At 39.4% G+C, this 281,062-nt stretch overlaps 6 protein-coding genes across 25 annotated transcripts; 2 read left to right on the forward strand and 4 right to left on the reverse strand.

The window, feature by feature from the left end:
• The first annotated feature begins 18,032 nt into the window (after positions 1-18,032).
• On the forward strand, positions 18,033-79,719 carry HECTD1 (HECT domain E3 ubiquitin protein ligase 1). 9 transcript variants are annotated; one of them, XM_040065918.2, is made up of 43 exons: positions 18,033-18,129; positions 20,204-20,482; positions 35,568-35,802; positions 36,646-36,873; positions 39,398-39,679; positions 39,956-40,244; positions 40,567-40,643; positions 40,731-40,829; positions 41,154-41,268; positions 41,828-42,002; positions 43,293-43,431; positions 43,622-43,792; positions 44,871-45,093; positions 45,182-45,226; positions 47,543-47,818; positions 47,922-47,998; positions 49,403-49,537; positions 49,760-49,906; positions 50,265-50,359; positions 50,756-50,861; positions 51,762-51,896; positions 51,982-52,121; positions 52,627-52,950; positions 53,357-53,523; positions 53,700-53,876; positions 56,602-57,438; positions 61,015-61,236; positions 62,945-63,078; positions 65,604-65,760; positions 66,578-66,800; positions 69,193-69,247; positions 69,488-69,670; positions 70,025-70,235; positions 70,322-70,407; positions 71,939-72,066; positions 73,763-73,964; positions 74,109-74,246; positions 74,500-75,107; positions 76,636-76,714; positions 76,826-76,919; positions 77,206-77,356; positions 78,221-78,365; positions 78,764-79,719. In XM_040065918.2, exons 2-43 carry the CDS (start codon positions 20,343-20,345, stop codon positions 78,899-78,901), a joined length of 7,788 nt encoding a protein of 2,595 aa, XP_039921852.1. In that variant the 5' UTR covers positions 18,033-18,129; positions 20,204-20,342; the 3' UTR covers positions 78,902-79,719. The 9 variants fall into 9 exon arrangements, with proteins under 9 accessions (XP_039921852.1, XP_039921857.1, XP_039921853.1 ...); XM_040065923.2 differs by having other exon boundaries at positions 56,743-57,438; XM_040065919.2 differs by having other exon boundaries at positions 39,974-40,244.
• A 1,237-nt stretch (positions 79,720-80,956) lies between these two features.
• AP4S1 (adaptor related protein complex 4 subunit sigma 1) lies at positions 80,957-101,796 on the reverse strand. 5 transcript variants are annotated; one of them, XM_058420852.1, is made up of 7 exons: positions 101,733-101,796; positions 95,663-95,810; positions 93,771-93,971; positions 92,324-92,410; positions 91,212-91,280; positions 88,110-88,133; positions 80,957-81,709 (listed from the first exon to the last, which is right to left on the reverse strand). In XM_058420852.1, the coding sequence occupies exons 3-7, from the start codon at positions 93,906-93,908 to the stop codon at positions 81,581-81,583; spliced, it is 447 nt and encodes a 148-aa protein (XP_058276835.1). In that variant the 5' UTR covers positions 93,909-93,971; positions 95,663-95,810; positions 101,733-101,796; the 3' UTR covers positions 80,957-81,580. The 5 variants fall into 5 exon arrangements, with proteins under 5 accessions (XP_058276835.1, XP_058276833.1, XP_039921919.1 ...); XM_058420850.1 differs by lacking the exon at positions 101,733-101,796 and adding an exon at positions 100,981-101,012; XM_040065985.2 differs by lacking the exon at positions 101,733-101,796 and adding an exon at positions 100,598-100,799 and having other exon boundaries at positions 88,122-88,133.
• On the forward strand, positions 101,261-163,511 carry STRN3 (striatin 3). 5 transcript variants are annotated; one of them, XM_040065980.2, is made up of 18 exons: positions 101,261-101,595; positions 120,803-120,906; positions 126,836-126,909; positions 127,531-127,612; positions 127,896-128,075; positions 128,532-128,664; positions 130,244-130,385; positions 135,641-135,751; positions 142,028-142,168; positions 147,076-147,209; positions 152,423-152,598; positions 152,728-152,775; positions 154,456-154,577; positions 155,614-155,781; positions 156,032-156,172; positions 158,069-158,176; positions 160,416-160,502; positions 160,630-163,511. In XM_040065980.2, exons 1-18 carry the CDS (start codon positions 101,275-101,277, stop codon positions 160,797-160,799), a joined length of 2,442 nt encoding a protein of 813 aa, XP_039921914.1. In that variant the 5' UTR covers positions 101,261-101,274; the 3' UTR covers positions 160,800-163,511. The 5 variants fall into 5 exon arrangements, with proteins under 5 accessions (XP_039921914.1, XP_039921915.1, XP_039921917.1 ...); XM_040065981.2 differs by having other exon boundaries at positions 127,534-127,612; XM_040065983.2 differs by lacking the exon at positions 142,028-142,168.
• A 7,394-nt stretch (positions 163,512-170,905) lies between these two features.
• On the reverse strand, positions 170,906-191,578 carry COCH (cochlin). Of its 2 annotated transcripts, none has more exons than XM_040067511.2 (11): positions 191,458-191,578; positions 191,328-191,372; positions 185,831-185,987; positions 180,524-180,657; positions 179,302-179,367; positions 178,416-178,460; positions 178,176-178,323; positions 177,107-177,210; positions 175,547-175,773; positions 173,326-173,842; positions 170,906-172,655 (listed from the first exon to the last, which is right to left on the reverse strand). In XM_040067511.2, the coding sequence occupies exons 1-11, from the start codon at positions 191,480-191,482 to the stop codon at positions 172,480-172,482; spliced, it is 1,644 nt and encodes a 547-aa protein (XP_039923445.1). In that variant the 5' UTR covers positions 191,483-191,578; the 3' UTR covers positions 170,906-172,479. The 2 variants fall into 2 exon arrangements, with proteins under 2 accessions (XP_039923445.1, XP_039923446.1); XM_040067512.2 differs by having other exon boundaries at positions 179,302-179,364; positions 191,458-191,564.
• Positions 191,579-221,952: 30,374 nt separating this feature from the next.
• On the reverse strand, positions 221,953-260,604 carry LOC120754495 (RNA polymerase II-associated protein 1-like). 3 transcript variants are annotated; one of them, XM_040068139.2, is made up of 25 exons: positions 260,529-260,604; positions 257,274-257,550; positions 256,246-256,394; positions 255,619-255,711; positions 254,117-254,297; positions 251,897-252,070; positions 248,952-249,158; positions 245,357-245,469; positions 244,840-244,938; positions 244,273-244,374; positions 243,282-243,449; positions 240,951-241,133; positions 239,101-239,235; positions 238,743-238,922; positions 236,594-236,751; positions 235,193-235,363; positions 234,221-234,419; positions 232,199-232,308; positions 230,171-230,366; positions 229,105-229,254; positions 228,514-228,656; positions 226,521-227,325; positions 225,594-225,770; positions 224,865-224,921; positions 221,953-224,113 (listed from the first exon to the last, which is right to left on the reverse strand). In XM_040068139.2, the coding sequence occupies exons 2-25, from the start codon at positions 257,461-257,463 to the stop codon at positions 223,958-223,960; spliced, it is 4,296 nt and encodes a 1,431-aa protein (XP_039924073.1). In that variant the 5' UTR covers positions 257,464-257,550; positions 260,529-260,604; the 3' UTR covers positions 221,953-223,957. The 3 variants fall into 3 exon arrangements, with proteins under 3 accessions (XP_039924073.1, XP_039924071.1, XP_039924072.1); XM_040068137.2 differs by having other exon boundaries at positions 234,221-234,422; XM_040068138.2 differs by lacking the exon at positions 260,529-260,604 and adding an exon at positions 260,147-260,321 and having other exon boundaries at positions 234,221-234,422.
• A 1,893-nt stretch (positions 260,605-262,497) lies between these two features.
• On the reverse strand, positions 262,498-269,959 carry LOC120754699 (uncharacterized). The gene is made up of 2 exons (XM_040068586.2): positions 269,908-269,959; positions 262,498-265,167 (listed from the first exon to the last, which is right to left on the reverse strand). Exon 2 carries the CDS (start codon positions 265,052-265,054, stop codon positions 263,354-263,356), a length of 1,701 nt encoding a protein of 566 aa, XP_039924520.1. The 5' UTR covers positions 265,055-265,167; positions 269,908-269,959; the 3' UTR covers positions 262,498-263,353.
• Between the last annotated feature and the right edge of the window lie 11,103 nt (positions 269,960-281,062).

A 281,062-nucleotide genomic window follows, 5' to 3' on the forward strand; every position in this document is an offset into this window, starting at 1 on the left:
CACCTCTTTATTGAAGTCGAATCTGTAGTTGCTGGCTGCGTTAAAAAGGACTTTTGTTAGATTTGGCAGTTACCTGTCTTTATCTCATTAGTATTTTTTTATCATGTTGCTTTACCCTTCCAAGTTTACTGGGGGGGGGGGTTGTTTGGTTTTGTTTCCCAAGGCTGCTTCTCGGAAATCATAGATTCTTATGAAAACTTTTAAATGAAACTCAAATCATGTTTGCTATCAAAATGGCTAAATATGTTCTGAGAAACTTAGTTGCTACAAAAGGTATTTGTGGCTACTTTTTTTGTTTTCTAGCATGTGTAGCAATGTACCAATCTATTGAAACCTACTTTGCTCAGAAACTTCTAAGAAGCATATTCAAATTGCAAGAGCACCAAGGAAAGCTGTTAAAAGCCAAAAATTAAAGTTTAGTGCAGCTTAGTCCTGGATTTCATTGAATATCTTGTTGCTGTAGCTCACAACAGAGCCATTGAGAAGTTTTGTAATTATGATTTGACATTTCTTGATCAAGTCTTATGGCCACATGTGGAAAAGTACAATTTGCAACATATCTGTGTACTGCAGAAGTGAAAATAATTCCAATTGAGAGAACTGCTGCTATTCTTAATGTCAGTTGTAAATTAGGACAAATGTATGAGCTTTATTTATTTATCCAGATAATTAATTTATTCACATAGTAAAAATACCTGTGCCCTAAGTTCTACTTTCTTATGTACACATAAAATGGTGTGTTAGATCACATGAATGATACTAATCATTTAAAATCTTATAAACTAATTTTACAGATAGTATCTTGTTTCAGTTATTAAAAGATTTTGGCCTTTAAATATCAGGTGTCTTTGATGCAGTCTTACAAGGAACTTGCATAATTCTCTTTTTTTCCTGAAGAAATAAGCAAGACCACAGAGCAGTTTTGGTTTTAATTCCACTCGTCCCTTTTAGGCACCACTTGACATGCAAGCTCTCATGTTTAGCCAAGCAAAGGAGCCAAACATATGTTTAGCCATAAACCAGAGCCCCACTTTCAGCACTGTTGCTTCCTGTGTCCCTTGTCTTCTTTCTGATTGTTTTTTGTGCCATTTTTCTACAAGAACCAATACATTTTTTTTCCAGTAAATTGTCTTTGCAATGAAGCATGTGGCCTGCATGCATGTTTACTTTGTATGTTTCCACTGTTTATACAAGGAGTTTAATGGGTTTGTGTGACGAAAGATCCTGTCTGTGTCTAACCTCGAGTGCATATATACACATATGAGCTCCTCATGGAATGTACTATTTAAGTGCTATGCAAAAATTATTTGCAGACAACTTTCTGTTGACTGCAACAAACCAGAACTGGTCAGAGCTGTGCAAAAAGCATCACACAGCTGGGACGTGGTGGGTTCTAACTGGATACAAGTCTGGAGCACTGCAGCTGAAATAGCAGCTTTTCTGTTAGCATTGGTTAGACTAGAGTAAGTCTGAGACTGACCTGGTGTGTTCTGTGGTGCAGGAGTCGCCTTCAGGCTGAGAGAGGTATCAGCTCAGTGATGCACATATCACCATAAAATAGGATTATCAAATGCATAGGAAGCATAGCAGATTTTTCTATTAATGAATGTCCCTTGCTAATTGGAATTTCCAAAGAGATTTCTCCCCTCCAGACTGCCACAGCAGTATCAAAGTGAGTTGTCACAACTGCAGGAGTGCTGGAGGATCATTAGCTGGTTTATCAGAAGTAACAGTAATACTGCTTAATAGGGAATCAGGAGGAAAATTCAGCAGCATTCCAATATAGCTTTAATTTGAATAAAGTTGGATGTATCTGTGACAATAACAACATGTGAGGGGTCTCTGTGACAGTCTCCTGTAAAACTTCATCCCTCATCTCAACACTAGATGTGCATGTTTTGTTTTCAGGTTTCTGAAATGTACTCTTATCAGTAGGCAGTAAGTCAGAAACAGTTTGCAAGAAAAACATGATTTTTTTTTTTTTTTGACCAGTACTGGTCTACTAAATAAACCAGTTGTGCTTCCTGCCACGGAAAAACCTAGCCAATGATACTTCAAACTAGGCAAGAAAGCAAGGGGGAAAAACCTTAGACAATTAATACTTTGTTTAGGAAGAACACTCTGTCTTGAAAGTAGCATTGCTTGACCAGCCCTGATCCTGTGGGTGTTCCTAGATACTGCTTTTTGCACATGAGAACCTCTGATCCTAAAAACTGCCTAATAAAGTGACTTTTCTGCAGCCAAGTGTCGAAAGAAATGCTCAGATGAGCAGGAGCAACCCTGGAGCTGTTGCTGTAGGTGACATTTCACAGAGGACTCCCATTCAATTAGCAAACAGTAGTAAGCAGTTCAGGCTGTTTAATGACAGTGGCCTATAGATTCAAAGACATGAAAATTAAAAAGCATATTTGACCACACATGACATGCTCTACCTGCCTCTAACATATTTAAAGTAATGAATACTGAAAGCTGATTATGCAAAATGAAATAAGCCAGCTGCATTTGATACATGATGTTATCAGCACAAGGTAGCCCTAAAGATGTCAGTGCTATGCCACCAACTTACCCAGAAATGTGTGGTTCTTACTTTGATTTTGATGTAGAGTTGTGGATTTTTTTTTTCCCCTAAAATATTCTCTGGATTCTCTGGAGGATAAGTGGTTTATTCCATGTAACAATGGAAGGGGAAGTTACATCTAAATATAGAAAAAGTAGGGCTGAAGATATTGTCCGAGGAACTGTGAAAAAGCAGGCTTTTAAAACCTCCTGCAGTAACCTGTGGAACATTAACCCAGATTCCCTCACTTTGCAGCCAACTACCTGGTTTGGTCTATGGTCCTATGTCACTTCCATACACCCGTTTATCTGAAGCGCAAAATCGGATTCTAGAGAATGTGGCATCAAATCCCCTTCCTCTGTGCTTGTATTCCAGATGCTTAATGCTGGCACATGCAGGAGGAAACAAATTGTGAGGATGAGGAGCAGGCAGAGCAGAGCCTGCTGTCTTTGTGCATCTTAGTGCCTGTGCCAGTTTGCCTACTTATTACACAGAAAAACTTATGTATATAAAGAGTGTAAAAACTTACATATATCTTAGGTTTGCAGATGAAGAATGATCTGCTTCTAAAAGTTGCTGATAAGGAGCTAAATTTAGTAATGATGAAGATTGAAAAAATCCCATTCTAAGTTACAGCCTTATAATTTGCCATTGTGTAGCCTTAAAAAATGCAGGGTGCTTTTGGGTTTTTTTGTTTTTTTAACGAGTGTTAATATTCATGTATTAAAATTTATGTGAACTCTCTCACTGCCAATACAGAATTACTGAGAATCTCTGTTGTCACTAGTGGGTTGTTTTTTTTTTCCTATTATGACATTCTCTGGGGACGATTTTGTTAATGGTATTTTTGTAAGCATTTTTTTCTTCCCACTGCATCTGTGTCCTTTTCCACAAAAAAAAGAAGAAGGTTTTGTATGAGACACATTTTCTGTGGAAGTACGAAGTACAGGCCTCAGGGATTCTGGAAACAATTTTGATTTATCTCTAAAAATAGAAATATTATGCAATTTGAAAATACAACCTATCATTACGAAGGCAAATGCTCTTAACCTCATCTTCCCTCATGTAAAATTCATGTCAAACACCAAGAAAAAATTGTCACAGATGTATGCATGTTTTATGGGAAACACAAGGATAACTGGTTCAAGCTGCTGCCACCAAATTAACCTGAAATTCAGTTAAGGGTATAAAATATTTTCTTCTTAAGGAAAAATCAGGTACTTCTTCAAGTGCATTAATTAATCAAGGATGAGGTGAAGAGAGGAAATAGAAGTAATACAAGTGAATGTATTTTCCCCTCCAATCTGAGGCACAAGGCAAGCTGGTATTCAGCTGCCAGGCCACAAACTAATGTGGCCGGTGGGAGGGTGAATGGGCTTATTTTTAGTCCATTCCTCCCAGTTCCCTTTTGTAACCAACAAATCTGGGTATAATTTACTTTCATAGATTGAGAATTCTTAAGCTGCTTGGGGAAAGGGCCTCAAGAACGAGTGGTCTTGAGTTGGAGCCACAACTAGTTGGGGCATAGTTCTAGGCAGCCTCTAAACCATACAGTAAATAAATGTAGGTACATGCAGACCCTTGGGGCTTAAAGACTTGAAGTCTTCCATCCTGCTTTTCCCCACATAATTTCAGAGATGTGTCCCCATTTACCTACAGGGAGGAAAGATAGTGAGCATGGTATGAACCACCGAAGTAGCTTTCTGTGTGTGAGGGCAGCTGCACCTGGGGAAGCTATGAGTGAATTTTTTCTGAGTAGGCCATTTCCTGCCTTTCCAGTAGGTCTCTGTAGCCATCTGCTCCTCACACAAGCACCAGTTCTGGGATACCAGTGGTCCATGCAGCTACTGCAGCTCAGGAACACTGAATTGTGTGTGTGAGTTTGTGTGTGTGTGTTGCTCAGTCACTGACGGTGGCCTGGATCTGTGCTGAGACTGTTTCTAGTCAAGTGCTACCAGACTGATAGATTCAAATGATAGGTGGAAGTCAGTATCTGGGCCATAATGTAGGCACATTGCTCTGGGCCATCATGTAGGCACGTCTCTCCCTGAGATCCTTCAGAGCAGTAGCTGCTGAAGCCCGTCAACACACGTGTATTTATCCACACAATGTCCTGCTCCTTCTCTGCACTTGCAACAACATTCAGAACCATCAACTGCAGTGATTTAGGATAAGCAGCAGCCATTCTTAAAGACTTCTGGAGATTTTCCTGGCCAAGACAGAAGAGAAATGGGTGTTGAATATATTGGCTGAAGAGAGACTACAGAAGCAGCTACTGCCTGTGGAAACCGTCTGTTCCAGGCTGTGGTACATCTTGGCTGGATCAACTTTACATTTGGTGGTCAGGTTTGAAACTATATTCTTCACTGGCTTGTTCTGGACTTTACCTAAAGGAATGGCTTTCAATGTTGTAATTTTCTCCTTCAGGAGGTAACAAATATATTAACTGTTAGGGGTTCTCTCCTGGCTCTCTAGGTTTGTGAAGCTATACCTAGACAACACAGAATTCCCCAAAAACAATTGATTTTTTTCTTCTCTCTCTCTCTCTCTCTCTCTCTCTCTTTTTTTTTTTTTTTTTTTTTTTTTTTTTTTTTTTTTTTTTTTTTTTTTTTTGTGGTATCTGTGTATTTCTAGTAAATGGAAGGGCTTAGGCAGCCATGCAAGTATCTAAAATCCAGTTCCTCTTCTTGCTAAAATCCCGGAGCCAGAACCATGTGCAACTTGCTGTTAGAGACCTTTTCTGGTTGTGTTCCTTATGTTCAGGTAGCCCACACCCAGCCGTGACTTGCCGAGTGACTTCTGCTGGGTACAGGTGCTAGAGGGCCATGTGCTCCAGTGAGCCAGGAGAGATGGGGCAGCTCCGAGGAAAAAGCAGCAGGAAAGGAGCAAACACAAAGGCTGCTGAGGAAGCAACAACACTCCAGGGAGATTTTTCAAATCAAACAAGTGCTAAAGGATTAGGACAGGACAGAAAGGAAGGAATGGGGAAGCAGAACAAGAGACACATGCCTGGGTAGTAAAAGAAGGAAGAGAAAATAATAATTACATCATTCACCTTTTTGATTCATTACTTCAAAACAGCCTGTGTAAAATATCATAACTCAATAGTTGACTGTAATCCTAAAAAATATTTAGAAATTAAACTGCTCCGATTTGGAAAGTTCACACAATTTTCTGCTACGTGAGATTTTCTTGTTCTATTTTGTACTGCCTATTATTTAGGAAGAGTCTGGCAACCGCCCATGAAAATCAAAGCAAAACACTTAGTAGTAGCATCACAGGATGAGACAAGTTAACAACATTACTATAAAAAGTAACACAGTTACTTGCATACAATACTGGGAGTCTCTACCTGTTACTAAAATATGCAAAGGTGCCACAACAGGATCACATTCTATAGAGTCTCCAAATAAACCATGAAAACAGCCACTGCAATAAAGGAAACTTATCAGAAAGCAGTACTTGTTACACACACACACAAAAGGAGAATTCTATATATTATACAAAGTAGGAGGACAGGGTAGCAATGATGTAACTCGTCAAGTGCAAGAACAGCCCGGTTTCCATTGTCTTTGCAGTCCTGGTTACAACACCAGTGCACACACGCTTTGGATGTTTACATCCACAGAGTTTGAAATTGCTTATAAGGAGTGAATCGTATGGCAAAAGTTTCAGCACTCTTCTTAGATTAGGATTTTGGCCTAAGTGAGTGAGTAGCCTTTGGAAATGTAGGCCATTCCTTGGTGGGTGTTCAGAGGCCAGAGGAAAGGCAGAGTTGGGAAGTGTCACTGTTCAGCGGCAGAGGAGTTTTTCCAGGGCAGGAAGATGGGACCAGAGCGTGCTTACAGGTTCCTGGTTGCTGTGATCCCAGGGAACTGCCAGCTGCCAGAAACTGCTGGCACCAGCTCAGTCCCTTCAGGGCAGGGAAGAAAAAATACCTTCAGCCTTTAATTACGGCTTGTTCTTACTCCCCAGTAAAGGAGAAATAGAATCTACCGATAACACTGTCTGTACAAGGCCTGAGATCTAGGCCTACGTCTAGGCCTGAGGTGGGAACTGATTTTTAAAAACACAAATAAGTGTGCTTGTTGTCCTTTTGGGGAGAGAGGGGCGCTGGAAGCAAATCATGGAGGTGCCAGAGAAAACATTCTGGGAAGAGTAAATATTGCTGTCCCCTTGTTTGTGCCTCCCCATCCCAACCCCACAAAAGAGGATCTAGTTAAGGCCTTATTGACCTTGGCAGACGTGCACCGAGGCCACGTGGACCACTGCGGTGCAAATAAGATTCTTGCTGTGCAGGTTATCCGGCTAAGGAGTCCTAATAGCAGCTGGTAGCAAATGCTGTCTAGAAATCAGAGCTTCTGAATTTCTTCACAGCTATACCCAGGCCGATGAATTGGCATTGAGAAGAGCTGTTCCATGGCAAAATAATGTTTGTGGAGTGGTCAGATTTTAAACTTTTCCCATTTTGAAATCCTGTGTCTTAGCTGAACTGTCAGTCAGCTTCCATTCTACTAACTAGGTCACCAGAATGGGTGAATAAATTCTCAGTAATTAACATTGTACCAAGGTAAACATTGTACCAAGTAAGACATAATCCTGAAAACAAAATAATCCCGGGAAACCTCAAAAAACTTAATAACAATTTGATATTATTTGTGAACTTGAGAAAATTGACTATTTATCACTACATGGTAAAATATTTATATAAGGTAAGTGTAGGGAAGCTTTTTTTCCTGGTTTATTTCTAGTCTAAAATCACATTACTCCATTTCTTCAAAGTAGATTAGACTCAAAACCAGATGGGATACATTCATGAAAGGGTGGTAATAGATTAAATTAATCTTTTTCATTTTGGTATCTAATAATATTTTGGTTTTCAAGCTGGAGTTTGTAGAACAGTTTATTGAAATATACAAAAATGTGTTAGCCATTATTTTTTCTCCTGTAGGCCCACCATTTACTGCTTTCTTCAGACATCTTCTGGTGCGATCTGAACTTTGATTTAAGGCTGAGCTTAAGGTTATCCTACAGAGAGCATTCTGATTCCATGGCTCTGAAAGCTGAAAGCAACATTTAAGTGCAATTTAAATAAAATCCAAATGTTTTGGTAGCCAAACCTTGATTTTAAATAGTGGAATTTCCTGGACTTTCTTAAGAAAAGTCTGGAGTGAAAATGGGAGGAAGAGAGGAAAAATGACTGGACAGACTGTCAAGAAAAAATTTGAATTGGATTTAGATATGGCATCCTTTCTGGGGAGAAAAAAAAAAAAATAGTGTAGGAGGCTACTTTTCGGAAATACTCTATCAGTGGTATTGAACTGGCTTAGAGGGTTTTTTGGGAAGTCTGTACCGTGTGAAACCCCCATGTGGAACCTGCTATGACAGGAGGGAAAACAGGAGCTTGTGGGTTGGGTGGCACAGGACAAGTGTACCCAGGAGCACCTGCAAGGTGCAGGGGTACTGTGTGACTCCCAGCTCCCTCCTATCCATTCTACTTGATCTTAAAAGAAGAAGTTTATGTGTAGGATATGTCTGTCATCTGAAGGATGAGGTGGGAGAGGCCTGTTTGAAAGAGGGAAACCCCAATGAACCATTTTTCCCATGCAAGCTATAATTTTGGGAATTTATTTTATCTGGAGACCAAAATGTGTTTCCTTAAAAATCCTTTAACCTTCTGTGAGAACTGCACCAAACAGAGAGTTGGTATTAGTGGTACAGGAAAGGGGAGAGAAAATGGGAAGCTCTTTCTAAGGAATGCTGGAGCAGGTGTTGCTACAGTCCCAGAAATGCTCTACATCTGACATGAAAGGCCCCGAGGAACAAAATATCTTATCAGATAAGTTTGGTCTTAAATTGACCATGCCAGATAGCTCAGCCAGTAGAGGTTACCTGAAAGGAAACCCAGCAGCACGACTGTGAAGTGATACTGAAGCTATAGTTTCTATTTACATAATTTAAACTAATAAAATTAATTCTAATATTTAAATTTTCAATTTTATTTATAACTATCTAAGGCCATCAGAAAGAGAATCCTTCTCTGATGCAACTGCATATTTCAGATCAGTAGTACAAGATAGATCAGTTTTACATGAGCTTATTCTGCTATTCTATGTTTTTATAAATCACGACTTGTACTGGCAGGACTGCTCTTTAATATTAATTATTAAGCTTGCTTTTAGTTCTCATCTGTGATTTGTGCTTACTCTTGACAGCATAAAGCATCACCAAGCTAAGCCAAGACATGTCAGCATACACCAGCACTGTGTTGGCTCCTGCCAATGCAAAAAGCTGATTAATTTAGCTACAGAAGCAGAGTGGGGAGGGAAACAAGCCTGGAGTTAATGCAGAGCCAGCACCACCATATTAATGACATACTGACTAAGGGTGCCATTTTCTCTTTTTTTAAGCTAAATATGTAATGTGCCTCATGGTACAATCCAAATGAGCTACCTTTTCATTAAAAGCAATGAATGCAGATGTGTGGTAATGGTGGTGGTGTTTTCAAATCCTCTTATTTTGGAACATCCCTACTATGTCACTAATCAACTATGATTTGCAGAATACATTTGACACTGACACAAACTCTCTCTACCTTTCAAATTCTGCTGCACAACTAAAGCAGCCGTGTGGGGTGTCTAAAACTGCTGTGTCAGAGAACATCTCCTTAGGTGCAGTAGGTACAGGTTAATACTGGAAGGCAGTAAAGAGTCAGATATTTAGCTTATAGGAGACACAAAACTGCATCATTTTACAGCTGAGAATGTTTTCATGGCTGCATCTTCAGTTTTAGGAGACAGCAGGGTATCAGGGTATCTACCACAACTATGCACCAAGATACAAAATAAAAGCAGACAGGGCTACAATCTTGAAGTCTTCATTATCTTTATTATCTTTGTTATTTAAAACAGGATATTCTTTTGCTACAACATGGTTCTGCTAAAGTATACACAAGGCACCAGACACTGAATACAAAGATCTCATCTTTCTTGTCTAACACTCAGGAGGAAGTCTTTCACTTTCAAATATGCTTTTGGGTTGATTTCTGCCCACATTTACATGCACAAGCACCTTCTGATCGAACTTCATACATTGGTGGGGTACAATATTGTTATGGAGGGCACAATTTACCTCCAAATGTCAGTCTTAAGCCTCCTTCCTAAGATTACCTGCTTGAGATAACTTGCAAGTATATTTGCATATAACTTCCGGGGCCAGTAATGAATTGTTTTTCTTGGAATATTGCTTACTGCTTTCCTATCAAATTACAAGGAATGCTAAACATTGGGCAACTTTACCAGCCCTGCCTGTGAGATGGGGCTGGATTCTGGCTTTGGTTTGTTGTCTAAGCTTCCCAAGAAGGAAGGAAGCCCTGAGCTGGTGTGACATCAGGAAGGCCAGCTCTCTTCCACCTGCGCTCCCTTTCTTTCCAGTGCTGAGACAGAATCCTTCCCTCTACGTGCATGTTCCTTGTCTGTGGGTCACCCCATGGCCAGGAAGTGCAGGCTAGCTTGGAGCCACGATCCATATAGAAGCACAAATGCAGAGCAGCTTCTGCTTTCCTCTTGGCTTTTTTTGCACAACCAAAAGAGTTAGCTCAACAGTGTTGGGAGACCACTAAGACGTAGACTTTGGAGTTAAACTACTGAGCATCTTATCAGCATGGGCAGTGTTACTCTCGGATCTGCTTTGCAGCCTTTGTCTGAATTTTCTGTTTACTGTTAATTCTGAGGTGGAGATGTCTTTTATCTCATATGTCCAGTGAGGCCTGACTCTTCACTGGGGCCTTTCAATATTTAAAATGTCTGTCAATTACACAGGTCCCGTACTGTGAAATACTCATTAACATAATATCCAGCAGCCCCAGGTTATTCCTTCTCTCATCAGGGTCAGAGTAGGGACTGGGACATAGACTAATTGTATGTAAAATGTTACTGCAAAAATGACATAGACAAATGTTTCTCCCCTAGAATATCTGCTGATATTGTCAGTGCAGCACACCACTTACTTTGAGAACATGTTGTAAGCAGAAAATATTTCTCTATCAAAATATCTGTTGAACGCTCCCTTTAAATTGGCTTGTAGGTGGCAATCTCAATGGTGCTTCTCACCGAGATACAAGCAAAAAGTCTATCAGGTGTTTGTACTCTTTGGATCTGCAGCTTGCTGCTTCCTAAATGATCAGAAGAAAACTGCCACTAGATCTGGGTCTGGGTCTCACCTTGAAATGTCAAGCCAGCTAAGAATCTTGTACAAAACTTTAAATTTCTGTAGACTCAGTTTAGCTAAACTCCTATAATCAGTGCTAGTATTTGAGCCCAATTGCATGCTGGCCCAAACTGGTTAGGCCTTACTGACATCTGTAGAATGGCATTTCTTTACAAAGATAATTTGGCCTTGCTGATCTAAAGTCTGGCACTTTATGAAAAAATGGGTAGAGTACATTCTTGCTTTGATGCAGACTGACACACAATATTTAATCGTTTTAATAAGTTACCTCTGTCCACTGAGACCAGAAATTTTTTTACTGAGAAATTTTACAGACAGCAAAGCCTCAAAGAGCCAATGTTTTACATTACAAAAATGTAACCTTATAACACAGAACTGATAGGAAAAGCATGTGCAATACGTTTGGATAAGAAAATAATGCTTGGATCTTACTGCACGTAACTAAGAGTCCATGCAATCAGAGCACTGATATTAAAAGCTTAGCTGCAGCAACTTGGGCTGGAATTGGGCTGGAATTGCACTGGGACTACTTTACAGCTGACTTCATTTTTTGAGGTATTGGTACCAGGGGCACAGGAACTGAAATATAAAATCCTGTGCACTAGTGGAAATAACCTCAGGGATAGTCAATTTTACCAGCATAAGTCAATGGGTCCAAAATGGGTAAAATGTATTGTACAAAAAGAAAAATGGATATGAATCGTTTATCCTGTGCCACTCACTTACTCATCAGGTGTATCTCTGAACTCCTAAAGAGTTAAAGCCCAGGTGATGAAACTTAAAGAAACCCCACCAATAACCATGCCTTAAAAAAGAAGCAACTTGTAGTTTTCCTTATGTTTGTGTTAGACAGTTAACTGAAAGCTCTTAGGCAAATGATCTGATAATTATACCAATTTTCTTCCATGGCCACTTATTCTCCTACAAAAATGCAGCTCAACCACAAAGCTATCTACTATCAGATCAAAAAGATCTCCTTCACTGACCTGGGTCACAGTTTGAAATATAGTGAGCAAAAATAGTGTTTGGAATGTTCATAACTCTATAGCCACATCTTTTCTCCCACAGAAGTGCTGTTTAATCCAGTACAGCCTAGTACAAGCGCATTTGAGACATACAAGTTTCTCATTCACAACCTGCTTCTTCTAAGATCTTTCCTAAACAGGAATGTGTCAATTGGTTTTTAATGTCCTTGTTGTGTTTCTCATCCTTTTCCTCACATTCAACGTAACAGAATGAATTTCAGGGCTTTGATCTTTAGGGGTTATTTCTGTTCTTTTAAAAATATTTCTGCTAAGGAAGTTAAAAAAAATCAACAAAAAGAAAACAAAAGCTAAGAAAACAGGAGGAATTCCTACAGCATCATTTACTGCATTTACTAGCAATGGGCAGAGAATGAAAATCAACCTTGTTGATATGAAAAGTCCTTCATCTGTCTTTGCTGGATTTCAGCCAGTTCTATTTAATACATTTTGTAGCCTAGCCTGGAAATAAGTTCAAAGGTTACAGTAGAGGACAATCCCAATACATGCACAAGGTGATCTTCATTTATTAATAAAAATTAATGAAGAGAAAACTTGGTACACAGTTTATTGCCTGTAATGTTTCTTAAGGAATGTGCATTCTTCCCTTACAGAAGTATAGAGGATGTGCAGAAACCTGGTTTCACATCACTAGAACAATTCTAACCAAAGAATAGATTTAACTTGTTTGAATGGCACCTTTCATACAAATCCAACAGTCCAAGCTCAATTGAGATTACAGAACGTTAACTTTCTGATCAAACAAACCATCAGTGAAGTATACTACTTGCCTATTTTCCCTAGATGTCATCATTGGGGCAAGGAAGTTTTCCTCTTTACAGTAGTAAATTATAACATTTTCTTCTTGTCTGAATCATGTGCCCTAGAATAGTGCTATTATTGACTTTTGCCAGGCTCTACCACATTATTCTGTTTTTCCTGGTTTGAGTAAACAATGTAGATCTTTTCAGTTAGCAACTAATCTAGAAATTCAGATTTTAGAAGCTTGAGACTGTTTCTTCTTTCTGTGTGTCAAGATATTCAATGGTGTTGAATAGGGCATAATTTCATTACAAGAATACTAAAAGGAATTAGTAAACTTTTAAATATCTAAAACTTACAATCTTTTCAATAAAACTCTAAGGTGGATTTTTTTTAATCCCAGAATATAGAAGAATCATTTTGTGATAAAGATACTTTCTTCTTACTCTAAGTTTTCTTATCAAAAAAGATCGTTCAAATTAATTCGTAATACTTCACCGAAGTTTTGGGAGACACATCAAATGCTTGATAGGATTACATGTGTTTTACTCCTGTAACAACAACAGAGTAGAACTATGAGGAACAAATACCCAATCTTAATTAACCTTCTGATTCAGAAAGTCGTGACATAGTCTGTGCCATTAAAACAGTAAGGAGTCCTGTGATCTGAGTCACTGATCTTTCCTTGCACTTGTCTTGGATCAAGATTTATTGCTGTTGCCTGTGGTACTGGTGGACAGGGTCGAGCTAGCAGCCTGAAATAGAGAATTCTTGCCTAAGTTCTGTCTCACTTTCCTCTCGGCAGTTGGAGGTAGAGGGGACATGAGTAAGGGCAGCTTATTTTCTGTCCAAAGTAGCGGCGTAACTGAAGCTAAACCGAGGTAGAAAGTAGTTAACCGATACAAAGTTTACTTACTTCTCACTCTTCAGACCGGAACAGCAAAAGAGTAAATTTGAAATTAAAAGCGTTCCACAACCCCCAGCCTCCAATAAGTGAGTTTACTTAGGAAAAAGCACTGCAATACGTATTATTTTGGGCAATGATTTCAGAAAGAAGCACAGATAATTTCAGAGTATTTGCAGATTTCTGAAAAGCACGCTGTTCTGTAGTCAGCTCTGAGGGGAGCTGCCTGAGGAAGAAGCATCCAGGAAGCCGAGGCTCTGCTGAGGAGGAGTCCTACAAGCTGAGCGGTGACTCAGCCCCGTGCCTCAGTAAACACCGGCATGTCACCGGCATTTTTATCGCGTCAGCCTCACTCGTGTGCTCACCGCTTGGACGCGCAATTGCGAGAGGCGGCCTCCCGAAGAGGAAACCTCTCACCCAGCTCCAGCTGCAGGCTTGCGTCAGAGCCACATCGTAACACACCCCGCCGGGCAGCAGCGCGGCAGTGTGCGCTGGCGGCCGCGGCTGCCAAGGCCGGCGCGTACTTTTGGAAAGTCAAGACGCTGACAAGGTGTTTGTGCTCCTCGGGCTTGTGCAACAGTGGAGTGGCTAGGGAGAGACTGTGGTAACGTGGGAGGATTTAAATCCAAAAGGATTTTCAAAACTGAATTTAATTTATGGGAAGAAAAAAAAAAAAAAAAAAGTTTTCCGTAAGAAAATCGTAACAATATACTTAAATAGGCACATTCTATAAAATTAAATCTAAAGTGATATAGCAAGAAATCTTCTGTAATATATGACCTCGTTGCTTTGAAATCTGTAGTAAACATTTAGTAACTTTTTCTTTAGAGGTCTTAATATTCATCAAAAAAAAGAAATGTATGGAATTACTCATCTTTTGGATTTGGAGGAGTAGGTACCGTCAGCGTTTTCAACTACGTTATTGTGTGGGAGGCAGAGAAAAGTGTTAAAGCAAAAGAATAAATAAGCCATAAATAACCTAGCAGCTTTATTTCACTCGGTACAGCCCTCGTCTTCAGCATAAACTACAGCCTTAAATTTATGGAGGTGTTCAGAGTCTGCTTATAACACCCTCTGATTTATTTACTACAGAGGAGTGATATTTTTGGAAACATCAACTTGGCACTTACACCGAAGTAGGCAGATAGCTAATGAAAACATCAGTTGTCCTGGTTTCTAGTTGCTGTACCAGTTAAAAAAAATATGAAGGAATCTGAGTCTTCTTGACTTGAACTGTAGGTGTATTTCAGCTTGATTATTGGTCAGTTTTGTATTTTCTGTAACAAAAGCCCAATGATTCCAGTCTGAAGCTTTCAACCCTTACTGTCACGCAGTGACACTGAATGCCCATGACATTCTTTATGCTATCAGCTAAAACTATATAGAAAACACCAGCCTGAATATAATATAAAAGCAGTAATAAATGTCATTCTTATTGTAGCTTTAAGTGAAAAAACACTTAGTTTTTTTTCCATTGTGAGAAGATTTTGAGGAATCCTAGCCAAAAGTAATTTCTTTTCAAAGAGAATGGAATCCTTTTGAGAAGACCTGAAATGTCTTCTTGTTGAGAAGCTGTCCCAAGTGGGAGGTCCTTTACACTGTGTGTGCAACCCAATCCCTGACCTTTGCTACCCTCGTGGCATATTTTACTGTTGTTCATGTGTCCCTGACACTATTCTAGTAATTGTGCTGACATTTTGTCTTTTAAAGTCAGGTTTTAATTTTCAGGTAAATACTCAGCAGAAATGATGGTAATTGCTCAATATAACACTCTACAAAGATCAATCTATGCTGACCCTATGTGGCCTCATTTCCAAAGGCATTGTCAGTCACTGACATGTGTGGTCTGCTCAAGTGTAGTCATACATATATGGCATTATTTAAGACTTAATATAGTAACATGCCTCAGCAATTTGCAGTTCCATAAGTGCTAAGACATTTCTGACTCCAGCATTACTATCTCCTTATTTTGTAAAGGAGGAAAGAGAGACACGCAGTGATTCAGGAATTAGGCCAAGGTCATCCATGAAGTACATGCCAGCTAGTGTTAGCATTTGGGTAATTTTCTAACTGAATGAAAGATATGTACCTTGCACAAGCAGAGGGAACAGCAGTTGTTTTTGCAAGTTTCACCCAATGGTCACTGTGGTTTTCTTCAAAACAGCTACGACAGTCAAGCTCCATTACTTGTCACTTCAACATATGCCATCACTTACCTTCCCCATCTGGCTGCGCCAATCCACATAAAGTTCTCCTTCTCCAGAAGGCCTAGGCCCAGCACAAGTGGAACAATAGACACAGGCTGGAAATTTAGGGGTCTGAACAAACCTTCACTCATGTGAAAATTCAAATGAATGTGAGTAATTCTGTACAAATGCCATTCTGATATCTTTCTTATCTGCTAAGTGCACTCATACTTGCTAGTGCTTGCTTCCTTCTTGGTAAGTATTGAAGAGCAGCCACTTTTGAAGAGGCAGTTCTAGACTGGATCAGTGCTGTACACAGAGGGAGTCTAAAACAGTAACTTCAGGGGTATCGCTGTGTTGTGTTTCAATGGAGTACTCTCTGACAAAGAGAGTGTCGAAAATAATTTGAATGTCCATCAGCACAGGAAGTGAAAACAAGTATTAATCAGTCTGAACATATATGTTGTAAGAAGTATATAATCAATGAAGCAGAAATTATTTTGTCGGCATTATTTTTCAAATTTGTTCTGGTGAGAAGAAATTGCATAACCAAGAACAAAAATCACTAGCAAACCCTTAAAATCTATAAGTGTCTCAGAATGAAAAAAGATCCTGATTCGGCTGCGGCTGTAATACATTACTCGGTGTACTTCTTTAAGGGGGGGGGGAAAAAAAAAAGAAAAAAAAAAAGGATATATGAAATTGGGCAATTCATGCCACAGAACATAGGAGTATTTATGTTTCTCCTTTTAGAAACAACTATGTAACTGAGATATTTGACTATTTAACTAAATAACTATGTAACTAAAGATATTGCCAGTGTTTAAGTTTTGTATTCCTGCTTAATAGTACTTTAAATCCATGATTCATTTTCTTTTCAAGTACAATATATAAAATTTTGATTTTTTTCCTAAATTGATCTGTATTTTTATATCCTCACACTGTCCACAAATTACCATGTATCTATCCAGACACCTGAACCAGAAACTGCATTCTGTGTGAAAAGAGTGAAATGTTTGTTTGATTTCAAACTTTTTGGTCTTCAGAAGAAAATAATATTTCTTTATCTGAAACTTTTCTTCATGAAAAAAGCAAAAGCAACTGTTCTAGCATCATGCAACAGGAACAAGGTCACTTAGCAGATGCAGGTCTCATAAGCCTGGCCTAATTCTGTCTCTTCTGCATTGGTGAAAGTTAAAGAAGACCAAGTTTCCAAATTAAAAGACTGTAGACTCAGTCCTCCTATTGTTTTGTGTCCTTAATTTTAAAGCATATCAGAAGTCCTCCTGATCTCTGAAGGACAAGCACAGGCAAAGGATACACATGTAAATCTTGGCTGGGCTGGAACAAGCTGCAGTTAACAGAGATGTAATATGGTAAGACAGAAAGGCTAAGCTGCCTTAGAAATCAGAAACAGACAAAAGAACCTTGTTCTTGTGTTCTGAATAAAACCTACACCAATAAAAAGAACACTTTCTAGAGGTGTTATTACAACACTGACCAATAAAAATGTCGGCATTCGGCAAGGTTTAACCAAGCATGACTGCTATTGCCTTTTTGTTAAGTGTGTAGTTTTAGCCTCCTAATTACAGGAAATGTCTATGATGTAGGTAGGGGTGACATTCAAATGTACAATAATCTTATTTACTGTACTTATATTAATAGGCTTAAATTCCTTTACAAAACATGTCGTTCTACAGGGAAGGAAATTATTTCGAAAATCCTTCACTTTAAATTTCTTGCCCTTTGCATCCTTTGTCTTTTAATCGTTTGCAAGGTAATTGCACAGCATTTCGCAGCACCTATGGCAGCGGGCCACTCTATGCAAAAGGTGTCTCCAGCTACACGGCGCAGTTGAGGTACTTCAAACTCACTGCTCGGTAAGAGCAACCTAAAACCTCCGCTCTGCAAGACGCAGCCCTGCGGCGCTCAAATCCGCTCACCAGATCCCTTTTAATGGAGGTGCTGGAGTGGGGATCAAAGTGTTTTCAAGAGTGGCCCCTGAAAAGTGTAAGCCCCATCGTAAATGTAAAGAATATTATATCCAAGTGAATAACCAGAATACGGCAAGAAATAAAATGACGGGTAAACCATAAATCAAATCCCCACGCAGCCAGGGAAAGGCCACCCGAGGCGGGGAGGCCCTTGGCCGGGGAGGCCGCGGCCGGGGCTCCCCGGGCCGCTCTCGCAGTTCCGCAGCGGCTGCGCGGGGCGGAGCGGGCCGGCGGCCACGGCCCCTTCCCGGCGGAGGCCCCCGCAGCGCCCCCAGCGGCCGCTCCTTCGCCTCAGCTCCGCCCCGAGCGCGGGGCTCCCGCTCCGCCCGCCCACCCCGCGCCGGGCGGAGCGCCATGGATGCCGCTGGCCGCCGCCTGCCGCGGGGCTCGGGCTGCCGCCGCCGCGCCGCTGCTCCGGTGTCGGCGCGGCGCTGAGGGGGGCTCGGCTCCGGCGAGGAGGCTGCGGGAGGCTGAGGTGAGCGGCGGGGATGGCGCGGGCCCTCTCCGGCCCGCGCTGGGAGACGGCGCCTTTCCCGAGCGGCCAGGCCGGGTCACCCTGCGCGGCCTGCGGCTCGCCGGGAACTCGAGCGTCGCTGCCCGGGCCTGTCGGGCCGGGAGGGAGCGGGCCGGAGCCGCGGGCGGGCGGGAGGCGGCGGGTGCCGGAAAGTCCGTGCGAGGGGCCGGGGGCAGAGCGAGGCGGCGCTGCCGGGGAGCCCCTCACGCCGCCGGGCGCCCCGTGCGGGGGCGGCGAGGAGGGGGAGGCGGTGCCTCCCCTGTCCCCGGCGGCGCCGTGTGGGGAAGGGGCCCGAAGCGCCGCGCGGGCCCGGGGCCCGCCTGGTGTGTGCGAGCAGGCCCGGGCGGCGCGGGAGGAGTCGCGCTGCGGCCTGGCCCCTGCTCCGGGGCCGCTCTCTCGGGAGTCGCGGCGGCTCGCCGCGCTCCGTGTTCTGCGCGGTGGTTCCCGTGCCGCCCGTCTGCGGTGTGAGAACAGCAGGTGCCTGTGTTGAACTTAGCCCACTTTCGCTGTCCCTGAATTTTCGTGTTTCTATCGCTATCGCCCATCTCCCTGCTCCCGGAAATAACTATTTAGTTGTGTTAAGGAGAGGTAGAATACTTATACTACGGTCCCGCTTTTACTGTCTGAAAGTTGTTTTGTATAGGATTAGAACAGGAAATGCAGTCTGTAAACATCTTGGAGAGTCATAGGCGTTGTTTAAAACACAGAAAATCAATTTCCTAATATTAAATTACTTTTTACAGTAAGATAATATCGAATATATAACTGGCAAGCAGGAGTTGAGTGATCTGTAATATTGTGGTCCTAAATTGTATAAAAATCCTATCGGTTGTACTTCTGCCACATCTTTGGGTTTGAAGCTATTGTGAAAGAGCTGATTTGGTGTGTGTTTCTTCATATAATACTATTTTCTGATTCCCCTTTGTGGACATGCCCTTGATGGAGTTATTTTTTAACTATTAACTCATTAGCAGCAAGTAAACAAGTAGGCAGACTTTGTCCAGATCAAGCTTCTTCCTCCCACATCACCTCCCCCCTGTTTGTGGGGACACTGTCCAGCATGTCATATTTACCTATGAGTTTGCTAAACTAATGCTTCTTCTCAAAGCTGTGTTTTAAAAGAGTATTATTTTTTCTTGTATGTCTAATTTGGTACGATTGGTTTGTAACCCATTAGCTTTTATATGAAAACAGTTATGTTTGTTGTGTTTTTAGGCAAGGGAGGTAAATTTGACTGTTTGTTAAACACAAAGTAAAATGCAAGCAGATATGTTAAAAATATCTTAACATTTTAAAGGGACTTTTTTGGTCTTCAGCTTGCATGTACAACTATGGCATTGGGCCAACAAATAATGTTGTGTTCCTTATATGTATGTGAATTATTTAAATTATTCACCGGATTTTTTGGAAAGCTACAAAGTAAATATTTTTTCCAAAAAGTCCCCAAATAACCCAACAAACACCTAACTCTTGAAAATGGATGTGATTCTTGTTTTTTTTAATCCTTTGACATAAAAAGCTATTTTCTTTATGTTTGAATGCTGTTTTAAAAGATGAAGGATTCATGAAAGGTTTCCAGAGATTCTGCAAGTCTGTAATTGTACATCTCAGTGTTTTATTTTATGGATTTCTATTTAAAATGTGAAATTCATTATCTTTCTATATTTGAGTAGTTTCATGAGGATGTAATCCATCTCTCGTAAAGCTGAAGACTTTATAATAAAGTGCTATTAAAGGAGGGGGATGGGCAAGACATCACTTTCTTTCTCGTAGCTTTAAGAATACAAAGGGATACCAAAGGATTAAGCACAGTTTTTCTAGCTTTAATTTTGAGTTATCCTCAAAACAGAACAAACTCATTACTATTTACTTGCTTATAAAGCAAGAAAAAACCCCATTTGCTGATAAAATATGTAAAAATTTCCTTAATTTCAGCACAAACATATGCTATACATTTTAGAAAGGACTAAGTACAGGAAGCTCCATGACAGGATTGTGATGATGATTACTTTTTTTTTTTTTCTTTTCTTGCCAGGTGGAAACTACAAAAGCGTGAGGCTGACTGAAGAGAGAAATTAATTGTGCTGAAGTTAGTCTGGCTTCAACAATTAGAGGATACTTTTGGTACTTTTTAGTTGAAGTGGAGGCAGCTTTTTTTTTTTAAATAAAAAACCATGGCAGATGTGGATCCAGACACGTTGCTGGAATGGCTGCAGATGGGGCAGGGGGATGAAAGGGATATGCAGCTAATAGCACTGGAACAGCTCTGCATGCTGCTTCTGATGTCAGACAACGTGGATCGCTGTTTTGAAACGTAAGTAGTTCTGGCTTTTGTTTATGGAATGTTATTTTCCCTTTTCTGCAGCTGAATGTAATATTTAACATTCCTAGAAACTTTCAGCCTCAAAAATGTTTTTACAGACTGAACTTCAGTTTAGATCACTGAAATCAAGTGTTTCTGTTAATGTCACGTGAAGGGCCCTTGTCTGATTAAAAATGTGGTGTTGTTAGGGTGATAGGCAGTGCCTGTTCCGACACAGGAGCTGCTTGCAACTCTTAATACATTTCTTTATATTAAATGATGTGGTTGTGTGTGTGGGGGGGGGGTTAGTTTTGTTTTTTTGTTTGCTTTGGTTTTGGTTTTTTTTTGTGTGTGTGATTGTAATGATCACCTAGATATAGTTAAGCCTCCATACTCTCACAGTACTTTTATCAAGGGATATAGTAGCTGTTTTTGAGTTCTGTAAGTCCAAGCAAAAATCACAAACAATAACCACTCTTCACACAAATATTTTGTCCCTTCTTTGGAGCATGGTGCTGTTTGTGCTACCTTGCTTCTCAACTGCGTTTGTACAAATCATTTGGTACAGTTCCTGCACTCAGTCCTTTTTGTTTTTCTCATAGCACAAAATGCTGCTATAATCACTTCTGTTACTTGAGTGTTGCTGTGCTTGTTACACTACTTCCTGTGACAGCCTAACGCTGCTTTGGAAGAGGTAGCAAAAGTGTAAGCAGTCACAACTTTTACTTTTTTAGTTGGTTTCTTCAGTTCTGATTTTCATGCTCTTGCCTCTCTTCCTTTCCGTGTTTTTTTTCATTGCTCTCACTTCCTTTTCTGTGGCTATGGCTAGTGTTTTTCAGACACATCTGCTTTTCAGGCGTATGGATTCAGAAGCATTTGAGAAGGTAGCCATCTGTTACACTGTTTAGTTTTGTAGCCCTGAAGGAAACAGTTTTCAGACTTACCCTTAGAAGCTGTTCTCGGGACTGCATTTATTACAGGAAATGAGAAATTCATGCATCTCTAAAATTTGGATTTGTAGTAGTTGCAGAGCATTGAGCACAATTTTGTACAGTGCTTTAGAATGTGAAGCTGCCTGTTCTTTGCCTTGGTGAGCTTACAGGTAAAATTTTGACTTGGAAAGCCCTACTGGAGAGAGATCCATTTGGCTTCCCTGTCTATCTATTCTCGTACTACTGATACTGGGGGAGCCTCAGAATTCACCACTATAGAAAGACATTTGGTAGTTAAGAGTGAATTTTTGTGATGATTTTGGGTGAACTGCCTGCTTCAGGATACTCTGTTCTGTACTGGTATAGAATTAGGCATAAGCATTTTTAAGATTATCTTCTGGGTATTTGAAAGTCAGGAATGAAATGTCAACCTTAAAAAATACAAACCAGTTGTGGGTTTTATGCCTCTTATTTAGAACAGGCTTTTATTTCAATATAAATTAATTAAATAGTCCAAGTGCTTTTTTTTCTTGAAGTGTATATAATGAATGCTCTGTTATTGCACTGTTGTGGTTTTAAAATTATTTGTCTGAAAGAAGAAATATTTAAAATGCCATTTGGCATTTTAATCTTTCTTTTGAGTGTCAATACAGTTGAATTTTACTGGTCTTCTAAGTTCTCTGTTTCTTTTGCTCTTGTAAGTTTTCCTCAAAAAGAAGAGTATGAAATGTAAATAGGAGAAGAAGTTACCGAAGTTCTCTGCCTGTTGAAGCGATTTTGCAATAATGTTGAAACTGCTACTTTTTATTGGCTCTGTGAATATACTGAAGTGTATGATCTGGTACCGTGGTATTTGGTGAGCTGACATGGTAGCTCATTGCCTTCTTCCCGATTATCACCCACCCTTTTTATTGCTCCCAACCATTCTCTTGCTCTTGCCACTGTCAGGGCTTACTGGACTCTAATTCAGTGCGAGTGCAAGCTGCTCTTTGAGCCTGCTGAAGAAGGTTGTTAGTTTTCTGCTGTTACAAGTGAGTTACAGCATATAGAGAGGAGTCTGACGAGCACTGGAGGTGGAACTGCGTAACTGGAAATATGGGAGAGGCAGAGAAAGGTATACTGCCTTCAGTGGAGAACTTCTCAGTGATTGTCTCAGGTGCTTATGGACGCCTGCGTTTCAAGGTGAATTTATTTATTTTGGAGCTCTGTAAGATTTTAAAATCTTTCCAAATGATAGTTAAATAGCCAAAATTGTCATGTGCTGAGAGGGTATAACTAAAATAATAATGGTTAATATTTTATAGTTCCTTTTCAGCTTGTTTTTTAAAGGAATGGCTGTTTGCTGAAATAGGAGATTTACTGTGTGACAGAAGGGCTACTAAACCCCATTATTCAGGAACTAATTTTGAAAATATTTTCAGTGCATGCCTGATCTAGAATATGATGCATTTTTCTGTTGGTAATAAACCCAGCCTCTAGACTTTACAATTTTTTTTCTTCTACTAAGTAAGAACAGCATTTCCAAGGTTTTGGACGCTGTGCACATGTTATTTGAAGATCTTGAAATTGTTTGTTGCTATTAGTTATATGTTGACAAAACTTTAATGAAAATTTTTCATCTATGAAACTCAACAACTTTGAGATGGACTTTTAAAACAGTTTCTCGGAGAATGAAATGCTAGGTTTTTCACAGCTTATTTAGAGTAACTTTAAATATTAAGTATTAGTCCACTTTTACATAAGAAATTATATGCTTTTGTGTGATATAAGCTAAGAGAAAGCCCATCATTTTAGTGAAGTATGTCTGGTGATTAAAAGCTGCATATGGTGAGGACTGGCAAAGCTGTGAAACAAGACCACATTAAAAATATTGAAATGAATGCTATGCACCATGTCTAAACCCACAACACAGTTTCCATACTGCTTTCTTAAGGAGTTAAGGGCAATACACAATCTTACTTAGCAAAGCTGAATGGAAAAAAAAAGTATTGCAATATTGGATTCAGAATCTTGCACTTCATTTTTGCAGTGAAGTAACAGGGTTACTTTGCAGACATGTTCTGAAGGAAATTATATAGCTAATGATAAAGGCTGTGATTTGCTTTTGTTTGAGAGTGGATGGATATTGAAACTAGTGTTTCAGGTCAGCTCCAAACTGGAAGCAGGCACACGTGCAGTGTGGTGTATTTCATGATGTTCTTGGGGAGTTCTAGCAGCGTCACAGCAGATTTCGAGGTATGCAGCTGATTAACAGGTAGTGCTGCCAAATAATATTTGCTGTTTCTTTACTCCTTCCCAGATTTACATATTGCATCCAATTAAATTATTTTGCAAGTTACTCATATGTGAACATTACAAAAATCAGTGGCATATTCATCTTCTGGTGATAATGAGTCACAGACACTGCTAGTCACTTGGCATGAAGAATGGCTAACATTTTACCAGCAGCAAAAGCCACTAGCTCGAACTACAGAAACTTAATGCATGAGGAGAAACAGTTTTGTTAAATAGTTGAGATGGAGTAAAACAGCAAAACTGTTGTGCTTATACGTGTTAGTCCCAAATTGTAGTTAAACTGTGCGCTATCAAATCCACTTGAACAGGAGTTTAAAGAATGCATTTAATATAACTTAATTGAAATGATGGGCTTTTTTTGTCTTTTAAATTACCTATAACAATTTAAATGTATGTAGAGGCTCTTAGTTGCAATCTCAGCTTATTATTGTAGCCCTTTTCTGCATAGGTGTTTCAGCTTATTCTTTTTCCACCTTGTGTGATTGCTTCACTTTTTTTTTGGTGAAATAAAACTAGAACTCTTCTGGTCAGGCTTTCTGTTGCTGTCTGTCACAGTAAAAGTACTTAGCTATTAATGACAATGGAAATTTGTAGATTAAGGCACTCGTGTAACAAAGTAAGACCTGCTTAAAACCTTTTTTACACAGCAAATTAAATAGGCCTTATTAATGCTCAGAAGGAGAAAACATCTTTCTCTTTGGCTGTTCTGTAAGTTACCTCTGTATATTTAGTGTTAACAGATCTGGTAAGCGAAAACTTATCAGGAGTAATCAGCTCATTTGACAAATAAAAATTGTGCAAAGGGTCATATGTTAGATTTCTAATGTGTGAAGTAGGAATCCTTTCAGTTTATTTTTTAGATCAAGTATGTTTACTTGAATTCACACTAAACATTTTTCTTTCCAAAGTATCTATTCACTAGGGAGAAAGTATATATCTTTATCTTGTATTTGCTAACAGGTATAAGAATAAATTCTAGAGAGCCAAAGACTGTTGATGTGAGCTAGTGAGACTGTTATTGTGGAACAGTTAACTTTACCTCTACCTGCTTAAAACTACATTCTCCTATGTTTATCAGGATTGTAAAATTCCAATAAATCAAAGTTAGATATATAGAGGAAATCAATTTTTCCTCTAGAGATAGGGATAGGAATCCAAAGTTCTGGTTTTCAGGAATATATTTACAATCTGGGCTGCCTTTAAAAGCATCTTTGTGATTCAAACAGTAAAGTACCCTTTAACAGGTCGGACAGTTGTGGAAAAACTAACAGGCTGAGAGAGCAGCTCTGTTGCTATCAAGGTGGTTTCACGTTTTGTGGCCTACAGGTTTGCTCTTTCTGTTATTTTAATGAAAAAATAAAGTCAGATCATTGCTACACTTTTGTGCTGGAGTGCAGCGTTGAGTAAATTCGAAAATGTATTGCTGTCAACAATAGACTACAGTTTTCATTATTTTAAACCATGCAAAGCATATGTTCATAGGGAATTATTGGTTTGCACTAATGCAGACATCTCTCCCAAATGAAATTTTGTTAGTTACAGTGACAAATCTCATGTGTTTCCTACTAAGCTTTTTTTCTTTTAACGAAGGCAGAGGATATGGCAGCAGTGAAATACCAGCACTGGAGTAATTTACTCTGTGGCCTCCAATATAGTGAGATCTTTAGCATCCTATAGCGGGGTTTTCTGAGATGGAAGTAGGGGTGTGCTCTGTATTTTTCAGGGAGCAACTTTGTTACAATGTGATGTTTAGAATTACTCCTGATATTTAGGTCTGTTTTATTGTTGTTTTTTGGTTTTTTTTCTCTTTTTCAGTTATAAGAATTCTAAAATAATAATGTCTTTCTGGTTGCTCCTTGTAAAATGGGAATTGTGACCTCATTGTCACTGGTATTGTGGAGATTAATTAACCTTGTCTAGTTATTTTGAGAACATCAAAGGTTGCAAAAGTCAGAAGGGAAGATTAAGTCTAAATTGACATCCTCTCTTCTGTCCTGATCCTTATGTTTTATGTGGTTATTACTGGATTGAGCATCTTGTTTGATACAAGCATAATGTGTAGCTAATGCTTCTGAGACGGCATCCTCTTAATTTTACCCTCTCTTTTGCTATTAAATCTGCTGCCTAAGTTGTCTTTGTTGAAATTTCCTTGCTCTTTCCCATAAGAATTGACCAGTCTGATGAATTCTGTATACAGCAGTCAGTTCACCTTTTCCTGTTTAGATTAAAAGCTAGTAGTGTTATTGTGAATATACCTGCACACAAAGATTTCATTAGCTCTTGATCTTCCTCCCCTTCTCTAGTAATTCAGTTTAGAAGTTCTTCAGAAATACTTTCCAGTGTTGCCTTCATACATGCTGTTTATAGTAGTGCCTTTGACTTAGTGTTAACAGTTAAACATGCCAAGTTGGGTTAGTTTGTTTCCAAAACTTTGTACAGTAAATGTGGTTTTAGTTGTGTATCTTCAGAGTTGCTTTCAAGGCTATGAGTGCTTGCTGCTTAGTTATGGCTTGATGTATTACCTAGACTAAGATCTGTAACTTGGCATTTGTGTGTGTTTAAACACATTTTGTTTAAATGAGCTTGTGCCTCTGGGTATTCCAGACAACTCATCACATTGTCACTATTCATTCTGGCATTTAATTTTTTTTTTTTTCTAGTGGTATCGTCAAGTATCCTTTGGTTCAGAATTTTGCGTGTGAGATAAAACTGAAGTGATTCTTGCAAGTACTGTGCAAAAGATGGGTGCAGTGTTAAGGCATCATCTTTTGAAAGCGTCAGCTCCTAACAGATTGCATGAGACCAATAAAAGATGTTACAGGAATTTCAAACTGTGGGCTTCCTTTCTTTCATGACTACTGGTCAAGTGATTTTTAATATAGGCCTCCTAAGAAGAGGTATAGATAGCACAGATATTAAGTAGATTGCTAATAGTGGAAGTTTTCTTGTCTAAGTCAGTTCTTTTTTTGAGCACCTGAGAATCCAGTAGAAGCTAGTGGGGAGGTGTACATATTTAGGCACACATACTAAGTCATACTTTTTGTTTAAATTGCTTATTTCCTTTTGAGATGTTGACAGATGTAATATGTGCTCAAAGCATTATCTATTTGCACAATTGAGGTTGCTACTAGTGGAAATCATCAGCAGAAAGACCTGTAGTTTCACATTCTTTAATTTATTCAGCTATTGTGGACTAAGTGTCTGTAAAATATTTACAAAATGCTGGAGATTGGAGAACAAACATGTGGCATTATTGCCCTGAGGTATGGCATAGCTTTTGTAAGATACTGAAAAATGCAAAAGGCAGCCTAACACATCCTTTATAAATTCAGGAATAAAGCAAATGATGATTTATTTAGAAATACAGAAATTACCTATCCTGTGGAAACTGTTTCCCTGTACAGATTTTTCTTATTTTCCATTTGACACAACTGATATTTACTGAATGTGTAGTTGAATACTAAATGTCCAATAGTAATTGTCTTCCTGCCTAATAATGGACTCTCAGAAGAGTAATTTATTTAGCTAAAAAAAAGTTTGTAGTAATTTATTTTTTTAGTAATTTATTACTCTCAGAATATACTTTATTTAGCTAAAAGAAAGCTTGAAAGTGTTTTTAAATGTCAAATTCCAATTCTAAATGAATTTCATTTCTAATAAAGTGGGGTTTCTACTGGAATGAATACAGGATGGAATTGTTAATTCTCCAGCTTTATTTTACTGGCCTGGGCAGTGATTGCAATTAAGAGTAGAGATTCAAAGTTGTGCAAATTTTAATGTTTAGTAATTCTGGTAAAAGTTCCTAAATTGCCAGTTAATTTTTAGTTGCTTTTTCCTCGAACCGTTAAAATACAGTATGATGTGTCTAAAGTCTTATACATGAGTGACGTTTTCTGGACTTCATTTGTATTGTAACAGTGTTATATGGAAACAGTGAAAGATGTGTTTTGGCAATGAATCCAGAATACCTACAGGCAGTGCAGGTGTGTGGGTTCTCTTGTGAATGGTCTTGATTGCTCTGCTGCTGGTTTTGGTTCATATGTGGAAACAAAACAGTCTTCCAGCAAAAGAAACAATGAGGGAAAGTCAGAGATCTTTTCCCATGGAAAGAACTGCAGAAAGGAAAAACAATCATTACTCAAAAAGAAACCTGCTTTGCTTTAAGAAAAATCAGGTGTGCAGGATGTTCTTAAAAGTGTCAAAGTTGTGTGACGTGTTGTTGTAAATGTTTATCTGGTATATTTTTCCTCAAAAACTCTTACTAATGAGAGTTAACATCAGAATTTTAGTTTTTATTTAAATTTATTATATATTAAGTAGTGTATACACGTATAATTCCTTTTTTCCCCACTTTTAACTGGTCTCAGCAGCAGATGGTATGTGTTAAAGATCCAGCTATTGCTGGCAGGCAGCTGGGCTTGGTTTTCTGCCACAAGTCACATGTCTTGGACCAGGCAGCTTCACTGAAGGCTTTGTCACATGCCAGGGGCTCTGCATCAACTGAATCCAGCGGTTACTTTGGAATTGAGTAACACACCCTAATGCTAGCAGTAGTTGTTAACTGTTTTGAGGATGAACTGAACTGCTAGCTTTTCCTTACGTTTTCTTTTTAAACATGGCAGCAGTGTAGTCTTCACTGTCTGTTTCTGTTTTAGCTAAGGATTTTAAGTGGATTAAAATATTAAATGTAATTACAGAAATGAGTTTACAGTTCCTATTTTTACCTCCTTGGTATCTTTTTACATTGGCAAGCTGTAAAATCAGCTGAGTCACTTCATTAGAGTTGAAGGGATTAGCCCTGGTAGGAGCTTACTGCTGTAGCTATTTAAAAATTTTGTATCCCTATGGATATTTCTGTTCCTAAAGAGGTGTGTGTGTCTGTGTGTGTGTAAAGGTTCAGAAGTGTGTCAGCATATGGAGTTATGCTGATTATAGTGCTGTAAATTCTGTAGTAATGTAATTATATGGACAAATTTTCTTAGCCTTTCTTGACATCAAGATGATTATGATATTTAGAAAATGTTTTTTGATTTTTTTTTTGGCAGAGAAAGAATGCATGTAAAAGAATTTGTGTATTATGCTCTTTACAACAATATATTTAATTATAAATTATACAGAATCAGCACTTTTTAATGTGGTTTACTTTTTGATGTCAGTACAGGAAACAGAATGCTCTAGTACCCTAATCTTAATAGATCATAATATAGATGGGAAATATTGATAAGGAATGTTACCTATTTTGGACAAACCTATCTTTCTGCAAGATCTTTGAAACGTGGTGGGTGGAAAACTTGAAAGATAGTAACTATCAGCAGCTCTTCTTCTGGAGGTACAGGAATGAAGTTGGGTGGACATTGAGAGCTGCAAGACTTAAAGTAATTAGCAAGAGCTCTAGTGTGGGTTGTAGAGTAACCTCATTAACTTGAAGTTGGTCTTTCACTAAGGAGTAACATAGAGTGACCTCATTAATTCACTAAGTAGTCCCTAATCACTCTTCTAAAGTACACATTTTAAGTACTTTAGGAAGTGCCCAATGTGATACTAATACAGCTCCCTAGAAATAAAAATCTAAAAATATTTTCCTTTCATTTTCATGTTTATTTGAAGAAGGGCCTAAATAGAAAACTGAACTTGGGAGGTACCTATTTGCCATTATTTTCTGATCTGAATAGACACTATTAAAGAATAGCCTTTTCTCTATTAAGGAAAACTCACCACTATATTTTTGCTTGTTTCACTGCAAATATGTCATTGTGATTCCATTCCTACAACTTTAGGATTTTTCTATCATAGTTTCTTTTTTTTTTCCTGAGATGTATTTGTTCTAGTTAATATATGGTCTGGATAAAAGCAACATGTGAACCCAGTTTTGCTATTGGGATGGTTTAGAAATTATGCACTTAGCTTTCTTTTTCCTTGGTGAGTGTTGATGCTTGCAGGTTTATGGATGTATTTTTCTCTTGGAAATCAAAAGCATCATTTGTCAGCAGGTGGAAGTGCACTAAAAGCTGATCATTGGTTGCTATCCTGTCACATCAGTTAATTTAGTACTTTAGCTCTGACCTCAGTTTCCTTTCTGTCCCAGGAAGTTTTCAGTCTTGTTTTTCCCATGTAGACTGTTTTCTAAAGGTGAGTCCAATGTTCAGCCTTTGTCTGTGTTATGGACACTCCTGGAATGCTTTGTTTTACTACCTGTCAAAATGCATTTTAGTTCTGAGCATAGCCATAGTTAGAACAGCAATAAAATCTTTTTTACTAGGGGGCCCTAATCTTCCTCCTCCAATATCTGAAGCAGTTCTAGGTCCTTTCGATCTATTTTGGCCTGCCTAAGAAAGCCAGTAAGGATTTACCTTGGAATTATGGTGTGATAGTGATGCATACATAACATGATTGTCTGATTCACTCTTTGGTTCCTGCTGGTGTTGACTGCATTTGCTTACTTGGTGCTTCATTAAAAAGAGGGGCTGATCCTGAGGAGGTGCTGTGTTTGGCCTGTTGCTAGAGTTGCTTCTAGGTAAGCAGTGGATTTCTTTTCCCTCTGTTGCTTTTGTTTATACTTTAGTGCCTTTACTTGGGATTGGATTAAGTGAAGACTCAAGGGCTACTCTGAAAACCCATTTTCACAATTTTGAGGCATAAAGACCACTGAATAAGGGCAACACTTTGGTCAAATGCCTGCACAGAGAAATCCCAATGGAACTGTCTGAACAGAAGGCAGAGGTGTACTTTGGGCATTTGCTATATGGCTCTGATGGTGTTGCACCCCATTTCTCGTTGTGGGGCTGGTGTTCCCACCTACACCTGTTAGTTCTTTCTCTGGCATTACTCACACAGGTACATTCTTCTCCCTGAGACAATGTAGAGCTGATGCTCATCGTTTCCACCACAGGAGGCTGTGTCATCACTTAGTGCAGATTTGGGGATTAAAGGGTGATCACTGTAGAGCTGACCTGTGTCCTTTTGTTTGTATGCAGTTCTTGATGGAAAAGTTAGCTACAGCAAAAAGACTGAAGTCCTTCAAAATGACAGCTAGGCAATTCTATGCTGTAATTGTTTAGCTGCCTGTTTGAGAAGATCATTGCTGGAGCACCAGGGATGTGTTCATATATCCTTCTTTCCTGCTATCACAGGCTGAACCATTGATGCAGACTGTGTGTAGACAAAACTGGCACTTCTGGTCTCTTGTTTTCAGGAACTTTGCACACTGATAAGGCCTGAGGGAGCTTCAACAAGCCAAAAAATCTGAATTTATCTATATAGTCTGTGTGTGCTTATGAGTGTAATCTGTATATATCGGGATATGTCTGGAGAGGAGACTGTACAACCTGTCTGTTTGTAATTGCCAAGTCACTCTCCATGATTCCATGAAAAGTCAATGCAGTCCCAAGTTACTGGAAAAGGAAATATTGAACCTATCTATAAAGGGTAGAAAGGAGGAACCTGGGAACTACTGCCCTGTCAGCTTCACCTCTGTGCCTGGGAAGCTGCTCCTAGAATCTGTGCTAAGGCACATGGAGGATGGGGAGATGGTTTGAGAGAGCCACCAGGACTTCATCCAGGGCTTCATCAAGCCCGGCCTGACCAACCCTGTGGCCTTCTGTGATGGGGTGACTCTGTCAGTGGACAGGGGAAGGGCTACAGATGTCACTTCCCTCAACTTCTGTAAAGCCTTTGACAAGGTTCCTCCCAACCCTCTTCTCTCCAAATTGGAGAGAGAAGGATTTATGGGACTGTTAGATGGATTAGAAATTGGTTGAACGGTCACATCCAGAGGGTAGTGGTCAATAGCTCAGAGTCCTGATGGACATCAGTGACAAGTGATCTGTTTTGGGAGCAGTGTTATTTAATATCTTCATCAATGACATAGACAAAGAGATTGAGTGCATCCTCTGCAAGTTTGCAGATGATACCAAGCTGAGTGGTGTGGCTGACACACCTGAAAGGTGGGATACCCTCCAGGGGCATGAAAAAGTTTGAGAAGTGGGCACATGGGATTCTCATGAGTTTTAACAAGACCAAGTGCTGGTGCTGCACCTGGCTTGGGGCAATCCCCTGTACAGCACAGGCTGGGGATGAACAGATGGAGAGCAGCCCTGCCCAGAGGGACCTGGGGGTGCTGCTGGGTGAGAGGCTGGACATGACCCTGCCATGGGCACTCCCAGCCCAGAGAGCCAAACGTGTCCTGGGCTGCATCCAGAGCAGCGTGGGCAGCAGGGGAGGGAGGGCATTCTGCCCCTCTGCTCTGCTCTGCTGAGACCCCACCTGCAGGGCTGCATCCAGCTCTGGGTGCCAGCACAGGAAGGACATCACCTGCTGGAGTGACTCCAGAGGGATGGAGCACCTCTCCTGTGAGGAAAGGCTGGGAAAACTGAGGTTGTTCAGCCTGGAGAAGAGAAGGCTTTGGGCTAATGTAATTATGGCCTTCCGGTAGCTGAAGGGAGCCTACATGAAAGCTGGAGAGCTGAAGCTCTTTTTACAAGAGCATGTGGTGACAGGACAAGGTTACTCTAGTGGATTGACCATAGCTGAATGCCAGGCACCCACCAAAGCTATTCTGTTGTTCCCCTCTGCAATTGGGCAGGAGAGAGAGAATATAATGAAGGGTTCATGGTTGAGATAAGGTGTGGGAGAGAGATCACTCACAAAATACTGTCTTAGGAAAAGCAAAGTTGAATTGGGGATATTAACTGAATTTATTACTAACAAAATCAAAGCAGAATAATGAGAAGTAAAATAAATCTTAAAAACACCCGTTACCCTTTTTTTCTTCCCAGTCTCTACTTCCTCCTCCACCAGTAGTGCAGGGAGATGGGTAATGGGGTTATGGTCAGTTCATCACTCACTGTTCCTGCTGCTGCTCAGGAAGAGGAGTCCTTCCCCTGTTCCAGTGTGGCGTTCCTCCCATAGGTGACTGTCCTCCAGGAACTTCTTCAATGTGAGTCCATCCCATGGGCAACAGCTGCAGTGTGGGTCACTCTTCCATGGGGTGCAGCCCTTCAGGCACAGCCTGCTCCAGCATGGATTTCCCCTGGGCTGGCACCCTCTTGGGCATCCATCTGCACCAGTTTGGGTTTCCTCCATGGGCTGCAGGTGGATCTCTGCATCCCTGTGGTCCTCCATGTGCTGCAGGGAAACCTGAGCTCCAGCACTTCCTGCCCCTTCTCCGTGTTGGTGTCTGCAGAGCTGTTCCTCTCACATGTTGTCACCCTGCTCTTCTCTGACCACAATTACATCTATACAATGACTTTTTTATTTTTCTTAAATATGTTATCACAGAGGTGTTACCACCATTCCTGATTGACTCAGCATTGGTGAGCAGCAGGTCCATCCTGGAGCCACCTGGCATTGGCTCTGCTTGACATGGGGAAGCTTCTGGCAGCTTCTCACCGAAGACACCCTTGTAGTTCCCTCTGCTACCAAAACCTGGTCACACAAACCCAGTATAACTGCCCAGAGAAGCTGTGGATGTCCAGTCCTTGGAATTGTTCAAGGCAGGGTTGGGTGGAGCTCTGAGCAACCTGGTCAAGTGAAAGGTGTCCCTGTCCGTGGTGGGAGGGTTGGAGCTGAATGATCTTTAAGGTCCCTTTCAACCCGGGCCATTCTGTGATGAAACCTGATTTTCTTAGGGGAAGACTGGATATCATTCCTCTAAATCAAAAACACATGTGCTGACAGCAAGTGGAGTTTGTTCTATACCTGCTGATTGAAAACGTGGTCTCTGATTAGTGTAGGTAGAGGTTCTGGCAGAAAGGTCACTTAAAAAACCCTCAACCCTTAAGTTTGTGCTAGAATGCTGTGCTTTTATAAGGACAGCATTGCTGGTACAGTACACTGGCATTTGTGTGCTGACAAAGAATTCAGTATAAATTATATGCTCTTAGTAACTCAGTATTTTACTATGTCTGCTGGGTAATTGGCTCATAGGTGGTTTAAGGACAGGAATTTTAATTTTATTTTCTTTTTAAAATTTTCTTTGAAAAAAATACAGCTGAGTTCCTTTTGTGTTGTGTTTCTTTATAAGCTGTTAAATCATAGAAGAAAAAGTAGGTTTTAGATTTGCTAAGTACGGCTTTTAAGTTTCTGCAGCTGTGTGGCCATCCAAGAAGAATGGTGTACTACTCTTGCTAGTATTAAAATAGACAGCGGAGCTCCCTGCTTTCTACTTGGTAATATGTGTGTGGGTTTGTTTGGGACTTTTTAAGATTTGTGTTTATTGGATTTTTTCTTGCCATATAGTTTGAACAACATTGTTCATGGCAATGTTTTAGTGATCTGCCTGGTGTTGCATAAAATTCAATATAAAAGATCCAACACCAAAACCCTTGAATACATTGTCCATTTTAAATTTTATATACTGAAATGCTTCTTGTGTGAGCATAATAATAAGTACAAATTTCAGACCTTACCCCGCCCCCAGTGGATAATGTCTAAAATGCAAAGTTACTGTATAAATCCTTCTTAAAGATGTAGAGTTAAATAGCAAATTTCTCAAGCACGACAGACAGTATAGGCTGGATAGGCCAGTATAAGTCTTACATATGTGATTGAGCTTTATTGAAGCTTCACTTATTACTTTGTCCTGAAGTATTGTTGGGTAATGTATTTATTTGTCAGGCAGCAATATTAGTTACTTCATAAAACATGGTAAGATCTTGAAGGAAACTATTAACATTTTGCTCTCCCAGGATTTGGTGTCTTTGTGTGAGTCATTGCATACCAGATGGGATACTGAATGACCTCTGAGTCTTCAGAATGATTCATCAACAAGTACTTCACCTGTCTTCCAGACTAAAAAACATGTTGTTATTATTTCCTCTCTGGATTTAGGAAAGTTTTGGGCTATCTTTTGAAAACCAAAACCCTCCTTAAAGGAAAAGTTGCAATATTTACTTCCTGTGGATTTAGTCTGGTACTCTACATCTAGGGTTGAGGTATCCAGCCATTTTGACTACCGTCACAGCATATATCCCCTTCACTTAATTCCCCACCATCACCTTGGAAGACTTTTTCCACTGGGGTGAGCCATCATAATGCTAAGTTATGCTAAATATGCTGCTGGAAGATAAATTGACTTAAAATATAGCTCTGTGTCTTTGAACTTTTGATCCAAATCAGTCTTATCCACAGCTGTTCTAATAATGAAAAGTATTGTTTCAGTTTATGTTCTGTAATGTCAGAGGAATAGAAAGAGGACCATTGCAGCTTGCTTTTTTTTGTTTTGAAGTTTTGGGGATGTTCTTCATCATTGTTGCATATGGAAATGAGGCTAACAATAAGGAGGCCAGAGGCTACTGAGACATGGATATAGAGAGAAAATGCTGTAGATGCAATCTACATTAATTAAATGTGTTCTCAGCGTGATTAAGGAGAAGAAATGAGGCAGAGGGTAGGGGAGGAGACTGAAATAGGATAAAAAGACAAGGGAAACAGCCTAAGGGAGAAGGACCACTCAAAATTAAATTGTCTATTAAACCCAAAGTATTTAGTCTTTGTGTATAAAATTTTATGGTTAAGTAGCTATTAATCATCATGAACCTTGAAACACAGTTAAGAAAACATGCATTGTTTGGTGATGTGAGGTTAATTCCTAGAAAAAAATCCCAACAAGATAAATTTTTCCCCTGTACGACTGTAAAATCTCGAGAGTATCTTTTTCTGCTGGCTCCTTAATGCAACATCTTTTCAGTTTACCTCTTTGAATTTTCGTGTCTGTATGAGATACAGTGTTCTAAATGAATGTTCTGAACCAACCGTGAACTAGTTGAGCAAATGATGTGTGCATGGAAAACATTAATGTGGAAGTGTATGAAATTGCTTAATGTAGAGAAGTGTGCACAACATAGTAATGTGTTGTGGTTTTTTCCCTGCAGATGCCCTCCTCGAACATTTTTGCCAGCACTGTGCAAAATTTTTCTTGATGAAAGTGCTCCAGACAATGTACTGGAAGTAACAGCTCGTGCCATAACGTATTACCTGGATGTATCAGCTGAATGCACCCGTAGGATTGTGGGAGTGGACGGAGCTATCAAAGCACTTTGTAATCGTTTAGTAGTTGTTGAACTGAACAACAGAACGAGCAGAGATTTGGCTGAGCAATGTGTGAAGGTAAGTATACTTAAGAACCTCATGTTTTTAAAGAGCTGGATAATTTGCTATTTCCAAAGAGCATCCTCGTATTCTGATCCTATTTTTTAAATTAAAATGTGGTGCAAAAACATAGGCTGTGACAAAAGTGTACATGTCAATGCTGCTGCTTATCCTTACTGTCAGTCCAGTGCTCTTCACACTTTGATTTTCTTTAAGAAAAAAGTATAGAAAAGGAAATGAAAAATAGTTGAAGAAATTTCCTGCTTATCTTGTATGACTAGAATGACAAGGACTGTTTTTATGCTACCAAAGAAATGAAGAATTGTTCCAGATACAGATAAATTACCTGGCGTGAAAAAATCATCTGCTGCCTTTTCAATAGCACTAGATATAGCTCCCCTGCACCCTTGTGAAGATTTTAGAGAAATTTAGAAGACCCTTACAATGTCTCATTTAAAGCATAACTAATGGCCATGTATTTCCTATTTGCTATTTCCAGTCAACTCAGAAGTGCATCACTGGGGTAATGGTGCTCCTGCAAGTTTCAAAACACTCAGTTGTGTGTTTCTCTCAGGATGAGAGATTATTATCTCTCTTCATGAACACCTGTTATGACCATGCCTTTGGGAGATGTTCTTGTATTGGCTCCCATATTTTTGAAGAAGACTGTAACTACTAACTAGTAGAGTACTGGAGGTTTTGGCCCCTTCTTGGGTGTTCAGGAAGAGAGGGGTTTTTCTTTTTTCCTGTTGTTTCTTTTTCTTAACCAGTTTTATAGATGGATATAAGTATCTGACTATGGATATAAATAACTGACTTTTTGTGTGTACTTCATTCAAATTAAATTTCTTTTTGGCATAGGTGTTAGAATTAATCTGTACCCGTGAGTCAGGAGCTGTGTTTGAAGCTGGAGGGTTGAACTGTGTTCTGACATTCATTCGTGACAGTGGACACCTTGTTCATAAAGATACTTTGCATTCAGCTATGGCTGTAGTATCCAGACTCTGTGGCAAAATGGAGCCTCAGGATTCTTCATTAGAGATCTGTGTGGAGTCACTGTCTAGTTTATTAAAACATGAAGACCATCAGGTAATGTAATAGTTGGCTCAATGTGCTGTGAATTTAACTTTCAGTATGTTTAATAAAGGAATGACTAGGTAACTTTATACAGCCTCCCTAACTCTATGTTTACATAGAAGTTGTTGTATTTGGATATTACGATAATTTCCTCTACAGTTGTAATAATAAGAAAATAAAAATACTGCTTAGTGTTTGGATCCAAGTGCTGGTATTTGAAAATAGTCTTATTTAACCTCTGAAAACTGTATTGAAAAATATGCTGTAACTTTTTTCAGTGCATTTTGAGGCAGTTTCTGAAGTAATTATTGTTCTATGACTGTAGCTCAATCACTATAAAATTGAGCATAACTAAGAGGCAAAAATGAATTTGGTTTGTGTTTCTTTTACCAAACTAAGAGGAGCAATAAAAACATCCATAGTCTAAATCTATCTATAATTTAAATCTAAAGTATTACACTGGAAGCTAGCTTAAATGATACTAGTAAAAATGCTGCTCCAATTCTTTAATGCAGTTTTACTAACTTGAGATGAAGTAGTCCTTGTAAAATCTAGAAGCTGAATCCCAGAGGAATTATCTTTCTACTAGTAGGATCCTTTTGTGTATGTCATACTAATGCTCTGGAATAGCCATTTAGCCAAATTCTTGCTGTAGCCTGGCCAGGCTACTTGTCCATACTCAGAACTGAGTCCCCATTTCACTCTGATCTCTTTCCTCATTCCTTTCTCTACATGCACAGATCCAGCCTCCAGTCTGGTTTATTAAGCGCAGCATATTTGGGAAACGAAATTTTTCTGCTTGTGAGATAATTTTTTAAAAATATATTTTTAGATCTTAAAATTTTTCAAGGGACTGTCATACACTACCCATTTCATAACAAGCTATCATGTGTTTTAGCCATTAAATAATTTTATTAGTACACTAATAATCTGAGGCAAGGTAATCTTGAAATTCAGACCATTAATTCTGTAGTATTTTAACTGTTTATCGATTTATAAGGTGTTAGAGAAAAGCAGTTGCTGGGGTTGTTGGAGATTGAAATGAGAGTTCAAATTAACTTAATTGTTCAGCAGTTAAGCTTAAAGATAAGCATGCTTAAGATGGAGCCCAGATGATAGAAAATAAATCTGTAGTGGTACCCTTAATGTTATGCATTAAACAAGCCTCGGGACCATAGTGGATGCTGGATGTGTATTATGGATTTGTCCAGTAATGTCCCTTTTCATGTTTGTTGCTCCCTGCCTTGTCCTTTTACACTGCTGGGTTTGGTCACTTTTTGTGTGTGCTGCCAATTAGTAACACCACTTGATGGATGGGTTCAGACCAGATCCATGTGACCCCAAGAGCAGCTTATCTATAATTTTTGGTTTCTAACCTTTGTGTTACACTTGCAAGTTGAGAGAAGAAATATAAATACTTTGCAAGTACTCTTTTGCTTTGTAAACTGATGCCACTAATGCAGTGTGTTAAACAAGTGAACTTTCTTATGTATTACTGATGGCTGTTAAGGTAAAGATCTATGGAGTATTTGCAAATTACATAAAAGATTGGCAGAATTGTTTATCTGTGTTGTCAAAGAACTGGGGCAAGATGCCAGAGGACAGAAACAGTGACCATTACACATTAAAGAAAAAAATCCAGCGCTAAAGAGTACTGATGGTGCAGAATGTTTGCTATGTACAGACCATACCAGAAGTCTGCAAACTTAATGGAGATTTAAGATTTTTGTCTTCATGCAGTCTGGCTAATACTCTAATCTTGTTCTGTGTGTTGTTGAGTAACTGTCTTGAAGTCCTTGGTCTGTGATAGCAGACAGTTGTTTTGAAAATGGACCACTGAGTTGACATTTTAGGGAGTAGTGATTCAGAGTTTGGTTATAGGTTGGTGGGGGAGTTCTACTATTTCTTTACATCAGTCTAGTTTGCTACTGCACATCTTTAAAGGCAAATGTGCCTGAAGCAAGCTATCTTGATAGGCAAAACCTCCTGATCTGAAAGAATGAGACACTTCTAGTGTATAGATAGATGTTTAAGGCAAAACCTTCCTTTATTTTCAGTATTGACATGAAAATATGTTGGATCATTTCCTGGGCAGTTGGCCAGCTGTATTTTTTGCTGAATTGTTAAGAGGATCATCAGTAAGCCTTGTTTCCACAGTGTCACTGGAGTTTTTTGTGTGCAGTTGGTTGGTTGGATTTTTTTCCTCCCTTTACTGACAAACCTAAATTTGGAAGTTTGTATATTATTATCTCAGAAATTCTTGCATGTCCCTGTGTCAGGTGCTCAATGGATGATCTGAATTGTCCAAGAGTAAAATTTGCTTTTCCCAGTTTGCTCTATTTTTAGGCTTGGTCCAATTGAAAACTTTCTTGTGCTGAAGATAAATATGTAGACCTTTAAATAAAACTTGAACCATCAAGCCTCATGGCAGAATCGAGTTCTTGTATGTGTCCTGTATTCTTGTGGATATCCCCTTAGCAACTTCTCATCTTAAGTAAAAGATATTTCATTGGTTTTTCTTGCACATCTTTCTTAGGTTTCAGATGGAGCTTTGCGATGCTTTGCTTCATTAGCTGACAGATTCACACGGCGTGGAGTTGACCCAGCCCCATTAGCTAAACATGGATTAACTGAGGAGTTGTTGTCTCGCATGGCAGCTGCTGGTGGGGCAGCCTCAGGACCATCTTCAGCTTGCAAACCTGGACGGAGTAGCACTGGAGCACCATCTACAGCTGCAGACTCTAAATTAAGTAATCAGGTGTCAACTATTGTAAGCCTGTTGTCAACCCTGTGTAGAGGCTCTCCAGTAGTAACACATGTAAGAAATCCTTTTATGCTACACTTTTTTATTTTCATGTGACTTCTCCCTTTATATATTTTCAATATATGCAAGATTTATGTTGCTGTTTTATAGGCAGATATACATATATGTATTTATAGATCTTATCTTTTTAGAGATACATATATATACATATGCACACACACGTACATGTAAGTTATTTGTAAAGAGGGGAAAAAAGGAAACTTTTCATATGGAAATGAAACCCAATTCTGATAGTATTTTCTAAAGCCCTGTATATTTTTTATTGTTCAGACTTTTAATTATTTCCAGGATCTTCTAAGATCTGAACTTCCAGACTCTATAGAAAGTGCGTTGCAGGGTGACGAGAGATGTGTACTGGATACCATGCGGTTAGTAGATCTTCTTTTGGTGCTACTGTTTGAAGGCAGAAAAGCCCTGCCAAAATCTAGCGCTGGATCTACAGGCAGAATCCCAGGATTGCGAAGGCTGGATAGTTCTGGGGAGCGTTCTCATCGGCAACTCATAGACTGCATCCGCAGTAAAGATACTGATGCACTAATAGATGCAATTGACACAGGAGGTAAGCAAAAATACTCAGAAAAAGAGAGTGAGATGCTTGCTTTATCTTTGATTTTTATGATCTGAGGTGTCATAACAAATGCTGAGGTAGTTCATTAAAAATCATTACATGCAAGTTCACTTTGTTAAATACGTAACAGGCCTTGTTAGTAATCATACGTGTGCCACCTTTTTTTTAATTGCAATTAAGAGCATAAATGCTTCTCCAGAATTATTGAGGATGCTTAGTCTTCTTAAAACCAGGTTTTTATTTCAGGAATACTGTTGAACTTTAGTTTATACTTGTGGGAACTTTAACTATTTTATTAAATTTTATCTTTCAGCTTTCGAAGTAAATTTTATGGATGATGTAGGGCAAACTCTTTTAAACTGGGCCTCAGCTTTTGGAACTCAGGAAATGGTAAGTTAGATTTATAGACCTTTAAGAAGTTGCATTATTTATGTAAAGGAAGATAAGAAAACTGTTTTCCTTTTTCTTGTCTAACAGGTAGAATTCCTCTGTGAAAGGGGTGCTGATGTTAACAGAGGTCAGAGGTCATCCTCATTACATTATGCAGCATGTTTTGGAAGACCTCAGGTAGCAAAGGTATGATTTAAACTGACCCTTAAAAAGTGTTACCTGCTGACTTCTCATCTTGTTCTGTTCAAAATGTCTTCAATGCAGTATGCTGGACACATGTGCTGTCAAATATTTACATATTCTTTACAGTATTTATCAAAACACAGATTTTTCATTTAGGGCAATAGGCATTACTGAATAAAAGTAGTTTATATTAGCTCTACAGATATAAAAAGCACAGAATACTTACAAGTATGAGAATACTGGAGGAGTGATGTATGAAAAGCACATTTGCTACTTTGGAAGAAGAAATCCTATTTTTTTTTCATACATAAAAATATTTGTTCTCAGACTCTCTTACGACACGGTGCAAATCCTGATTTGAGAGATGAAGATGGGAAAACTCCTTTGGATAAAGCTCGGGAAAGGGGGCACAGTGAAGTAGTAGCAATTCTTCAGTCTCCAGGTGAGTGCAATATTTAAGTCCATAGCACTTGCTATAGCAGAAATCCTGATATATGTTAAGTTATGCAGTTAATAGAAATTTACCCACGGTTATTATTAAAAAAAAAAAAAAAGTGACCTACCTTCCTTAACCCATAAAGTATGCATAAAAGTCTTAGTATTTTAAGATGTTGTTAAGTGAGGGGAATTACCAAAGAAATAACTGAGTGAGCATGAGCAGTGCCAGTTCTGCTCTTCAGCTGTTGGGATCAGGCTAGACTGGGATTTGGTTGTGGATTCAGAGCATGTCAGCCTTGGTAGCTTCTCTGGTATCTGTCTTTTCTTTCTGCATGGGAGCTGCATTTTCCCTGTTCCTGAGAATTCTGGTGCCACAGGTGATACTTGCTGTTAAATACTTTTATTCAAGAAGTCATGCACATGTAAATTTTATGTTTTTAGGAATGCATGTTCATGTTGAGGTACTTGGATGTTAGTAAAGGAAATTGGGATGTTTTGAAGGGTTTTTTTTTTTTGGTTTCTTGACTTTTGCAAGTGAATCTATTGGGGAAAATTTTTTCCAGGGGATTGGATGTGTCCTGTCAACAAAGGGGATGAGAAGAAAAAGAAAGATGCAAACAAGGATGAGGAAGAATGTAACGAACCCAAAGGAGATCCAGAAATGGCACCTATATACTTGAAAAGACTATTGCCTGTGTTTGCACAAACATTTCAACAAACTATGTTGCCTTCAATAAGGTAATAATATCATGAGAGATAATTTCTTAATACTAGCTTTAAAAAGCTAAAGTCAGTCTCAAAGTTTAAGTAGTGCTAGTGTCAATATATGTTTGAATAGAAATGACTGTTTGGAGGTGTTGCAAGAGTGATTTTTACTTAGCACTTTTAGCAGCATGGTGAAGTGATGTGTTGGAAAAAAACTGGTTAGTCATGGGAGAGCAGAGCATACTCTTGATTGTAGCACCATGATGAAAGAATGCCATGTTCATATAGTATGATGTATATGTTGTGCATCAGGATTTGGTTGCAGCTGTTTGTAGCCACTGTAATGAAAGTTGTAATTTGGTATTCATTGGAAAATCAGCAAGACTAGAAAAAGCTATTTTAGAAGGTTTTAGAAGGCTTACTTAACTGTGTTAACTGGAGAAGTTGCTCCTTGTAATTCTGTTGAATTGCAAAAATGTAGTCTAATTTATTACTTAAAATGGAATACTGTGCATGGCATAATGGTTGTGATGAGTTGCATCTGATCATGACCTTTTACCCTTTTAAACTTCAAATATGACATTAATAGCAATCTCTTATTTATGTTGCTAGTGTTTACAGGTACTTTGGGTGAAAATGCAAGATAGGAAAGGCCTCTAGTGGAGACAGACTCCACATGAGCTGATGATAGAAAGCTTAAACTAGGTCATTTAAAATAAAATAAATAAGAAACTGTTAACAGTCTATGCAGGACTAATTGTTGTTGCAGATTGTGCAAAGAAGTAGTTGGTTCTCTACTTGAAAGTTATCTTTATGAATCAGAAAAATTATGGTTTTGGAAGTCAATCAAAAAAATTAATCTATAACCCCACAGGAATTATTTCTTTTGGATTAATTACGGTTCTTAGTTTGGAAAGCTACATGATCTAATAGTATGTTTAGAGTTAAAAGTTACAGGGATTTTGAAACGTGGGAAATAAATGACTAAAATGAAAGGCTGAATACCTCTAGGGGTGACTAAAAGTGCATGAAGAGAGGACATTGAATAGGTTTACCTAGGAAAGGGTTGAGGAGAAAAGTGTATGTTAGACTTTGCTGTAGAATCAAGAAACACCAGAGGTGCATTATTCTTAAAGATAATCTAGGACTTAGTAACAGTAACTAATTTTGGTACCAATAACAAGAACTGAAACAGGTTGAATTTCTTGTGTTTTGAAAACATGCATAAATGGAGTACAAAAGAAGTCTTGAACCTTTTTGTTGCTTTGATTATTGCTTGCTTTATCACTGTAAGAACCTTGTTTTTTCTACAATCTTTTAAAGGAAAGCAAGTCTTGCGCTCATTAGAAAAATGATACATTTTTGTTCTGAGGCATTGCTGAAAGAGGTTTGTGACTCTGATGCTGGCCACAACCTGCCCACAATACTGGTTGAGATAACAGCTACAGTTCTTGATCAAGAGGTAGGAAAACGAAAATGTTATCCTTTATGAAACCAGTACAAAAAAGGGAGTTATACACATTGATTCCATGTATTTGTTAATAACTAACTCTAAAACTTTAACAGTGTCCATCTGTGATCGCATGTGCAGTTCAGCGTGTAAAGTAACAAGATCTCCTTTGTTATTTTCTTTTCATCCCAATGTATTACAGGATGATGATGATGGCCATTTGTTAGCCTTGCAAATCATAAGGGATTTAGTGGATAAAGGTGGTGATCTTTTTCTAGACCAACTGGCTAGACTTGGTGTAATTAGTAAAGTGTCAACTTTGGCGGGGCCATCGTCTGATGATGAAAATGAAGAGGAGTCTAAACCTGAGAAGGTAAGTGTATGGAATTATTTGCTTTATTTGTTATTGTAAAACTGACACTTCTAGTAAAATGTTCTTTGTTACAAAAATGGCCAGGGCAAGGGAGTTAGGATATTAAATTAAGGCTTATTTTAAAGCACTTGTTTTAATAGTTTTCTTCTCTACCTTCATTTTCTGTTAGCATATTATTATCTGCTGAGTTTTCCTGTTCATACTTCCTTATGGTCAAGTTGTTGGGTGCTTGATTTTGTCTGGTGTTTTGAAAGTGACTGGTAAACAAAATGAATCCTTCCTGAAGTATTTGTGTCAGAAGTGTAGCTCTTTCAATGTTCACGCACTAAATAATTCCAGATGTTTTAGATGTTGTTATCAAATATATTAAATATATTAAAAAAGAAAATTATTTTCTGCCTAACGAAAACCATAAGTGCATATTGAAGATATTTATCAATTTCCAGGTCTTATTGCCAGTCAGATGAACTGAATGGGTAACAGACTTCTTCTGTTACCAATTCAATTAAATTTATAGCTGAATCTTAAAAGTGTAGTTAAACCTTTTACTGTGGGGTTTGGGTTGTCTGAGGTTTCTTGCTGGGGGTGGGGCGCTGATTTTGTTTTTTAGTGGTTAGATAGTAAGCGACATATGGACGTGGTCCTAGATAACCAATCATACATGGCCCTGCCTGAGCAGGGGTTTGGACTAAATGGCTTCCAGAAGTTTCTTCTAATCTCAATTATTTTGTGATTCTTCTCTCACAGATCAAGTTTTGAACAGAGGTGGATGTTGCAGGCAGTAGGCTGTAGTTATTGTTGAGTAGATAAAGCTGTATGTGAAAGGAAACCTCTAAGAAGTATCTTGCTCTATTAAAGAATACTTTTAAGAATATGTTTTGCAGGCAGAAGTAAAATAGTTCCTACGCTTTTGGTTTGAATAATTCTTTTCTCCTAATGAAAGAGAATCTCCTCCTTTTAAAAATGTCCATGGTTTTTGCATGTTGGGGTGTATATTTATTTATTTATTTATTTATTTATTTAAATGAATTGGACCTTTTTTTGGTTCTTGTTATTGCTTAATACAATGTTATTACAGGAGGACGAACCACAGGAGGATGCTAAAGAACTACAGCAGGGTAAACCGTACCACTGGAGAGACTGGTCAATCATTAGGGGAAGGGACTGCCTGTATATCTGGAGTGATGCTGCAGCCCTGGAGCTATCTAATGGGAGTAATGGATGGTTCAGATTTATCTTGGATGGAAAGCTGGCCACAATGTATTCCAGTGGGAGCCCTGAAGGAGGATCCGATAGCTCAGGTAGACTTTTTGCATTTAAAGTCCAGGTTAAGTTTTGAGACCATGACATTTGTTTATATAATTTGATTTGAGCTATTTTGTTTTGCAGGAATTGGCTTACTAAATAGTAAAGGATGTAAACAGGTGGAAGGTGGTCAGTTAATTGTGATGCATTTTACCAGATAGCATGTGGCCATAACTTGACTTTCTTGGTGAATTGTGTTAAGTAAACATCTTGCCAGTAAAAGCATATTAACTTTTTGTTTTGAGTCTTCTCCATGCGCACTTAATTTTTTCACCCCAGTCATTAAAAGCACTTTGTAGTGGCCATCCCAGGAAAAGCAGGTTGAAATGGTGATTTGTTGTTTGCTTCTAGCTAGCAGAATGAATTTGCATGTGTTTGAAGACAAAGTAATGGAAAGTTTCTCATTGAGATTGGGAAACAAATTACAGTGTCTTAATTGTTTGTTGGAGAGAGGCTAAGGGAACAGACCTTATGCACTGGCAATGCACCGGTGGTTCTGATTTCAACATGTTCTGGTTGCAGAAACAACCCTCCTTTTATTGTTTGATCTTTTTTTTTCAGCAGTTCATGCATTTATGAACCTGTGGACATAAAATGCTTTGCAATATTACTGTGTTTTCAATGAGCCATTGAGAGAAATAACAGAACATATTATGATTCAGGATGGAAATGAAATGCTAGTGACTTCATGCATCAAGTTTGGGGCAAGAAGACAAAATGCAATATAGTGTTTCTGGTTATAATGCAGCTGGAAACCACTTAAAGATTTATTGACTTTTTGGTCAGAAATGTGTCTTTGCATTCTTTTTAATAAGGTTAATGCTTTAAAAGGTAAACAAGTTCTGTGTTGAGATACTTGTTTATCATACAATACAATTTTAAGATTCAAGAAGATAATTTTTTAGATTCTCATAGCCCCTGGATGCCAAATTTTTTGGGTTTTGCTACCAAATGGTCTGGGCAAGGGGATGAGACTATTTCTGTATAAGATGAGTGGAATAGCAACAGCTCAGATGAATTTGGAGTGAAGAGAACTTAAAAGAGTCAGATTGAGCATTTGTTACTTCAAATCAGTCTTTTGAAAAAGTTTGAATAAATTTAACAAGATACTTAGTGTGAATATCGTAAGGGAAAGGAGCTAAATATAGGATTAAATGAGGCTTCTTGCAATATGTAGTCAAATAGACATCTACTAAGATTGCTGATGTTGCAGTCTAATTTGCCTGAACTTTAACCATGAGCTCTAAGCATGTGCAGCAGCCTTTTTTACTTAAAAAATTAATATTTGTTAACTAAAATGATTGCAGTACAGTATAGACTCAGAATAGTATCTTTAAGTCCTGAACTGTACTATATGTTCTGCTGTCCTAAATCATTACTGATTAATCTCATGGTATACTTTAGTAACTACACAACTGGCAAGAGTATAGAGGATTGACTAGTGAAATCTGTTAGTGTGTATTGCATGATGAAAGTTGGGGTGGGTGCTCAAGTATATATATTGTGAACATTTTGAAAGGTCTGTACTCACCCCTCTCCACATTAACTCTGTTACCTGTTCTGTTTGAATTTTTAGAAAAAAAATTCAATGCAAAAATTGAAATTTAATGGTAATTCTGAAGCTTTAAGTAAGTTTCAAAATTCTGTCTAAGGGAACCTAAAATTATTCTCAACCATGTAGAAGTATAGTACTTTCAGTGCAACATGCTACATAATAAATTTGTTTAAATTTAATTATGGAAATCTGAAAACACTTAAGAGAATTTTCATCTTGCATATAAAATCTCAATTATTTTTATAAGCCTTCTCTGTGTCTGCTATGAAATTTAGGCAATAAAGAATGTTGTGCCTTGAGTGCATATTTATTTTTGCATTATTTTGTATTATAAAAGAAAGACAGATTTAAAAGGCCTAGTGCTTGTCATTGCAGCAAAAGGCAAACGGCAGTAACTTTTAATGAGGTGTTTCCATTTTTACTTTAAATGGAATTTTTGAAAAGTTATGTGCTTAGCCTTTTAATGATTAAAATACAAATATATTATTTAATAAAACCTGATATTTTTTTGGAATAGTTTTTAAAATTTCTTATTTCTGAAAACTCAGAGATTGGAGAATAGTTTATGCTGGCTATTCTGAGACTCATTGTTCAAAGATTAAAAATTTATACTGAGTTTTTTTTATCTTCCTATTATAGCTGTAATGATGAATTAATACATCTGGAATAGATCTTTCAGAAAGAGTTGCATTGCAGCTTTGATGCGATCGTAGAATAAATGGCTGTTGAAGTACAGAAGTATACCACACTGAAATTTAGCACGCTTTAAGACCCTTAATTTCAAACTTAATTTTGCATTGAATGTACTCAGTTGTTTTGCTCTTGAAAAAAAATAAATAAGCTACATAATGCAGTTGTTAAAAAACTCTAATTTGTTTCTTTTTAAATAGAAAGTAGGAGTGAGTTCCTTGAGAAGTTGCAGAGGGCTCGAAGCCAAGTAAAACCATCTACCACAAGCCAGCCAATTTTATCAACACCAGGGCCAACTAAACTTACTGTAGGAAACTGGTCACTGACCTGTTTAAAAGAAGGAGAAATTGCTATTCACAATTCTGATGGTCAGCAAGCTACAATACTGAAGGAAGACCTGCCAGGCTTTGTGTTTGAATCCAACCGAGGAACAAAACATTCTTTTACAGCTGAAACTTCCTTGGGTAAGTATGTAGGTATGTGTTATGTGCAGGTAGGAACAAGTGTATATGAGATAGTTTTATTTGTTGCTTTTCATAACTATGGGAAAATGTGACTTTTCTAAAATACATGTTGCAGGGTCAGAATTTGTGACTGGCTGGACAGGCAAAAGAGGAAGAAAACTGAAGTCTAAACTGGAGAAGACAAAGCAAAAGGTTGGTGAGCATCTGTAAATTTTATATTTAGAATTTAATTGCGTTTGTTTCATATTTTAATATTCTTAAGGAGGTGTAGTTTCCTCTTAGAGGATTAAAATCTCTGATTTCAACTAGGTACAATTTTATGTGAGGCTTGAGGGGGAAAACATCAGTCAGAACAAAGCACTTCTTCAGGTGATTTTATCCAGCAGTCTTTGTAAATTCTGTGCTCCTGTAGAGGAAAACAGATTTTTTTAAAAACGTAGGAAAATCCAATCTTCCTGACTTGCATAATTCTTTAGGTTTTGTGGTTTGCTTTTTTGTCTTTAAGCTACAAGAGAAGATGTTACAATCGATACTGCAGTTGTGTCAGAGGCATGTAATACTTCTGTTCATCTAGGTACTAATTTCAGACTGGATATCGTGACAAGGTGCTGGAAGTGAACGCTCAGCTTTGTTAAGAGTTGTGGTAGTGAAGGAAAACGAGTAAACACCCTCATTTTAGGTATCTTTAAAATTCTTTCTCCTCAAAATGAAGGAGAAAAAAGAGGAACTAAGAAATCAAGTATTAAGCTCTTTGCAAAAAACCTACAAAACAACAGTACATTTTGTGATCCACTTAGGCCAAGTACTCAGGCTAATCTTTAGTCTTGAATTGTCTTGCATTTTCTAACTGTGCAGCCAATATATTCTGTACTTTGGATCTGCAGTATTTAAGGACATATATCTTAGGAAATGTGACACTAAATTGGAAGTTGAAATACTGTGTGTGCACAATAACAGGTGGCATGATAAAAGAAAGGCAGTGCTCTCTTTTACCTAAGATTGTACTGTGTAGATCTGAAGCTTGTGTAATGTATTATTGTAGCACAGAATGATAATGAAAAGGAAATATTTTTTTTGAAATTTCTTACAAAGAAAAATGTTATTTAATAAAAACTTATTTAATCTGTATCTTGTGTGAACCATGCTTTGCAGAAAGAGTAATTCTTACTATAAGAGGTTGTATAGGGACTTTGTGTGAATTGGTTTAAGGAATGTTGATAGAGCACTCAGAAACCATATTAAGCCTGCTTATTTTTACATTTAAAAAGATATACCAGATCCATTATACAATTCTAAAAGAAAGATTGACAGATTGAGAATCATACCTTTTCCTACTGCCCTTTATGCTGTAACTTAATACATTATGGCAAATTTCATTTATGTCAATAAGATTTTGTGTATTTCCATTTATTTCTCCTGTTCCTTTTTTCCCTTTCACAACCACTGCCATTTCATGATGCACATGGGTTTTTATTCTTCCCTATTTGTCTGCCTGTTTTGAATTTAAGAACATGACCGAGGTTACAGTATCTGGAAGTATAGTAACAGTCTCATTACAGGAGGATCTGATTTCTGATTATCAAATTCCATTTGTAGGTACGCACTATGGCAAGAGATTTATATGATGATCATTTTAAAGCAGTTGAAAGTATGCCTCGAGGAGTAGTTGTGACACTGAGGAACATAGCAACACAGTTAGAGTCTGCATGGGAACTTCATGCAAACAGACAGGTAAGTGTATCTCCTTTATTTTTAATGTGTGGCATCAGTGGAAATCAGATAATACTCAGACTAGTCTGTCATGATGTGAAGAAGAGTCATAGCATGTCTGAATTTGGGGTGAGTTTAATGCGTGTTATTACCTAGTTAGGTACTTCCTTAGGACATTATTTTTCAACTGAAGCAAGTGAACAGATTACTTTGTTTCATGATAATGATCTTTTTGTCTTTCAGTGCATTGAGGGAGAAAATACTTGGAGAGATTTAATGAAGACTGCTCTGGAAAACTTAATTGTACTGTTGAAAGATGAGAATACTATTTCTCCGTATGAAATGTGCAGTAGTGGCTTAGTTCAATCTCTGCTGACAGTTTTAAACAATGTGAGTTTGTAGACATAAGTGTTTAAAGAAAAACTTCCTAAAAAGATGAAATTAAGGCATGTGCCATAATTTAAAAGATCCGTTATAAACCTTTCATTTTCCTGTCTTGGTGAAAATTGGGCAGACTTGCTCCAGTTACTGGTCTACCTATTGAAGATAAGCTATCACAATAGATGACTTTAGTTTGAATGAGCCTTTAGAAATCTGTAAATCAGCTATGTTCAGGTCTAATGCCTGATGATTAGCTTTTCACATACAGACTTCAAGTCTGGATTTCAGTGAGACTACATAGAAGTTTTTGCCTATATGAAAATTAAATCAGTTATATTTAATGTAACTTGTTTTTTTTCCCTCTTAGAACGTTGATTTGGATGTGAAACAAGACTGTAGTCAACTGGTAGAGAGGATAAACGTTTTCAAAACAGCATTCAGTGAAAATGAGGATGATGAAAGGTAAAAACAATACCCCAAACCAAGAAAATCTCCTTTGAAATTGTGAAGCAGTATGGTATGTTTAAAATAATTTAAAGACAAAGTATCCGTTTTTACATTTCAATGGAGTAGAAAATTGGTCTTAGAAGACAGCATCTAATATTGACACAGCAATTGAAAATTTTTATCTCTAAGAGTCAACTTATAGAACATCTGTTGACAAAATAAAGCTGACTTGTTTATCACTCTGCAGATTAGTATCTTTCTTACTGTGCTCTAACCATGTGACTACAACAGATACCATCAGTAGAAATTGAGTGAGATAGTTTCTTCAGCTGGATCCTGTTTTCTGAAATACTGTAGAATTTTTTTCTTTGTTTTGTTTTGTGGTAACATAGTAACTGTTCTCTTTCCCAGTCGTCCAGCAGTTGCATTAATTCGGAAATTGATAGCAGTGTTAGAATCTATTGAACGTCTACCTCTCCACTTGTATGATACACCAGGATCTACGTACAATCTTCAGGTAAATGCACAGTGATAACAGCATATCACACTGAGTGGTGCACAACTGAAGGTTATATGTTGCACACCTTGTCTGCAAGATAGAAGTGGATAGAATTAGGTAAAGAACGACCAGATTTTGGTGTCTGTCTCCTCTAATAGTTAGATGCATGGCTGTTCCTCTACTTACACTACCTTAACACTGTAAGGTAAAAGTAAATTTTGATTGAAGAGATAATGTATTTGTTCTTTCTTTTGTGTTGTCTTTATATGGGAACATGCCCTCTGGGTTAAAGGGCATGTTACTACAATTACAAGACAGTTTTAAGTAAGAACAGGAGATTGGCTTTAAAGGGTCCTGTCTATGGCTCTGTTCAGTTGGTAATGCAAGATGCCTTCAGGCTCAGCAGCTTCTTATACAGAAAACTTGGCAGTTTGGCTGGAATATTACTTGTTTTTTCCTAGTTTGAGTGGAGTCTTATTTTTTCCTATTCGAAAGCACAGTTCAGGATTTTGCAACATTGGTAGGAAAGTATAAATTTCTGGTTTCATGTTAAATGTCTAGGAAAAAGTTGCAATACCACTGTTACTGTTCAGTATTTTTAAAAATAGTTTTCAGTTTCTATATTATTGTATTTGCTAGTCAACAAATTAAAGCTATGAAGACAAATGAAATTTGAGAAAATGTTAGCTGAGTGTGTAATTGACTTGCACGTTGTCATACTAAAGAATTTTTTGGATAATTGAAAAAAGGTAGTACTAGGAAATTACTTTTTAAAGCATTTCATTAGAATATAGTGCTTATGTTAGAGCAACAAAGATGCTTGTTAGGCCACAAAAATGGTTGTAGTGAATACTGTTTTTATTAAACTTCCAAAACCTAAACAGGAGAGCCTATATTAATGTTTAGCTGTTCTTTCAGATACTGACAAGGCGCTTGAGGTTTCGTTTGGAACGTGCCTCAGGGGAGACGTCTTTGATAGATCGAACGGGTAGAATGCTAAAGATGGAGCCACTGGCAACCGTTGAATCTCTAGAACAGTATCTCCTGAAAATGGTGAGCTGCATACCACACACAGAGTTCACAGGGAATAGTTACATTCTGCTTCTTTAATATTTGATTTCTTTTCTTTCATCTGTAGGTAGCAAAGCAATGGTACGACTTTGATAGGGCTTCATTTGTTTTTGTACGAAAGCTACGAGAAGGCCAGACATTTGTGTTCAGGCATCAACATGATTTTGATGAAAATGGAATTATTTACTGGATTGGAACAAATGCAAAGTGAGTTTTTCAAGTCTAGATATTTTAAAATCCGACACAATAAACTATAATCCATAAGGCAGGATGGGGACAAAGAATTCATAATGAAATGAAGGCTGTTATTTTCTTAGAAGTAGGAGCTATCTTTTATCAATAGAATTGCATTTCTTTTGGATCTGCTTAAATAATAGAAAAATATAAGTCACTTCTGTTGAGAATTTGTTTGTATGCTTCCTTATGAAGATGAAGGGGTGGAGAAGTTTGGATCTTTGTTTTTGCTTTCCATGGTTCTGTTTGATTTTGTTGGTTTGGGTTTTTTTCCTTTGCTACAGTGTTTTAAAAAACAAACAAAGTGAGGTTTGGAACATATCTAAAGTTATCTAATTATCTAAAATTATATTGATAATTTTGATGTGTGATAAACTCACTGTTCTATGCAGTTTACAGTAAATGTCAAATATTGCTGAAGCCATTTTTTTTAAATTTAAGTATTAATTGAACAGCATATTTCTCTTTTTAAATACAGAACTGCATATGAGTGGGTAAATCCAGCAGCCTATGGATTAGTAGTGGTTACATCCTCAGAAGGAAGAAATCTGCCTTATGGTCGTTTGGAAGACATCCTGAGCCGTGACAGTTCAGCTCTCAATTGTCACACTAATGATGATAAGAATGCTTGGTTTGCCATAGATCTTGGCCTTTGGGTTGTACCATCAGCTTACACATTACGCCACGCTCGAGGTTATGGGCGGTCTGCTCTCAGAAATTGGGTTTTCCAGGTATCTAAGGATGGACAGAACTGGACTACTTTGTATACTCATGTTGATGACTGTAGTCTCAATGAACCAGGGTATGTCAGTGTATTTTATCACTTTTCATAAAACTGAGTGTGGTTAAAAATGCATTTGACTGTCGACTAATTTAATGTGTACTGTGGTTGTAATAGTGTATCTATCTAAAGAAGTGGTAAGTGATGCAATTAATCAAGGATGAGCTGGAGAATAAGTGGTTCATAGGTTCTCTGTGTGGTTCACATAATGGTATTTGTGCTTTTCCATCACTGTAAATCTTGCCTTTTGTTTTTTGACAAACACCAACGCTCATCCAAAGTTTGCCTTGGTGTTGATAGGTTTATATGTCTTGTAATGTGCATACATGATCAGTGTTATGGCTTTGTTTGCTTTGGTACTAAGGTTTTTTGGTCTTGTCTTTTTTTTCCTGTTACCTACCAACGCTTCTTTCTAATAAACTTCAAGGTCTACAGCAACATGGCCTTTAGATCCTCCAAAAGATGAGAAACAAGGTTGGAGACATGTTAGAATAAAACAGATGGGAAAGAATGCCAGTGGGCAAACACACTACCTCTCCCTGTCTGGATTTGAACTTTATGGCACTGTGAATGGAGTATGTGAAGATCAGCTGGGTAAGAAAAAGAATATGTGTATCCTATTTGCTCTTTTAAAATGCTAATGAGCATACAATATAAAAATCAGTGTAAAAAAAGAGGTTAACTTTTGCAGTTGAACTTGCTTAGAAATAAGCTCAAAATTATTCCCCCTTTCAATACTTCTGAGTCTTTTCAATTTACATTTCTTGTAGGAAAAGCTGCTAAAGAAGCTGAAGCAAATCTGAGAAGGCAGCGACGTCTGGTCCGTTCTCAGGTGTTAAAATACATGGTTCCAGGAGCTCGTGTAATCAGAGGAATTGATTGGAAATGGAGAGATCAGGATGGAAGCCCACAGGGTGAAGGCACTGTTACAGGAGAACTGCATAATGGTGAGCATGAATTGCCTGAATTTATAAATGGCTGTTGCATGATTACATCACGCAGAATGGGTAGCATTAAAGTACTTCCTCTGTAATGCCTTGATAAAGTTGATGAAAGCTTAAATACTTTGGAGGGAAGAAGCTTAAAATACTACAGGAGTTGGGGTCCATTTGTGAAATTCCATTTGAGCGCATGAAAAAAATTCTTGCTGTAAATGAAACTTTTTTACAGCTTTGGTTAATTAAAATATTAAATTGTTATTCAAATATGAAACTGTTAGACATCTGTTATGAACTATAACAGGTGAGGGATGCAAACTTATAAATTAAGCTTGGGGCCTGCAAAATCTATAATTGCCTTCCTCATCTCTTACTGAGCATTTGCAATATTTTTCTTGACTTTTGTTATATCATATACCTTTCCTACCCTGCAAGCTTCTTTGGGATCAAGTTTTTGTTTTTTTAGTTAAAGAAGGAAAATTTATTAACTTAAGGAGCAAAAGAAAAACCTGCAACAGCCAGGGAAGTCAATACTCAGGAAGTTAAGTTATTGAAGAGGCTCCAGGAGAGCTGGTAATCTTGTCAGCTGAACATGCTTTCCACTATTTCCCTTCTCTTCCTCCTATTTTGGGGTATATAAGGCTTGCCTTGTTTCTGAAGCACTTTTAGATTCATTTCTAGCTAGACTTGAAAGTTTCTTCTAGTTTGTTGAGTTGCCAGCTCTCAAACATGGGAAGATCTCCAAAGTACAATCCCTTAAAATGATTTGAAATTGAACTTTATTTAAGCTGTTCAGTGCAGCTTGTGGGGACGTCTTCCATCATCCATATATTTTTCTTATGAAATACAACAGTAGCCATAGCTACATTATAACAGAAGACTTTAGGTATTATTGGTGAGTAGTATTCTACCAAATCAGTGGTTTTGTTCCTATGTTTCAGAAATACTTTCCCATTTAATGATAGGTGGAATTGAGGTTTGTTTATCAAATGGTGATTCCAAGCCATCTCATTCCTGTCTCAAAATTCTATATGAAAGAAAGCTGAAAGTAGTATCTAATTTACTTTTTTGGTTGTTGTTCACAGGTGTAGACAAATGTTGAGTATTTTTAGGCCTGTAATGATGGATCATTACAACTTTGAGTCCATAATATGTACTTAAAACTTGTTCAGATTTAAAACTGCTTGTAATTAATACTTTAGGGAAAGGAACTATACAAATCAGAGCCAGTTATTTAGTTATGCTTTGAAAAAAAGAACTGGTTCAGTTATTCCTAGAAGGGAGAAATTATACTGTTGAACTACAGTATGGAGCTTTTTTTGTATTTGATAAAAAAAATAAATAAATCATAGAAGAATAAAAATTCCGATTTGCTTCATGACTTTACCCTTCAAAGGTTTAGTGACAGGAAGCTGCTCAACTATAGCTCATGAAGAAGGAATAAAATCATATAAGAATAACATGATCTAAACCTCCTCATTTGAGGATGTCTACTTATTATATCTGAAAACTTTATCCATTTTTAACTACTTTTCTTCCAGAGTGATACTTGTAAATAGCAAAATGCATGTAATCATATGTTTTGGTCTAGGAGTGGTGACTTTTGGATAGTTAAAAGTTGAAGGTGCACGTGACTGTAATAAAAAGAATATTTTACTTGATATTAGCTTTTTTCTGGTTTAATAAAGAAAAAGATGTGTGTATCTGGACCTAATATTTTGAATTTGTCTGAGATTGTAGAAGATTACTAAGCTTTAGAGAGTTCATTTTTGGATGAAATGTGTATCAATTAAAGTAGTTACACCAATATTTGTTGCAGTTAAGATACAGTGAGAAATATTAGAAGGAATTTTTTCGGTGACTCTTAGATTGTGGTACATATTTAGACAAGTAAAAATAAATCATTTTGCCCCCATTTCTGCCCTAGTTAGCTAAATTTTGTATGTTACCCTCATTATTGCAGATTTATTATATTTAGCTGTTAAAAAAAATTACTACTCCAAATAATTATTTAATAAAGGAACTGAAGAGTAGCATCTCTCTGGAGTTTTGCTCTGGTCCCAGGGTAGTTTTTTTCTGTGAAACATCTCTCCTGGCAACCCTGAAATTTTACTACTGATGTAGCCCTTACCCAATGGCCATAAATTTTTTTTATTAATAAGGAATGTTTGAGTATGTGTAACTTACTGAACTAAAAAGCTGTGTATCACTAAATTAGTTCTGTCAATTTAGGAATAAGAAATCTCAAACTAAGCAGTTTGATGATATCTCTTCTGTTGGGTAAATATGCTTATTCATAAGTGTCCAACAAAGAAAAATGTTTTTGAATGTCCTTGTAATAATTAAAGTTTCTTGAAAGATGCTAGTAAAGTTATGATATGTTTTAATACGCATTTTTGTTACTAGAGAATCCAATTTTGATGGATGCTAAAAAGGTTTTGAGAGATTCTAGTAGATCAGGTCCCTTCCTGAAAGAAACTATTTTTTCTGGATTCTGTGACCCTGAAGATTAAGGCGGCAAGAACAAGCAGCCTCTAAATTGATAACATTATGAAATGCTAAATTGTTTAGATTTAAACGCTTCCTTTTTAATTGGCGTTAAGGGTTACTTAGTGATTTCATTGATTCAGACATACAGCCCTTAGGAGAAGCTGATCCCACATTGTGGAGCTACTGTCTGACACGCCTCCTGTCTGCTTTCTGCTGGATCTCACAAACTCCTGTCCCTTTCCAGGCTGGATTGATGTCACCTGGGATGCTGGTGGCTCTAACTCTTACCGTATGGGCGCAGAAGGAAAGTTTGACCTCAAGCTTGCACCAGGGTACGACCCTGATTCAGCGGCATCACCCAAACCTGTTTCATCCACTGTTTCAGGCACAACGCAGTCATGGAGCAGCTTGGTGAAAAACAACTGTCCAGACAAGACGACTGCTGCTGCAGGCTCCTCAAGTAGAAAAGGAAGCAGCAGTTCTGTGTGTAGCGTGGCAAGTAGCAGCGACATCAGCTTGGGTTCGACCAAAATGGAGCGGAGATCAGAAAGTGTATTGGAACAAAATATAGTTTCAGGCACTGACGTCCATGAACCAATTGTTGTTCTGTCTTCCGCTGATAGCGTGCCTCAGGCTGACATAGGGTCATCTTCCAGTGCGAGCACCAGCACCTTAACAGCGGACATGGGAAACGAGAATGCAGAGAGGAAGTTAGGTCCTGATAACTCAATACGTACTCCTGGGGAGTCCAGTGCTATATCCATGGGGATTGTTAGCGTGAGCTCTCCCGATGTGAGTTCAGTCTCTGAACTGACTAATAAAGAAGCAGCTTCCCAACGACCCCTAAGCTCTTCAGCGAGTAACAGACTCTCGGTCAGTTCTTTGTTGGCTGCTGGGGCACCCATGAGCTCCAGTGCAAGTGTTCCGAACTTATCATCTCGAGAAACTTCTAGCCTGGAGTCCTTTGTACGAAGAGTGGCAAACATAGCACGTACCAATGCCACAAACAACATGAATTTAAGCCGGAGTAGCAGTGATAACAATACAAATACTTTGGGAAGAAATGTCGTGAGTACTGCAAGTAAGTAAGCTGTTTTTATTTTTAGTTGAGGATTTTGTTGTTTCTTTGGCTTTTGTTACCCTTGAGTTTGGATTGTGTTGGCCTAATAGAGAATTGTTCTTAGAGCAGCCTTAACCTTCTGTGTACCTCTAGAACGCATTAAGGTTCACAGAGTTCCTGTATGCTGAAAAGTGTTACATTGCCCTGTGATGTCAGATCACAGGTACCCAGCAAATAGAAAGAAATTTGAAATTGATGATTGAAACTGATGTGGATGATATGTTTAAGGAGACAGTATGGTTTAGATGAAGAGGATGGAAGTCTAGCAACAGTAGCTAATGTCAGGTACTTAGGCTTTCTCATCTGTGTAGATTCTGCATATTTTTGTTATTTTTCCATTTTCCTCAGAGAGGGCAGTTTGTGCATATTGTCGAGTGTCTGTGCATAGGAGTTAAGAACACAGTACAAAGGAAAAAGAGCTACAGTATAATGAAATGTTGGCAGATTCCTGATTCTGTCAGGCTGCATAACATAATATACTCCAATACTGAGTGTTTTCTAGAGGCCATTAAGGCTTAGTTTCAGTGAACTGTTTAGGCATATTAAATGTAAGGAAGTTTGTAGTTAACAGTGTTTTAAATTACATTATGTACATGCTTTAATGTTTGCATGTTCTCAGATTATATGTAGGAGCAAGGTAAGTTGTAAACCTGCTTGTTGTGAGTTCGCTCTTTTGAGCTCCCATCACAGTTGTTACTTGTTAGGTATTTTGTTCTCTGATGGTGATAGTATTTTAAATAGAGAACTGCATTTCATGGGGTAGGCAAGTTAGAAAAATTGAAATTACCCAAGCTAGAAAAAAGTGTAAATTTCTCGTTAAGCTTTCATGCTTCTTATGGTTATCAGTGAAGCTGGTGAAGCGTCTAGAGCAGCTGAGGTTTGTTTAGCCTGGAGTAAAGGAAGCTCAGGAGAGATACTGCTCTCTACAACTACCTGAAAGGAAGTTGTAGTGAGGTGAGGGGCAACCTCTTTTCACAGATAGGAAGTGGCAGGGGAGGTTTAGATTAGATACTGGGAAAAATTTCTTAATTGAAAGGGTGGTCAAGCGCTGGAATGGATGACTCAGGGTAGTGGAATCACCATCCCTGAAAGGGTTCAGAAGTTGTGTAGTAGTGGCACCTGGAAACATGGTTTAGCTGTGGACATGGCTGAGCTGGGCTAGCATCTGGACTCAGTTTTGGAGGTCTCTTCCAACCTTAAAAATTCCATGACCATGCTTCCTTATTTAGAAGTGTGCCATTTGCTTTTAGCATTTTTAAATATTTTTAAATACTGAATGTTTTCTTTTTTTGATGGGGAGATTTTTTTTTAATGTATCTTTACATTCATGTTGTGATACTGGGGATGGGGGCCAAGTCTTTTGCAATTTGCGATAAAAATGTAAACAAGATACTCAAAAAAAGCTTTCCAGTAATTGATCGTCTTACAGACAGATAGTAGCTCAGGTTTTGAAGTAGTTTTGTATTAAGGGGAGAGAAAGGAGACCACCTTTGAAAAACATGGTAAAATATTTCAACAGCATATTTAAAATTTCATGAATGTTTGATACTATACACTGCAAAAGTTAGAAATAAGAATGGGGCAACTTAAAAATTTAATTCTGTGGTAAAAATAGTAATACTTTATATTATCCTTCATGTAGGAATTATTTTGGTTTTTCCTTTTTATATGAATAGAAACTGTCAATGGTAACTCATGTTCCTAAAAGAAATCAGAGAGTAGATGTGAGCAATCTCACCAGAGTTCAATTAGAGCATTGTAAAAAGCTTGATTTTTTTTTTTTTCTTTTTAAATATTTTATTATGTTTTGGTTTTTTAGCCTGTTCAGGTTAAAAAATGCAACCAACCCAACTAAAGACCAGCCAAACAAGAAACCCCCACCATCAAACAAACCACCCCCAACAACCCAACACCAGAAGTCGAAACTGAAATCATCATAAGTCTTTCTGGACTTTCTGTACTGGTTGCATTGAAGACATCAGTATTTGCCAGAAGCTAAATGGTGTCTAGAGTAGCCAATTTCCATTTGCTCTTGAAATCAGAGCAAATGAAATGCTGATGCTAAATGGCTTTTTCTGTTTGCTGTAACAGCGAAGAGTTTGCTGTTATTAATTAGCAGAGGGTGAACGATGTGAATACTGAACAACTTATTTTCAAGCTCTTGAGCAACAACAACAAAACCCTTTGGTTTTTCATTTCCATGCTTTCATAGAGAAGAACATAAGCTTATTAACAACTTATTTAAAATTTGTACTTTCCCTCATTGGAATAGTATTATTTCACCGCCCCCCTGCATTATTATATTTTTATTTGCAAAATGTTAGCTATGTTCATAAGGTGCAGGGATGTATGTAGTGACTATATGTAACAGAGAAGGGAAGCAGAAACAGTAATATTTGTTTTTCAAAAAAAGCTACCAAATTCACTTAAGGGAAGAAGCTTTGTTATATCCTTCTTCCAGGGTAGTAACCTCTGCAAACTTTGGTAAAAATAATGCAGGGGTGTTTTTTGTTGGGTTATTTTGTTTTGTTTTAAGAAGGCAATTTCTCAGTTTATGTAAATGGCAATAATGAAAATTTTTATTTTAAAACTCAAAAACTTGCATTTGATAAAGTTCAGAAAAATTAGATTGAAAAACCTAAGGCTTAAGTTCTTAGTATAAATGACCCCTCAATTTTTTCTCTCCAAACTCATGATTATTCTCCTTGTTTAAAGATAAGTGTGTGAGAACGTGTTTTGTAGACTGGGATATAAATGTGTAGTTGCACATAAGTATAACTTAGGCTCAGTTATGTACACTATCTGAAGTTATTTTTGTTGAGTCTGCCGTGAATTCTGTTTTGTTTCAGTTGTTCACTAAAATGCATTTACTGTTTTATTTGAATGTGCGGTAAGGTAACTTCTTAGTTGTTGCTTGCTTATTCTGAAAATTATAAAATATCCAACATAAGCCATACATTTCACAGTACTGCCAGTTCAAGCTTGTTGACTGTGATGAACATATATTTTAGTAGTTGTGTGAAAAATAACAAGTCAGAGCTGATTCAAGAACCTTAGAAAAATACACAATAATCACAAGTTTCACATTTGTTTTAATATGTTCTGTTCCCAATTAACTTATATATAATTAACTTGTTTGCACTATATAATATTGTAATTTAGATATTAAATTTCATTTTAGGCTTAAAGACAGATCACAATGTTGGAGTAACAGATTTCAGAACTTCTTTACATATGTTGAAAATAAAATTAAGTAATTTCAGATTTATAGTGGGATTTTGGGGATTTATTTGATAAAATTATTTATTGTAAATGTTTGCAAGGGAATAAGCTTAGAAGTGGGCATCTATGTTCTAAGGTGCACTTTTGCATTTGGGAAGCTCTTCCCCATTGTAGTCTGTTGTTCTTTATTATAAAATAACACACTGATAATTTTTCAACCCCAAATATATTTTTCAACACAGGAGTCATGCATGTAAGTTGTACTCTTCAAGTCATCAAATCATTTATTTTATCTTACCATATCTTTATCTATAGCTTCTCCTCTTATGGGTGCCCAAAGTTTTCCTAATCTGACTACAACTGGTACCACATCAACAGTGACCATGTCTACATCCAGTGTTACTAGCAGCAGCAATGTAGCTACAGCAACTACAGTTTTATCTGTTGGTCAGTCGCTTAGTAATACTCTAACTACTAGCCTAACATCAACATCTAGTGAGAGCGATACAGGGCAGGAGGCAGAATATTCTTTATATGGTAAGTTTCATTTTTAAATGAACATAAGCATTAGACTTCCCATTAATGACTTTTCCTTTTATCACATTGTTATGATTTTCTCATATTTACTGAAAAGTATTTGAAAGTTGAGCTGTTTGTATGTTACTAGTTCTGTAAGGCAGTAAGTAAAATAATGTTAGCCTAGTAGTATTTCCTTTTGTTTTCATATCTTTCTTTTCAGCAGTTTCTATCCCATATTACTATTATTTATGATACAGTTTATCTAAGCACTTGAATATTTTCCCTCATTAGGTGTAGCTCCTAATGTAGTTTGTATATGTACTTCTAATTACAATCAAAGTATTGTTTTTTGTTGTGTTGTATAGGCATGCTACATGCCCAGTCTGATTTACCTTGTATTACTCTGATTGAAAAGCATCCACCATTAGGCACATTGTACCCTTAAAATAGCTTCCAGGTATCTCAATGCCCTAATAGTAATTGCAAAAAATTGGAAAAACCCACAAAAATTGACAGGAAGAATAAAATTACATTATTTGGCAAACAGATCCAGAGTTGTGTGGACGCTATACCCTAGGAAGAGACTTTAGGACAGAGGTTACTTGGGGCATATGAATGCAGTGAAAGAAGATTTAGATAATTTGATCAGTAACACATAGGAATTGAGCTGATAAAATGAAGTCAAGAAAAACCTGGGTTGGATATGGGAAAATAATTCCTAATGTAAAGTTTATTGAGTTGTGAGATATTCTTGAAAGAAAGATACTTGATTTATTTAAAATATTGTTGATTAAGACTGTGTTCTATTTTGTTGCCTTTTGAAATTACTTGAAAAATTTCTGGTCATTTCAATGGATATTGGAATTGAACTGCTTGGAGGCAGTTGATTAATATATCTGTGTATATAGTTTATCTTTACTCTTTTAATTAAGTTACTCTTAATTAATTTGATACTTTGATTGGGTGACAAGTCTTAAAATATATCACCAACAACTGAGCAAATAGAGTGTATTCAAGTATCAGTAGGGGTGGTAGCAAAAATACAAAGGGTGTTTGGGTGTTACAGATGTGCATAGAAAAAGGTAAAGTTCAAAGCTTCATCCCAGTCCCCTTGGATTGCTATGAACTTCTTTTCTGGTTCTGGGTGGTTTTTTTAAAAATCTTAGTACTAAGTGAGTAAAATGGAATTTTGCCTTCAACTTCTTGTTACAGTAATTAATTAGCATTTGAATCTTTAAAATATCACTCTTAAATGTTTATCTAATATGTCCTTTACATTGTAAGTTTAGGTCTAAACCACACATTTTTAGTGGAAATTACATCACTCACCTGTTTTTAAATTATTGAGACGTAAAAACAGACAATATGCAGTTGTGCACCATTTTCTGGTGACCTTTTGTAATCTAAAGTAAGTGTAATTATGAAGTGTTATAATCCGATGAGAAGCAGATCACTCTTGATCATCACTATTGGTTGTACCAATACTAAGTGCTTCTATAGTTATGCTGTTGGCTAGATCCATGGATCCACTTTTTAACAGGTGTATGCTTTTGTCACAGCTTTTATTCCTGTTATGCAATAAGCAGTATTTTAATCTTCTTTTTCTGGTTTAAATGAGGTTTGTTTTTTCACTCTTTCAAATGCTTCTGTTCTTTATTTTAAAAATTTTGCTTTAAAAATGAATTGTCTTTTGTTCTGTATGTAAATATATATATATGTGTTATAGATTTTCTTGATAGCTGCCGAGCTAGTACTCTGTTGGCAGAGTTAGATGATGATGAGGATCTACCTGAACCAGATGAAGAAGATGATGAAAATGAAGATGATAACCAAGAAGATCAAGAATATGAAGAAGTTATGGTATGGTATAGTAAGCATTGATGGTATCTTAATTGACTAACAGCTGCTTTAAAAATCCACAGATTTTTTTTGGCAATAGGCGCTCCTAGCTACAATATCTCCATTAGTTAAAACAAATTTATTTAGATTTATTTAGTTTTTTGCATGTAGTCAAAAACGCAAGAAAAGTGTTTTTAAACACCGCCATACCCAAAACCTTACAGGTCAGAAATAACATCTTAAAACTAGGCTGGGAACAAGATGACAGCCAGTAGAAATGATGGGACACTAGTTAACAGGCTGATGTAATGGTATAACTGTGGATATGCTGCTGCATATCCAGTGATCCAGTTCTGGGGTGTGTTTAACTGTAGACCTGTATGAAGCAAGCCAGAGGAAATCTCTCTCTTCTCAAGAACACCCCCGAAACCCAACAAAAAAACCAATGGGGTGGGGGCTAGACAAAGCCTGGCATGGTAGTTCACATGGTTCTTGCCTACACTATTGGGAGTTCTGGCTTTTCATTTGGTTGTTCTTTACTGGTATGAATAGTGCTTCTACCATCACTGAAATGATCAGAATGAATATTGCAACATCTAAGAAGAAAAATAGAAAATTTCACTAATGCTAATTTAATGTTTTACAGAATAAATATAAATATTGTTTTATGGAATTATAGAAACTTCATCTTGTAATTAATATGCAAATATTTATGTCATTTGAGCCAAAATATTTAGCATTTTAACTTAGTGTGTGTCACCGCGACACACAAAGCAGCCACACGCAGACAAGAGGTTTCGCAGAGCAGAGGTTCCTCCGTCCAGCTCAAGGCTGAGACAGGGCGGAGAGAGAGCCTCTTTGTTTTATTTCTTACTTTTTATACATTTGTGGGTCTAGCAGAAGATTGGCTTTTAGAGTTTTCACCTCTCAAGCCAGACCAGCTGTCAGTTACAATTGTTTTCAGGTTAGAAATATGCAAACAAAGGTCAGAGAATGAAAAACAAAGGATTTGTTTATGTTACATATGTGGGGAAAAGGTAGAACTGCTTTTAATATTGTACAGTAACTAAAAAGATCTGACTCCATTTTATGAAAAATCAAAAGGCTATAAAAAACTCAGAAAAACCAGGGTAACAAGTGTGTTTATGGTCTTATTAGAAACTCAGGTACGTGACTAAACATCTCGTTGTTTCACCTTCTGCACAAAAATTCCAAGTTAGGAAAAAAATGAAGCCAGTGCAAATTAAGTGGATCTGCAATGCAAACAGTGACTTTGTAGAACGTTGACCAGTTTTAAAAATTATTAAATGGAGTTACTATTGTTGTTCATGGGAAGTAGCAGAAATAGCTAAAATAGACTTTGCTTTAGAGTACGTATCAAGAAGCAGGTCTGGAAAAGAAAATTTTCCTTTCTTGGGTTCCAGTACTATTCCCTCTGATAAACCATGCAATTCTTCTCAATGAGAAGCTGAAGAGACTGAAAGTTTGTTGTAGAAAATTCATAACCAATTAATATGTGTTAAAGCTTATTGAAAATTAGATTCTTTTCCCCACTAAAATAGTTCAAGTATTTTGATACTTGATTTAATCTCTGGATAAAATGTGTATATATTATATATCAATATATATATACACTTTGGAAAAAAGTGCTTCTTGTTTTCAAACAAATATATATGTTTATTTTGATGTCATTGGATATATTCGAACCTCTCGTGTTGCAAATTTGTTGAATACACAAAACATCTACACCAAATTTGCTGGTCTAAAGTACTCTCCATTTTCCTGTGTTCTGGCGCTTCATGGAAAGTTTAATTCTTTCCAAAAACTACAAATACACCTGTGCCAGCTTTGATTTATTTTATGTTGAATTTATAGAGAAAATTAACATAATGAAGACATAATGAAAGGACAGAATGGGTAAGGTTGGCAAGAAGCACAGTGGGTCATCTAGTCCAGCCTCCCTGCTCAGTCAGGGTCCCCCTAGAGCACATGGCACAGCATTGTGTCTTGGTATCTCCGGAATATCTCCAGTTTGACACACAACCTGTCTCAACCTGTTAACCTGTGTTAACTCACACAGTAAAGTTCTTCCTCGAGTTCAGGTGGAACTTCCTGTGCATCAGTTTCTGTCTCTTGTCCTATTGCTGGCACCACTGAGAAGAGCCTGGATCCATCTTTTTGACTGTCTCATCAGATACTGACAGACATTGATGGAGTCCCGTCTCATTTGCCTCCTATTAAGGCTGAACAGGCCCAGCTACCCCGGGCTTTCCTCATAAGAGAGATGCTCCAGTCCCTTAGTCGTATTTGTAGCCCCCATGAGGCTTCTTCAGGAGCTTCATGTCTCTCTTGACTGAGGAGCCCAGAACTGGATACAGCATTCCAGATGCAGCCTTACCAGAGCTGAGTAGAGTTGCAGTTTAGTTTGTGACTATATTCATGAACTCTCAATTTTTAAATCAAATTAGTCTCTTTAGCAGAATCAAAAAAAAAATTTTTTTTTTTTTTTTTTTAAATTTGTTTGTTTGTTTGGGTGGTTTTTTTAGGAAGAAGAGGAGTATGAAACCAAAGGAGGCCGTAGAAGAACATGGGATGATGATTACGTATTGAAACGGCAGTTTTCTGCTTTGGTTCCTGCTTTTGACCCAAGACCTGGTCGTACTAATGTGCAGCAGACAACTGACCTAGAAATCCCTCCACCAGGTATGCTGACAGAATGTGTGATGCTTAATCTGGCTTTAGGGTGGAGATTCACTGTTAATGGCCCTCTGGATCTGGGGAGGCTGTCACTGTTAATCAGTACAACATGCTCTTATGGCTGTGTGGCTTTCATCTACCTCTGCAGATCTAAGCATTATTGAGGGAAAAGTAAATTAAGTGCTGTGTAAAATAAGCAAATTTAGGAGTTTAACTAGGGTCATCTCTTACCATGATAAGTAATAAAATCTCTTGATATGCTAAAGATGTGATAAAGATGCCTGGTTCAACCTGCAGGGACTTCACTGTGTTTAAGCTACCCAGAATAGATGTGATTGGAGAGGATGTGCTGAAACAGTGCAAAGCTGAGGCAGGGGCAAGGTAATACAGTGATGGAGCAGTGTGTATGGTTAGCAGCACAACACCTGATCTTGCTCCTTAGTTCATTGTTGTTCAGCACTGTGAATGTGCTCAATGTTCATTACAGAGAGGAATACAGAGAGGTTTTAGCATATGCGGAAATAAGCCATTTTGAAGAACTGAAAGCAAGGTACTGTGTAGGAGAAGAATTCATGTGCTGTGATAGTATCTAAGATGCTACCAAGATATAGGGATCAGTAGGGATTTCAAAAATTCCTGTTAATTTTACTCCCATAAAGAAATGGTTCAGTCATAATTTAGTTCATAGTTAGAACTCCATCTCATCTCTTTGGCATGTGTGCCATGCCGTTACACTTCCTTATTGAACCACATTATTGACATTTAAGCTACCTTGTCATGCATTATATATTTTGTGTTAAGGGTTCTCCAATGATTTTTGCAGGTACACCTCATTCAGAACTCTTGGAAGAGGTCGAGTGCATGCCTTCGCCACGTTTAGCACTTACCTTGAAAGTTTCGGGTCTCGGAACAACTCGAGAAGTAGAACTGCCCCTCACAAACTTTCGATCTACCATCTTTTACTATGTACAGAAATTGTTACAGCTTTCCTGTAATGGCAGCGTGAAATCTGACAAACTTAGACGTATTTGGGAGCCAACATACACGTAAGCTCACCAGTTAATTATTCTGTGTAGAGAACACTGTGACTGATTAAGAAAAGGATGTTAGTTTTTCTAACTTCTCCTCTGTAATAAGTAATGCTAGGATTAGATTTTTTTGGTGTATATGGCAGGTTGTTATTACTGGTTTTAAAACTACTGCTGTGCCTGCAAAACCAAGAAAAAAATCATAACCTTTAGGGATCTGCTTGGAACATTCCCATGGGATTATAGGCCTGGTGAAAGGAGCAGTCCAGGAGAGTTGATTTTTTTTTTTTCAAGGATCACTTTCTCTTTACTTACTCAAGAGCAGTCCATACTAATATGTAGGAAGTCAGACAGAGTTAGTAGGAGACCTGCATGGATGAACAAAAAAGCATGAAAAGGAAGCATGCAAGGAGTGGAAAAAGGGTCAAGTGATCTAGGAGGAATCCTAGTTGTGTGAACTTGAAAACAGAGCATTAGGAAAGCCAGAGCACGTCTGGAGTTGAATCTGGTAATATGTGAATGGCAAAAGCTTGGTTAGTGGACACTTACTCGACATCCAAATCTATGGGACCCAGTGGAATGTACCCATGGGAGCTGTCCATTCTCTATTATATTTATTATGAGGACTGGGAGATACTTCTGAGAATCGGAGAAAAGGAAGTGTCATTCCTGCCTCTCACAAAGGCAGAAAAGATCTAGGTCCTGGAGACCTTTCTCAAATGATGAAGGAGAAGAACGTGATTGAAACTAGGTGGCATAGATTTATGAAGAGAAAATCATGCTTAAGCAGCCTTATAGCCTTCTACTATATGCCTAGCTCAGTGGATGTGAAGAAAGCAGCAGATGTTACTTTCCTCAACTTCAAGAAGGCTTTCAACGCTTTCTCTCTCACTGACAAAATTAGAAAGCATGGACTAGATAGAGTCTGAAAAATGCCTGAACTGCTGGGCTCAGATGGTTGTGGTCCTTCGTGTAAAGGCCAGCTGGTGTACCCCAGGGGTTGATGAGGAGTCCAGGACTGTTTAAACATCTACATGAGTGGACTGTATGATGGGACAGAGCAGACCCTCAGCTTGCAGGCAAAACAGAACTGGGGAGGAGTCACTGTTGGACCAGATGGTGGTGCTGCCATTCTAAGAGACCTCATCATGCTGGAGAAATGGGGAGACAGGAACTTCCTGACACTTCACAAAGGGACATGTGAAATGTATCAGCTGGGGAAGAGTAACTCTGCATGTGCCAATTCAGGCTGGAGGCCAGCTGGCTGAAAAAGGCTCTGAGGGTCCGAGTGGACATAAAGTTAAACGTGAGCCAGCTATGGACCCCAGTAGCAAAGAAGTTCAGCAGCACCCTGGGCTGTATTAGGAGGGTTGAGTGAGGTGATCATGCCCATCTGCTCAGCACTGGTGAGAAACACCTGCGGTGCTGTGTCCCTGCAGTGCTGTGTCTGGCTCCTCAGTACCAGAGACATGGACACCAGAGTGAGTCTAGCAAGAGGCTGCTAGGATGATTAAAAGGCTGATTGCTTCTGTCATACAAGGAAGAGTCTGAGGGATCTGGATCTGTCTAGCCAGGATGAAAAGACTTGTGGGCTCTTACCAACATGTATGAATACCTGATGAAGGACATAGGGAAGCCAGACTGTGGGCTTTTCTTTGTTGTGACATGTGAAAGGATAACAAGAAAAAAGGACTTAAGCTAAAATACAGGAAATTCTATTTAAACATGATATTTGAGGGCCCTTCGTATCTCAGCTCTCTCAATGTTAATTTGACCATACTAGCTTTATAGTAATAGACAGAAATTGTAGGGCTGTATGATGGGGAGTGTTTTCTGTTTACTACTCAGATGCAACTCCTGTCATACTAGAAGAATAGTTTGTATGAAAGCGACAACTGCAGTATTTTTAACTGTAGTTCAGATTTCATCAGTGCTTATGTGTTGCACCTGTTTTCTGAGTTGCCTTCTGTCAAAAATTGCATGCTGTAACAAACTGGTTTTTAGTTAGAAAACACTAGAAATAGTTGTAAATGTGCATATCTTCTAAGTTAATGCACAGCAAGCTTCCCTAGGATTTCAAAATTTTAAAGAGTTGGTGCATGCGTAGTGAAAAATCTAAAGCTGATTTGGGAAATTGGCACAATGAAGGTTGTTTGATTACTCAAGTCTCAATTAAGGAAACATCAATTAAATACTTTGCAAGATAAATGCCAACATCATGAGAACAAAGCTTAAGAACTTTGCTGCGTCAGGGTATCTCAGATGTTCTGTGCAGCAAGGAGCAGCTGCTGTTGCTGTTTTCCATCACATTATCTAAATGTCACTGATACCTAACAAGTCAATGTATAACCTCAGAATTTAGAGGATGTGCTGTGAGTGTGAAATATTAACTCATTGTTTTGATGTCTAGAATCATGTACAGAGAAATGAAGGATTCTGATAAAGAGAAAGAAAGTGGAAAAATGGTAAGACCTACTTCTGTGCCTTTGTGTTTTATGGCTGTTTTAATAAAAGCAAAAGAAATATTATTGCAATTTTTGAAATGCTACATTAAAAAGGACTAACAGTTTTCAATTACTTAAAGAATATTAGTGAGTATATTTGTAAATGCATGCTCCTTTTAAAAAAATACATTATGTATTGCATGTGAAATCTTAAAGACTTTACAATCAGGAAAAACCAACATTTGGTGGTTCCTGTTGTAGGGTTGCTGGTCAGTAGAGCATGTGGAGCAGTACCTTGGCACTGATGAATTACCAAAGAATGACTTGATAACCTACCTGCAGAAGAATGCAGACTCAGCTTTCCTGCGCCACTGGAAATTAACCGGCACTAATAAAAGTATTAGGAAAAACAGAAATTGTTCCCAGCTCATAGCTGCATACAAGGTATATGTCTGCATCAAAACTTTTCTTTTATTATGAATGGCTGTGTGCTTTGTTTTGCAGCTTTAAAGATTCTTGTGGAGGGAGAGCCATGGTATTTACAGGGAAGCTGAATGTTCAAAAGCCAGTTTCAAATTTAGGTTTTGCTGCTCTTGCCTTTTTATTTTAATGTGTTCTGTTAAATGTAGTTGTGTTAAAATGCATTTGAATCATGATTTGCGCTATGCACAGTTTAATTAAGTGTTAAGTTTGAACACAGTAACTTTTTTTTTTGATTTTTTTCAAATCAACTTGGAATACAGTCCTAAAGACAGCAACACAAGTTGTTTTCATTCTTAACCTTTTTTTTTTTTACAGGATTTTTGTGAACATGGATCAAAATCTGGATTGAGTCAAGGGGCCATTTCTACTCTTCAAAATTCTGATATCCTTAGTTTGGCCAAGGAACAGCCCCAGGCCAAAGCTGGTAGCGGACAGAACTCCTGTGGAGTAGAAGATGTTCTACAGTTACTTAGAATTTTGTATATAGTTGCCAGTGACCCTTATACAGCACGGACTTCTCAAGAAGGTAACTTAGTTATTTTGCAGAGCTTCTGAAATATTTTAATGAAAACAAAAAAAATAAAAGAAAACTTTTCTCTTGATTATTTTCAGAAGGAGATGAGCATCCTCAGTTTAACTTTCCACCCGATGAATTCACAAGTAAAAAAATCACTACAAAGATTCTGCAACAGATTGAGGTATTACACAAATACGTTATACACAGTGTGTATATGAAGTATTTTTTTAGGACTTTGTTATTCTCTTCCTTACCTTGACTGTTTAAAATTACTGGTTTTTTTGCCATTTTTTGATTTTTGAATTGTTTCATACATATTTTCTTCCTTATATTTTGAATGAGTAAATTCTGTAAGAACAGACTAGTCTGAATAAAACCATGCAGTTTGTTTTTATACAAAGCATACAAAACTTTTTTATTTGATATATTTTGGTTATGAATAATAACCTTTTCTTGTACCGGACATCGATGTTACAGTGTAATGTGTGTATGTCTGCCTGATTATAATGTAAAAACACAATTCATTATATTAGGGTTCGGAGACCTTTTATTACTCATACATTCTACATAAAGCTTTCAAAAATAGCATTTAGAAAGCATCCTCTTGGTACTATGTTAGTTAGATACATTAGAAGGAAAACTTTAGGATATAGTTCTCCAGAACTACATTTTCTTCAAAAAAAGATTAAAGAAAATTCTCAGCATAATTAGCCCTTGTGTGCTTTTTGAGGTTTGGTTGGTTTTTTTTTTTTTTTTTTCAGTCACATTGTCCTAACTATTTTGTTTTTTAGAAGTTTCAAGTTTTTGTGTTCTTTCAAAGACTATTCTGGCACCATGAACATCCTTGTAGTAATAATTTCTGTAGTATAGTTTATTATAATTGTATTTCAGAAAGAACTGTAATAATATTTCAAGGGAATAATTTTCTACCATCAAGTTTCTTTCATGTCTTCTGATATTGAAATGGTAATATCTAATTTATTTTGGGCAAAACTCAGGAGTAATTCTTTCCAGGTAATTAGGTACTTAGATCTCCCCACAGTGCTTTGTGTAGTGTATATCCCACACATTTACTACAGCTTTTAGTGTCTGTGTCAAAGCACCCCGTGTCCACTCTAAAGTCCTAGAAACTTTATGGACTTAGAATCACAGAGTATGCTGAGTTGGAAGGGATTCATCGGGATCATCGAATCCAACTCCTGGATCTGTGCAGGACATCCCCAGAGTCGCACACTGTGCCTGAGAGCATTGTCTAAATGGTTTTTGGCAGGCTGGTGCTGGGGAGCCTCTTCAGTGCCCAACCACCCTTTGGGTAAACAGTCCTTTCCCAATATGTACCCTTAGTCTCCCCTGACTCAACTTCAGCCCATTTCCTTGAGTCCTGTCACCAGTCACCCCAGAGAACAGATCAGTGCCTGCTCCTCCTCTTCCCTTCAAGAGGAAGTTATAGATTGCAATGATGTCTCTCCTCAGTCTCCTCCAGGCTGAACAGGCTGAAGTGAGCTCAGCTGCTCATCACACAGCTTCCATGTTGATAGCATTTAAAAGGGGGAAAAAAAATCTCAAGTGCTGAGAAGAAAGAAACTTATTCAAGTGCAGATAAAAACTGTCCTTGGGTGTGTTTGCTGTGTATGTACTTAGTTACAAACTTGTTGGGACCACCTAACATTACTAACACTGGTGTTTACTTTATTCCTTGCACCAAACTACAGGAACCCTTGGCACTAGCAAGTGGAGCTTTGCCAGACTGGTGTGAGCAGCTGACAAGCAAGTGTCCTTTCTTAATTCCGTTTGAAACAAGACAGTTGTACTTCACATGTACAGCATTTGGAGCATCAAGGTAAAAAAAAAAAAAAAAAAAAAAAATTTAAAAGCATGATGGCTTCCTTTTCATTTTTTACATATAATAGTTTCTAAATTCCTGATTTTTTTAGGACCTTAATCCTAAAGAGACAATTTTTTCTTGCCAAATTAGAATAATTTTGGATAATGGAAGGAAGAAGATGAACAAGCTCAGAATGAAAAGGAATTTCATTTTTCAACTTAAGCTGAAGACCTGCTCATGTACTTACAGCTAGATATCCTACTGGCCAATTTGTCTGGATTTCAGTACATTGCATAAAGGACTACAAAATAGAAAATATTTGGAGGATCATATGAACTAAAAGTTTTGTGGAAACACATATATTTTTATAGTTCCACAAACTGATGATTTTTAATTCATTAATGTTTTAACAAAACAGAAAAATAAATAAGAAAAATATGCTATTTTGAAAGTTACTATAAGCTGCATAATGGAACTGGAACAAAACCAGACTTTAAAACATTTAAGGTTATCTCTAGAGTTCTTGGTTACCTTGGAATCGTAAAATATTTTGATTGCAGTAGTCATAACCTTGAGAGTATGTAGACAGTGTGAACCTTTTTGCTGGTATACTTTTCTGTAATGAGAAGGAAGAATTAGCTTTTGAGGGGTTTTTTGCTGTTGCTACACTTTGTTTTCCAAATCAAAGGGTAGAGAGTTGCGAAAATTACTGTTTTGTCTTATATGCAGTAGAAGTGCCTCATGAAGAGTATAAAATGAGGTATTTAAAAAGAAAGAAAAAGGAAAAGAAGAAAAGATATTCTCTTGCAACACATGAGTTTAAATCTTTTTATTGTGTAAAAATTTTAACTTTTACAGAAAAATGGTCCATGTATTGGGGTATTTTTTGTTTTGTTTTAGTAGAAAATAATTTTTAGAAAAGCTGCATTTTAAAGAGATCCCTCAGGAAACATTGCATGTTATTTACTTTGTAAGTAAAGAGCTTTCTTAAGCTCTTAAAACACTGGAAGTAGTTCTTAAAACTCATATATTCTGTATGAACTGTGGCTGTGTACACTCTGTATCTGTCATGACACTTGGCTCTATTTGCAAAACAATCAACAGGTGGTAGCTTTGTAGATAGTTTGCTGCTGCATAAATGATAATACATACAAAAATTTGGAAATTTGACTTTGTATAAATACTGCTATTAAAGGCAGCTATTCTTCACTGACATGGGTCAATTTGGCTATGACTGCACTTGAACCATGGTTCTGTGTTTTTCTAAGGAGTATGTAAGTAAATAAATCTGCAAAACTTGGTATCAGTGAAATGATGTGCAACTGCTTACAGTATATAATGAAAGGTGTAATACATGTCAGTAAACCGTTTTGAGCATCTGAGATTAAGGTTCAACAGTAAATACTTCTTGTTCTTCCCACTGCAATGTGAAAACTATAGGGATTCAGATCAAGAACTGTGTATTTTCATTAGTGCTCTCATCAAGCTGGCACTTAGATTAGAAATTATTTAGTTTTCTGACTTCATAAAATATGAACCAGCCCATATTTTGGGACATTTCAGGTTGATAAATAGTTTTGTTTGGTTTCTACCTAAAACAATTAGGAGGTAATTAGTACTTAACAAGTCACTTTTTACTGGTGACTACTTTCAAGTTTTCATGCTGGAAGACATGGAAGTTTTAAACAACTGGTGTTTGTTTTTTTTCCAGAGCAATTGTATGGCTGCAGAACAGGCGTGAAGCCACTGTTGAACGGACAAGGACCACGAGCACAGTGCGACGTGATGATCCAGGAGAATTCAGAGTTGGACGCCTCAAACATGAAAGAGTGAAAGTTCCGCGAGGTGAATCCTTGATGGAATGGGCAGAAAATGTCATGCAGATTCATGCAGACAGAAAATCTGTTCTAGAGGTAAAGCACATCTGCCTAGCAGAGCGAGGTTAGATAGCTATTTCTAATGTACTGGACAGGATATTGAATATCCTGTTCCATAACCGACGCTGAACATTTCACTAGGGTTTTCTTTTACTATTAATTTTTCTTATGTTTTTCTAGGTTGAGTTTTTAGGGGAGGAAGGAACAGGCTTGGGTCCTACCTTGGAATTTTATGCGTTGGTGGCAGCAGAATTTCAGAGGACAGATTTGGGAACTTGGCTTTGTGATGATGATTTTCCAGATGATGAGTCCCGTCAGGTATATTTTAATTTGTATTTTAAATGGTGTACTTGTGTAAAGAAAAACCAGCTAGACATCCAGGAAGGAAGAAGACATGTTCATACAGCAGCTAGTCATCATGGTGAAGAATGACCACTCTGGTCCACAGTTTGTTTTTTTAACTCTTTTCTTTTTAACGGAGCAGTAGAGTATAAAGAGTTAGACAGTGCAGATATCTAATTAAATCCACCTTTAACCATGTCTGCTTTTTTTTGTCTGTCTCTTAAATCAGGTTGATATTGGTGGCGGATTGAAACCGCCTGGCTACTATGTACAGAGATCATGCGGACTGTTTACAGCACCATTCCCACAAGATAGTGATGAACTTGAAAGAATAACCAAACTCTTTCATTTCCTTGGAATTTTCTTGGCTAAATGCATTCAGGACAATAGACTTGTGGATTTACCCATTTCTAAGCCTTTTTTTAAACTCATGTGTATGGGGGACATTAAAAGTAACATGAGTAAGTTGATATATGAATCACGGGGTGACAGAGACTTGCACTGTACTGAAAGTCAGTCAGAGGCTTCTACAGAAGAAGGACATGATTCTTTGTCAGTAGGAAGTCTGGAAGAAGACTCCAAATCAGAATTTATTCTTGATCCACCAAAACCTAAGCCTCCTGCCTGGTTTAATGGAATTTTGACATGGGAAGACTTTGAATTAGTAAACCCACATAGAGCTAGGTTTCTAAAAGAAATTAAGGACCTTGCAATTAAAAGACGTCAAATTTTAAGCAACAAAAATCTGTCAGAAGATGAAAAGAACACAAAACTGCAGGAATTAATGCTGAAGAATCCATCAGGTTCGGGGCCTCCTCTTAGCATAGAGGATTTGGGGTAAGTTTTTGTATTTATTTTTAGAGAGGCAAACAGTGTTGTTTTAGAGATAGAAGCCAACGCATAATTACAAATGAAGATTTCTTAGTTTTAAATATCATCATTGCAAGGAGGAATCCATAGAGATGCAGCCATATGCTTTTTCCTTTGTTTGAGGATTTTCTCTTCTCACCTGCTCAGTTTCCTGATCTTAAATGTGACTGTGCTGCAGTGATGGATGACTCTGGAAACATAAATACTTGTAAACGCAAGTATTTGTAAAACCACAGCTTTAAAAAAAGGGTGATGCAGTAATTTCTTTGCTATGATAACTTGAAATTTATCAAGTTTTTTGGAGAGCTTTTAAAGAGTATAGATTGACATTTCAGATTGTGTTCCTAGTGCAGCGTTTGAGTCCATGTTAAACAGAACACGTGTTGACTTTCAGGAACTGTAAAATACAATGTACTCCTAAGTTTACTTGTGTAAACCCAAGTCAGGATGTCATTCTCCTAGTTTTAAATATGTCCTTTGAAACAACAGGTGTTTTACCATTAATATTATGGTTTGTTAAAGTCATGTTGTGCCACAAAAATTGTATAGTGTCAGAGTTCAGTCCTTACTTATGGCATTGGAATTGTAGACTCTCATGAGCTGCAAGGAACCCCCAAGGATCAACCTGCACAGCACCAACCCCAAGTGTCACAGCCTGTGCCTGGGACCATTGTCCAAACACTTCTCGAACTCTGCCAGGCTGGTGCTGTGACTGCTTCCCTGGAGAGCCTCTTGGAGTGCCCCAGCCTCCCTCTGGGTGAAGAACCTTTGTCTAAAATCCAATCTAAACCTCCCCTGACACAGCTTCAGGCCATTCCCTCGTGTCCTGTCACTGTCACCACAGAGGAGAGATCAGTGCTCACCCTTCCTCTTCCCCTTGTGAGGAAGTTGTAACTGCAGTGAGGTCTCCCCTCAGTCTCTTCTTGTCCAAGCTGAACAGACCAAGTGACCTCACCCACTTGTATGGCTCTAGATCCTTCCCTATATTTGTAGGCCTTCTGTCTATGATCCATAATAGCTTTATATCCTCAAAGAGCTTGTGGAATTTAGCCCTTTTAGCAGAGAGAAAGCAAGTAGCACTATTCAAGGGCCTAAATGCCTAATAGGTTAAGTGGCTCTGTAATTGTTATTACTGGAATTTAATAGAAATTATTTTTCTGAATTTGTGAACTAAAATGGTTTGAGTAGTTTTGAAGCTGATCGCTTAAAGATATCAAATTTATAAAATTTTGAGTGGTTATCAAATCCAAATAAATAGAGAGTGAGAATATGCATTTGCACACCATATGTTTGAAACACATATTATCTGTGTAGTCCATTACTGTTTGTAGTGCTGTGCTTTTGTATATACATGAGCAGTGGTTCAAAGTGATCCACTCACAATGGTTTGAAATCCAGTGAGGTGATTTTGGGCATGACAGGTTGTAAATCTGGTGTGTTTACAAAAGCAGTAGCAGATTTGTTTTAAATTATTAACTTCCTTTGTATTTTGAAGTTTGAATTTTCAGTTTTGCCCTTCATCCAAAGTATATGGGTTTACAGCTGTGGATCTCAAGCCAGGTGGTGAAGATGAGGTAAGAAAATAACCTACCTTTACAATTTAACCAGCAGTTAAATTTTCATTGCCTCAACAGTAACTTTAATGAACAGTGAATTCTTACAGTATATATCTACTCTCTTTGCAGACTGTAACAATGGATAATGCAGAGGAGTATGTAGATCTCATGTTTGACTTCTGCATGCATACTGGTATACAGAAACAAATGGAGGCCTTCAGAGGTAATTGTAAATATAACAACATATATGCAGTTAGGCGGAATAATGGGTGTTTAGGGCATGCTGGTTTTAAAAATAAGCTTTTTACTTAAGAATGCAATAGGTAAGATACTAATTTCAGATTTTTTCCATTACTTGTGCTGTTTTTAATTGTGAAGATGTTCTGTTTACCTTAATTAAGAAACTATTGATGGTTTCTGGTTTGAATAAAATACAATTTAAATGCTGACATTATTTTATAAACATCATTTGGACTCATGTTTATAACTGTATCTTGTGTAAATTAAAGATGGCTTCAATAGAGTCTTTCCAATGGAGAAGCTGAGTTCCTTCAGCCATGAAGAGGTTCAGATGATTCTTTGTGGAAATCAGTCACCTTCTTGGGCAGCTGAGGATATCATCAATTACACCGAACCCAAACTCGGATATACAAGAGATAGGTACTTTTATTCTGAGTGATTTTAAAATAGTAGCTAACAGAAAATGTTATGTGATAGAATGTCCAGAATGTTCATTAGATTAAGATGCCAAATTGGATGAAACTGGTGGTTACTGAAGAGGAGGTGATTGTCTAAAACTGCATGAAATAACCATGTCTTACAACAGATAGATTAGAAGGTGCTTGGTAGTTTCATGATGAGAGAAGGTTAAAAAATATTCAAATACAAGCAACTAGTGAAAACATAATGGCAGGCTAACACAGATTACTAAAAATAGATTTTAGAGGTTTTTATTCTCATGTTTGAGAGTAGTTATAATTTTTTCTGGCCATGTACAGTTGTTACTTTGCCCGTATTTCTTACTCCTTTCTCTTGAGGTGTAGTTAAAAAACAAAATGTCCTATGCAGTAGACAAATGTACTTACGGGTGGCTGGCTATCAGAAGGTGGTCTTGATGTTTTCAGGTTTGTGGGGTTTGGGATTTGTTTTTGCTACTTGTCATGTTTGGTAGCAGTAACATGCAAATTACTTCTGGAACTGTGTTACAATAAGCCTGCTGAAGTGTTTGAGCTCTACTTCTCTTCCCAGTCATATGCACTCAAATGCAAGATACCCAAATAACACCCCAAGATAACCATGTACCTACATTTTTTTGTGTAATACTCTGCAAGGAGATTAAAGACTATTTTATTGGATTTAAGGATGTTTTAGTCTTAGTACTTAACAGGACCTAGAATCTTACCATGTCTGCTTAAACATGACAAAAGATAGCAATTCTGCTGTGTCAAGTTTTAGAACACCGCCAAACCCCCCCCCCCCCCCCCCGGAGTGTTATCAGAACTAATTATTTTACTTTATTTTAAGCCCTGGATTCCTTCGATTTGTGAGAGTCTTGTGTGGAATGTCTTCGGATGAGAGGAAGGCTTTTCTGCAGTTCACCACTGGCTGTTCGACACTCCCACCAGGAGGGCTGGCAAACCTCCACCCCCGGCTCACTGTTGTGCGCAAGGTAAGGCGTCTCCCAGGCTCCCTTAAACCAGCTGCTTGGGCTTGGCAATGCAAGAGTTTCTGCATTTACAATGATCATTTTTATTTTAGTTATTTAATTTATGGCACCACGCTTAAGTTTTAATACTAACCTCTTGTTTCAGGTCTGCTCTCTGATACGATATATATCTCTCTCTCATATATTTTAATATATAATTCACATATTTAAATATCAAAGTATTAATGTACATATAAAGCAAGTGTATTTATAAACTGGCCTGTAGTTTTGCTGATGCTTTTGTTTCTTGACAACTGGTGTTAGGTATGCAGCAAGTGCCATGAATTACAGGGCTCTACAACTTTTAACTTCCATACCGAGTGTTGTGAACAACTGCAGTAAACATTGGTTTTTTTCCTCAGGTTGATGCTACAGATGCAAGTTATCCATCAGTGAATACATGCGTGCATTACCTAAAGTTGCCTGAGTATTCCTCCGAGGAGATTATGAGGGAGCGTCTGCTAGCCGCTACCATGGAGAAAGGTTTCCATCTCAACTGAGCCCCTGACCGCAGCCTGGGACGTGGAAGTGTTTTTGATACTAGCGAAGCCTCTTGTGTTTGTGTGCAAAAAATACGATCTCCACGCTGTGCTCTGACGAGACTTGCCTTTTTTTCACCTGTGAGGCTTTAGGAAAATGTGGAATGTTTGTTAGCTGCTAATGACAAAATAAATCCTTGTAACTACACAGCCAGCAAGAAATTGGCACAGAACACTGTGTGATGCTTCAAGGGCTTGCACAACTGGAAGTTAAGGTGTTTCTGTTTGACTGTTCCAAAGAACAGATCATCAGATTTTCAGTGTTCACTGATACAAATTTCTAACAGCGTATTGTGTAAAGTTTGTCTTTTAATACCCTGTACACTACAGTTGCCATCACTGATCCCTGTTTTGCTGGCTTTAAGCTAACTGGTCAGAAACTTGCTTCCTTTAAAATTTAGACTTAATGGGCATCTCCAGCCTTTTCTTTTTTAATGGTGCCTGCACTATTGGAGTATTATAGTGGGTTTTTGCGTATAATCATGCACAACCATGTTTTTTTCTTCTTTTTCTTTCAAGTGGGAATATATTTTGATTTCTCGAATGCCCTGCTATAAAGATCAAATCCTTAAGTGTGTTTGTGTGGCTCAAAAATAAAGCTATTAAAAAACACTGGTTCCTAGTGCAAGGCACACTTAAAGCAAGTTTTACTTTCGGTTGTATTTTCTTTGTATATTATAAACATTTATTTAACTTGTTGCAGTTTGAAGTTTAAAAAAAAAAAGCACCCAATGTGTAAGCTCAAAAGTAATCATTAAAATGTTTGCAACATATAAAAATGTCTCTTCTGAATACTTCATTAGTACTTACTAAATCTCTGTACATGTCCTGAAAAATGTGCCATGCTTTTTTAAAGGTTTCTTTAAAAGTTAAAAGAACTACATAAGAGAACTAGTGATCTCACAAATTCATTGCTGTATTCAAATCTTTTCAGAGTTAAGTGGAACTTCTCAAGAATGAATCTGGCAGTGATAACCTGCATGTGGCAAGTTTTGGTGCTCTTCAGTGAGCTCATGTGACCTGAGACTATAGTTCTTCATTACACTGGAACAAAATCTGGGTCAGATGATACAGCTGCTTCACCTTTACTTGAGATGGACTGGCTGTCTTGGTGTTAGCACATGGTATTTACTGGAAAAAATGTGGCTTAAAGTAAGATAAAGCAAGCTGACATGGTTTTAAAGATTTTTAAGTAGTTGATACCAGAAAAAAGAAAAAGGCTATTGTAGTTGAATCTGTGTAAAAAGTTTTGCTTTGTGCCAGTTGTCCTTGGTAACAACATTTTCTCAGGCCACTGCTGTGACAGGCTTGCCAAAAGACTCTGCCTTGCACATACACATCGGGTTAGTGCCAGATTTCTTTTCACAGCATTGCTTTTTGATTCTCCCTAATGCAAAATTGGAGGGGAATATCCACCATCCTGCATTCCTGTGCCTGTCGCGCTTCAGACAAACACCTGTGTCCAGGTTTATGAACTCTGCTCCAGTCCCAACATCATCTTGCTTTGATAAACATGTTACTGTGTGAAAGCCCCGTGGATTACTGGCACACACAAAACACTCTTTGCTCCGTAGACCCTGGTGTCTGAGTGGTAGTTATGTGACCATATGTGCTTTCACACAGAATTTGCTTGTTCCGCGTCAGGTTATAAGTGGGGCTGGGCTGGAGGTTAAGAAGAAGGAGGCAGATAACAGCTCTAGAAAGGTAAGTGGAAGTAAGCTGAGAGTGCCAGCTGTCCCCTGACTTGCAGAGTAGTGTGCAGTGTAAATCGGCACGCTCGATGCCTGGGAAGGCAACTTAGCTTAGGTACAGCTTCCTGCTCAAGAAGGGAGACTTCATTCAGTACCTACCTGGTCCTGAGAACTTGCATATCTTTTATTACTCATCTTCTGTAGGAGTTTTAATCTCGATACATAGATAGCATATACAAAAGAAAAAAACCCCAAACCCTGGTGTGCCAAAATGGAAAAGATTTTGTGTAATTCATGAAGCCAACAAGACAAAAGAGCATTAAACTTCTGATTTTAAGTATTTTTTATTAATATTATAATATTTCGGTGCAAAATAATTCCAGTTACAATTTGTAAAGTATGTAGAAATACTTTACACATCTGTACTTTTCGTCTGTGACTTGCATGGCAAAGGGAGGGAAACCAGCTTTTTGATAAAGGATGAATGTAGTATAAAAGTGGGCATAAAAGTCACAGCACTATTATTAACAGTAAATTTGTATGAAAATAAATCAAGTTGGTGCTTAAGGGAAAGACTGAAACTCAGTTTGAATTTATTTTTCTATGATTTTTGTCTTTTAGATCTGGCATGATACTACATAATCAAAGTGATTCAAAGTGATGCCTAGTCAGTCATGGTAAGTTTCCACTTCTTCATCCTCAAAATGTTTTAAAATTATTGACCATTCTTGGAAGATTTCTGTTGGGTCAGTGAAGCTGCATCTGAATGCATCCACATGTTTAGCTGTATCCTTCTCATTGCATACACAGACTATAAGAAATGGAAAATATTTTCCAACTAATTTGAATGTCGCATGAGTCAGTCTTGCAACAGCAGAAAACTGCTATAGGCACATTCTTGATGCTTTTGCCATTTTTTGTAAAATGCCTTAGTCACTCTTGCATCTCCCTAGCCTTCTGCCACTTTGTCAAGCACAAACAGAGGGGCGAGAATTCTGTTCCGGTTCGTTTCCACGATGCAACCATTTAGCACCATTTCATCCAAAATGATGTGCACCCTGTCCAAATTGAACATGATCTAGAAACATTTCAAGTTAAGTGTATTTTGAACAATGTAACGATAATTCAGAAAAAAAATCACAGGCACTTAAGTCTTTACTAAACATTTACAAAAATAGGTATTTCTTTATTTATTCTAGCTTATTTACCAGTATTTTAATAAAGCTATGGAAACAGTTCAACTGACACTTCTTTTCTGATCACAGACTGGTCAGAAGTAGAGAAGTTGAAGCCCCAGCAGTATCCTGTCCTGGAATATAGAAATAGTATATAGTGGCAAAAGCCGGGTAGACTTACACTGAGATCTAGGTGGTTAATTATCTGCTTGAGTACCAACTATTGTTTGGATACCAAATGTTATCAACGGGTCACAACCTTCTATGAGAAGATACAAAAATTCTGCATTCTTCCAAGAAAAGTAATTAACAAGTTCTTAAATACTAGATTCTCAAAATTTCCTTGCCCTGAATTGCTAACAGTATTTGATCTGCTTGGAAATAACTTAAGAGGAGCATGCTGATACATAATGTTGAGTTACTGATCTAGCAGTAAATCTTATAAAGAAGAGCAAAAGTAAAAAAAAATGGTTCATATTTTAAATACTTTCTAAAATATAATCTCTAATATTCACCCAAAGGAAAATAATCTGGGGCAATACAAATTTGTACAGTTGTGATACACGAAATTCGTCCATAAGCACATCTGTCTTTTCTTAACTTTATCTAACAGCATCTGTCTCAAAAAAAATGATGACAGGCCTTCCAGGGGTATGAAGTGGTGGGCACTCATGACACATGCAGATAGATACATGCAGACATGAGTGTCCAGCACATCCACTGAACAACTGCCAAGGGTTATGCTGTGAAAAAAGACTCAGATGTTGCCATTTATCACCAGAACCTGAAATGGAAACAGGCACAGCAAAGCAGCCTGCTGGGTGCACCTGTTGTTGCCTCACTGACATACATACACAGAGCATGAATAACCCTTTATCTGCCTTACTCTCCACCTGTTGCTGCTTTTTACATATGCTCAATGCTGGGCACAAGAGATCTGCATTGCTTTCATTTTGTGCTGTCTAAATCTTGCCCGTGTACTGAGGACTGCTGCAGTGGACCTCGCAAGACTTCATACAGTAACTGCCAAAGAGATCTCTCAATATTTTTCCCCCCACTTTGGTGAGTCTCTTGGGTGCCTTCTCTCCCATTCTGTTATTTATGACACCATGAATTGAACTCAGGAAGACAGCCTGGTTTTGCTCTAATCTTCGTATTTATGTTAGTGGACTTCCCTGCTCATCAGTGGAGTTGCAAGAATCAGGTTTTTGAAGGCATCAACAATTTCCTCTGCTCAGTGTGATAAATACCAGTCTTATTTTTTGGACACGACTCAGGCATTGAAGAAGACTGCTCTGTCTCCTGACTGCCAGTGGATCTGACATTGGCAGTCAGCCATACTGCTCTGCCAAAGAGCTGGAGCAGTGTGAGTACTGAGCCGCAAATGACAACAGCTCTGGGCTGAACTTGGTGCTACTGTGTATTTGTGCAGAAGGGGAAGTAATTGTAACATTGCTCCAGCTGAGGTGTTCTGCTTGACCAAGAGCATGGCATATTGAGGTATAACTTATACTACCAGGTGAAAAACTATAGCTGTGAACAGGGTCTTGGGGATAGCCACATTTCATCAGAAAATTTCTAATTTCCTGACCTAAATTTAACTACATAATTTAATTCTAAATTACGTTTTAAATACCAGACTTCTTCCTGAATCTGGCCATAGTCTGCATTGTTTCCAAAAATCAGACTCTCAGGTGCCTTTTGATACTGAGGAGCAGTGCTGTCCTTACATCTTCAGTCACCATTTCTGTGGTACCAGAATTTCTTGCTGTGATAAACTCATTGAGTAAATCAGCCTTTACAGAAATATTTTAATCTGAGAAGTTAGAATATCTTTATTACAGTAATGTGAGAATTTTTAGAAAGAGCTGTTTTGCTGCTTAGTTCACCTCTGGCACTGCTCTGCACTGGGCTACAGGATCAGTTAAGGAAATTAGATAACATTCCATTCAAGTTTCAACAAGTGAGAAAGCCAATTCCTTCTGGCTTTTAATTTTTACACTCTACCACTGATTCACAATGCCCCAGTTCCCATGGCAGAGAGTCCACACCTTCCTCTTCCTTTAACAGTTCGAAAAATGTAAAACCCAGACAACTTAATCAGCCAGGATCAGTGGTGATGCAGCAACCTGCCACTCCTGCCTTATTTTTCTGCATCATCCTATTTTTTTCCTCTGCTGTATTTCCTGAAGAGCCAATACCATGTCAAAGGAAAACTCTACCCATGCCAATAAGAATCTTGGAGCTGTTCCACTCAGACCCAATGTAGTTCAATGAGATGTCAATTTCCCTGCAGGCCACTCCAGGTTATTTCCAAATGGGCTCGCTCCATTGCAGAGAAGTGATATGACTTCTGTCCATCTCTAATGTGGTAATCTCAGTCATCACTCCAGAAACAGTAATTTCATCTGTAGTTTGAGTGGGGATACTAATACCATTCTGGAAAGATCTATCAACTTGATTTTCGAAGGTCCCAAAGTATTCTTTAACCTCTACCCTCTACGCCTACATCCCACCTCTCTTCACCACACTGTTCTTGGATCATAAAGGGAGCAACCCTGGTTCTTTTCCCCTTCCTGTAAGTTTCACCTATGCTTTATGGTTACATCTTGCCCAACACAGCTCAGCCATTCACGTCTGAATGCCCTGCCCAGGGAGGAATATGTATTTGATCCTTAGCAAGGCTCATCCTCCCCGCCTGTTACCTGTTTGGCAAGTGACCCCAAATTTCAGGGTTTAAAGCCCTGAAGTCATAGATCCACACCCAGCTGAAAGCAGCAAAGCAAACCAGTTTGAGCAGCTGGCAACAGGAAAAAGCTGTATTTGGTGTTTGCACTGCCATGTGCTCCACCCAGGGCTGTCATTAAAGGTCCTGCTTCCAGTAAGAAACCTGGCTGCCCACAAAAACAGCATTAAGGGACTTTCACTAGATCCATGCAGAGGATATCAGAACAAAAAGGCAGAGGAAAACATGTTAATCTCTGCATGCCAGCCTGGGAAAAGATGAGCCCACCCTGGCTTTGGCTTCCCTATTGCTGGCAATGCTGTGGCAGCTGCGTACCAAGCAGCAGAAGTAAATGGTACCTACACAGCTGACATTTTAAATGTTACACTGGCTTTTGGTTACTTAAAGAGCTCTCCTTCTTAAAGACATTAATAGTATTTTCTACTATCTCAGAGTTTTTATGGCAAATGCATCCTAAGAGGAGGTACGTATGACACAAGTATTGTGTCTCCTTTCCCAAAACATTATATAGACAGTTAAGCAGGGAAGAGGGGAAGGAAAGAAGGGGAAAAGGCACAGTTAGGACTTGCATGTAATAAATAAATTCTTCATATGAGGCATTTTAGAGATCTCAGGGTTTTCCAGGCAAGTAATTTAAGGGTGTGTCCAGGCTTAAGAGATTATGAAGTGCACCTTGTGATCACAGAACACACCCAGGAGCACAAACAAAGGCTTTGTAGATTACAGGTGCATATGGAACAGATGGTTTGCTACTGAATATACAGCACTACAAATCCTTGATTTCCATTGCGTACATTCAACTTCAACTAGAGATTAGTTGGAGTTGCTTCTTTATTTAGTCTAGACTCACACATTCTGACTTACCCTTGCCAATGTTCACTTTCAATAACTTCTAGCCTATCTAATGGCAGGCATGTTTAAGGCACTGAAACCCATGAAATGCTTTCTTGACCACTTCCTTCTCAAATGACTGATATGCTGATATTAAATAGGAGACAGAGGTGCCTTCAAGCTCTGTAAAATTCTAGAACAACTAAGCTAATTTTAAGCTAGTCTTTATCTTTACAGGTTTCCGTTTCACCCACTTATGTTACAGTGCAAACTGAAGTGTGTCCTTATAAATTCTCAGAATAAATTCATCACTCACTCCTTAAATGCACTGTATTCTCAGTGTTATCCCACAGGGAACTGAAGAATCACAGTGTGATCCCACAATGTGAAGATTCACATGAAGTATTCCCTGTATCAAAGCTTCTTATCTGTCCTAGGAGGAGCAGCAGCAGCTAGTTGCAATGGAATGTAATGGCTTTTTTGGATCATGACAACATTCTTCAGATGCTTAGTCCTAGAGCACTCTGTCACCCCCTCCCTTCCCACAAGGGGAGCATAAGTACCTGTTTCTCTAGTAGTTAATGATGTGTCGTCTTCAAGTAAGCTTTGCTTCACCAGTTCAAGCAATAGAAAAATTACCTTTAGTAATTTTAGAAACTGTCATACTTACCAGCGTTTTGTTCCCTATAGAGCTGCTGTCCTGACACTTGTGTTTTTATAGTCTCTTTTGTCATCATAGCAAGAAAGTAGTTCCTACACCACCCAAGCTGGACTTTTAGTGCTACAGCAAACCCCTCCCACTTATTTTATAGTCAAAGTGAGGCTTATCCAATGCTGTTAACACATTAGGGCATAACACCCCGAGGTCAATTTCAGTACTTGTTCAATCACAACGCTACTTACTGATATTTTAAAAACAATCCAAACAACTTTAGGAATGTTATGTCATTCCAGCCTAGGTACTCTTAAGAGTGCAACTGACTCTCAAAATGAAAATGGACATCATATAATGGCTAAATGGTTCACAATTCACACATGAAAGCTTCTGTAAAAAGCTGGCTACTCTCAAGTACTTAGCCAATAGGTAACCTGTGTGCATTTTTGCAGAATACATGAGAGAACTGTGCAATTGTTCATGCATTGTTTAGCATCAATGTTATACATACCAATGTGATGTATAAATCCTGTTGGAAGGATTTGGATCTGACCTTGTGCCCAAGGCACCCTTCCTCTGACTCCAGACAGACCATGACATGAGCTACAATGTGGATGCTCTGGATGAATTCAGGTGTGGACCTAAATGAAAGCTGAGTTCTGCCTCTGCTGGAGCTGCATTGCCAGAAATACTGGGGTAATGCACTATGTGTGGGAGCTGCAAGAACCAGTGCATGTGCTGCAGGCTTGGTGTGGGCTCCAGTGACATCTCAATTGTGTGATAGGCTCAGCTTTTGGATTTAACTGGGCTTTGCTCTGTGTATGGCTGGATGGCCTTAGTAATTATGGTATATTTTAAATGGGTTTTGAGTTCATGTCATTTCCTACTATTTTTTTCATGTTAGTAAACACTACTGGCTATATAGAATAGCCACTATCACATTTAAAATAAACTTCCTATGGATCTGTACACAAAAATAGCAGAGGGTCAGGAAATTATGAGTCTCCTGCAAGATACTCAGTAAACAAAGATTTTGTAAATGCTACTTGGTGTTCAATGTTGCAGACCTTCAGATGATACCTTTTCCAGCAGGTATTTTGCATCCAAACTAACTGCACTGAGCAGAAGAGTTATTGTGAGACCATTTGGCAAATTACAGACTTTTTCTGTGCTCTTCAGAAGTGGTAATTCTTAAAGTAAATGAACTAAATTTCTCGATTGCAAGATAGCAACTGTATTTCAGGTATGTAACAAACTCTTTGTACCAGCAGATCTGCATTTAAGCAACAACAAATATAAGCATAAGAACTGCTGAAGCAGAGTGAACATGCAGTGGAATTGGAAGAACAGAGAAGGAAGACTGTGCTACATTGTCCTGGTTTAATATTTCTGGTATTGTGTTTTATTTACTTGCTATTTGTGTTTAATTGTTCAGGACTGTATTTTAGTTTTTGTATTTGGGTGAGTTTTAAATCATATTTTAATTAATACCCTGCGACACTTACACATGAAAATATAGCAGTGTAAGGAGAGGAGTGGGAAAAGAAGTTAACACCTGGTTTCCTAAGTATTCACTTCCCAGTTTTTTTCCTCCTTCCAAAGGTACAGAAAGTAAAATTCACTTCTTGCTTTCACAAAGCAAGATCAAACTGCAAACATATTCTCAAAAATAGTGCTGCTATTTGGCTCAAGACACAGCTGTAGCATTCAGTTGTTATTACAGTAATTTCAATATCTATTTTATTGTAAACTCAAAGTGAAACCTTAAAGTAATAACTAGTTAAGCCTGAAAATTCCCCATGAATTTAACTTTTCATGTACTTAGTTCTCTCAAAGAAAGCTCTCTGTGTCTTACTTTAAATGGGACCAGGCTTATCTCAATGATGGGAGTATTTAAATAGGTGACCCATATGAACATAAGCTATGCTTTCAGAAAGGTGCCAAAATGGTGCTACCTACTCCAAGTGCAAAACTAGTGAACATCTGCATTGACTTGAGTGACAGTCAGGACATGGGGAGAGTATGAACTGGAACATACACCAAAAAGCGATAACAAATGGATTTCTGATACTGAAAAGGATACATCTAATTCGCTCTGCAAGGAAAAGAGATAGACAGCCATTAGTTACAGTTTGATCTCTTATCTCAGGTGATCTCATCTCATAATCATTAAACATTACACATCCCTTCAAAGGATAAAGAAAGTCTTCAAAGTAATGATAGAAAATTTTAGAGTGATTCAGATTTCTGTTCTGGATTGGACAATTACATGCTCTTTCCTGCAACACTGCTTTGCTTTACATGTGTTACCTGTGTAACATGTAATCAAAGCTAATGTTTTACTTAAAAATAACCACTGAGGTCACCTACAAGTAACAATTTCAATATAGGCAGTGCCATCTAAGTGAGTGGGTGGAAAACCAGCAGCTCTGATCATGGCAGTTCCAGTCCTACATTCACTCTTCCTCCTTCTACAAAACCAGGATGTTATACCAAGTTTACACAGTTAAAGTTGTTGCTGCAGAGCATTTCAACACCAAAATCTGGACACTGTATGTACCCATGGCTGTGGTAGTGGCTGCATATATTAGGAAAGGCAAGGCAACTCCAAGCTTTGGACCCTTAGCACTTCTAAGAATTCTCCAGCCCCAGCAACATAATTCTTCATATAGTCATCATTTCCCTTCTATTTTTGGATTCACCCCAAGCAGTATTACTCACTTAACCAAAACGTCTGAGTTAGAAGCCCTTGTGGTCTCTCTGCAGTCAGCAGAAGAGATGGGGATCTTCACCAGTTGACTCGGCACACTTGAGGCATGACTCACGTTCTCGAGATACTCATCGGTCTCCACCACCAGTAATGGGAGCTTAGGATGACCAAACTTCTAACTTAGGTGCCTCAGTTAAACAGCTAAACTTAGAAAGAATTAATCACAGCCTTAGCACTTAAGATCTTGCAGAGTTGGGTGGAGATTCCCCAGTCTCTGCTAAAAGAGGGAAACTTTACCTGCTCCCTAGAGAATTTAGTTTGATAACATGGTTTTCATTCATGGTCTAAACCTGGTTTAAGGCAGAGTAAAGCTGGTAAGATTTTACTGGTACAATTGCTACTAACTCTGTGGTCTAAGATGATCTAAACTCGACTAATTGTAGTCTACAGGCCTCTGCTGAGTGACTCTCCCATTCTTCAATTAGAAGTTTTTAATGCATCACAAAAATTGCATTTTAAGGGCCAAATCAGTTTAAGTTTTCTCAGCATTAAAAAGTAGTTGGAGACATTCTGAGCAGTATGCAGAATTTTTCCTGGATAGCCATATAAAAGTGAAGGGGCCACAGAATTACATCTCACAAGCAACTTTGAAAGCTTTCCCCCTAATTCCATTAATGTTTGTTCTCATATCTGAATTCAAGCTCTGTAAACTCCATTAGATAAAAACAGAGTACGTGAGAATGCTTAAAGCTCTCAAGTCTAAAAATAAGAGATGACAAAATGTCCTTCTAGAGTGGGACACATTTTCTCTCTTTTCCCAGAGTTCTGTCTCTGTTGCCATCATCATAATTTGGGATTCTGCTAAAATTCTGCAAATCCTAAACAGTAATCTGTACAAGTACAGATTTATACTTTCTTGCTCTGTGGTTACTGCCAGAAACCCCAGGTAGAATTACAGCCCTTTTCTTAGTTCTCTGCTATTTATTATGTTATATGATATTAAAACCAGAAGCATCAAATGGCATGAGATTTCTTTTAGCAGCCCTCTTTTAGGTTCCTCTAGTCTCAAACCTGAAATGCTATGGAAAATAAAAAATAATAAAAAGCCCCCCCTCTGGTATGATGAACTCAGCAAATTTCTAACAGCTATCAGTGGCTGGGTTATATGTGTGGTCAAAGGATTATAAATATACTACATTTATATGTATAAGAACTACATCTATTTTTGCTCTGCTTTAATTGAATAAAATTTGAGAGGTGCTTAGCAACTACTAGCTCAATCAGACAAATAAATGTGACTAAATTTTATTGTCCATTCCTATTTATCACTGCTTAGTTTGGGACTAAAATCAGCAATTTTAAGAGAAATTCTGAACTCAGTGCAGTCAAAAGGTGATATACTTAGGACCAGCAGTTTCAATGGGCTGAGGCAATGTCAGTTGAGATAACAGCCTAAAAGATTTGCCAAGCATCTAAACAGGGAAGGGTGCAGATGACTTTTTCAAGCATGTCCTTGAATTCACAGAGGGAGCTCTGCCACGCCTGCTATGGTAGTAGAACTGGGAAAGCAGTTACAGACCCTGCACACTGATACCTTGTATGTACAGTTACCAGTGTAATGCCCTCAAGTACATGGACTACACAGAAAACCATCCAGTCCTCTTTTCCAAGAGGGATATCCAACACATTTCAGCAAAGGTTAACTGAAACTGCACCAAAGTATGATTTCAGTAAATTTTTTTTTTTTTTTTTTTTTTTGGTAACAAGATTATTACAAACCCTATATTAAATAGCAAATGTTCTAACCAGAATTGCAATGCTGCATTTTCAAACTTTCTAAAAACAAGCAAGCAAAAAAAGTCTCCCACCAAAAGGAACAGTGTCATTTTAAGTGGAGCCATGTCTGATGTTGAATCCTATCTCTATAATAGCTGTTTTATCAGATCAGATATCATACTGTTGCCTGACAACAATATGGGGACTACAAGTACAAACTGGTTTTTGAGGTTTCTTTTGCTCCATTCCTCTGATCTTGTTCAGTGAGAGTGATGTCAGTTCCCTGCTTCATGCTTACACCATCTTAATCATGAATGAAGTTCATTTGGGGAATGTAATGCTATAAAGTGCATAAGAACTGCAAAGTAAAACCTCTTTATTTCTTTAAAACATATAAAATGACCATGGCTAATTTAAGTGTATATGACCCAAAGAAACCCCAGAAAACCTATAAACAACCCATGCTTTTCTAACAGAAGTATTTCTGGTATTCCTTGTTTGATAACTTATAACCCATGTATACTTCTCTAAAAATCAGCTCATACTGCCTTTCCCCACAGTGATAATATTTATCAAAATTCTAAAATATAAATATTTTTCTCCTTTGATTTATTCTCTGAAATGAAACTTTCACCAAAGTTTTGAAAGAGAAAAGATGTGTCATAACAGATTTAGTGTCTCACTCACCACTCTGCTGAAGTATTTGTCCAAAACTTCCACAAAATTATGAATTAGCTCATATACTGCCATCTCATTCTGAAATTAAAACCAACTCAATATTAAATCAATTATCTAGAAAATGTAATAGTATTCCTTGTGTTAATTCAGTTTGTGGTGAAGGAAAAGCCACTAGACAATAGAGTAGTCCATCTGCTCAGGCCATGTAGTGACCCAGCTGAGGTGCCCAAAGCTGGGCAGTGCTCAGGGCAGAAAGAGCAGCTCTGCAACAAGGGATTCTCTCCCCTGGGCTGCTGCCATCCCACTGCAGCTCGGCTCTGTGGACACACACAGCTAACTAGGTTAAGCATCCCTATGCTGAAGTCACACCAGCCAGCGGTAGCACAGAGCCAGCCTCCCTGGGTGGTTTCTGTAGCAAAGCCAAAATAATTTGTTCCAAATTGCCTGCCACGATACTTCTGACTTGAAGATACTGTGGTAGGCAGCAGTTACCTTCCACACCACCCTGTTATGGTCTCCAACAGTAAGTGCTGAATTAATTTCTGAGAACCAGTTATCACTGCAAACACAAAGGCCTCCCAGGTGCAACCTGAACAAATGAAATAACAGTATGTGTCAGCTTTCAGATACCTTTCCTTTTTTCCCTTTTTGAAAAGCAAAATAAACTGGCATCTTTGTAGCTGACAGTACAGGAATTTTTTCTTTTGCCAAGGACGTTAAAAACAGTGAGAAGTCACCACAGATGAGACAGCTGACCTGGCCATAACGCTAACATTTGTTGAGAAACCCCACCTCACATAAATTAGTGCAGAATTAATACAAGGCTCAGGAAGATTACCTCATGGTAGCCACTCATTCTACTGCTAAAGACCAAAGTGAAACATAGCACACTTGCTTTTATATCTCCCTTACTTCACAAAAATAAAAATTTTGAGGAGAGGGGATTTGTTTGTTTGGCTTGGTTGGCTTTTTTTGTTGTTGTTGTTATTGGTTTTTTTTAACATTGACTCCTTGAAATTCTCTAATTGCTACTGAAAAATTCCACACTGGATCAAGACTTGAGCTCTAGCCTTTGATAACCACTATAAACAGTCATTGCAAGAGGATATATAATTTCTTACCTCTGTCTGGTCGATGCCAACAACTATGAAAAGGGCTGCATACTGTCGGTACACCAGCTTGAAGTCCTTATACTCAATGAAAGAGCACTAGGCAGAAGCAAAATGAGTCAAATATAGCAGCTGCCATTTAAATATACAACAGTAGAAAGCATAATGTTCAAAGGGCGTCAGCTTTCAGGTTCGTAAGACCCACAGAGAACATGGATTTCCCAAGATTCATCCATTTTAACTTGAAAGAAATTTAGTGCAGTAACTGTTACACCGTATTTTCATCTGCTGGCAGAAAACATGCCACCACTTTTTAAATGGAAAAACTGAAGTGACTTGTTTGGAGTTATTAAGGCACCAGGTACTTTCCCATAATTTTCATTTTCAAGCCCTTTCAAAAAGAGGTTACCTAGAGGTAATTTTCCTATTTAATAAATTATCAATATTTTAATGTAAAAATTAAGAATATTAGCCTTCCAAACCCAGTGGGGAATTAACGTCTTTCCCAACAGGAGATGGCGCCGTTTCACGCCGCTGGAGGAGATGCCGCCGCCTTTCCCTCTGTCATTTCGCTCGGTGCCCGAAATGGCAGCGGCAGCGCCGGCAGCTCCTGCGCTGGAGCCTGCGCTCCGAAATGCCCTCGCAGGAGCAGCACGAAGACCTTCATTTCTTTAGCCGCTGTCAAAGCTGCAAACTAAGGGGCTTATAAGAACTGCTCTTTTTATTGAGGTTTCCTAGAAGGTATGAATGTTCTTGCTGTGTAAGAACACGCATCATTAATGAAAAGTAAAGAAGCTGACTCCAGAACACAAACCAAAAAAACTTCATTCACTGTCCAAGTCACATATTTCTCCTCTAAGTCAAATGTTTGGTGCTTTGCTTAAAGAACCAATGATTTAAGTAAGAGAGCAATGAAAATCTCAACTTTCATCCAAAAAACTTTCCAACTTCTGTGTTTCCTGTCTTTTTTGCAGAACACGTGAACACTTTTTGGAATAAAGAAGTCTAATACAGAGGCCTAAAAATTGGTGTTTCCAAAATCCGCTGTGCTTTAGATAATGTTTTCATAATTTGGAATCCTCTACCCTAAGTTTAAAGTCGGAGCTGTCAGTACTCTGCCTTCTATCTTCTGACAAAACAGAAACATCCCTCTATCCATCACTATCAGACAAGCAATACAAGGCTAAAATTAGTTTTTCCTGGACTTCTGAGCTTCTTCAAACAAAGAAGAGGAATATTCATGACACTGATACACACAACTCCAAAATCTCTGTAAGCCTCAGAAAAACATATTTATTCAATACACAACAGTTCAACTGACTGAACCCATAATCTAGAAACTCAATTGTTTTTATCATGGGTACAAATGAAATTACAAATGAAATGATGACCTGCAATAGACATTGATAGGTTTCAGAATTAGCAATTGGAAAGGTGTGAGATGTGATACAAAACCTACCTCATCCTTTGAACGGGAGAGACAGTTTTTAATTACTTCAGCTTCCAGCACTGTCCGTTTATTAATTTCTACATGCTCATAATACCTGGACAGTCTTGTTTGTCCTTGTTTGTTAACCATAAGAAAAAATTTTATCATTTCTTTTTTGTTGATTTCAATGGTAGATTTCAATTTCAGGTGCAGAAATCAAGAAGAGTATTTCTGAGAGCAGGGGAAAAAAAAAAAAAAGTAGTAATATATAGGAATAAAGACTTCTAAAAGCTATCCAGCCCAGGTATGCCTATATTTATGACTGAGCATATTGCCAAAACAAAGAACATTGGAAAATTATCTCAAATCTTTTGCACACATCCCTTGAAAAAACACCCTTTTCCCCCTATACAACTATTCACAAACTATCTGACAAATTACAGCTTTCACATTTGAAATTTTCACATTTCAATCAAATTAATTTCTTGATTGGGCTTGGGAAACTGGAGGAGTAAAAAATTACTTCTTCATAACCATAAATCTACTCACCATTTTCTTCCTGCACGCTAACTTTGCGAACATCAAAAATTTGCCCAATACCAATCCACACTAATACAGCTCTTAAGAGAAAAATTTGCCTATAAGCACTTTTTTTTCCCCCTGACTTGTATTTAACAAATTACATTCATACCATTGTTATATCAAATTGAATGGAGAGATGACAGGGAAATGCAAGGGCCACGACACGTGATCATTGCTTTAATGCAAAATGAGAGACTCCTAAATATTTGAGTATCTGCAGTATCAACACGTCTTGAGCTGGACCAGGAGCTACTGAAATCTGTCTTCTCCTGTCTGGTTTCCCACACTGATGCAAAAGGTAAATTCTGCACTTATTGAAAACAGAAGTGTGGGTTTTCAATAGCTAAAAAGAAATTGTTTGACATTAATTACTCAAAAGACCTTTATCGCAATATAAGTATTAATCCACTCAACACCACTGAAGTATAGCTGTAGAATATAAATATACCACATGCAATGTACAGTGAAAAAGGACATTAAAAAGAGCACATTGTCAGAATCTGCTTGTTAAGCAACTGACACCTCTGATTTGAAAAGTATGAAAATAGAGTAAGTGGAAGATGTCATTTTTTGAAATAGAAGTTCGGGGTTATTTTCTTTAATGCCTAAGAACAATCACTCTAACGTTTTCCATCTGACTCTCTATTTGCATCCCAGATTTGTTGGCCCAAATAATCTTGAGGTTTGTGCACTGGAAATACAGTAGTTATTCCACTTTCAAAAGTTATTACTTTTTTTTGCAGTTTTGAAGAGTTGGTCTTTACCTGGAGAATCTTAGGTTTCACACCTTCTGTGACATGGACTAAACAGAAAAAACCTGTCAGGAATCCACAAAACAATACAGTGTAGCTCTTCGAGAAAAATCAGTGTATCTTAATGCAAAAGTGTATCTTAATGCAAAAAAGCAAAAGGGGAAAGAATACAAGGCAAGCTTCATAGGTGCTGCATCATATTATTAGCAACTTGAATAAGCTGGCTATATACCATCCATAGGTGACAAATCTTTCATAACATTGATGCAACAAGTCCCAATATATTGTGCTGACATTAAGTATTGCTTACTTCTGATTCACAGTGGTCACTGTCTTCAGAAAGAAAAGCCATCTCTTTTACCACCACTTGGATCTCAACAAAGTGACCCTTTTTTTCTCAGTGTACTGTGGTTTATACTCTATCGACAAAGAAATGCAGATGGTCATATGTAATTTCAAATGTATTTTTACTAATTTGACTTGATACTGATAATTCATTCTCAGTTGAGTGACATGTAGTTAGTTCAGGACGAGTCCTCAAGACAATAGAATCTATTTGGAATCAAGACAATCTCAGAGCTTTCTCACCTCCTCCAGACACAGGAAGCCTCTTCAGGAACGTGCTTCTGTTGCGTCACTCCAACAGCAGAGTCATGGGTGCTGGTCAGTGCTGCTGCCTTGGTGCACACAGCTTGTGCACTGCGCCCACAGCTTCTGAATCAGCACGGGTTTGTCTCTGAGAAAGAATGAACCAGGTCATTAAGATGAAAAAAGGACCCAGACAGAAATGTATGACGGGATCTTCACTGTTGGATGGCAAGCAGACTGACATTGGTTACTAAATGGGAGACTACCATCTATACAACCTTTGCTGTGTTTAAGATACGGCTCTATTTCCCCCCTCACATTCTATTTTGAACTGCCACCTGAAGTTAGAGTTGCAATAAGATGTCTTAATATTTTTAAACATAAAGTTGAAATCCTAAGATGACATAGTCAGTTTTTAATAAAAACCCTCCAAGAAAGACCAGAATGAACAACTCCTTCTCGCTCAGAATGAGGCCCCCCAGCAAGAGTCAACCTCATGACACAAGGAACCTGCATTTTTAAAGCTACTTCTGAAGGAGCTGCGGCATGAAAGAGAAACAATCTAAGAAATGCTGTCCATTGTTTTAAGCAAGCTCAGGCACAGGAGGCCAACTGCAAAAGACGTGAACAGATAATAACAGTGGTGTAGACAGCTTTTCTTTTTCACTTGAGTTTTACACTTCATCTTTGTCTTTGGCACTGCTGAAAAAAGAATTAACAGTTATCTGTTTTGATCCAAGCTATTTTAATAATTTAGTTATAAATGGTACCAAGTGCTTGAGAACAGGACAGGGAGAACAGTACCACTACCCCAGGAGCACTGACAGAGTTGTACTTTGAGTTACTGTTAAGCAGTATGCAATAGCAAAACATATGACAAATTCATACGTATGAGCCTATTGCAGGATTGGCCCCTAATCCTAATTATTCCCTTATTAACCTAATCTTTGTACATTGTTAATCTCTTTCTGATGTTATGACTATTTTATCTGCGTATATCCTTATGAATAGCCTGGATTGTTTTACAGAAGAAAATATTTAGACCTGATTTTTAATTTTTTTTTTAAATCTGCACAAATACCCTTATCTAAAATAGATTAATAAGGCAAAAACTAATAATGTTGTAACAGAGGTAGAACCATAGTAGCACTCAAAAGTGTTATTAAAAGTTTTTATTCATAGGATTGGAAAACATAATCAAAAGGTTTTGAATCTGTAGGAAAGAGGTCCACTCTTTCTGTAGCCATTTCTGTGTTTTCCCACCAGCCCCAAAGATTTTAACCATATTCAAGATTTTAACCAGAAACTTTGTTCATATAAATGGCAGCACAAGCATACAGTTTTGTGCAGAAAAAGTGGAATAAATTAACAAGTTCAAATAATAACTTTGTAAAATGTTACAAAAAGTATGCAAGCATAGCTGACTTTGAGACTAATGCTAGTGTTAAAAATATCTTAAGCAGTTTCTTTATTTCCTTTAGAACTAATTCTGGAAAAAATCGCTTGTAGTAGTAAAAGCATTTTCTTGCACAATTTATGGAAAAAAAGGGAAATTACTGAGATTTGTTTCTAACAAACAACATTTATTTCTCCTCCTTTTATCTTGGCTTTCAGATACAGAAAACGTTAAAATGAGTTTTGCATATATAGGATGTAAAGAAACCTGTGAACTATAATAAACAAACAAAAAGCTCATCTGTGCATGTTGATGGGTAAAGAAACTGTATTCCTTCAAGGTCTTTGTATTTGAGAAGCTACCTTTTATGATCAACAATCAGTACTCTACTTAAAAAGCCAGCTACCTTTCTTCTGATACAACTCTTACATGCTTTTCTGAGCATTCTCACGCACATATCTGCATGTATCCATGCACATACACACAGATGACAATGCTCTTATGCACGCAGAATCAAACGGTTCAAGGGAATTGGTGACAAGATGCAAGCCTTTCATATCTCTGCCATTATTTTTCTCATTTTAGTAATGAAAAGGCATTACTATCTGAATGCTGTTTGTCAGAAATGAATAGGCTGTCTCATTCCAGGTCACTGGACAAATGTGCACATCACAAATGTGCTTAGGAACCGAAGGCTGGAAGAGACTATGGAGATCCTGATCAACTGTCAAGTCCAACTCTTGCCATCCCAGTCAACCATGCATTAGAAATTTTGTCCAGAACAGCCTATGATATATGCTTCCGGCATGTCCTGCATACCCAATCTACAAAACACCTATGGAACTCTATTACTGAATGAAGACTCCCTATAAACAAAAACCTCAGAAGGTATAGCTTGAGGAAGATGTAAAAAGTCTGGAAACTGCAAACTCCTTCAAAAGAAAGTACCTTCTAGAGTGACTAAGTAGCACTCTCCTTTACTTCCCTTACAAAATACATCTTCTGTAAAGATAATTTGGCATGCATACATGACGACATACAGCTTATCTACTGTGATTTAAATATGAGCGTTACAGTGTGTTAGATCTCACCCTCAATAAAGTATCTCTTGCAGATAAATATCTGTGAGAGAATTGGCCTGTGTGACTCACACTGCCAGGCTGACATGATTCAGGAGCTGCTTCCAGGACATGTCAGCTCTGCAGGCTGCATAGCCACATGAGACACCTCAAAGTAACTAGTCCCTGTTTGAGTGACACTCCTTTTCAGATAACAGCTGAGACCTCACAGAGAGGCAAAGCCTGCAATACCTGTTCTGCAGACAAAAAGATCTTAAGTCTCCCACAAGGCCAACCCAGCTGATTCTACATGCAGTAATATAAAACATATTTTAAATATCATTTTAATTATTCCTCTGGTATAGACACAAGCACTGAATTTAGTTTGTCACAGATTTCACCAATAGTTATACATAATTTGACACATAAATGATAAAAAAAGAAATACAACCTAAGCTTGAATTATACTTGCAGTACAGCTGTAATTCAAGTAAGACGTGTCAACCACTCCATTCAATGTCTACAGATTTAGAAGTATTTTCGTTATTTCAGTCTAAGAAAGGTTTGTAAGATTCTAGGGCTCTTAGCTAGCTTATAAAAGACAAAATCTTGCAAAGAAGAAATGGCATGAGTGTTTACAAGAACTGCTTCACCAAGAATTAAAAAGAAATGTTAGATAGAACTACAGGCAAATAATGTACTGCACTATCCAACTCTGAACAAGTTGATTTTTCTGGATGCAGAGCTCACACTGTATGCATGTATGAAATGTAGAATCATAGGATGTTCTGAGTTAGAAGGGACCCACAAACATCATTGAGTCCAGCTCCTGGCCCTGCACAGAAAATCCCAAGGGTCACATCCTGTGCCCAAGAGCATTGTCCAAAAGCTTCTTGAACTCTGTCACTCACTCAGTGCTGTGGCCACTGCCCTGGGGAGCCTGTTCTGGTGCCCAACCACCCTCTGTGTGAAGAACTTTCCTAATATCCCACCTAATCCTCCCCTGACACAGCTTCAGGCCATTCCCTCGGGTCTCTCAGGTCCTGTCACTGGGCACCACAAAGAAATCGCTGCCTGCCCCTCCTCTTGCCTTCAAACGGAAATTGTTGACTGCACCGAGGTCTCCCCTCCATCTCCTCCAGGCTGAACGGACCAAGTGACCTCAGCCGCTCCCCGTATGCCTCCCCCTCCAGGCCCTTCACCAAATGTACAATAAAATTGGTTAAACTGGAATGAAAACATTAATGAAAATTTAAAAATGACTAAATGATAGAGGCATGAACCACAAGCAGGCGTAGCACAGGAACAATTATTTTTCTATTTTTGTTTATTGACCTTCCTATAGATTTACTGCACAAAACCACGTAGCAAATGAAGACCACACACATAATCAGAACCCTTGCTCTTCCTACTTTTGGTCTGTCAGTGAACAAGGCCTTAATAAAACCACACACTATTTTAAATTTACCAGTAAAAGTAATTTTTGCATTCTAGTTTATTACTGTGCCCGTAACAATTCATCAAAACCACGAAACAAGTATGTCTGCGTGGCTTTAAAATAAAACACTGCGTTCAATTTCAAAGCAGGGATTTTTTTTTTTTTTAAACCAACCTCAATTATCTAGGGAAGTCAAGGGAGGAAGGAAAGAATAAAAACATTTTCCTTTGCTGTTGTCAAAATGCTGGCTGAATATAGTAACGGAATTAAACTGCCATAACTCCCATATACTCAGGAATAAGGAATGTCCTGCACAATTGGAGTTAAACAAAAGGTTAAACGAGTTATGAGCTAAGTCTCAGTTTTTAATAATGATAAGGTAACTTGTCAGTAGACAATGAAAAGAAATCAGCTGAGGAGGAAAGGAGCTGGATTTAATTGCCTAACTGGTATGGAATCAGGAAGAATGGACAATGACATTTTAGTAGGAAATGATTTAATGGAGAAGAAAGGAAGGACTGGATGAACTAACTGAAGCATCAATACACACCTAATGAGAGCCTGGTAAAGAAAGGAAACACCAGTACTGATACAAACATTTTTTCCAGTAATTAACAGAATTCCAGGTCTGTCAAGAATGGACCTTTTTTAGGAAACTACCCAGGTAGTGAATGAGTAAAGCATGTAAAAAATTTGAAGAGAGGCAAAACCAAAGACCTACCTCACTTAAAATGGGTGACCAATGGATCAATTGAAAGAGGATATGATGAAAGTTTTAAAGTATTACATTTCAGAGTAGTATTTTGCAACCGAGGCAATTTCACCATATTCAAACTACAGCCTCAAACACTGCACTATCACTGATAAAACTGAGCCAGAAAAAATAGACCACTAGTTTCTCGCAAAACCATCCTCACGTGGAAGAGTTTTGAATAGCAAACACGGGCCACTGTTCCTCCTCAAGGGGGGAAATACACTACACATACAACATAACCGAGATATCATGTAGATGACCAGAGATCAGCCAGCTCCCAGAAACATACCATAAATTTAATACATCTATTCTAAACCACCTCCTTGTAGGGAAATCTCAGCGCACCATTAAATCGCACAGAGTCTCAAAACCCGGAGCGTCGGACCAGCGCTGCGCTGGCTGCGCGCCGCTTTAGGACGCGGGCCCCGGCCCGGCCGCGTTCCCGCCGACTTTCCCAGGGCGTTCGGCTCTCCCGAGCCGGGGCGAACCGCGCCGCCACTTTCGACTGTCGCCCGAGGCAGACGGGAGCCGCCCGGGCGGGCCCCGGGCCGCCAGCCCCGACACCGACCGACCCGGGGCCCGCCCGGGCGGGGGCGAAGCCGAGGCCGTCCCGCCGCAGGAAGCGACCGCCCGCCCCGGGCCCGTCCCGCTCCCCCCGGGCGCGGCGCTCACCTCCCTCCCGCGCAGGCGCGTGGGGCGGCGGGAGGCGGCGGCGGAGGCCAGGCCGCGGTTTCCCGGCAGGCGCCGCTCGCTCCCCGCCCGGCCGGCTGCGAGAGTGGGAGGGCCGCGGAGCTGTAATGGCGGCTGGCGGCGGCTCCGCGCTGCGCTGACACCCGGACCCGCTCGGCGCAGCCCCCCCGCCCGGCCCGCCCCCTCCTCCCCGCCCCAGCCAGCGCCGCTCGCCCCCTCCCCGGCCCCTGCTCCCGGCCCCCGCCGCGGGACGAGGAGGAGGGCTCCCCGCAGACAATGGACGAGCACCCTGGAGCCGGAGGAGGCGGTGGGATGGCGGCCGCCCCGAGACCGCAGCAGCCGCCGCCGCAGGCGGGTGGGAACGTGAACCTGCAGTCGGGTGGGGGCTGCGTGGGGGCCGGAGCCGGCGGAGGAGGAGGGCAACAGCCACAGCCCCAGGGCCCCGCGGCCCCGGCCGGTCAGGAGGCGGCGGGCCCCGCCGAGCTGTCCCGGCCCCAGCACTACACCATCCCGGGGATCCTGCACTACATCCAGCACGAGTGGGCTCGCTTCGAGATGGAGAGGGCGCACTGGGAGGTGGAGCGGGCCGAGCTCCAGGTACGGGGGGCGAGGGCGATCTGGGACTGGCTCGGGGTGCCGGGCCGCGCGCGGAGTGCGGGGGCAGCGCCGCACGGGCGAGCGGGGTCCGCGGGGCCCCCGAGGCCGAGCCGGCCGCCTTGGCCCGGGGACGGTACCTGGGCGAGGTCCGGCGGGCGGAGTGGCGGTACCGGCGGAGGCCCGAGCCGGGCTCCCTCCCCGGGGCAGCCATTTTGGTTTGTAGCATGGCGCCCGCCCGGCTCCGGAGCGGCCCCGGCCCCGCAGGCCGCTCGCCCGCAGCCGCGGTCCGGGGCCCGGAACGCGGCCGGGGAAGGGAGGGCGGGCGGACGCTGCCGCGGCGCGGGGCCGTGACCCTCCTCACCCTCCTCTCCGCTAGCGGGGCGAGTTGCGCTGCGCCTTGACAGCTGCGGTCGGCTCCCGCAGCACAATGACTCCGGGGCTCCTCGGCCCCGTGCGGGTTACCGACAGCAAGAGCCTCTGGGCCTGGGAGGGAGGACTGACGCCTCCCTGGAGCTCAGCGAGCTCTGGCTTTGGAGGGAAAAGAGGGAGGTAGGAGGCGGCAGGAGTGCCTGCCTCCTGAGCAAGGGCAGGACGAGGAAAAGGAGTTCAGGTAAATCGTAAGTAAAAGACTTAGCCAGGCGTGCAATTTGAGACAGGTCGAATCTGTTCTCTCCTTCTTTCGGACACGCTTCTTTGGAGATTTCATATCGGAGAGGAGTGAGGAATCGATAAGTCTGTGGTGTGGTCACTTCAGTATACAAAAAAAAAATACCAGCTTCACCTCAGGAACGGAAATTGAATAACTTTTCAGGATAGAGAGCAAGTGTTGGAGTTGCAATATATATTTCGTGCCACTAATGCTTGCTTTCAGTAATAGGATAATTTTACTAATTATTTTTGCAGATAAAAAAAAAATCATAGACTGTTATCGGTTTATGAACAGATTACGAAATCCACTGAATGTGAGGTATCCACACAGGAGCCACTATCTTTTTATTGGACAGAAATGTACATAATAAAAATGTAAAAAATGTTAGCGGACTTTATTGCTTCCAAAGAATTTTTTTGTGATTTTTGTACTGAGTGAATGTTTATGGCCTTGAAGTAGCATTCCATCAAATTGCAGTCTAGCAGCAGGTGACGTTAGCAAAGCATTTACTTTCAGATTTCAGAACCAGGAGGTATACCTGAGCCTGGGCAATTCTTTAGGAACTTCTTGGCGCTTTGCACTGTTTTTGTTACAACTATAATTAAGAAAGAATTAAAAACCCAAACCACCAAGGGAAACGACTGAAGAGGTTTTACTGTTTCTTCCACTTACTGCTAGTCTTACAATTTTAAACCTCGTGAAATGGCTGAATTTAAAATCTATGGTGGACATAGGTGGGTGTTTTTAGCAGAGAGCAATTGGATGTTTCTCCTGTTTTCTCTAGTGTCTTAGTGTTACAGCATTATGTTTAAAAATAAGTTGCTTCGTGCTATTCATTACCAGACAAAACCATCTTGAAATATTTGTTTTAGGTATGGGCTTGTTACTTTAAAACTCAGTGCTGCTGTACCCTAACATGAAGAGTAGTCCTGAGACTTGGAAAGTTGTGTCTGTCTGATAAAGTGCTTCTCTGAACTCACGTGGCCTTTAGACTCCCTGATGCACTCCAGCCAACTCTGCTGCTTTTTGTTTGTGGTTGTTATTTGTTGTCCATGGCCATAACATTTATTTTGCGTGTCTGCGGAGGTGCAGTAGCGGTTCTGACCCTGATTATGAATGTGTTGATTCATGTACATGTGCACATGTGGCACTGAGACAGCAGAGTTGCTGCACATTGCCTATGCACGAGGGGGGTTTTGATTGGGTTTTTTAATAACTTTGGAAACCCAGGGCAGAAGCGGGGGAGGACATTACCTTTGGATTTTAGGTCGCAGACTGTACAATGGTGAAGACTGATACAGGAATGTGCTGTGAATATTTTTTTGAATATAGATGTCTGTGGGGTTTTTTGTTGGTTCTGCAGCTTAAGTTGTGAACTCACAGCATATTCTGTGGCCAGTGAGACTAATGGTTTGGACTCCAAACAACGTTTTTGTCCATTGAAGCTAATGAGAATGTTAATCATGATGTTATGTACAAGTGTGAGGTTTTTGATGATTGAGGTCTCCTGGGTTGAAAGGAAAAGAGTAATTCTGTAGCATGTTAGTAGATAATTTATATGGAAGCCGGTGTAGGATGATTTAGCTGCAACTTTTCTGGTGCAGGTAATTTCATTCTTATTTCTTCATTCTTTCAAGATCTCAGTAAACTCTATGAACATTGCTTCTCAGTGCTGGCAATTGCACGTTCTTTATAACTTTGCTAACAGTGCTTTATAAAAAGTAGGTGGAAAACCAAATGACTTTGCAATGTATGTGATTTTATTTATGTGTTCTGAATTGAAGAATTTATTATTCTGAAGAAGGTATTTTCCTATCTGTGATATGAATTAATGGGCCTCCAGTGTGGTTTATCCACCTACCCCATTTCTTTACCTGTGTAGTTCGAGTGACTGGAGGAATTGGCACCCCTAATAGGAGTGCTCTTTGCTTGGGGGGGGGTGATGGTGAAGGGAGAGGGGATCTGCAGTAACAGTTTTATTCTTTCTGGGTTCTTGTAATGACTTTTTTATTATTATTATTATTATTTATTCTGCCTGTGGGACACATTTTTATAAGTAAAGCATGTTACTTCATTGGGCTGGGGTTTATGCTATGGTTGTAATGACTGACAGAGGGTCTCAAGCCTTTTGGATCTGAAGTCTTGTTCTGGTAGACTTAGATCTACATTTACATCAGACTCTGAATCTAAAATGTTTATAGTTTTATGCTATCTTTCCAACTCCTCAGGTGCATGCTGTTCTGCTTGTGTGTGGAAGTGAAGCAGCATAATCATGAGACTAGTATCAAGTACAGAAATGTCAAATATCAGGAGTGCAGTACTTGAAACAGTACACTTCTTTCCCTTCATTTGTAATACTGGCTGGTGCAGTGCCTTCTTAAGCGTTCACTGGTTGCCGTGTTGAAAATAAGCTGTCTGGCCTTGCATAGTGTCTTGTTCACTGCAAGTGTTGGACACAATCTGTTCACTATTTAGTGAACGAGAAGATTTTCACTGTAGCAATGTAACTTTGATCTGCCAATCTAATGACCTTGATGTTGGTCAATAATGACCAGCTGTTATGCTGAGATAAGTGCTTTTCTAAGACATGTATGCACTTTACAGGAGTTACGTCAAGTCCATATTGAATGTTATATATTTGTTAGAAATAACCATTTGTTGAAGGTGGTAAGGAGCTCCATAGTATCCCAAAAGAAAAAGAAACTTGGATGGGAAAAGAATGTAGAGATGCGCAGATACTCTTAAGGAAGATAAAATTGTGTCAAAAAAGGAGTATCATAGGAAAGCTTGTAACTTTGGGGTGAATATCAAGCAATCCACTTTCTTGTGGGGCTTGCAGGCAGCTAATGCTTGTCAAGAATAGAAGTCTCAATTGTGCAGTTTATTCAGGTTTTCTGGACTGAAAACCAGATTGAGTATTTCTGATGAAAACCAGATTGAATATTCTTTGATACTTCAAAATCACACATGAATATGCTGGGAGAGAATTGCCAGTAGATGCTACTTCCAAGTGCTTTAATAAATAGGAAGAGTAATTAAGGAACATAAGCACTCAGAACAAACTAGATCCAATTTTGGCTTAAACATACAACCTCTCAAGTAACTTAGGTGTGCAAAAAGATTGCTATGACTGTTAATACGTTCTCTGTCCTATAAAATTACATCTTTGGTGGCGCACAACTGAAGTTCCTAGTTCATCTTATTTTACAAATGCTTTTTTTCCCAAATATTCAGAGACATTATGGAACCATGTTTTCTAATATTCTTTATTTAGATGTTTAAAGATCCCAAAGCATCAAAACCCATAGGTTTCAGATTTTACTTGCATGCCTCCCCGCTTCCCTTTCTGCTGGGGATGATGGAGCAGACACATTGAAGGAATTTTATACAGGAAGTTCTTTAAAAAAAGAAATGTATCTTCAGATAACATATGTAAAAGTGTTGATATCGTGAACAAAAGGAGGCCATGTGTATATACAGTCATGCTATACTTCAGCATTTCCAAAGTGTAGCAAGAATCAATTGCTGAAATACTTATCTGTATGTTCCTGGTTTTAGTTTGTTGCAGGTTTGACGGGGGGATGTGGATAATGTTGGGAGTGTTTCTCTCTTATACTTGGAGGAACAATTAATTCTTTTCATAACAGACTTTGCCTTGCTTTTGACTTGCAAATAATTTGATGATAGATTGCAAGTGGAAGTGGTTATGATGGTTTTATAATGGTCATTAGTTTGTTGGCCACAGTCTGTGTCTCAGCAACTAGAGAGCATACATTAAAAATAAATATTTTTTAAAAGCCCTGGCTTTTCAGGAATTAGTGCAGGAGACTGTTGTAAATGCTCACATTTTCTTGGGTCGGAAGGTGTTTGGGTAAGTTCATGGAAGAAAATTTCCAGTGGGTGTCTAAATTCAAAGGTATTGTAGTTTTGATTTACAAGTTTTATGAGATTTGAGATGTTCTGTGAGGTGTATTCTTTTGGTTTTATGCTAGTCCTGTGGAACTGCCTGTTAGCCCATACGAGTGGCATACTGAGGTTGGTGGTCTATTGGTCTGACCAAGCAAGCTGTTCTTATATTCTCTTGACTAATGAGGTAGTTTTGAAATGGAGTCACATAACAGTTTGAGCTTGAAGGAACCTTAAAGTTCATGTAGTTCTAACTTCTCTGCCATGGGCAGGAAAATGCTTTGATTTGATTGTTTGATGATATATGTAGTGCTGTTTTGATGCTGTTTCAATATTGTTTTTCTTAAAAAACAAACCCTGATATCAGTCGGGGGCATTAATTGTGATATTGTATGTAACATTAAGGCAGGAAATTCAGATGCTGCTGTTGTGAAATGTACAGTGTTTTATTTTAACCACTTGATTGTTTATCAATTGCGTTCTAGATAGTTGAAGTTGGAAATACGATTAATTGATAAACTGCTATTTCATTGGATCTTACAGGTGAATCTCTGTATTTATTATGAAATTAGCTTAACTAAATCTAAATCAATCCTTAAAAAACCCCAAGGGATACTTCATCAACACTGACTGAAAAGGAAGTAGGTTGTAAAAACTTAGTCAGCATTCTTATTTGTGATAGCTGTAAATGCCACAAGGTGTGGATAGTGCATGCATCTGAACTGTCCAGCCTGTTTGTGCAAACTGTTCAGGTGCTTGCTGTATCACAGGGGCAGAAGTACGTCATGTTCCAAGTAACTAATTTTTATTCACATGATAAAATATTTGAATATTTACTACCTTTTTTTATAATGACAATTTTTTTCTATATAAAGTAGCATACATAAAATAAGTTAAAATCCAGAAGCTTCTGTTCATTAATCATTTTTCTGAGGTAATGGTGAAAACAGCTAGATATTTTATAGTTAACTCCCTTTTAAGTTTAAAGCACTGAATTGAGAGTTCTGTGAATTTTGGGTAGAGGGCAATTAGACATAATCAAGGATTTCCCTACTGTGGCTTCCATAGCTGTTTAGTCAACTGCATTAACAGGCACATCGCTTCTGGTAAAACTTCAGGTGCGTGCACCCTGAAGGTTGGAAGTCTGTTCTTCTGTGTGTCTGGGTAAATCTTGTCTTTCTTCATAGGCTTCAAGGCAAGACTTCCAAATTAAAGTGTGCAGAAATGCTTTCTCTCTGTGTATGGATGACCTCATTCTTCCGATTTTATTTTTGATTTAGATCTTTAACATTTCTGTAAAATTTTCTTGCAGTATTTGCCTCATGGAGGGAAAACAATAAAAGAGTGCAGGACATGGAGTTACATTAAGCTCCATGTGAAAACAGGAACAGGAAATACCTGGATAGCTATGAGGTTTATGTTATGGGATACTCGTCAGTGTAGTAGTTGTGTAACTTTTTCTGGAATATTGTTTCTAAATAATTCCCTTCTAGCAATGCTTGGTATAAAAATGGTTTTTACTGAGTAATAGTTGCTTTTTCATAAATTATTATTTGCAATAATAACGTTCTTACTTAGTCAGTGCACAGAACAGTCATTTTATAACAGTTACTCTGGTGGGTTTTTTTTTTTAGGCACAGTGTAGAAGTGTATGGCAGGTAAGTTATATAACATTTCCTGGTGAAGAATTACTTCTTTTTTTAAGCACTGGGCATGCATTTTACTTCTTCGTTTCATTGCAGTTATACCTGTGTATATTTAATAGCTCTTTGGGAAATCTCATTTCAGAGAATTTTTTGTGAGGGTTGAAGTATCTGTGGGTATAATTATTTATTTCATGCTGAAAGTAGGTTTTGAGGTAGTGGTGGGCGTTCTTCATCCTTCTTGTCATTTAAGAAATTAGGAGAAAGTGATAATGGATTTATTTTTCCTAACTGATGAACAGAGTGGCTGGGAAGTTGGATCCTCCAGTGATTTGATGTATCTTCAGGACAAATGTATGACTTGCCAGTGCTTTGTTTGCTTATCTGATGGTTCCTTCTTGTCACTCAGACTGTTCTTGAATTATCCTAAGCCATGCTCAGCAGGATACTTAGTTTAATGATATCTTCTGCCTTCATCAGTGCAACTCCAACAGGTATTAAGAGCCAATTATGAAGTCGGCTGTTCTTCAGGACCAGTTCTGAAGGTACAGCATAACTTTAAGCAGTCTGTAGGATTTTCTACACTATCATCTACCATATCCACCATAGTATCTTTATAAAAGTGTCTGATTATAGGTAGCCTGCAATTGGCAATTGAAGGTAAAAATACATTTTTATGATTCCGGAACAGATTCCACATAATCAGAGATGAAGTGCATTCCTAGGTTTATTTGAAGTTATTGTGCCTGCAAAAATCCTACATGTGTTGGCTATAACATTCTGAAAAAAGTGTGCTTCCCTGAATGCTGATTGAAATGATCCTGAAATAGAGAATGAACTTCAGTAAGTCCAGATGCCTGAAGGTCTGTCTCAGTTATATATATTTATATTTTTATATATATTTTAACTGGGTTGGTTGCTCTAAAATTTCTTCAGTTGTTCGTTCACCTTGTTTTCTTTTCGCTCAAAATAGGGTCAGTCTTTAACTGCTACCAAATTTGAGGTTGATGGTCCTATACTACTGCTCTCAGAAGAAAAAAAAACTGAGGAAAGTCCTTTGACTTTATGGCAGTGACCCCTATAAGAAGCTGCAGAATGCTTGACTCCAGTATTTAGCTTGAAACTCTGATGGTTTGCATTCTTTGAGGATGAGACCCTAGGGTGCTGGAACAGAATCCTGCAATACACCTTGAGACCCTGGGTAAAGAAAAGATCCTGCTTTGGCAAACAGAAGTCTCAGAAGAAAGTTTAAGCAGAGCATTTAAACAGGTTTACAAATTTTATAACACCTATTCTGTTTCATGTCTTCAGCAAGGTTAGTAAAGTTGTTTTGGTAGAAGGCAGGACTACTGTCTCTGTTAACTCCCTAGTGAAGTGGTGTGAGTTAGACAGTGCTGGTGATGTTCTGTGCCAGGAAGCCTGATTAACGTTTAGGAGGTGCAAAATACCTGCTCCTTGTCAACTTTCTGTCATGCCTCACTGAAAATACTACATTATACACTTCTATTTTAACTCTTACTCTTCCACAACTTTAATTCCATTAACTTGATTATATTCAATTTTGTTATTGTCAGTGTTGCCATTGCCTTAATGCAAGGCTCTGTACCCTCTGTAAGATTCTGTTCTTATATATGTAAGTATGGCTTCTTACATTCACTTTATTAGTTCTTGCTTTCTATGGTCCTTTGGAATTTGTCCTACTGACCTGCAGCTGATGAGCACTGAAGTGAGTGTTCATCACTGGAACAGCCTAGGTCAGTTCAGATCGCTGTGTTCACAGTCTGCTGTGGATTGTGCTTTTGTCTTTATTCCTGAATAACAAATAGGTATTCTGATTTTGGAGAGGAAGGATACATTCTTGCCACACTCAATTCCTCCCTTCCCTTTTGAACTCCATAGTGATCTTAAGAACTTGCAACATTATGAAGTGTACAACTCCACTCTTACTTATGTGCTCTGGTACTACAAATATTAATAATAGTAAAGAGGGTGAGCTTAATGTTCCAATTTCTGTTTAGTATTAAGTATCTAACCAAGCTCCAAATGTGGCACTTTGTCAGAAGCAGCTTCATGTTAATGCAATAATGTGCTAATGTAATGATGCTGACAGTAAAGATATTTTAAATTTTACTAAATTCAAGTACTTTCTTTCGGTATGTATATAATTAGTATTATTGGTTGTAGTTGTGACTTTACCAGAAAGAAATTTCTTTTACTAGCAATATGTATGCCCCAAAATGCCAAACTGTTTAAAAGACTGTGTTTGAATCTTTTTAGACAGTGATGGTCCAAGGTGTGTAACTACTTTTGGTTTTATTTCAAAGACGTTATTTGCAAGATTAATGCATTTAGGAGGAATGCAGAAAATAGAGATGATAATGACAAAATTAGCAGCTGCAACTGGGGATGAACTTGTGCTGAAATAGTCATGCTGAGTTGTTGTCTTCTACAACTTCTGTGAATTTCCAGCCAAAAGAAACTAATAAAACTCCTGAATGATCCTTGGCTTTATAAGTGCTATAAGGGAGTTATAAATAGAGAAATTGGTAAGTGATTTCTGTCTTGTGATCTGTGCAGAACTGGCAGAATCAACATTGCAATATAATGTCCCATTGTTTAGTAACAGTCTTGAAAAGAATGCTGAAAATTTGACATAAAATCGGTTTGAGGTGTGAAAGTAACAACCTGAAGACTGATCCATTTAGAATTCAGTCTTCTTGCTAAATCAGAAAGCAGTCTGAGAGGTAGCCTTATTAGGTGCCTTACTGGGTTTTAGACTTACTCAGGGTTTTTTTAATTTACAGTAGAAGATTGTTTCATGTAAGGGGTATGACACAGCAGACTGGAACATTACCTTAAAAAATGAAATCCCAGTGAGAGCGTGTAAATAGTGTGATAGATATATGTGTGAAGCTGGGTAACTCCTTTTTGTTGTTGTTTCTTGTTTTCTTTGTGTGGATATTTTTTGGGGTGTTTTTGTTTTGTTTTGATCTTTTGGGGTTTTTTTTGGGAGTTTGTTTTTTTTTTTTTTTTTTTTTTTTTTTTTGTTTTGTTTTGTTTTGTTTTGTTTTGTTTTGTTTTGGTACAACAGCCAGAGGAATAATTAGGCAACAAGTGTAAAACATGCTGAAATAATTTTTGTACAATGAAAATTTATGAATGCTTTTTGCATGGAGACACAGAAGAAATCGAAATGGATTCACAAGAAGCTATCTATTACTCTGTAGTCTAATCTACTGGTATCAAGTTGGTATGGTCTTCCCATGCTTTTTCTTAAAGTATCAGATGTGAATGAAAAACTGGACCCTTGGAAGTGAGGGAACCAAGGGATTTCTTGGTTTTCAGTAAGGGATGCTTAAGAATGGCTGTGTTAAATGAGAAGGAAGTGAGTGCTATCTCTACTGTAATAGTTGGAATGTAGTCAAGATAGGTAGTGTCTACAAAGACAGGCAATGACCTTTTTGTTTAATAAGTAAAGCAGAGACCTCAACAGGTTATCGATATCAAGTATCAAAGTACAAGTAGTTGGATAGTTTGTTGCTGGATTGCTGAATACGCCTGTCCAGGGCTGGAAGCTGTTCTTGAAAAATTAAAGATAGAAGAAAATGTACAAGAACCCTTGCAGTTGTAAATTCTAACACTCAACAATTGCAAAGTAATCCTGACCTTTCTTGAAGAATCTTCCTTACAGGTGTTCTGGTTCCATTGTACTTCAGTCTGGTTTTTGCAATCAGTTTGTAAGTTGTGACCACATGCATTATGTGAAAATTGCAGACCTATCTTGAGCACTCTTATTAGCTGCATTTCAGAATTATAGCAAGAAGATAAAGGCATATTCAACAGTTTCTTTTGAATCTCTGATTATTGTTGCATGCTTGAATATGAGAATTTGGATCTGGACAGACAACTGCTTGGGAGACTTCAAAGTTAAGTGAAATTTCTTTAGGCATTATTTTAGCATTACTTTATGTAGAACATGTCATTAATGACAAGTGATGATGCTAAATTATTTCAGAATACATGCTGCACTGTGGTGTGATGGTCGGGAGTATTTCTCAAATGTTTGAAACACTATGTAATCTGTGGTCACAGGGTATTTTGCCATTGGTTGTCGAAACTGGTGACTTGACTCATACTTGTCCACAAGCTTGTCTGTGTCTGTTTTCATTAGTTTTTCTGCAGAGAAGGTACTGGTCACAAGCTTTTCATCTATTAAGCAGTTCATACTGGAATAATGTACAAAATGTTTTAAAATAGAAAATTTACATAGGAAATGCTGTATACAGTCTTGACAGAGGGAATACTTAGAGTTGATAGCTGATATTTTTGGCAAGAATCAGCCTTTTTCATTGGCGTTGGAACTGTGTTGTGGGTTTTTTCCAGCACAGACATTTGGAAAATACCATGACTTAATGGATTTTAAAAGTGCAAACCTGCAGTAATTTCTTACCAAATGACAGTCCAGTAAGAATTTCTTTTCATCTGTGAGAAAAATACTAATTTTTGGCTGACATCTGGAGACATGCCAATTGACTGGAAGCTGACTTTACATCCCAGTTTTCAAGAAGGATGACCCTGGTCACAACAGGCCTGTCAGTTTCTCTTCAGTGACTGGTAAAATCATGGAGAACATTATTCTGGGAGACACTGAAAAATACCTGATAGACGACGCAGTCACTGGTCACTGCCAGCATGATTTCATGAGAGGAAGGTTCTGCTTATCAAACCTGATTTCCTTCCATGACCATGTAACCCACCTTGCTGATCAAGGGCAGCCAGTTGATGTAATCCTTTTGGATTTCAGTTAAGTTTTTGATACTGTCTCTCATAGGATCTTTCTGAACAAATTGTCCAGCACACAGCTGGATAAACATATCATGTGATGGGTGATCACCTAACATCTTGTATAAACTTTTTTTCTGTAAAAGGCATATGAACACTTTTATTGTTATTTTATTTATTAGGAAAACTGGTGTGAAACAAATTAAAATTCCATAGATAATCTGTTAAGAAAATAGATTTAGGATTATTAATTTTACTTTGTGACTCGAACTTCAGTCTGAATTGTAAAGAGAAGGAGTTAGTGTTTGTTTGCAGAGCTTCCTTAAATTACTTTTAGGAGCATGACTACCTTGTAGTTTTTGGAGCTCGCTTTCAAACGTGTTTCATGGATTACTCAACCTGCTCAAGAAATGCAGTTGAAATATGGTGTTCAGAAACTTAATAGAATAGTAAGTGTTTATAAATAGTAAGAATTACTTTTGTTGCTTATGTTTTACTGGGTTGTTTGATTATCTTGCATGATGGCATTCGATATTTGAAGGGAATTACTGTAATTCCTCAGTAGAATTATATTGATGTTGGTGAAGAAAACTTGGAGATAAAAATGAGTAAGCATTTTTGGAAGTCAAAATGAGCATTTGTGTCTCCTTACTGTCTCCAAGCATTCCTGTTAACTGTCAGTTGAATAAAGAAATAATGCCTGCTTAATGGCCTTCAGATTATTTTAAATGGGTTGATTAAATAAATAGTTAATAAAATTTGCTGGATCTTGAATCTGATTGATGTCTGATGTGGGGAGAAGGAGAGCTGGTATATAGGGACGGTGATTGATATTCTGACATTGTGGCATGGAGCGTTTTGGTAGTTCTTTTACAGTCTGTTGATGATAATGATTATTTTCACTTTTCCTGACATTAATGTTATTATAGAGTGTTGCAGAGTAGAATGTGCTTTCAGGAAGATAAAAGTTCTTCTGCACATTGCTAGGCAGGAGCTTACTTTGCTGAAGGACTGTCTCTGGGAATGAAATTGAAAAGGAAGACTAGTTTATAAATTAAACTATGCTCATTGTTTGGTAAGTTTTTAACTAAACAAAATTATAGAAGCCTGTTCTTGTATGAAGAACAGTACTAAAATAGTGGTCAATGAATGATAAACCCCCAAGGCATTTGCATCTATTACTCAAAATAAAGGTTTTATAGTTTCCAGTTTTTAGACTTGAACATTTTAGTCCTTGAGGAGAATGCTACCAGAGTGTGAATCCATTGTTTTTAGTGCCTTCAACTTCTCTTGGACATGTAGTCTCTCTTTTTTTCCCCTCACATCCACTGGCTTCTCTGTACTGGATACCAGTTTTTAGACAGAGAGTTGGTTTACTTGTTTACAAACCATGATGTCTAGAGGGTGGTTAGACTTTAAAAACACAATTTATGAATTGTACGAGTTTTGGTACTATACTGTTCTAAATAGCATTTTGGTTAAGAGAGTGACTATAAAAATCCTAGGAAAAAAGTGATTCAGTGAAAAAATCTAAGGAAGAGTGACAGAATGAAGGCAGTCATATGCCGAATGTAAGTTGTAACTTAGGGGTTTGACCCTAATGCAGAAGAGGATGGAATTGACGGATGGATTTTCTCCAAGATGGTCAGGGAAGCTGATTAAACTTGACAGTGCTTGGCCCTGTAGTGAAGAGGCCAACCTTGGAATGTGACTGATGTGGTGGGAGTTGGAAAGAGGAAGGACAGGTTAAGGGAAGGAGAAAGTTTTGCAAGCCTGGTCTTTTCCCATACCCACTGCAGGACGGATGGGGACTTCAGGATGAGTAAATTCTCTTATATGTCAGCTGTGTCATTAACCTCTTTAGAGCTAGCTGGGTTTCTTGTTTCTTCTACTCTCATCCAAAAGTTACTCCAGTATGTTACTTTTCTAGTGGTTAGGATTTGCTTTTAACAAATCATCAGAAGCAGATTGCTTGAGTCTGAAAAAAATATAAATTGGGGAGCGAGAAATGATCATCAGCTCAAATGGAAAAGATCTGTAAAAATATGACTTTTGGGGAAATATGTTAGATTTCCTGCTCTAAGTGTAGTAGTTAACTATCCCTGTATTTGACTGACTGGTCATAAGGTTGTGCAGAAAATTACCCTCTTTGTTTGCAAATATTGGAATGTACTCTGGTATTCAACAACTGCTAGTTGTGAAAATCCTTTCTTTTCCCCCACATATTTAACCTGAGCTTATTTTTATGAAGCGAAGATCTTCTGTTAATATATGAGGTGCTGTTTCTATATTTTTTTGTCTCCCAATTATTTTTTATTCTACAGTGTGTTTAAAAGTAATGTGTTTTTGAAACGCCTGTGATCCTGATGTTACCATTGACATCTATCGTACTGTGCAACGTACTAGAGAGAGAATTTCAAGACTTTAATTTACAAAATAAAGATCTATTTTAAACTTTTTATGTATATTTATTTATAATAGTCACGGTTTCTTTTTTTTTTGTTCTCAGTTGATAGTTTAAGGATTAATCACATTCATAAAAATATAAACAATATTCTGTAAGAAGTTCGGTAAGAATGCACAAAATCTCATGCTTTTAGTTGTTCTGAATGAGTTGAAATTTCAAGCTGTATTTGTTGAAGATGGAAGGTGAAGGCATCTCTTATGTTCAGTTTCCTTTTTGTGAATGGGAACTGGAATATTGATAGCTGCACAGGTGTGTTCACTCTTAAATGGCTGCTAGGAGTCAAATCTTCCACCTCCCCAGTATTTTTTCATTTTCCAAAACTGTTCTACTTCACCTTCAGCATAATGAACATCTAAAACTCAAGATTACATTAGTATTATCGTGTGTTCCTGTTGTTTCCAGGTTTGTGACATGGCCTAGTAGGGTAAGCATACATCTGATGTGTGTGCAGAGCAGTTGCAGTGCATTGCACTTCTTTCAAAATGACTGCAGGCCTTTCCTGCCTTCCTTCAAGAAGTCTGAATGGACTTCAGAAAAACAAACACAAGCAGTGCATAGCTGGCATTACTTTATGTATCGTTCAGTTTTTTAAAAACAAATTTATTGAGACTAAGAGTTAACCATGTTTAAGACTGAAATGGAAAGAAAGTATTTTCTGAGTGTGGTCCTGTATCAGTAAACTCATTAGAATTTGATTGTTTGACTTGTACAGGAAAGTGTTACTGTTTCAACAGTGGAAGAGAAGGGCTTAATCAGTCATCCATGCTTTACCATCCAGGTTTCTTTCACGCCTATTTTTCCCTTTCAATATGTTTCACTAGGTTTGAGATCCTGAACAAGTATTTTAAATACTGCACATCAGAACTTATAAATAAAATAAGACTATCAAATCCTATATGGATATCCTAACTATTATATAACCTTTAGTCTACATATGCAATTTTACCTTCCCAAAATGCTGTAATAATTTCCCTCTTTTTTCCTCAATGGCTAAAAGAAATACGTTTGATCATTGTGAAGTTTGTCAGGTTTTTCTGGGCAGTTAAAGCAATAAAGTGCAATTTTAATGTGAATGCTGCCATGGTTGGTACTATATGAAGTAAGGGGAATAATTCTGAAGTTTTAGGAGTTTCTTTCAAAATAAGGGGGGCAGGAAATCCTCAGTTTCTTCCCCAGAAACTTTTTCTTTAAATTTTGATATTTGAGTTTCCAAATGACACACATTTTTAAAATAATTTAAAGTTAGGTGTAAGTAATTTAATAAACTACTTTAAGTCTTCTGTTACACTTTCATCAAACAGTATAACTGCATACTAGGGATGTTGAGTATCAGTGAAATAAGTGATTTTAATTATTCCTATAATTTAAGGGGAAGTTTCTTGTTTTTGAAATCTTACAGGTTTGGTGAAAGACTATTGACTGTTTTGAGTATGGTCAGGCTTCCTATTTAAAAGATAAAACACCTTTCAACTACAAAATGCATGAATGTCTGAAATGTAACATGCAATTAAAACAATATTAAGTTTACAAAATGTAGAATATTACATATTAGAATTTTTATTTGTTCCTTTCTTTATGTACATTCTGTAGTTTTTAAACCCCAGACAATTCTTTGTCCTGGGATCCATACTGTTCAAGTAGCTATTCAGTAAATCTTTTTATCCTTGAATTCTATCTTGCCTAGTTTCAGGCATTATTTAATGCATCCTTGCACAAATACAAAGTGTGTGTCACTCTAACTACTTCTCAAAGCTCCCTGAATTCACATTCATAATAAAGCTGAGCAAGTTGGTGTGGTGGTACTTCTAATTGCAGCTGAGGGCCAAGGTGTAGAGGGAGCCCAGTGTTATTTAAATGTCAATTTTGTAGAAACATAGTGGATATCAAGCCTTCAGAAAATACTGAAAATAAAAAATTTACATGCTGGTAGAAGAGAAGGAACCTGTCCTGAAAATGAAAGCCTTGGTTAGGCTTTGAAGAATCAGAAGTACAGTCCTAGCCTGTGTTGAAAACTGCTCTAGCATAATCTGTGCACAACTAAATCCAACTGGATTTTTTTTAGCCATGAGTGGCCATATTTTTACTTACAGAACTATTACATGCTTTATAAAAAATGTTTTTCTCACCCTTAAGAAATGTTCTTGCTAATACATTTTACAAAATGCATTTTGATTGAATTTTCAATTCAGAAGAGTTAAGACTTGTATTTGACTTTCTTTAGTGTGTCTCTCATGTTTTCTAAACCCTTGAGCCCTAGACATGCAGGTTATGATATCATGGTCAGTTTAGGCTGATCTAAGACAATGTTGTCACTGAAGGAGGTTGTTACTAAAGTATCCTGTTTGCATCCCTTGTGCCAGCCTGAATTACTCCCGTGGCTTTACAGGCAGAGTAGGATCAGGAAACTGATGTAATTCAGAACCAAGTGAAAAATAAATAGAATGATTTTTTCTGTAGACTCGATGTCAACACAAGCAGCTAAGCCAGCGCAGTAGAAGGAGCAGAAATAGCAGGAGGAGGAGGGTCGCTCCTCTTGGTATCAGCCCTGGGCACTTACAAATTAGTTTAAGACACTGGAAGGAATTCTGTTGTAACTGAGGAGGGTGGAGAGGTGAGTAGGAAATTGTTGTGTGTCATTTTGTTTCCCAGTTTTTGTGCTACACCGTCTTAAGTCATCAGTATGTTTACAAATTGTATCAAATCTCTCCTGAGAACTGTTTCAAAGGAAAAGAGTGTGTAAGGATTGCGAAAGTTATATTATGTGGAGATAATTTTTTGAGCGTTTGTCTTTGTGTATGGAACCTAAGTTCAGCACCCCTGAGGGTAGTTTGTTTACTTTGTGTTTTTATTGACCCTGAGATTTACTGCTTTTCAAAACAGAGGTATGTTAATTCATTGGGCTCATGGTCTTACCAGAGGATAGTTTTGACACTTGTCCGTTCTCAGTTCAGGACTGAAGGAAGCAATTAATTAATTGCTTAATTTACAGAGCAGATTTTTAGTCATCTGGTTCTTGGTTTTGTATTGAAGGTCTTGATGTCTAAGTATTCCTCAAGTCTAAATTGATTTTCTGTGTTTCTAAAGTTCAAGCTCTTAACTTCTGCATAGGTAGTTTCTGTTGTGGTTTAGCCATGTGATGGTTACAATGAGGAAAAAGTAATAAATCCCCAAATCAGTCAGATGTATACAATTACAGAAAGCAATTCTAAAAGAGGTCTGATAATATTGACAAAAATGTCAGAGCCTCAACTGCAAAGTGTCTTCTTGTGTGGTAACTTTTCTGTTCAACCTATTGGACCCTGTAAAGACTGTTTAAATCCTATTGTATATAAAAGTGGGTTTTAGGCTCTTTTTGTAAAGCAAAGTTTTGAGGTTTTATTATTATTTTAATTTTATTTTTATACCATTATTCTGTAGTATACTAATTCTCAAGATCACGTAGCTTATTAAATTGTCTGGTTGAAAAGTATGAGATCTAGGCAATACCTTTTAAGTATGGAGACTTGATTCTGTGTGGCCAAGTACTCGTGAAGCATTTGTATAAGGAAAAAGTTTGGCTGTGAGCATTTAGGAAGCAGATGCCTCTCTCTCTAGGTAGGTTACAATGACATTGTTTTCCTCTCTTAGCAGTTACAGCCAAGATTTGTCAGACAGTTACAAAAGGTTGCTGGGCCAGTGGAAGAGAAGTAAAGGGGAGAAGCCCATCACTTAGAGAAGACCTTAATTTTGGAAAGAGTTGAGAACTGCATTCAAGTCAAAGCACATAGGAGCTTTCATAACCCTTATTAGATAACTACCAAAGTAGTTTTGAGTTTATTTTTGTAGATGGAGTCTGTGGGAAGTCAGTAACTTCCAAATGTTTGTAGTATGCTGTTGTGCATATGTGCAGGTAACATTTAAAAAAAACCCCAACACTTGTAACTTGTTAACATGTGCTGTGGAACAACTGTGCATTGACTAGTGAAAATCAGGATAGTATGTAAGGCTTGTGAAATTGGTCAGTTGCTGCCCTCAGTACTAGAGGACTGGAAGTTACATTTAATTGTAGTTTTCTGCGGAAGGCTGAGAACTTTTTTTTTGATTAGAGTAAATTTTGGAGTGTTTCTTAGAATCTAGCATACTTGCAGTTGAGTATAGTTGGGTTTGCTGATTCTGGATCTTGTTCTTTACCTTTTATCTTCACATATCTGTGCAATCAGTACAGTCTGGGTATGTTTGAGGTTTTTTGGTGTCGAGTTGGTGTTATTTCCTCCCCAGCCCCTCCTCTCTTACCATACACTTCGGTTCCTTATTATTTCTCACCAAGTGACAGTGGTTAGTTGAGTGCTTTCATGACATATTTATGAAATACTCATAATTGCCTTGTTCTCACTAGGATTTTAATTTATTTAATCAGTAATTAGCTTATGCATGGTAAAGGAACATATTTTAATTTGGTTCACCATTGAGCGCAAGGCCAGAGTGGCTGAAATCAGGGCTGATGTGTGCAGTCTTACCTGGTGATATCAGTTTGGCTCAAGGAAACCGAAGGAGCAATGCAAGAATGCTATCACCCTGGTTAGACTGTTTTAGGCTGTAACCACTGAGTAATGAAAATGTGTAACCACACCCTTTACAAGCATCTTCGAGGATAGATTAGGTGGTGATTATAGCACTTCCTCTCTTCCCCCGTGCCTCCTTTGGTAATGAAATGGTGGTGGTGCTCTTGAGCTCAGCAGAGCAATGTGGTCTCTGCTGTACTTTCCTTATTCTAAATCTCTCTTCGAAGAAATTTTATATTGAATCTATTAATGAATTAGCTATTCAATGACTTCAGTCATAGAGTCATTTAAAGTCATAGAGAGGACAAATGAGTTTGTGTAATGATGTTCCTGTAATGATGGCCAATCCGCTAATGTCATGAACTGTTTGAATTTTGTATTCCTATCTGCTAATTCCCTTGTTTTCCCTAGTATTTTGGCTTGCAAAAGTCAAAACACAAGTCCTTTCACTTTGTAGTGAAGAGACTACTTTTTTCCTCAACAAACTTACTATCTTTATTTTTCAACTATAATTTTTTTGTGCTAGTTGAGATGGTTTATATGGCCTGCTGAATTTATCATCTACTAGGTTAGCAGGCAAGTAGGAATCTTCCTTGCTTCCTTTTAAATTAGGTGGGTAGTACGACTGATGCTTTGAAAAAAAAAAAAATCATTATTTTTCTCCGTGTAGAGCAGCACATTAAACCCAATTGTCCCTTCATATTCTAACATTCAGCGGTTCTCAGTAGTAAGTAAAATGTGAATCCATAAACCAGTTGTTTCCTGTATAATGGATTTGTAAATTCTGTATTTGAATTTATGTAATAATTTCTTAATTGGTTCAGTATGGTGGGATTAAAAGCTTAACTGCTAATTGCTGTGTACCTAATTTAATATAGCTTTTGTTTGGAAGAAAATGATAGAACTTATGCTAACAATGCTGTAAGGACAAAAGTGTGTGCATGTATCAAAATGTTTCATATGATTGCTCTTTGTGCCTTCTTGTAGAGTTACTATACAGACTTTAATACCTGTTCATCTTGAACAGAAATTAATACTCACTGTCTAGGGTAGAAATGCTTTTGTAGTTACTGACTTGCTGGAATAATTAATGCAAAGCAAGTTTTTTTCTTCTTCTTTCTTCGTTTTTCTTTTCTTCCTTCTGTGACAGACTTTGTTGCTTTATTTTGGGTACAGAAGGGAATAAAATATGTTTTTGTTCTTTTTTGTGTGTTTTCAGGCTCGAATAGCGTTTTTACAAGGGGAAAGGAAGGGCCAAGAAAATTTGAAGAAAGATTTAGTGCGAAGAATAAAAATGTTAGAATACGCATTAAAACAAGAAAGGTAGGTAAACAAATTGTTTAGGTGTTTTCTGACCTGAAAAATTTAATAGACTAAGCTGAATTCCCTCACATTAAGTGAGCGGTCTTATTATATGATTCTGATTTACTTCATGTAGACTGTTTTTAAGGCTGGTCATCTTCTCCTTGTGTTTTCCAACAAACTTTAGTGTCTTCTATAATAAAAAGTTGCATAATTTTCAAAATGTTTGGACTTGTGCCTTAATTAAGCAAACAGGTCAGTTTCCCTTATCTGGGTTCGAATTATGGTATAGTGAGTAAGAATGAGCATACCCAAAAGGTCCATACCTTATTATTACACCTTTATCTATGCTTCAATTGTATTAAACTGGAAAGGATGAAAAATACTGCTCTCTTGATCCCTTTCGAATATGTTGTATGTGTTGGATGATGAAATTTTATGAAGGAACAAAATCATTTAAATTTTTTTTTTTCATTTTGAAGTTGGTTTTTTTTAATGTGGTAGATGCTTGCATATTTAGCTTCACTAGGTGTGTTTTCTGTAGCATTTCCTGATTAAAAAAAATAAAATTCCATTCAGGCTGTACAGGCTAATGTCCTTCAAACCTACATGTTCTTTTGTTGCCTGGTTATTTCATTTAACCAAAATTGGTAGTTAATTTTGTAAAATCACTTGGGAAATAATCTTGTCAAGTGCCTATACTTTCAATAGAGGACTCAGTTCTTATTTTTAATTTTATCTTGCTCCTAAAAAGTAGCATTGAGTCCAGTGGTGAAACATCTTGACAATCAGGCAACAAAATAAGTAGTCTTTATTTGTGTATTTTGATTTTGGGGGAACCTTCCTGCCAGAGTAAACTTAAAATCTTGTAGTAAAATGTAGAGAGGTTTCACCTGGATATTTTTAAGTTAGTTGTCCAATCATAAGTTTGTCAAAATATATTTTACATTATGGTTCACTATTATGAGTAAGGGAGTAGTACAGAAATGAGTTTCAGTTGTTTTTATATTAAAACCTAATGTTTTGGCAAGATGGCTTTGTTCTTCTGTGTGAAGTGTCCAGTATAGAGGTGCTTCAGAAACCAGTGAATTCTCATACAGAAAGCCATAACAGCACATCACATATTTTCTGGTGAAGTAATAGGCAGAAAGGATCTGTTACTTCACTCAGCCGTGTCCTTTTAATGGAAAGTAACTCAAGGTTTCCAGCCAGTGTATGACTAAAAGTTGCACTGTCATATCCTACAGGTAATGTACAAGTCACTCTGGGTTGAAGGCGGATTAAAAAGTCTTGGTGTGTAAGGAACACTGAGCATATCAAGGAAATAATATGCTATTATGGCAGATACAGCTATCTTGCATGTAGGTAACTTTCTGAAGTTGAAGGTAAAGGTTTTGCTTATTTTGGCAGTAATGAACTGTGTGCTGCACAGGGACTTTTTGCAAATGAACACCATAATGCAGTGAGAATTGCCTGCTTATTGAGGTAAATCAGAGCTACTTAATTTCAGCTGGAGTGTGAAGGCATCCTATAACAGGATGCACAATTTGAAGCTGACTGGCGTTGGTGAAACCTCATTCCTTTCCTGAAAAGGGGCTGCCTTTATAGTCTTCCTATCAAATTCTAAAATTCATCTGGTGGCTAAGAAACTTGTAAACATGTACACTGGAAGAATAACAGCAGGAACATACTGTTTACTTTAGTTCTTGTGGCTAATGGGTGCAGTCCAACGCTGCAGTAGTTTTCAAGAGGAAAAATCCTGGCTTAAGTTTCAGCCATAATTCTCAAGAAGATTGCTAGGAGTGGGAATTGAAGCTTGAGTTGACTGGTGAATGTGGGAGGCAACGAGGGAGCTGCAAATGCCCAGTAGTTTGAAGGGATCTGACAGTGGAAGTATGATGGATTGAGTAATTGAAAGCCAGCAGGTACTGACTTGCTAGTAAATCATCCAAGAGTGATGTTCGTTTCTTGCTTCTTGCTCTCGATGTTCAGCACAATAGATGGTTATTTTTTTGTCATTGTTCCCCTGAGTGAAGAATGTCAACTAAGGAAAATACACCAGCTCCAAAGCAAAATAAATTCTGAGAATTTCAGACCTGAAATTGTTGACAGCAAATTTCAGTGTTGTACCTGATTCCCCCCACCCTCTTTCTTTTCTTGTTGCTGACTCCCTGATGTCATCAAAAAGTTTCATGCAGTGAAATACCAGTTAGACGGAGTCAGGAACAAACTCATTCAGACAACTGTTGTGATTTCTCAGAAAAACGTTTTGAAGCAGGACATCAATGTGTAAGATTAAATAAGTAGTTGTTACAAAGTATTTTGATATTTCTAGTGTTTCAGTATGTGTGTAATACTGTTTTAGACAAGTAAAACATTATTTTAGTGTCCTTAAACGCTTTGATAGTTGATAATTTTTTAGTAATAAAATCAGGTTCCATGCAGTTATATGTGTGGGGTTTCTTTGTATCTAGTGTGCATTCTTTTATGGTGCTTTGCAGACCCAGCCAGATGTTGTCTGTTGTGCACTCTGAGCCACTCTACTCCGAGTTTTGTTACCACAGTGTTGTGCTTAAATTAATGAGATTGCTGAAATCATGAAGCTGTGGCTGTATTTTGTCTACATGGGCTTTGGACTGGAGCTAACTTACACCCTTGCAACTGAGTGGTGTGATTCAACAGTTAAATAGCAGGAATCAGTTAAATCAAGTTACGGTGTTGTTTCTTCTACTCTTTTTTACTCATGGAAATCTAACCTTAAATAAGTCAATGCTCCAAAAATTGAAGCATTGCCCCTTGTAGAATTCAGTTACTCTGTGGTGTGAAGGAGTATTGTCACTGATTTGTAAAATACACTGTAACTTGTTAGTGTTCTATAAGATATATTGTGATGGCCCCAACTGGGAAAGGAGTAGATGTCCAAATGCATAGTTGATTGGAATTTTATAAGATTAATTTTTGATGTGAAATTGAAGCTGTGGTATGAAGGACAACTGGTCTCATTGCATGCAGCAGTATTTTCTTATTTATAGTGGCTAGTCACTGGTATAATTCTAGATCAGATATATCATTATCTGCACTAATGAACAATTAAAGTGGAATTTTAATTAATGCTTTGAAATTATAACTCCAAAATGGAACAACTGCTTCTAAATAGTATGTCACAGCTCTAAATTAGACAAATTTAGGTTGGCTTTTCAATTATAATGCTTTATTGGCTTCACTTATGAATTGAGCAAAAAATATTTTGTCAACTTTATTTAACTTGAATTATTTTCATTTTGTTTGTTTAGGTTTTGTTGGTTTTTTTTTACCCCCCCAAATGGCCAGTACTTTGTAGGGTGTATAAATTGTAGTGCATACTTGTAAAGCCCCAGTCTAGCTTGACAAGTTTCTTAAAGGGCTTTAGGATTTTTATTACCTGAGGCAGATGCATGGGAAAACATGACCGAGTTCTCAGGAGATTAAAAACCAAACTTCTACTGGCAAAATTTAGAAAATAAAGGCAGATTTTAAACCAAACAATCAAAAGAAAGCATTACACAAGGCATTTACTTAGCAAACTCTAACCCATCCAACTTCAAGTTAACCAGACACACTTCAGTTGTCTTGAGCCAATAATCATTTTCTCCAGTCTCCCACTGTACTTCTCATATTTGGGAAGCTTGGTGGAACATTGCCCTGTTAAAGTGTGGTGCAAAGTTTTGTTTCTCAGTTTAAAGAGAGACCTGAGATAGTCCTAGGGATGAGCTATGAACATATTCATAAATAATTTTAAAATATCATTCTGTTTAGTTGGCAGTTGGATTCAGGTTACAAAAAGTCTTCAGGAGCTTTACAATTTTTCAGTTACAATGGGATTGCCATTAAATGAAGGCTTTTAGCATACTAAAAAGGGTCAATAGTGCCATCTACTGACTGTTTGTTAATGAGACTTCCTAATTGCAATTTTAGCAGAAATTTGTGTAATCTAGAAGAAAATCCTTGCCATCAAATATATAAGGCACCATTTGAGATGTTCCTGTGCTTTCAGTTTGAAAACACTTGCAACAGTGGCTCAGGCTTTGGAGAAGTGTTATTTGGAAATCCTTGATTTTGTCCAGCATGTGTTCCATTATGTGTCTTTACTTGAGAAGTTTCATATTCAAGAATAGTTTTTATGATTGATGGGAGCTAAGTGTTGTTCAGTTATTCTTAAACTTTTGGTCAAATGTTTCATTTAGAGTGATAGACAACTGTATTGCTTAGAGGGTTCTTTAATGGCTACTAATGTTTTTATGGAGATTTTTCACTTTGGCTCTACTACAGAACACCTAGAGCTCTTTATCTTGAGATTTTGAGTTTTTGCAAAGGATCCATGAGGTAGAAGTCATACTGTGAAAGATCAATGATAAAGTTTGAGAATACCAGGGTATAGGCACAGGTAGTTCAGATGAGATTCCTGGTTGTAAAGAGAGATAAAGAAATTTTGATAGGCAGCTTGGGTAGAGGATAAGATTTTGAAGATTCATGCATACTTTCATGGAAGTAGCATCACCAAGACCAGTATTTTACAAGTTGATGGGGGTGGTGAAATGGATGCAGATACCAGTGGAAAGGATGGTCTTGTTTTACTATTGAGGCAACACGGTTGTAAGAGGATACATTTGATGAAACAGTAAAGATATTACTCATTCAGCTTTAGCAACAAGCAAAAATAAGCAAGGTAATACATCTAATCATTACTGTATGAGAGAGAGAATAGTGTTTGGGAAAGATACATCACCAATTGCCTAAATGCTTCACCATCATCCAGAGTCGCAATCCTTTTGCAGTGAGAAGCTTTTCCAGTGATTGAGAAAATCCTCCACGGTGTGTCCATTCATAGGGGAGGTCTCAGGTTCACCCAACAGGGGCTCCAGCTTTTATAGGCTCAGATCAACCCTTTTTTGCAGAAAATACCTGGTTCTGATGGCACACTTCCTGACCAGCCAGGGCTGAGGGCAGAGCCCAGGTCATGGCTGGGAGGCTTTTTACCTAAAATGCTCCACTAACAAGTCTCTAGGGGTATAGGTGAGGAGGATTTCTCCTACTAACAAGCCTTTGGGGACATTAGTTGGGAGAATCTCTTAACAGATCTTACACAAGCATATACAGGTGTCTCTACAACAGCCGGCTTGGCATTAAGAACAACTAATATAAATATTATGATCATCTATTTTTAACCTAAAGAACCTTGACGGTATTAATTGCATCATGCTCAAGATTCATCTTGTGAGTCAGCTCAGGCCTAGGCTTGCTGTTCAGGCCTTAGCATATCAGATGGAGGAGAGATTAGGGTTAGGGCATCCGAGATCAGAGGATGGGAAGGAATGAGGCACATTTGCATAGGTGGACAAAGCAGAAATTGGAAGCTAAGCCTCCAGTCAATGAAGAGGAGAAAATCCAGAAGAGAATACAGGTGATGAGAGAGAAAACAACTACTCGAATATGGCTCTTCAGAGGGATATGTGTTATAAGCGAAGACAGAGAAGGAGACAAATTGAAGTGGAAATTGAAAGTGGCAGCTAGGCAGGAACTCCAAATAAGAGGCTTATTTGTTGTAGTGTAATTGGCTACCTATGACAGTGGTACAACTAGAAAAATTATTTCTGCTAAGTTCTTGAACCTGCTGGTTTTTCAAAGATTCTCTTATTAGCTGACACACAGGAAAAAACGCATGTTCTTGGAAAACACACTAAACTCTTGCCTGTAAGTTACTTGATAATAATGAATAATTGTCAAAATACTATCTCAAAACTGTGTTCCTGAAAGGCCAGAAATAATTGTTTGATGCAAAAATTATTGCAACAGTTCTAGCTGGATTAATTGTACTATGTTGGTATGGTTGCTTTAAGTGGGAACAGTAGAATGTTTCGAGTTGATCAAAGTCATGTCTACTAATTTGATAAACGTCTGCATGATTTTTCAGGGCAAAGTATCATAAATTAAAATATGGCACAGAACTGAACCAAGGTGACTTGAAAATGCCAACTTTTGAATCAGGTAACTTTTTACAATAAAGTTTTGTCTGTTTAATTCATTGCAGCTTTCTTCTCTGCACCCCTCTCTTAGGTCTGTTATAAGGAATATATGTAGGAAAGTTGGGGCGTGGGGTAAATATTTTTTCATCTGAAAACCAAAATTAATTGACTTTTTTTTTTGAAGGAGCTCTGAATATTTTTATCTTAAAACAAGGAAAATACTCCAAAGAAGAAAAAAAAAAAGGCTATCCTTACTGCTTTTCTGGAGTGCATCTGATTTTGCAGTTGTAAATATCAAGTTGATAATACCAGTTTTGCTCTTGAAAGTATTGCAGACGGAGGAAAGCATTTCTCCTAACAATGCTGGACTCTTTAATAAGTAGAATTGCATTTGACTTCTTTTGAAATGTTGGTCTTTGGGAAGCCTTTCGGCCTATATTTATATAGTGTGCCTTAAAATTGTGGTCTGCAGATTTGTATGCTACCCCCTCCCCTTTCCCCCCCCCTTTCTGGTTTACAAGTACCACATTTTTACCTAGTTAAAACTAGAGATCATGATGCATATTTCTGGCTTGATGGGAATTTTTGTTTGTGTCTAAAAGCAATGTAACTTAGATGCTAACTATGACACCGTGTCTTTCAGAAGATACCAAAGATACCGAGGTTCCTGCAGTACCTCAGAATAGCCAATTGACCTGGAAGCAAGGCAGACAGTTACTGCGACAGTAAGTAGCAGTGTTGGGTATTGGTGTATTCATACTTCTCCTTGCAGTTTGAGGAGCTCTGTGAAACAGAGTAACTGAAGTGGGCAAATAGTGATTTGTTCTTCAGGACCTCGGAGTCCTGAGCTTTAAGCAGTACTGAGTGAGATTTTCCATATGAGATGGATAGCAAAACTTAGTTTTCCTTAAATGATACAGCAGTGGCATTCATTTTTAACAGTGAATACTAAGTTTCCTATTTCATCAAATATCCTTTCCTCTTTCTTTCTTCTTTTGACCTATCTAGGTATCTTCAGGAAGTAGGTTATACAGATACAATATTGGATGTACGCTCCCAGCGGGTAAGGTCTTTGCTTGGGCTCTCCAATTCAGAACCGAATGGTTCAGTAGAGACAAAGAATTTAGAGCAGATCCTGAATGGGGGTGAATCTCCTTCATCAAAACAAAAGGGACAGGAAATCAAAAGGTAAGTGAAGAGATAAGAAAGCATGAAGTTTGTTTTGCTTAGTCATCGATATGTAGTGGTCACATTGAACTTTCAGCTGGAGAGTCTGTGAACAACTGTGAGTGTAGCTGACCACAAATGATTATGTAATTAAGTAAAATTGGTTATACATAAGAACATATACACCTATTACATACATGCATGTGTATTATACTATATGATATACAGGAAAATTGTCTGTTGATGTGGAATTATGTAATATAATCACTTTGTTATTTTAAGGAAAGAGTCTGTTGAGTGATGCTTTTGTAGTAAGGACTTAAGCAGATGTAGAAGCTTCTTCATTCAGCCATTTCTTGTTTTGCTGGTTTTAAAGCTCTTAAGCTGTCAGGTGACAATTTTGTTTAATCTGGTTAATCTTCTACATCTCTTCAGCAAGTAAAATGGGATTCTCTCTTACTGTTTTTGTTTATGTAGGAATTCTGGTGATGTTCTTGAAACATTCAATTTCTTAGAAAATGCGGATGATAGTGATGAGGAAGAGGAGAATGACATGATAGAAGATATTGCAGAAGGAAAAGAAAAGCATCGGATAAATAAGAAACACAAAGTAAAAGATTTTTTTTTAATAGATCTGAAATTCCCTTTAAAAAAGGAATTTTTTCTCCAGAGTTGATATAAATATGCAGTGTCAGTGTTTGTTGAACTTCTGATATCTGAATGGTTTATACGCAGTTGCATTACTAATAAATTTGGTGATTTACTTAATACATTACATTGCAGACTTCAAAACAAGTAACCAAGCAGTTTCTAATTATGAATTAAGTGATGAATTGGCCATTTCACCGCCTCTGCATACTTTGAGTCCCTTTATAAGGCAAATTTAGCACAACTTGTGCTAAAATTTGCACATCCTTTCTGAATTTTGAAGGTAGAAACAATTCCTCAGAGGAAATGAAGTTATGTAACGTGAAAAAAATTGCATCCATAACAAATACATGTTTAATTCTTCCTTTTAGGCATTTTTTTACTAAATATATCAAGAACCTAGCAGAGAATTGTCTCAACCTTTTGTTTAAGGTTCTATTAGTTGTGTTCTGTTTGTGTCTAGTTTTCCATTCTGTGAGCAACTTTCTAGGTAGGATAGACAGTGTTTACCTGTCCCATTTTAATTCTTTCTCCTGTAATGAATCCCCATCTTTGGGGTTTCTTTATTTAGAGATACTGATTTATGAATATTGCACTAACAGTTTTGTTACTTTTTGCTCAGAACAGTGTTCTGTAGCATGATGACCCTCTGGCTGCATTGGATTTTCCTAAATAATTGGCAGTATGAGCTTGGCTTGAAGCAAGTTGTAAATTTCCCGTAGTGATTTGTCAGAAAGGGGTTTTCACCATACCTTGGACTTCTGGTAAAGAGATTAGTCAAGCATTGAGTTGAATCCCCTTTTTTCTATAAAAAGTCTGATAAAAAGACAATCAAGTAAATCTCTTAAGCATATATGAAGATCTTACACTCACTTTTTGACTTTGACAAAGCTTGGGGATTTTTTTAATAGAAAGCAAAAGGATCATTTATAGTTGTTTTTATAAAAATTATTACTTCCTGAAAATATAAGGACATTGTGCAGATAAGCTCACATGGAAAATTTCTTCACCTGAAGAATGAAATAAAACTTTTCACTGATGCCTTAGTAGAGGGTTTATTTGTTTTGTTTAAGGTGAAGATATGGTTAGAAATAGTAAAACTACACTTTTCTTAAAATGTTCTGTATTCCAAGCTTATGCTTTAGACTGAAATAGAACTGAAAAGCAAAAAGAAAGAGGCTTCTGGACCAGTAGAAAGCATAGTTTGTAAGCTTTCTCTGCAGAGCTCTTGATAGGGCAAGAAGATCAACAAAGTTTTCTAATTGTTATACATTAAATAAAAAAACTGAAGACTGGGGTGTATGAGATTGCAAAAGCTCGTGTCAGTGTTTTTATTTCCTAGTGTTCACTAGACTGCACTGCTCTCTTTTGTTTTGATAAGCCAACTGAGATCTAAGGGGTTTTTTTCCTGCATTTTAAATTGAAAAATGTTTTCCCCTGAAACAGATTACTCAGTGAGAATAGTCTCTAGATCTTCTAACCTAAATGACTAGAAAATCTGTTTGTGATTCAAATGCAGGAAAATATTTATCTTCTTGCAGATTGGTAATGAAGGTTTAGCTGCTGACCTTACAGATGACCCTGATACTGAAGAAGCTTTGAAAGAATTTGACTTTCTAGTGACAGCTGAAGATGGTGAGGGAGCTGGAGAAGCTCGAAGTTCAGGAGATGGAACAGAGTGGGGTAAGACACTAATAAAAGCATTTAAAAATAAGGGAATACTTATTCATGATAGTTCCTAAGAGTTCTGTAATACCTACTGAAATGGTGTGGATGTGTGGATGAATGTGATGGTCAAACGTTGATGCTTAGAAAACTGATAGATTGTATTGTGAAACATTCATATATATATGTGTGTGTGTATATATATATGTGTTGTTGTAGGTGACGCAAGTACAGTTGTAGTTACATTTGTTTCAGGTTTTGTTTTTTCTTTCAAAACTAAGAGAAGAATATTTTCTTTCTTAGATAAGAAAGGCTAGGATTCTGAATGTTTTTATACCTGGATTAAATTTTCTTTCAAATACAGTATTTTTTTTTTTTCTTGTTTCTTATCAGGGCCTTCATACTTCTTGTACCTAAGTTAAATTAATTTCTTTGGTGTACTTGAAAAATGGACAGTTAGTTCTTCTATTTTTCTGACTGAGATTTTTATATGTTATTGCTAATATAGCTTATATTCATAAAATAAAAAAACCCAAACCCATTTCTAATAGCTCCACTTTTTATTAGTAATTTGATGTGAAACAAAATATGTTAAGTCAGTAGCTTCTGCAACCTATGTGCTTCAAAAGAGGAGGTTGAAAGGAGAAAATTTGTATAAGGAAAAGAATAGTGACCCAAGTAATTGATATCTGCCTTTAAATGGGAAATTGACTATCTTAATTTCTGAACTTATATAGAAACAATTTTGTAGTTACATACAGCAAGTCGTAAATCCTAAGCACCGGACTGCCATTGGATCATGTTTTTTGAGCATTTTATGTCATTGTGACAATGAAGTCATACTTTAATAAATATCCCAGTGAGCAAAGAAAATACAAAGATTTGCAAAAATTTAAGTAATGACACATCTTCCAGGACAATAATCCAGTCTTGCTTTTGAAGGTACCAAGGATTAGAAAGCATTCTTTCCTAAAACCTATTATAAAAGGTTTAGTCACCTTTATTTTTAAAACTCAGTCTTATTTCTCATTGGAAGATGAAGCTGAACAAGCTCTTACCTTTAGTTTTGGTAATAACTGTCTATTTTTGTAGCATTTTAATTGCTTGCTGTTGTTCCCTTTTGAAGTTGATGTTATTTGAACAGTTTCTTGATGATATTTTCATTTAGGCACACAGGCAGGTCTCTTGGTGTTTGGTGTCTCATAGAACCAGAAGCAACTGTTTTTGACTTTGCTTGCAATATCCTTTCAAATACATAGTCTTGTCAAAAGTTGTGATTCTAGTGTTGGTCTTACTATTGTATACAAAAGGCAAGATAGTTTGATGCTGTAATTCATGCAGTTAAAGATGTATCCATGGCAGACTGCTGAAACCTACTGTGTTGAACTAGCTTGTCCTTTGAAATTCCTAGTCATTGTTTCCAAAGATTACTTTCCAGTGTGTTCTATGTCTGGCATTTTCTCAACTAGTTACCCAGTTTTGAGGTCTGTTTTAAAAATTGAATTGAGCCACTATGCTTTTCATAGAGCTGTTTGAATGTTCTTTATTACAGTTTTAATGAACCCATAGTAAAGTGAGGCTGAGCATTTTAGGAGTTTGTGCACACTTGTGACAACTAATTTAACTGCAGCAATCCCATTGCTATCAAAAAACTCCTATCTGAGACAAGAAAGTGGCAAGGAAGAAATAAAACATAGACCTAGTTTCATCTTTCAAAGTATGTTCTCAGTTTTGCCATATGAAGACAATTTGCATAACTTTTTTGTATATTTTGTAGCTTACTATTTAAATCAGTCAAAGACCTGCCTACAGCTGTAGTAGCAATATTTTTTTTCACAACATGTCGCTGATTTTAGTATAGATGTTCTTTCCTTAAATGGGCATTTAAGGATACAGTCCATCTGATATTTGGGTTGTGTTACTTTTTAAAGATCAGTGTAGATATGACAAGACTTCTTTTTAATGATCACAAATAACATTTTAAGTACTGTCCCACTTAAATGCTTTCTTAAATATAATAATACACTGTCTAAACTAATTTATTTTAGCCTATCACATTATTTTGAACTCTGAACTTTCTTCAAGTATCCAGGTCCATCCAGTTAGTTATTTTGAGGGGAAATTTAATTTAAATGAATATATGTACTATTACTTCCTAAGAAATTCCATCAATCATGAACTTAAATATTTCAGTTAAAATTCAGATTTTTCTTCATAATGTAGTAGTTGGTCTGTTCTGTTTTCATAGATTTTTTTTTCTTCCTCCTTTAGTTTTCCTGTCATTAGCCTCTTTCTATCACTTCTTACTTTTGCAAACATTTAAGCATTCTGAAACAAAAGTAATATTTACATCTCTAGTTATATGCTTTTATTTAACATCTGGAAAACATCTGATGTTTAGGCTCTAAATGTTGCCTAGTCTTGCTTTAGTAATATTTACAGTACTTAATTGCTAATTACTAATCTCTAGGTCCAACTTTAAATGTCTTAAAATATTCCAGCACCAAATTTGATAGTTATCTTTTTGCTGTTGAAGACTTCTTCAAACCTGTCAATGAGTGTTGTGAAGTTTGGATTGCCTTTTTTTTCTTCTCTATTTTGGCTTTTTATGAACAAATTCTTTTTTTGTGTAAGTGCCTTAGTAAACATACTTTGACTGTTAAATTAATTCCAAACATTGTGATTTAAACTGTCTTGTGTTGCGACATATTTTACTTAGGAACAGCTTAAATTCAAAATAGTGAAAGATGAGCAAGTTCATGCAGTGTTAAATGAATGTACAGTTTCAGATTAAAAAATATATCAATTCCTTGTGGTGATTTAATATCAAGAAAAAAATACTTAAGTATATAACTTAAGTTTGCTTAAGCAAACAGCAATATATATATATTGCTATATATTGTGCTACATGTTGAAGACTTAAGATATTATATAGTCTCTTTAGTCTGCTTATGGTTTCATGTGTTCATCACTGGATTTCTCTTCCCCATGAAACACAAAAGTTCTCTTTACAGATGGACCATGAGTCAGAGAATGACTGACTGCCCAGAATTCTGGGTGGCAGAGTATGACTAAAATTCACAGTCTCTTGGGTCATCTTCAAAACAATTAAAAAATAGAAAAAATTAAAGCCAGCCTTTCTCCACTCAGTTATCCTGGTGAGTGGACATCCTGGGTCCCCTGTGCTGTCCTGTATCAGTTTAGTGCAGGGTCACTGTTGAGGGCAGTTGCAGAGGTCTTCTAGTTACATGGCTCTGTTCTGAAATAGCCTAATATATGTAGGCGTGCTGGAGAGAAACACTGCTGGGTTTTCCTAAAAATCTTGTTTGAAATTCATTTCACAGCCTACCCAGATAATCTGAGTTTGTGTTTTTATCTAGTTTTCTATTTACAGCCTACATTTGGCAGCCAACAGTGTTGGTTTTGAATATTTATGTTTGCAGTCTTGAGCTTTTCCTGGTTTTTGTTGACTAAATGAGCCCAGTTCCTTCAAATTCTTTGTCTTGATATATAATGCCCTGTTTGTTTTGCACTCTACAGATGTTTTCTAAATTTCCAGTGTAGAACACAGACTGAACGTATTACTTTGATTTTGTCATTACTGTCCTGATTTATTGCACTGCACCTTTTAAAATATACCAAAATTACATTTTTAGAAGAGCATTACATTGATGTTACATGGGGTTATCTTCTGGTTCAGTTTAATTCCCTGATCCTTCTCTGCAGTGCTGCAACCTAGTTGATTATTTTCATTTTATTAATAGTGCTTTGGAAATTTTATTAGTTAGCTTTCATTAGTTTTTAATGGAATTTTCTTTTAATTGAGTTTTAGCAGTTTTGATTTTTTTTCCTCTTTGATTGGGCGTGTTCTCTGACTTATTTTTCTATGCTTCTTGTGTTTCCTGAGTAATCACTCTTCCTCTCTATCAGTGATTAAGGCCAGTGATCAGAAAGATTGAGGTCTTTGTGTTTGCAGCTTGGTAGATGTAGCTGTAGCTTGATGTAGGATGTCATTGTTCCCTTCTCAGCACCAGAGTTCTTTGTAGGACTCTGCCGTTATGCTCTCGTTTCGTGTTTCACCGCCCTTGCCATCTCTGTATTCCACCTCTTTGATCAGCATTGTCACTGAATGATGGGAGATGCATCAGTACCCTAGGATAGCTCTCTGCTCATTCGTTGTCATGTTTTGTCATGAAGCATGTACTTGGAATAACTCCTATTGTTTTTATTCTAAATGCATGTTACTTTGTTTCTGCTGTGTATGACTCCCCTTATGCACTTTCATGATTATAATGGTTATAACTTTAAAAATGGGTGCAGTCATATTGTAAGCATGATTGGAGGTTGGGAACTGAGGAACTAAGTCTTGGAGTTTTGTGCCTAAATAATTTGTGAGTATAAAGCTTAACTGGCACATCAACCAAGTTTGGTTGTTGCCTGGTTTTCTACTAGCAAAAGTGCTTCTGCAAATGTTATGTTTGCCTTGTCTTAGAAACAGCTTTATCTTTTTAATAATTCTGAGTTTCCAGAAATGATTGAGATAGATAGTTCAGAAGAGTGGAGACCTGACTTTTCATAAAGAATAATTAACTCCGCAATATTTGTCAAACAGAAGAACATTCATCTTCTGAAACTACTGTGGATGTTATATTTCTGCTAATTATGATTTATTTTATGGAATGCAGTGGGATGTCGAGCTGTGCAAATTACTTTTCTTCATCTTTATATGAAAAACTGTATTTATAGACTTGTTTCTCTGGTTATATGTAGGACCAAGGTTTCTTTCTTGTGCATGTAGAATGAATGCGAAAGGATGCATGGTGGTCTTCTTGAATAAACTGGCACTGACTTACTCAGCTTGCATTTTCATGAGAGATATAGCATGAATGCTTTTATTTGCTTATTCAACACTGGCTGATTAATTTCTTAACACTGTCTTTCTAAAGATGCAGTAATTATTTCTGAACACCAATGAATTTTTGTGTATTTTGAAGTATCTAACTAAACAGTTACTTATGAAGCTTAATTTGTTTGCTCCTTGGTAACAAATTAACGTACAATTTTCATATATGTAACTGATAATATACAGTGCCTTGGAAAACTGTATGAAATGAAACTTGGTCTTTATAAACTTAAAACTGAGACTGCACCTTTAAAATAAAGATTTATTAATAACTTTTATTAATGCTCTTATACAGCTATGACAGTAAATCACCAACAGCTTGCATTGCCAATTGCTGATTATTTTTCTTTCAATAATATGCTGCATGTAGACAAAGATGACCTGTCCCCAACTGCTGAGGTTTGGGATGTAGACCAGGGACTAATAAGTAAACTGAAGGAACAGTACAAGAAGGAACGAAAGGGGAAGAAAGGGGTAAAGAGTAAGTGCAGATTCTGAATCTTGTAATGCAACACTTTTTTGCCTATCTATATGCAAGACATTTTTTCTCACAAGTTCTGTTTGTTGGTTTGTTTTTTTTTTTTTCCATTAAGCATCATTTACTATAATGGGGGCAACCAACTTTAACTTTCTGCCTGATGAATGTGAATATGTCAAAACCTTTGATAGCCATTTCATAAATGAGAAATATTAAAAAGACAAAAATTGAAGGTTTTAAAAAGCTGAAAAGAACTAAATGCATAGGAATGTTAGGGTAAAAATACTGAACCACTTGCATTTTGAGGACATTCCTAGTCTGAGAAGTTTTCTGAAAGATTTAATCTTCATCTGCCTTAAAGTGTAATATTGTGATACTGTAATGGGATCGGTGGTTTTTGGGCTTTTCCTGGGGGTGGTGGGGTGGGTTTTCTATTTGCTTTTTGGTGTGTGTGGGGGGGTTTTTTGGTGGTGGGTTTTTTTGTTTGTTTTGTTTTGTTTTTTGGTTTTTTTTTTTTTTTTGTTTTGTTTTGTTTTGTTTTGTTTTTTGGGTTTTTTTTTTTTTTTAAATATGAGCTTGAGTCAGTCTGTAATTGCTACTTATGGGCTTGTAATTATTTTTACAGCCTCAGGCATTGAGAATTAGGGCATACCTGTAATGTAAATATCAACTTTTTTGTGGCTTTGTTTAAGAGATCATCTTTATTTTATAATGCCCTTACTTTTCTGTGCATTTACCATTTTATTTGATATCCCTTTACTCTCTTGAGTTTTCTGACCAATTGACCTATTTTTAACTATGTAGTTTAAACCAAACTTTAGGGTTCAACTACCTGATAAAAATGCTTTTAGAAATTGTTATCGACTATACAAAGTTCTTAGTGCATAAAGTGGTATTAAATCTGTCATCACAGAATGGTTTGTCTTGGAAGGGACATTAAAGATCATCTAATTCCAACCCTCCTGCCATGGGTGGAGCCCCATCTAACCTGTCCTTGAACACTTCAGGGATGGAGCATCCACAGCTCCTCTCAGCTCCTGTTTCAGTGCCTCACCACTCTTACAGTAAAGAATTTCTTCCTAATGTCCAATATAAACCTATCATTTTAGTTTAAATCCATTCCATACTTCTGCAGTCACTCCAGCAGGTGATGTCCTTCCTGTGCTGGCACCCAGAGCTGGATGCAGCCCTGCAGGTGGGGTCTCAGCAGAGCAGAGCAGAGGGGCAGAATCCCCTCCCTTCCCTGCTGCCCACGCTGCTCTGGATGCAGCCCAGGACACGTTTGGCTCTCTGGGCTGGGAGTGCCCATGGCAGGGTCATGTCCAGCCTCTCACCCAGCAGCACCCCCAGGTCCCTCTGGGCAGGGCTGCTCTCCATCTGTTCATCCCCAGCCTGTGCTGTACAGGGGATTGCCCCAAGCCAGGTGCAGCACCAGCACTTGGTCATGTTAAAACTCTTGAGATTCCCGTGGAGCTGGTCTTGGAACTTATCCAGGTCCCTCTGAATGGCATCACATGTTGCTTTAGGGAAGCTCCCATGATTGCTGTGCTTTTATTTTGGAAGTATTTTTTAACATTTTCTGGACATAACTAGTAAAAAAACCTTTTCCTCAGTTTCAAAACTTATATGGGTATATGCTAACTAAATTACATGATAATTAAAATATAACACTTCCTGAAGAGCTCTGTAATTATTAAGATTTGAATTTATTTGTAATGCTTAACATTTACTTGTTATGTGTTACTTACATTTAGTTAGTGCATGTTGGTTGTTTTTTGAACATTTTTGCATGACTCGTGCACACACATTAACTTAAAAGCTTGGACAAAGCAAAGATTTTCACCTAGTCTTTGCTTTAATGAGAGCCTACAGTAGTCATCTGCATGTTAATGTGTATCAGCATTTAATATGTAAATCAGCAGTTGACATCAAATTCACATCAAGTATTCCTGTAGGATTAGAAATTTATTTTTAATATCAAAATGGACTTCTTGTATTTGAGATTTTCTTACTAAATTCTTTACATTTTAAACATTTTGAACCATAGTGGCTGAAAAGTAACAGAAAGTTTTCTTCATCTAAAGGAATTTTGAAATCTTTGGTTCATAGAAGACAGTATTTAGGAGACAACTGTGTGTGACAGTGCTGGGAAGTGACATAAGTAATTGTTTAGTATTTTGAGTTTTATGTTTGAATTTTCCTTTGGGAAACCCTGAACATATAGTCTTACTAGGTGGTTTGTGAGATTCTTTGGTTGTCACTTTCATGATAGTTTCTGATTAAAAATTAGCCTCTACATTACTGGGGTAATTGGATGAGAGAACTACACACACAGAGTGAAAGTATGCATTCAAGGTTAGGCAGATTTTTCAAATACAATTTTGTAGGCTTTTTTTCCCCCAGCTTTTTAACATTCTGAAACTGAAAATAACGTTGAAGGCTTTTTTATTCCTGCTGCTCATGTCTGGTCATTTGGGAACTTAATTCTGAACACATCTCTCTTCCTTTGCTCTTCAGTGTTTTGACTTCTATCAGAATTTGGAGTACCATCAGAACTTATATATATATAATCATAAACATGAACAAATGTGCATTAAATGTCATCTCTTGCAATACTTTGAAGACAGCATAATAGGATGGACATTCTGATGGGTTCTTTATTGGATATGCATCTGGTATCTGCCATACTCTGTATTTATGCTGTAGCATAACTGGGCAGACACAGCCCTGTCCCCAGGTATGGAAACTTTCATTCCACATGTACACATAAATAAGTGGACAGAAGTAGATCTGATTCTGTATTGATATTTCTCTAGTCTCTATCCCTATGTTTTCTTTTGGGTGGAATGCCTTAATTAAGATCATCTTCTGTCAGCACATATGTTTTCATGATGTAATACTCTTGTTTGCTGGGGAGAAAGAGAGTGTCTGTCCAGGTAGTCACCATGTTATTTGAAAATACTGCCTGTTTGTGGAAGGATCTTTAAAAATACCCCACCAGAACAATGACAAAAATCCACCACCCCATACTTTGATTTCCTTTACAATGTCAGCTGTAAAAAAATGCAAAATCTGTTTATTGAAGAGTTCTTGTCTTAACCCCAGAAGCAGAGAAATAAACCACACCTATCCTGGACTTACTGTGATACATAGATAAGGAGTTAGTTTTGATTTCTACAAAAGCAGGCTTCTCTTTTCAGTAATATGCTGAATTTAAGGTCTATTTCTTGCCCAACTTTGATAAGATCAATTTTGGCATGTAAGTTAGGGGATGACTGTTTTTCAGATACAGCCTGTCACCTTTGCAGGGTATAAAAGTGGAGGTTTTGTATAACTCATTTCATTCTATCAGGTCAGCATAATGTGTTCTCAGTTTGAAAGTTTTCACATCTTGTATAAATATGTATATATCACTATTGAAATTAAGATAGTTTTACTGTTTTTCCTTAGCTTTTTGCACTTTTTAAACTTTTCTGCTCTTTTCCTTCAGTTTAATTTTTCAGTACTTACAAAACAGTCTCTGTTCCATTTGTTTTCCTTCCCTTGATTTCTGGAAATAATGTAATAGTTGATAGGAGTGAAAACAGATCTGAATTTTACCATCTTCATTATTGTCACCTGTTCTTGACATATAAGAATCTCTGTGTTATATTCAGACTTGGTCTCTACTTAAGGATTCTCAGACTACAACTTTTCATCACTAAATATTCAGTTACCTTTTTCAGTTTTGACCTGAAGGACAGTACACTGAGATGGTACTGTAACTTTTGCTTCTATTCATACCCGGTCTATCAAATTTTTTTTTGTCCGTGGCCTTTTTTGAGGGTAAAAAGGTCATCCTGTTTTGTGCCTTGAACATGGTTACTTATGCAGAGACGGCACATTCTTTTCTTTAGAAATCTCCTTGTAGCATTTACAATACTTGAACAGTTATGTGAAGGTACACTTGCACTTACTTGAAAGCAGAAACTTGTGCAGTCTTCTGTAGCGGTGGCACAGTCTTGAATATTGACATATTTTTCAGCGTGAAATGCACAGAAGTTGTTCGGAACAGCAGCTGCTCCTTTGTAAACTGTCTCTCTGTTATATGATGATTAAGGACTGTTCTGAGGTTACGCCTGAAGGACAAGAAGTGCCCAAGCATACTGAAAAATGCTAAAAGGCAAGGCTGTCTGTCCCCTAATTAGTGACAAACTAAATGAATGACTGCTTAAAGGTAGCAGAGCAGAGGGGGGCTACTTTTAGTTTCTTCTGAGTGTGCTTCAAGACAAACCTTCTCAGGCTTATGTGTTCGGCATGAAAGCACCTTGGGAAGATATTTTCACTTCAGATAGAGTAGGAGTTTATAAGCCATTTTTGGCGTTTTGCATCAACGTGTTGAACAGTTCATGCATATCAACGTGGAGAAGACAAAGGGTGTTTTCTCTTCTGGAAAGCAAAGGGTTTGTTAAAGTAAACAGTTCAGGGTCCCAGTCATGACTTTTATCCTGTCATTTTATTGATTGCTCTATAGTATCTTCAAGAATCTCTCTGCTGCTGGTCACAGTAGGTGCCTGGCTGATGGCCGATCGGAATAAAGACAAAGACGAGCTTTGTGCTCTCCTTGGTGTAGAGACCTGGCCATTTAAAGAGTGACTCTTCTTACGTGAGATCTCACCTGCTGGCTGTAATATTAAGTCCTATACTTTAGAAATGAAATCCTTTCAGTATAATGCTTGTTAGAAAAAAAGAATGTTGGTTCAAAAGAGATTTCTCATTTTTTTTTTACAATCACTTCGTTAGCTGGGGTCACAGGTTTCTAGACATACTTCTACAGGAGAGTGAAACGAAACGTAACTGCTCGAGTGATCTGTTGTATGAGGAAAACTTTTGGAAGCCAGTTTTATTCTCAAATTGCTTTGTATATTTAACTAGAATACTAGGTGTTCCATAAAGGAAAGAAAAAAATACCAAAACCATAAATATTTATGTTTTATTACTTGGCAAAATGAGAATGTTTTGCAAATATTAATGAGAATAGTTATATAGTATCCTTTTAGGGATATGTGAGGTATACTTGTTATAATTCTTCTTCAATATATTTTTTGTTGTCATCCCTCTCTGGAGGGAGTTCTCCATTATCTTTAGGGAATTCTATTATTCATGGACACTTATTTTTGAACATTGATTTAAACCAGTAAGATCTGAAACGATCAGATACTTTTTGAAAGAGTATATTTTAGTGTTTAACTGTTTGAATGAATGGTTTGGATTTTGCTAAGTCATCTGTAATCATAGTATTTTCATTCTTTTTTGACAGCAGAGGCTTTGGTATAGTTTCAATTTCTTTAATAAATGTGAGACATGTCACCTCAGTATAAGGACTTGTTCACCAGTGCTTCCTTTACTAAATGGTCTGCAATATCTCTGCTTGCAGTCCCAGGAAGGGCTGTTTTATTGGTTAAAATTTGGTTGTGTCTTTCATCATTATGGATTGTTTCCTTTAAAGAGGTTCTCTCACTGAAATACACTTTATGATTAAAGCTTTGACTTTCTGATGTGGAAACTATAAAGGAGAAAGCAGGAATGGATTTAATAGTTTAAAGATATTTTAAATTATACTATTTTTGTTTGCTAATGCCTACATATTAATTAAATGTATATATAATTCAGAATGCTTTATTTCTGGAAGCTTGCTTTTATAATAATTATACATCTACAGTTTCATACAGTGGTGGAAGCAACCTTGCTTCTGTGTTTAACAAACACTTCATACATTTTAAATACCATTCAAAGCAGGGAAAGTTAATTGTTCGTTGCACCCCCATTATGAGTTGTCTGTACTTTTGCTCTCATTTTTAAGCTTATTTTTAATTTGCACTCTGCTTTTTAATGTTAAATTGTTTAGTATAGTTAAAGTTGTGTAATATTATTAGAAAATGTTGAATTCATACGTTTTTTGTTTAATAGTGAATGTTCTCTTAGTATTTGGCTTGACTTTTCAGTAGGGCTGTAAGATGATATTTTTTCTTTTTCCTACAGGAAATTGTAGAATAGATCTGCAGAACACAAAGGAGTTATTCTTTGATTCAGTGAATTAAAGTTGTTTGCATGTAGTTTTCAAATTTTGATGTATTAACTCCTGCTTTTGATTTCCAAAGTATTACTAAACGAAAGCAAAGCACTATTTATTTTAAGGAGGTCCCATCAGTAATTATTCTTATTTAATGGATTTTTAGACTTCAGTCAACTCAAGCGGTAGCAATCAAATGAATTTTTGCTGCTGACATTAATTTACAGGAGTCAACAGGACAAAACTTCACGACATGATAGCTGATCTGGGCGATGATGAGATACCCCACATCCCTTCAGGAGTCATTAATCAATCTAGGTCACCCTCTTCTAGAATGACTGATCATGAAGGTGCAAGAGCAGAGGAAGGTACAAAAAATTCAGCTACTTACTCTATTTCAGGAGATTTCTTTTAGAAAGCACACGCTGTAATTTATTATCCCCTCCGTAAAGCTTAATGCCGTTGCAGATTGCCACATTATTATTTTACTTGCAATTCTTCCCAGATGGTTTTATAAGAATATGGCTTGAGTTTCTGTGGCTTATCATAACTCACCATTATTTCATAAGCTTTTTAAAATTCATGTACAGCAGTGTGTTCTGACACTATTCACTATTAAATCCTTGTTTGGAGACACCCCCCCCCATTAGCAAAACCTTTCACAAATAAGTTGTTATTTATTGAGGAGAAAAAAGGTGAGTATTAACATTTGATGCACAGTTTGGATTTTAAAATGAAAAGAGGTGATTAAAATTATGGGATTAATTAGTCTCTTTTCCTCAAATTTAATGTTCTCTTTTATAAAATTCCTTTGGTCTACATACACAGGTTTACAAAGACACTATTTTATTTCTTTACAAAGTATTTAAGTTTCAGGATTATCTTTGGCAATGAAAATAAATAGCAAGCTATTATATATAAAGTAAAAAAATCTTGTATTTGGTTTTTAAGTTTTTTGTTTTAAAGGGGTGATTTTTCCTGTATTAGCTTTGAAATTAGAATACTATCATGTAAATTGTCCTCTACTTAGAACATATTCATTCAAAATACTCGAGTGTATTCAGCTTTGGCTCTTTTAGGATGATCTTTGACCCATAAGCCCTGGCACAGTATCAGCTGTATTGCAGAAATGGAATTTGCATTACTACCGATTCCAGGAATCTGTTGGTTCTCCTATTCTTTTTCACCCTTAGCCTCACAAATGCCTGTCACCAGGCAAGCGGAAAAAACCCCAAACCACATTTCAAGGATGTTTTTTTTTGTTTCTCTCCCAAACTGTCATTTTACAACAGTAATTTTTTTTACTGCCTTCCTTTACATCTTTTATTTCCGTCTTCAAGATGAACCAGTATCAAATCTACCTGTGGAGTGCAATTGATAAATCTACAAGTGAAAATCCAGTTGCTAAAACTTGGAGATGTATATTTCTGTTGGTTTTAGGTTTAGTGTTTACATGCTTTAGGTTGCCTTTTAGCCATGTTTAAGTATTAAGGCCATATGACGCTACAGTTAGAATTTTCTAGGGGTGTCTTAGGCTGTTTTTCTGAGGCCATACATGTTGTGCAAAGGAACACAGACCTTGTTACAGGAAGGGAGATTGTCTGAGGTAGAGGCCTTACATCTAAAATAATACTGGACAAAACAATCTTTTTGAAGAAATAGATGCTAAATTTGAATTTGGTAGGGACTGGCTTTTATTGCCTGGTTCTTGCAGCATAAACACGGTGTTACCCTTCAAGTAAAGATTATTCACACTCTTCAAATAAACTGCTTTCATGTTTATATTTTCATGCTGTTTAATGTGTCCATATTTTTAACTGGTTGGTGCAGTTTGCTCTTTATTTAAGAGTAATAATATTTAATATCTCTATCGTCTTATTTGCTCATTGTGTTTTCTGCATAGTTTTTAAACTTGAATATTAGAGGGTAAATTCTGCTATTTCTATCCTGAATGCTATGTGGCTTTTTGAGTTTTTGTCTTACCATATGGTGCAAAGCTGCAAACAAACAGGCTGTGTTGTATTTGAATTCCTTCTAGGTGTGGTACAAGGCCAAATACTTCATTATCATAAAATACAAATTTTGCACCATGCAGTACAAATACAGATTTTATTCAATTATTTATTCAGCTGTGTGCTAAAAGCTAAGATTTTGCAGGTGACTTTAGGCTTTCTAGCCTATGCTGATCCATTTTATCAAAACATAGTTTTCTTGTGACTATGGAAGCTTTATGCTACACTTTGAAATATTACAGTTCTGAGGCAGTGGTTGATAATTTTTTTCTTGAAGGGGGTTCAGGGAGGAACTGGCTCTAACTGGCTTGCAGTAGCTCTTTCATACCTCTAAAGGTGTGAGAGTTTGGTTTTTGGTTTGCTAATTTTTTCACTCTGAGCTGCCTGGTTAAGTATGATGTTATGCCATAGTCACACTTGATAATTTTGGCCATGAGAAATTGGAGTTTCCATTTTAACATACTCTATTGCTTTCAGAAATGGTACCAACAGGATTTTCCATCCAGCGTAGAGAGAATTACTTCCTTCAGTGGTTGTTTTTCAGTTTTAATATCCATAGATTGCATAGGTGTCAATCTACAGACTGACAGAAAAAAAGCAGTAACAGCTAATTGCTTGGGTATGAACAGCTGCTTTTTGATGTACCACATATTAACTTTGTGGGAAACAAGATTAAGATGTCCCTGTACAGTACACAACAGCCTATATGAACATACATATCTGATCAGAGATTAAAGCAGTTTCAGTTTGTACAAATATTGCTGCTTGATTTTGACTTAATTGTGTGTAGTGTCAAGAACTTGAAAGGTAAGAAGCACTGGTTAAGATTGGCTAAGCAAATATTTAATTATATGATTTTATATTTCAATATTTATTTCACCTAATTTCATCTGCCGAGAAACTTGTACTAGCACGTTTTTACTTTCTATTTATTGATCGCAAACTCAGTTAAGCATTTATATTATGCTATGAGAATAATACTGTACTGTGTGTTGGAAAAATATTTGGGTTTTTTTTCTAGATAAAAAGCATTAAAAAGTCATTTATTTAACTATCATTTGCATATATCTATTGATGCATTGTTTTGATATGTGAAGATGTGGGCTTTTATTTTTAGTAGCTGTAACATCATGCATTTTTCATTGTGTTACTATTCTGCCTGTTATTTTTTACAAAAGCAGTTTGCAACCATTTTTTAAACTTCTCAAATACGCCTCACTTTGAAATACAAAATTCACAAATAAATTACAGAACGCACTGTACATACATATGGGCAACTTCGGTACTGAGAAATAGTCTTCTGAATTTCAAGTAGCATTAATTTTGAAACTTTAAATAAAGAGATAGTCACTCATGCAAACAAACTTGGTGAATTTGTAGTATAGGTTCTTGATGTGGTGGTCCTTAGTTTTTATTAGAAAGCACAGAGAAATTTCACATTATTAGAAATATTAGAAATTTCACAGAGAATTAATATGACAAGTTACAAGGCTTACTTAAACTTTGTGGGCCTGTCCTAAAGATCAGATAGGAGTAACAGGAAAGTAAATAGGTTTTTGTAGGAAAATGTCTTTTTTGAAATAGAAGTGGTTTGTAGTAGACTGCCAAATGTAGAGTTTTAGTAAATTACTAATGGAAGTGAAAAGCTTAATCATACTAGGGCATGGTAAGCCTTTTTGGACTGTTAATGTAATGTAACATTCTTATGAGTCAGACCTCTGTATGGATTGTGACTATTTTTACAAGAGGTGATTGTGCATAATTAGAACATCGTTTGTTCTTTTTATACAACTGTAGGAGCAGCACCCTGTATTCTTACCTAGATTGTGTTCTTGCATTCTCATAAGTGGTTGTGTTGACTGTACTAATGAGGTTACACTTCTTCATAGTACAGTAGTTCTGAAGCATTAGAACCTGTTTTATTCTTGAGCAGTGGTGTATTTCGATCTGGCTGGACTGGCTCCTCTTTGCCTAGCCCTAGCAGTGGTGCCAGACATCTATAACTTTACACCTGGTCATTTTCCTTTAGCGGGAGTGGATTGGGGTTAGGTTACCCTACAGAATAATGGAGGTGTATATTCTAAACAGGAGTGTGTTATTTATTAGTCCTCTTCTTTGGAACTACTTTCAGAAGACAAAAATGCCGGAAACTGAAAACTATTTTCTCTGAGATTTGAAGGGTTTTCTAGGAGGATTAGAAATATGGAGCAGCATTAAAGTGAGGCCATAAACTCTCTCTGCCAGATCAGAGAAATTCGAAATCAAGCAAGTTTAATTTTTCAAGATGTCAGATATCATTTAACATGTTTTGCAGATGGTTATACTTACCTAAAGGTCACATGTACTTCAACTTTACATACTCTATTTAACAAGTGTTGCTATTTCTAAGTGGAAAACTGAAAAGTAAAAATAGCTTCTAAAATGTGCTGAAATGTCACAATGTTTAAGCCTTCATTCCTATTCCGATCCCTATTCCTTACTGCTAAATTGATATTTGTGGGTTGATGGAGATATACAGAATCATTGAAGAGGGTAAAAAATATGGGTGAATAATTTAAACTTTTTTATTCAGATGTGAATTCATAGTGAATGTCTATATATAACTTTTATTCATTCTAAATGATAATTAATAGGAATGTTAAATTTAATCTGAAGAAGGCATAGCTAGACAACATGAGTATCAATTGAGTGTACTTTATAATTAGAATCCAAAATTATGTCGAGAAACTGAGAGGAAATGAATAAATAATAGGTGTTTTCATTTTTTCAGTTGTCATAAAAAACTCAAAGTGGAAGAGTTCTTTGCAGGAGCATTTTCTTGAGTGATTAAAAAATACTTCAATATACAAGTAGAAATATTTGACTAGTATAAAAGAGAAAGACTTAATTGCAAGTGGATAGAAGGCAGGAAGCATGGTCTAGTGAATGAAAAACTCAGCTGAGAATTTGAAGACCTTGGATGTCCATTTGATATTGCAGTGTAAAGTAATGTCAGTCAAGTCACTTGTCAGTATCAAAACCTCTGTAAAGTTGAAATCAAATGATAAAGCATGATACAAGAATTGTGTATATAATGTATGTGTGTGTTTGCACATGTGTGTGTGTTTTCATGCTCTTTTTTTTTTTCTTTTAGTTGGGGCTGTATGTAGTACATACAAGTTCAGTTTTAAGCTCTGCTTTGCTGTTAAGTGATGAATAATGCAGCTTTTCATCAGTTTGAATTGCTCTATTGGGACTTAAAGAAACTGTTTTGTTCTTTGTAGCTGAGCCAATAACATTTCCACCTGGAGGAGGCAAGTCATTTATTATGGGTTCTGATGATGTGTTGTTAAGTGTACTGGGCCTTGGAGACCTTGCAGACTTGACAGTAACAAATGATGCAGACTATAGTTACGATGTAAGTGCAATTTTATTTTAAATTTTTTTATACAGTTTAACCAATAATAGTTGGGTCCCTTCTCCTCAACCCTGAACATTACTTATGCACTTCTTCACTTCTTTAGTAAAAGCTGTTACTTGGAAGGAAAGAGCACCTTGTGAATGAGCTAAGTAAATTGGGTAACCAGAATTGGGTTTTTTCTCACTTAATTCAGATTTTGTCACGGGGCTGGGAGGGAATGTGTTATGACATAAAATACATATTCATGTCTTAACATGACCAAAATGACAGTTATACATTGAAATGGAGTGTTGAGTAGACATGGCATGAAACAAATATTGATATTAACTTACTTATTTGCTGTCCTTTTGATGAGTAAGTAGTGTTAACAGCATAGACTATATATAGTAGTATTTCAGATGTAAACTTTTAGGGGGTATTTTTATTATAATCCATAGTGTTCTGACATTCCTTTGACCATATTCATTAAGTGTTAAATGAACCAATAGTGTTAAATGAATTTTTCATTAGTTGGTAACATTGGATGGCTGGTTAGGGAAGTGTTCAGGTAAGTTTTGCGTGCAGTTTTGTATTTAAAATGTCTTGTATTGGCTTAACTGCAGATTGCAATTTTGTGGTGTATTGCTGTCTTTTGTGAATGACAAATTCTTAATAAAGCAGTGTGTAGCCATTTTGCTTTTTCCAAGATGGAGGGATATTTGAGGCAAGTCAGGACTAAACTCAGAAAGCATTACAATGAGTATAATTAATACCAACTAATCAAACTGTTACATGAGAATCTGTGCTATTTGTGACAAAACTTTTTGTGGTGCAAAGGGTGATACAGAATAGAGGTTACCTTTGCTCTTGGGAAACATAAAGCAGAGAACAGCTGATAAATACACAAATATGAATTGCTGCCTGAGCTAATAAGAAGTTTGCAGTAGAAGCACATATTTGTTGAAGGTTGGAAGGTGTTAATCATCCTGTAGATGAAGTTGATCTTTTTCAATGTAGTTGAATTTTCAAAATTTCTCACTGAAAACCTTTATTAGAAGCTTTTTAATTTCAGCTTGGTTTGAGAGGTTAGTGGGAAGAGGGTATTTCATGTTCTAATATCTGGTTTATACAGGAGACAAAAGATAGAAGTAGAGTTTTATTTACTTACTAGATCATTCACCGAAAATGAGTTGAGATTGACCATCATTGTCAGTTGGTTTCTCTGGTCCTTGTCCAGTTCTCATTTCCCAGTACTCTTAGAATATTTTCTTCCTTTTAAAGCGTAGCTGAAAAATGAACAGTGGTTTCTGACTTCATGTGTCAGAAAAAGCAAAATATAAAATAATGCAGATGGCAACAAGTTTTTTTTATATTTAAGCCTACACTGTCCTGTCATGACTTTGAAGAGACTGAAATTCAGATGCTATTAGTTTTATCACAATGTTTCTTTAGGTTAAATAGCCTGTGATAGTTTTCATTTCTGAAGTTGTTCCTTGTAGCTATGGATTTGCAGCACAGTAAGACCATGTCTCATACCTTTAGTACAGTACTTGTAGTGCATGGTAGTCTAATGCCCTTGTAAGCTGAAGTCACCTCCTTCCTTTTCCAGTATATCTCCAGACAAGGAGGTGTTATGCTAAGTTAATGTGTAAGTAAAACAACAACAATGACAAAACCTCAAACCAGAACACTTAATGCATTTGCTCCCAATAGGTCTATGCTCTTCAAATAGCTTTTGTGAGCCATTAGAGTACATGAATAAATAAAGCTACCACTAGCTTTCATATATCACTCCTTGATGAGTGTTGTGTTTTGAAAAGGAGAGGATATGCATACAGGATGGCGATTGAGTACAAATCTTAGCAATTTCAGCTATAACTCAAAAAAATTCTGTATGTTTGATTAAATTCCAAGACTAATCAACAGTTAAAAGAGTACAGTCATCTCAAGTAATGCCTTTCATATTATCTAGTTACTTATGTTGACCTCAGTGCATGCACTTATTTGTTCACTGAGGGAGTAATGTTGCCAAATCAAATGCTCCCGTTTGTATATTTTTGAATTCCATACTAGCAGACAATGGTGTTTTTCTGAAGTAGGACTGATTGAAAAATGGAAAGCTTTCCTTTATCAGAGCCTGTAAACTTGGCAATCTCCAATAAGTTACAACTTTAACAAGAAAAAAGTAACATTAGAACATAAAAAGACACTGACTGCAGTTACTAATTATTGTTTTCTAAAATTTTTGTTTGCTGTTGGGGAGTACTTGAGATAGGGAAATGCATGTCTGCTTACTATGTGTTAGGATTCTATTGACTGCAGGGGCAAGGAAAAGATCATCATTCCCTGGTGCCTTATTGTTTTGTTGTGAGGGAGTTGTTTTTTGGTTTTTTTAGCTCAGGTGTAGTTTCAGTCTGGTTTTCCTGTGCTTTCAAGGCAGAATGAATGGGTTGTTTGATCCTTCTTGGTTTTAGTAAAGTCCACTAAAGTCCATGGAAAAAGGGAAGAGCTGCTTGTGACATTTTATGGTTCCATGGTCTGTCTTCTCATGACTTTGATTGTCTTGCCAGTGTGTATAAATACACACCTAGAGTAGAGCACCCAGGCTCCGTGGGGCAGTGTCCATCTATGCCTTATGTTTTGAGAGGCTTTGGAGATGTCACACTTTTGAACAATGATACACACTGTCACATTTCACTATTCTTCCATTATTCCTCTGACCCATTTTGTGAAATAATCTCACACTTATCCTTTGTAATCATCAGATCTCTTTTCCAAGTCCTTGACTGTGTTTTTCTGAGGTGGAGTTGGGTTTTTTGGAAATACATTATGGGTTAGCTTTTTTTCTTAGAGATTGCAAGGACCTCTTTAAAGATGTATTAGCTGTTACTCCTGCAGTAAGGATATCAAGATCCATTAGAAACATAAATAGGGAAAATAATTTTTAAAAACTGGTTTTTATATAACTAGATTTCTAGTAAAGTGTTTGTGGTGTCTTCTAAAAGAACCAAGATTTTCCGGTCTGTTTTAAAAAAATTAAAACTTCAAAGCTATACTTAAAATAGGAAATGCTTTTCATAACTTGTGTAAATTCTATAGCAGATTTTAGCAGATTTCTCTGTACTGCTGAAAACAAAATTACTGTTGCAACAATCCTTTTAAGAAGAAAGAAAAAGAGAGATAGAATCAGCTCTTTCCATGTTTTGAAAAATAAGGATCACTGTATCCAGTTCTGATTTTCTCGAATGACTTTTCGTCACAAATGTAATAGATACTATTGTTGTGTGGATGCACGTTGTGCCCAAAAAAATGAAGATCTTCTGCATAATGTGGGACAGATCATTGTATTAAAGAAGAGGGATTTAATGATAAAATCAGCTAAAAGTTAAGGATTGCTATTTCAAGTTTTTGGCTTTAATTTCTCGAAGCCCCAGATCAATGCAAATACACGAGGCAACATAAATTAGCTAGGTGGGTGAATACATTACATAATGAGGATTTAAAATATCAAGGAACTATTTGCTAGGAAAATACCTTACTTTTTTGCCCCCTTCTCTTAGCCATTTGGGGAGGAAAATAAATCAGCAGTTTGGTCCAAATTATGTTTAATGCAGAGCTCCAGAATTCCACTTGGCTCTGATTCCTGAAACAGAAGATTTTTTTTTTAATGAAGCTTGTGTAGTGCTAAATAACTTAAATCTCAGTAAAAATATTGCAGTATTCAGTGTACTCTGAAGTAGGAAGATGGCAAACAAAATGCTTTGTTATTATATGTATTTCTTGGTTGGTATTTTGAAAACCATAAAAATTCAGGTTACATATCTGGAATAAGAAGTTTCTGTGACTTGAGTGGAATTAAATTAGGTAAAGTTTGCACTTAGGTCAGAAATTTACAGGAATACAATGGAAAAGCAACTGTGCACATCTGTAACTCAGATCAGTAAATTTTATTGTCTGACCTCTTTGCTTTTTTGGATAGAACTGAATTTGGTTTGAGTGAGTAGTGAAAATTCAATCCAGGTTATAGTCTTCGTCCAAAAATACTTACTACAGTACAGTTACACTATTAACTGATTATTTTCAGTCCTGACAGATAAATGGTAGTAAGATTTGATTAGCCATGGGAGATTTTAATTTCTTATTAGTGTTGCTGAAATTAGTTTGAGATGTCAAGCTATTCTGGCCTACAGTTGAAAAACATACTTTAACAATTACATACTGAATAGACAGTATGTAAGACAAATTAGTTTCCATTCATTCTTAGTTTGCTCATTTTGTTCATTTAATTCAAGTCAGTTTTCTAAACTGCTTTTAGGGGAAGAGAGAAGTACTCAGATAAACCCATGTTACTTCTTTATGATGGAGGCTTAGGGATGTATTCTTTTAAGGGTCTGCTTGCTGAATAAATATAAATAGTATTCAAAGTTGTGAATTAGTTTCTTGCAATCACTAGAAGTGCTTGGATTTTTATGGTAACTTTTCTGAGCTATCTATACTTAATATTAAGCAGCTGTAATTACTGTATTTTAGCTTAACAGTATAGGTTAAGAGTATGAATTGGATGTTCATGGCATATAAATGTATAGTTTGCATATATTGCTTCACAAAGCAGATATTGGTCTCACAAATATATTTTAAACTCATTAAAGATTTAAAAAAATGTGTGTAATGTTATGTTTAAAATCATGACAAATATGTATTGAAATTTTGATTAGCTGTTTCTGTGTACCTGTAGAAGTATTCAAGAACTATGTATGTTTCTTGTCAATCTCAGTCAAGTTACTCATCTGAGGAAGATCACTCACCAAGCACTTCAAGTTCATTTTTATTGTGTTTAAGTAATAATGAGCTTTTGATGGCTATAATCTCTTTCTGGGGTGCAGACAACATGACACACAATGAAACATTTCTCTTTCTGCAAGGAAGAAGAATTAGTGTCATTGCACATTTAAATCGGTTTTGAAAATCAAGTCTTTTTTTCCGTGTGTTTAACGTTATATATCATTCCAGCCTGGGTCAAAGGAAACTGTTACAATAGAAAAATTTGCAGACAGTTTAGCTGGCCAGATGGGGTTGTGTAGATGTATAGGTAAATCAGTAGATAAATGCAAACTTAAGGTTGAATATATATTAGCTCAATCAAGCATAGGCTAAAAATAGGAGGGGATATATATAAAATACGTATTTTAAAATCCCAAGATAAAATTACTCCTTTCCTTTTCTCTTTTAAGTTGCCAGCTAATAAAGATGCCTTCCGAAAGACATGGAACCCTAAGTACACGCTACGCAGTCATTTTGATGGAGTGCGAGCATTAGCTTTTCATCCTGTAGAGCCTGTGCTGGTTACAGCCTCTGAGGACCATACTCTAAAACTTTGGAATTTGCAGAAAACAGTTCCTGCCAAAAAGCAAGTATATGGGTTTTTATGAAACATCCGTTGTGTTTTAAATGCCTTTGAAATTGATTAAACTCTTATATTGTCAGAGTTTTTCAGTAGAGATTTCATGTGGTACAATAACTCTTCTTTTTCTTTCAGGAGTGCCTCTTTAGATGTAGAACCCATCTACACGTTTAGGGCCCACATGTGAGTGTTTGACATTATTCATGGCTGATAAATATATTGTTATCTCATGTGTTGATAAAAAACTTGTGTGTAAAAGCCTCAAATTACAGTATTTTTGCATTGTTTAGACAAGGCATATTGTATTTTGTAAAGCAGCTTAATACCAAGTCCCTGTCATGAATTGCAGAGTCCATGATGACACAAGAACAAGAAAGTGGCAAATCTGATTAGTTGCAGTGGAAATGAGAGATTATAGACGATGATAATGAAATCACCTAAGACATTGGATTAGGTGGATTTGATATGTAGTATGTGGAAAGGATGAGTAAGGTAGAGGCTAGTCTTGGCTAGTCGCTTCAGATACAGGTCTGAGTCTTAATGATTTTTCAGCTTATGTTAACTGCTTTATTACTGCCTTAGTTTCACTTGGTAATTTTGAATTCTGCTTTCTTTCAATAAGAAGGCAAGATAAAAACACACAGTTGATAGCCAGAGTAGTACTTAGCTATATAAGTAAAGATCCACTCTCCAGCCCAGTTAGCAGGTGAGCTTTAAGGGGGTTCTTTGATAAGCATGGAAGTGAGTGGCACTTCTTGTACTGGCCTCAAAAACAGCAAAAAAGAAAATGAATTCATAGTTTATATTAGGACATTTACACATGCTCTTATTACCCTCTCTTTCCCTTACACCCCATGGTGGAACATAATGTCTTGCTTTCTCATTTATTACCTAAGGCATAAAACACTCTTCTCCAGGATTGGGTTACCACTTTGTCCTCATGTAATACAAGTATTTGTGAGTGATATAGAGGGTCACTGACCAATTGAATTTTCCAGATCTCTGTCCAAATTTAAGCTGTTACTTGTGTGTTTGTTAGTGAATACAAAAAGGTCAGGGTTGGGGAAATTCTGGTAGGGAACTTATCCCCATCCTGTGACTTCTACTGTGATGAAACAAAATAATTTTACTATTTTTTCCCTCAGGCAGTTATTGAGCAACATTACCTTTCTGCCCATCCTTATTCTTTGCTTTACCAAATGTATGGGTGGATTCAGCCAGTAGTCTTCCTTTTCAACCTCTTCAAATATGTAGTTATAGTTTGTTTAGCTGTACTCATTTATATCATGAGCATGGCCATCAAATCACCCAGACACCTAATTTTAGGGATATGGTTTTACAGTACAGTTAAATCTCTGGTGGTAGTAGTCTGTTCAAAGTAGTAGACTTGTTTTTTTCCTTTGGGCTACAACTTGTGCTTGTCAGATATCACAGCAAGCAGGCTGAAGAGGTGAAACCAGCAGGAGTCTAACTTTGGCCAAAAGGTACAGTTTTTAGGACCATTCCTCTGAGCCAGTTTCCTGGGGCATAGGTTACTATCTGGTTCTAAAAGTAGGATGAGAAAATAGTTGCCAGAGAGGAGAATTACAGCCACCTCTCTCTGCACAGCTCACTGTTAGGTTGGCATTGACGCACTGTATCAACGTTTGTAGGTTTTAGTTACTGCTGCTTCTGAGAAACACACTTTGAATTGCTTCAGTTTGCATAGTTTTAGTTAATTACTTATGATTATTTTAATAGAGGTTGGTATCACTTGTTGATGCTTAAAAATGGTGGTTTGGTTTTTTTTTTTTTTTTGAAAATAGCCAAGTTTTCCCTTCTCTAGGCAGTTACCAATCAGCTTTTTTCTCTCTGTCTCAATAGTGGACCTGTACTGTCACTGGCAATTAGTTCCAATGGAGAACAGTGTTTCAGTGGTGGTATTGATGCAACCATCCAGTGGTGGAACATGCCTAGCCCTAGTGTGGATCCATATGATACCTATGGTAAGTACCTTTTAAAAGATAAACAGCTTCTGACCATCGTCTTGAACATTATTTTTTCCACTTGACGTTAATCTGGTTTTTAGAGCTTTTGTGAAATATTACTGCCATTTGTCAGCTACGCTGTGTGTTTCCAACTGCTTATGTGTGGCAAACATCAGTTATTTGTTCCTGCTTGCACTGGTGATGTACTTTGTGTAGAACAGTAATAGGGAGACTTAGCAATTCCTGAGATGTATGCGGTAAAGAAAAAAAATCATAACATATTTTTGAGAAGCAAAAAAATTTGAACCAGAATTATAACTTCTTAATGATTATTTATTTCTTCTGATGGAAATTTGCCAGAAAACTGAAAACTGAGATAAGTGTGCTCAGATTCTATGTCCCATGTTTCTGACTTGCATCTCAGGTCCCTAACTTCAGATATCTTTAATGATAACTGCTTGGAAAACTCTGCATAGATTTTAAAACCCTCTATAAAAAGCAACTATGAAGTATCAGGGAGATGAAAATGAGATTCCCAGCTCCACAGGAAAAAATTAGTCCTCTTTTAATTATTGGTGTGCTTGAGAGTTTTGGACCATATCTATGTGTCAGCAGAGTATGCTGAGTAAAAACCGTATTAAGTAACATCTAGTGTTTAAGTGGAAAGCTGATTTTCTGCACCTTGTACAAAGGAAGGGCTATGATCAAGCTTCTTTAAGATATTGAATTTGGAAGGAAGAAATAAGAGATGAGGTAGTAACAAGAGAGTATAATTCTGGAAGAGGGGACATAGTTGTTTAAGGGGTTTTTTTTTCATTGGCTGGTTTGGTTAGGTAGGCTTTTTTGTTTGTTTGTCTTCCTGTTTGTTTGGTTTTCTTGAGAAAGATGGCAGTGTTGTGCAAAATGACTTGTGTAATATTTTAGCTGTTGCTTAAACAGGAAGGGCAGGGGGACATACATCTGGTTTATGTGGAATTTAATTTATGTTGAGGTACAAGAAATATTTAATGCTTCTTCACTAAAAAGGTTTCTTTTCTGAACTTTTTTTTTCCAGAGCCAAACGTTCTAGCTGGCACATTAATTGCTCACACAGATGCAGTCTGGGGTCTTGCTTACAGTGGTGTAAAGAATCACTTACTCTCTTGTTCAGCAGATGGCACTATTAGGTTATGGAACCCACCTGAAAAAAATCCCTGTATTTGCACTTACAATGGAGAGAAAGGTAACTTTCTGCAGTGGTTTTGACAGTCTGTTATGAGGTAGCTGATGATGCATCCAGGCTCATTATCTCCATTTATCCAAACTAGGTAACATAGCTAAAAGAATAATTTGTAATAAAATAATCATGGTGCTGTAGCATTACTTTAAAGAAAAGAGCAATTATCTTCTTTAACTAAGACCTTAAATGTTTAAACTGTCAGGAACTTTGAAAGTGTTTAATTCTTTCTAAAGATAGTTTTTGCTCTTTCTAGAGCATGGAATACCCACATCAGTCGACTTTATAGGTTGTGACCCTGCTCATATGGTGGCATCTTTTAACACTGGCAGCACAGTCATCTATGATTTAGAAACATCCCAGTCGGTGGTAATGTTTTCATCACAAGTAGAATCCGGTAAGTAGAGCTCTTCTGTAATAAATACCCATCTTGAATGAGGTACCTGTTTGTATGGTGTAGTAAATAAATGTTTTACTCCTCTACTGCATCATTCAGTTTGAAAGATGGTTACATGCTTGAAGATGCTTGGAACAAACACTACAGAAAGGTGTTTTTACCCCTCTGTTCTGCTCTTCTGAGACCCTGCCTGGAGTGCTGCATCCATGTCTGGGGCCCCAGGATAAGAAGGACACAGACCTGTTGGACTGAGTCCAGAGCAAGGCCATGAAAATGATCCCAGAGCTGGGGCACCTCTCCTGTGAAGACAGGCTGAAAGGGTTGGGGAAGTCTCAGCCTAGAGAGGTTCTTGGGAGATATTACTGTGATCTTCCAGTACCTAAAGGAGCCTGCATGGAACGTGGAGACGAACTTGTTTGTACAAGGGCGTGTGGTGACAAGACAAGGGGGAATGGCTTCAGACTGAAAGAGAGTAGGTTTAGGTATTAAGAGTTTAGATATTAGGAAGAAGTTCTTTACTGTGGGAGTGGTGAGACACTGGCATAGGTTGCTCAGAGAAAACTGGGATACTCCCTCCCTGGGAAGTGTTTTAGGCCAGGTTGAATGTGGCTTTAAACAATCTGGTTTAGTGGATGGTCCTGCCTGTGGCAGGGGCGATGGGAACTAAATGATGTTAAAGGTCCCTTTCATCCAATCCATTTTATTACTCTTTTAAGCAGGATTTGAAAGTAGTTGGAGGTAGTGAAAGCAGCAGTTACTATTCTCTAAGATTTCCTAAGATTGAGTTGTCTGATTTGTGTATGAAACCACAGTTTTCATTATATAGGCTTGTCATGGAGGATATTAAGACAAGTAGGTGAATAATAGGAGAATTAAACTGAATTTTTAGTTCATTGTAGAGTTCTGCCCAGGTTGGGATTAAACACGCTTTCTAGTGGAACTTTTTAGAAATTCTGTTGCTGCATATAGTATTACAGAGAGGTAGATCATCAAGAATTAATTGCATGTATTTGATGAAACTCTATATAGAGGAAACTTCTTTTTGGGAAGCTCCTAAAGTGTTTTGTAAGGAAAACCTCCAGTTTCTGCTCATTCCTTTCTATAAAAGGTGATCTAAAAGGATAATGCAAGGGGAGAATCTGCCTCTCCCCTCTAAGTTCTGTAGTTTACTTAATAATTAAACTTACAGACTTCAACACAGGTTACAAAACTGTGTAAAAGCTATCTTATAGATATCTTCTGCAAAGCCTAGTTTGAAGAGATACTTTTAAATGGAATCAAGAAAAATTAAGCAAAGAAATTAAGATACCAAGATAAGAAAGAGTTTTTTAAAAGAGTATCCTGTTGACTTCTAAAGAGATTTTAAACCATTCATTGTTTAAGTTGAAGGCACAAATATATCTGACAGAATCTGGGAGGGTTAGAGGGTTAGTAACTTCAGTTACTTGGATTCTCTGGTCTAGTAGAAGGTGTCCCTTCCAATCCAAACCACTCTGTGCTTGTCTTTTGGTTTTTTTTTCCACCCCAAAATGAAATATTTTTTGATGTGAGGCGTTATGAGCTATGTGCTAATCATACATTGCTCATGCTACAGTTTGTTTCTACTTGGCTAGTGCTGCCCTGCAGTATTTGCTGGGTTTTATCTCTCAAGAATCTTTCATGGGTGTAAACTACTTGCAAGCTTTAACCTTACAGTACTTTGGTTAGGGTCTGCCTCACTTTGCTCCATCCTTAAAGCAGGAAGCTTTATTTCTTAGGAGGTCTGTTGGTCCTAATATATTACTTACATAATATTAAATAATATGGTAATCTAAAGTGTAATGCTAAAATACCGTTTAACTTTAATGTTTAACATTTCCTTTAGGGCTGACGAGTATTCTTTTATTTTATTTTCAGGTGTGCAATCAAATAATCATATTAACAAGGTAGTAAGTCATCCCACACTTCCTGTAACTATTACAGCACATGAAGATAGACACATCAAATTTTTTGACAACAAAACGGGTAAGGATAAAGAGAATTTGTACATATGAGTGTGTCTAATTTGTACATATGAATATGTTTAAAGAAATCTGGATGACATAGGAAGAATCCATTTGTAGAAAACTTACTAATGATGTAGTCTCACACAAAACAGAACTTTTGGTATCGGTAAGATTAAATCTTTTCACTACCATCTCTGTGAAATACCTTCACTGTTGCAATTGAGACTTCAGAAGTCAGAAAACACTCTCAAAACAAGCAGAGATACTTGTGAGGGACAAGAAAGTGGTCTTTAAATAAGGAAAGCTCCAAATTATAGAGTATGTCTGCTTTGTTCCTTCTTTCATAATTTCCATGCTTTTAACTCTAAGCATGTGTCAGTTATGTTTTTCAACTCTCCGTAGTAAAAAAGGTCACTTAGTACCTATTAGGGCAAAAAATAACCCTAAATTCATCGTGGTATTGAAATCCTGTGTTATACTTAAGTTGTTGATAAGGCTTATAAAACAGAAAAGCATCTGGAAGGAAGAGGGTAAAGAAGGCTGTAGGAGAAAACTGCACTGTCTTGTCATGGCAAACACATTGCAATAATTGCGAGAACAAACTTAAACTTCCTATTTGTGAAATTACCTGACGCTTCCTGCATTACCTATCAAAGTTGGAAGCAAAAAAAAAATCAAGCTCACTTTAAATATGCACATGTAATACCCCAATTTGAAGTGTATTTGGTTTGGGCCCAGTAGATGGTGTTCCTGGGGTTTTTGTTTCCTATAGTAAAAAAGCTGGACATTTTTACCACTTTGCACCTGCCCAGAACATATGTATTTGAATTGTGGTCATTAAATGCATTGTGTTGATGTTGCTGAAATTCAGATTTATTACTTCAAAGAACAAGGAAAAAAATAATTGGGTCAAAGACAGAAAACAGAGGGCAGAAGCAAATGGTCTTCTTGTGGAATAAAATATCAGCGGGTCTGGAGGCGTCAGCAATAGTTAACGTAGTGAGTCACCTGAACAGGGAACAGTGTATTGACAGATAACTTTCATTAATTAGGTTATTAAACATGAAGGCTGATGAGGAAGAACTGGAGACCTTAAAAGACATAAAGAGCAGGCAAATTAAATTCCATGTGGATAAATGTGAAATAATTCATGTAAGGAAAAATAAACATTGTAATATAAAATAATAATCACTGGGCTGACTGTTCTTACTCAAAGTAAAACCTTGGAGTTATGATAAGAGGTTGGATGAAAATACTAGTTTGTTGCTTAGCAGAATAGCAAAATGCATGTTAGAAGGAGGGAAAGGAATAAAAAGCAAAAGAAAGCATTTTTAATACCTTTGTATGAATACTTAGAATGAAGTCTCCCTTATCTCAAAAGGGATGTAGCCAAATTAGTGTTTCAGAGAATGGTTAGAAAGATGATCAAAGATCTTTAGTAGCTTTTAGCTTCTTCAGGAAGAATCTTGGAAACTGAATAGGCTGAGATTCTTCAGGAAGACAGAGACATGAACAATGCTGATACACTTTGTTCATGTTGGTCATGGTCTTATAGGGATTTAGTTGCTCTTTTTTTCAACACATGAACGGAGGCTGAGTTGCTAATCCCCAACAGGTGACAGGCTCGAAACAAGAGAGAGGCAGTGGTTCTTCTGTGCAATTAAACACTCTGGAACTCCTTCCCAAAAGCATGATGATGTGCTAAAAAAGTGTTATTAAAAGTCCAGGAACAGAGGTCAATGTAAAGAAATGCATTGATAGTAGTTAAATGCAGAGTTAACTGTTCTGGTTTGTGACAGAAGCTGAGGAGTATTTTGGGCAAGTATCACCTATAGCTGCCTTATTTTTCTCTCCTAGCAATGACAGGGGTTGATGGGCCATTGATATTGGCTCAGTAAGTCTCCTTTTATGTAAAACTTCAACACTCCCCTACTGGGGCAGTAATCAGGACATTTAAGAGACAGAGGTTCTCACCCAGTCATTTTAGGTCTTCATTGTTGTTGCTGCCAGTAGAGATACCAAGTGGATAAAAAGATTGCTTATGATGGGAATACCTTTTTGAGAGTTGTGTCATTTGACCTTATGTTTATACAAGAGTCTGCAGTTGAAACTTCATAATTTCTAATGGAATAGAACCATTCAAATATTACTGGAATCTAAATAAACATGTTATCTTATATTGCATTTAAGGGGAATGAGTTGATTTTTTTTAAATAAACAGTACTTCACAGGAAATTCACTGTTTATTTTTCTTTTAGGTAAAATGATCCATTCTATGGTTGCTCACTTGGATGCTGTCACAAATCTAGCTGTAGATCCTAATGGAATCTATTTAATGTCTGGAAGTAAGGGGTTTTTTTCATACTCTATATAAATTCAGTATAAACTGTGCATTTATGATGCACTGAATTTCTGACAAATATAACCATTGTCTTTTTGTCTTTTTCCTTTCTTTCTTTCTTTCCTAAACAGGCCATGATTGTTCCATTAGGTTGTGGAATTTGGACAGCAAGACATGTGTGCAAGAAATAACAGCTCATAGGAAAAAGCTGGATGAATCAATTTACGATGTAGCATTTCATCCATCAAAAGCATATATTGCCAGTGCAGGAGCTGATGCCCTTGCCAAAGTATTCGTGTGACATAGCAGAACAAACCTGCATCATAACAGCAGGTCTGTTTGGACAAAAAAGAGGGAATGCGTCACTGCCATCAATTATAAGGTTACCAGTAAGACACTACATCTGATCTGCCTGGGTGAAGGCTCTTACGTGGGGCAGGTGGAAGTTGGTGAGAAGTCACCACATCCTGAACAATGTCAGGCTCATTCATTTAACTGTAATTACTGTATTCGGGGGGGTGGGGACAAATACAAAAAAGAAAACCAGTATTTGTAGCCTTGACTGGATATGAACTGAGCGTATGTCTGTTCTTTAGGTGTCTTTAAGCAAACGTGGAGTCTGATCTTACAAAAAGACTTTTATTTTGGACTCTGTGTGCTGCCTTAGGGTTAGGAATGTGGTGCTCTTGTGGGGGGAAGTGAGCTCCAAGAGTAGCTTTCTTTTCATCTCTTAGTAATCTTCTGTTTATCAGTTGAATGCCACAGATTCCCCTTTTAAACTTTTATTTTGCTTTAAAGAAAAGGAAATTTAACTTAAAATATTTTAGCATTAGTTGCACAAAATGTTTGGATAAAATTCTAGTTTTTATAAGTCTTTTTATATATTTAGCCTGTCACAACAGTGCTCAAGATTGTATTGATAATGTTTTTCTGCATTATAGAACCCTAAAACACAGAGATCTCACTGACCCGCTGCCGTGTAACCACAATCTTCCCTTCTTTTGCCTAATACAGCTCAGCTAAGTCCTTGCTTAAGGATGCTAATTCATCATCATCGCATAACTGTCTTCATAAATAAAGGACTGTAAAATGTGTTCAAATGAAACACAGAGGGGTTAACACCCCGAATGAACTCTTAAAAAAAATTAATCTTGGCATCCTATCACTATGTGATATTTTGTACATCTTACTGTATTTACGAGTTTATTTATCAAGGATTACCCATCTTGCTAATGGCCTATTGTTATTTATTTCACTTTTTGTTGGTCTTTATATCCTTTTATGTAGTGTGTTAAAGGGCCCTGTATATCTGTTATGGCACTCTTCGAGCAGTCTAAAATAGATGAGAAAATGGGACATTTGATAATTCTCAAGTTGCAAACCAAGAAATTCTTTTTCCTCTGGTTAAGTACCTGGAGTGGAGTTGATTCCAAAAAAACAATCTTGTTTCAGAACCTTTGGAGTGAAAACTATTTTTATTTGCATTTCAAATAGAATACAAAAGTAGTGAATTCAAGATTCATAAATCTGCTGTGTTTCAACTAGTTATTCCCTGCTTTTATTTTATTTTTCAGACGTGCTTCAGTTTATGGTGTAACTAAAAATTTTGTTTGTGTAATGCATGATTAATACAAAAAAGTATTTTTTCTAGTCTTCCACGAAACTTTTCTGATCAGTTTGCGAGTTTTGATGAGTTTTGTAAGGTTTCTGTTTTACAAACTATGAATCAGCAAATTTTTAAGATTGTACCACATAGCAAAAGTACAGCTGTTGAAAAATAATGTATATAAAATGCATATAATAAATATTAAATGGTGTACCTGTATGTTACTGTTGGCTACATTATTTTGTGTTGCACAGTTTTGAAAGAGTCATTCTACAAATTACTAAATTAGGTCTCATTTTTAGCAAAATGACCATTTGTTTATTACGCTTATAAGCTGCTTTGCTTTTGCAAGATTGTAATAGTTGTCTGGATGTTGAGCAACTGTTCAGTTTCAAGCAGTAGTACCCACATATAAGAACATGTTTCCACGGTGTTTTAAAAGATTTTTACAAGAACAAATCAAAAATTGCTCGTGTAGTCTTACAGCCCTTTTAAGATGATAATCTCAGTGGTTTTCATTATCTTTGCATATGAAGTGATTCTGAAGTGATTTAGGAGCTGGAAAGGTACTCTCTTTTTATTTCAAACTGCCACTGAATAGTTGTATTGAATTAGGAAGAAAAAAACCCTTCTAAATACCTAAAACTTGCCCATATATCTTACCTTTGTCCTTTTCTTTCCAAGTCCTCCCATAAAGTTGATGCACCAAAAACTAAGCCGAAGGTCAACATTTACCTATTCTGTGGTGTGTCACTTTGCTCAAAGTGTGTCAGCAGAAACAGAATATGACAAGATGAATATTTTCATTTAAAGTATTATGTTTAGGTGTAAGTTAACTAAAGCTAGAACATGTTCCTATAAGTGGTTTGACTGCATTGTTCCATGTAAGTTTCCAGTTTTCCGGTAAGACTGTATTTCATGCCATCTCATGTCAAGCAAATTAGAACTTAAAAAAAAAGGAGAGAGGTGCTCATGGTAGGCAGAATACTGCAGTTATATTTTGGAATTAATTTTGTTTTAGTAATAATGTTGCATTGCTTGAAATGTTACGGTAAATTATAATTGTGTAGGAATTGGAGAATTTTGTCCTTTATCATGAAGATTGGGTGAGGCCTTCCAGTAATTGCTTGTAGGACACTAAGACTTTACTTTTGAAAGTAACATTCAGCTGATTTGCACTTTTTGTTCTTTTCAGTCTAAAGCATTCAACTAATCAACAGACAAGAGAGTATTTGAATTTTATTGGAAGTAATTTCATAATTGCCTTTTCTGAAGCCAAACATTGTTTCTGGCAGCTTTTCCAGACTGCTACATTTTAATGCTAAAGTAAAATGTGATTGTTTAATAAACATTACCATGCATAACATTTACCTTTTTTTTAATTGTATTAAAATTGAAATGATAAAACCAAAAATTTGCTTATTTTCCTTAATTGAAATCTTAACGATCATCTTAGTTCACTAATGCATAGTGGATCAAATGCTGTAGTGAGGCATTGTTTATTGAATATTACCAATAATTTCTAGTACGACTTAGTTTATTTGTTGTGGGGTATAACGTGATGAGATATTTATTTTCATTTTCTCAGTAAATCCTTTCATAAGCTGAGGAGCTTTTTAGAATGGAAGAGCTGTAGTACTGCTAGTGGGGAAAATTATAGTGCTGAAAGAAATGGTTTTATTTAGTAAAAAACCTCAGCTTATGAAAGGATTTACTTCTCTTTTTTGAGACCCAAATGACTGGTGCTCAGAACCTGAATGGAAAGATACCTGAATCTGTTTAATAATAGACCTTTAGCATTTAGGGTGTGCTTGATGTTAACAGACTTGCCTTTCATTGTAGAAACTGGTTTAATCAGATCAGCGGTGACTGTAGTCCACTGTAGTGCAAATAGTAGTATGCCATCCACATAAATAGCAAATACACATGAAAAAGAGTGTAAGAAGCCCTGGTTAGAAACCTTCCCTAATTTAGTAATATGAAGGACAAATTTATTTGCCAGGACAAAATTGGTAGGTTTTCCAAGTGGAAAAACTGTGAGCTTGAAGCTACGCTATCAATGGCCATCCTTTTCACATATTGTATGGTAATTTATTTTGAAACTGGTAGTACATTCTGTCCAGGCATACTCTTATTATTATGTGCTTTAATTTACTTTAAAACTGATAGCACTCTGCTCCAGCACTTCCCATCTCACATCAGTGGAAAGCCCTTTGCTCACAGTGCTGGCTCCTTGCATTTTTGTTCTGTTTGGTTTCATAGACTCATAGAAAGGCCTGGGATGGGAGGGACACTGAAAATCATTTAGTTCCAAGCCTGTACTCCCACCATAGACAGGGGAAGCTTCCACTAAACAGGTTTTTTTTTATTGCCCCATCCAACCTGTCTTTGAACACTTCTGGGATGGGGCATCCACAGCTTCCTTGGGCAACCTGTGTGCCAGTCACTCACCACCTTCACAGTAAAGATTTTTTTTCTAGTATCCAGTTTAATCTGTTCTTTTTCAGTTTGAAGCAGTTTCCCCTTATCCTGTCACGACATGCTCATGTAAAAAGTCCCTCTCCAGCTTTCTTACAGGCTCCCTTCAGCTACTGGAAGGCCATATTTAGGTTAGCCCAAAGCCTTCTCTTTTCCAGGCTGGCCAGCCCCAGCACTCTGGGATGTGTTCCACCCCTCTGATCATCTTGTGGCTCTCCTCTGCAGTCACTCCAGCAGGTGATGTCCTTCCTGTGCTGGCACCCAGAGCTGGATGCAGCCCTGCAGGTGGGGTCTCAGCAGAGCAGAGCAGAGGGGCAGAATCCCCTCCCTTCCCTGCTGCCCACGCTGCTCTGGATGCAGCCCAGGACACGTTTGGCTCTCTGGGCTGGGAGTGCCCATGGCTGGGTCATGTCCAGCCTCTCACCCAGCAGCACCCCCAAGTCCCGCTGGGCAGGGCTGCTCTCCATCTGTTCATCCCCAGCCTGTGCTGTACAGGGGATTGCCCCAAGCCACGTGCAGCACCAGCACTTGGTCTTGGAGATTTCCCATGGTGCTGCTCCTGGAATTTGTACAGGTCCCTCTGGATGGCATGTTGTCCTTCAGGTGTGTTGACCACACCACTCAGCTTGCCACTGCAGTGTGTGTGTATTTATGTTCTGCCTTTAAAAACTTCTTTTTAAAAAAGAAATAACAAGAGCAGAAGGCTTCAGAACTGTTTTAAAATGCTATTTCTGAGATGAGCAAGAAAGAGTGTTTAAGAATGTTCCATTTTCATACTTGCTCTGTTGATACTTTGTACAACCTTGAGTCTTATGCAGATTAAATTAGTAACAGATTTTTAAAAAGAAATCGTTCAAGCTACAAAAACTTTAAAATGTCATAAAATTGTATTGGTTTGTTTTTAATTTTTAATATAGAAACAAACTTTGACTTGATAATGTAAACCCACATGATTTCTTATTAGTCCTCCCTCTTGCCTCTTCCTCCTGGAAGGCCGTGTTGTGTTCAGCTGACTCGAGAGGATGACTTCATCGGCTCGGAGCAGTCTTGTGGCCACCTGCCCTGGCTGGAGGGAGCTGGCCACTTCTGGCCTGGAGCAGAGCAGGGCTGCAGGAGTCCCACCACAAGCTGGGAGGGGCAGGGTAGGGCAGGAGAGGTTTTGCCCTCTGTGCCTTCAGACAGTGCGGTGTTGGCAGAGAGGGAGAGCTGCTCGTGTTCTCCGCTGTTGGTCACGTATCCTTGAGGTGTTTCCTGAGGCTTGTCTCCACCTCTCCTTGGCTTGCCATAAGGCTGTTGGGAAGCTGGCATTGATCCTGGTGCTCCTGGAGCGACCGGTTGCATCTGGGCACTTCTCAGATCGTGCCTGATGGCTGCTGGGGTTTTGCTCATGCACAGCAGCTGGCCAAGGGCATGTGGATTTCCTTCATGAGAGGAGGGCTGCCCAAGCTGATGGTATTCTTGAGTGACTTTGTGGTGACTGGCCTCATTGCCTTTTTTAAGCACCATTTTTTCTGTTGTTTCAGGTATCTTTCCAGTTGTTCCTCTGTACCTTGCAATGGGTGGGTATCTGGTTTTTTCATTTGGGGCTTTTCTTTCTAAAGAAGGAGCTGCTTGATTAGAGGCATCTTGCTTCTAAGCTCTTGTGAGACAATGCAATGGGAATAGAGTTCTTGCTTCATGCAGAAGTTGTATCTTCCTTCTCTGAAATCTCAGCAGTGACTGGGAGGAAAACAATCAGACCCTGTAGCTGTGTTGGGGAAATACCCTGTGTGCAGCAGGCAGGGAGGAGGGTGCTGGGTGTGCAGACCAGGCTGCTGCAGCGCAGCTGTTGGGAAGTATCGAGCCTCTGGGAGAAGTGTGCTGGGCAGCTGGGGACAGGAGCTCAAAAGCAGGAGCTCTTGGAAGGGCCTGCAGCTGCTCTGCATGGACTGGTGCTGTGTTGGAGTCTGAATCATGGCTCTTAGGTGCCCCGTGCTTTTGGTGCACTGGCTGATAGCCAGAGGTTTCCCCTGGACTTCCTCTGCTGGAGTTTTCTGGTGTTAGAAATACTACTGCACCTTAATGGTAGCAAGTCTTTTTAAAATACTGATACATCCTCATTACTGGGGTAGATGTTTGCAAAAACAGGAGCTGTGTGTTGGCTTCCTGAATTACTGATGTGTCTCCCTTGCCTGAGATAACCCAGGTGACTGACTCTGCTAGTCTCAGTAAACACAGTTTTCTGTAAAGATTTAGTTGACAGGTGCGTACAGAAGAATTTCTTAGAGGCTGGAAATATTTTTCCCAATTTGACTGACCTAATACCTGACAGCTTCCATGGTGCACATGCATTATATTCTGTCAGAAACCTTTTTTTTTTTTTTTTTTTGGCAGATATTTGGACTTAACAGAAGCAACTGATCAGGGTCACTTTCTCCTAACTGTTCGCATTAGTCTAGTTTCTGTTTAGATTTGAGCAAATTTGACCATTGGGGAGTAAATTCCTTGTTGATGTATTTGCTACCAACATGCTGTGCCAGACAGGTCTGGGTTTTTTTCTCTAAACTGGCTCCTAGTCCTCACCAGAATTAGTTCAACAAATTTGTGTATCTCACCTAATTTAGAGAGTTTAGATGAGAGAAAGCTGTTTTCCCATCTACCTTTTCTGGACAAGTAATATATTCTTAAAATACCCAAGGATGTCAGGAGAATTTCAGAAACTACAAAATTGTGAACTTGCTTTTTATTTGAAAAAATTACTATTTTAATTACATAGTTTGTTTGATTTGGAACGTACCAAAAATTTGGAAGTAATGCTAAGTTAGTAATTTTTGTGATTTTCCCATCTAATTTAAAGTATTTTCCCAAATCTTGCCAGTCCTTTTCGCAATCTTTTGACTTCTTGTTGTCTCTAGCTTGTATTCTTTGGCAGATAATTGTTTATCATACTTGTAATCCGATCACATCCACCAGGGCAGAAAAACAGTTTTGTATCCCTTTGCTTACATTCTGCCATACTCCAATTGCCGTTGAGTAGTAAAGGCCGTATCTGACCTCAGCAGAGGCTGGAAAAGTTTAGTTAACATTTGCTAGCAAAAACAGCAGTGCAGGATTCCCATGCTGCTGTCTTAGGAGCTGGTCCAGTGTGAAGTTCAGCTGTAGGTTCAGTTCCAGCCCGGGGCTGAGGGTCTGTCCAAGCTGACAGTGCCGGGCTCGCAGGAGAGCGCCCGCAGCGTGAGCCTCGGCTGCTTGGCAGCGATGCTGCCTGCTCCTTCTGGCTGTGGCAAACCCTGACCCTTCCCTCCATCGCCCTGGGATGGCCAAAGATGCCTGACCTGCTGCTGTTTACAGACAACTGCTCTGGGTGTGGAATGCAGAGACAAACAGAACACAGTATTTGTTTGTGTATAGGTGCAGCTGAATGTGAACGAATTGGAGAGCAATGAAACAATGAATACCCTTCATTTCATGAAAGCAGCTTATGATCAAGGACACTTCACTAACCAGACTTGATTGTTTGAAAGGAAAGGAAATTTTGATCCTAATGAGATTAATTTTAAAGTGGTCATTTGCTTCAAAGCAGAGATTAAAACCTGGGATTTAATCATAGACAGCAAGTTTTCAGAACCTATTCTTTCCTCAGCTGAAGCTAGAAGCAAAATTTTTGAGGCAAATGAGGGCAAAAGAATGTGTGCTCCAGTTAGTAGATATGTATTACTGAAATGTAGCTCATACTTCAGTTATAAACTGTTCACTGGAAGTTTCCATGTGTTTGGTGTCTCTATTTGGGTGACAGGTGATCACAAGATACGCAGCCACGTTCTGCTTCCACTTCCCAAAAATACCACTTATGTTTACTGTCCCAGGACCAAACCCAAACCATTGATTTTATTAGGCTGGAGATTTAAGTCCCCAGTTTCCAGGCAGTTTGTTCAGGAAGAAAGTTGATAATCTTTGACACTGTGCTCAGGCCTTCGTGGCACTTGCATGGCACAGAGAAATTTTCTGTCATTTTTGTGGCTTTGATGCTTTCTGGAGCTGACTTACCCTTCAGGCTAATGAAAGGAAGGAAAGTGCTGACAGAATTGGTGGAGCTAGGCAGGGATATTGACAGTTGCCCCATAAGGGAAAAGGCTTAAAAATAAGGCATAAGCAGTTGTCTCAATTTTTCTTCTTCAGAACAGGGAAGGTAGGAAAGGTAAAAATACTGTATTTTATGGGGCTATGTCTCATAGATGGGAAGGCTTATGTGACAACACTAATATGAAATGCAAATGGAAGCAATTAAAATATTTATAGATGAATCTACTGTTCTGATGAGACTATACTAATGTGCCAAAAAATCCAACCCTGTTCTTCTTTCTCTCTTCCCACTTCAAAATTGCTTTGTAAGTTGTAGAGAATTACATTTGTTGACTTCCGATGCAAATGATTTTGGCTTGTTTCTGCATAGCTCTTTACTGGCATTGATTTTAAAAGGCATAGTACTTTTAAAGTGAGTATTTTCTCTTAAGAATGTTAGGATGGTCTTTCTTTTGGGTCTTTCTCATTCCCTGCCAATTCAATATTAATAATTTCACAATGATAGTAAAGGTTGGTCAACTTCTGAGACCCATTTTGCATTCTACTTAAGGATATAATGTAGAAGGCTTTTGCTACCGGGTTGTAGGCCTGGCTGTATGAAGATTTCTCTACAGTTTACTGACCTTCAGTCCTAGACTGTATCCCTGCTTTTCATATGTATTGTATTTGTCAGAGCTAGAAATAACCATGCTGTCAAGAGATGTGCATACAAGGTGATTCACGCTAAAGAGAGGGCCTGAATGCCTAAGATTTGGGCAAGGTGCAAAATTGGAGGGGCAGAAAATTTGTAAGCAGATCAGAGACATTCACTTGAGTTGACTTCTAAGACTGAGAAAGACATACTCCAATGACAAAGGAAGTCATGCTCCTTTCTGTTATAAAATAACCTGTGAGTGGAGAATTTACCCAGGAGAGATCTTGTGGCAGGGAATGCTTCCATTGCTCTGGCACGTGTCCTAATCAAAGCATGGCTGTTGCTTGTAGCTCTTCTTGGAAGTTATCATGGTACAAAAAGAGCTTTCAATTTATTTAGGACTGCAAATTAACAAAACTTTGTAAATTTGGATTGCTCTAATTTAATTGGGAAGGATGAGTTTTGAACTGCGTTAATTACTATTTCATGTAAAATTCAAAACAGCTGAACAGGAGTTACAGTTAAGTACCTAAACCCCTAACCCCTCAGCATTTTCTACTCTTTTCTAAATGAAAGAATCCTATTTTTTTTTTTTTTTTTTTTTTATGTGATATGTCATCAGGACTGGGATTGCAAATCTGAGGCCCCCTGAGTCTGAGTACTGTTCAGGGAAATACAGCATAGAAAATCACAAAGTGGTTTCAGTTGAATGGGACCTGTTAAAGGTCATTGAGTCCAGTTCCTTTACAATGGTTTTCATTAGTCTCACAAGAGAACAGAATTATCCCCCGCAGATCAAATTCTTGACTGACAGCCCTAAATCTGCAGCAGTTTTTCCCACTGGAGTTTGCATAACTGATGGTGGGTGCAGCTCTCTTCACGCTCTTTGTACTGCTTAGTCTGTCAGCATAAAATCCTTGACTGTGGCTTTACTTACCTTGTTTAAAAAACCAGAGTTTCAACCCTTGTCTGCTACCCTCTACCAACCATGCTGTTCCTCCTCCAAATGTGCCACCTTCTTACAGCACAGTCCCCATCCTTTCCACCCTGCCTCGGCATCTCTTTTATCCCTATCCCACCAATGTTTTCCTCAGATGGAAACTGCTCACAAATGCTTGCTGGCACATAAATACTGTGTCTTCAGAAAGTATTTTCTATACTCCCTGAGTGTAATGGGAGCATGTGAAGGGTGCAAGTAACATGGCATCACCATTCTTGTAAAATGGAATTATGTGGCCACTTAGCTCTACAGCTTTCAGTGTCCCAGGGATGAAAGCCTGTTTTTTGTCAGATGAATGAATGGCATGATTTAATCATAGACAGCCTATTTCTTTGCAATAGCAAAAGCTAAGTAGGAAGGAAAACATGGTTCTATCAGCCAACACACAATTTGTGTTCAGATTATTTATCTAGCATATTACCTAATATGAACAATGACTAAAACTTTGATATTGACTCATTCAAATTAAAATATTTGTAAAAATAATGCCCTCATTATTTGAGAATTATCTGGAATTTAAGATAATATAGTTAGGAAGCATCACATACAACTTACTCAAGCTATACTATATGAGGGTCATCATAAAAAGACTTCTGTGTTACTAGATATTAAAACAGATAGCAGCAGTCCCAGTTTTCTTGCAATATGTATTTCTATAAAAAGATTATAAACTAAATTAATTAAATTTTTGCACAAAGTTGATACAGCATATGAAATTATACAGCAAAAGCATAATACTCTTATCTATAAATACATAACAAAATTAAGAATAACAATTACTAGAAAAATACAGAGCATCTTTGCCATTTATGTTTAGAGTAATATATAGCCAGTTATAAGTTATTAAAAAGTGCACAGCAAAAGCCCAATGAATACAATCCCTTCTGTGCCACTCCATAACTACTAGAAATTTTACAATCAATAGTGGGGGAGAGGAAAATAGGGAAACCCCAGATTGATAGGGAAGGTGCTGTTTTGTTTTCTACTATATATTTTATTTGCAAACCACCTTTATTTTCTAAAGAATATTTGGAGTATGTTATTCACACCAGGACTCTGAAATAACTTGGTGAATATCACATCATTTTAACCACATATGTGTGCATATAAATGTATCAGCATTACTAGGTATATAATCAAATGAAAGCCTTTTTCAAGAAGACTATTCTTTCATCTGTAGAAAACGTCACAGATCTGTAAAAATGGTTTTACTACCATTATGAAGTTGTTATTCTGTGAACTACTAAATCCCACTTAATGTGTCTGCCTACGCTCTTCTTTTCTGACCATGTAATCTGATATAAATCCATTAGGTTTAAGATACCTCTGGACTTGAATTTGAATGCTTTCAGTTCCTACTGTGTGGTCTAATATAATCTCTTGGGCAAGATTCCTGTCTCTGTCTGGCCAATAGCAACTTTGTCAAATCAAGACAGTACAAGGCAGCAGACAGGAAACACCCAGTTGTCAGTTATATTTGGAATATCACTGTTGACTTCAGTGATGCAGAAAGCAGTAGTAGTAGCTAATACGTTAGGATCCAGATCCTCAAAGAACTACCGTGCCTTAAATACCTTTAAAATTCTGTGCCAAAAGAACCAACCAAATAGATCCACAGAAATCTGTGGGTAGAAGTTAAATGACTTCCGATGGAATAATCAAAAACCCCCAACTAGTACAAATAGACTCTTTCAGTTACAATCTGTCATATCTTTTCTTAAGCTGCCTGGCAATAATGGATGTTGCACAACAGGAGCACTGAAAGTACTGCATGTTATCAGTAGAACTCTTTGAAAAGATACAGAATTGTAAGCTACACAAAGCTTATAGAAGGTAGTACCTTGTATTTAGAGTTATTTTTCTCTTGTAAGAAGGTATCTAGCAAGTGGCAGAAAAAAGTCAGAGGTGTATTATTTCCTCTGAGTATCTGCTATTCTTAAGTGCATGATATGCAAAGCTTTAAACTTCAGGATGCTGTATGCTTGTTGGAAATATTAACTCTTGGCCAAATTCTGCACTTCAGTATCAAGTACAACTTCTAACAAGCTCACAAGAATCTTTGATTACAGAAACAAAAAGTAGACCTTCTTCTTCCTCTGTATTTTGATGACATATACAAGAATAAAACATCTGTACTTTAGAGGGATCATTTCAATTTCATGATTTTTAGTTTCAAATAGTAATAGTGAACAGCAGCTTTTTTATTGTTTAGAGTCCAAAAAATCTTTACAGATGCCTCTAATAATATCAGGAACCATCTGCTCCAAGCCTGTGAACTCCCTGGTAAAGAAAGTATGTGATTCTCTTGGTTCAGAAGCCATGTCTTTCAGATCATCCAGAGGTGCCCAGGCAACACCAACAGAGAAGACTGTTATTCCTACAAAAAGGAAATAAAAAAGATACCATTTTGCCTGTAGATAACAAGAAAACCAGCCATTTCTGCATTAATGAATCTATGTGGATTTGAAAAGCGTGTTTCAACACCTGCAGTCTGTCAAAGATAATTACATTTTGCCACTAAATACCAGGAATTATATTTGTCTCAGGAAAAATCCTGAAGGAAATATCATAAGAGCTAATGGCTGAGTTGTTCTTGTAGTGACACATAGGATTGTAGCAGTTACAATGTCATTCTTGAAACACAAGTAAAATTATTTTGAAAGTAGGTTTGGTTCCTTTGTGTATACTTTATATTCCTGTACTTCAAGCAACATCAGCCCAAAAGAGCTTTTTGGCCACAACATCTTATTCCCTTCCTAGATGATGATGGAGCTACTTGGCTTATCATTCTTACTCTGCTGCTTAGGGAAATGAGACTGGGTAGATGTTGATCCCTAAGCTGCTGCAAGTGAGCCTGGTCATACCTGACTCTGTAATACTGGTAGCTTGGGGTTTTTTCACCCTAATGGAAAACAGTTCCTAGGGGCTTACATTTTTCTGAATTCAAAGCAAGTATGATACTTTGCAAACTTTAAAACCTTAACATTTGCAGTGCAGCAGAAATAGGATTGATCAACTTTCGCCGCTTTTCAAAATACGTAACTTACCTGCTTTTTGTGCAGCTGCAGCAGGTCCTCTAACATCATCATAAGACTGACCATCAGTCAGAACAATGAGGAAATTCTTGTTCGGTCCATCTTTCACTGGCCCAAACACATTCCTGGTTATGAAAGAAATGGCATCTCCAGTAGCAGTGCCCCCGCTCATGTAGCTGATGTTGCGGATGGCCGAGAGAACCTTTTCCTTAGTGACGTAGTCGGTGAAGCCGAACTCGGGTCTCTGGTTGTAGGTGAACTGCACGGCTGCCACCTTGGAGCCGATGTCAGAGATCTCAAAAGCTTTTGCCACGTTGCTCACGAACTCAAGCACGAGGCGGAAGTTGCTCTCTCCAATGCTGCTGGAACCGTCGATCAGGAAGCCAATGTTGACAGAGTTGTAGCAAGTCTTGCTACACAACATCTGCTCGTGTGAGCACAGCTTTTGGATGAGAGGTTTTACGTATTTGGTAGTACCAAACCAGGTGGGCATTTGGTAAGAGAAGAAGCCGTTGTTCCGACAGACCGCCTGTTTGAAAACATGAACGGAATGGGTGAATGCCAACAGAGCAGGTGAATGGGTAATACTCAGACACCTATGAATTTTCTTTCAAAAGCAGGTTAGAAATGAAGCCTCGTGGTGGGAGCTTAGGATGGGGGTTTGTGCGCTTGTCTTTAAAGAAATTGAAACATCTGCACTCAAAGTCAGTGGAAGTTGTAGTACAGCTTATTTTATCTAGTAATAAACCCTGCCCCCCAGGCTCAGAAAGCTTTCAAATTATTTCGCTTTATTCACAAGAAGTGCAACAACTGAAAATTGTAATTTTGTTTTGTTTATGTGAACTCAATCATGACACTAAATAGCCAAAGGATTGAAATTTCTGTATTTTTGCTTATACACTGAAAAGTAGCCTCTGTGTTTTCCCTTTGAACTTGGTAGGACCTTTGGATTTTTAATCTATAGCGTGATACAAATACAGAGAGAGTTGGGTAGAAATATAGCTCCAGGTCATTCAGAATAAAATTTCTTTTCCCCTAGCTTGCATCAGATGCATGTAAAGTACAAGGCAACTGAGAAAGGGGTTAAATGCAAAATCAGCTCTCCGACTAATCTGGCTAAGATCAAAATGGAGAAGGGAAGGACAGGCCTCAGCCACCTTTCTGTGCCTCCACAGGGACAGACAGCAATAGTACAAGGGAAAGAGATCTCCTAAAAGAGGAGAGATCTAGATTAGATATTAGGAGGAAATTCTTCACTGTGAGGATGGTGAGGCACTGACACAGTTTACTCTGTGTCATGGATACCTCATCCCCAAAAGTGTTCAAGGCCAAGCCTGAGCTACCTGGTCTATTGGTTGGCATCGCTGTCCATGGCAAAGGGGGTGGGAACTAGATGACCTTTAAGGTCCTTTCTAACCCAAACCACTCTACGGTGCTTCTGTAAGTGTGCGAGGGTTGGACCTGCCTGCAATACCTCTGGGATCAGCAGCTAGAGATCTTATCCCCAGAAGAAGCAGAGCTTCATTCTGTTCATGCCATTTCTGCTGAAATTAGACGTCTACAACCTCCCTGTGTAAAATGACCAGTTTTTTCACTGCAGAGTAAGTAAAGACCTACTGATCAGAAAGCTCATGTGAGAGTAGGTGATCGCTGTTTGAATTCCTGCCCTAACTCAAAAGGAACAAGACCCACCACTCTGCATACAAGATCAAAGTTGTGTACCCAGACTTGCTAGGATATGTTTTTCCATATTTTCTGTCCTCTTAGTAGTTAAAGCAAGTAAATAATTATCCACAGAGCAGATAAGAAATACGCACCTCCCTGTCTGCCCTTTCAGGAGAGAGAATGTATCATATCAGCATTTCAATGCTTTGGCACATTCAACCGTACCTGAGATAGGGGAATTTCCTGCACCGAGAGTCTTCATGCAATTACAAATTCCAGGAGCTACAACTTGGCCAAGCTTCTGAACTGGGAGGATAATGATACCTTTTTGTGGCCCCTTCAGCAGGGAAAAATCTGCAGTGCTACTTTAACCTTCCTTCTGCTAGTCTTTTAAATCACTTATGAGCAGGGATAATTTAATCAGCTGGTTTGAAAGAATATTTTTATGTCTATACATCCATATAAGTTATTATATACACATATATTAGTTCATTAGAATTTTACTGTAAAGTAAATTCTCCAGAATGATATTCATGACTGAAAACCAAATAATGACATTCTTTCTTACTTTATCAACAAACCCGATGTCTTGTACCATTCCCAGCTCCTCTGTTGTGGGTTTTGCTACAGACACAATGAACACATTGACTCCAAATTCTCTGGCCACTATGCCGGCTTCTTCCAGATCATCTGAGGGCCAGCCATCCAGAAACACTACAATGATCTTGGGAATTCCCTTCCGTGCTCCATTTTCCAAAGAGAAGAATTTCTGAGCTGTGTACTTCAAAGCTTTCCCTTGTTTTGAACAGAAAAAGGATATGAAGAAATGATGGTACATTCTGGGATCAGCTTTCCATCTGAAATTGTGCAGGATTTATCTTATAGCTACAAGACTAAGCCAGTGTAGCACTGAATTGGTGCCCCAGGAAATTTGATAAGGAAGTTTGGGCAACCTCAAAGTTAAAAATGTATCACCCCAAATCAACACTCCTCCCCTCCAAAAAAACCCCACAGATAAAGCTGAGGTAGAACTCCCTGAGATGTTTTTTTTGCTCACGGGTCTGGTTTTCTGCTAGGAAGTAGGTATATTAGTACCTGCCAAATGGATTGGAAAGAAGAAAGTTCAGGAGCTACCTAAATTTAGCTTGTGAAATGCAATGTCATTAGATGCTTAGTTTCAATGTCTGACTGGTTTTGTCTGTGATAATTAATTTTCTTCAGATTAGCTGGTAGGGACTGAGTTTTGTATTTGCATGGAAAACTCTGTAGATAATAGGGGGACGCTTTTGTTATTGCTGAGCAGCTCTTGCACAGTGCCAAGGCCTTTTCTGCTCCTTGTGCCACCCTGTCAGCAAGAAGGCTGCTGACCCCAATGGACCACAGGGATATTCCACACCAGACAGTGTCATGGGCAGCATATAAAGCTGTGGGAAGAAGAATGAGGGTGAGGGGACATTTGGAGAGTTGGCATGAACGTGGGCTGGAGCCCTGCTTTCCTTGGGATGGCTGAACACCTACTTACCCATGGGAGATCGTGAATGAATTCCTTGTTTTGCTGTGCTTGTGTGAGTGGCTTTCGGTTTCCCTAATAAACTGTCCTTCTTTCAATCTACAAATTTTCTCATTTTCCTCTTCCCAATCCTCCCCCATCCCACTGGGGGAAAGTGTGCCAGCAGCTGCATGGGGCTGGATTGCTGGCTGGGGCTAAACCATGATGTCTTCTTCCAACCACTTACCACTCCTAGATTAACTCTTTAATTAGCCACCTAACAAGAAAGAAACTCTAATCCTTTTATGAATTTGTCTCAAGATATCATTCTGTTACTAGTGGAAAGTCAATAACTGTTGAAATGCAGGAAGCATTTATACAAGCATAAACACTTGTACTGTAATAAAATGTGTAATAAGCACACCTAACTTCCAGAAATTAAATGTGAGATGTGGCAATTTTCTAGTGGAAAAATCACTGAAGTTGATTAAGGCAAGTGTGGCATCATAGCTCACTTTCTGACCTGTGTGAATTGTAAGAACTTCGGCATTTACACATACACATATATACACACATATACCTATATATAAAAAAATACATAAAGAAATAATTTCTGGTTTAGGAGGAATATGAACTCACCTGTATTGGAATTACCTCCTCTGAACCCTAATTCCTTTATGGCAAACAAAACTTCTTTTGCAGCAGTAAAGTTTTTCAGATAGAATTCAATTTTTGGATGTTCACTGGAAAAATAAAACAGAGTAATAAAGTTCACTATTCATACTGGCATTAGCAAGCTAGAACACACTTGGAATAATTTTGCTCTTGATAATATATATTCTTCTCTGGATTTTAATACTAAAAATGTAAGTATGCTCCTTGTTTAATAAGTCTTGCAATCTTTAGCAGGAGGAATTATCTACCTGAATGGGTAAATTAAGGACAGCCTGATTATCAGAGAGCTGAAAACAATAGGCTGAAAATACATAAAGGAAAAAATGAACATGCCAGTTAAACTAAATGCATCTGTGTAATTAAAAATAATAATAATATTCTTGGCATAAATGATATGCCAAAAAAAAGATAATTGGCAGGTTTTCTACTATTTATATGACAAATACCTTCCTTATAAAAAAATCCTGCAAAATGCAGTTTGAATTTTTTTATTTGAGAAGTTCAAGGTATGCTAGCTACTGACTAAGAAATTAAAGACTTTAAGTATTCTGTGCCCAGATTTCATTTTTAATTTACAGTAGAAAGCAAAAACAGGTGACCAATTACAATTTGAAAAACATCAGCTGTAATATTTTTCAGTTGGTAAGAACAGGTTTTTGTTTTGTACATATACATAGCCATTAGGGATTATTCTCTCTCCACAATTTCTAGAAACTGGCATCTCTCCTTTGCAGGGTGTTTCCTGCTGTTCTGCTAAGATGCAATGCAAAGCTGCAGCAGAGTGGCTTTGAAAAGTCCAGCTGCTCCCTAGTCAAATATCAAATATCAGAGACAGATGTTCAGATTTGTCATTTCCTCTCACAAGTACACCGCAACATAGCACAGAGCAAACAGTGTTACAGCTCAAGAGTTTCTTTCCCTTGCTATTCATCAGCCATTACTGAGTGATATTGTTCTGGAAAATGAGAAGTGATAGGTTATTTGATTTCTCGTACCAATTAATCCATTATATTTTGTGTAGATCTGTTCTTACCTGGCCTGTACAACTCCAACATGGGGCCCTTCTGTTCCAATTCCCAACATTACAGTTACTTTTCCAACAAAGTTTTTCTGCAAGTTAAACCTACGTTGGCCAATATTGTAGCTTCCATCAATGAGAAATGCAATATCAGCTTTACAGTCTGTGAACATCCAAAATAATTAGACTTATTAACACCAAATACATGTTAGGATTCTGCTTTGCAAAAGTTAAATCTGTGTGTTCTTCTGTTACCTTTGTTCCCAGTCTTTTTGTCAAGAGTCTTCTTAGGTCTTTTACCTTTGGTGAAAAAAACAGCATGGATCATTTAAGAACAAGAAGATGAATGGATTGAAGTAAACAAAAAAAGCTCTGACTTCAAGAATTACAGTGCAATCTATCTGCAGTAGCAACTGTCAATCAGTTTAATTAAACTTGTGCTACTACTGCTTTGCTCCTTGGAGAATATTCTTCATATGAAACAGCTTAACCTTCCTTTCTACATCTGTCTGACTGATGACTGAGTTGTGCAAAGCTGGGTAGAATTCTGTACCTCACCTTCCCAAGTGCTGCTGTTTCTCAGTTAGCAACCCTGCTGTACAATGGAGTTTTAATGGCTTGGAAGCAAACCCTGACTTAAACTGTAAACCAGGTGGTCTATTCACAAACAACATGCAAGTCCAGTATTAAACATCACCAGCCTTCATAAAAAGGGTTTAATGCAGCATTTTCTGTGGTGAAATTCACATAACAACTAAATTTCTGCCATGCATGTCCTGACAGCTGTTCAGTAGTTCTGTAAGAAAGAATGCATTAACTGTCTTCTCCATCACTTAAAAAGAATGAACATTGCATGAGCTCATGAACTCTTACCTTCCTTTGTTTTATCTGCATTACTTTTCAAAAAAATTCCATTTTTTTTTTAATTTGCAGGAACATTAGTGAGATCAGACTCAATCTCCAAGACTACACGATTCCTCTTTTTTTTTATGGTGAAAGATTCTCTGCAAACCCAGATACTGCATCTGTTCTCTTCTTTAAAAATAAATGAAGCATATGAAACACGTTCCTTTAGCCAGGGACTCGCACGCTGCAGTGCACCCTGTCTCAAGGGGCTTCCCTTGCTGCGGAGGGCACGTACCTGTAGCAGGACGTGCTGTTGACACCGATCGTCCAACTGCTTCGAGAACTGTGCTCTTGGTACCTGCTAAAATAAGAGTACTTTTACTGGATTTTAGTGTATTTAGATGAAGGTGCTTGAAGGATTACTGTAGCTGCAATAACCTTTCTTTGTCACCTGCCATTAGCTACTCTGGGAGTAGGATATGAGCCCAGATGAACACTTGGTGTGATCCAGTATTGCAGTCCTTATTTTACAGGTAATTAATTTCTGCATTTGAAACGACAGCAGCTGATGAGTAATTACAGCAAATATATCTGATGAGAGGTTTTGAGCTGTAGTAGCCATTACTTCTGGCTGATAAAGTGAGGATTTGATCTGGAGAATTGGATTTCACCTTCACCCTCACCAAAAACACCAGTAATTCCAAGTTCTTAGCTAGCAACTTGCAATGGGCACTACACAAGGAGTACCAGTATCTTAGATATAGTAGGCTAAATTTTAGCTGTGTAAACAGTAAAAACACATTGCAGAGATCAGTTTCACAAACTTTCTATACCAGCAAACACACATGCTTCAATAATTATGAAACCACAACAACATATACAGCCGATATGCTTCTGCATATGATTTTACGAGGGCGGTTTAGCCTCACCTGAGTGGCAAGGCCTGACAACTGGCTTACAATTAGGCAGCTAATAATTAACAACTGCCACAACAATGAGGGCAAAAACTTCTGGAAAAAACCACTACACTGCACTGTAGCTTAATGACCACATCACGTGCAAGTTGACATTATTACTATATTTGGAGGGTCAGTGTTCTCTTTGCACGGAACATTGCACAAGGTATTCGAAGGGCCTGACAAAGGAGAGAAGGAAAAAAACTAAATGGCTGGAAGTGGCAGGAGGACCAGACTTTGGTCCTAAGCACTGACTTTGATCTACTTAAACTGTCATGGAACTGTCAACTGCCTGTTACCATGTCATTATATTCTAAATAACTGATCCATTTTTTATGTATCAGCTTCTGTTACAGACTAGCTACTCTAGCTGGAATAGTTTTCCTTTAGGTAATTGAGGAAAAATTAAGTTAAAATAATGAATTAGAAGTGAAAACTTCTGTTGCTACACATCAGATAACAATCACCTTCTTTATGCATACAGAATCACAGTGGAAGTGTCCTACAGCTCTGCCAGAGCTTCAAATGTAGTTTGCCTAACAAAAAGTGTAATCCACCTACCAGTCACTGAGAAAGATGAAGCCCATCTAGAGAGCACCTGAGACTGGATCCCATTGGCATTTACAGCAGGGTAGTTTTCCTGTCCTGGGAGAGTCCGTACCCTTACTGCTCCTCCTGCGTTGGTAATCACCCCACTAAGGTTCAAAAAGGGTTGGTATAAATCAGATATTTTAGTCACAAGAAAATGCAATACAGGTAATACCATCATTAGAGTTTTTGTCACCAACCTTCCCAAAAGGTACAATAGAGGCAGGCAGTTGTGTTCAGGCTAGAACAATCTCTAAGTTGCTGAAAAGACTTTAGGAGAAATTACTCTACAGAGCATTACGCAGATTTATTAAAAAAAAAAAAAAAAAAAAAAAAAAAAAAAAAAAAAAAAAAAGGCAGGAAAGCCTAAAATTCTGTCATTTAGAGTAATGCAGAACAGTGATGTTTCAGGCCATATCAGTTCCTAAGTGACAATAAGAAGCATCAGAACAGTCAGATTTCTTTTTATGTGCTACTGAAAGAAAAGTTATTTTTAGAGGTCAAAAGTCAAAGTTGAACTTCTCTAAGAGGGAGCAAAACTTGATGCCTTGTAGTACATGGGCAGGTACAGTTCTATGGGAGATTAGCAATTATTTCAAAACTATTTAAACACAGCAATATGTGCCTTTGTGATTCTTTTTGGCTTCCTGCTTGAAAAGACAACCTGGCTTAATCTGATTTAACATATTGTGAAAGTTGAATAATCAAGATCAGAGTTTAGAAAACTTTACATGTATTTCGGATAATATGAGATCTGGCTATCTGGGCAAAAGCAAATTCCACATAAAATTCTATGTGGATTGCTGTTAAAAGACATTAATTCTTCATGGATGTGGCTCACATTTCTAAATTGAACTGTGATTATATATATATAATTCTTGTGGCTTATGCCACTGTAATCTGCTTTGCTTTTCACTGCTGTGCTTTGCTCCTATGTGACTGACTTGCATGCCATGGCTGTTTTGATTAAACTGGAACTCAGCAGATTTTCCAGGAACAGCTTTCACTTCCCTGCTCATTATGTTATATGCCAGTGCTGCATAACAGGGACTTCATGTGAAAGCTGTTGGTCCATTCTCTTGCTTAGCTTGTTAATAATGACCCACAATTTATACCCAAATGGTATTTTTCACTCAAAAATGGAAACAAATTAAACAGAAAAGGAGACACACAAGGCAGTAATCCAGTACCTCACTGCACACCAGCTAATGAATGAAAGTATACCAGCCAAGTATAGCAGAAATGTCTTATAAAATACAGGAAGTTCATCTAAAACATACTTTAAAATCTGAACTGAGATAAATCACCAGATTAAATGGAAGCTTTTTAAGATCCCCATGCACTTCCTCAATTCAATTAATTATTTATTAAATAAATTTATTAATTATTTAATTAATATTAATCCAATTAATTAATTATTATTCCCCAGTGTGCAAGAACTGTTCATTTGCACTACTGGAGAAAGAGATACAGGGTGTTGCTGAATTTTGAATTAATTTTTCAAGGAGTCTACACATCAAAAGTGATGCCTAGACCACAGAGTCCTGTGGCCATGGGAGGTGAGCCTTACAGATGTAACTGCAGTCAGTTTGTCCTCAGGGACTTTAGACAAGACAGCTGAATTGTCTGAATTCCCATCTTTCCTTCTTACTATCACCATCTGCAAACTCCTTCCAAATAGTCAGCCTTTCTACATCACCTCAAGAATTATCCTCCCCATCTCCAGACTGGTCTCCTGCTGCTGCCTGACTGTCATCAATCACTGATATGGAGCAGCTCAGGATTTCATGCCAGCATCCTCTGGACCCCTAAGCTGTTCCTTTCTTTCTGTTTTCTCTGCATCCCTACTGGTTTTGGCAGGAAAGAAGCTCAGCAGAAGAAGCAGGCTTGATACCAAAATTTTCCAGGGATCTGCAGCTGCTCAGAAATCCCTTTGGCCAGACAACATTTTTGTCAATATTCTTCTGGCAAACACTGGGGCAATTCAGGTGCCATTTGTGTTTATGGGCACTTTTTGGCCAGCTTAGTAGTACCATGATATGCTATTGTTAGACTTGAGTTCTGGGACCCCAATGCTTAATGAGGACTGGTTTCACCCTTTGATAAGTTAGCAAGGTTATGAAAAAATTTACATGTCTATTTAACATCTAAATATTACCACACTGGGCTAGGTCTCCACGTAGTGGAACTGGCACTAGAACAGAACTGCACAAGCTGAAAACTTAGTCCTTCATTTGACCTTCTGATTATTAATCCAATTAATCACTCAGTGGTAGATTTAACTCAGTTCTTCATGCCTACATAGTGTCAGCTTGGTAGGAGGTTCTCCATTCTTCCCTCAACAAATAAATCTTTTATCCCTCTGCCCAGAAAAAGAATAATATTAAATCAATATTTTGTTTCCTGAGAGTAATTACACATAAAATGAGAGAAAAAGCCAAATATAACAAGCTAAACAGGCAGAAAGCTTATTCATTTGCAGTACACAGAATTATTAGTAGCTGAATTCTGCTGAATTATTTTCATGTATTACAAAGCATTTTCTTGCATTATTAAATGCATAGCAATGGAACAATGCAGTTATTAATGCAAGAAAATGCTATGTAATACATGAAAGGACTCAGAGGACTAATCACTATTTGATTATATAAAATTAAGGAATCCAGCCCCAATATGGACCCAGCACGCCAACTGAAGCGTACGTGGAAGGGGGAAGAGACCCATGCTCACACAACTATTTTCAGTTTAAAAAACGAAATGAGCCGTGGTCCCCCAACTGGTGTTCCTTGAGATGCTGGGTGGTTGTCTGACACATGGGAGATGACACAGGGCCAGGACACAGTGATGCTAAAGGTTCAGAGATATCTGCACTCACCAGGCAGTGAAATGGAGGGTACACCTGCTTTGAAATGAGTGCTTAGAAGAAACTTACAAAATTTTCCAAGCACAAATCTACTTACGTCACAATAATGGCAAACTCCAATCACCTATCGGGAATATCTTCTTGAAGTTTCTTTCATGCCAATATGGATTTTAAATATTGCAACACAGGGCAAGAAGGAGCAAATATTTTCTATGTTTTTGTTGGATTTTGCAGCCTGCACTGAAATGAGCTGAGAACTAAACAATTACTGCCTCTCCTCCATGCATCAATCCTTTTTCGCTAGGACTAGTTTTGGCTGTTAACAGGTGCAGCAAAGCCACCAAAATGTTCTCACGTAGCAAATTCTGTTCTGAGTATCAAAGGCCAGCAGAACTAATAGCCCCCAAGTTAAAGGCAGTCTTCAGAAAGAGCAGTTCTCCTAAACAGATAATTTTTCACCTTTAGTCTTCTTTTTCAAAACACCTTACTACAGTCTACCGTACTCAAAGACTCAAGATTAATTTAAATCCAGTCTAGAAGACAGATTACAAAGGTGAGTATATTTTAATCCCTTCATTGCTATTAGAGCCCTCATTATTCTCACAATGTCTGTGAAGAGAGACTGTTAGATGCAGGTTTTATAAAAACAGTTGCATATTTCACAAGTAGTACAATTTACATTGGCTCTTACTATAGAAAAGTATGGATTTTTCTATAGTCTCATGCATCTGGGCTGGAGATCAGTACACACAGTTTATAAGGTACAGGCTTCAGTGCAGACCGAAGTGAAATATAATAAAATAGAGATTGTGCTTTATTGTCTAGGTGAAGACTATGCAAATTATGGAAAGAAATATGCATCTTCCATTTCTTGTACCTCTTCCTTTTGTAGAAGTATTTCCCAGCTGTGCCAGAACTGAGCCCCAGCAGCTTTTGTGGTGGGACTTTGTTAACAGTCAGTCACAGACAGCCCTGGCATGGGGTGCTCAACAACACTGCCTACTTGAACTGGTCAGGAACTTGTGTGTCTTTTCAAAATGTTCAGTTCTTTAATCTCTTTAGAAAAAGGCCTTGACAGCAAGAGCTTTTTTCTCTTTAAAGACATCTTTGATAAGAAATGGAATGTTAAAATATATGGCTACATCACTAAATACAAACATTGCCTTAAAAAAAAAATTTAAAATCTCAGTTTTCATCAGTTCAAAAAATAATAATAATAAAAAAAATTAAAGAAGCAAATCCAAAGTCACTACCTGCATTTGATCTAGACAATCTTTCACAAACCTTTTTTATATACCTTAACTAGGAAGAGTGAAGAACCAAAGTGTAATTTTTTTAAACACCCATGAAGACTCATAAAACACACTAAATGGAGACTTTAATTCTTTATACGGAAGCATCAGAAGGAAGCCTGTCTCACAATAAAATACACATGGAAACATGTAAATATGAGACAAACTCTTCAGCTTTAAAAACAAATAGAAACAGACACCCATAATACCTCCCAAGGTCCTTCTAACTCCTCGTACAGTACCTTAGCCCTTAGATTCTTTTACAGCATTTGAGAAATTCAAGAGTTTCTTCTCAAAACCCCTCAATTTTTTTTAGAAAAAGTTCATTTTAGTTTACTTAGGAGTTTAAATAGTGGACAAATAGCCCAAATTTTGGAAGTGTTATTAAAAGTTCTAAAATTTTAGTTGATACTTTAAGTAAGATTCTAGATAGTAATGACAGCCCCCTAAATATTATTTAAAACGCCTGGAATGTTTTTTTATGCCATTGAAAGTGTCAAGCAATGAATATTAACTCAAGAAAGTTTTATTTTCCCCATTTATCTTCTAGCCATTTATATTTTTGCAAAATTTTAAGTGTATGGTTGTGGATATTTTAACATAAAAAATACTCTGATAGCCGCAGCATCACATCAATATATTATGAAAGAGCTTTCTTCTGTTGCTTGATGCTAAAAAAAATATTGAAACCACTTTTCCTCCATTTCTTTTAAACAATTTGTTTGATGCAAGCTTTTTAAAAAGTCAGAAAGTGAATCTGCTTTTATTCTTCAATTAGTTACTATTTATACTGTATTCTTCCATATCTACCAGTGATACAAGTGATTTTACAGTGAAAGGCCATCTGTGGACAATGCTGGGCCATTTCAGAGAAAGTTAACAAAGCAGTTTTCAGGAACACTCAAACGCAACTCAGATAACTTGTGAGTAGCACAGACATTCTGGTTTTTCTTTCTTTTCTCTTCTCCCAATGATGTTCCTGTTTAGTTTACAGGACCCAAGGTCCAGAGAGATTTTTGCTATGACGGCATCAAATGGCTAAGGTTTTTAAGTGTGGCAAAGACTATATATATATATATATATATAAACTCGCTTAGCACATGGGTTAGCAATGATCTCACTTACCTGTGTATAGCAGCTCCACAGACACTCGAAAGAGAAGCATAAACTCCATCCCCAAAGACATAAAATTGCCACAGAGGACAGTTTGCTGGGCAAAGGACATCTTCTGTCCCCTTTCTAAGGTCAAGTCCTCTTGTAAAGCACGTGATAGCAGTAGAAGCTAAAGAGAAAAGAAGAACTTTTGACCTGAAAATCTTAAGGGTTTGTTGTTGGGGTTCCTTTTTTTTTGATGTCTCTACAGTTTCCAAGTTTGAAGCAGTAGCTGAATTTGAAATTAGGTACAATGCCTACAAAGATGTCTTTAGAGATTACAAATGTACAATTATGACAAGGAAGCACACACTTCAAAATTACTTACGGGGAAAAAAGTAACAGAAAAAAAACCTCCCATGAACAAAAAACATTAAAAGATTATCCAAAGAACATTACACATGGAAAAGCAATTCACATCTGTAACTTTACGGCAGAGGCAGAAGGGCAAGAGGAAGACCTTTGAGGGCTGATGGACCACAGATGCAGGTGGCACTTTCCAAGGAAGAATTTAAATCACTCTGACATCCCCAAAGAAATCTCCAGCCATAAGATATCTATGAGTCACTTGGGAAATTCTGAATCTTCTCTCCAGTGGCATTCATGAAGCAAGTTGACAGCAGCATTTCCCTTAGCCTCTTGCAATAAATCCTACTGAGGCCAGTGTTAAAAAAAAAAAAAAAGAAAAAAGAACAACCATCTCCTCGCTCCAGTAATACAGTAACATCTAGAACATTGGTATCAATTAATTACAGTGATGTTTACATTGTTATCATTGTGCAGAGGAAAGTCAGATTCATACAGTGATACCAAAGTTATTTATTCAGCTGAGGCACATGCATTTTTTATGTAGAACTCTGTCTTTTTTCAGAAGTTGCTCTCCAGATTATCATCATTAAGCTTTCACTGTGCTTGCCTGTGTGCAGTGAAGGTATGCAGACACAGATTAACATCAGTACACTATTTCGCTTGGCAAACTGATGTTTTTTCTTTTGAAAACATTGAGGTCTTTATCTTGCATGGCAACTTACCATCCTTCTACTACACAAGGTAACACAATCCCCTGGTTTGTTGCACAGCAAATTGAGATTTGGCTTAGATCATTATCGATTCAGCGGCATAAGTCCAACCCATGCCTGGCTGTCTATTCTGAACTTCCTAAGGCACACCTTGCCCTAGCACCTAGAAGGTGCAAGAACCTTTTCTAAATGCACCTGGAATCCTACCTTTGCACAGTGTTAACACTGATGAAAGCTGGCAGAGGCTGGCCAAGGTAGCAGTGCATGCATTACATGCCAAGGATTGCATGTTTCAGGGATCAGCGATCTATCTCTCACCTGCTTTTCTGCCCACTACTTTCCTTCTTACCCTGGGGTGTTTCCTGACCCCAACATATGCTGCTTATAAATGCGAGGACTCAGAACACATGCTGTTCTTCATGAGGGCATGGAAAAGATGATACCTCCAGCTAATCTCACTGACTTCAGAGCTGAAAAGCACAACGGCCGCAGCCAGAAATGCAGTGGGAAGCACGTATTTTCATTCTGACTGCATAAACTGATCACACACATTCATCAATTATGCATGTAGTTTTGCTCTTAATTATATACAATAGTCATTAATGCTATGCTGAAACAATGTTAAACTACCTACTCACATCTTCCTGAAAAATCGTGGCTGCTGTTTGTTAGCACAAATACAGGACTTGTATATGCTGAAGTAAGAAGAAAAGAAAACAGTAAGAACTTCTTTATATTTCCCTTTGAGATAATAAAAGCTGTCTACCTAGCAAGAACTAAAATGATTTAATCTGATTCTCAAGTACTCTAAGAAATAAAAACGTTTCTTTCAGGACTTAGTCTTAACTGCTCACATCCTGGCCATGCTTAGTCTTATTTAATTGCCTTAAAAAAAAAAAAAAAGAAGGAAAAAACAAGCAGAATCAGTGCTTATACCTAGAAGCTCCATATTTTCATTGTCAAAAGTGCTGTATTGGTATGCTAGAAGAAGCCAATTTGCTTTGCTGTTTGAGTCCCCTAATCCTTTTCATGGAAGTTCTGCAAGTGTGTTTGCTAATTACTGGGCACTGAACAAGCAGTCTCCACCAAATGACACCTAGCAAGACCATCAAAATCTAGCAGCAGCTGGAAGTCCTTGGGGGAGTAACTGCAATAAGCACCACTGGTAATCTCTGCTCTCACAGCACTGCTTGTGCCTCTCACCCTGCAACATTCTTCCAGCCTCTAAAAGTGCAAGACGCCACGGGAAGTTTTAACTCCTGTCACTTCTAATGTAATGTACTAGACTGAATTCCTTGGCTGGCTGTGCACACAAAGACAGTAATTAGATGTGTCTGGTTAACAAACCTTGTATGGCATGGAGACCTGTATTTCCCTCATCACCAGGTACTTACTAATTACCGTCATGTGGCAGGCTTTTGCATAGCACAGAAGATGAGGGGGAAAAATAATCTTTCTGTGTTTTCCCTGGCAATCAAAACACAGAAATCCATTGTAGCCCGGCCACAGGATTTTTCTGTACTGGCAGCCTAAAGACTGTCATGATCCTTGTCTACACGAGAGGCAGGCTTCCAAGGGAAGGGTGCACATTGTTGCTGTGTGAACTGAAGAGCTGACATGCTGTAGCTAGGGGATTTAGCAGTTTATACCTCAGCACTGAAGTAAAAACACACAATTTGAGGTAAATTATGCTGTTAATTAGTTTTCTCTAAGCTGTAACTCTAAAACGGAGACTAACATCGGAAGTGTTTGGTGAAGTATCAAAATGAAAGCTAATTTTCTTGTTGATTACCAAAATAAAGACTTAAGATATCAGGTCTGCAGTGGTTTTTGTTTTTCCCTGTTTGTTTATGCATCAGCTGCCATACAACCCATAAAACTTCAAGGATTTCATCACAAACATGAAAATGTATTAATGAGGTCAGAACACCAGAATATACAATATTGTTCTTTGACAGCTTGCATACTCATCATTCTCACAAATTTCATCTATGACATTACTACTGAAATTGAAGAAGTGCTTGTTTTTGTTAGTCTATCCAAGACACTTCAACATGGCAAAAAACAGCCAAAGAGCTGCATCTACATATAAAGTAACTGAGATAGAACCCTTATGTTTTAACAACTGTATTGGAAGAGCAGTAGCAGTGGAGGCATTTCTCTCAATACTTACATGGTGCAATACTCTAAATCCAAGTAATTTTGGAAGAAATAAATATAAGCTTACAATCTGCAGGAGAGGATTCAGTTCTAGACTCCTACCCATTCTGTACTCTGGTGAAGACATGAGACCTATGCTCTGTTGCATTCCATTAGGCCTTTAGAACTTCAATAAAACAACTATTGTCCCATCCTGTCAAGACACACACTCTTCAAGCTTCACAGAAACACACTACATCAGAGTACCCTACAAGAGTGAGGTACAAAGAAAAGGAACTGTAATTCTTCCTGATTTAGGCCATATTTAAAGTGTAGGGATGAATGTCTTCCATCATTGTTGACCTAAAAAAACAAAAAACAAAGACTCACTTCTCTCTTGAAACAATCATATTTTCAATAATTCCATCAATTTACATCTTTTTGGTGCCTCTTCCCATGTACTCTGGTTTTGCTATGAATAGCTACTTCTTATGTCAATCTACAAAAGTTCTGACTTAATTTTTAGCAGGATCTACTGCTTTAAGTTATTCTAGGGAAATAAAACCCACAGGCAAAATCTGATCTTTTCTTATCTTGAAGCTTCCATGCATTGCTTCAGGAAAGCAGTTTATTTATGCAAAGGAAAAAATAAATTCTATGTACATTATTACAAAATTAAAAATAGGATTCCTACTACAAAATATAGCTTTATGAGTTGTAATATAGACAAGTACATCCCTATTCTTTTGGTATTTAGTACTTTTTTTTGAAATAGAAAGATTTTAGGTATTTTTTTATTTTGAGGCATCAAACAAGTCTGCTTTTTCTGTCTTATACAAGGATTATCAATAGTTGGTAAAAAAAAAAAGACATACCAGTAAACCTACACTTGTTCATATTTTGGAAAATATGTTCACAGATTGCACAGTAATTCATGTAAATCTTTAGTACATATCCTGATCTGGATATGTACAGGGCAACAGGATTTAGAGAAACCGGGGCTACATCGTTCATGTCAATCTGAGAGCTGCCCTTTTCTCATCAGCGTAAGGCCACCTGCCATCACACGGCAGCGTTCACCCACCCGCAGAGCCTCGTGCGGGGCAACCAGGACTGCTGAACTTGGCAGCATTCGTATCCATTCCAGCACGAGTATAGAGAAAGATCCTCCAAGATCTTCCCAAACATTACAGCCTAAATGCAGTAGATTATTGAGGAAATTTATGCTCTTTTCATTACTTTGAACAACAGAACTTAGGCACTTTTATAAATGCAAGTTTCTAGTTCATTAACCAAATGCTGCTAAATTTAGGCTCAGAATAAGGGTAAGAGGCAGTATCTTATAGAAACCGTTCACATCAATGCTATTTTAGCTGGTTCCAGATACCTTCAGGTTACAGAGGCTTCTCCAGCCCTGAAGGAAGCATCCCAGAAAATTTTCATTTGTTTCCTGCCAGACTGTCAGCACTTCATCTGTAATGCACCTGTAAAATAAAAAAGGGATGGGAACTGGGGCTAGAGAGCACTCTTCCATTGCTGTGCATTTTTTTCCTTTTTTAGTCATAGCACTCCTGTCACAGATATCAGTTATCAGTTTAGCACAAAAGAATTTTCCGAATCTTTGATAGGATACAAAACAAGCAGCAAATCCCGATTCCGAATAACTGTGAAGTCGTTAACAACCATTCAGAAAAGCTTGGGGTCACTCACCCTCTGCAGGCCAGGCCTGCATCTGGAAACACGTTCTTCTGGAGGCTCCCGTCCTCCTTTGGTGAAAGGTTCCACTGAAAGGGGCAGACAAACTGCTCGCGTCCTTCTGTCACACTTCTCCAACTGCTTCCCGTGGCTCCTGGTTCCCATGGATTTATTCTGGTTCTAGGAGAGCCTGCTCTCCAGCAGCAAGGATGCAGTCCAACACAGGATGGTACAGCAGGCAGTCCCTGCCATACCCTGCTAAGCACGTTCTTTTGCTTTCCAGGTCGAAATAACGGCAGGGCAGGTCTAAAACGCTTTTAATCAATTCCACGGTCTAAAATACGCCAGAGATCCTCAAGTTCTCCAAGCATTGTACGAGCGCCTTTATAACACACACAAACACGCTCCCACTCACTCTTGCTACCGGCACTCGTGGACACTCATCGCCTCGGCGCTGCTTTAGCCGGGCCAGGAGGCTTTCAGCCCCGTCTGCAAGCGTTCCCACACACGCCCCGTGCCCCTCTCCACCGGCCGGCTCCGCGCACCCTCCCGGCGGACAGAGACGCTCCGAGGGGGGAATCTCCCCGGGATGTGGAGGGGGACAGCGGCCAACTCACCCGAGGCGTCGCTGCCGCGCACCGGGCCGGAGAGCAGGAAGGCGCCTGCGAACAGACAGGGAGCGTGGGTCGGGTCGGGTCGGGTCGGGTCGGGGCGCTGCTCCGCCCCGCCGCCGCCCGCGGTACCCACCGAGGAGCAGGACCGAGAGCCACATGGCGGCGGGGCAGCCCAGAGCCGAGCCCGGGAGAGCGGCGTTCCGGCCGGGTCACGGCGCCGTGCCCTGCGCGCTGCCCCGCTCCTCCGCCGAGCCGCACGGCTCACGGCAGCCGCCGCTCCCGCTTTAAACCTCCGGCGGGCGCATGAGCGCTGGGGCGGGCGGAGGGAGGGAAGGAGGGCGCGGGGCCGGGCAGCTCCGCCGCCGCGCCCGGCAGGTGCTGCCGTCCCTCCCCCGCCGCGCCCCCCGCGGGCTTCTTCCGCCCGGCGCGGCGCTCCCGGAGCGCTCGGGTGCAGCCATTCGCCCCCTGCGCGGTGACTCGCCCGCTCGGGACGGGCGGTGGCCGTGTCAGGACGTTCCCGTGCCCGGCGAAGCGCCTTTGCGTTTGCCTTCCCGCCCCTGCCCGCGCACCCCTGGATATCCCTTCCACCCGCGGTTCTCCGACAGCTCGAGTCAGGTGTCTTTACTCCAGATGTCTTGGGAAATGCGAGCGAGGTGTTAGCTGCTTCGCCGCAACCTCTGCCCCTTGCTGGAAGCTGAGGAAGGGACAAAGCTGCCATGAGCGCTGCGAGGGGCTGCGAGGGGCTGCCGAGCTCGCCGCGCCCGCCCCGGGCTGCAGCAGTGCGGGAGCCGTCCCCGGTCCCGCTGGGCGCTGCAGCGGCGAGAAGCGGGGGATTTAAGCCTGACGGAATCATTCGAAGAGGTGGAAATGCCCGAACCGGCTTTTCGGGTATCGTTTCCGTTTGGTCTGAAACGTTAGCGCAAATACTGCAGGTGCCTGCCTTTCATATAAGTAAAACTTGACTTAGATTAAAATAAAGGGAAAAGGAAAAAAAAAAAAAAAAAAAGGCAGTAAAACCCAAACAACCACCCCCCTAAAACCTAACCAACCAACCAACTGGAACCCAAACGAATCAAACCAAACCCCCGCTTTACAGCCTAATCCGTTTCCACAACTGGATGCACACACACACGTGTGCTCTGAAGGACCGGCTGGCGCTGATGCGCTCTAGACAGGTCACTTGGGAATCGTGGGCACGGGACAGAGGTGCCTGCATTTTAACGAATGCCTTAACATCGCATTTTGTGCCTGCCGACAGCGTACGCTGTTTGACTTCTGCTGGGACACCTGTTCCCGAAATGATCTTTTACATATAAATAAGATTTCGGATTTCATAGGAATTAGGATTTGCAGGGGCAGAAAATTCAGTGCGGGCGGGCGTTGCAGCCAGCCCTGACAGCGACCGGCTTTGGGAGGCGGCTGCTCAGGGCAACTCACTTTAGCGGTTTGTTTGTTTTGTTTGTTTGTTTTTCTTTTTTTTTTTTTTTTCCCTCATATTTCACCCCTTGTGAAATATCTCTTGGTATTTATTTATTGAAAATAAATATATTTGAGAACTCTGCGATCTGTTCAGACAGACATACGTGGCCCGTAAGAGCAAAATAGGAAGTATGGCCGGGTAAGTTATTCGTAATTTATTGCTTTTCCGGAGTTTAATTCAAGCAGAGCACAGAAATGGTGAGAACACGATACTCCTTTCCCCCACAGGTCTGATGGTCCCAGGAGCACATTTTTGTGCTTCCCACACAGGATAAAAGTGGCAATGTTTTCTTCATGACAGGGTCTTCTCCTAAGGGAGCATCTCAAATGCAAAATTATGAGAGGCGGATGATGAAGATGTCAGGAACGTCTGCTGGCGTTTCTCTCAGCTTCTCAGGATCCCGAGATCTTGTCAAGAAATTCCCGCTCCCTCCGCAGCCAGAGGTGCCCTCGGGCGGGTCGGTCACACCTCTCCTCCGTGACAAAGGCGGCCAAAAGCCGTCTCCCCGAGCTCTCCTCCCGTGCGGGGAGGTGCGCTCTACTCGGCACAATATTTGTGGCAACCCTCGGGCCCATTTCCTTAGAGCTGAGGTATTTAAGAGAGGAAGGACATTTGCTCAATCTATATTTTTAAAGAAAAACCCTGTGCAGCCGAGGGGCGGGCAGGGGGCGATGGCAGCGGGCGTTCCGCCTCGCCGCTCCCGTCCCGGTGCCAGCGCCGCTCCGGCCCTGCCGGCGGAGGCCGCGCAAACGGGAGCTAAGCCCGGCCGGCGCGGGGGAGATGGTGTTGCCTAGTCCTGGGCTAATGTTTCAACTTCTCTGGTGGCGAGGGCGAATTGCTCCGCAGAAACTTTTATCACACGGGCTGGGGTGTTTGCCGCAGTGAAATGTCCCGGGAATACCTTCCTCCGGAGGTCGAGGGACAGGCAGGAAGAGCAGGGAGAGGCATCCCATTAATGCCGGGAAATACGGGAAATGCCTGAACCCAGGGAGACTGGATGCCCTGCCACACAGACCCACAGAAACCTCTCTGTCCTTTGTGTGAAGAAAGGCTTTGTACAAAGATCAAAAAGGACAGAAGAAAGCGCTAATTAAATTTTAAGCCCTATACTCCGCTTGGGTAGCAAGGACTCTTCCTGTGCCTTGCCGTTCACTCGTTGGGAAAATGCATTCACTCGTCCACACTGCACTCCTCTGCTACTTCCTTTCTACATATTTCTTTCCTCTGATTCCCTTCGTTTTCTGGAGGTTTGTGTTCCTGGCTTGTCCCTGCATTCCTTTCAGACCTACAAAGCTTTCCTTTACACTTTCTTCACAAAGGCTGCTTTAATCATCCTTCAAACCGTTTGGCACTGACTTGTGCATGTCACCTGCAATTTTATGTTCAAGAGGTTCTGAGCTGTGCTTGAATTTTCTGGTTTGAAACCATGCTGTCTTGGGAACGGCATTAAGGAGCTGCCAGGAATGCTGGTATGAGACAGGAAAACTGATGCCAGGCTGGTGGAGCACACACACGTGCCTGGCTCTGGGCAGCCACCCGTAGCAAGGCTGTTCGATTCCTTAGAGACAGGTGATTTGGAGGGACTTTAGAGAGCTGCATGCAAATATTACTTTGCCTGTGGACACAGCTCTTTTCCTGACATCATTGGTCTCAATTTGTTCACACCATCACCTTAGTTAGGCTCCTTTATGAAACATTAGTTTTTGTTTTGTTCCCAAATTGCTGTCTTGCTAGTAAAACAAACAGAATCTTAGGAAAAACACTTAGGAAAAACACATCAAATAAATAAAAGCATTTAAGCCAGAAGAAGGAAGCAAATGATTGTGGAAGCAGCACCTAAAGCAAAGACTGTAACATAGGATTTTTTGATGGTCTCTGTGCTGGGTGGCAGGGGAAGCGCTAGTTTATGTAAATAAAAGTGCATGCATGCAGTAGTATTTAATGAAGCAGCACCAGGGCGCAGGCTGGAGCCTTGGAGCTCTGCCACTGTTCCTGTCCCACTGCTGAAATGCTCCTTGGCACCCTTTGTCCCCCAGCAGCTGCTGGTCTCCAGGTACAGGGGTTACTCCAGCCTGGAGTCAACACTGGCTCCTTCCTTTGGAGGCAGAGTGCTCACATGCACGGACAGGCACCAGACCACAGCAGATGGCCAAGGCCCGTGGGGACACCTCAGCAGGGGCTACAGGGACAGCAGGCACCCTGCCTGGCATTGCACAGCCTGGAATACTCTTCAGGAAAGCTTTTCTGGAGTGTGCTCAGTTCAGTTCAGGCCACTGCTAGAGGCAGAGTGGAACCACTCCAATGCACCTGCCTAGCAGCCTGAGCACTGAGGAAGACAGGTGGCTGCATGCAGGCACCCCCTTTCCAGAGTCTGAGCACAACTGCTAGCAAAAACTTCCTCATGGACAGCAAACCCTCATCTACCTGCAGTTTATACCTTTATGTTAGCAATTTGTTTTATACAGCGACTGCAGAGCTCTGTGGGTAGGGACTAGATGTGAGTCTGTCTCCTCTCCTATCAGAGCTTTCCCCTTGAAAAGGGAAAAGACCACCCATCTCTCACCCATGATTAGTACTGATCTCACCTCTGTCCTGTCCTGTTGTGTGCTCTCCAGAGTAACCTGAGGGTTGGTCCTTAAGAGGATGTCTGAAGAGATTTTCTTTTTCGAGATAAAATTTTTACTATGTGTGTTACTGTGGCTTCTATTACTGTATTAATTCAGATAATTATCTTATATGTTTCAACTGACATGAGGATAAAAAAGAGGCTTGGGGACAAAATAACATGGGTAAGAGCAAACAGATTAAATTTACTTCACATGTGAATTTTAAAAACTTGTAAATTATAATGATTATTTCAGAAGTAATTACTGGCTCTGGATTAATCCTTGGATGCTTAGCTTGATGTATTATGACGATCTCTATTAGCAGGGAGGTGTATTTTTATTAACATTTTGAAAACTTTTTCATGTTAAAACATTGAGGACTCTTAAATAATTCATGAAGACAAGGATGAGGCCCTGCTTCCATTTGCTGCCCATTCACTCTTCTGTTTCACTTGGTGCAGCAATGCCGTCATGTGCAGGAATAAACTGTCAGTCAGAAAATCTCTTTTGTACCCTGACAGCTGGGATGCTGATCTCTGTGGTGAAACACAGAGAAAGGTGTGTGCTTTCTGGAAACAGAATTTCAAATCCTGTTTCTGTAGCCAGCACCTGAAGTCTGGGGGTTCATCCATTTGGTCAAGAGGCTGCAGGTACTGCTTCCTGTCTCATGGGCACACATTTCTTGGAGAAATATGCATCTTTCTGTACGTGAGGCACATTTTTCTGTTAGATATAAACATTATGTTAATCCTGAATGGAAATGCCCGATCAGAGCCTGCCTGTAGTCATATGGCTGTTGTTGAATGTGTGGCTTCTGTTATTCCTGGCTCTGTAGCTGGTGAACATGCTGTTCCTTCCACTTCCTTCGGTAGCGGTCATCTGCACATTTTGAGGGTAATCCAGGGCACCACACACACACACACACACAGAGTAACAATTCTTAAAACCACAAATTCTTCATCTTTCCTTCTTGCGCACTTAGATTTGCACACGATATTTTTTAGTCTTCACAAATTAAAAGGACATTTTCTGACTAACTTTATAAAGTGGAGATACAGTGAATCAATTTATCTGCTTTAACTCCTTATAATTGGAATAGATTGGGACAAGCAATATCTGTGGGTTGGAATTTGAATTGGTACCTTTTCTCTTGATTGTTGTGAAATGTCCAGGAAAAAGAGATAATTGAGAAATATTTGTAAATGTGCATGACATGTGAAGTTCCTCTGTAATGTGCTTTTATTGCTAGTCCAGAAAAGTACATATTGCCAAAACTAGCCAGTACTTGGCCATTTTGACAGCAGAAGTATGTTACTGGTGGATTGTCCAAAATCAGAATCATGCAAATCCATTTGTAACTCTTTTATTTCACTGGGCTTTTGAATATAATAAACTAATGGAAATGAAACCTAGCTGTATTTCACAATGGTTTTGCTCAGTATGATTTAATCATTTACACAGATGATTGAAAAGGGTCACTTTTCGGTTTCTAGAAAGAACAGGCATTACAATATCTGTATCTCTCTATTACTATAATATTTTGTTTAAAATATTTTTTGTTGAATTCTAATGACAGCAAAGTAAACAGATTTATGATATCTATTTAGGTACCATTATATCTTTATTTAATACTTAAATTCTGATAACACTTAGGAGATTTCAGAAATAATTGTGTTTCTGTCATGTTCAATGCCATATAGGCTTGTAGGAGAATAATTGTTGATCTAGGGCAGTTTTTAGTTTCTAGAGATGAAATGTCTCTTTTTTTAAAATTACGGGTACTATCATCTATCACTTATTATAGGGATGAAATTTCAGTTAAGATTTCACTTTGGTATATATTGTAAGCATTTATGTGAATTTTAAAATATTGTTATAGTTTCTATTTTGATGAATAAAAAAAAATCTGACACTTATTGTTAAAATCATGTTTAAAAATCACTATTCTTTATACTTGGAGCTTGATTTATTCTCCAGAATTCAGCTCCTTTAGCTAGAACTCATATCAGTCTACCAAGTGGTAGACTTGGGTTTTGATTTTTTTTCAGCTGAACTACTACCCATCTCCAGCAACAGATGGAGCTGTAAGTATTTTTCTCTCTATTAGTCCTTCAAGGTTCTTTTTTCCCCCTTCAGTAGTTATTTGAATATATTTTCTTTAAATGGGAATGACTTACCACAGCACTAATTTACCTCTAACTCCAAGCTATGTACTGCTAGAAACACAACTTCTCCAGTAACTTCATCCAAGGTATGGAAAGGGTGGGCAAGTGACAGAGCTGAAAACAAAAATCTTGCAATTTTCTTTCTCTGAAGGCAATGGCAAGTCTCAACCTTTTCTATTCCTGCAAAAGTAAAGAGCTGTGGAGAGTTTGTGGCATCAGAGAATGGTGGCTAAGGATGCCTGTGTTTGTCTGGTGCCTGGTTTCGTGTTAGGGTGAAGAGGTTCTCGGTGAGATTGTTTAACTCTTCTTGAATTAGGCAAAAAGAAGACTTCCCCCTGTGCATTTCCTTTGCAACAAAAATGATGGTTTAAAACTAAAATTATTCTGAAACCCACCCTTAGCCAGGTCATCACTCATCTCTGCTTGGGCATATAACGGGAGAGCAGCCATGGATAGAAGAGCAAAAATGTCACCTACACAGGGATGTGTGGAGTGATGGTTTCCTTGAAGGGTAATGATCCTAGGCTGGATGGCTGCTTATCATAGCCACAGCCTGACTCTGGGGATGAAACACCTTTGGTGGTGAAACCCTGCCTTTCAGAGGAATGTCTAATACTAAGGGTAGCCGGTTTTAAGGTCCTCGAAGGATGTGCTGAAGGTTTTTTATAGTTCAAGCTCCATGAGAGTGTATGTTTGCCTTTTATGAGGCTGCTCTTTGAACCATTTCAGTGCATGCAGTGGTATGGGAAGAGACAAGCCTGGTTCCTTTTGAAAGAACACAAGTTTGAGAGGAGAAAACAAACAGTATATTGGCCTTTAGCTCTGCCAGTTCCAGTCAATTCAGAGAGATGATATATTGTACAAAGGGTATTCAGCTCAGTGTTGGAATGAATAACTAATTTCTTTGAAACTTCTTCAAGTGAATGGTAGTTCTGAGATACCAGAGATTTCTGGATTAATTCCTTTAGGTTTTATTGATTTTTATTTCTGTCTTTTAACACTGTATTCTGCCTTGTTAAATGGGTCTTAAAAACCCATTCAGATCATGAAATAAATGAGACGATATAATTTCCCCTCCAAAACAGCAGAGATTAAAAGATAGAAAAAAACAATGCTCCTTTTATTTTAAAAAGTCATGCTGAATGATGAATGCAGATTTTCACTTTGGTGCAAAACTTTTTTTTTTTTTTTTTTTTTTTTCCCTGTCAGCTATTGCCAGTTTGAAAGAGATATAAAATATTTTGGAATAAAGAAGCAGTACAGAAATGAATGTCCATTCCTTTTCTTCCTATGGAGAGAAGTTTTTAAAACAGGTGTTGCTGTAACCCTTTGAAATAGAAATTCAAGATATTTTATTCACAAAAAACCAGGGTAGTTTTGTAGGACTGGGATCTCCTGAGCCCGTAAGTTCAGAAGTGCTTGGAAAAATATTAGGAGTAGCATGGGTTATGGCAGAACTGGAACTGTTCAGGATGACAATGTTTACTTCAATGGCACTGAGACTCACCCTGTAGAGGATTTAAAGGCCATAAACTTCTACGCTTTGTTCTCAGATTTTTGTTTTAATTCTTTCTGGTTTTACTGATATTTGTTTCCTTTCTTTTAACACTGCTGTCTGTATTGGCTCTTAAAATCTAACTCAGATCATGATATCAAAAGAGAGGAAGTATCTTCTTGCATCTTCCAGCTTGGCAGGCGGATTGCTTAATTCTGAAAATGGGAGTGTGGCGAAGGATTTGAAGTTCCTAATTTGTTGCCTCAAGTATCATCACTATTCACTATCTCTGAATTGCACACTCATTTGTATGTAGCATGACTTTTGCGACTGTAATTTAAGTATTTTCTTTTTGCAGTAACAATTGTGACAGCTTGATTACTGTTGTTAGAAGGGAAAAGAATAGACTTTAAAATTTACGTCTGAAACAAAAAATGAAAGCATTTTATTTTAATTTGATCACAAACTAATTGTTGGTGGTTTATTTTACATTAGGGTTTCAATTAAAAATAATGGAATTTTGATTGAAAATGTGAGCAATTTTATTTTTAAAGCATTGAAAACCCCCCCCCCCGCTTTTCTGAAATTAAATATCTGATTTTGATATATTAGAATATTCTAATTGATTTTTATATATTAGAATATTCTAATATTAATATTAAAGATAAAAATATTAGTGTTTTTTTCCACCAGATTTAATCTTACTTTCTAGCATATCTGTCTGCAGTTCTGTTTTCTGAATAATTCACTATTCATAAAAAATACAGTTCTCCAGGGTTTTTTTTTAGTTTTATGCATTCACTTGTGTGTGAAACAAGTACTGTAAGAAATATTTACATATCAAATATTACATCACTTGATAATCAATGGTCAGTACAAATAAGTTAATCCGTAGTTAACCCTTTGTGGACTCAAGTGTCCACAAAGCCAAGTACTTTTTGGTACTTTCTTGCCAGTGGCAGACTGGCGACAGTTTCATTTTTTTTTTTTTTCCCCCATGGATATATCTCTCCAAGGTATCTGCTTTTATTAGCAGCATTTGATCTCTCTCTAATGAGGTGACCACATTACAGCTTTGTCAAATTCCTTCCCAAGAACGGTACTTCGTGTTCAGATTTTTTGTTTATATCACACAGTGTCACAAGAAGGGCTGCTGCAACCCTCAGAAGTTGATTTATTGCAAGTACTCCTTGCTGGGAAAGATTGTTTTTATTTTTTGGTAGTATACATATTTTTAACTTTTACAGGGGAAGATTAAACTCTAAATTTTTTTGTTTGCTTATACTGCAGCCATTTAATTAACATTAATTGATTACATTAAAATTAAGAATGTTTTCCATGAAACTATGCTAAAGGAATGCTTAAATACACTTTTTAATGTTTCTGATCCAAATACAGACAATGTCTTAAAAGAGCACTGGTAGGAGGTCCATTCTTCAGTTTTATAAACATTTCTGTGCCTCACTAAGGCCCACAAGACCTGGGATAAGGCCAATGTAGACCAAATACAAGTTGGCTGATCCATGTGCAGGACTTAAGGCCAATATAAATGCATCAATGAAATGCCTGTGTATGAAAAATCTGAGGAAAACAGTTTGAAGAAGACCACCAACAAATAGATCACACATGAACGTTTCTTTCATGTGCCCGAAAGAGAATCATTACAAATATATTTGGACAGTTTTATTTGTTGATTGTAACTTACCATAGGGCAGGAGAGAAAATGATGTTTTACAACTATCTCCAATACGAGAGATGTAAAAAATAACATATTATGTCATGTTATAGAGGAACATATTAATTTTTTAAAGAAGTCTTTGTAAGTGAAGCAGTTGATAGAATGGAAGAAATAAAGGTCTAAATTTATGATGTTACTTTGTATCATGTGTCTAAGGAAATGTTCAATCATTTAGCAAATGCTACACAGAAATGCCAAGCTGAACGGATTGAACTGGTAAAATACGTGCAAGTTACCACTACAAATGCTGTACTTCATTTAATAGTTCATTAGGTAAGAAAGTGTAAGAAAAAACCAATTCCATCTGCTAGGTAGCAGATGAAAGTGTGGTGGGTAAAAGAGCCTGGGGCTGCAGCCCATAGTCGTGTTCTCGAGTCATTCTGAAGTCTGTGAGAGTGAGCACTGTTCTGCCTTAGTGAGAGCTGCAGATTTGCATTGTTTATTAGGATTAATTCTGTACTCTAACTTTCAAAGGGAAATGTCACACTAATGCCAGCATTTATTGGTGTCCAGCAAAATTTAGAGACAATGAACCCTTGTTCTTTCAAAATCAAACACTCCATGAAGCAATTCTTTCCCCAGAAAGGGATTTGAATTCATTGTCACATCTGGCATATGCAAAGCCACATCTAACTGTTTTGGATTTTTTCTTTGTTTCCAGGAGAAAAAACATCAAATGCCAAAAAACCCCAAACAAACGACCTCTCTTCATAACTCAAGCTACAATAAATATATTGTGCTGCAGCTGTCCCTCCCTTCCTGAGTTTCCCCATTCTGTCCTTTGTTTTTACAGATAATGCTTTCTTTTAATTGTGAACAATTATTAGATTCACATTCTATGCATTTTTATAATGCAAATCTAATAATCTATTTGAAAATCTCTTCAGGTTTAATGACATTTAAATTTTTAACTTTTAACTGTGATTCAACTGTCAGTAAAAATTCAAAATCCAAACTGTATCATTTCATAGGGACAATATGTAGTGCTAAATTAGATAAGTTAACTTTCTCATTGGAAAACACAGTGATAAGACATATTTCTTCAGGTTTCTGAATAAAATTTTGAAGAAAATAGAATGTCTAGAGTATATTTCATAGTATAAGTTTTGTCACATATTTCAGTTACAAGATGACACTCTAATGATGTCAAGCCATGTTAAATGGGATGCACATGCATGCTGTTGGCATGTAGAAACTGTAATGGGAATGTTGGATATTAGTCTCTGGGAAATATTAATTACCCCCCTTATTTCAGACTACAAGCTCATCTGATAATTTAGTAGTTGATTTCCTTCGCCTTTCTCTGCAGGTGCTACGAAAGGCAAAGGTGAAATTTCATTTAAATGTGCTTCATTGAAAAGGGAAGGGAACAAATGGAGCCTGCCTTCATTTTAATGTGGGGACCCCTCCCTAGTGTGACCGATGTCTGGCAGAGATGTACAGTATGAATAGCATGAAGCTGAAGCAGGGCAAGTGCTGAATCCTGCCCTTGGGTCCCAGCAATCCCAGGCAGCACTGCAGGCAGCGGACAGAGTGCCTGGAAAGCTCCCTGGTGGAGAAGGACCTGGGAGTGCTGGTCAAGAGCAGCTTGGCGTGATCCAGCACGTGCCTTGCTGCCAGCAAGGCCAGTGGCATCCTGGCCTGTATCAGCAATAGCGTGGGCAGCAGGAGCAGGGCAGGGATTGTCCCCCTGCACTCAGCACTGGTGAGGGCACACCTCTGATCCTGCATCCAGTTCTGGGCCCTTCATTACAAGAAAGACACTGAGGGGCTGGAGCATGTCCAGAGCAGGTGAATGGTCTGGAGCACAAGCTGTATAAGAAGCAGATGAGGGAGCTGGGGGTGTTTATCCTGGAGAAAAGGAGGCACAGGGATGACCTTATCCCGCTCTACAATTGCCTGAAGAGAGACTGTAGCCAGGTGGGGATCAGTCTCTTCTCCCAGGCAACTGGCCACAGGACAAGAGGAAGTGTCCTCAAGGTATGCCAGAGGAGATTCAGGCTGGACAACACAGAGAATTTCTTCATTGAAAGCGTGGTCAGACATTGGACCAGGCTGTCCAGGGAGGTGGTGGAGTCACCATCCCTGGAAGTGATGAAATGACCGGCCACAGCGCTTAGTGCTGTGGTTTAATTGACATGGTGGTATTGGGTCCAAAGGTTGGACTCAACGATCTTGGAGGTCTTCTCCAGCCTTAATGACTCTATTCCGTGATTATTTTCTGTGATTCTGTGATCCAGGAGATGGCATTCCTCTTTTCTACAAGTAATGTCTTTAGTGGTCTTGTGCCTGGGACCCCATTTGCTGTTTCCTGCCATGCCATGGCGACCCAGGGACTCTGGCCACTCATGAACATCCTTTCTCCACAACTGATAGGAAGCGAAGCATCATTTCTTTTGCACTGTGTGTAAAAGTGAGTTCCACATATCAGGGATGATGAAAGTTATGGAAAAGGCTGTTAAATGCGTGGGAGGATTTTGCACTGAAAGTTGAAATCAGGGTGCTGTAGCGGCAGCCAAATGAGAGTTTTCATGTGCTAGGGGTAGATTGGACGTTGGAGGGTAGAGGAGCACTCAGGAAAACTAGAGATGAATCTGCAGGTGTTACACAGTAGCAGAGGATTGGAGGAAGTAGTCTGTACATGTCAGTGTCTACACATGGATTGGCTCTTTTGTGGGGAGTTTAAAAGAGGTATTTGTACTTACATAAATATGTAATATAAAAATATATGAGGTGTATAATAGATAATTTTATACACACACTTATAAAAATACATGTATAATATATAAAAATAGATGTCTATATATGATGGAAGTGTAGATATATGCATCTACACATTAGTCTCTATATGTAGAGACATTTATTTATAAAGTGTGGTAACTGCAAGGGTAAATACAATGGGTTAGCAGAAGGTTTTGTCATGTTGAGGATAACAGAGAGAACAGCATGCAGTGCAAATGTTAGCACTGAAAATTTTAGGGGAAAATTCACAAGTGTGAGCATTGTAAATGAGTTGCATTGCTACAGTCTTCTGCTGGAACAGCAATGGGTTGCAGAAGTGATTTTTTACATCTGATATTGCTGTGGCAACAAGATGTCAGCTGGAGCTCAGAAAAAGAAGCAACTCTTGAAGAAGAGGGTCAGAACAAGTGAGAAAAGCCCAGAAAAAGGAAGAGGCAGGGAATGAGGTGTTGAGAAAAGATGACAGGTGGGATACAGAACGAGAGAAAAGACAGGAAAACGAGATCTGACTGGATAGGTCTATTTCTTGTTCTTTTTCCCTGCTTACCATTTGAAGCACTGATTTTATTGTACTCTTCTCAAATGTTTTGAGGCTTTTGTCCAACCAGGAGTTAGAAGAATAAGTTGGCAGACATGGTGAATGTTTATTGACTTTACTGGAGTATAATATTGATAATAAAGCAGAAGCCTTTTAGCTACAAAGCAGAGAAACAGGATTGAATAAAACCCCAAATCCTCTTTGGCTGCAATATCAATCTGAGATCAGTCTCAGAGTGCAAGGGTTGTGAAAGTATCAAAAGTAATCTAAAATTAAAGACCAAAATAGCTAATATTGATATCCTGTTTAGGTACAGAAGCACCAATTGAATCAACTGAAAAACAGGGTTTTTTTGCAGCCAGTCCTTCAAATGGGCATCTAGGAGCCAAATGGCCACTAAAGAACACATGACAGTGCTGAGAGAAAAGACAGCCCAGGGAGTGGGTTTTTCCTTTGCTGCTGCTTTCTGACCTACAAAACATCCTCCTTATTAAAAAAAAATTCCTCCTAGCAGCTAATTCCCAGAATCCTGGAGAAGAGAATTTCTACCGCGAATGAAGGGCAGGACTCATCAAGCAACAAATAAAAGAGAGACAACTTCTTAGGAAAAAGATTTCTCTTCCTGCTTCTAGTGTTTATTCAGTGTTTATAAATCACCTAAGTACATGAACACCCTCTTGGTCTCTGTGCATGGGAAAGCACTGACACGTCTCAAGTACAGCTCCTCTCTCCCATTTTTCCAGAGCTATGCCCCTCTTCATTCCTGATTGAAATTTATCAGTGTGCACAGATTTTTACTTTTTTCAGAATGCTAGTACTATTTCCTCCCTCTGTCACCATCATTAGAAAAGTGGTCTAGAAGGTGCTGTGTCACTATCACTGGAATTAAGTCCTTCTGCTGTGAATCGTGGCCATCCGGTTCATTAGCAGAGATTTCTCTTGTGAATGTCTCTGACATCTCAGGACTCAGATTCAATGGAATCTTTTAGAGGAGGCAGTTAATTAATTACACTGAGAGGATAAAAAAACCCAAGAAAATAGTTATTTAACACTGCAAGATATCTCTGTGTGCATATTAACTATGGGCAGAGAAAAAAGAAGGAAAAGTATTCTGATTATTTTTAAGCATTTTGGAAACTCATTATTCTCTCATGGCTATGACAGAAAGACCAGTGTTTTTCCTGCTCAGTGTATTGTACATGCAATTGTTAACCCTGGATGTAGTTTCACCATTCCCCACCTTCAGGTGGAAAGCCAGATTAAAAGGTCCTCTCTATCCTCCACCCCCAGCCGTGCTCTCAGTGGCTCCTCATCCTGCACTTCTACAACCACCCACGTGCACAATGGCATGTGATGCCACCCTGACAAAATCTGACGGGATCCAGGTTAAAAATAGCTCTGCTAAAGGGTTATTTTCAGCAATCCTGTGCTCCTGCAAGCAGTTGTTGTGGCATAGCTGGAGAGGGGAAGCTGCAGCGGAAGAGCAGGACCACGCAGCCGGAGGTGGGAAGGAGAAGCAGATGCCAACCTCCTGTGGCAGGATGAACTCTGCTGCCATTAACACCTTTGGAGCTACGGGTGTGATCCTGCTCTTGCTGAAAACAACAGGGATAACCAGGGGCATGAAGGAGGTCTTCTCAGCTCACCTCCCTAGAGCTGCAAAAGTTGTTTGTTAGCGGCTTTTTCTCTCTGAGAGTCCTTTGCTGCATTAATAGTTCTACAGCTAGTTAATTAATAGTTATTAATAGTTCTACAACTGTCTTACATGAACCATCCCTTTCTATGTTTGTGTATTGGATTGTTTGCGTCAATTGCATATCTGCATGTAAAATTAGAAATTTGCAGTCAAAAATTAGCAACTGAGAGTATTCCAGCACCAATATTTAATATTCCATAAACCAACACATATTTCACTTCTAATTTGGGTACATATCTAAAGGATATGTGGTTAAAATTTAGTAGATGGTTTTGGATGTCTCCAAGATATTTGAAACAGCTGAATGGTTTTTCTATGTCAACACTTTTTTTTCCCTGTTTCTGAAGCATAAAACTGACTAGATAAAAAAAAATTATATATTTTAAAAATAGTTTTAATGTACATTTTTTAAAATTTTCAAATTTTAAAAATAGAGCTTTTGGACATATCCTCTTGGGCACTTATCAAATTAACTGGATCTGGTTTATTCTCTTAAAGTTTTTTCTCTTAAACTCTTACTCATGGCTTGCATGTTGTTTAATTGCCACAGGATGGTTTATTTTTATAATATTAAATTTGGGAATATTTATAGATAGTGCACTTAGCTGGGGATAGGCGGCTTGTGAAGATGTGTGAGGACACAAAACATGAATTCACCCAGTGTGAGTGGGCCCTTAGTGAGCAATGCCTGCTCTCCAACCTGACCAGCAGGGCACACTTAGGGGCTGCTGCGCAAATCAAAAGGTTTGGGCTCAAAGGACAAACAGCAGAGGGAGATGCATTTAATTGCATTATGAGCAGTAAAAAATATGTAGTCTTTTAATTCTTCCCTTCTCAGTTATTTAGAATCAGAATTAATTATTAGGATAAAAATACTGCTTGAATTAATCTTGTTATAAATTAAGAACTGCCATTATTTCCAAGTCTTCCCAGTCTCATAGTTTTGTGGTTACAAGGTTAGACTTTCTCTTCTGGACCTCAACGGTATTAATTCATGAGCTTCAATTAATAAAACTCTTCTGAATAATTTTGATATCATCAAACCGCTTCCTCTACCCTCTGCCCGTTATCTGCTGTGGTGGAGACTGGCCGTTCACAGGCACATCCAGAACTTGGATCCAAGGAGATAAAATTCCCTCCTAGTGGCTGCATCGGCTGTCTCCTCCATATTGACCTGTTTCACATTTCTTACACAGCGGCCTCTTCTCCGTGGAAAGACAAATTCCCTTGAGTCCTTATCTTGGCATCAGGTTGATCATGTCTACCCTTTCAGATCTGCAACAGCTGTATCCTGATGACATGTATAGAGCAGTCAGAAACTGATCCTGGGGATTAAAAACAGGGAGTCTTTTGTTTAATAGGTGTCAACCTACACAGGGATGAGTTGCCAGCCCTCTGACCACCTGTCTCTCCCACCAAGTGCCATGGGAGTTAACAAACTTTACGGGACTTGGCCCAGGCATGAGAAGAGCAATTTGTAAAAGGAGCTGTGAGATGTGAATTCCCCATGCTCATGGAGACTGGTCTGTAAAGTCTGTTGTGTGCAGAGAAGTTGAGATTCCAACAGAGAACTGATCCTTATGCAACAAAACTGACTGGGTATTGGTTTGGGTATTAAAATAATTTCAATGGTGCTTCCCTTGCACTTCAGCAATATTTAATGAGAAACTTAAACATTAAAGCTATACTAAAGGCAAATTCAAACAAAAAATTGCTGATAAAATTTTAAAGTTATAACTGATGTGTTTCTTATACCTAAAAAAATAATTACAGACATTCCAGTGAAAATGGGGTTCATTTTGCCATTTTGTATTATTGGTACAAGGGTAGGTACAGCCTCAGCAGTGGGACACCTTTCTGCTTGTCTTAGTGCGGATGCTACTTCATGGAGGGAGCAGAGATACAGGAAGCTGCATTCTCATAGACTTTTAAGTATGTATTAATAGAAGGATTGAGTGTTTTTTAAAGCAGGATAGCTGATCAACAGTGGAAAGTCAAGTGTCTTAAAAGTACTGTTGAAACAAGAGATCTATGATGTTGCCATTTTAATGAGGCCATTACAGTGCCAGTAATTGCTACAAATATATTCTGTTGACAGACGCTCACAAAAATGAACAGAAAGAAGCCAATAATCACTTATAAAATACTGCTTTCAAAACCACATTTCTAACACTGATTTGTTCATCCAAAACAGCAGAAGATACTAAGCCTGTCTGAGATTTTTTCTGATATTGAGAATTACTTGGAAGGAACTTTGGGTTTAACTTTTCAAATTAAGAGAACTTCACCAATGGACTGCCAGCAGTTTGGAACGTTGAGTTCTGAGAATTTCCTGCAATGGGTGGAGATGATACTGAATAAAAGTTTAAAATACATTGGGTTTTTTATAAAAAAAATATGCTCCTGATGTCTGAAAGCATCTCAAGGAAGCCCTGCAGTAATGTAGGAGTGGTTCAGTGAAGTTTTGGACTTTCTGTTCACATAAGGCAAACTGACTCTAATGCAGCACAGCTATAGTATCATCATGAGTAATTATACTCCAAATTTTAATGTTACATTTCACCTTAGTTTGCTGAAACCTGTGACCCATTTCATTTGTTGCATATGCCTCTCTTGCTCCAGTTTCCTGCCTGGAAAGTGGTGACTAAGTGTAAAAATAGATGACTATAAATGTATCTAGATGCTTGTAGCCAAATCTAAACTACCCACTACCTGCAAGCTGATTCGCAGCCCCTACCAAGCCAGCTGGATCAATAAGAAATGAAAACCCATCGGGGCAAAGGAAGAAGGGGAACAGAATGGGTCTAGCTCAAACTGCACAGCATACCCACACATGGCTGTGTTCCTGTCCACAGAAACAGTCTGAACAACTACGTGAACATAAGTCATTAAAAATATGGATATAGTCTATATACCTAGAAACCTAATTCAAACCATATAGAGACTTGAAACTTAGGAGAAAGAAATTCAATTTTCTCAAGTTGTATGGAGATTTTTGTACTCCATTTTCAAAGGTAAAATCCAATTACATTTCTCTTCTTAGTCTTCATAAATAAAGACAGATTTATATGCAAATATCCTTTCGTAACTAATCCTAACTAGAGCCTCTTGTCTGCCAAACTGCCAGAATTTTGTCCAACAGTTACAAGTCTTGGCAGAAAAGACATATGTACACAGATACATATAGGTTTACAGAACATTCTGCCATCGTGTTACTCAGTGGCCTGGAAAAAAGTGGTACTTGGAAGTTCATGAAATTTTACTAAGAAACTCTTGACTTACAATGTAGACAGATTATACCACAGAAATTAGAACTCTTTCACAAAATTTTAGGGCATGATATGTCAACAATTTACTTCACATGCATTTGTGAGAAGAGGCATCATTCCAGCTAGAAAAGGATGAAAACAAACACAATCAAAGTGCAAATGGGAAGGATCCAAGAGGAGTCACTGTTCTTTAAGGTTTTTTATTCTCAAGCAGAAGAGGAGAATGCTTCCAAGCACATTCCACACAAGGAAATTGCATCTTCAAGCTTACTCCTAGTCTCAAGCTAATCAGAGAATTTCTGGAACTTTGACTACTGTAGTGTAAGTCGCCTTAGACCTTCTGTGTACAAGTCCTTCATTCAAAACCTAACAACGAACTATAGGGATGATTTCTGTGCACATTTTCCTCCCAGTAACCCCAACTACTCTTCTGGGAACACTTATTCCTAAACAGTTTCTGTCTTTACTATTTGTGCTCTCCTTTTGGTTACAAGCTATTATAAAATTACTAATTTTGTTTTCATTTTTTTGTGTGCAGTCTAGCAATGACCTACTTTGTTCTTTTCAGCATTCCCAAACTGGTCCTTACAGTTCTTCAGTCTCTCTGCCTCTTTTCTGAACTCTACCCAAAAGTTCAGACAGGTCACCACATTCGAAATATTGCACTGGACTCTGTATTTAAAATACTCTCTACTCATTCAGAGAACAATTTTGTTCAGGGGAGTTTTGTCACGGAATGTCACTTGGATGACAGCTCCAAATTGCATAAAATAACACATCTTCCTGGCTCCTCCTTCCCTGGGAAGAGGCCACTGTGCACACCCAAGCCCAATGACTTCAACCAACACTTTGCTCCTAAGGAGGCCAAGCTGATCACTCTCAACCTCTTTTTGTACAGGTTTATTTTTTTAGTTAAACCATGTTTCATATGATCTCCCCTGTTTGAATCCTGTTGTATTGACTTCTGTCCAGACCTCAACATTTTAGTTGCCTTTGTATTTATGTGGTATTCAACACCACTTTCCACATTAGCAGCATCAGTGAACTAATGGGCTATTTGTTGTTTCCCCAGTCATTAGTCAAGGCCTTGCACTGAACAAGCCCTTCAGCAATATCTGTGCCTGCCCAGGACTCTACTCCTCGGCCTCATTGCTGCTATTTACCATTTCTCTATATAGACAACCCTGACTTGCAATTTCAGGCTCCCTTGCCTTTCCCTGTTTTGTGGAGGGGCACACCAGAATAGCAGGATGCTCCGTGGCCAGTAGGGATGTGTAACTGGCCAGCTGGCTTCAACCAGACTGAGCAGATATGGCAGAAATAGCAGAGCTGTCCTCTCAGCAGAGACACAGGGAGATGCCCACTTCTCTTCTACTCACTCCCCAGTTTCCATGGAACACATAGGCACTCCATACATTTACTCTCTGCTCTGTCACATGGTTTCAAATTGGCTGGATTGAAGGATTCCCCAGAACTCCTTCCTGAAGGAGTTAGTCTATCAACATACTTGAGCTGGAATGCGCCCGTGTGCACTTGCAGCGACTTGCAGCAAAAGCGACTTGGTGGCAGATGCACCTCATCGGGATCTCAAAGGCTGAGCAAAAGAAGTCCCTGCAGTCAAGCTCTGTGCAAGGCCAGGGACTTACACTTGAAAATACAGAAAATATGTTTGAAAAAGTGAATTTCTGTTGAGGTGAGTATCAAAAGAGCTTATTCGGGTGTCCCAGCCTGAGTCACCAGAAAGTTCAAAATCTGTGAAGTCCGAACTTCCACAAGAGCAATGATGAGACATTAGATTAAGGGGGAAAAATGAGAGAAAGGCTGGCACAGGGATTATTATCCCTCTGTCAGTTGCTTCACTGAGACCTTAAGCAGTTACCTTAGCAGTTTGTTACTGTATTTTCTCATCTGTCAAACAAGAGAAAGAGGCAAACCATTACGAACAGGCAACAAGTTACTCATTGCATTAGTGTTTATGGACTGCCTCGAGATATACTGGACATGGGCAGAAACAAAACTCAGGGAGGGTGGGCAAGCCAAGGATCAAATTTTGAGGCATCAACTTTAAAGGTGTTCCTCAGGGTTCAATTCCAGGCCCCCTTCTGTTCAATACATTTATCAAGAATATGAATGAAGGAGTTGAATGCGCCATTAGCAAGTCTGCTTATTGTACCAGACTTGCAGGGGCTGTTGACTCCTGAAGGACGAGAGCCCTTGAGGGGAATAAACACAGATACCCTGCTGTATTTAGCACTGGTGCAGCCTCACCTAGAACATTGTGCATAGTCCTGGGCTTCATGATTTAAGGAGATGAATGTCCTTGAATGGGTCCAGGGCACGGCAGCAAAGTTGGTGAAGGGTCTGGAATGTCCTGAGGAGCAGATGAGGAGTTTGGGCTCATCTAGTTTGCAGAAGAAGAGGCTGAAGGGTGATTCCATTGCTCTCTAGAGCTTCCTGAGGAGGGGACACAGAGGGAGGTGCTGAGCGCTTCTCCCTGTGATTCAGAGACAGGAACATGTGGGAATGGCTCAAAGCTGCAACAGAGGGGGTCTACACTGGACATTAGAAAGCACTGATTTACCAAGAGAGTTTGGTCAAACCCTGGCACAGGCTTCCTAGAGAGGTGTTCAATTCCACAGCCTGACAGTATTCAAAAGGCCTTTGGGCAATGCCCTTAATAACTTGCTTTACTTTCGTCAGCCCTGAATTGGTCAGGAAGTTGGATTATTCAGTTCTGTTCTAAAGATAAAAATGCACAGGTCACAAAAGCTTGAAGCAAGCCTTTCAAGTTTGCTGTGCCACCTCAGCTCTGAGGCAAGAAGTTTCCCCTAGACAAGAAGGGCTGGCTGGCATAATTTCCCCAGATGATTCAGAAACTCTGACTAATGTACAATACCACCAGTGATATTTTCATTTTGTGTACTTGGCTTCCTTCTCCACCCACCTCTTCAGAAAGGACTGATTTGCTGATACATTTCAGTACAAACTCCTGTATCCCTTTTCACTGCTGGTGCCAACCAAGTTCCTCAAACAAGGCTGTTGCCTTTGACCTTCAGAATCCGTGAGTTAAACAGCATGGTGTGACCAGCTCATAGTCTGCCTTTCATGGGAACGTCAGTGATGAGGTTACCCAGACTACCAGCAGCCATATAAACACAGCATCCTAAACAGCTCCCAAATCAAATCAAGAGTTGTAATATATTGGTGACTCAAGAGAGAAAAGCCTTTTTTTCTGAACAAATTTATTTCTCTTTGAAATTAAGACCTCCTGATTTCAATTTCACCTCCTCTGCTGCTGCTAAATGAAACTGCTAAAAGCAAAGATGATGCAAAGTAATGTCCTTTTTGGCCTCGGCAAAACTTTATAATATATGAATGGAAAAACTTGGCACAGCTCATTCGCTGGACTCTGAAATAATAGAGCATTTTCTTCTGTCCATTTTCTCCCATCTCAGATAACATCTGGCACAGACTTGTTTCCTTGCTGCAGGCCAAACAGGCTCTTGACAGGAAGGACAGGAATACACACTTCTGTGCTATCAAGCAGCACCACAGCAACTGTGCTTTTGAGGGCAATGTGGAAATCGTACATGTAAAGGTGTATGGAAGAGGGTGGGAATCAGATGGCCACACCACATGAACCATGAAGTTATGAGCTGCGTCCTGACTCTGCTATAAAGGAAAAAACTGGCTAAGTTACATATAATATGCTGAGAATAGTTGGGAAGGAGAGCTTCTTTAACTTCCTCACACATGCCTTTTCAGAGTGCAGCTACTGTGCAGAAGGATTTTGCTTATGTGATTACTAGAGGGTTTTTTTAGCATGGGTACACGAGCACACACAAACTAGTTACCTGTGACATGTTTAAAGCAGAACTGGCACAGTCTACGTATTCCTGCTACATTTACGGTTTGCTGTGGCTGGAGTTTTACAGTAAGGGGGCATGAGGGGTCTCACAGAGAGGTGGCCATGTAGGCAGAAAGATGACCTTGCCCAGAAAAAGTATTGAGAACTGGATACCCTCCTGAACAACCCAGAAATTAACTAATTTTCAGGCACAGATCAGTAAGCAGTTCTGTGCAGCACAGCAAAAGACAGATATACAAACTGCAAAATATTATTTGCAGGCTCATTTTGGTCTGCCACAAAAAGGGAAAAACAAACTAAGACAATATTTCATAACAAAAACTTGTTAGAAACCTCCTCAGGCAAAGAACAGAGCAAGGACTAAAAGCTTTGATGGCATATAGACTCCTGGCTACACAAATCTCTTCTAAAATAAAGCAGTCTCTAGAACAGATAGTCAGATCAGACAGTGACTGATCAGTAGTTTTAAGTTCATGGTCTTTCAGATAAGACATAAAACTGGGTCCTGACCTTGTATGATCATTAAAGATCTCATAACGCTTTCTGCAAAAAGCGGGTTCTTAATCCCACTGGCCTGGAGACAATCCAATTTAGGTAACTACCTAAATCAATCTTACAGATTTATCTAAATACAGCACTCTGTTTTCCAGGCTGATATATTTTGTGGCATTTCTGTGTGCTGTAATATACTAAAAGAGTCCTCCCTGTCTCAGCATTAGGTGAAGTGATCTTTTTATATGCACTAACTGCCCCTCCTACAAGGGGGTCATGAACCTTAGTATGTGTTAAGGAACCCGGAAAAGCAAAATGCAGTGGTGTCCTAGTTTCAGCCAGAGCAGGGTTAATTTTTTTACAGTAGCCATGAGTATGGTGTGGCCAGATCCTAATGTCATTTGATACCACCTCGCATCATTAGCAGGGTGGAGAAAGGGACTCTTGGGTAGCATGGAAAAGCCAGTTGGTATTTGTCATTTCTTTGTCCTATACCTTTTGTTATTAATATTGCTTCTGATCCTGTTTGTTTTCTTATCTCATGGCTGTTTCCAGAATTGTTCTTATGTCAAACCATGCCTTTGCCTTTTGTGCTTTCAGTCAGGAAGGGGAACAAGCAGCATTGGGTTTGGGAGAGTCTCAGAGGGAGCAATAAATGTTGGAGTACCTTTCCTAAACCACAAGAAATGGAAAAGGCATTTATTACCATGTTCAGCTTGATTCAGTTTCCATGAAAACCTTTTCACACTAGAGTAGCTAGAAATTAGATGTTCCCAAATTTTGAGAGCTAACAAATAAATGAAAAAACAAAACTAACAACAACTACAACAACAACAACAAAAAACCAGAATAGAACATTTATCCTTGTGCCACTGAATAGTCTATGGAACAGGATTCAAAGAGAGATGGGGCAAGACTGGGACAGCTGGATATTGCTTGAATTATGGCCACTGAACACATCATGATGAGGAGGTTAAACTACAGGAGATCCAAACCACTAAATTTTCAAAACGTCAGGATAGGGTTCTTTGATAGGCATTTAAAGGAATCACAAGTCCTTCCCAAGCAGAGCTTTCATCCAGAAGGATTCATAACATGTCCTGTTTTCAAAAGTTCTTTACAAGTATCACCACAAGATGTCCCAAAATTCCTTGGAGTGTATTCCATTTAGAAATCCATAAGAGAGGATGAGAGAGCAGAAAAAACCAAACACATGTGCATCAACTGTGCTATTCAGTAAGTAGTTAGCCACCCAAAACCATCAATAATTATCTCTTAGAGGAATAAAGCTGCAATAAAATCCTGATGCCAAATAGCTCAAGCTACAGAAACTTGAAATATGGATGTAGTAAAACAGTGTGGATTTTTACTGTAATAAAAATATAAGAGGACAATCACATATGTCACCAGAAAGATTAAGCTTTGAGAGACATAATGTCTTAAGATGAGCACACAAGAGTGTGCTTGTGTCAGGCCTCTGGCCACTAATGGTCAAGGTTCATTTTGAATTGAGCTCTCTGTTCACATCTGTCAAGGCAGCTATGTTATTATTTTGCAAACGAACAGGAAAGCTTGTTATCAAAGCATCACTAAATTACAGTTACTTACAGCAGGTACCTCTCACCATCCTTTGGTTTACTAAACAGAGGCTGTGATTCTGCTCCCACTAAGATCTAAGACTGGATTCTCTGGGAAAAAGATCAAGGCTTATATGCAGATGATTACAGAGATGCTCACACCTGCATCTTGGGGAAAAAAAAAAAAATAATCCAGTTTTCTTCACCAGAAAAGCCTAGGTAACCATTTTCCTCATCTTCACTATCTATTTTCCTCAGCAGTCTGACTACGCAACCAGAAGCCAAATACAACTTCTGCAAAAGGATCCAAGAACAAGTCATTTCTCATGGTGGCACCTGTTTCTTTGATGAGCCTACAGAACAGGAGCACACAACAGCTTTTTTAATGCTTGCAATGTTTTTCTGGTTAAAACATTGTGCACTGAAGGCAAGAGAACACAACCCCAATAGGACTCTCATGCTCACTCTCTCTTGTTCCTCTCACATTGGGGAAAAGCTCACAAGCCAAAAAGGCACTAGTAAGCTTTAGCTTATAGCATGCAGTAATGAGACTGTGGGAATATTCTCCAGTTACTGATTTAGTACAGTCTGTGGGAAGAGTATGTGGTTAACAAAAAAGAAGCCTGAACTAAGCCACAAAATAAGTTTATCACACTCTGAGAACATTTTTCCTGTAACAAATAATTTTTCATAAACAATCTGTTGAGGATGAACCAGAAAATAAGAATTCCATTTTGGATACAATTTTGTCAGTGACATGAAAGGTGGAAACCTCAGAAAATCTGTAAAAACTTTTACATTAGAAGAGCTGTTAACACAGTAATTGGGGTCTCCCGCATAAAGAAAAATTACCTTAACCACAGGTTATTTGTCTTTCTGGAGTGTATAATTTCTCCATGACCATCCAGACAATTCCTTATCCACCAAATGGTCCATCCATCAAATCCATGTCTCTCCAGTTTAGAGACAAGGATGTCATGTGGGGCAGTGTCAAATGCTTTGCACAAGTCCCAGTGGGTGATGTCAACGCTCTCCCCTTAAACCACCAATGCTGCAACCACATCTTAGACCCCCAAATTCATCAGGCACCATCTACCTTTAGTGAAGACATGTTGGCAGTCACTGATCACCTACTTATATCCCATGTACCTTAACATTGTTCCCAGGAGGATCTGTCCATGGCAAGGGTTTAGTCTGACTATAAAATTAACTCTTCTGTTTAAGTAGGGACCAAGAATCCCTTACTAGCTGTAGACTTATTGCTTCTTTCTTCCATTTGCAGCTAGTATAGGAATCACCAAAAATAAGTAACTACAGAAAGCAGTAAGCAAATTTGCTTGTTCAAAGGGAAAGTTAAGTTGCAAAATTGAGGAGTTTTATTATCACACGAGCATCTTGGTAGCAGAAGAGACTCATACAAGAAGAAAATTTATTGTCCCTAAAATAATATACTAACTAGAGGAGCTCTGCAAAACGCAGGTGAGCACCTGCTAACTTTTCCAACAATGAAATGGTTGGGCTTCACAGCACAAGTGCACACTGAGCATGAAAACCTCTGACTTTCATCACACACAAGCAGTTCTATTCACTGCTGAATACAAGTATCTAAAGTTCTGTGTTCTAGTTTTAACTTGCAAATTGTACTGCTACAAAAAAATATAAGCCCAGAGAAGGCTATAAAATATAAAACTTGCTGTAAGAGCTCACTGCAAGGAAGCATGGTCAGCAAGCACACACTCTCGTCCATAAATATTTTAAGTGTTAATAAAACAGTAACAAAGAGAGAAAGACACTAAAAAGTATATTTTACATTCGCTTTCCTCCCACTTCTTTTAACAGTGGACAGACAGGACTAGAGCAATGGCAGCTCCTGCCCAAATAATTTCATCAATCCAAACATGATCAATCTTACAGCAGACAAGAGGAACAAAAACGAGCCACCATCTGTGATGTCTTCTGGGTGGCAGCACAACTAGTATTTTCTGAGTGAGCTGACACTCATGTCAGAGACAAGAGATGCATGCTGGTTTTAAGAAACTTTTGTATCATTCTAAATTTGTTTCTTATAATCTATATTGAAGGATACATTGATGCCAGGAGTAGCAAGCTGCTTTTTTGGTGAAAGATGCTAATAACATACACAGTGGCTGTCATTGTATCATCATGGCATGTTAAACCCCTCTGAAACTACAATTCACTGCCAGCAATGTGATACCTGAATTTAATTCAGAGCTCTTTGCACTTCCTGCTGCTTGGAAGATATTAGAGACCCTCCCTGAACATGCATTGTGCTGAAAGCTGCTAAGAAAAGTCCACATGCACTGAGGAAACCTGGAATACTGTTTTGGAGAGATTAATTTTTGAGGCAAAAGTTTACCTTGGTTGAAGCAGTAGCAGTAAATAGTCACTTGATACACAGGCATCACTCTCCCTTTCAGAAGACAGATCCAATACATTAATTGCTAAAGTGTCATCTAATATCTGACAGATCAGACCCAAATGGTGTGGTGTGCTTACACCAGACGGCAATCTGAGTCTTAAAAGTAAAGTTACAGACTTCTTTGCTGTAAGGTTTCCAAATGGGCATGTTGTGCATGTTATTTATGGACATCTGCCCAGACCTTCAGATGAACAACTCCAGAGATGTGAGCTTCCACCTCAAACTCAGTGACAACATCTCAGTTCACCAGTTTAACTGTTGAAATACTGATGGCTTCTGCAAACAGCCAAAAGAGCGAGAAAAGCCAACAGGGAGCTAGAAGTTACTATAATGGTGAAAAATTGAAAATAAAAAGGCGAACAGAAGGAAGGAGAGTATAGTGAAGGACAAGAAAGACACAGAACACATAAAGTACTAAAGGAAAGGGACACTGAAGAGAGAAGAGGAACTGCAAAACTCCTCTCAACCTGAGAGACCCAGAAGCAAAAGCTGTGCCACCATCCAAGACCATTGGCTCACTCAATCCTTCCCTTCCCAAAGCTTCAGACCAGTCACTATGGCCAGGGAAAGAGGTTGTGCTGTGGCGGGACCTCCAGCACCTGCGCTCCTGCTCTGCTGTCCCCGCAGTTACCACAAGGATTGGGCTTCTCTAGCCTCCTGTTTCCATAGTAAACAATCCTGCCAGAGCCCCCTCCTTGCACCCAGGGCCCCACACACCACCCCAAAGAGAGCCCTTGCTGAGGGCAGGTTGGCCACGAGGCTCAGGACTCGGGCAGCTCTCCCTCCTTCCTTGGAGGAAACGTGAGGCAGTGCTTTCGGCATAGACCCAAAAAGACAACAGTGACATTAGCCCCAGCACGAGACACAAATAGTTTAACTTGACCAACCTGATCTGCGTCCTCCACAGCCCTTAGCCAGACACCCATGCTCCAGAGAAGGAGATAAAGGCATGAATCAAGGTATTTACCTCCTGTCGATTCTGCTTGACAAATACCTCAGATTTCAGCATACACTGTCATGTATGTTGTGATATATGACCTAAAGTTAATTCATGTTAGGTAATGTGATATGTAATTAATTCACGGTGAAATGTAGTGGTATGCAATATAAAACTGATCTGTGTTCGGTCTGATTAAAATCTGTAAACCTAAAGTGTGTTTAAGGTTAACTAAGACTAAAAGCTGCACAGAGGGACATGAGGGTTGGGGGAAAGAAAGAATTTCTGCCAGGAACCGCTTCGGGATAACCAAAAAAAACCCCTAAAAGAATGGAAAATGGGAGATGGGCGCGCTAACAATCGAAGGATTTGGATAAGATCGGTATCTTATCTGTTCCTTCAATTTAACATTTCCAAACCTTCTCCCGGACCCGGCAATCATGGCATTGTTCCACTCTAAGAATCTAATCAACGGACCCCGGACCTGAACATGAATACCTAATGAAGCTACCACAGAGCAAGAGTTCTACAGTCGCTGTCCACTCTCAGCAAAAGACTGTATAAAAACCAGCAGTGCTGGACACAATTTGTGAACAGAGGGGGTGGCGGATTGACAGAGTCCATTACCATGTTCACCCAGTGCCGAAACCCCGGGGTTCAACGCTGCCCCTTTTAATTGTGGCTATTGGAGACTGAGTTTAAGTCTCAAAATAAAATTCTAAATTTTGACTTATTTGATTTGGCTTGTCGATTTATTACATATGTGGTTGTGCTTTGACATCAGTGATACTTCTACATCACACAACCCCCATTTTTGTTGTGGCCAGGACAAGCTGCTGCTTTGTAATGAGCAGTAACACCACTGTTCTGGTTTGTCATCCATGTTGGATTAGGGCAGGGCCAGACAGAGTGTGAGTGCATCGAGTCTATCCCCTACACCTCAGATTTGGTTCTAATGTCCATACACAGTCCTTCCTGGGAATATTCATCACTCTGACTGGGCTTATGAACTGTTTGTTCAACAGGCAACAACATACTTTAAAGGACATTCATCTCTGTCTGGAGCCATAGGTGTCTCTGGTATCTGCTGGTTACAGCCTGCCTACAAATAAAGAACTGGACCTGAAGATGGGCCAGGTGCCGCCCTGTCTGAAATGCCCTGTGTTCATTTAACCTGCTCAGAGCTATTGCTGTGGCCAGGAGGTTCACAACAGCTGGTTGTGTGCCTGCTCATTTAGCACAGATCTCAGGCTGTGCTGGAGCTCTTCATGCTGCAGCTGGACAGAAACCTAAACACAGCATTGCTGAGCTGTTTTGAGACTCAAGATTATCACAATAAAGGCAGGGAAGGGAGCACACTGTGGCAAACTTACCTCTGCTTACAACCACCACTTACCATGCAAAACACAGCAGTTCCGTGAGCAGGGCTTCCCTGCACATTCTCCATTCAAAGGGAGAGGGAAAGCCAGTTTTTAAAAACTAGGGCAAAGGCCAGTAAATTACTGCAAAATTATTTACACAAGGAACACCAGAAAGACAGCTTTGTGAATGTAAAGCTTATATGGGCTTCTGTAAGCAAGGGGAATAAACATGTTTTGTCTCCCAAATACGATCATCAGCTGGAGGCAGCACCACATCATCAGTGAGAAATTTCCAAGAACTTTGCAGAACTAGGAAGAAGTAAAAAGCAATGATTAACAGGACTGTCTGCTCTACTTTATGTCTGACACCAAAAGTAACGCGCTTGTCTGACCCACAGTGTATTTATACATCCACATCTTATAGCTTGCCCTGTCCATGACTTCATCAGCAAAAGGTGTTTAGAGTTTGCCTGGCATTAAGTGGCCAGACAGAATGCATTAGTCTAGAAATGGATTATTAAATTCCACAGTCAAACTGAAGTAGTCAATAAATCCAGAGGAACAGAAGACCTTCAACTACATAATGCTTTATGTGTACTGTTAAAAAGTTCCCATACAGTTTGGTTTCAGTCCTGTTTTGATTTCTTTCTTGCCTAACCCTTTACTTTCTTCTGTCAGGCCTTGTCCTGCCTCAGTGTGTAGTACTGCCAGCTACTGAGTTGCTTACATCTTTTTGGGAACCATCCCTACTCAGAAAAGTGAGCCAAGTCACCACATATGGATTCTAAACTCCAGGACTTCAAACCGCTCATGCAGTTGAAGGATCACAAATCAACTCTTTTTCTTCTAGGCAGAAAAGAACATGCTTCCAAGCTGATTGGATAACTCTCTCTTCCCTTTCAAAATGCAAAGGAAGATTCAGTAGAATGCCATTGAAGTCATAGGCTGCAAAACTGGACAGCCCCACCCTCTCACCTGCCTACTCAATAGCAACACTGAAAGGATTATCTTCAACTCATCTTCATCATTTGTTTTTAAAACCACAAATATTTGTGGGTTTTTTGTTTTTTTTGTTGTTGCTGCATTCCAGAACAGCCCACGCAAAATTTGTACCAATGGAGATCCCACTGTTATCCACATGGGACATCAGGAGCAGCTTGGATGAAACCAAACATAGGACACAAAGGACCAGAAAATGGGGTGCCCCTTTTAAGAATTAAAAGACAGACAGGAATTTTTATAGCTGTTGTTGCTAGTTTTGTTGACTTCTGATGAGAGTTACCAGATAACGTATGTTCCTCTGAGATAGAACCACTTCAGCACCAGACACCTATTTGTGGGTCCTATTTCAGCAGAATTATTTTCTTCTCAAAGAAATCTTAAGCCTTCGATAAGGAGTCAAGAAATCACATCCATTTTTTCAGACAGTTTTTCATTTTCTTCATCTCCTCACTTACCCTGACCAGGATTAAACTGAATTAAAAGAATTGGTAAGCTTTGGTCCTGTCTCAGACTGCATTTAACTTAAGTTTAAATTTTACATTCAAAGTATAATGATTTTTCAAAGATGCTCCTGCTGGAAAAGCACTGTATGATTCTTAGCAACCTATCACATAAAATATTTAATCCTCCACACTTGCTCCAAAAGCATATGCAAAAATAAAAAATGCAAAATATTCAAACAATGTATAAGGGTAGTTGTTTTTTCTTCATGTCCCAGTAGCACTGAGGTTGAGAAATCTTGCATTCAAACTAGATAAAGCAATGCCCTCTAGTGTTCTGTGGAGAAATCCCAGACAAGATTGCCGAAAGCCTTAAAAAATTCATGCACCATCTCAAGTGACAGTCAATGTTTGAAAACTTACAGCTTTCATATGCAACATCCTTGGAATTTTCTGCATATGACTGTGGCCTGCAGAACTATTAGGGATCAGTTCTCTTCCTTCTCTCCACCGCTGATATTTGCATCATAATTTCAAATACCATCTGTGGACAGTCTTCCCACCTGAGGCATGTGTCAAATCACATCATACCACCCTGCACCTTCCCCAGGTACGCACAGCATTTGGTACCCTGTGTTACTGACTCATCACACAAGCAGGATGTAATTTTTGGCTTGCGGCACTTTCTTACAGAGCTCAAAAGTTTAGTAGAATTCTTTTGTCATCAGCTGTCCCATGATACTGATAAACTGTAAACTCAAGAAAGACTCAAAGCATTCTATGGTTCAAAAAAACTCCTGCAGAGCTATCAAAATATTTATTTACATCCTATACACATTACAAAATTCAGCTTTGCATTCCACAAAGGACTGGAAGAGACTTTGTAACTGGAAGTCTGAAAAGCAAAAGGTAAAGTCCTTGATGAAGGCTGCTCTTAAATGGGAAGCTGAGAGTCCTTAAATTTTACCATCCATTGCTCTAAAAGACAGCTGCTGGGCTCTCATCATCTAGACAGATTAACCTGAATGACTTTGATTAAACTTTTAATCGTATCAAATACTTTTAAAATAATTAAAAGCAATTTAAAAATCCTGTTAGAGCCCTGTGCTTTTGTTATTTTACATGATATTGATCTGCTGCAGATAGAAACCATAGATCAAAAGGGAAGCGAAAAAAAAGAGATTGTAAGGAAATACCAGTTCTGCCCATTTTCTCTCTGAAATAAGGGGAAAAAAGATGAAACTATTTTCTGGCAATCTGAAGGGAACTGGTACACTTTGAAAACTGCCAATACAAAGTCAGCATCAGCCACAAATGCCCTAAGCCCTATGTGATTATGCAGGCATTTGAGGGGGCAGCAACACTTGACTGTCAGGTGAAAGAAAGATACTGTATTATGGTTGCACACAAGCACTTTTCCAAATGAAATGATTCTTTGGTTCTATTAAGTTGCTGTCTGGAATTTGTTTCTTGTATGAACAATTGCAATCATTACAAGTGTACCTATTAACAGTGATTCACACTCCTGTTGGGCCATTCACTGGAGCGAGGTTAATTACAGGCATGGTTTCTTCAGAGGAAAGCTAGCCTGGCCTCTTTGATAGGTAAAAACAGAGGCTGAGCTCTTCAAACCAGGCATCACCCTGCACATTCTAGAGGAATTTATTCATAAAAACAAAACACCGGAAATCTCTTTAAAGTTTTGTTCATATAACTCAAGTTCTCCAAACAAAAGCCTGCCAGAGTGACCATGAAAAAGTATAAAGAAAACATCCAGTGAGATCATATACCTAGAGTAAATTCTGGACTTATGTGGCACTTGTGGTGTGCCTTTTAGGATTCTATATTTGCAGTCCTTGTGTCTAAGGCTGCAATTCAGAATTTGGAGGTAGAAGTGGGATCAAATTAGACATTTTTAAAATTAGGTTTGAGTTAGGAAACCCCACTTCAAAATTTAAATTGCATTCTCCTCAGAGGGCAACCAATACATATCCTAATTAAACAAGCAGATAATTTTTTTCTTTAATGAGGGGTGGTTACTGCCAAGCATTCTGGCCTGCAAATAAATTATTTTTGATCTTGTTATACATGTAACCAAATTAAGGGAGAAAAGAAAGCAATTTAGAGATCATCCAAAAGACAGCCAAGGGAGGGTATTCGGTGCTCATACCACTGCACTAGGAACTCACATTTCTTACAGGTCTAACACAATACATCTGTGTTACTGAGTGTATGCACAGAACACTGTCTTGGAGAAACTGCTTGCATGTATATGTTAAAAAAACCCTCTCAGGATCAGATTCCTCCCTGTCACACTGTCATTCTGTTTGCAGGGTATAGTGTGTGGAAAGGACCATTCAAAATCCAAGGTATAAAAAAAACAATGGAAGGATCAGGAGAAAACAGACATTATCTTGAGAACCCAGCTTCCAGCCTGACTAAACAAAACAGCTTTTCCAGTTCCTTCGGTTTATCCAACAGTCCAGTGCCTTTCAGACATTTTCTCGCCTCCTCTGGGAAGAAGCAGAACAACTTGAAGGAGAATGGAGGAAAACGCTCCAACATCCATCACAGAGAGGTCACACGCATACATGCTGTCTTTCCTTGACAACATGTATGTTGTTCTGCAGGGCTGGGAGCATTCTACTAGTGCTCCACTAGGCAAAGATGCCAAGAGTGTCCAGGTAAGACACTAAAACAATCTGAACTGCAAGTAGTTTCATCAGTGAAGTATAAACTGAGCTTTTCCATTCTTCACCTTGGCCCTCTTCTCGCACAAGTGCTTTGCTATGAGTCTATTGCTGGTGTGTTCTCTGTAATTTCTTTCTGTGTCACCACCTGCAGGTACTTCAGTCGCATGGGAGGGAGCTGCTCATAAAGGTCAAATCCCAAAGGACTCTCTGCATTCAGCAGTCTGTAGTACAGCAGGTGCTTTTTCAAGTCCTGAGGAAAGAAAGAAAAGGGTATCTAATCTTTCCCACTGTCTCCTATACAACACAGTAAATCTGCAAATAGTACAATTCCATCATGTCCAAGATATTTAATTACATCATCTTCAATAGAAGAGCTATAAAAGGCAAATTTCTTCCAATAAAATTCACTTCTTTTTGCATGAGAATTCCTCTTCTAAACACAAGTCCTTTGTCTCCTCAACAACCCCTCACAATGACTTCTTGCCAGAAACCCATGTGGATTTTTGAGTGTGATCTAATCATTTACCCTGGACGCTATTCATAGAGGGCCAAATCTGAAGGCCCGCAAAGGAAAGATTTTGGCAAGTTCCTTGAAAAAAAAGAGAAACCTTACATCTATCTTTTTCTTTTCAGGGGAAGCATCCAACTAAGAAATAAGACAGATTACTGCTGGCCACCTATTCATAACGGTACTACAATCATTCCTCTAGCATCTCTTAGTATCCGCATATAATGCTGCTTGGACAAGAGGCAAGGAAATACAGTACAGGAGATTCATCTAGGTTCCAACAGGCTCAGTGTTTTGAGGTCAATTACTGTAAGAATAAGTTAAGCGTATTTACAAATATTGCAGGCCAAAATCTGGCAAGATCTAATCTCACTCATTCTCAAATTAGCAACATAATTAAACACAAATTTCAAAAGCCAAACACAAGTCTGTAAGAGTTTCCATGTATGAAAAACTTAATTCCCAGCAGCACAAGCTGAATTACAAATCCTACCTCATCCACCAACAGCCACGTCTTTCGCAGCATGCTTTTCCGAGCAGCATCTGTCTCCTGGGAACAAAACACATACTTTCCTTAATACAGTGCAGTAATACCTTTGCCCAGGGGCATACAGCACTCCAGGATGATTTGCTCATTATAATGATGAGCAGCTTGTTCCAGCAGAAAGTGCTTGAGATGTCTTATCACCTAAATCCTGCCTCTCTGCTCCTTTCCCTGATCTGAATCTCAGCTGACTTCTCAACCTTCAGGTAGAACTGCAGATCAGAGGTGAAGTGTTGTTAGCACAGCTATTCACTGAGAGAGGCCTCAAGGCCATAGGAGGGCTTCTGCTTGGTTACTCAAGCAAAGTCAAAGAGCGCTTCGCACCTTAAGATAGTTAAGGCAGAGGGCAAATCTATTACAAGCTCTCTCTGCCTGATCACCTTCCTTATTCATTCCGCTTATTCTTCCCCCACACCACAGAACACATAATTGCTGACCTTGAAGACTTAGGTAGGACTGGCTACCATTAATGCAAGTGCATTAGGGTATGATGAACAAAAGCTGCTCCCTCATATGTGGATTCTCAAACAGCTGACCAGTCCTCAACACATTTGCTTACAATTTTTGACTTCAAGTCCCAAAGGTCAGTGATTCATCGCAAGCCACGCTGGATTTATAGGGAGAGCAGATGCAAAACCCAAAAACTGCAGCCCTGAAGCTCTTCTGTCCATTACCCACCTGTGCTGTGCTTTCTTGGGAGAAAATAAAACTGTTCACATGAGCCACGGCCACCACATACAGAACAGGGCACCAGGTGTGGCGCAGCGCACCAGTGACCAGCGTTCGGAAGTAGAGTCGCAGGAGGTCCAGGTTATCCTCAGGAGGGGAAGTGTAGCGCTCAAGAGGCACAGGAAACTGCAACAAACCCATCCAGGCAACATTACAATTTTTGTCAGGGTCTAATTAGTGAGAGGTTCATGACTTCTAGGGTGCCCTTCCCTGCGCATGCCCTCCTACAATGCAATGTACCCCAGTGGCACAAGCCCCATCTGCAGCAGAGCTGCTACGGCCCACCCTGACTGATGTGACTGTTGTTGTCAAGCTCTTCAGCTTTATGGAGAGCAGTTCTACTGGTCCTATCGCTGCAGCTGATTCTTGGCACAGATAAGATGTGCACTTATAAAGTAAGAAGACAGAATATTTTTGACAGCATCACTAAATTCTATCTCTTGCGTTCTGCTCATTCAAAAGAAATGCAGTCCTACACTGACAGACCAAATTTTCTTGCTGTTACTCAGGAGAGCACAACTCCAGTATAACTATATGTGGGAAGATAGTTGAGAGAGAAAATGACTATTTGTCTATGCACGGGCAAGGAAAAAGTTCTCACCAAGGTGTGAAAACACTTATTAAAGTGAAAAGTAGTTGCTAGCAGAACACAGGGTGCCACCAGCCCTTCATACAAGCAACCTATAAATTCTCAATTGTTCTCAATGGTTAAACCAAGCAAGGTTTAGGACAGTTTCCACTGAAGACTGAGCAATTTCACAGCTTCTGCCCTTCACATAGACACACAAATCAAGGTTAGAGAATCACAGGCAAGAGCCCAGTAACACAGAAAAACATAGTGACAGGCAATCGGCAATTACCATAAGCCAGGATTACCTGCTGTAACGGCACTCCCAGCGCCCGCAGGATATTTGTGTGCTCCCCAAAAACAGAGAGACGCAGATGAACACTGAAACGCTTCTGGAGAGGTAGAAGAACAAAGACACCAAAGAGTGGATCTCCAAAGGAGACGCCCTCAAATTGCTCCAGGAGATTTATATAGAGATCGTGGAAGGACGCTAATCCAGGGAGAGGAGCATCCAAGTTTAGGGAGTCCAGGGCCTTGGGTTGGCAATACACAGAGAGAAGGGCAGCTGTGTAGCGGTGGATTGGTGCTTCCAGAAAGAGGTCACTGCCAGTGAGAAAGACACACATAAGCCGGGCAAGTTTGGCAGCAGTCGGGATGCTCTGAAGGATTTTAGAACGCCAGGTTTCCAGCAACAAGACCCACTGCAGGTTCCAGGTCACAGTGTTGATGAGATCAAGTGGGAGAGAGTTCAGTACAGCCCCACGTGTCTCTGCATTAGTCACTTTGTTGTAGAGGCTGATAAGTGGAAAGAATGGCCAGTCTGAAGGCAGGATGGGCCCTTTGACCTCAGGAAGCAGCATTGACTGGATGAGGTAATTCCGCCCTTGGTAGGACGCTTGGGAACGCAGAAGGGTGGGCTGCAAGTGGACAAAGTGAGAGAGGTAGCAGGAACGAATGGAAGGCAGATTCTGGTATGATTCTCTCAGCAGGGCACCACGAGTAACCTTTGGAAGAAATGCTGCTGCAGAGCCAGGCTGTGCCAGTTTGGCACTGGTGCCCAGATGCAGAATATCAGAGAAGTCAGCTGCTTCTGGTCCTCCAGCTTTCCCTTCACTGTAAGATAAAGACAAATAACAGCTTAAGAAATAAACAAACAAACAAAAACCTGATATGCCAAACAAAAAGCATATCACAAATTTATCCCTACAGTCGTCCTGGAACAGAGCACTCAACACTTTCTACATCATTGAGCTATTCTTATACAGAGGGCCTGTAAAGCATCAGCTACTTTGGTATTTACAGCTAATTCACAGAACCACATTTGGTTGCTGACTAGCAACACTGAGGCCATGCCACGAAAACACAATGCCAGTCTAGTGTGGGGGCTGAAACTCCTTGTCCAGAGCCTACTTACCAACACAGACATGAAAGTGCTGAGATGAAATACTGCATATCAGATAAGGCCTAGACAAACCAGTAAGACAATTCTCAAAACAGTAACTTTGCAGCTGGCAGTGGCAAGCACAGCGGAACCACACGGACTGATAGAAACTGTGGAGGTGGAGGGTGTTTGTCAAATCCATATGCCACACTCTCAGACCAAAGACTCACCATTTTTTTTTGACCCAACAAAAGAGCCAAAACACCACCACACAAACAAATCCACTAACAAATTTCCCTTCTTTCTGAAAAAAACTTAGTATCTCCTCACAGCACTTCGGTTCAACCTCCTACAGAGATGCACCATGACTAATTCAAAAAGGATTGAGATGAACAAGATAAACTGCTACCATCTTCTTGCCCAGATATGAGAGGATTCATATCTGAGGTGCTCAGGATTTCTTCCAGTGTAAGGTGGAAGACATGGCATTTGTCAAATCAGCAAATATTTGTGTAAGAACTTGTTAATGAGGGTTTGAGGAAGACTCATTAAGCTCTTCAGGCGATGTCAATTTCTCATTTATTTTCTAGACTCCCTTCTCTCAGGATGGCAGATGCTAGGCCTTAGGAACATTCAGTTCTATCAGGAGTCACAAAGGCCTTATCACAGAGGAAATCAAAAGAAACTGGTCACATTTCTCAACCCCGGTACATCAGAGAAAAATATGCAACGACATTTCTTGCCTGATTACATGGCTCCATGCCTGGACAATATGCCAATGAGTAAGTAAAATTCAACTACAGGCTTTGTTAAACGGCAAAAATTATGATAAAACTGCACTGCCAACGTGTTTTTTCCATTTTCCCCATGTTTTCCCACATACCAGACTCGAGAAAGGAAAAAAAAACTGCAAAGCTTACGGAAGAAACTCTGGATTAAAGGCAAGATCCAGTAGGACCTCGTGAGCCAGATGCTCACTCCCTGGCAACAGACGGCTTAGCAATGCCATGGCAACACAGTGATGGAGTGAGGCGTGCTGGGTGTAATCCGGACAAGTGCCTGCCTGTACAGGAAGGAAAACAACAGATAAAAGCACTCTATCATTTGTCAACAAGACAATCAACAAGGACAGGAGGGTCAAACAAGACACAGATCTCGCTGCAAAGTGAAAGACTGAGGCAGACTGCAAGAGCTGTCAGCATTCATACCAAGAGATATTTCTGCTTCCCCTGACTGCCTTAGATAGTCAGATATTTTTTTAGCAACACAGCTGAAAACTTTCTTCTTACTCTATCCCAAAGAAAGGCAAAAATGTAATTTTTCCATCCAAAGTATTTTGGAACCAAATCCCCACATCAGTAACTGGAAAGATGCTTTTGCTAATAGGTCATAGAACTCAGCAGAAGAGTCGCCAGACCAAAGTCAGATACAAGAAGGAACAGGGAGATGAAGACCAGCTGCCAGTGAAGTCAGCTCCTTGGGGAAAGAAATGAAAAGACTAATAACGATACCATTCTCCGAGCCAACGCTAACACAAAGTACTGCAGGTGATATTCATGGCGTAGGATCCACGCAGATGAGGGAGTCACAGAGGGAGGTCCAGTCTGCCAGCTTTGATGCAGATAATCCCTCAAGCCTCTGAAGCCCAGCACAGAGCTGTACTATAAAGGAATCACAAGAGGAGACAAATAATATTACAACAGTTTGTGTCTGGAGGAAAGCAAACCACAGCCCTCTCCAAGGCCCAGCCCCTGCCTTCTCTCACATGAGAACTGCTGTTGGCTACTCCAAAAGCCATATGTAAGAACAGCCTTATAAATATCTGCTTTTCCTCTCAGGGCTCACCTGCATCCATTGTGACCATACCCATCACAGATAACTAACGACTAGTCACTGCCTACAATTTCCATAGTGTTCTTAAAGGCAGAAAACTGGCCAGTGGCTTAAAATGTTTTTCCCTCATCTGACCAGATACTTCCCTTAGTAGCCAATCAGCTAATTCAACACAAAGTGACACAGGAAGGTTTCGAGAAAGCTTATGCTAGGTATTCCATCTTTCTAGGGCTCAGACATTTGCTCTTTAGGGTCTGCCATCTTACTCACTCATTATAAAAATTCAGAACAAACCAAAGTAGGAACAACCCTCTTCAGAAGCACTGTAGCATTCATTCTCCTCTTTAATATTACCCCATTTTTCTTTGTTATACATGCTTCAACCATGCTTTTCCTCCACTGACACTGAAGTTTTATATTTTGCTTAGCCAAACAACAGTTATTCAACTCTTCTCAACATTCTTTATAAATCCATCTTTTAAGCATCACCTGCTCTGTAATTCCAGCTTTCTGGTGTCAACTGAATATTGGAATTCGAAGACAAGATATTTTTCTGATCCTCATCCCACTTGTTCTGAAAGTCAGGCTGTTTCTCTCCATAATACTTTAATATTTTTAAAATAAAAATGCACAACAATTCGTTTTTAACAGTCTCTTTTATGCCTGGGAAGGTACAAATACTAACCTCCCTCACAAGTACATCATCATTCACCTAGAATTTACAGTGAAAAGGTTTATTCTCACCTTGCTGGTCAGGCCCTTGTGAATGTGAGTGATGTTATTGATGAGAAATAGGAGGGCAGTAAGGAAGGGGAAAGGTGACTTGGCACCAGCCAGGCTCAGAGGAGGTTTGCCTCCAGTGCAACTCAGAGATGCAATGCTGCCAACAGATTCTGGTGCTGGGGAACAGGACAGAGGGTTGCACAAAGCAGAACATGGCCTGTGTGAACAAATAAAGAGAAAGGGGTCAAAAGCATTCATAGCACTGAGGCATTATCTTGTTGCTATCTATCTGAACTGTACCACACACTGCAGTAAAATGGAAGGCCTGAGAAGTGAAAGCAAAAAGCCAGTCTCTCAGCTGGTACACCAAGCACTACTGCCATACAAGCTAATGCCAGTGAGCTGTCAGGAACTCTTCAGTTAAATTGGTCATGATGAGAAGAAATACTGATGCAGTGACGCATCTCTGATGTCAAACACTTGAAAGTGTTGGACCTTTGATTTAAAAAAAAATACGCCGTTCCCTACATACATACGCACACCAGGCTAAAAAGGCTGCCCACCCACTCAAGACATTTCAATAATAAACTTGTAGGAAAAATCAAAAAGCCAGATTATATCTAAAACTGACATTGCAAAAATGCTGCCCTTTATGCACTAATGAAATGCATATTTTGAAATTGTACTCAGAAAGGACATAGCTTTACTCTACATGGACATGGCTGTGCAGACCACTCTTGGCATGTGTGTTCTCTGCAGGTGAAACTACAAATTCCCACACCAGCAGTGCTTGTGGAGCCCACAGTAGATACATCACATCTGTATAGGTAAGACCACCACAAAGAAGAGTGACCACAAGCAAGCTGCTTAATGGTAATGGGGTAATAGGGCAAACCCTGTCAAAGGTCCGTATCGTTACGGCAGAAAACAAATTCCTCAAATGCATTGCTCTTTCGACCACTGGTATTACATGCAGGAGATGCATAAACACGTGGGGGCTCACAAAGTACCCTGAAATCCTGGACCCAAACTGCCCAGAGAGTTTAGACAAAACTGTAAAAATATTAGGGTTTTTACAGTCAGTGTTAAGAACAGCGAAAATTCTTGTGGACGAGCTTTTATTTTATAGCCTGACCAAATACACTGTCTTCAGATCACAAGGACAGGAAGAAAAAGGTCTAACAAGTGCTCTTGTGTTGGAAGCTTTGCTGCCAAGAGCTTCAGATCTCAGTTTCAGTCATGAAAGAACATGGGCCAAACTGTTTGGTCACCATTCAAATACCACTTGAAAACAAAAATTTCAAGTGCCCTTTATATCAGATGTTCTCAGAAGTGGATGGATGCCTCTCTGACTGCAAGTCAGGCCTTTTAGATTCCCCACTCCAGAAGATTAATCACAGCCTAGTAAGGAGGCTCCCTCTACAGCAGAAAGATAGAATATCTGCACTGCTTAACTGTTCCAGAGCCAGAGCTTATGTTATCCAAATGTCTGGAAAAACACTTTGGTATCTGTTCTTGCACTTCTCTGCAGGGGTTTTCAAAGCCCTAGTGAAGCTCTGCAGGAGCTTAAAGATGTGAATCTAGTTAAATTCTTTTATCAAAGCAGCACCACACAGAGCACATGAACAGTATATGAACTCACACACTCACCTCACCCTGTAAGAAGGACTCAACTAATGCTACTTGTGCTTTTTTTTTTTTTTTTTTTTTTTTTTTTACCAGTGAAACCATAGAAGAATCAAGGCCAAGAGTGACTAAAATAATCTGAAATTGATATGAAAACCCCAGCTACATGGCAAAACAGAGATGCAGCAGCACCAGTAGAGAAGGAGGAGCTGGAAACCTCTGCAGCTGTCATGCCTTTTCTGTGAGGGGGGAGAGGACAAAGCAGGGTGTAGGCACAGCCCTACTGCACTCCAATTCCCATACCTGGGGCATACTGTACAGGGAAAAGAGGAGAGAAGGGGGGAGAGCTGTCACACGGTACAGTATAGAAATGGGGCCCTCTCAACTTCTGACAACAGCCTCTTAGTAGTGGAATGGTTTTACCTGAGCAAGTCCCACATGCTGTCTATGGCAGGCTGCCTGAGAAGGGGCTGCAGCATCTCTGACGTCAAACCTTCCAGTTCCTCTAAGCAGTCAACTGGATTGACTGATGGCTGTAGAAGACATGGAGAATGACAGGAAAGGAGAGTGAATAACCACAGCATCCAGTGATAGCAAGAAGCCAGACTTATTTATTTACTTCCTCTGTGTTTATCACCTTTTTGCCAGACCCCATCACCTACATAGCGGTACTGCTCTAGGTTAGAGCTGGCCTCATTGCCCATAGTGTGGAGGCTGAGAGCTGGCACCTCAAGGTGTTCTCACACTCAAGTATTGAAGTGCATCCCAGAGACTGTTAATCGGTGGGAAGCAAGATATGGGATCCTTGGAATCAAGATTCCCTAAATAAAAACTTGGCTAGACCCCTCTCCCCCTTCCATGTACATATTTCTATTTAAACTGAAGATGACACAAAGATGATCAGAACTACCTTGAGAAATCTGAGTGGGACCATCAGGGTTTCAAAAAAAACCAAAACAAACCAAAACAAATCAGCTGCATATAGTGTGAATGACCTACCCATCAAAGCATGACTGTGGATGAACACTGCACAGCAGAGGAACTGTGGCTTTTAGAAAATCATCCAAATTCTTCTGACCCTAGTAAGCAATATTCCAGGTTGAAGGAACATGCTGGCAAATTTTAACACTTTTTATCTTCATTAGAATGCTGCTTTGGGATACAGAAATACTCATTTCCATTACATAAAATCTGATTTTCCCCCAGGTGAAATCCGCCTCCAGATATCAGTAAAACCTTTGTGAAGATGTTAACCTTAGTTTTTAATAGTCTAACAAAAATATTCCAAGAAGGTCCCAGTATACACTAATCTAATTACTACACAAGTTAATTTTTTTTGCACTAATATATTCAAACATGCTATGTACAATTTTTTTTTTTTTAAATCAGCTAACTACAGGATGACTGAACATCTTTCTAAGTGGAAATTCAAAAACCCAGCACGACTGAAGGACTTAAAAAATTGTTTCCTCAGTCACTCTTCCGGAATATCTGTAAAAGTTAAAAAGGAGCATTAACCTCTTGGCTGTCCTGGTTCTCTAATGCTCAGGACATAATCACAGCTGTGAAAGGTATACCAACCTTTGGGGCCCTGAAGACATCTTTGAGAGATACTGGCAGTTTCCACCCCAGCCGTAACTAATAAACTCAGTTGCTTTTGGCAAGTTTCAGAGGAGTTGCACAAGTGTGAATAATTACAGCCACTAAATTAACCCCACACCTCCAACACAGCTTTGCCAAGTACGAACTCAGACACGTCAGTTGGGCAGTAAAGAGGAAAATTGCATTCATCTTTAGAACACAAATCTTTAAGGTGCCATAAAGCATAAGACATTATTCTCCAACTGACGTGTCACCTTTAGAAAACTCACTTTAAGAGATGATCACATACTACAACTGTGTGCTACAGAATTTGACCTTGGATGTCAGTGGGGCAACAAATAAATTTATCTTTATTATTTCCTTTCCAAAGTTCATATGGCATGACCCTTAATACTCCATCTTCCACCCACATGATTGCAGTGCGGGTGTCCACATGTAAGCTCTCAGACCAAAGCAAATGCAAAAATGCATGACTTGATTTATCCCACTAGAAAAAACGACTGCCAAATAAAATTATGTTGTATTTGCTTCATGCTTTGGAGCTCTATAGTAAATCAGAACAATCAGAGCACTACCACATACCTTGATTGAGACTGATTCCAAAGGATGAAAGGACAAAAGAGGAAGACAGATATTTGGCACTGCTAACACATAGGGCTAGCAGACTTAAGTGATCCTGAAGGTCATGCAGCCTAGATATGAGCTGTGGTAACAAAATCAGTGCTCAACTAGATGCCTTAATATCCATCCTCTTCAATACTGCCGTTAAGTTCCAGTTTTCAGAGGTAATACATAAGCTGATGCTGGTGAAATGAGAAGACAACCTGTATTTTCAAACCTTACCTGTTGGCTGTAAGCACTGTAATAAACTCCCAAGAAGATAACACAAGTTGTGGTCAGAGGCTGGAGAGTTTGCCAAGTTTCTGTCTGGGATATCTGCTGAAGGATTTTTTTCAGACTTGTCTCAAGGAAGGGCTGTAAGCCTGATACTTGACTCCATACTACTGGAGGAGGTGGAATTGGTTTGTTATCTTCTGAGTTGCTGCTGAAACACAATTGAAGAATGACACAGGACAGCAAATAAATATCAAACAACTGTCTCTCTAAATCATCAATTTTAATAGAAAGATGTAGTCCAGAAAATTATATCCAACAGCACAGCTAGGGGGAAAGTCTTTGCATAATCCCACAACCCAGACCAAATAATTTAGGCAGAAAGAATAAATGTAGAATGTACTTTAAAAAAGCTGAAGTTTCTTCTCCTGCACTACTCTGCCCCTGAGCTATGCTCTAGCTTTACTAGAAATGCTATCTCATACTCAGCTTTAGTTAATGAGTTTCTTGGTTTCCATCAGAAAAAGTACCCGCGTCTGCAGCAAATCCTACTGCTTTGATGTCCATCAAAACCTAACCACCTCTTAATCCTGGACTCATCTTGGCTTCTGCAAAGAGGTTCTATCCTCCAAGCCTCAAGACGTTTACTTTCTTTACTCCCAAGGGAAGTCCAAAGCAGCATCCTAGCTCCTCTCTGCAGGGCATTTGGCTAACAGTGACCTTTATGCCCCAGAGCTTAATGTAGATTTTGACTCCCACCTCTGGCCATGCTAGCAGGCATACAGCTGTCAGACCAAACACTGCTTCTGATCTTGCGTCAGAGGGAATACACCCCACCATGTAGGAGCTCACATGAGGGACACTGAACAACTGAAAATGAGGGGGGAATAAAAAGGTGACAGCCAGGACTCCAAACCAAAGAAAGGGAAGATGGGATGCCAACAACTGAGATGCACAGAGTGGTGACTTAAGAGAGCCTACCTGCTCAACTTGGCCTGCAGCTCTGCCGTGTATCCTGCTGTTTGTGTCACATGTGTCAGCAGAGTAACCACTGCTGCAGCTCGCTGCACAGACAACTCAACCACAGGGCTCTTCCCGCTGAGCAACTCAGGCAGGGACTGCAGTATCCTCACCAGCACAGGGTAGAGATCACTGCAGTATGAATTACAGAATAGATATGGTTGGAAAGGGTCTCTGGAGATCATTTGTACTTCAATTCCCTGCTCAAGACAGGCCAGCAAGAACAAGATCGCACAGGGATATGTCCAGTCTGATTCTGAATATCTTCAAGAATTTATCTTGAGGTCATTATCTTGTTGTGCAACAATGCTCCAGTGTTTGACCACCTTTACAGTAAAGTTAGTAAAGATTACAGTAAAAACACTTCAGTGGAATTTCCTGTATTTTCATTTGTGCCCATTGGCTCTTCACTTTCCACTGGAAGAATCTGGCTTCTTTACACTCCCAAATAATTTATTTATAAAGATTGCTAAAATGTGATTATGAGAACCACCACCAACACCACAATAACAAAAATAAACTGACATGGAAAAGAGATGACAAAGGACGATTACTGCTATTCCAATTTCATCTGAATGGGACCTAACTAATACTCTGCCTCCGAGCACTCTGATTATTTCTTGAAATAACTACTTAGATTTTATTCCTGCTGGGGAATACTTCTCAGATTCTCAGCCACACATATAATTTCCTCAACATTCATATCCCAAAGAACACAAAATGCTGCTGTGGATGAGAATTTCCTTTCTGAAACTCAATACTGCCCTCCCTTTTACTCCACTTCAGAACAACTCCACAGCCATCTCTCTTCTTCCAATTCAATGCAATTACAGGAAGAAGATTTAATGCTTGAGGTAGGTCAGACCTATACCAGGTGCAGACCTTGGTGGTCAAGCACAAGGACTTGTAGTGACCTGGAAGTCGACGCCTCGTGCAGTTTGCCTGCACCAGTCTGCCCCACCCAGTGTGATGACTGCCGCCCACAGGCTGCCCCCAGGGCAAGCAGATTCAGTCCCGGGTGCACTGCAAACCATGTGTTTTGTTGTCATACAAGCATGGATTATTCATCCCTTCAAGGGAAAAAAGATGCAACCCTAAAAAGCTGCAGTGGTCTCCCACTGTAAAGGAGAAACAACAAAATAGCAGTGCTTAAACACGGGAGCCAGAACAACCAGAAAAAGGCAATACGCAGCATGAATACCCTTAGAAACCGAGTTTTACTGCAGGAGCCGTGAGAAAGCGAGGTGAGACACCCTGAAGGGAATAGAGACTGAGCCTGGAGAGCCGTCTCTTTGCCCCCTTGGAGCAGGATGTCTGCTGCCTGCTGCGCCCTGAGCCCACGTCTCCAGCCGGGAGCTGTACCTGTAGAGGTCGCAGGCCTGCCCGTAGCCAGCAGCCACGGCCCACAGCCGGAAGGCCTCGGTGCTCAGCCTCGTGGCTTCCTCCCGCGGCAGGGGCAGATCCACAGGGTCTTCAGCAATAAAGCGACTTAACCGACTCTTCATTTCAAATCTGTTAAGCTGCAAAACAAACCGAGGAACAAGAAGAGGGTGAAGAACAAAAAAGACCAAGGGGTAAGAGGCATCAGCTGCACGCAGCGTTACCTCATTGCTCTGACACGCACAAAGAGCTGCAGATTTCAATTCAGCTCATTCTGAACTCTTCCTGCACTGCTCAAATCTGCTTTGTTTTCTGCAATCTGAAGGAGCAGACTACAAAGAATCACTAAATGGTCAATGGCTATTAAGAGAGAAGTACTCCTGGAAGGGATGCCACGGGATACCTAATCCATTCCTAACACAAACCAACTACACCTAAATAATTTCTGATGGAGGTGCGTCTGCCCCACACACAATCCTGTTTTGCACTCTCTCTGCAGCACTCAAGTGATGGGTTTTTTTTTTTTTTTAAATATATATCATTATCCTTCTTTAAATAGTCATAAATGCAACTCTCTTAGTCCAGCTTACATGTAAAGATACACCTCGTGAACAAAGATGCCGACAAAAGTACTGAACTGATGCTGACATTCTCCTGGGCAGGTCACGCTAGATGGGTTTCAGAAGTTCTACAACCTAAGTCTTTCTATAATTCAGTGTTTATTTTATGCAAAGGGTACCTCCTGACTATTACTCTCATAAGGTTATAGAATTCGGATGCCTTGGAAATGTTCTGAGGTTATTTTGGTATTGAATTAAGCATAAGATGACTCATTTGCAGTTCTCTAGAAATAATTTTTATCCTCCCCTACATCTGGATATTTTTACTTAACCATCAAAAAAGAGCTTCTCTTTCCTTCTCCCACACATACAAAAGCTTCTATGTGCTCTGTCTAAACAAATGAGGCAACAATGTCTTTTTCACAGCACAAGGACATATTATAGGTAATTTAAATTTCAAATGCTTTAGAGGCATCTTGTAGGAAAATCAATGCACACCAGCAAGAAAGCAAAGGAGGTGATGAGTCAAAACTATAAATTCTGACACCTCTCCTACAGAACAGAGGACAAAGTCAAATTTACTTCCAGGAGGAAAATGGAAGAACTTTGTTGTTAGCTAAAATAAATTCCTACACTGATGGTTTTGATTTAGTTTTTTATTATCTTCCACTCCCACATTTAAGTGCATGTAACAGAACATATGAGAGTGTAACAGTAGCAAAGCCTGAGTGTCAGGAACCTTCTAAGCAATTTTTGCATTCCTTGACATACCTGGAGTACACAAAGCCTGAAGTAGAAAAATATCTGAATTTTACTCTGTTATGTTTCTAGTACCACTTACAGTCTTTAAATATCCCACTATCCATCATTATTCTCTATATTTTATAGCACAGACTGGTGTTGTGTTGACAGTAGCAACTCCTGCAATTTGTTAGGTGTTGTTAACAAAAGTGAACCAAAAGGCCTAAGAAGTGCTCTTTGCACTGTAGTGGGTGCTGCTCTTGGTACATTTCATGCATTTATAGCACCAGCATGACAACCTATATGAGGGAATGAAATTATCTCTGAAGTGGGCCCAGAAGTTAAGAGGAGTTGAAAACACTGAAGAATTATCACAGCATTATTAAGACGAATCAATGGCAGAAAAGTTCAACCAGGGTTGTAAAACACAAGGGTAGTGATTAAGTCTCTGTTTTATACAGTCTTATGCTGCCTATCCCTGAAACACGGGAGTGTAGAGAGCATCACATATCAATGCATGCTCTAAACATCTGCCCCATGTCAGTATCACCCTGCTAGACTCTGTGACTTTCACATGAGTGCACTACACAAACCATAAAAAAGCAGAGTAAAGCTTGAGACAGCTCATCTACCATTATGCAGGAGAAGCATCATTATTATGATGCTGTCAACAACTCCTTCAAAACACACTAATGCACCTTCCTCACCCCTGTTTCTTCAGCTTCAGCTCCAGCTCACAGTCAGCCCCAGTTAGCTTTCTTTATTTAGGAAGTAAGGCACAGAGGACAAAGGCCTTTGCAATCAGAAAAGCTCTTCCAGGAACCACTCACCAGCCTGGCTGTTGCATTTCGGCCTCCAGATGCCAACACCCTGATGAACTTCATAGCACTGGCACAAGCAACTCCGTGGAGACTGGTAAGTAAAAAACCTGGTTCAGCCACTTTGGGATCCCACTGAGTAGGCAGAAATTCCCTGACAATGGTCTCAATCAATCGAGGACAGTCAAGCAGCTGCAGAGAAATAGCAGGGAGCACAAATAGCTGAAGGTATGCAGTCATGCAAACAAGCAGAAGACATGCAAAACAGACAAGTTTATCTCATCTCCTTGCCATAATGCCACCTGGTCTTTCTTCCCTTTTGCCATCCTTTCTCTACCATTCCCAAGCTCTTTCACAATGGGAGATTTACCTGGCTGCACGCTTCAGAGGAGTGCCTTGCTATATGGGTGAGGATGTGCAGTATATCCAAGACTACTGTTGGAACAGGTCGCACCACCTCTAGGATGTACCTCAGCCGGTGCTGGATCCTTGTCTTCAAAAGTCCCTGAAAGGTATTAAAAATAAAAATTAAAACATATGTTAGGATCTAAACAAGTGTTCTCTGTCCTTCAATTGCTGGAAGCCAAAAGGAGATTAGATCTTCTTCACAGACTGTTTTAAATTTAGCAGTCATGAAACAAAGAAGTTTCTGTGTATTTGCAAGTATGCTGGTAAATGAGCAAGAGTTATCTGAACAGAGCAGAAACTACTCTAGTTCTGTTCTGAATCTGACCACTGGAGAGGTCTGGATACTCATGTCTTCCAGAGTATAAAACTCTAAGTGATAGGGAAATAACCTTCCCTACAAAAGACTGTTAAAACCTACTGGTGGTGAAGAAGGTTCTTGTGGACCTTGAATAATTTTGGCTAGACACCACCTCCAGCAAATGCAGCGCTCTGTCTGAGAGTACCTGCCATATCAGAGAAAGTTGACAGAAACAGAGAACAGACAAATTCTTATTCTGAAGTAAGAAAAGAGATGCATAGGGATGATATGACTTCTTTTTATAATCAGTGGCAGTGCCAGGAAACAAATCATCAGTTTACGTAACAGTGTGATGCGTTCCTGGTTCTGAGAAAAGGCAAATCCTCAATACCTGAATTCCTATTACTGATACTTTTAAAAATTTGCAGCCAAGCAAGTTGTAGCTCTAGGCCTGAGCAAGTTCAGCAGCTAGTTTAAATACCCCTTTTCCAACTGTGTGGAACAACTGGGTAACAGACAATAAGTAAGTGTGAAATGGAACTGCACTGCAATGGGAACAGAGGGGAATTTCATCACAAATACCTTCTGAGTTCAGGCCACTCAGAACAAGCTGAATTACACTGAACCATGACACAGTTTACAGAATCACAAACTGATCTCCTGTCTATTGACCACTCTTTCTATGTTTTTTAAACAGTGCCACACACCTAGCAGAACACATCTGAAATCCTGAAGCCTTTAAACAAGACCAAATGCCCAAGTACAGTAATTCATTCACCCAATGATGTTTTTAGACCAAGTGCTGTTTAAATACAAGCTCAAGGATTAAGTGATATAATCACATGTTTTAATGATTGCAGCAGGCAAGAGGAGTGCATTGGCTCCACCAAGACTAATTTTGAGATAAAGTTTTCTATTTTTAGATCTCACATCAAAAATACAGGATTAGGTTTAAAATGTGGGAGGAATTCCTTCTGAATGCTGTAAAAATCTTAATCTGAGAAATGCAAACTTGACATTTGGGGAAATGGTAGCTAGCCACCTTACGTAAAAAAAAAAAAAAAAAAGAGTATCACTGTACAAATCTACTAGTTCTGAATTATCTAGCTGTAATATTTTTGTTTAACTTTTAAAAAATGCATATAGACATTTTAATAATGGTTGAAACCTTTTCATTTTTAATTCAAGTAAGTGAGCCTGAAAGTCAAGTCTGTATGCAGTCTTTGAGGAAGTCTTATAAGGTCATCAGTGTGTTTGTTGTTGAGGAAGTTAAGAGTATATTAATTATACTGAAGTCACACAAGCCAAGTCTCAACATTTTTAGAGACCAATAAAATTATCCTTCTGGTAATAAATGACAGAAACACAACAACCATCAGCCAGGAAAGAGTTCTAATTCTTGTTCAGAATGTTCTTGTCCAGCACGCACAGAAGGGTGGATGTTTCAACAGCACACACAGCACTGTGATGAGCCTGTTTTCCTAAAAAGATTCTGTGTCTAACTCTGTAATTACCTTTACAACATCGTATCGGGCCACATCTGGGTCTGGTTTGTTTTCATCCTTCGCTTTTTTATCTTGAGATTTCTCTGTTCCATTTAATTCTTCCTCTTCCTCCTCTTCTTCCTCCTCACTGTTAGGGACAAAGGGGAATGCAGCCATCCCTTGGTACCATGAGAAAGTCCAATCGAGATATTTCTATAAGGAGCATTAAAGCATATAGAATAAAATTCTCATAAAGAAAGAGACACAGACAAAAACTTTTTGGGGATGCTTTTAAATATGGAATGCTTTATTGATTCCTATATAATCGCAAGAAAACATGAAGACAATAAAAGCTATTCTAAATATACACAAGTAGAATTCAATGCTTTTTCAGGGAAATTATTTTGCCCTGACACACACAGAGATTTGGAAAAAAACATTAAAAAGAATTACTGTTATGTGAATTAAACACAGCTAACAGAAATTTGGTTTAACTGGAAAAAAAATAGGACTATAAATAAATAAATAAATAAATAAAACAACCACCAAGGCTCTAGGCACTAAACAGAAAATTGGTATTTATTGACTTCCTATTTTTGGACCTGCGTGGAACTTAGGTCACAAATAACACAAAAAGATCATGCAAAAAATTGATATGATAAAATAAGGACTGCTTCATCTATTTGTTCATGTTTGCTTCACTTTTGTTTGAATATCCCTCAGCTTAAGCAAATAGAAAAAACCTCATTTTTGTTCACAGCTGATAACAAGGTAAGGTACTCTCAAGTTCTAGGCTAATAGCCCAAGTAGGGTAATAGTTTCTATTCTTCAGAGAGGGGATTGCTCCCATAACAGATCTACTTCCCCTAAAATGTTTCAGAATATGAAAGACAGCCAAATCAAATGCTTGCACTGTCTAATGACTGCTAAAATTTTCCATTTCCTGCACCCACAATCAGAAACAAACATCACATTAGTCAGAAAAGTAGTGATAGACTTCACTTGCCAAGTACCAAGGAAGCACAAGCTACTATAATATTTTTATTATTATAAAAAAACCCCAATGCAATATGAACTAAAGATGCTGAGTGAATGGCATGGTCAGAGGAGGCCTGACTTGAGCAGATGAAGACATGAGTCCATCTGGAATACAGAGGTTAGGACTATAGTCTTCCTTCCACCAAGAGGAGGAAAAGCATTATGACGAGGTAGCTGGGTCATCAAAGAAAATGAAAAGAAAATTGCTTCCTTCCCATAGCCATTGAAGGATGAACAAAACCTTCAAACAGCATGATTTTTATGTGTGTTGATCTTCTGGGTTTATAGTGAAGATAAATCCTATTTGCCTTGCAAATCCTGGAGCAGAAGGCCAGGCTTCCAACCCTGTCCCTTTCTCAGAAACCTTTCGAAATCCAGCAACACGAGACTCTAGGAAGGACTCCTTGGGTTAGAAAATATACTGACACAGCATTCACTGTGCTGCTTCTGGCAGGAAGAGTCAGCAATCCCCGCTTACACAAGATGTCACACCATGAGCTTGGATCTGAAAAATCTGTGGAGAAAGCTATCTACTCCTTCTTTTCTCTTGCCTCCCACTAGGGATAGCTCTACAGGCCTGGTAGAAGTAGCAGGGGACTTCTATCCCATCTCTTCTATCACCAGCCTCTTTGCAGTCAAACAGAAAAGCAGCTCTCAAGGAAGGAATTCGTAACACAGTCTACAGCATGCTCTGCCTATAACAGGCTGCTTCTGTCCAACCAGGAGTACATCTTTATCTGGCTGCTCTAGGCTGCCTAGTAGCCCTGAAAAGCCAAAAGTAGTCACAACCTTCTAAAAGGCAAAAAAGCATCAATGAAAAAATAAACACATGAACACGCAAAATTAGCTATGAAAACACATGGGAACAGCAGAAAATGGACAATGAGAGAGAAAGAAAACAGCATTATTATGAGGCATAAGAGAAAGTATGGAGAATATTTAATCTGTTAAGAAGCAGAAAAACTATGAAATAAGAAAACAACGTAAGAGGACATATTAAAAAGATAAATTCTACATATACATTAGCAGTGGCCTGATCTAGATTGCAAAGATAACAAAAGAAGAAGAAACTCAGCAACATGCACTGAATTTAATCATAGGGCAGAGCTAATTCAAACAGGAGGAAAAAAAGATACCTGAATCTCTCAGACTGGGATAACAGACTCCATTGTCTGTCTCAAAGCACAGCAATGACATTCTATTCACCATTAAGCTAACACATTCGGTGAACCTTTGTTCAAGCTACTTACCATGTCTTCTCATTCTGATCCCTGTAAGCAGATCAAAACAAAATCAAACCCAGGCTCTGAATGATTATCTTACCTCATCATCAAGTGACACCAGCAGAGCCCGGAGAGCACCAACAGATGCTGCCATGACATTTTCCACTGCATCATCCAGCGAGAAGCGCAGCAAGAAGAGAAAGCCAGCATCAAGCAGCAGACGCAGAACGCTGCCCTTCAATGAGGAAGCAAACTCTCCAGCCCTGGCCTGGAAAGTGCCAGACAGAGCCAGGGTTAAGGCTGTTTCATCTCAGTTACATACATCTCTGAGTTGTCACATCTCAACATTTTGCATCTTTGCCTCTTTCCACTTCTACTGTAGGGCTGCTAAACTGTGTGGAAGTTATTCTTCCTTTATTTTATCCTCCATTCTTTCTACAGAAGAACACATCTACAATTCCTTAGGGCATGAAACCCTTCTTTCTAAAGTCACCACTCATCTTTTGACTTCATCCTGTTCTGTCCCATCACCCTTCTTAAAACCAACATGTTACTTCTTCTCTGTTCCAGTGCCATTAGGGGGAATGTTAGCACTTCCTCCAAAAGTTAGGTGGAAATGTGCACAGAAGTATTCATTTTGCTTTCTCCTCTTGGCACATTGCTCTATGAGTAGGCTCAGCTCTTTCTCACCTCCTACAGAAAATGCACATCATGAAGCTGGCTCAGACAACAGGAGTGAAAGGGTCAATGCCAAGAATAGGTTTGTCACAAAAGTAACATTAAAAAAAAAATCAACTTGCATCCAAATTAACAAGAGAACTGAAACTGCACCACTGCCGCTGAACAGCACTTGAAACAACCTGTTGGAAGAACAATGCTCTGGAACCATCCAGAGAAACCTGCATCTCAGTTTGTTAAATCCCAACACTTAGCTTATCTAACAGTAAGGATCCTCAGTGAAACAGAACGCCCTTTTGGTGACTTTGCTCATCTTCACTGAACAGCAAAAAACAAACAACTAGTACCAGAGAATCTGGGCCTGATCCACCAGAAACTTGAATTATGGGGAGAAATTCCTTAAAGTGACTTACCCTTTGAACAATACGACCTAAGACCTGTAGAGCCAGTGTCCTCTGTTGTGTAACTTGGCTGCGAGACAGATGAAAGAGCTCTTGCAGAGAATAACCAGCTCTCTAAATGGCAGGGGGAAACAAAACAAAGAAACCAAAAAACACCGTCAGCTACAGCTAAAAACAGTCCCCTTAAAGTAAGATTACCTGTAACATACTGCATTACAGAAGATAAATTGCTCGCCAACATTGTTTGCCACTTTGTGGCAATGGCAGAAGAGATTCTAATCTTAGATGTCACAGGAGAAAATTGAACTTCTTAAGCAAAGGAAGTATGTGCACCCTTTTCCAACACCACAGAACTTTAACAGCATTAAAGAGAAAAACCATCAACAATTTTCTGGAAGTAATGCAGTTCATGCATGCAGACAAAATTTGTCCTCAGGAGTTTGTTTCTAAAGAAAAATTACTGCACTTTTTAAAGGGTTTTTTTTTGTCACTAAAAAGCTTGACACTAAAGGAATCCACCAAATCAAACACAGAAAACTAAAATGTGTGTACCTTTTCTATTATATTACACCCACCTACCTCTGCCTCTTCTCCGTGGTGGTGCAAGCCTAGATGTGTTGGCAAATCAGCATCTGCGGGAATCAATTCTCCTTTTAAACTGAATCGAGCTTGCATTCCCTGCAGCAAAAGGGTGGAGGGAGAAAACTATTATTTCTATTGCTGTCCACTCAGTTAATCTCTTAAAATAACACTTTTTACATCACCTGCTGGAAGATGACAGTTCAAAAACTCCTCAGGTCTCTACTTCTTAAAAAAACAAACAAACAAACTTCTATCTTTCCTTTTTTCTCAGTTTTACACCTGTTTCATCCCAGATTGCAATGGCTAGACTCTCACTTCCTAGCTCTCTTGAGTGCTACAGACTGAACTGATTCTCTGTCATCCCATCCTGTGAGAGAAAATGGGGAATCTTTCAACCTGATGAAATCCCACAGACTGAGTAACCAGAGGACGTTCTTCGAAGCCTTCAAAACCTTCCTATTGAGAAGCATGATCCAGACACAAACATGCAAAGTATCAGTTTCTACTTTCAAACCTTTTTGGTTTTCTTCTGCCGAGGTGAGGGCAAATCTTTCATCCATTCCAGCTTCTCAAACTCTACATTGTCCATGTGAATCCACTCCTTCCTGGGCTTCACAGGCAGATCATCTTTGTGCAGGGAGAAAGAAATGTCAGTCTTACTTTCCAGGGGAGCGATGAAGGAAACACTATTCCTTCTTTGCCAAGCTATTTAGCTTAAAGACTGTATCAAATAGAAGATTATGTAAAATAAAAAGAAAACAATTTTCAAACTGACTGTTGTCTGATGCATAAACATCAAAGGTTTAAAGCTATTTTCATCTTTCACGAGAGCAAGAACAGGAAGTAAACAGCACTGTAATGAAATTCAGACAAGGCTAATTCAGGAGAAGCTGAACAGAAGTCAGGACACAAGTAAGGCAAAATTATCAGAACCAGTGAAGAAAAAATAATATCAGCCCTACTTTTGAGAAAAAACATCCATGGAAGAGAGTGTTAGAGAGAACACAAAATTGAAAAGTATTAATGCAGAGTCCCAACCATATTATTGGAACCCAGTAAGATTTTACCCTAGATACACTGAAGGCAGAACAGTATTTGTGCTTTAGTTGCATTTCTGATGCTGCTCTTCAGTATCCCTCCCTAAAGGCTTGAGGATATCAGCTTGGGAAGAAAAGATCATAACAGCTGAAAATTTGCACAGCTTTCCAGACAGTTCAGTGGGGAAACTGGACAGCTGAACAAGAATTTCAAAGGGGCAAGTACTAAAGGAAGAAATTACTAATTTAACTTTATAAAGAGCTTTGACTACAAGAATTTGAGAAACAAGACATTTGTGCCTGACATCACAAGAGCTGCCCTAGGAAAGAGACAGATCAGCATGTGGAAGAATCTCACAAGTGAAGACACCAGAGATATATAACCAGGAAAGGTAAGGCTTTGCTACTGGGATACTACCCCAATCCAGAATGAGATGAAGTAAGAAGTCTTTGCTATCTCAAAAAAAGCACATGTAAGGACAGTAACAGGCAGTCTAAGGGCATGGAAAGCATTAGCATCACTCCTGCTGGAGCAGCTCAGAACTCATCTGCATTGCAGCTATTAATCCTAGTACTCCCGTCTTCTCTTGCAAGGAACAACGAGTCCCACTGAGATGCTCTTCTTTCATCTGGTCTTTTCCTGCTGATAACTGGCCTGAAACCTAACCTTTTACTTTCTTCCAATTAGCAGATAAACTTTCAAGAAGGGCACTCATCCCCTCCAGAACGAAGCTTCACCCTTGTGATCAATGTGGTATTGAATCAGGCAAGGAAGCAAGCACAGATTTATCTTGCTCAGCCAGAAAGCTGTTCCACAGAATTTCAGCCAAAGGCTCAGCATGCATTTTAATTGAAGCAAAGGAAAAGCATCTGAAAGGTACAAAAGTGGAATGCTTGTGGGTGGTAGATGCAACATGAGAGGAAATAAAATCAGCAGAAAAACGAAATATATCGACATTTGTAATTTAACAAAATGTTTTCTCCATTAATCATTAAATTGACAGGGTTGAGCTAATCATTCTATTAGTAAGAATATACATGTTGCTAGCAGCCCTCAGTACAATGATTTTGTCAACAAGAAAAGATGGGATATATATTTCAAGGCATCACCAGACTGTTACTGAGAAATCCCTTTACAGAAGCACAAGCTGGCTGTGTGAATGCAACATTTGCGCTGAACTTTTTCAGACTTGGGTTATATTAAAGGCTACCACTCAACCTCTTCAATTTTTGCTTTGCTTTCCATCTTCTCTCAGTGACAGAATTAACTTTTCCATTTGATAAGGTTACAAGTTGCTGGATAAAGGTTTCACCATCTTATTTCTAATAAACAGTAGGCTTTTATGTCATTAGAGAGGCAGGTTTGATTCTGGAGCAATCTTACTGCCTTGCGTAATCACCGGAAATTCAGCATGACCATTTCTGCTGGGCTATTCATGATGCATTTACTTCTGAGTATAAACAGATGCTAAAATTCCAATAATAAGTGCTAATGGCAAATTAATTTTTACATTTCCTATTGGCCAAGATGGGCTGCAGGCATAAACTAAGGTACTGGAAAGGCTTCCCTTGCTTTTTTAACTGTGTTTCAGCTCACCCTTTCTTTGTTGTTTCAAATATACTAGGAAAACTCTTTTTTTCTGTGCTGTCTTCTATAGGAGGAAAAAGATGCCAGCACATAATGTTTTGAAGTAAGCTGTTCCCAAGAGCATTACTATTATTACCATTACAGGCTGAACAACATGCTTCTATTGCTCCCAGGAGATGAAAAGATGTCACTTGACCTGGTGCTACTTGAGCACTCAGTTGTTCTGGGACTAAAAAGAGCTAAAATTAGTCCCATTGATTAAGATGGATTTGTGGAAAAGTTAAACTTGGGGAGAAACTGCAAAAGGACTGTTCAGTGAAGTGTGTTCCTCAAAAACAGGCTGAGCTTTACTTCTCCTGCACATGTACACACACATATACACTGACAGACTCATCCCTCTCAGCAAGAAAATGGTAAATGCTTGTTATCTCTTGAAAACATCAAGCTGAAATCCCAAAGTGATTCAGAGACTTCTTTAATCAGTCTGCAGGTTACACTGGAACACAAAGGATGCATTACAAGAGAGGATCGAGAGATGGAGAAAGGCAAAAATTGACATGAAATTGTGGGACAAGTATGTTAGGAACAAAAGTGTGGGGGAAATGACAACAGAAGATTAAAAATCACAACAGAGAAAAAGAAATTGCTAAAGAAAAAAATGCAGTGAGGAAAGCAACCAAAAGAGCAGAAGCCTAAAGAGAAGACTGTTCCTTTCTCTGCCATGAGAATGCATGGGGTTCCTCTAGCTACTGGAGATACAGCAGCTTTCTCCTCATGCAGGCATATTTTGAGCATTAAAGGGTTCTGTCATAAGAGGCAATAGCTCTGCAGTGCTCCACAAAAAGCAGGATATTCTACACCCTAATACTTCCCCCTCCATCCATAGCACAAAGAAAATGACTCTATCCTGTGAAAATCCCTGGGTGGCTTCTGAGATACAAGACACAGAGTGGGGCCATCAGGAGCAGTGTCACACTAAGACATACATGCTCTACATAAGCAATTTCCCTGAAGTGAGAGTGATTGTCATCCCAGTGCTATCCTGTGAACAAATCACGAACCCTTACCTACCAAACAACCCATCACTCTTGTCCCCAGCCAGTACCAGTTAAAAGAAACTATCCAGGCACCAGCTGAATCTCACTACCACACTCTCACGTTTCCTTGTTCACATGACTGAACAGAAGAGCAATGATGCCTAGTTTAACACACATTTTCCCTCCAGAGGCCTTAGAACAAATTTCAAAAAGCAAGACCTCCCAATGAACAGATCACTTCCACTACATAGTGTACCACCTTTCCAACCTGTGGAGCTCATGTAGAAATGTTATTTTTTGAACCCAAACCACTTATTTTTAAAATATCATGATAAAATTCATGGATCACTGCAAAGCAGCAAAACAAACCAGTGTAGATTGATGTAAACACCATACTAATCTTATAATTCTGCTCAGAAAATTAACAATATGCACTTTGTTTCTTACCCATAGTTTCTACCTTCATATTTTCTTCCCTCGTTACATGTTCTTCCAGACCTGACTCCTGCATGGAAAGAGATGATCTTACACCATGCTGAGCCACAGGCAGAGATTCCACAAACTCCTCCGGCCTGTTCAATTCCATTTTTAATTCCTTTTTCTGGGCTTCATTGTTACCACGTTGTGATTTCAAGAAAGCAACTAAACTGGGATCTGCAAGTATTGACAAAGAGACAGACAGAGATGTGACAGAAAGTCTCAAAATACTTCATATGCCTATAGCTCCTGCTATTTATGTTTCAGTCTTTTCTACGTCCTCTTTCTCTTACCAGCTGTCACTTCTCTTCAAGCTGAGGCACTCCACTGCTTTATGACCTCTTGGGCACATAAAAAGTGGGAGTAACTGACTGATGAGAAGACACTAGAGACAAAACTGACAAATGTCTTTCAGGGTAAAGCAACCACAAAAATTCTATTTTCCCAGCTTATGAACAAAGATAATTGCTCCTTTTCCACTCATTGCCTCTTGAATGGGACATCTAAACAAGACTATTAAGTGTGGAGAGAATTCTGGTCTGTGGACCACTCAGTGGTATCAATCTGAACACTAGAAGAATGCACAGGACAGACACCACAAAAAGAATTACCTGATCTTTACTGAATTGCAGTAGAGCTGCAAGTCATAGCTCAGATACTATGTTACAAGGTGACCTTTGTTTGTTTTGAACTGACTCCCCCTTCCAATTATGGTCTGACAACACCCAGTAAAAACACACAGCCATTCTCTTCATGCTTTGAAAAGAAACATTTGGGGGGAGGTAGATGTGTTTTGAAGGATAGATTATGTTCATATGGCTCTAGGATCATCGTTTTACTTTCAGATCTGCTACAGATATCCCACATCATTTTGGATGGAGATGAACAGTGAGAGATTTTGCATTGTGCCTCAACAAGGTACACAAACACTCCAGTAAGCAGCGTCAGAGATATACAAAGTAGAACGTAACACCTACAGTGGTTATTTATTCTTTGGAGGACAAAGGACAGACAGTTGAGAAATGCTCTGTACCTGAGATAAGTCATCCCAAAAATGACTCCCCTGTCTCTGAAACATCTATCCCACACTCGTGATTGCTGCACGTTCTCCTCAGTGATGCAGTTTAAACTGTTCTCGGTGAATGACAGGCATTCAGCCCAGTCTCAGTATTCCTAGTTTTTCTGAATGCAAGCAGAACTGTCACTTTCTTATACTTCACTGTAGACAGCAAGGAAAGATTTTTTTCATTATTTCATCATTTCACACAGTGACAAAAGAGTCACCAATGTCAATCTGTGCATAGTGTGTCAGAAATTAAGCCTACTTCTGTCCAGAGCCTCCAAGAACAAAACCAGCACAGTACCAACAATAAGACACTGCACAGCACAGAACTGCATTCCCATTCTCACACTTCACACCAGCATCTGCTTTATAATTAAGAAGTGAAATCAGGAACTGGACAGCATTTAAGACACACAAATCATTCACATTCCCAAATATGGAGAAAAAGTCTCCTTAATTCCCAGCTCTGTGCCTGTCCAGTTCCTAAATCCACCTGTAAGTCAGCAATTTAGTATAGGAGTTGCTTCATCATGTATAATTCTCTACCCATAGATATTCTGGGAATTCCAAAATTACTCCCAGTTTCTTCAAGGCCTCAAAAGACTAAAATATCTATAATTGTAATCTACAAGCAAAAATACATTGCTTCAGAAAACATTGTTCAAAAATACTTAAAATACATCCCATCCTTTTTAAACTCTTTAAGTATTCACTTCACTAACATCCCAAAGGATGCAGTGGTGGGGACAAGAAGCAAAGATCACAAATCACTCACAAGAAGCAAGTCAGTAATCAGGGTATTTTTCATACACGTGTCATTGTTATAAGCAGTGAAGACAAATAAAATACTCAGGTCTCTGAATGAAGGATGTATCTAAACAATCTGGCTGCAATTACTTTGTGCACTTCCTTTGCCACCTTTCCAGTTATACTCATGTTGCTTGCAATGAAATAAAGATAATTAATACAATCTTTAAGCTGAACCCACAGAGACTTATGCATCTAAAATGCCACTCACATCTAAATTTGATGCTAGAGGACCTGAAATCATGAGCATTTAAAAAATCCTTGTCTGCCACCTACATCTGTACATCTGCTCTTCCTGAGCATATAAATTCATCAAATCAATGCCAACAAGTGTTGCAGTGCCCCAGATGACACAAAGTCTTATCAAACATACCACAATCAGTGTTCTCCTCTACCTCGTCACCAGCTGCCAGTGACAGGCACTCCCAGAGCACCACTGTGGACAGGGCTCCAAACCAGAGACCAGACCCCTGCTAGAATGTGCCTGTGCCCAACAGCCTGATAATTAAAACACTTCTTCAAAAAGTCAGGGCTAATTGCAAGTTTTTCTGCTCTACAAGTATAGATTTGAACTGAAATCTCCCACATGCCCATATGTTCTCTATATCCGGTACTGACAGTTCTGGCCCGAGTTTTAGGTACTTTGGAGGGGAAGACCAAGGGTTCTCTCTCACCTCAGCATTGCTATGACACTGCTTTCTTATCAGCTTCAGAGAATTACATTTTAGGACCTTAAACATTAATGTGCAACCTTGTATTTACAGTGCAAGGCAACAAAGTGCACGAATCATCTTAACCCACAGCAGAGGGATGACGAGGAAGACAAGCCAAACCAAACCCCACTGAAAAATAAACACTTTAATTTCTTCACACTTAGTTCTTACTCATAAGATACTGACATGACATGGAAGCAAGATTATCCACATATGGAATGAGCTGGAATTCCAAGTTCCCATCGTTTACCCGTGAATTTGCTAAGACTTCAGGACACCTACACATGCAATAAATTGCCTCAACTCTAGAGCTGACCCTGAGAAGCACATACCCAGCTGAGCCAGAAGCCTTGCCTGCTCCTGCAGGATCTCTTCCTCAGACATGGACTGCAGCTTCTCCAAGTTCTCTTTATGAATAGCTTGAGCTTCTTGCTCACTCTTTAGGCTTCCAAGACCCTCTCCCGTTATGAGACAAGGACGCTGAGAGGTCAAAAAAACATCTTTACCTATAAAAAGCAGCAGAGAAAGCAGTTAGTGATCTGTGTCTACAGCACCATGAATCAATCTTAGTTGTGTCATTAACAGGTTTGCACTATTTCTCGTTTTTGTTTGGGTTTTTTTACCTTGGTAGTAAAGTTAGGATATGAGCAAAGAAGTTGAGTTTAGCATCAAACAAAACTAAAACATTTGTGCTTCCATCCCATGTCACAACAAACATGTTGACATCATTTCCCGCTAGCTTCTTTGGAAGCTTGAGGAGGGATGGAAGGAGAAAGGAATTATGTTTCTTTAAAGCAAAGCAACAGCACAAAAAGGTAAACTGGAGCATAAGTCACAACTGATGCATCACAGCAGTCTTCCAAGCTAGTGAATGCTGGATTTTTTCTCTGCCCAAGAATGCCTGAACCCACATTTGTATGTCAGCTGAACCATGACCTAGTAAATACCTGCTGAGTAAGACAGAAAATTAGCTTAGGTAAACCAGCTTCCAGAGTGATACAGGGTCAATTCCCAACACAGGCATGTTTGCTTCTAACAATGTCCTGTACTCACCTTCAAGGGTTAAACATATTAGAAGTTACAGCAAGGGGCATTCTTCCTACTCTGAACAAAACTGAATCCCCTTTATCATCTGATCTAAATGCATTTTAAATGTTCATTTCATTTAACCATAGCACCAGGTAACATGCTTTGGTCAGTGTGAGACCCTCCAGCTCTCCTGTAACCCACCATACAAGGACCTGACTTGGCAACTTTATGTTTTATTCATATGCTCCATATATTGACTTGGACTACTCCCATGCCCCTAAACCAGACAGCCCTGAAAGCATCAAATCCCTGTTCAAACAGCAGCAATGACTCTCAACATAACACCAGGAAGATTTAATGCCATTTCCACAGTTGTTTTGTATATTGAGCAGAAAGAGGTAAGACACAGTGACCTGGCCAAAGATTCAGTAAGCTTCCCACCACCAGGAATTAAACTAAGGGTTACAATGGACAAACACGTTGTTACTACAAGAAATTAAGTTCCCCCTCTTCTCTTGCTTCTAGTGATCCTGCCACAACAGTCTGGCTGAAGAGGCCAAGCCATTTTGTAATCTCTCTGTCACGCTATTACATTTTAGAAGCATTCATGTTCAAGAGGGTGACAGCTATAATGCTGCTCTATCTCCCTTTCATCTTTCTCAGACAGATTTATACTGGTCCAATTGTAACAGGACATAGAGGAAGCACAGTGTAGTGACCTGGATGGTGGATTTGTGCACACACAGCACAGCACACCTGGCTGTTCTCTTACCAATTCTCTGATAGGGGGCAGGGCTAACACAAAACTTAGCCAGATGGTGATAATTTTTAAATGACATCTGGCTGCTATTTCAATGTGAAAAAGAGGGTGTCAGGGTAAAATCCAGATACAGGCTGGTCCTAACCAAACTGGACTGTCCCAGACAATACAAATGAAGAAAAGCCTGGAGATGCTGGTAACAGTTGAACTGGCTTCATCTTTCCTTGTCATGTTGCTGTCAGACAAGTAACTGCTAGAGGTGGCACTGACTCATCAGCACTGCCTCACAGCATTCCTTATGGAGCAAAGCCACAGCTCATGGCAGCAGATCTGGTGATGGAAAACTGAGCTTTCAAACATTTCAGTGGGAGTGACAACCCACATCACAGTGGTCTCAAATGCTTTCAACACAGAACCACCCTCTTCCTAAAATTGTGGAAATTGGTGATGAAAAAAGAAAAACTTTACATATAACAAACAGAAAGGAAAAGGAGGACAAGAACCTTGAAAAATAAATCTACTTCCCTGTGTGAAGCAGAAAGGAAAGCAGTGAGAAAGCTAACCCAATTTTTAAAATGCATCTTAGAATCTTCTCCTTAGAATTTTTAGTTTGCATCTCAGACCATCTTAAATTATTGCCCCAACACAGACATTCCAACTGATCTTGAGATTCCTAAACTGAGGACAACAACGCTACCCTTATTTAAAAGTATGGTGTGCCGACGTTATGGTCGGCTGGATAAGTAGAACCTTCTCTACTTACCACCCGTGCTGCTGGGGAGAGGTGCCTCTCCCCCGGATCCCACAGGATCCAAGGCATCCGGAGCAGCTGATCTTACTTGCATGCACTCGGCAGCAGAGGGAGCCGTCGCTGCCTTTTCAGAAGCCTTTTTCGCTGCCATCTTCTGTGCAAAGATGCTTTTTCTCCCAGATCCCAGCTGCACCTGCAAACGGAGAAGCCACGAGTCCATTTTTTTCTCCAGAGTCTCCCTGCACACCTGCCACTAACAAATGTATAGATCTGATCCTAAAGACATCCTCAGATCAGACTTTGGGACTTGATACAGAGAGGCTGCTGGCAGTCACCTGCCCTTTTCTGCGCATGTGACTCTTACAGTATACTGCTATGACAGAGAGACAAAGACACGGATGTTTTTGGCACCTAGAGAAAGAAAATGATTAATTATAAGTGAAGTCAAGCAAGGAAAATACACCTAAAATGTCACAAAACACAATAGTTTCAGCTTTCCCGCTCTTTGGAAGTTTTGCATAGCTGAATACCTTGGGTTTCCGAGTACAAATGGGGCTGTACTTCACTGTGCTCACCACATGCTTGGAACAGGCTTCTTATAAGGTGATTAGTGAGCAGCAGGGTGAAGAGGTTTACACAGGAAGAACTGGGCAAGTAGTCCTAAAATAATCCTAGCTAAATTACTGTGTTGCTTGCCTAGGTAATGGAAAGACGTGGCTCTGAACAGCCTTGCACAGGGGATGCACAGGAAATCCAAAAGAGACTAAGCAAAAAATCTCTTGCACGTCCCCAGTCCAGAGGAGAAACTTAAAAGGCGCTCTGAACATTGGTAGCTGCTTTGTGCGCTTCTGCAGCAGATACACAAAAACTGGCAGTTGAAAAAGTATTACTCTTGCCTTTCAAAAAAGCTGTCCTTCAAACTAAGCTACCTCCTCAAAGCAACCACAGCTGTCAATCACATATCGATTCCCAGCATCTGACTCCCACTCAGCTAGCAGTCCTTGCTACTACAGCAACGACTGATAACAGCAACCAAGGCTTCCAGTTTTACAGCCTCAGAAAAAAAAAATTGTCAAAATCAAAAATGCTGCAAAAGATAACCCGAGCAACCATACTCAAATGTTATGCCAGGAGAAATCAGGTGCAACTTCAATAAGAACCTGATGGACAAAAATTAACAGAGATTGCTCCTCAGAGAAAAACAAGCTGAACAGGATTAATTCTGTTACAGCACTGCAGATTTGATCCACCTTAGTGAAGTTAGATGAAGAAGGCTAAACCAAGAAGACTCCAATGTTACTTAACTGCAGGGTATGGAGTAGCTACTTGACGGCAGCTTGGTAGAAGAACTCTCCTTAACTCAGGTGGCAATGCCACAGATATGCTGAGCTAGTTCACAATCTCCAGCATACCAAACTCGTTATTTTGAGCCCTCCCAAGCCCCACAAAGCTTTAATGGGAGAAAGGTCAATTGTTAATGAAGGTAGCATTAAAACTTCTGCTCTGAATCTTACCTCACTTTTTATCTCAGAGCGGTGAAATGTCCTCGGAAATGGGTCTCCCGTGGGCGCTGGCATGGTCACTGCTACTGCACTTGTGTCTCGTTCCTGAAGAAAAAAAATTCAAACTCTGTAAAACCATTGCAACAGCCAGACATGTTTGTATCATTTAACTGAGAGGAGGCTCAAAATCTCTCAGCTCTGTAGCTCGCATTGTCATCAGGCTCAGAACACTTTGTGCTTATTTAGAGAAAAAGTGAGGCTATTTTCCAAAATACTGGGCTGCCAAACTCCACACATCACTCAAAGAATCAGATAAAGGATAACCTAGGCCAGTGCAAAACAAGAACACCCCCAAGAGTCCAGAAACTCACCTAAATCCACACTACAGCACATGACTGCATGCAATCAGTGTTACCTGTATGCAGTCAGGGCTGGAAGGCAGATCTGAATCTATACTTAACTGGGAGCAAAAATACACCCAGAGAGCTTTTTTCTTTCAAGGTGCTCCAAGACACTGCTCTACAGTGCTGCTTCATTACACTGTAGAAATAAAAAGCAGCCACAGAGCCCTTCATCCCTGCTTTGTTCACAGCATTCAAATAAACAAACACTAGATCATCACACAAAAAAGAGACATACAATAATTTTGCTGAAGACTGCTGTAATGTGTCGATCATGACTCTCCAATCTTTCCTCTGGATCTTCATCCTCAAAGTGGACACTAGCACTTTTGATCTTGGACTTTTTTGGAGGAGCTGGAGTCAGAGCTGGGAGAGTATCAGGAAAACCTAAAGAGGGGAAGCAATGATAAGGAAAAAAAAATGCAGTCAAGTTATTGCAGTATAACCACTGTGCAATAGCTACCAGACCAAGACCTCTTAACAACATCTTTTATTCCTCTGATGAGAAATAAGGATAAGGAAGCAATAAGACAATTAAGAGTCCCCTGTCTCTAACTTGAAGTGTGTAGTGGAGAGAAACATATTGAAGATGCTATTAATGTAATGGCACAAGATATGTACAAAGAGCTCCATAAGCAGGAAAGGGTACTGAGGTCTGTCTGCAAGTATTAAGGGAAGAAGCAAGGCTGTACAGAAACAAATATTGTCCTTGCAGGTTGGGTTGAGGCATACAAAAAGCACATTTCCACTGCTAACTGTTTAAAGTGAGAGATTTGTGTCATCATGAACAAATTCTTTTCCACCTGCTATGAACAGATTGTATTTCCTCTACCTGGAACAAAGTACTGCAAGATTTATATTGTTGCTTTTAAAAAAGCACCTCATGCTTCTGAGATCAAGCACAGGACAAAAGTGTTACAGCTACTCTTGATGGAGAAAACAAAAGCAAGCCAGATCTGCTGGCTGAAAACTGGAACTGCTAGGAGAGGTAAATCTCAAAGACACTGGGTCTGGATAGCTGGCAAAATAAGCAGTGAGTGTCCAATCAGTACAAATTACAGAAAACACCTCTTGCTGGCAAGGGACAGCTGATAAATGTGGACTAAGGCACCAAAGGTGATTCTACTGGATGCTAGTAGCATTGGATAAGCCAATTTCCAAGGCTAAGGAATAAATAACACTGCCATAAGGGCACAAATGCAAGGAAAAAGCAACACTGGGGGGAGAGGGAGAATCTTAGTAATTCAAAGAAACAAATTAATTTACCATCCAACATGACTACATCTTTGCTGTGCTGTAGTGGGGGTCTCTCAGCATCTGTGCTCCCTTCCTTCCCTTTCCTCTTGTCTGCTTTCTTCACAATCTTCACAGCAGGTGAAGCTCCGGCTGCCAGGAACTGGTTCTGAAACCGCAGCAGGTCTGCCTCGGATTCCCCAGGCTTTGGTCTCGACAACATCCTGCCCTCTTGCTCTCGTAGCCCAGGCACACGTGCCTTTCATACAGGACTCAAACACATGGAAAACTGGCAACAGAAGCGGATTTCCTGGAGATAGGACAGGGACAGCATGGGAAAACAACTCAGTTTTGTCCCACTCTTATGTTTCTGTACATACTACAGATCCTCTACTCCAGGATCACCCAGATATAAGCACTTAAATGGGAGTCCCACACAAACGAATCCCTGTTCTTCATCGCTGAGCAAAAGACTACTCGACAAGCCTGCACAAGGCCTGACAGCCAGCTAGGAGCAGAATGGTATCCAGCCAGAAAAAAGCCAGACAAAAAGTGCATCACTGCCAGAATGCCAACAACATGGCCTAGGATTTGTAAAGTCAGAGCAACATCTTGTCTAAGACAACAGATTTTATTTGCTCAATTATCAATGCCAACCAAGAATCTCTGAGGCACAGTATCACATAAAAATCCCCCTCCAGCATACCATCTTCTCCAGATCCCAGCATTAACATCCCTGGCAGGATGCAAGAGTCTATCCAGGTAGATCTGGACAAGGCACTCCCTGACTCTGTTTGCTCTCCTTCTCACTCAGATCTCCCAAGTGAAAAATGGCTTTCTTCCTGACGTGGACCTCCTGCTATAGTTCTCTTTCACTGGTCCTTTCTGGGCAGAAGCTGTGCTATTTCCAAGCCATCTTCATTTGCTGCCCAGGCCCCTCTGGGCTTGAGAAACAAGGGTGAGGTTTATACTCACAAGGGTGAAACTTTTTGCCCTGTGCACATGACAACTCACCAGGAAGGCAACTACTCCACCTCACATTTGCCAGGCAGCAAAATATTGGTGACTACTGCTCCCCACCACTGATTCCCAGAGGCTGGGACCACCAGCAATCCACTTCTCACAGGCAGCAAGTAAACTGTTTGCAAATACATGTCACTGTACTCCTAGCATAAGCACACACCTACTTGCTGTTTATTTATGGAGCTTGCTGCCACAACGGGGCTCCCACAGGCAGACTTCACTTGCTTGGGCCCTCTCTCATATCCAATAAGGAGCAGAACATGCATCCCAAGCCAAGTGTTCCCTGCCCTGTCATCACAGGCTTCAAAGCCCAAAAGAGGAGGATGCCTGCTTTAACAGGCACAAACACACAGTTAGAAGCAAAGGAGCTGCTTAGCTCTCTGCAAGAAGCCTCCTCCACACAGAGCTCCACACAAACTCGTCCAAGTCTCACCCTACCAAAACACTTAAGAAATACAGCGCGTCTTCAAACTGCCTTTGCTTCTCTGGGGAACTGTCACAAGCACAAGAAGACAACTGAGCAGCCATTGTTAACAAGGTTGGATGTTCTTCCAGGAACCCTTTCCTCAAAGGCTTTGCTTCAATACACCTGGGACCTGCAAACACAACAACTGCAGGGAAAACACTTTGCTTTCTTCTTAGGGCACCTTTTCCCAAGTCCCAGGGAAACCATTGCAGCACATTAGCAACACCCCCTTGGCCGTCAGGAGTTGTCATTCCTACCCACCAGAGCTCAGAGAAAACATGCAGGACAAGCAGCAAACTCCTGAGGGTCTGCACTAACCCCAGCATCCCGCAGCCTGGTCACCTCCAGCCTTGCAACTGGCTGCTTGAAAGCTCACCATACACCCACCACCTGCTTGCCCAGAGGGACCACCAGCCAGCCAGCAAAAGCAACACACTGAGATATTGTCCTAGGAACACACGTAAGGGACCACAAATGCTGTCTAAGGTCCGTGAGCACCTTTGAACTCCACAACATAGTGATTGCTGTGCGGACACACTATCATCCTACTTGAGAAAATCCAACACTCGTAGGCTTTTTAATTTCTTCTGGTTCATCTGCATTTACAGTGCATTTTTCTTCCATAGCAGCATAGCCCAACATGCAAAGGGAGACAGTAACATCTAGGAACCAGACACAGTAAAAAGAAAAAATATGTATATGTTGAAGCAAAAAAATCTCTGACTGCTACTGTCATTTGTGAACCGTGGGGAAGGCCCTTTTACCCATTCTCAAGTCTGCAACTCTGCATTATTTTGGCCGTTATCAGATTTGGGCAAAAGAGGAATACAAGGTCCTGCTGCCACAATTAGTGCCTTAAATTAACCTCTTTCTTCAGACCTTGTTGGTTGTGGTAAGAATTTAAAAGGAGAAGCAGAGAGTCAAATCTCAGTCTCTCCTGGGCAGCCCAGCAGCCAGCGGAAAGGAAAAGTATAATTTCCCCACTTGAGATCAGCAGGCAATGAAAGCCTCACACAGGATCATTGGCTCCTTTGCAAAATGGTGACGTGCATTCTCTGCTCCGTCACAAAAATGCTTTCTGCACACAATGCTGTAATGGCCAACAGTCTTCCTGACACTTTTACTTGCTACAGAAAAGGCAGACACTGGAAAGAGACTCCTCCCAGATAAAAAACCCCAGCCACAAGAGTCAACGGCCGCATGAAATTCTCCTCAAAGAGGCTCCACATCTCATGCTGGTCACAGAAGACTCCGTGACTGTGACTTTGCCTGTCAGGCACACACCGTGTGCGTGCACACAGCACCTTGCCAACAGAAAAGCTGCTGTCCCAGCTTGCCTCGAGAGTCTCTGCAATAAACCGGCACCAGAACAGCCCAAAATAAAATTAAAAACAACAGAAAGCTGCTATTAACACACAGAAGAGCTGACGCGTCCCAGCGTTCCCACTGTGTTCACAGCCCTCATGGACTTTCACAAACGACTCAATCACGGCTTAAACAGGCCACGGAGACTCGGCCTGGCAAGGCCTCTCTGATGGGGGGAGGCGGGGAGAAAGGGAGGCAGAGACCGCGCTGCATCTCCCTGCACGGCGGGCACGGCCACTGAAGCGGGGCCGCGCGGCGCCCGTAGCCGCGCTCCTCTTTACACCACGGTAAAGGCGAACTGCTGGGCCCCTGCCGGCGACACCGACTGACGCCAGGCCGGGCCGGGCCTGCCCCGCCGCCGCCCCGGGCTCCCCGCGGGCAGGAGAGGCCCCTCCCGGCCGCAGCTCGGCCGGCACGGCTCGGCCGGCACTCACCTGCGCGGCACCGCCGCTGCCGCCGCCGCTTCCGCCCTCACCGACGGCGCTTCCGCCCGACTGCCGCTGCTTCCGCCCGGCGCGGGGCTCCTCCTGCCGCGCCCGGCCCGCCAGCTCGCCCTGCGCTTGTGCGGCCCGCGGCAGCTTCCCCCGGGCGTTGTACTGCGTGCGAACACCTGCACCCCTCAGCCAGTGTCCGCACGCACAGAAATGCATTGGTGCCGACGCGGGAGCTGCGCCTCGTCATTGCGGGAGGGCGCGGCCGTGCCCCGGACCGGAGGGGTTTGGGGAGAGCAGGTCCATAAAGCTCTGTGAACGTGGCTGTAATTTATTGTCCATGACTGATAGCTTGTTTGTAATACGTGCCAAGCTTTATTAGAAACTCTCGGGAGTGCTGTCGGAACTTGCAGGAGCTTTGATTTTAATGTTGGTTATTGATTTTAGTGCTTGGTCAACTTACAGCGTTTTTACAGAACGAGTCAGGTTACAAGGGACCACAGCCGGTCATCTGATCCAACCTCCCCGCTCAAGTAGGGTCATCCTAGAGCACAGGCCACAGGATTGCATCCAGATGATTCTTGAATATCTCCAATGAGGGAGACTCCACAGCCTCTCTGGACAACCTGTTCCAGTGCTCGGTCACAGGTAAAATAAAGAAGTTCTCCTTCATGTGCAGGTGGAACTTCTGTGCATCAGTTTCTGCCCCTTCTTTATTTGTCCTATTTTTTGGCACCATCAAGAAGAGCCTGGCTCCATCCTCTGACACCCTCCCTTGAGATACCGACAGACACCAGTGAGATGAATAAAGATGACATACCTGGGAAAAGAATTCTCTGAGCATGACAACAGGCACAAATCCTCACTGGGGCTTGGACTGGACCAGGTGGGCTCTCTGTTTGGGAAGGACTCGCTACAAGTTCCCTGATGTTGTAAAAAAAATAAGCACTTTTTCACTATTTGGGGGCGGGGGGGGGTTTAATACCTTTAGAAAGCTGCAATACTACTGAAAAATTACAGCCAGAAACAAATTTTATCCATTATGATCACTGAAAGCACTTAAATACCTAGATTTCCGTACATCTTCAGGCCAGGCATGAGAACACCACTGGTCTTACAAAAGGCTGAGGCAGATGCAATGGTGCGAGTAGAAGACTTCTCTCTCCCACTTCAAGGCTTTCCTGGGCCCGAACTTGTGAATGGCTTCCCATGCACCCCATGTACACAATTCACTACTCCCACCTGGACAGTAAGGCACGGAGGCAGTGGTTGTGTTGGAAAGTGTTTGGGTGAAGCATTGGGACTGCTTGGACTCTGACAACCGCTTATGGTTCTGACAGCCACGAGCATTTTGCCTCCCTGACTCTTCTCACGTTGGCTGCACAGCTTCTGTGGCCCCACACAGGGTCTCTTAGCATGCAGGTGAAATGAGGAAACAACCTTTTTTTGCCAGAAAGACACAAAAATAGAATATATTTGATTATAATTACCGCAAGACAGGGATGCTTCCCATCAAAACTGCCAGAGTTGTGTGTATCTTTCCCTCATTCCATTCATTATTTACCTTCAGTTTTAATAATACAGTTAAGGGCACTATATATAGCTTCTGCTCTATCAATAAATCATGCTTGTGTGTCTTCATATTTATCCCATAAAATTATAAGTACCAACATGCTTGCATGGATTTGCTAAGTGATTCCAGCAACGAAATTCCCAGCAGTGCATCTCTTGGAGTCTTTGGTGGTGAACTCAAATATTCCTCACTCAATGAGAGCTATTTGATGAGACTTTTTATGAGTTTTTTGGGTTTTTTTTATGAGGTCACCAGTCTTTTCACAAGTCCCAACAATCTCCTTCATCCCCTTCTTACAGCTCTGTGCTGATTTAAAACCCAGTGGGAATATTAAACCTACTTGAGCTGCTCCCTTTCCCCTGCCCTCCCTTCCAGTAGTGGAGGAAACACCAGGAGAGATTATGAATTGGAATCACAGTTTACTGAAAAATCGCAATAAGCGCAACAATATTAATAAAAGAGTGTACAAAAGAGAAAGTCTTTTACCCATGAAAGGGTGTTCACTACTGAACAAACAAAAACACTTCCCAAAGACCACACCCAGTGTGGTTTTCCAAGACAAAGGCAAAATGATGACTGGCCCTGTGCTGGGCAGCATGCCATATGGGAAAACAAAAGCAGAATGTTGGAAAGGCTTGCAATTTAACTTCTTCCCCCTCAGACTGAAACAGTGGAGGAACAGGGACAAGGCAAAACCTGACAGGGACCTGACAGGGCTCTGAAGCAGGTCAGAGGACCATTCTCCTGGGCCTGACTTTGTGGAAGCGGTACTGGAGAGCTTGGTGGTTCCAGTGGCAGCTCCAGTGGCTGCTGCAGTCACAGCAGCCCGTGGCCTGGGCTCCACATGGTGCAGCTGGGCTCTGCCATGCCGCTGCTTTCTCTCCTTTCTCTCGGAGCAGCTCAGCGGCTCTTGGGCTCACTGGTGCTGTCTTTGAGCACCAAACCTGAAAAGCCACATCCCCGAGCATAGCAAAAGATGGCCACCCTTCCACTGCCAGCCCCTGACTTCCTCCTGCCCCAACTACGTTCTTGCCATGACATGAATGGTATGGAATTATACAGTGCTAGAAACTCTATCCCTTTCCTCTATAACCATAATGAACTCATCATAGCCTGATGTGACTGCTTGACCTATCATCACACCCAAGAATCCACACAGTATCATAAGGGCAATGCACACAAGCCACCTTCCCCATCCCACAAATCCAAGGCACTTTAGTACTTGTGATCCACAATCCAGGCTCAGTCCATGAAACTAGTCCTTTGGTTGCATTGCTTGAAACAGTTCTCCCATTTGTTCAGCAATCTCCTTCATCTTCTGACGTGCCTCTTCTATGGTGGTGGTGGCATTATGGACAGTGATACAGCATTCTCCATCCGTGCGGTTTAGCATCCCACACACTCCACTCTCTTTCAACAACAACATATCTAGGGCTAATTGATTCTGCAAAGCCATTTTTGATGCCTGCTGGGCCTGCACATTTGATTGATTGAGTGAACGTCCGGTCCAGTTGCTTAAGACATGCACTTGCCTAGTTAAGTTCTCCAAGACATACTTGTGCCGTTGGGTAACTCCACTGGACACAAAAAATGATTCTAAGTCTAAAGCAACATTTTGTCCCCAAGTGTAATAGTCAGGGACTTGAATCCCCCGAATCCACCCTTTTGCATCTGTTGGGTTGTGGATTTCTCTCCGCACTTTGTTGTTACGATAAAGTGTATAATTGAATGTTTTAGATGGACACATGGTAGGAAACCCAATAGTACACTGGAGTCCAGCCATATCATACATGTTCAAGTGGGAATACATTTTCCCATCTGAACACGCCCATACCGTTCCCCGTGGAGCTGGATATTTGGCTTGTGAACACTGATACAGGTCACCTTGGGGAACTTCCTGTGCTTCGCTACTTGAATTCCAGACCTTTCTTCGGTCATGGTCATGTGTAATGGGAATGCCACAGGACAGTGCTGTCTCTGAATTTTCATAAGACCCATTGCATCGGGTGTCTTGGTTTAGATAGCCGTAGTTGGGATAATCCCAACAGGTGCACATGTCCCGGATAAAAGTTCTCAGCTCAGAGATGTACCAGGTTTCTATAGGCTCGCCCGCTCCTGTGGTACAATCTAATATACGGGAACAATTCAGAAAGGAGGTCTCTGATGCACTTTGGGTAACGCTTCTACGGTTCCTCACTTTCCAGCAGATGCTCTCTCCATTAGGTAGTGTGGTCTGATGGTCCTGACAGTCTGATTTCTCCACTTCCCATTCTACTATTTTGCCTGTGGGGACCCTGGAAGCCCATTGTAGGGTAGATATAGGGTCAAATATTTGTTTCAGAGACCAGGCCCACTCATAATTTGTTCGGTTAACTTGGTGCGCGGTTCCTGGGTTATCAGGGATTTGTATACACCATCCTGCATCCCAGTGTAAGTTGTACTCATGTTCGAAAAACCCACCCTCAGTAGGAGAATCCCACCACGGTACCACCGTGCAAGGGATGGAAGTTACATTTTGCAATGTCTCCGTAGAGTTGGTGTCTAGTGACCGATAGCATGTCTGATTCCATAAATGGCTCCAGGAAGAGTCATGTGGGAGATGGTAAAAGGCGTTCTTGTATTCTACCCACGTCCCATTCGCATCCCATTGCTGTCCTTTCGGGTCTAGGAATCGGGACTCAACCATTCCCCAGGTAACATTTCCTCCTGTTTTTTTAAGATTATCCAGTTCTCTTGTTAATATTTCCGAAAAATTTAACCAAATCATCATAAATCTAAACCCCTCTGATGCAGAGTTGGGGAGGTTAATACATATTCCTTGATTTGTATGATTCCAAATATGCATAAATCCTTGTATCAATTCCCAAGCTAAATTTGGTTCAGAACTCTGATTCTCAGTTGCTTGAGACAAAATCATCCATCCATAACATAAGAGCAAAAACTTTTGCCACACCATTTTTTCTAGTAAAAAGGCTAAATAGGCTTAGCAAAATCAAACTAAAAAATACATAAAATGATCCGTCCACTCAACAGTTGAAAGCATAGGTCCAGCAGTGGATTTCAGATAATCTGTAAAACATATACATGCATAAAAACAAAACACGATTAAAAGGAGAGAACAATCCACCACCTGGCACACAAGTTTAGTGGTTTTTTAAGGTCAGGGGTACCAATCCCACTCTTGGTAATTCTGCCAAAACCAATTGTCCTAGGTAATAGAGAGGATTTTGCAGGGTCTTTAGCTTCTTTTGTTCCAGGGAGCACAAGTGGGGATTGAAGACAAAAGGCTGTGAGTTATGGGCACCCATTAACTGCCCAGCAGCTACTGATTCTATGTATCCCATTTGACACCCTCTTGCCCATTCGGGTTCATGAGGTTTCAGTTTCCTCTTCAAGAGGCCATTGGTGTATTCAACAGCCTCATGTGCCTGGGGGTAGTATGGAGTGTGAAAGATCCACCTGATGCCTTCATCCTGTGCCCACTCTTGAACCACCCCAGCAGTAAAGTGACTACTCTTGGATTGGAGGGATTGGGACCATGGCAAATAATTAAACCACAGCTTCAGTCCCTTTACAGTGCTGTGCCCAGCAGATCTTGCTACTGCCTCAGTTTAAGTGAGCTCTGACATTACTTCTACCCTGACTTCAGGAAAGGCCCTATATAGTCCACCTGCCAGGTCTCCCAGAGGCCTTTTCCGTGTCATTAGTGAAGGGATGCCTCCTGCAAGGGGTGTTGTTTCTCTAGCCCTGTACAACACAGGCCACAGCCTGAGGTGACAATGTTACACAGCTCACAAGGGACAGGCCACCCTGTGTTACCAGCTTCCTTAAAAAGATCCTTAAATCCTGAATGGTTTCTCTTGGCATGGAACCACTCTAGCAGATGCTCCTATTTTTATTCTCCCTTTACTGCCATATCTGCCACACGGGTCAGTGAATCTACCTGATTATTCAACAGGTGAGCCAGATTATCCCTCTTCTGGTGGGCAGGATTCCATCCCACTAAGAAACACTTTGGCTTAACAAGTTCAGGATGTCTTCCCATTTCTCTCGCTGCCATACTGGCAACTCAATAGATGGTCCACTGGTTTTGCTGGCAAAATGGGAGCCAAGTGGTGCATCCCTTAAAAACAGCATAGGAGTTTGTATAAATAAACACCTGTTCTTTAGTGTCAGCCTCTAACAATCACTCTGCACATGGCTACCAATTCTCCTGTCTGGGCACCTTCTTCTCTCCTTGTCACTATTCTGTCCCCTGAATCAACACGCAGGAACACTGCTGAGTATTCTCCTCTCTTTTGGAGGATGCTTCAGGGAACCACACATTTTTCAGGTGGGGCTTAACTTGAGGGGTAGGTTTTATATAAGAAGGGAGGCTCCTGGTCCAGTAGACTGCTAGGCAATTCCTGCATTTGGAGCACTCTGGGTGGTCCCTCCTCTATCTGAGGCATATGGCAATGATGATGTAACTGTTCATACCACCTTCTTAGTGCTTCTCCCTGTGCAACCCCCACACCAGGTGGGGTTCTGGCCAGTATGGGTTTCAAGACCTTGAAAGGTCCCACTAGAATAATTGGTTCTTGACATAGGACTTTTTCAGCTTCCTGTAGAGCTAGACTAGCCACAGAGGCACTTCTACCAAACTGAATAAAGTTTTTTTGCATCTTTAGAGATGTGCAAATAAAACCTGACAGGGCAAGTCAGACCCTCAGGTCCCCATTGCCACATATGCATTGATAATCCATGAATTGCAATGCCCCATTCGATATGAAGAGGATCTGTTGGATGCATTGGTCCTAGGACATTATATAATCCAGCCTCAAATACTAAAAATTTCAAGACTTCTGCATGGACAGGGGTCCAGTCACAAGTGGTGCTGTAGTGTGTTAAATCACGATGAGGATGGGCTATGATGCAGAAAGCCAGAATGTGTTTTCTCCAGATTACCCGCAGGGCAAGGGCATGTTGTAGCTCCTTCTTCTACTCAGGAATTTTAATTTGCTCAAGGGAAGTAATGGTTTTGGGGTGAACACACACTGTTCCTCCACCCCACCATACTCCCAGAAACTTTACTTCGGAAGATGGGGATTGCACCTTTTCTGCTGAAATTTGAAAACCTAAATTTTCACGGTGAATAATTACCTATGTTTGGGTTTATCCTACTATTGTGGCATTGGGTCTGCCCACCAATATATCGTGAATGTATTGATTTGCTTTAACTCCCTCCACAGGCATCACTACAGAGCATGCTATCTTCTCCAGATCCCAGCATTAACACCCCTGGCAGGATGCAAGAGCCTGTCCGCGTAGATCTGGACAAGGCACTCCCTGACTCTGTTTGCTCTCCGTCTCACTCAGATCTCCCTGAAAGTGAAAAATGGCTTTCTTCCTGATGTGGACCTCCTGCTTTAGGTCTCTTTCACTGGCCCCTTCTGGGCAGAAGCTGTGCTATTTCCAAGCATCTTCATTTGCTGCCCAGGCCCCTCTGGGCTTGAGAAACAAGGGTGAGACATACTCACAAGGGTGAAACTTTTTTTACTCTGTGCACATGACAACTCACCAGGAAGGCAACTACTCCACCTCCCATCTGCCAGCAGCAAAATATTGGTGACTATTGCTCCCCACCTCTGATTCCCAGAGGCTGGGACCAGCAATCCACCTCTTACAGGCAGCAAGTAAACTGTTTGCAAATGCATTTCACACTAATTTCAGCACTGATCAGCACTAATGCTGCAGATTTAGCACCCTCCCACCCTTGGTATGTTGAAATAGTTTGTGCATATTTGATTTCTTCCAGATTCAAAAACCCAGCAGGACTCAGGCATGATTTATCGAGAAGTTGGAAAGGATAGTGGACTTGGATTTTTAAAACTACAGTTATCTACCATAGGGATAGGCAGAGCACATGAGAAAATGCAAAGTGTAGAAGTAAATCTCTGCCCCAGTCACACACAGAAACAGAGTTCACTTTGCAGGCACAGCCACTCTCCTCAAGCCATGGTTTCTCTTATATTGTTACCATAATTGATTGTAAAATATGTGGGGAGAAACCTTGTGGGAAAGACGCTCAGACACAAGAGTTGCTGCCTCTAGAATTTATGACCTACACTTGGAATATTTATACTGTTTTCAGGGACCTCATTCTTGACCAAGGCTGGTTAAGTGAGATGCTCTTGGTTCTAAGACAAAAAAAGGGGGCCAGGATGTTTTATATTTGTTTATTGGTTTTATACAAGGTATCGGTGTGAAACCATCAACCAAAGGCCATTTCAGGGCAGGAAGGCAGGAAGGAGCATCCTGCTATGGCACCTTGCTACTGTCAGGGAAGGGACTAGCACAAAAACACCTGGGGTCCCGCTGCGGCTCTGACTGATGCTGAGAATGCAGAAATGCTCCCTTTCCAGCCCATTTCTCTCACAATTGCACAGCAAAACCTGAAACCTCCACAGACAGCTCCTTCTTTTTTTTTTTTTTTCTTTTTTTTTGTGTACTCCTAGCATAAGCACACACCTACTTGCTGTTTATTTATGGAGCTTGCTGCCACAACGGGGCTCCCACAGGCAGACTTCACTTGCTTGGGCCCTCTCTCATATCCAATAAGGAGCAGAATATGCATCCCAAGCCAAGTGTTCCCTGCCCTGTCATCACAGGCTTCAAAGCCCAAAAGAGGAGGATGCCTGCTTTAACAGGCACAAACACACAGTTAGAAGCAAAGGAGCTGCTTAGCTCTCTGCAAGAAGCCTCCTCCACACAGAGCTCCACACAAACTCGTCCAAGTCTCTCCCTACCAAAACACTTAAGAAATACAGCGCGTCTTCAAACTGCCTTTGCTTCTCTGGGGAACTGTCACAAGCACAAGAAGACAACTGAGCAGCCATTGTTAACAAGGTTGGATGTTCTTCCAGGAACCCTTTCCTCAAAGGCTTTGCTTCAATACACCTGGGACCTGCAAACACAACAACTGCAGGGAAAACACTTTGCTTTCTTCTTAGGGCACCTTTTCCCAAGTCCCAGGGAAACCATTGCAGCACATTAGCAACACCCCCTTGGCCGTCAGGAGTTGTCATTCCTACCCACCAGAGCTCAGAGAAAACATGCAGGACAAGCAGCAAACTCCTGAGGGTCTGCACTAACCCCAGCATCCCGCAGCCTGGTCACCTCCAGCCTTGCAACTGGCTGCTTGAAAGCTCACCATACACCCACCACCTGCTTGCCCAGAGGGACCACCAGCCAGCCAGCAAAAGCAACACACTGAGATATTGTCCTAGGAACACACGTAAGGGACCACAAATGCTGTCTAAGGTCCGTGAGCACCTTTGCACTCCACAACATATCGACTCTTCTATGGCCACACTATCATCTGTTGTTGTACACCCTAGCTATGTTAGAAGTCTTACAGAAGAGTTTTCTGTCATGGTCTGGACCTGCTGTGGACACTGTCAGAAAAATCCACCAGCTCTGAAGGAAGTTTTACAGGCGTGGTTGGGACGAGAGATCTCAGTCAGACTAAAAGAAAACAAAAGAGCACAGAAGGCAATAAAGCCACAGACTGCTTCGAGGGCCAAGACCCACTTCCGAATCAACCAACTTTAGTCCAAGCGTGAGCCTGGGCAGGGAGGTCAGTTATGACAAAGTCGGACCCCTAAGCACCAGTGCCGCACCAGAGTGTCACAGCGAACGGCGTTTACTTTACAGAGAAACGGAGCTCCACAATGTTCTCCCAAATGCTTTCCAGCAGCAGCGTTTAAGGCTCTGAGGCCAAGGCTGCCACGCTGGGCCGCTGCTCTCGGCAGCTCGGCCGCCACTCACCTGCGCCGGCACCGCGCCGCTCCCCGGCACCTCCGCCCTGGCCCGGCGGCGCTTCCGCCCGGCCGCCGTCACTTCCGCGGGCGGGCCGCGGCCCCGGCCGCCCGCGGGGAGTTACGCTGAATTCATTCAATTTTCATTTCGGCTTTTGAGGCGTTAATCACGGCCCGGCACTGTGGTTACGGCTGCCCGCTGCTCCCTCCCGGGGCTCCTGAAGGGACATCCCGCGGCTGTGGGTTCGCCCTGCGCTTGTGCGGCCCGCGGCAGCTTCCCCCGGGCGTTGTACTGCGTGCGAACACCTGCACCCCTCAGCGAGTGTCCGCACGCACAGAAATGCATTGGTGCCGACGCGGGAGCTGCGCCTCGTCATTGCGGGAGGGCGCGGCCGTGCCCCGGACCGGAGGGGTTTGGGGAGAGCAGATCCATAAAGCTCTGTGAACGTGGCTGTAATTTATTGTCCATGACTGATAGCTTGTTTGTAATACGTGCCAAGCTTTATTAGAAACTCTCGGGAGTGCTGTCGGAACTTGCAGGAGCTTTGATTTTAATGTTGGTTATTGATTTTAGTGCTTGGTCAACTTTCAGCATTTTTAGCTAGGGAATGAATTCTCTGAGCTTGAGAACAGGCACAGACCCTCGGCGGGGCTTGGGCTGGAGCAGGTGGGCCCGCTGTTTGGGAAGAACTCGCTGCAAGGTCTCTGATGACAGAAGAAATTAAACACTGGGGGCTTTTATCCATTCAGAAAGCTGTGATACTAAAAGAAAATTACAATCAGGGACGAGTTTTATCCATTGTGGTCATTGAAAGCACTCATATCTATGGAAACAAAGACAATCCTCCATCCTGGCAGCAGATAGACAGCCTTAACTGTATTGTCAGGGAAACAGGACTGTGATTAACTCATAAAAATTGGAATGAAAATTTCAATTTTTTAAATGCTGGGTGGCAAACATCTCCCTCAGCTTCATGTCTTCTGATGAGCAGCCATGTCCCTGACATGGTAAAGTTGCCAACTGCACTGTTTTAGGTCATTAAGCACTCCTTAAAGTAGGAATCAATATGAAGATGCCCCATTAGGCGTACTACATAACCGAGAGTGACTGTGATTCTAACCTTATGATCAGACATATGATTCTGGCAGAGGTGTTGGAGCAGTTACTGCTGTTACATCTGGTGTGCTTATAGATGCACCTAACAGGATGAATAAATAGATCTGCTCTTAATTACATTTGGAGATTTGCAGAAGGGAGCGTCAAGAGTGTTTGGAGTGCTTCTCCAGTGCTGTCCTGCCGGACTGCAGTTCATCAGCTGGTGGAGCTCTGCTTTGTGCTCCCTGAAGCAAAAGAAATCATATTAAAGACAAACCTAGTTCAGGAATAGCAGTGCCTGCTGAGAAATGGAGTGTCAAATTCTCTATTTCACTGAAAATAACTGCTACCCTACCACCACCATCTGCCACTTAATATTGTTGTTCCCAATTTATGCTGGTTTGGGATGCAAGAAACACTTTGAAATAATTGTGCAGGTTTCTTGCAGTTAAACTTCAAGAGTGGCAGCTTCTCATCCTTTTTCTGTGGAACCACCCACCATCCTGATGGCTCCAGGCCTCTGTTGCTACCACAGGTCTGGCTGGTTGAAGTTAGGAGTTTGATGTATCCTTTGGCACCTTGTTGCCTTTTGTGATCATTGCTTTTGCGGCAGTGAAGGTCAGGTGGGGCTGCTCCAAAATCTATTGAAATCAACAGATTTTGCCTCTGCTTGAAGCAAAATGAGAAACCAAGGACTTAGTTTTTGTGCTACTCATCTTCAGGCCAGGCATGAGAGCACCACTGGTCTTAGAAAAGGCTGAGGCAGATGCAATGGTGCGAGAAGAAGACCTCTCTCCCACTTCAAGGCTTTCCTGGGGCCGAACTTGTGAATGGCTTCCCATGCACCCCATGTACACAATTCACTACTCCCACCTGGACAGTAAGGCACGGAGGCCGTGGCAGTGGTTGTGTTGGAAAGTGTTTGGGTGAAGCATTGGGACTGCTTGGACTCTGACAACCGCTTATGGTTCTGACAGCCACGAGCATTTTCCCTCCCTGACTCTTCTCACACTGGCTGCACAGCTTCTGTGGCCACACACAGTGTCTCTTAGCATGCAGGTGAAATGAGGAAACAATCTTTTTTTGCCAGAAAGACATAAAAGTATACTCAGAATATATTTGATTTTAATTACCACAAGACAGGGATGCTTCCCATCGAAACTGCCAGAGTTGTGTGTATCTTTCCCTCATTCTATTAATTATTTACCTTCAGTTTTAATAATACAGTTAAGGGCACTATATATAGCTTCTGCTCTATCAATAAATCATGCTTGTGTGTCTTCGTATTTATCCCATAAAATTATAAGTACCAACATGCTTGCATGGATTTGCTAAGTGATTCTAGCAACGAAATTCCCAGCAGTGCATCTCTTGGAGTCTTTGGTGGTGAACTCAAATATTCCTCACTCAATGAGAGCTATTTGATGAGATTTTAAAAGATTGTCAGTCTTCTCAAAAGCTGTGAAAATCTCTCTCATCCCCTTCTTCTAGCTTGCCATGAGTCAGTTTCACATGAATTTCTAAATCATGGTTTTGGTCTTTCAAAGGAGAGAGAAGCAGGACTGCCTACAGCTGGATGCTTTCTCATTGGATTATAACAGGGAAGGGATCAGAACTGCAAAAACAGTATGGCCTTGGTGGGCTTAGAAAGGTAAATCTGTAAATGTAGCAGTATTATCTATGTTGCAGAGATGATAAATAGTAAGATGCGTTGTTTAAAGAACAGGTGACCATGGGAGCAGATAATTCTGCCGAGAAGAGGGAAACTGAAGCTGAAAGAAGAGCAGCTGGAGAGCAGTGTGGTGGGCAGCACACATCTGCTGGTGAATGGAAAGCAAATTATTGTAAGGGATCAGTCCAAGATATAAATCTTACTTTTGTTATCTTTTTTTAAAGCCAATATATTTTGGGGATGGAACCCTGGCATTCCATGACAGGAACATCCCACTGAGTAAAGGGCATCCCTGGGACAAGGTGAAGCAGGGATATTTTAAATCAAATCTCTGCTTTTTCACCAATAAAAACCACACATCCATGCTCAATGTGAAGTGATTTAACTATGTGAGTGAGAGGAAAGGATTGTGTATTTTAAAAACCCAAAACAGCAGAGTATTTACTCATCACTAGTAATGCATCTGCCAAACATTATGTTGTCTTCTGACAGTTAGCATGGGATTTCCTCTTTGTTGTCTTTTTTCATCAGTTTCTATAGAAATGCCATTTGTATCAGACTAGATGAAAATATCCTGAAATAACACACCTCTTCAGCACATACAGATACTTCTTGCTCAGTCTATATATTGTATCCCTATCATACTGAGTTTTCCTCTCTTCATTACAACATCCAAATAAAAACCAGTTAAAAGCGAGTCACAGTACAGCTGGGACTCCAGAGAACAGACTCCTGTGGAAATTGGAATGGGCAGTATAGCAAATGTATTTCTCAAGTCAGATCATTCAGACACTGCCTCTGAAGTGTGTTGCAGGTGAAAATCCATATTTGCACACATGGTGAATGCACTGTCATTGACAGTCACTGCTTCACCGAAGGCTTAAATGAAAATGTTCTTGAGCTGACCCTGCCTGACAATGCCCTCTGCCCCTGCTATCAGTGAGGAAAACAACATTTCTGAAATCCAGCTTCTCTGAGCTGAAGACAGTGTGTCCCTTGGCTGCTGCTGTGGGTTCTATCTGACAAAATCTGAGTGATGTAGTCAATGCATTCAAATCCACTGTCACAGACTTTAAAGGAAGCCTGTCAAAGTGCCTAAGCCTGGGATTTTAAGCAATTTGAGACAGTTTAAAACAATGGATATGCTCACATGATTAGCCTCCATGGCAAATCTCCTGAAGAACTGCCTGTTTTATGGGCATTAGAATTTGTTCCTTTCTTCTTTTCAGGTTATTTACTGTTGTATCATGGGGAAAACCTTATACCTTTGCACCTGAACAGGATGAGAGTGATGTGTACATGCTTTATCCAAAATCCATCTGTACTAGTCAGCATATGTACTGAAAGGAGTGCCAGGGAAAGCTCATCTCTGCCAGGCTTCAATTCACACCTTGGGAACAGAAGGCATGGCCTCTACAATGCTCTTGCTTTAGGGAGGGACTTCTGTGAGGGCAGGTAATGATAGGACAAGGTGAAATTGCTTTAAACTGACAGGAGATATGTTTAGATTAGTTATTAGGAAAAAAATTATTCACTATAAGAGTGGCGAGGCACTGGAACAGGTTGCCCAGAAAAGGCATGGATGCCCCAGGTTGGCTGAGGCTTTGAGCAACCTGCTCTTGTGGAAGGTGTCCCTACCCATGGCAAGGCAGGTGGAACTAGATGATCTTTAAAGGCCCATCCAGCCCAAAGCCTACAATGATTCTGTGAATATTCAATGTAGATGCCTGCACAGCAGCAGTTCCTACTGCCAGTGGACCCAAGCCTGAAGTACTCAACTCTAAATAGCTGTGCTAATGCAGCTAGATCTGCCAAGAGTTTTTAACAGTGGTGATCACGATGTCCTCATGATTTAAGTGATCTGGCAGAACTAACTGCAGTCACACAGAGTTGAGTTTTCACCTTCATCTTTGGAAATGTAAAGGGCTGTGATGTGTAGCTGTGCCTCGTCTTCTTAAGTACTTTTCCATGAGTTCTTATTAGGCCAGAGCAGGTTTCCCAAATCCTTAGGAGCGATATGAAAAGCTGTGGGTTCCCAGAGGAGCGTGCCAGTGGTGTGCATTTCTGCTTCTCACGTGGCAACACACTGCTTCACCCAGCTTTTTGGTAGGGAGAGACAAGCAGCCTAATAAGAAACAAAAGGACAGCTCACCAAAGTGGAAGAGATACCTGGAAGAGAGGTATTCTAAGGAAGCTACCAGAACTAGATTGTTATCACATGAAATATCTAATGCCTAGAGGTGGCTCTGATACATAGTGCTGCATCACTTTAAAATTCTCTTGCTACCATATAAATAGAAGAAATGACTTTGCCAGTCTTCCACAGGGTAGGAGCTTGCACCCTGTATTTTCCAGAGGCTCATTGCTTTTGAGGCTTGGTATATGCATGGCAGCAGGACAGGACTGTTCTCTCGCTGGTGGTATTTGGTGATGGAAGTGAAGTCAGCAGGAAGCTTCACCTGTACATGCTTTTCTACCAGTCTGACATGTAGGCATCTTTCTAGAGTACTCTCTCCTGTTTATTTTTTGCCTGACAACAAGTTCTCTTCAGTGTTGTGGGTTGTTTTTTTTAAAATTATTTTCAGAGATATTTATAACTATTGTGATCTCTCATGACAGTTGCTTAAATAAGAAGCCAAGAAGATGACAGTGACCAAAGTAAAGCTCACTGGCAGAGAACACCCCTCCTGTCAGTGGAAAGTAGTACTGTCCCATTGGCAACACTGATATTTAAAGCCCTTTTCTTCTGCAGCACAGTTACAGGAGAAATGGCAGAGATCACTGCAGTGCTTGCTCAGTGTCACTGTGTGGGAGCGTTGATTGCTCAGGTGCGTGTGCTGCACCTTTCCATTATGGTTTGCCACTGAAAGCCATGCTTTTTAAAAGTCTCTTTAGCACTGGACAGCAGCCCTGAGTGCTGGCAGACTGCCTTCTAGAGACATACAGCAGCAGCAACTGCCCAGCTTTCTTCTCACAGGAAAATGTTGGTGACTTTCCAAATTATTGACTTGGCTCTGGAACGACACTGACCAGATGGCCGTTTTGCATCAGAAGTCATGAGATGTGGAGGTTTATGGATGGATTTGGGCTTCTGAGTTCAACTTGGGAAAGAAGTTGACCAAGCCCCGTGATAGTTAGGTATTTCCTCATAAGAGTGAAAGGTATTTCCTCATCTTCCAGCCACACATGCAATATTTTGGTGCTTGGAGCTGTTGGTGATTTGCCTAGCCTAGGATTGCTCCACTGGTCAGCCACTGTGCCTGAGAACCTATCTTTCTTATAAAAGATAACAAAATATTGAAACAGATTCTTTCATTGGTATTCCCTTTGATTTACAAAGTCCTGCAGTGCTGTGGAGGAAAAATCTTGGGGGCTCAAATTTCTCATGACTGTCGATAGCACCCCATTAATATTGAGATGTCTTTACAGTATTTGTAAAAAGAGTTTTGTCCTCATTTTCTCCAAAATATTTTTTGGACAGAACCTGGCTAGGATTAGGCTGACATACCAAGTCCCACTGAAAAGCAGAGTGCATCAGCTCAGACTTGGAATGACGTGAGCAGCAAGCACCAGCCTCACAGGATGCTGGTGGACTATCATAGACGTGACCTTTTGCTGCTTCCTGTCTCTCAGAACATCTGTCCAGTTTTGTGCAGGTCTGTTCAGCACACCTGGAACAGGAAATGTCAATACCTGCAGGAAACAACACCCTTGTGCACAGAGAAGGGTAGAGGCACGTCTAGATCCCTCAGGTTGCCCATGGCCCTTCCTGTCCTATCTGGGATTGAGAGTATTTGTTCCATCAGTAGAAGGTAGATAAAGCAGAAGAAAAGAATGTTGGATTCTGCTTCAACACAGCAGAGAAATTGCCTTTGCCTATTCCTAAATGCTTCTTGGGAACAACTCAAGACAATGCTGAGAGGGAAGATGAAGGTCTTGGTGACAGTGATAGGGAAAGAACTAGGAAAGATTTCTCAGCACTTAGAGGCTGGAAAATATGGGAAACAAGTTGTGGGGGGTAGTTATTGTTCAGGTATTGGAAACAGCACCTCAGAAGGAGTTAGATAAGGGAAAGAGAGAAATAGGAGACAGGTGCCAAATTTGAAAGACACAAGCCAGAGAAATAGATGAGAGGAGAGAACATTTCATTCTGAAAAGAAGGAGCAAATGTCAGTGCAAATTCTGGCATATCTCTGCAATGTGGCAGTTACATTACTAAATCTAAAGACTGAGCATAGGCATCACTGCCACCAGGAAGGAGATGGCAGGTGACAGGGCACAGACATCTGAGAGAACAGGAGGGAAGCAAAAAAGCCTGAAGTGTAGAGATGGGCTGTTAAAACTGAGGCCCCTCAGAACCAAGCCTGGTGTTTACAGCAGGGGTGCCCCTGTGCCAGGGTGGTACCAATACGCGGCTCATTTCATGCTGGTATTTGGAAAGGCATCACATGACAGTGGGCTGGTGGCTCATCCCACTGTGATCCTCGGAGCTGTGATCATCGCAGTCATTGTCAAAATGCCCCTCAATATACGGCATCCTTTGTCAGCACCAGCAGATCAGAGCATGCAAAGACTCTACAGACAAAAAGCCAGTATCGCCTTTGTCCTCTTTTCCTTCAAGAAGGCAGCAAACTACAAGCCCTGGAGGATGTAATCCAAGTGCTAATAAATTATTGATGTGTCCCTTCAGCTTTTTACTTACTAAGAGGATATCAAAGCTCATTTTGTGAATGGTCCAGACTGATTCTCTTTTGCTACATCCACAATTTGATTCACAAATACTTCACTAAGCGTTAATATTGAAACAACATAGCGTTCTCTCTTTACAGGTTTAGCAAAAGATAATAGACATGTTTTGGATTACACAGGCTCATAAATAGATACAGTGATATGACACTTGTAACTGCAATAGATGTTTGATTTTGTAATTTTAAAAAGGTAGAGCTTATTATTAACTAGGAATACACTTTTTTTTTTCGTATTGAAAGCCTGTTGAGATCACTGTATTTAGTCCTTACAGATAGTCTGCATAGTTCTTTGGCAGGACATGCAAGTCATAGAACAGTAAGACTTACTTTATATTTAGTAATAGTTCCTCTCTTCCAATATGCCTATTTGCATAAGTGAACTAACAAACCATCTGTACTGGAAATAGTCTTTACATTACTGTCAGCTTTGGGGCAGTATGTGGCAGTTCCTTAACTGTATATATGAATTTATGCTAGTTTTGGAGTAGCAGAGACGTGATTTGAAGCTCTCATACAGCAATTTTCTGGGTAGAAGTGTCGCCAGAACAGAAGGCTTTGTTTTTCTCCTTCAATAAAGTACTGTGCAAATTTTGATGGCCAGAAATGCTCAGGATCTTCATAGTTGTCTCATCCTAAAGACACACACCAGGTTTCCAGGTATATCTTAAAAATGGTACCAGATCTTTGCAAATTTAGCCCAAATGCTGTCTCTCACTAAACAGCAGAGCAAAATTCTGCCTGCTCATTCAGTGCAATGGCCCAGCTGAGCTCAGAGAAAGGATTATCAACATTTTTACAGTGGCATGCTCTGAATGACAGGGTGCTGATCTTAAACTGACACAAACTGCAGTTCCTGACTGCACCAGTTTCTTCTTGCTCTGAATAGAGGCAGCAAAGCTACACATGCATGTTGTCTCTGTTCCTTGCTGGCTGTTTAGGAAGATTGAATGACCAGGCACAAAGCCCAGAAGAGAGAGCTGGTTTTTTTTGCAATATGATATACATATTTTGCAAGCCAGACCACAAAGTGCTTATCACATTTTTGGTGCTATATACGTAAATATTCATAATTAATCTGTGTTGGAATAGGGTATAAAGCTTCTAAAGAACAAAAATAGCCCCTTCAGGCATCTCATAGCAGTGACACTGATCCCCTGCATTTCTGAAATTAAAAAATGAGCTCCTTTGCATAGATTTTGCAGTAGCCTCTGGAGTTCAAGCTTCCTTTTTTTCCCCTGATCCTTCAGTTTGTGAGGGCGACCTTGACAGCAGAGATTGATACCTTGAATCTGGAGCTATAGAGGTGGAAACAAAGGCACCCGGTGAGAGATGACATTTCCAAAGCTTAAATCTCAGGGATAGTAACCTTCATTTTCCCTTCTCCAGATCTTTTTAATCTCTAGGCCTTTCTCCCATGTTTTGGCTTTAGGTACCAGCAGAATTCTGACGGTATGGCAGGTGGGAAGATGTATTTGCATGTGCCTTCCAGATCAAAAGCCTGAATTCAACTGGGGGTTACATAACCTCAAGAGACAACTTCGTCTCTTGAAGGTGGAAGGGCCAATTAGGCAGTCCTTGGGACCGCTGGCAGCTGTAGCCAAACAACAATCAGGATTGGTTTAGATGAAATAAATCACAGTTTATTCAACATCAAAAACAGAGTGTCTGTGGAAATGAAAATAAATTCATGAAGCTGTTCAGGCAGCACCAAAGTCCAGTGGGTATTAGATGTATTTAATAAATAAAAGCAACCGTTTGGACTGGGATGGCAGACAAATCTGACAGGCTGAGCTCTGCCAGGTCTTTGTTTTCTGTCCTTGTCTGACTCAGCTTTTGAGTATGATGCTCTTACTCCTGGGCCGTGTGGCTTGCCAAGCTGTCACCTTTCTGGTGCACAGCCTCACCTGGCTGTCTGTACAAATGGGGGCCCAGTCTTCTGAAAATTGTCAACCTTTTTCCTTACTGAATGGAGATGCTTCTTCATGCTGCCTTGTGATACACTAAAGCCCATTTTTTCCATCTGCCTTCATGTTGCCTTTCGTTAGGACTTTTTAACAGTTCTTACAAATAGAAGTTTGGCACAAATATAAAGTTCATTCCCAGTCTATCAGTGCACAGTTTTCTGGCTTGGCACATTTCCCTTCTAACCACAACACCTCATCATGCCTCAGTACCCATTCCATAACATATTTAGGGGCCACTAAACCCCCCTAGACAAACAGGTATGAGCTGACAATAAAGAACACTTTCAATATATCTCTCTTCCTCCATAGAGCTTGGTGGGTATGTCACAGGCACTCCTTATGCATTCTTTTTGGCTCCTTTCTGTGTCCTAGATGTGACCCACTCCCTGCCTATCTGCTAACTATCTTATCCTCCAGAGATTTCCCATCATACCACTTACAGAGAGGAAATTAAGTACTTTAAATGTGCATTCTCATGTGGTTTATAAACCTGCATTGTCGTCCCTTCCACTGTGCATCTCATAGCTCCTCTCCAGGTCTGAGAGAAGTAAAAGCCAGACTGCTTTGGACATATATGTTGGATGCAGCCAAAGAAATGCCATTTCTGCCAGGAGGAGATGTCATCAGGGGAGGACAAGGCAAATGTATCTATAGCTACAGTCTCTGCCTTGCAATGTAAGCCAGAGACGTGAGGCAAAGGGAGTTTGTTAATTGTCTCTCATCTTGCACCCCTATGTAGGTTTCTCAAGGTGGCAGCAGCCAAGACTTCTCCAATGCAATGAATATCCTAAAATTCAGATTTAGCAGAGCCCAGTATTTTTACAAAAAACAAGTTTTGGGGTTTTTGCTTTATGCATTCATACACCAAGCACCATTCTCTGCTCTACAGTCCTTCTAAACAATCTCTTATGCAGCCTGAGTGCCTTGAACCTGGAGTGGCATTTTCCAGAGCAGCATGCCCGAAACAGCAGCAAGCATGTTGTGACAGGAGTTGAAGTACAAATATTTGAAGTGAAGGTTGATGCTTCAAGAGTGTTCACTTGCCTGTTTGTAAGATTTTTATGAAGGATTTAAAATATATGGTGCTCTAAGGCACAGAGAGAGAAATGGATCAAATGAGATGAGCCTCACAAGAGTATAATGAAACATGAAGCAAACATGCCAAGGTAAGATGGTGCAGCACACCAGTCCTGATCAGCAGGAGAACCGATCATGATTGGATGCGCTGAGCACAGGATGCAAGCAGGAGGAAGGAATATTGACAGGGCAGGGAGTTTGCAGGAGGCTGCAGTTGTGGAGGAAAGCCTGTGCAGGAGGCAGATAAAACCAGAGAAGCGGCTGAGGCCGCAAGGAGGGTAGGAAGGGGCAGGAGCAGCCGGGTGCCTCCATTGCTACTGCCAGCTACTCCTCCGAGAATAAGGAGGCGAAGGGGAGCGGGGGCAGCCCCAGAGCTCCGTCCCGACTGCGTTGCTCTCTGTTCCCGGTCCAGCGACCAGGGAGGGGAGTGGGGAATCGTCGGGCCGCTCCATGAGGGACCGCTTCTGCGGAGCAGCCTTCCTCCTCCTCCTCCTCCTCCTGCTGCTGCTGCCGGGCCGCGTCCCGCCGCCAGCCCGGGCGAAGTCCGGGCGCTGGGGAAAAGCGAGAGAAGTGGCCGAGGCTGAGCTGCGGGCGGCGGAGGCGTGAAA

Source organism: Hirundo rustica, chromosome 6 (genome assembly GCF_015227805.2).
Source record: "Hirundo rustica isolate bHirRus1 chromosome 6, bHirRus1.pri.v3, whole genome shotgun sequence".
In the NCBI taxonomy this organism is placed as follows: Eukaryota; Metazoa; Chordata; class Aves; order Passeriformes; family Hirundinidae; genus Hirundo; species Hirundo rustica.

Bases quoted from the DNA above. Each gene is read 5' to 3' on its own strand.
- STRN3 (XM_040065980.2), top strand. From the start codon at position 101,275: ATGGACGAGCACCCTGGAGCCGGAGGAGGCGGTGGGATGGCGGCCGCC. The intron at 128,665-130,243 runs GTAAAAGATTTT...ATCTTCTTGCAG, and splicing joins GGATAAATAAGAAACACAAA to ATTGGTAATGAAGGTTTAGC. The intron at 155,782-156,031 runs GTAACTTTCTGC...TGCTCTTTCTAG, and splicing joins CACTTACAATGGAGAGAAAG to AGCATGGAATACCCACATCA.
- LOC120754699 (XM_040068586.2), bottom strand. From the start codon at position 265,054: ATGGTGTGGCAAAAGTTTTTGCTCTTATGTTATGGATGGATGATTTTG.
- COCH (XM_040067511.2), bottom strand. From the start codon at position 191,482: ATGTGGCTCTCGGTCCTGCTCCTCG. The intron at 173,843-175,546 runs GTAAGAAAGAAT...GTTTTCAAACAG, and splicing joins ACATCGGGTTTGTTGATAAA to GCGGTCTGTCGGAACAACGG. The intron at 172,656-173,325 runs GTAAGTTACGTA...TCCTTTTTGTAG, and splicing joins TGCAGCTGCACAAAAAGCAG to GAATAACAGTCTTCTCTGTT.
- HECTD1 (XM_040065918.2), top strand. From the start codon at position 20,343: ATGGCAGATGTGGATCCAGACACGTTGCTGGAATGGCTGCAGATGGGG. The intron at 36,874-39,397 runs GTAATGTAATAG...CATCTTTCTTAG, and splicing joins TAAAACATGAAGACCATCAG to GTTTCAGATGGAGCTTTGCG. The intron at 45,227-47,542 runs GTCAGTTAATTG...CTTTTTAAATAG, and splicing joins ATGTAAACAGGTGGAAGGTG to AAAGTAGGAGTGAGTTCCTT.
- LOC120754495 (XM_040068137.2), bottom strand. From the start codon at position 257,463: ATGTTGTCGAGACCAAAGCCTGGGGAATCCGAGGCAGACCTGCTGCGG. The intron at 249,159-251,896 runs GTATGTGCTTCT...CAATACTTGCAG, and splicing joins AAGGCTTCTGGCTCAGCTGG to ATCCCAGTTTAGTTGCTTTC. The intron at 229,255-230,170 runs GTGAGAATAAAC...ATTCCTTTATAG, and splicing joins ACAAGGGCCTGACCAGCAAG to TACAGCTCTGTGCTGGGCTT.
- AP4S1 (XM_058420852.1), bottom strand. From the start codon at position 93,908: ATGATAAAATTTTTTCTTATGGTTAACAAACAAGGACAAACAAGACTG. The intron at 92,411-93,770 runs GTAGGTTTTGTA...GCTTCTGCCTAG, and splicing joins TCTCCCGTTCAAAGGATGAG to TGCTCTTTCATTGAGTATAA. The intron at 88,134-91,211 runs GTGAGTGAGACA...TTTTCCTTGCAG, and splicing joins ACAAATACTTCAGCAGAGTG to AGCGAATTAGATGTATCCTT.